Source organism: Prionailurus bengalensis, chromosome E3 (assembly GCF_016509475.1).
Source record: "Prionailurus bengalensis isolate Pbe53 chromosome E3, Fcat_Pben_1.1_paternal_pri, whole genome shotgun sequence".
Classification (NCBI taxonomy): Eukaryota; Metazoa; Chordata; class Mammalia; order Carnivora; family Felidae; genus Prionailurus; species Prionailurus bengalensis.
The window spans coordinates 32523947-32807765 of NC_057357.1; the positions used below are offsets into that span (position 1 = coordinate 32523947).

General features: G+C 54.2%; 3 protein-coding genes and 1 pseudogene across 14 annotated transcripts; 1 reads left to right on the forward strand and 3 right to left on the reverse strand.

Moving 5' to 3' along the window:
- Window positions 1-12016: 12016 nt before the first annotated feature.
- Window positions 12017-215436, reverse strand: CLEC16A (C-type lectin domain containing 16A). Of its 8 annotated transcripts, XM_043560533.1 has the most exons (25): window positions 215145-215414; window positions 203327-203455; window positions 199665-199798; window positions 192349-192497; window positions 189312-189417; window positions 187997-188002; window positions 187487-187610; window positions 183930-184104; window positions 182350-182403; window positions 178935-179048; window positions 162686-162917; window positions 149496-149625; window positions 145554-145654; window positions 132770-132892; window positions 129406-129515; window positions 128614-128658; window positions 126002-126052; window positions 122599-122727; window positions 114353-114473; window positions 65704-65855; window positions 62759-62963; window positions 60907-61071; window positions 25349-25510; window positions 18924-19045; window positions 15553-15661 (listed from the first exon to the last, which is right to left on the reverse strand). In XM_043560533.1, the coding sequence occupies exons 1-24, from the start codon at window positions 215222-215224 to the stop codon at window positions 18969-18971; spliced, it is 2874 nt and encodes a 957-aa protein (XP_043416468.1). In that variant the 5' UTR covers window positions 215225-215414; the 3' UTR covers window positions 15553-15661; window positions 18924-18968. The 8 variants fall into 8 exon arrangements, 6 of the variants coding, with proteins under 6 accessions (XP_043416466.1, XP_043416464.1, XP_043416467.1 ...); XM_043560531.1 differs by lacking the exon at window positions 18924-19045 and having other exon boundaries at window positions 12017-15661; window positions 162734-162917; XM_043560529.1 differs by lacking the exon at window positions 18924-19045 and having other exon boundaries at window positions 12017-15661.
- On the reverse strand, window positions 196575-199184 carry LOC122472043 (annotated as a pseudogene).
- Window positions 215437-217564: 2128 nt separating the features above from the next.
- Window positions 217565-230207, forward strand: DEXI (Dexi homolog). Of its 2 annotated transcripts, none has more exons than XM_043560540.1 (2): window positions 217565-218518; window positions 229543-230207. In XM_043560540.1, the coding sequence occupies exon 1, from the start codon at window positions 218082-218084 to the stop codon at window positions 218367-218369; it is 288 nt and encodes a 95-aa protein (XP_043416475.1). In that variant the 5' UTR covers window positions 217565-218081; the 3' UTR covers window positions 218370-218518; window positions 229543-230207. The 2 variants fall into 2 exon arrangements, with proteins under 2 accessions (XP_043416475.1, XP_043416476.1); XM_043560541.1 differs by having other exon boundaries at window positions 217584-219933.
- Window positions 230208-233381: 3174 nt separating this feature from the next.
- Window positions 233382-271194, reverse strand: CIITA (class II major histocompatibility complex transactivator). 4 transcript variants are annotated; one of them, XM_043560536.1, is made up of 20 exons: window positions 271010-271193; window positions 256143-256286; window positions 255809-255904; window positions 253528-253590; window positions 253272-253346; window positions 250930-250974; window positions 250222-250374; window positions 249664-249798; window positions 248276-248440; window positions 247698-247766; window positions 245306-246956; window positions 244297-244455; window positions 243355-243426; window positions 240758-240838; window positions 240071-240163; window positions 238377-238463; window positions 235881-235964; window positions 235617-235700; window positions 234913-235010; window positions 233382-234166 (listed from the first exon to the last, which is right to left on the reverse strand). In XM_043560536.1, exons 1-19 carry the CDS (start codon window positions 271059-271061, stop codon window positions 234935-234937), a joined length of 3384 nt encoding a protein of 1127 aa, XP_043416471.1. In that variant the 5' UTR covers window positions 271062-271193; the 3' UTR covers window positions 233382-234166; window positions 234913-234934. The 4 variants fall into 4 exon arrangements, with proteins under 4 accessions (XP_043416471.1, XP_043416470.1, XP_043416472.1 ...); XM_043560535.1 differs by having other exon boundaries at window positions 234904-235010; window positions 271010-271192; XM_043560537.1 differs by lacking the exon at window positions 271010-271193 and adding an exon at window positions 269147-269254 and having other exon boundaries at window positions 234904-235010.
- Window positions 271195-283819: the final 12625 nt, after the last annotated feature.

Genomic DNA, 283819 nt, shown 5'->3' on the forward strand with positions numbered 1-283819 from the left:
GGGTCCACGCCTTCTGCTCCACCCACATCCCGAGTGCCAGGCAGAGGGCCGGGACCCGCAGGAGCCCTGCCCGAGGCTGCCCGACCACTCCCTCCGTCCCCAGAGGTGGACGCGTGGCGGGGCCTGCCAGGATCCGCTGAAAGCGGTGCCCAGCAGGTAAACATTGGCGTGGCCCTTCCTTCTAGGAACAGGCTTCCTTCAAAGCGGCGGGCAAGGTCCCGCCCATCACGGCCACCCCCCCGGCTGGGCCATTCCCTGTCCCGGGGCTACCTGGGCGGCAGCACTGAGAATCCCGGTTTTGCCAGCGAGGACGTGCGTTCACGGGGTGAGATCCTGGGCTCTGAGGGCAGAAGGACTGGGTCCCGGCCCCTGCTCTGCCCTGAGCAGCTCAGGGCCCTCGGGCTGGTTGCCCGTCCCTCTCTGGCCCTTGGCTTGCCCGTCTGTACAATGGGCCGGATAACAGCTCCCACTCGGTGAGAGGGAGAGGCCCGGTAGGTAAGATGCCTGGCGGATTCTTATGTTAACCTCTCTGGGCCTCGGTTTCCTCCTCTGTGACACGGGGAAATGGCAGGGCCTCCCCACACGGTCGGGAGGAGGAGGGAGGGAGCCATCGTGGGCTCAACGCTGGGACAGGGCCAGGCAGCAGCACGGGCTGCGGGTGCTGACTGGGATTATGGGTGCCACCCGGATGGCAGAGAACCTTCTCTTCTCACTCGCCAGCCTCTTAGGGCGCAAATGCAGTCTCTCCTTCAGGCTAACTCTCCCAGGGCGCCTTGTGCTGGGTTCTTCCCCACGCTGTCCCCTTTCCCGGGGCTAACAACCTGGGGGGACAGTACCTTCTGTGACTCTGATGGTCCCCGCCCCGCCCCATCCCCACCCAGCCCTGGGCGTCCTGTCCAGGTGGCATCTATCTGTCCAGCTGTGGTGTTCACTCCGGGCAGCGGGCTCCCCTGGGGCGTGGGAGACATCACTCGGGGCCCCCGGCTGTCCTCTCCTCCTGCTCCGGGGCCTTGCTTTGACTCACGAGATGTGAGTAGATGTCATCTGTCCCCTCTGCGCTGACGCACAGAGCTGCCCCGGGGAGGCTCCATCAGTTCACGTGGGTCTCAAGGCCATGGCCATGGCCGCCTCCGGGCCGCCCCGAGGTTCCGCCCGCCGAGAAGCAGGACGCCGGCCTCCTCTGCTGCCAGCTGTGTCCCTCCATTTTTGGGGGGGCTGCTGCGACCCCACACCCTCCTCGCTCTCGCGTCTTTCCCCTCCAACCACAGATTTGATCTCTGTTGAGGGGGACATCGTACAGCATTTGTCTTCCCCTGTCTGACTCTCTAGGTTCATCCGGGTTGTCACACACGGCAGGATTTCTTTTCTTTTTTTTTTTTCTTTTTACGGCATGGTGAGTAGGGAACACATTTTCCTCCCCCACCGACCCATCGGTGGTCACTTAGGTTGCTTCCGTGTCTTGGGAATAACGCCGCGGGGACCGTTGGGCAGGCAGGGATCGTTCTGACACGGCGATCGCATTTTCTCTGGATAAACACCCAGCAGTGGGGTTGCCGGATCATGGGGTGGTTTTCCGTGTAAATTTTTGAGGACGCTCCATGGTCTTTTCCATTCCTACATTCCTACAGCGGTGCACCGGGGTCCCTTTGCCCCACACCCTCGCCAGCACCTGATGTCTCCTCTTTGTGATGACAGCAATGCCGACAGGTGTGATGTGGTATCCTGTTGTGAGGTTAACAAATTCATTTTAATTAATTAATTATTTAATTATTTATTCTTAATTTTTTTTTTTTTTAAATGAGACAGAGAGAGACAGAGCCTGAACAGGGGAGGGTCAGAGAGAGAGAGGGAGACACAGAACCCGAAACAGGCTCCAGGCTCCGAGCCGTCAGCACAGATCCCGATGCGGGGCTCGAACTCATGAACCGTGAGATCACGACCGGAGCTGAAGTCAGACGCTTAACCGATGAGCCACCCAGGTGCCCCTATTTTTTTTTTTTTATCTTTAAGTTTATTTATTTATTTATTTTGAGAGAGAGAGCGAGAACGAATGGAGGAGGGGCAGAGAGAGAAGGAGACAGAATCCCAAGCAGCCCGACGCGGAGCTCGAACTGCCGAACCGCGGGATCGTGACCTGGGCAGAAATCAAGAGCTGGACGCTTAACCGACGGAGCCATCGAGATGCCCCCACACATTTATTTTAAACCCAACACTTTGAAAGGCTGATTTTAACTGAAAAGGACATTTCACGCTATTGCCACACGTGGAACACTGGTCTGGCCTGCCTGGTGGGGACTGAAAGAAAGTACGTGCAGGGAAAACCCAAGGAAATAGTCACTCTGGCTGCAGAGGCTGCCTGTTGAAGGGAAGACGGGGGGCGGCCAATGTCTAAAAGTCTATCACAGACAGAGAAGCACTCAGTGGACACGTACTTTTTGCCCGAGGGCAGAGATGGACGGGGTGGCTCGCGGCCCCGTGGTCTGAGGTTACGCAGCAGCCGGGACCCCTCCCTGGAGCCGGAGACCCACGACACCCGTTCCTCAGCCATCGTTCAGTACTTCGCAGAGCAGAGGGTTGGTGTGTGAGCACCGCGGGGGGGCCAGCCCCTCGCCGCCCCTCCCTCGCCAGAGTGCCAGGCTTGCCCTCTGGCGCCGTGGGAAGACGTCTGAACTTGCACTTGCCAAGAGGAGACCCCGAGGGTCAGAGGCGGGAAGGCACTGCTCTTGGTCACACAGAAAGTTGATTTTGGAGCCAGGAGGTGAGCCTGGGTCTGTCCGGGCCCAAGGTCTCTATGCATGCCCGTGTCAACACGTGTGTGTGTGTGTGCGCGCGCGCGCGTGCGCGCGTGCGTGGAGAGCCCTCGCGGCAAAGCTATAGAGCCCTGTCACATTGGTGAGCTTGACTTCTGGCAACTGCCCCCTAATTGGCCTCGGGTCTAATCTCACCCCGATCCGTGACCTCCAAGCAGCAACCTGGGTGGTCCTGTTAAAACCCAGGTCATGACATGGCCCCCCTCTCATCAGAGTCCTCCCAGGGCTACATGCCCCCCCCCCCGCCCCCGGCCAGAGAAAAGTCCTTGTCCCCTCATGGCCTCCCAGGACCCCAGGTCTGTCCCATCATCTCTGTCTCCATCCCTGCTATCACCTTCCCTCGCCCCTCTCCAGCCACCCAGCACCCACAGTCCCTCCAACATGCCCCAGGGCCTTTGCACCGGCCTTTCCCCCCACCTGGGATACTCTTACCCTCAGACATCCCTTCCCTACCTCCTTTCTTGGCACAACATTCCCTGAAATCCCTGTTTAAAACCGCAGCCCCCCGCGGGGCCCTTGGTTAAGCATCTGACGTGGGCTTAGGTCATGATCTTGCGACTCGTGAGTTCGAGCCCCGCGTCGGGCTCTGTGCTGACAGCTCGGAGCCTGGAGCCTGTTTCGGATTCTGCGTCCCCCTCCCTCTCTGCGCCCCCCCTCCCCCCCGCTTTCTGTCTCAAAAATAAATGTTAGGAAACAAAAAAACCCTGCAGCCCCTTCCTCTCCTCACTGGCTGGCCCAACCCTAATCCCCAGCTCTATCAGTATTTCCCTGTGCACTCAGGGCTTCCTGGGTCCGGTGGAATTTATGTATGTATTTATTTCCTTTCTCGCCTGCCTGCCCCTGCTGGGAGGTCAGCTCTACAGGGCATGGAGCTTTTGGTCCGACTCGTTCACTGCTGCCTCCCCAGGGCCTGGAACCCAGTAGGTGCTCAATCAGTGCTTGCTGAATATAAGTTCAAGCAGTGGACAAAGTGAAATCTCCCTCCCCGCCCACTGGGGCCTCCCAGGGAGAGGCCGGAGGACAGGGGGGCTTTGCAGTCACCTCTTCTTGGTGACAGGTGCCACCAAGGCCAGGCAGAGTGGATAGTTCCTGAGGGATTTGGGCAGCAGGTACCCCAAAGGACTGTTCCCACCCAGGGCAGATTGGCAAGAAACCCGGAGTTGATAAAGCGAGGGAGATAAGCAGGTTCTCGAGAAAGGAGTGAGATAGGGCCAGGCTGCAAATGGTTCCTGTGAATTCTCCGGGCAGGAAAAGCAGGGGGGGGGGGGTGTTCCCTGCCCCAGCAGCTGGAGCTGGTGAGGCCCAGCTCGGGCCCAGGGCACGTGGGCGGGGGTGGGGTGGGGGGGGGTGGGGGCTTCTGTCCTTGCTCTCTTAGAGGCAGACTCGACTCCAACACTTCTTGGCTGGATGACCTTGGACTTTGGGTTCCTCGCCTGTCAAATGGGGATAATCATGAGAGCAGCGTGGTAAGGTTTGGGGAGGGTAAACTGAGATCGGGCGTGTGAATCACTTAGCTGGGCTTGGCCTGCAGGACGTCGTTGCTGGGGTGGTGCACCACCACTTAGCAGCTGTGTGGCCCTGGGCAAGTCAGGCAGCCTCTCTGGGCTGGGTCTCTCAGTTGCTTGTCTGTAAAAGTGCCAACCTTATAGGTTGTTGGGGGGAGCTTCTCAGCACCTGAGAGAGGCTCAAAATGTGCTGGCCCCCTGGGGCCGGGAGGCTGGGTGGGTGGGGGCTCATGTGCCTCAGAGATTCTGCCCCTGGCTGCACCAGACTTGTTGCAAATGGTAGGGCCAGAATCAACCACGGCAGGACCGACTAGGGGCAGGCGGTGGGGGGGGGGGGGGGCGACCGGCCCCAGGGATGTGGAGGATGGAGAAGGGAAAGCCAAGGAAGCTCCACAGAGGAGGTGAGCTCTGAGCTGCTGGTGAGTGGGAAGGATGTCAAAACTGACGGCACCTGGGGCGCCTGGGGGGCTCCGTCGGTTAAGCGTCTGACTTCGGCACAGGTCACAATCTCTCGGCTCGTGAGTTCGAGCCCCATGTCGGGGCCGAGGGACAGCCTGGAGCCTGCTTCAGATGCTGTTTCTGTTTCTCTCTCTCTCTCTCTCTCTCTCTCAAAAAAACTCAAAAACCAAAGACCAAAAAAACCCTTAAAATGGACAACACTCAGTGCTGGGGATGCTGCGGGTGAAATGGCACCTTGCCGCCCGGGGCGTCAATGCTCCGGCCTTTTTGGAAGGTTTGTAGCCAGAGCCTCAAAGTGATTTCTGCTTCCACGACCTGGTGATCCCCATGCTCAGAACATCTTGTAGGGACTGATGATACAAAATGCGGACAAGGGCTTGTGTATCAAGATGTTCACGGTGGGGTGATTCAAACCGATGGAAGTGGAAGCAACATCCGTCACCACTGCTTTGACGTTCTTTGGAATGGAGCTTCCAGTAACACGGGGAAACGCTGACACCAGGGGGGGTAAGTGTTAAAAGCAGGATGTGAGGTTACACCCACTGTATTATTTCAATCGCTAAAAGCATAGAAAAAAGCCCGGAAGGGAATTTGCCAGCATCCCACCAGGGGGTGGTCCGTTCGTGGGAAGACGATGGAAAACACGATTTTTCTGTACTTTGCCATATTGTCACCAAAGCTGTGCAATTCGTTGGCAAATCAGTGCAATGGAGAAAAAGACAAAAATTGAACACATCGGGGGCCCCTGGGTGGCTCAGCCAGTTGAGTGTCTGAGCTCAGGTCATAATCTCACTGTTGGTGGGTTCAAGCCCCACGTCGGGCTCTGTGCCGACAGTGCAGAGCCTGCTTGGGATTCTCTCTCTCCCTCCCTCTCTCTCTCTCTGCCCCCTCCCCTGCTCAGGTGCATGCTCTTTCTCGGTCTCAAAATAAATAAAACAAAAAATAAAATGCTTCCAAATCAAACCGGACTTCAAAAGCCGAAGGAGGAGAGACAGGTGCACTCCTTTCCACAGCAGTGCTATTCAGTCACCAAAAGGGTGACACTAGCCAGCGGCCATCGGGAGACAATGCATAAATGACAAGTGTACCATCCATATAACCGTGTCCTGCCCAGTCTGGCTGGGGGCTGAGATGCTGACCCGGGCTACAACGTGGAAGGAGCTGGTCACAGAAGGTCACATACTGCACGACATCCCCTGCAGGAAACTGACCAGGCCAGCCCGTAGTGGCAGGAAGGTCTGGGGAGGGGGGCGGGGAGGGGGTAGGCAGGGAGGGGAGTGGCTGCTGAGTGGGCCTGGGGTTTCCTTTTGGGGTGAGGAAAACACTGTCCAACTAGATACAGGTGGTGGTGACACCCCACAGTGAATGAACCTGAAGCCGAGGAGTTGTTCGCTTGAACCTGACTCTCTTTTTTTTAATGTTTATTTTTGAGAGTGGGGAGGGGCAGAGAGAGCGGGAGACCCAGAATCCAAAGCAGGCTCCAGGCAGGTCTGAGCTGTCAGCACAGAGTTCGAACCCACGAACTGTGAGATCGTGACCTGAATCGAAGTCGGAGGCTTAGCCGACGGAGCCCCCCCAGGCGCCCCGAACGTGATCCATTCCACGTTGTGTGAATTTCACCTCAATGAAGAACAAGAAGGAGAAACAGCCGAAGAAAGAGTGAGTCTCCAGAGGACATTCCTTTGGCGGTACGCCCTCATGTTTTTGCTGTCATGACATTTTTGGGGGCCGGCCCGGAGGGAAGCAGAACAAGAGAAAGTGAAAGTCCAACGGTAGCCATGGAGTATTTCTCGGGGAGGGGGGAGACCCCAGAGGGTGGCCTCAGTTTACTCCCAGGCGCTGGATGGCTCCCACATGGATTGGCTCGTCCAGCAAATCAGGGGACAGGACGGTGGGCGGACAGACGGGGAGGGCTGGGCTCCCCGGGCCTGACACAGGGGTTGCACACTCGGGGGGCAAAGAAAAAAATCACTCTGCGGCCACCGGTAACCATGGCTGAGCCCAGTTTGGAACGGGGGCCCGTGGTCCCCAGATTTGATTTTTCGAGGGAAGCCATGAATCTAGGTATTTATCGGAGATCTCCATTTCGAAAATGACGGTTCAGTGCTTCTTTAAGCGCGTGCGCAGGTCACACACAACACGCAGGTGGGCTGCACTGGGCGGTGAGTCACCAGTTTGCAACCCCTGGTTTAACTGGCGCAGACGATGTCCGGGGCCCAGGAGCACCTCCCCGCGTCGGCCTCGGAGGCCAGGCCCCCCGGCCCGCCAGCTCCCTACCTCGGGCATCCGATCTTTGGGGCAAAGCAGGGCTGACCGGGGGGGCCACATGGGCTCCCACGAAGGGCGGCTGGGGGAAGCCGGGCCACTCTCACCCTGGAGCAAGTTCAGCCAACAGGGCGGGAGCGTCAGTGGATAGGCGCTGACCTCCTGTCCTCTCTGAGGTCATTCTGTGAGCTTCTGCACGGGGTCCACGGCGGGGCCTGGGCGCCAGCTTCCCACAGCGGTGACCAGTCCGGCCGCACCTCGTTCGCCAGCCTCCCCACTGCCTTCTCTGCCCTTCTGTCGCTCCAGCCCGGCTCCCACCCCTGCTTCCAGGGATCATGCACCGCAAAGCCAGCTGCCAGCCATGTCCTCACCTCTGGCTCTGTTCTCAGCATTCCGCACCCTAGAACAATGGGACTTGGAATAAGAGAAACAGAAATAGCTCAGGGTGTGACAAGTGCCAGGAAGGAAACAGGTGGATACTGATGGAATAAAGCAGGGGACAGCTGACGAGGCTGCTGTGGCGGGGGTGACCAGAGGAGGGCCTGTCCTGGGAAAAGAGCTTGGGTCTTCTGGACGTGGCTGCGGTGAGGGACGGAGCGTGGCCAAGGCTCGTTCTCATCTTAACTGCCCTCCAGAGTCGCCTTGGAGCCTCAGAGGGAATCCAGGGCTCGGCCACACCCCAGAGGCGCTGGCTCCCTGGGAAGGACAGGGCCATCAGCTGTTTTCCAAAGCCCCTCTTTGACTCCAGCTCGGTTGCTGGTGGGGACCTCGGGCAAGGTGACTCTAGGCCGGGTGCTGAGTGCTCGGCTTCCCTGTCCCCACTATACAGCTAAGGTCCCTGCCAGGGAGGGTCCCGGGTTCAACCACGCGCTCAGGGCCGAGGGGCTGAGCCCGGTCTGCTGGCTCCGAAGCCATCGGTCCTGCGAGGGGCTTCAGTGGAGGCAGGGATGGCAGTTCAGGCACCTGGAGAGGGCCGGGGGACACAACTTCCACAGGTGGCAAAGTAGAGCCCTCAAACGCTCCTGTCCTTGTCAGCTGGCCCTGGCAGATTCTTTCACAGGTCGCTGGCTTTCCGATTTTGGGACTGCATCCAAGAATGGCTCCATCCATCCATTCATCCATCCATCCTTCCATCCCTCCATCCATCCAACGCACGTTCATAGACAGCCCACAGCATGCCCTGTACGCAGCCTTAGGGAGTCTGGGTCAAACAAGACATAATCCTTGCCTCTAGGTGAGTCTACTGGAGAAGGAAGATAAAAAAAACAACCAATCAACCAACCCATGGTTGGAGCCACACTGTGACCGGTGGTCTGTGTATGCCACGGCAGCATCTTCGATCTGGTGGCACAGAGATGATGTTAAGGGGTACGAGGACACAGACTTCAGTAACAGAGTCCCAGAGTAAGGTTCTGCCTCCCTTTGATCAGCTCTTCTGATCCTGTCAAAGAGAAAGCCTTGGTTGGGTGCTAGGAGGTCCCTAACACTAGCTGGTCACCCTACGTACAGAGAGAGGGTGGGCCTTGGGCTCAGAGCCCAAAGTAGGTAGTGGGAGGTGGTTAAAATGTAATCATATGGAGGGGCACCTGGGTGGCTCAGTCAGTTGAGTGTCTCTTGCTTTCGGCTCAGGTCATGATCCCAGGGTCGTGGGATTGAGCCCCACATTGGGCTCCACACTCAGCACGGAGCCTGCTTAAGATTCTCTCTCTCTCTCTCTCTCTCTCTCTCTCTCTCTCTCTCTCCCACTCCCCCCTCCCCTGATTGTGCATGCGCTCTTCTAAAAAGAAATAAAAATGAAAAAAAAAAGAATCATGTTTTTGCTTATTATATTTTCTTGTATGGTATCTTGAATTTCTGGCAAATATAGTGGGTTGAATGGTCACCTCTCACCCCCAAAAGATATGTCCACATCCTACCCCCCAGTACCTGGGGACATGACCTTACTTGGAAACAGTGTCCTTGCATATGTTAAGAAGTTAAGCATCTCTAGGTGAGATCATCCTGGATCAGACAGGGTCCTAAATCGAGCAACTGGTGTCCTTGTAAGAGAAAGGGGGTTTGGCACTGAGGGACAAAGGAAGGACAGCGTGGAGACAGAGGCAGAGACTGGAGCGAGGCGGCCATATGTCATGAACACTGGGAATGCCAGCAACATTCGAAGCCAGGAGGGAGGTAGGGAATGGCCTCTCCCTCTGAGCCCCCAGAGGAAGTCAGCCCACATGACCCCTTGATTTCAGACCTCCGGTCTCTAGAATCGTGTAAGGACATCTCTGTTGTTTGCAGCCACCGAATTGTGGTCATTTGTTACGATGGCCCCAGGAAACACATACAGTGAGTGGTATTGGTTTTGTGTTTTGTTCCCAGGGGTTAAGTCAGTCCCTTTTAAATACAGTAAAACCTTGGTTTGCAAGCATGATTTGTTCCAGAAACATGCCTGTCATCCGAAGCACTCAGATCCAATTGTGAACGGTTGTATCACATCGAGTATCAAATCGAATTGTGATCGGTTGTGACCATGTGATACTCGGTGTCCCGTGCTGCTCGCATGGCAAGATGTCCTTCGTTGATCAAGTTAAAGTTTGTTGGAAATGTGTGCTCGTCTTGCAGAAGGCTCACAGAACAAGGTGCTTGCAATCCGAGGTTTTACTACGCTGGGAGGATAAGGTTAGTGTGGAGCTGAAGCGACGTTCGGGTGTCAGGTATGTGTGTGTGTTCTGGGGGGCACAGGCCGCTGTCCTGGAGGGAAATCGGGCCGAGCTGCGTGACGTGTGGCCCGGGAGCAGGGTGGGCCCAGGGCCTTGGCACCGGGATTTGGGGCGGGTGAGGAGTCTCAAGGGCATGGGAGGGCTCACACTGCCCATCCGCACACTCGAGAGTAAATTCCTGGGAAGCCCCATGTGTTCCCGTCTTGGTGATTCAGACGTATCTTCCTTCGGAGAGGAGCGCTTCAGATGTTGAAGGTTTTTTCCCACGGCTCTGAGGCGCCATGGGGCGTGAGGACAGGAGGGGAAGGGGGTTTCCAGCAGGCGGCCGCCGAGCAGCCATCTTCCCTGAGTGCAGGGCTCAAGGGCAGCATGCTGCCCGCCCGTGGCTTCCCTGCCCTTCCACGTTCCAGGTGGCACCGGGAGATGCAGGGACAGGCCTGCTGGGCACCTCCACCAGGGCAGACCCCCTGCCCGCCCCCCGGGGGACACTGGCCCACTTGGTGCCCGAGGGCCCCCAATGCTCTGGGTGAAGCTTCTGCTGAGGGCGCTCCCCAGCTGCCTTACAGACAAGAACCAGAGACTGGGAGAGCCAAGTGGCTGGCCCCAGGCCCCCAAACGAGCCCCAGGCCTCTCCCAGGGTTTGAGACTGGGCTGGTAAGGCGGTGGGGGAAGTTGCCACTGAGGGCGTCATGCCCAGAGCCCCCCAGACCCCCAGGCCGCCTGCACTTGGCCTGTGTGACTCCCTCCGGCCTAACAACCCACAAGCCGGGCTCCTGTCTTTGCAGACGAGGAAACCCAAGCACAGAGAGGTGACCTGGACGTGGCCACAAGGCTGGTGAGTGCCAGAGTCTGGTTCTAGATTCTGCCTCCTGACGAGAAGCTGGCATCTCCCTAAGAGCCAGGAGGCAGAGGAGGAAAGAGCCACCCCTCTGTGCCCATGTGCACCGTGCAAAGGGCCTTCAGCCAGACAGCACCTCGGGGTCCCGCTGACTAGGTCTGGGGCCATGACCATGGACAAGTGTGGCAGATAGTTCCAGCACCCATTCATCTGAGAACTACTGCCTCACCTCCTTCTTCCTGTAAACAGCCCAAAGACACTTGGCCCGGCAGCCGGGGTCTCAGAGTGCGTGGGCAGCACAAAGCACACAGGCCTGGGCTTGTGCTCCAGGGTCCTTGGGAAGGGTGCTGAGCCCCACTGGGCCTCCGTTTCTTCACGTGGGTGAAAGCAGTGCTGTGCTGTGGAGGGGCCCTGGCTGGCACCGGCCCCTCACCGCTCACTCCCGGTGCCGGTCTCCACAACACGGAGGCCTGGCCCTTGGCTGGCCGAGAGACAGCCTCTTGAGGGAGTCCCCCAGTAGCTGCTATCCCCAGTTCCACCCACCCTGAGGCCTGTCTTCCCCCTTTTCTGGGAGTATCCTTCCAGCAAGTTCCTTTTCCTAAACTGAAGTCATTGAAACACATGAGTGACCGTGTGCCTGCCAGGCAGGGCTACTACGGGGATGGCTGAGGCTGCAGGCCAGGTGTGGCCCGGCACCGGGCACCCAGCAGGCCACGGTGCAGGGCACGATCCAGCCTTGACCCAGGGAACCCCATGCCTTTGCAGCCCCAGCCTCGTGGGCAGGCTTCCAGGGAACTAAGCCACGCCCTCAGCAGCAGCGTTCACCTTCGACCAGAGATGCTGCAACCCTTGACACAAAGCGGGGGGGGGGGGGTGACCCGTTTATATTCCGGGGTCACTTCGAGTTTTACCTCATGGCCCAGAAGGTCCCGGCTGTTTCTGAGCCAGGTTTAAGCTGGAGAGCCTGCGAACCCATCCCCAGAGCTCACACTGGTGCACGCTGATGTCTTCTGGAACGGGGCCTGTCCCAGGGCTGACTTCAGCAGACTCTGTCCTCGGTGGGGAGCACTTCCTGCTTCCCGTGGCCAGCAGCACGTGCCAGCGGTGATGGAGAGGCTCCCCGAGCTCGTCCTATGAGGTAGGGCCGTAATGGCCCCATTCCACAGATGCAGAACCAGAGGCGTGGAGGGAGAGCCTCCTGCCAACAGCACAGGCCAACCTCATTGGGCCCGGCTGGGCCCGGAGCACCGCCTGAATGCGGCCAGCTCCCTCTCGGGAACCGGGGAATACCTGGCCAGGGTGGGGGCGGGGAGGGGGCCCAGCTGCCACACCCCCACCACGCAGCCGCGACGGGCCAAGGGGGTCAGGCCGCAGAGAACCTTCCCCCTTTGCGGGGTCACGGCCTCGCCACCGCAGCACCACGGAGCAGCCACGTTCTTGGTAACTTTTTCTGTTTTATTGCCAAGTTCAAATTTACCAGGAAGTTCCAGTTTTCATTTCCACCCTCGTGTTGGGAGCCCACAAAGCATGAGTCACGCTGGCGACAGCAGGTTCTTCCCTGGAACGGTCCCTTGGCCCAGAAGCGGGAGGTTTCTCAACCCCTGCTCCGCCTTGGGCCGAGAATTATTTACATATTTTCACCTCAGAGGAACATAAGGAACCCTGATAGTTTATGCCCAATGTCAACATGACTACATTAAATATTTCTTATTTATTGCATCTAGAAAAGATGAGAATCTGTTCACCCCGTGCCTTTATTTCTAACAGTGCGTCGTGAGACTTTAGGGAAATCTAGTGTATGTCTTTAACGAGGGCTGTCCCTTCACTCCCGCCTGGGGGCCTTGCTAATTCAGGTGTTTGGGTGGGGGGCTGCCCTCTGCAGAGAGCGGGGTGGGGTGGGGGGGGGCAGACAGGCCAGAGGGAGGAGAAGGGAGCAAAGGCCTGCAGTGAGGCAGGCCACGTCCCAGCCCCTCATCTGCCCCGCATTCCTGCTGTGGCTTTGGGGCTGGTCCTGGGGAGCCCCTGGCCTCACCCCGTCCGACCCTCAGGGAGAGGTGCCCTGGCTCGCTCGGGCCCTTAAGCTGGAAGGACGTATGCTTCTCTCCACAGCAACTTTCACAGCTGAGGTTTGGGGGTTTAGGCGGCGAGCCCTGCCCCTGGCTTGGCAAACTCACTGGGCCCAATGGACTTGAGGCAGGTGGGCCTGCCTGGCCCCTCTCTCTGTAGGGACACGGAGATTGCAGGCTGGGTGGGCTTGCCGAGGAGTCCAGAAGGTTTGTGGTCCCCACTCCTGCTCTGCCAGGATTCCCCGCTCTGCCTCCCTCTGCCCGACCCTGGGGTCCAAGTGCCCTCTGCCTGGGCTGGCCTGCCTGGGAGCACCCCGCTCTTAGGCTTGCGGGGTGCTCCTGAAGACGCGGCCATGCCCAATGCCGCCACGATGGTCAAGACCCAGCCCTCTGATGGTCCTTCATCAGAGCCAACCTCCTCTGGACCCCAGACCTCCTCGCACAAAGCTGTATGCCGCCCCCTCACCAGCAAGGTGCCTGGGAGCCCCTGCTTAAAGGAAGTCCCCACCCCACACCTACAGGTGTCCCACCGAGGTCGCAGGACCCACACCGCAAGCCCGCCTTTGGGAGAGGCCTGCCCTTGGCAATCGACACGCTTGCTCAGCTGCTGCTGGAGGCTGGGCCGTGTTCCCGTCTCCCGGCCCCGGCAATGCTGCCGCAGGGCCCCCGAGACATGCCGTGCTCCCATCTCTCCTCCAGGGCTCGGTGGCCACAAAGCCACTTGGAGCCATGGGATTTCTGGTGGCAGGCTGGCGGTCCCAGGGCAGGGGGCGGGGGACCTGCATGGGCTTGTTCTTCCCAACAGCCAAACCAGGGAGCCAGCCTGCTCTTACGTCCCAGCAAAAAATCACATAGAACACAGGACTGCTGACAGTCCTTTCTCCTCCCCGACCCCTTCCATCCCTTCTGCCTTTCCTTCCTGGGTGGGTGGGGGGGGGCTCTGCTGATGGGTCATGGCTTGTCCCTCCTCCTGGGGCCCCCAGAATTTCTGTCTGAATGGCCTCCTTTTCCGACCTGGGTCTCTTCCCTGTTGACGCGGGGTGGGCACACCCACCCAGAGGGCTTCTGATGATGGAGAGCCCCGTCCCCACGGGCACCGTGCCCCTCCTCTGCGGGACCACCATGTTTCTTTCAGGAGGAGGAGATCTGGCCTCGGCAGGCCCTTCTACACCAGCAGGATGAGGGAAGCCAGGGAGACCCGCGGTCCTTGAATAGGTAGACTGTGAGGGCTCAGAGCGCCTCCTGAGGCCGCCCGACAACCGGGCCCATGTGTGCTGGGACTCCAGGGGCACAGAGGAGGAGAGTCTGGAGGGTCTCAGCGCTGACTGGAGAGAGGTGAGGGTTGCATGGCTGCACCTGTCCAAGTAGGCGCTTTCTCAGATACGTCGGGGAACCGGCCTGCACGCGTCCAGCTCAAATGGAGAAGCCACTGGGTGGGGGTGGGGGGTGGGGTTCATCTTTAAAAATAAGCTTTTGTTTCTGCAGGGGCAGCCGGGAGGAAGGGCGGTGGACCGGAGTTCCCTGGACAGCTCCTCGAACTGGGGCGCGACCCCGCAGCGGGCGTCTCCCCACACTCCCGCCTGGGCGAACACACATAGTGGGGACATGGGCCACGCACAGGACAGCTTCCGTGGCCTTTCCTTTCCATGCCGGCCACACGGCTGGAGTCTGCACGGTCCCAAGCGGTTCTTTCTAGACAGAGAGAGACGGCAAGATCTGAAGGTGGAGCTGGGCAGCAGCCCTGACTGGTTTCGGTCCGGAGAGACGAAGGATGGGTCCTGAGTGGGGAGCTGGCCGCACCGGCCCCTTTCCCGGGCAGGCGTTTCAGGAAACGCAAGGCCCCGTGGCTACCACGCCTGAGAAACCTCTGGCCCTCTCAGCTCCGTGTGTACCTGAGAATACGTGGGGGTCTCCTTTACCGTTGTTGAAAAAATAATCTAAACTTTCCAGGAAGGTCCTTGAATCATTCCACAGGCTTGCGGAGTTAGCGAGTCATAGAGAAATAAGAAAACGGAGAAAGCCAGACTGAGAACTTTAGAACAAAACGCTGAGAAGTTCAAGGGAAGACGAAAATGAAATCTTAACAGTAACATCACATGTCTAACATGACGCCAAACCTCAGGGTTGAGGATTTTTTTTGTTTTTGGACTTTTTTTTTTTTTTTTTAAATACACGCTTTTTAAATAAATGCTTTTCATCTGCTGCCGAAAGCGGAAATAAATATCCAAAGGAGATGCTTATCCAAGTTTGTTTCTCTACAAATTCCTACCCAAAGTGACCTGGTCCGCTTCTTCTGTGCACACTGGGCATGGTGGCCAAGGAGCTTCCAGACTGGAGCGGCCGGCTGATGACGAGAGGGTGCGGGGGTCCTGCCACCCCAGGGTCACCAGGTTCAGAGACCGGGAGGCCAACCTCCTCCCATCCCCTGGGTTCACTGGGGTGTCTCCACCGGGTCCAGCCTGCTCTCCCAAGAGGCGCAAAGTGAAACAGGAATTCAAAATGAAGCAAAGGAGCACAGGAATGGGTGCAGAGATGGTTCCGGGGCCGCGGGGACCGGGGTGCTCCTGATGTGTCTCTGGGTGAGCACTACTGGGTCCCTACCGGCGGGGCCACACACACACACACACACACACACACACACACACACACGGGGGAGGCCACTAGGCGCCCGCTCAGTGCTCAGCGGGGCCTGCTGGCTCCTCGCCTGGCGTCGCCGTGCCCTCTGCGGGCGTCACAGGTGGCGGGGGGATGCCGGGGAGGGTGCGGAGGCTGTGGGAGTCGACAGGAGGGACGAGGGTCAGCGACTCCACGCTCAGTGTGTCGGCAGTGTCCTCACAGAGCAGGGAGATGGTGGGCTGCCGGGCGGGGATGAGGCTGGGGGACAGGTTGGCTGTCTCCACGTCTGTGCTCCTCGCCAGGCTCTTGCCGGGCCGGGCGTCTGCTTCTGTTTCACTGACGATCACCAGCTGGCTGGGAAGTTTAGGCTGAGGCTGTTCTGTAGTGACGGGGTCATCTGGGCGGGGGCGGGGGAGAGAGAACAGGGGTACTGAGTTCCGAGATACCCTGCTCATGCAGGCACCCTCTGTCCCGTCCTGAACAAAGGCCCGGGGAAAGCCGGGTGGGAGACGGTGGTGTGGGGGGAACGGCTTGTCTCCACTTCCTCCGTCTGGGGACACAGGAGCTGGAAGCTCCAGTCTGACCTAGGCCTGGGGAGAAATCTGTCGGGGCCCAGGGTTCCTCTGACTTGTGAGGTGAGAGAAAAATTAGGGGCTCGTGCAGAATCGACGAGTGGATTATGGAGCCGGGAAACGGCCCAGGCAGGATCTCCGACAGGGAGAGTCTTGGAGCCCCTGCCTGACGATGAATACATGAGATGGGCTTGGATGTGCTTATCACTTCAGGCCATTTCCGGAGCTTACACCTGGTGACGTTTACCCAAGAGGGGACTCGCTGCAGTATTTAAAAAAAAAAAAAAAGGGAATTCTCTAGAACTTTTCAGCTTGCAAAACCAAACCAAAACCTCAGACTGCTCCTTCTCGGAGAGAGCTGAGTTAGCAGTCAGAGAGGGGCTGTTACTGCCCCGGGGGCCACTCCTACCCTAACTGTCTCTATAGGGGTCATGGAGAGAGACCAGGCAGGAGGAGGGCAGGGGAGGCTCCGCCCAGCAGTTATTTTTGGAGTGGCAATTTCTTTGTTTTGGGTGCTTTTCAAAACCATTGATGAGATTACAAACAAACGGTCGCTTTGCTTTCCAATGACGAGTGTGCCTGGACGGAACGGTGGTGGCTGGGGCTGGGCTGGGGGCTCACAGCGGAAAACACCTTCCCGGCTTCCGGGAGTGTCGGCAAGAAAGCTGTGGGCATCTCGCCTGGAAAGCAAACATCGCATTTGTACAGATCTCGGGGTCAACAAGCCATCAGCAGAAGATGCTGATGGCAGGGTGCTGAGCCCTGAGGCCCTCTGGGCCCTGGGAAGGATGCTCGACACAGTTTGTTCAATGGGATTCCAGTTTTTTGGTTTTGTTTTTTTTTTAAGGCGAGCCAAAACAAAACAGAACTGCAAACTGAACATACAGCAAAAGAATGGGAAAACCAAGAGCAAAATAAAACCGAAGGGCTTATAGAATGGGATGCAGGAGAGAAGGAGGCTCCCCATCGTGGAGAGAAAGCACAAGCAACAGACTGCGTGTCCCAAAGAATATGGAGAATTCGTTTCCCCAAGGCTCCTGGGCAAGACAAGCTCTCAAAGATCCCTGTTTATTCCTTCCTAAAGCCTTTTGGTTTTCTTTCCTTTTATTGTTATTATTATTATTATTATTATTATTTTGATTTTTTCTTTTAAGAGAAACAAGGCCCAGAGAAAACCACCGCATAGGGCTTTGGGTCTGTCCTTGCTCTGTGCTGGGTCACAGAGGTGGCTGTGAGCACCAGTGGAAAACGTGATTCAGGGTGCGAGCTGAGCCCAGAAATGCTGAGTCAACACTCCACGCGCATTCTGGTTTCTCCGAATCTCCGTGAATTTGCTCCATTTGGCCAGGACCCTTGTGGCATGGGCCGCCTGCCTGCGAGGCGCAGGCTCCCGGGTGCTGGTCAGAGCCTACGGTTCCCTTCCGGGGGCTCACCTGCTCTGGCAGGCTTCCACCACGCTTCCAGAAGCGAGGAGCAGGACTGCTGACAAGGCAGTCGAGAGAGGACTAATTCTCCAAATGGCACTTTTGTGCCGTCTGGAGACTGAGCTGTGTGGAGTATGTCCTTCACTCTTCTCCCAACTTCTATGTAAGAGTCTGCATTTGCATGTAGATATTCAAAAAAGCTGGCAAATCTCTTTCCCTGATCCCTAGCGGGGTTTTTGGTAATGAGAATAATCAAGGATACGGGAAATTGCCACCAAATGTATTAAAAAACCAACCGACCAACTAACAATACAATAGCACACACACAAAATTGGTTTCTTCAAGAAAAGAACCAACAGTTTTATTAAGAGGGTCGGGTTTTTTTTTCCTTAAAAATAGCCTTTTTCAATTTTTTATGGTAAAAAATAACCTTTCGCCCATCGCCCACAACACTTTTTTTTTTTTTTTAAACTAGGAACTGTTTTCTGAATGTGATCTACAAATACATCCATTCAAGGGGGATGAAAAATGACAACTTTCTCACCAGGGAAAAATTACCCCTCGGGGACCTATTTTCTCGCCCAGTGCTGGGCTGTGAAGGTTACTGCTGAACTCTTGCTTTTGCTGGCCTGCTGGTTTTGAGCTCGAAGGCCACAAGTAGGGGCCTGGCCCTGAAAATGAAAGATTCGGAGAACATTCTGGTTTCCTGGCCAGGAGCCGGGGAGAAGCGTGGAGGCCTGAGCAGAAGTCCTGGACGTCCAGGTTTCCGTGAGAGACGCTAGGCCTCCCACGGCTCTGCCCTTAGCTGACACCAAGGCAGCGGGTCCCCACGTCCCTGGCCAGCACCCTCAGAAGCTGATCCCCGGCTCCGGGGCAGGGGCTCAGCTGGCCCTTGTCAAGTGACAGTTTCCAGGAAATCTTTGGGGTTGTGTGCTCAGGCTGGGAGAGTTGTGGGGGAGGGGGTTGTGCAGCAGAGCATAGCAGGTCGAGGGCAGAGCTCAGAGAAAGCAGCTTTTAAATGCAAAAGAAGGCAAAAGGCCCCTGGCTGGCAAGCACCACAGCCAAGCAGGAGGTGCGTGTGGGAAACCCTGAAAGAAACTTTGGGAAGGTGGGAGAGGGAGCAGCCGTGGACCCCAGGGAGCAAGCAGCATCGGCAGCTACCTGGAGGACTGCGTGTAAGAAGCGGGGACAAGGGAGTCACCACCCATCAGTGCTCACGAAGGAGCTGCTTTGGCCTCTGGCTGAGGCTGGACTGAATCTACTGCTGAGCTTTGAGCAAAGCTGGGGGGGGGGGAAGGGGGGCTGGGGGGGGTCAGGGTTAGGGTTAGGGAGGTAAGAAAGGAAAAGAAAAAAGAAACTAATTGAATTCTTGGTCGCTTTTTGCAAATTCTACTGCTCGACCTTGGTGGCCAAATCCAGGGGGCCCTGTGATGACTGGGCTGGAGAACCCCACCAGCTGGGCGGTCCCAGAGAAGGACGGTGTTTCCAGGCTGCCGGGGCTCTCGAGGGAGGGTCGGAGGGCGGGGGGTTCGGTCCTCAGCGGAGGCGAGGCCGGAAGGAGAAGGGAAGCCGGGGAAATGGCCGCTTGGAGGGGGGCTCACAGCCCTGGTCCCCGGAGGCCCGGCGAGGCCGCGGGCCGCGCAGGCTAACGGGCGAGACCTGCCTGAATTGCCTGCGAGAGCTGCCGTGAGCGCTGCCGTTCGAAGCACTAAACCCAGTGGCCGCCGTGACTGTCGGCCTCCGACAGGCTGAACACTCGCCGGCGTCCTTTCCTGCCACTCCTGACTAGAGGGAAACACAGCGACAGGTCACAGACAGCCTTTAACAACGGGACAGAGAAAGGGCGCACGGAGAGGGGCGCAGAGCAGCGGCGGACGCCAGGCGTGGACGAGCGCGCGAGGGGAGCGTGGCAGGGTCCCAGCGGGTGCCCACGACAGCTGGGGGGGGGGTGCGGTGCCCGAACGGGCGAAGCCCCCAACTCCGCCCCACCAGGACGAGGTGCTGTCGGGATGGCCGGGGACCCGACCGTTTGCCCGCACGTGGGGCTCAGTCGAGGATAAAGACGGTGAAGGTTCAGTCCCGCTGGAAAGGAAAGGCTTGGGGTCATCAGTGACACGGGGCATCGGGGAGGAAACCTCCCGGGACAGAAGAACAGAACTGCCTGTCAGCACCCCATGCGAACCAGCAGTTGGGACGAAAGCCCTGCGTCCCCAGGACAGTGTGAACAAGGGCGTGTGGTTGGGGGACGGGAGCCGAGCCGGCTAATGAAACAAGCAGATTTCTGGGCCCAACTGATGAGGCCAGTGGTCCCTGCCGTCACCACACTAAAGCCAGTGGTGCAGCTCCTCACGCTCTGGGGAAGAGCCCTGGACGGGCGAGGCGCTCCCGGACCCTCCCCAGCCGCGGGGCTCCACTCTCCAGAAGACACACGGCTGGTCTGAACCTTTGGAAACCTGAGACGGAGCCTCAGCAGGAGGGCCCGAGACCAAGGTGCCGAGAGGCTGGGGGCGGGTTGCAATCGGCTGCAACAAAAATGTTAGGAGCATCTCCTCGGGAAGGAAGGAGCCATATCTGTGACTCGCACTTGGGATTAGAGCAGAGCTGAAAATTAATGCCGCTATGTGACTATACCTAATGCCACTGCGCTATGGGCTTAACAACGGTTAACATGGTTAACACTTTCTGGTATGTACATTCACCGCAGTAAGAAGAAACATCGTGGAGAAGATTGGGGAGAAAAGATCACACGCGTGGCTCAGGCGATCTGTCCTTAAAGTCCTGCCTGACTGGTAACCGGGCTTGGTGACACACAGGTCTTGGGCTGTGTGGCCCCCACTGGGCCCAGATGGGACCTGGTGAAGGCCATGTGTTCAGACAGCCCAGGGAGCAGGGGAGGATCAGGAGGCCAGGACCCCGCCCCTGCCAGGTGGTGACAATTGGCCTCCAGGGGCCCACCCCTTCCTTCTTCCTATAAAACCCCAGAGAAAAGTCAAAGTGCGCCATAATTCCAGGGGCCTGGCCGACGGACGACGGAAAGAGCAGGCTGGCCTTTACCCTGACTTCGTTTTGTAAGAGACGGTCTTTCCTCCTCAAAGCCGCTCACCCAGGACGTGTGTGAAACACAACCGAGCTGGCCACAGAGCTCTTGTCGGAGGAGTGTTCTTACCAGAGCCCCACACAGAGCGGAGGTGTGCCAGCGTGTGTGTGAGCGACTGTGCACGGGAGTGAGTGTGCATTCACCTGTGTGTGTGCGTGCGTGCGTGCGAGGGACGGCTGTAACCCGGGAGGTATTTCTGAAGTATTCCTACTCGCCCTTCATCTGGTTCCAAATGGGGTCTATGTCCTCTTTCCTGCTGTGTGTTCTCTGCAATTTCAGCTTCTCGAATGAAGTGTTTAAGAAAAGAACCCCTGCTAATTCCATCCCTGTAATTTTCTCACTGGGGAACAAGCTGAGGCCTATCAAGCCGGCTGCACTGGACGAGCGGGTGATGAGACGCCAGGTTCTGGATGCTTCTGCGGCCCAGGGCACCACCTCTCCTCAGGAAGGCTCAGGGGTCTGCCTGCACGTCAACTCACACATCAGGCGTTAGAACTGGACAATAATTCTCTGGGCACGGCCTTAACAGGGAAAAGACAACGAAAACTAAATACCCTTGCTGCCATTTCCTTCCGGTTGGTTTCTCCAGTTACCAGGAAACACACTTGTGACCTTTCCTTCCACTGGGGGTGTCTCTTGGCCCTGATGAGAGCCCCAGCCCCTTCGAAAGAGCCACTCACAAGCATCCACACTCTATTTCTGGCATGTGAGGGAGACTCAGAAGCACGTGCTCCCAGCACAGAGGGCAAACCAGGGTCCAGGCGGGTCCCTTCTCCCTGTGGCGAGGGGCCCTCGGCCAGCACTGGGCCACAGGCCTCAGCCCTCACGGGCACATGGGCCGTCCCTCAAAAAGAGACTATATCTGGAAAGACAGAATTTATAGTTAGACCCCAGGGAGAGAAGAAAAGCAATCTTCTTGTCTCGTGCCAGATGCTGGGCTTAGCCTGGGTGGGCCTGTGTGAGTCCCAAAGGCCACCTCCTCACAGACCCCGTCCCATGAACCCCTCAGCCTCCGGCTTCCTTTTCCAATGCCCGGTCATCTGACAGAACCTGGCCTCCCCCACACGTCCTACCCTCTATCTCCAGGGCCTGCGCACAGCAGGGACTCCACAAAAGCCTGTCCAGTGAGAAAACATTAATCGGGGGATGGGGTCTCTAGGCCGGCACAGAGAAGTCCCAAGAGAGACTGGGCCTGAGGGCCACTCCTGGGGGCACCCTAGTGAGATCAGCTCTGACATCCACAGAAGCTGAGTCAGTCAGACTGAAGACCCCCTGGGAAGCTGAGAGAATCTGTGTTTGGGACAAACAAGGACCTCTTGCAAACCCAGACAGAAAATTTCAGGTCCCCCGGGCGGGACAGAGGGTGGAGATGGAAAACAACCAGTATCAAGAGGGTTCCATGCCCTCATTTGGGGATGAACCCATGTGGGCTGGCAGAGGAGATGTGGCCATCTGCAGTACATTGCTGATTCGGGGGGGACTGCCAGGCTTCCCCCTGACAGGGGCCACCCAGCCCAGCCTTGCTGACTGCGGCTGCACAGTTACCAGGGTCCTGTGGGCCGTGGCTTTTCCTTTGGGTTCTAGAGCAACCACGCACACTGGAAGGAGACAGGCATGTACTTCACGGGCCGCCCCCAATCGAATCCGAACCCAGGTCTCTGGAGCGCCACACGGAGGCACCGGAGACAGATTCAGGAGCTGCGTGGATATTCTGCTGGGCTCTCTGGGAAGGCGGGACATGGGTTCTGGAGTCGCCCAGGCTGGAGCTCACGTGTGGGATCCTCCACCTGCGGGCTGCACCGTGGTGGCCGAGCTCTGGGATCTTTCTGAGCCCCCGGGGTTTTCAGCTGCACAGTGTGAGGGGCAGGGTGGCAGGTCTCAATGAGGGGGCATCTGTCAAGTGTTTACGAGCACAGTGCTTGGCCCGTGGGGGGTCAGGGGGCTCGCTGGGGAGGTATAGCCACCGGGGCCTATGGGCAGGTCCACACCGTGCACCAAGTACACACCGAAAAGGCCGTGTAGGGAGTTCCCAAGCCACAGCGACTGCTAAGACAGTGGGAAGGTCACCCCTGGCTTTCAGGGACATTCTTGGATCATTCTGGGTTTCAAAACCACAGAGACATGGAAAACTGGGCCTGTCTTGTCCCCTGATGGATGGCGTCTCTCGTATGCTTCCCCAACCGAACACCTGACCGTACGCAGTGTGGCTTCCAGAGCAGAGGCCACTGGAGTTAATTCCGGCTGTGAAGGGCCTAGCAGCTGCACTGGGAACTTCCTGGACTCACAGGCTCTGGAAATACAGGGGGAGGAATGCTTCTGATTCCACACTGTGTCCTCAAAAACCACTTGGAGGACAAGTGGCCCCTTGACTGGGCTGCAGCTGTCGTCTGCTGTCCAGGCCGGGTGGGCTGTCGGGGGAGGCCCTGGCCCATCCTGGTGCCCGGCCAGCCCTCTAGGGACGCTGCCTGGGGCCGACTGTGGCCGGGCCCCGTGGGCGGGGAGTCTGGTGCAGAGGCAGCACAGGGCCGGCCTTTGCCGGTCAGGAGCCCAAACACTGAGGCCCCGCTCCGGGCCGACATCAAACCAGGAAACTGGCCGAAAAGCACCCGTCCCGACCAAACCTGCCTCCCTTCCACCCTCCGCTTCCTGTTCTGCACGGCCTGGTAAGATGCCAGGCAGACACTGGAACCATCTGCGTAGGCCTGCCCTTATGAAGAACACGGAACCCTTATGTGCTGCTCTCTGCCTGGACCCAGGAGGCTGAAGCCCGGCCTGGAAGTCTGTCATGGAGAAACTAACGGACTCCTGGAGCTGGGGCCCTGTGGCGGGGAGGAGCTCGCGGGTTCTGATGCTGTTTCTAGGCATTGAGAGCTGGGTCCTCAGTTAAGAGCGAAGTACAAGACGCCTGACAGGCGGGCCCTTCGTCGGGGGGTGAGTTATTTCAGCATCTGCAGACATATAGGCAGGCTGGGCCGCAGGCTTTTACTGTCAGGCAAGCATAAAAAATGGGGACTCGTGCACTTGCCTCGGCAGGCCTGCGGGGACGCCCCGAACGGGGGCAGACACCCAGGAGAGCCTGACCGTCACGTATCAACTGGAACTGCCTCGCTACCTGACAGCCAGGCTGACAGCCGCTGCGTTTGTCAGATGAGAAGACCTGTCATTGGCACCGTGCAGGGGGTGGTGGGGGTGGGGACGGAGGGGCTGAGGGAGGCCAAGAGAGAAGAAACTCGCATTCTGGGGACCCTGAACCTCCGGGGGAAGGCACAGAGCGGAGCCCCAGGGTGCCACGCTCAGGTGAATGCCTAAACAGAGGCCCGACTTTGATGATTTGGGTCTTTGTCGGTTTCAGTTTTAGACTAAGAAGCACACGGCTCGTTTGTTTAGCTGTTGTCTGTGCTTCCCAAGAATGAAAGCAAGGGATACGTAGCTCTGCCAGGAAGAGACCTCATGTGTGTCTGGATGCACACAACACGGACACGGCAACGTGCACATGCAGGCAGCACGTGGGCGCACACACAAGCACACGAACACACAGCCCTGGTCCCCAGAGCCGGTTCGAGACCGGGCTTTGGAGGGAGGGGAAGGGCCGTTCTGGGCTTCTGGAGAAAGCTCCGTCTGGAGGTCCTGCTACGGGCCTGGGAATGGCAGCCACGCATGCAGCCAAGCTCGGATCAGGCTCAGAAGGAGCTCAGACAAGGCGGCTGCCTCCCTAGAGCTGGGGCAGTGGCGGGGCGGGGCGGGGGGAGGCATGGAGCAGGTGCCGAGTGGAAGGGGGTCTAAGTGAGGTGGCTTGAGGGTGACCCCGCTGCCTGGGCCTCGTGAATGTCAATAGTAGATGGACGTAATGGATGCTCGAGGGAGGAGGGGGGCTGCAGGCAGGACGCTGAGATGCCCTGGGCCACAGGCGCGGAGATCGGGCTGGGTTAACCCTTCGCTGGGGGATGGAGAGGCTGAAGATTCCGGAGAAGAGTGGGCACCGAAGGAGATCTTGGGCTCTGGTGCTGAGGGGACGACATCCAGGGGCCCTTAATTTCCTGGTACCACAGGGGCAGGTGGCTTTTATCAAGCCCCATCCATCCACAACCTAACTAGAGTTTGGTCAGGCGCCCCTGAAACGTGATAGGTGAGGAATGTGGATGGGACCTTGAAGGAACAGCGAAGCACGAGGAGGGTCCCCAAATGAGGGTACAGACCAGAGTCACTGGGGGCTGCCCAAATCAGAGACGCCCGGGGCCCTCCAGACCCACAGAGTTGCGCTGCTGGGGTGGGAAGCCTCACGCACCATCAAGGCCACCACCAGCAACCGCCCCCCCGCCCTCCGTGCCCTGCTCCTCTGGCTGCGTGGTGGGGCGACGATGTTCAGGAAAAAAGCCTGGTGCCCTCCTCCTGGGATCTCACACAGCACGGTGAGGCGCTGGCGTGACCCACTCACACGTCTCACCGCGGACGCCCTGTTCGCGGGGTCTGCCCGTGCTATGTCTGCACCTGTACGAGGTCCAGGAAGGCGAGATGTGCCTCCAGCACATGCTGACGGACTCTCGAGAGGTGGGCCCTGGGCACAGACGACTGGACTGCACCATTTACAGAGGAGACTGGTACGGTATGAAGGCAAGAAAAAATTAGCAGGCACGCAATTCTTCAGCCAGTTGGAAACGATCTCGTTGGGGAGACCCCTCCTCGTGGGGGTGACAACGGGGTGCATTCAGACTCGGCCGCTCGCCATCTGTCCCCTCCAGCTGTGCGGTCAGGCGAGGGGGGTCAGCGGGGGGGGGGGGCCAGCCTGCACAAGGAGTGACTCCTTCCCTGCCGGGAGCTAAACCAGTCGGCCTGTGGGCCACGCCCCATCGGAACGAACCCAGAACCCGGAGCGGCAGTGTCCCCAGACATGGAGGCGAGGAGGAGCTGGGGGTCAGCAGTCTTGACACTGAGGGATCACAGAGTTCCCCGAGGCACCGCCCCTCCCCCACCCCACGTCGCGCGGGCAATACCTGCCGGGCTCTGGATGGCGGAAGGGGTGGACGACAAGCTGGCGCCTCCAGAGTCACAGTGGCTGGTGCTCCCACTGCCGCTGGGGCTCCCGCTGGCAGACGGCGTTGGCGAGGACAGGGACGGCGAGCTGTGCTGATTTATGCACTGGGCCACGGCAAAGCCTGCAAGACAGGCGGGGAGGTGACCAAGCAGGAAGAAACACGCTGGTCTGGCAGGAGGGGCGCCACGCTCCCCAACTGCGTGTGAGACCCCCTGGGGCAAGCCCGCACCTCAAAAGTGGGGCCGGGAGCCTTAAGGCAAAACCAACCCAACCCGGCGCCCTGAAAGTCTGGGTCCGCTCCCCAGAGTGAGCTGACCTCTCTGGTCACACCTGGACACGCTTCAGAGCTGTTTCAAGGAGGAGGGTGCAGCCGGCCGTAGAGCTGAGGGCCTTGAGCCATAAATCTGAGTGCTTGACGCTGGCTCAGCAATGGGCTGGCTGTGCCCTTGAAGGGGACGCGCAGCCCTGGGGCTTCAGAGGCACGGTGGTGAAGTCCACGCAGGGATGTGAGACACCCTCACGGCAAAGTCTTGGGGCCCTTGCGAACGCCCCCGAGTTCTGTCCAAGGCAGGCCACTGGGCGGGAGGGGGAGGAGCCCCCCGGACTCTCCCTGTCCCAGATTTTGCCCCGCTCTGGAGGCTCTGGTGAAAGGCGCCCGTACGCGGGGCTCCACCCCGCCCTTGGAGCGGCTCTGGGTTGAGAGACGGGGACGGCACGTTTGTGAGGCCCGCGAGCGCCACGCTTCGGAGACACTCAGAGCTCTACTCACCACGTGGACGCGGAAGCACACGCGGCCAGCACCACCCCCCGACTCTGGGTTGAAGGTATCACGACCAGGTTCTCGTCACCGCACTGCAGTGGGGGTATAGCGGGGCACGGGGCACGCGGGGAGAGCAGAGTGTTCTTTATGGCGAGAGGAGCCCCTTTTACAGGGATGTGTGCTTTCTGTCTGCAGACCGTGGCTTCTGCCATTTTCACAGCCTGCTTTTCTCAAGGCTCATAGCTTCTGATTTTACTCACTAAACGCACGAAGTTCCTGTGGAACAAAGGCCTTGCTGATGAGCCCAGGGGACTACGTGGACCATGGTGGCTCCTGCTTCAGCCCCCACGAGCTGGGCAGGACCCTGGTCAAGCCGCTTCTGCCCCGTAATTCAGAAGCGGCACCAAATCGGAATGGGAATTGGGGGGCAAGTCCTCCTAGGTGAGAGGGGGGACCCCAACCTCCTGGCCAACCACGTCAAAGCTCTCCACTCCGTAAGCATGCCCGCCCCAGCCAGCCCCAAATCTCATTCGCGCCACCTGCACTGGCTGAACTTCATAGTGCCTGGCTCCTGCTGATGCTTCTTCCAGAAGGTTCTCTAGGCCCTGACCTCACCTTTCTCAGAACTCAAGAAGGCGGCAGGGGGGTCAAGCAGCAGTCAGCAAACTACAGCCCACTGTTTTGTAAATAAAATTCACCTGGAGCACAGCCACGGTTCCTTGCTTGCATACTTAGTCTGTGGTGGCTTTCGAGCTACACTGGCCACTCGGAGTAGGGGCCACATGGCCTGCAAAGCCTGAAATATTTTACTCTCTGGCCCTTGACCGAAGCAGCACACGGAGCCTGGACTCTGGTGCCAGGAAAGCTTGGGTTCTACCCCCCGATCCGATCTGCTCACTTACCAGCCCGCGGGGCGAGTAACTGTACTGTCCTGAGCCCCTTCCCTTCACGCACCGGTGGGCAAACGTGGGCCTGGCTGGGGTGGGGTGGGGGTGGGGGGTGGGAACCTGCTGCTTTGTCCCCGCTTAGGACTAGGGGGACCCGGTACCCGGCCCCTGCGGAGGAGCTATTTGGTATTAATATTTGTGTCAAGTTATTTTTGCCTGAGAATTGGCTCCTTAAAAACTGGGTCTTTATTATCTTATCTTGATGTGACTTTTTAGTGATTTTTATTTGAGTACAGTTGACACCCAATGTTCCATTAGTTTCAGGTGTACAACTTAGCGACGAGTCAAGGTTCTACATTATGCTGTGCTCAGCACAAGTGAGGCTACCTTCTGCCCTGTTATATCGTCACATCACTATTATAACACTCTTTATTCTTTACGCTCTGCTTTTTGTTCCCGTGACTTAACTCGTTCCCTAACTGGAGGCCCGTACCTCCCGCTCCCCTGCACCCACTCTACTCAACCCCTACTCCCCTCCCCTCGGTCGGGCAGGGTCTGTATTTCTACCCCGAGCCAGGCCCTCCGGGTTGTGCGATGTAAGGGCAGGTGGATGTGAGGCCTTGTGGGAGCGGGGTGGGTATTGGCCAGCTTCTCTTTCGTGGCGGGCACGACTCCCCACCCCCAGCCTACTGCGCAGGTTTGCTTTCAGGGAGCACAGGCCGGACGCGCTGGAGTTCCCAGCGAGATGCCGTTACGCGATACACTGTGTCTGTGGCGGAGCGGGAGGCTCCGATGAACTCCGGCAGACGTCGAGGCGAATCCAGACGCCAGGCAGGAAGATTCCCAGGGGGCAATCAGCCGCAGCCCCACAGCATGGGCTTTATAGCCGCTTACTTCTTAATCACTTCAAGCGGTAAACCCCCAAGTTTACAAGCTGTTAACTTGACTCGAAAATGAATCACGCCTTAACAAATCAAAACGTCAAGATGGCTTTTCCCGAGCTGCGCATTTATCGGCGCGACCAACACCGGGGCCGCCAAGAGTGGTAACAGGGTTGGGACTCAGCCTTTTACGCTTCCGATGACGCCCTGGCCAGAATGAACTGACAGCGTGGCCGTCACTAAGGTGGTCACCTACCTCTTCTCTGAAGACAACATCTTCTCTCTCGTGTTCTTTAAAGCCCTGGCTTATGCCCTGGGGCATGTGGGGCAGCAGACAAGATGCTGAAATTCAGCCAGGAGACTAAAGTTCCTTCGTGTGGGGTAGGGGTCAGGGTCAGGCCATAGATCGACTGTAAATACTGCGGACCTTTCGTACGTGCCGAGAATTAAACAGAAAAAAAAAATTCACCAACTTCTGATCCCACCTGTCGGCAGGGTCTAGCTGAGCGGAGGCGACTGAATACATCCTTCCCTTGCTTGCTGCTGTGCAAACGGCCCTCCCTCCTCTGCCCTCCTGTGTACTCCTCTCTCCCCGGCCCCTGGCACTGGGGATCCAGAAAGGCTCAGGGACGTTTTCTTTTCTTTTTGCCAGGTGCCCAGATTCTCCCTGTCATTTCAAGGGGCTCCTTCCCAGATGGAAGTGGCAGCCACTTTGAGAGCCAGTTTGACCGGTCAGAGGGTCAGGAAGGCTCTGGAAAGAACTCTGGGGCCTTGCCGCTGCTTCTTGCTCCATCTCTGCAAGGCGGTTCTTGGTGAATCAACGTCGGCGGAGGTGCCCAGGGGCTTTCTGGGCACGAGTCAAACGCACATGGATGCCAAGTACTTGCAGACGCAGACGTGCCAGACCTGGGACAAGGGCACAGGCAGAGAGGCCTCTCTGAGATCGCCTCCAGCAGATAAAATTCCTGGCTCTCCCTGAGGACGGCTCGAGAACAGCCTGCGAAACGCGTATCAAAGGCCATATGATTTTCACACCATCTGATGGATTCCACGTCTAGAACTTTAGGCTGTGGAAAGCACGTGGGTGGACCCACAGAGGGAACGATACGGATGGTGGAAGCACTGATGTGTGTACGAAATGCCCAACAACAGGGAAAGGTCAAATGAACATGGATACGTCTAGGCGATGAAACCCTCTGCTGCAGTTAAAAATGCTGATTTGAGGGGCACCCGGGGGGGCTCAGTCAGATAAGCGTCTGACCTCGGCTCAGGTCACGATCTCGCTGTTTGTGGGTTGGAGCCCCGCATCGGGCTCTGTGCTGACAGCTCGGAGCCTGGAGCCTGTCTCCCTCTCTCTCTGTCCCTACCCCACTCATGCTCTGTCTCTGTCTCTGTCTCTCCCTCTCCAAATAAATAAATAAACATTAAAAACAATTTTCTAAAAAACGCTGGTTGGAGAGAAGACGAAGGCTGGAGGAAAACGCCGGACACAGCAAACGAGCAAAGATTAGAAAAAGCATGTCCCACATGTTTCTGTTATTGTAAAAAAAAAAAAAAAAAAAAAATCAGGCTCTGTCTCCCTCCTTGTGGAGACTCCAGGGATCAAAGCTCAAGTCATGGGTTTTATTACGAGAGTTCTCGTTTTCATTTTTGTGCTTGTCTGATTTTTTTTTTTTCCCCAAGATTCTGACTATGATTATTATTTTATACCAGAAAAAGAAGGGAGGGTGAAGGTGGGGACAGGACCTGGGCAGGCTCAAGCTCCCGGGGCCCTAACGCACTCCTGGGATCCGTCCTGGCCTCCAAAGCTCTCTCCCCCCGGACTGACTGCCTCCGCGAAGCCGGGGCGAGGCACGGTGCTCCCAGAGCAGGCAGCGTTCTAATGGCGAGACGCGTCCCCTGCTTTCCAGGAGCGCGGGTGTCACAGGGGCAGGCCCGGGTCTTCCTCCCGCCCTCTGGTCCCCTTCTGCCAGTTATTCTGGGGAAATGAACTCATGAGTAACTCTCTGGCTTTGTCAAGCACACAAATACCACAAAAAGGTCAGCCTTCTATTTTAGTCCCACTGATAGAAGGAGCACTGAGCTGGGAGTCAGAGCTGCAAGTCTGGTCCAAGCTCTGCCCAAACGGCTTCGCGACCCCTCCTCTGCGGGTCTCCACATCTTTATGTGAAAACCAAGACAGTACATGAGAATCTCTTGGCTTAAATGGTCGCTACTTTTTACCTACAAACACACGTATGATTTGAGCACTGTGACCTTTTTGGGAGCAGGCAAAGGAGAAGACGCTGAAAACTATAACGTTGAATACACTTTGTACATACCCCGCTCTCTGGAAAGGGCAGCCACTAAAGCCTTCCCTGGGGAGAAGCAGGTTGCTAAGTGAGTCAGGGTCCGGAGCCGGCCGACAGCAGCCCAGGGGCTCACGGATGTGTCTTGTTTCTCTCACACCAGGCTTACGGTCTTCTTTTTTTACACTGGGAGATTTTTACATATGAATCTGGACTCCTGGCTTTTCCAAAGACGGAAAGATCCGGGGACGCCTGGGGGGCTCGGCTGGGCGTCCGACTTTGGTTCAGGTCATGATCTCATGGTTCATGGGTTCGAGCCCCACATCGGGCTCTGTGCTGTGGGTGCAGGACCCGCTTTGGATCCTCTGTCTCCCTCTCTCTCTCCCCCTCAAAAAAAAATTTAATAAATAAATAAAAATTAAAACAAATAGGAAGATCTGGCAGTATGGGGCCCCTGGCAGCAACAGGAGTGGGAAGCAGACTGTCCCCCCCCCGCCGCCCGCAACCTGACTTGCTTTGTGCTCCCAGGTGTTCTGGTTGTTACACTCTCCTTATGCCCAGATTCTTGGTCAAAGAACTTCCCCGGGACTCAGGGAAGTTCCAGACCCCACAGACCTTTTGTGTCAGCTCCTTCCCCAAACCCTCCCCGCTATGGGATCACTGGCAGGGCATTTGACACGGTGCTGCCTGCCTCCAGCAGCCCGCGTGGGTCCTCAGACCGAGCGACAAGGACCACTCACTCTCTGCCTCAGCTGGGATCTTCCCTTGGTTTAGAAGTCGCCTGTGCCTCTTTTCTGTCTTCATAAATCCTTTCCCCATTCTTTAAAGGTCAGGGACAGCCTGGGCAAGGGTTTCTGCCGCGAGCACGGTTAACTATTCTCTCGTCTGGCTCCCGCAGCCTGCCTCATCTGCTCTACAGGAGCGGCCCTCCCGAGTAGGACCTAAGACCCTTCCCTGCATAGATGCCTAGGTGGTTTGTACAACGTTCCTCACTTAACGGGTAACACCTGGGATCCTCTGGGGTCCAGAGGGATTTGGACAGTATTTCTGAGACTATGAGTTGTCTCCAAACACCCAATTTCCCCTTCATTAGTTACAGGACCTGGCAGCTGGGCCTGGCCATGGGGCTAAGTTGTGGACAATGAGATAGAAATGAAAGTGGCATGTCGGATTTTCAGGAAGCCTCCTCCACTGTGCTTCCTGAAACATGGATGTGATAGCTGGAACTCCAGCAGCTGTCTTGGACCACGAGGATGAATCACATATTAGAGATGACAGCACGGAGCCGGTAGAGGTTTGGGTCCCTCACGCTTTGTGCCGTACTTGACGATCTCCACTTCCTCTACTTGAGAGGGAGATAAACATCTCGTCGGGGTCTTCCTTTACTGTGTAGTCGAACCTAATCTTAACTGACAGTTGCAAAAAAGCTTTATTAGTGCAGGGATGTAAGCCGAGCTTTGCAGGGGCAGGGACTAGCTGGTCTCCAGAGCTGGTGGAGGGAAAGCCGGTCTGCGCTTTCTGGGGGATTCTGGGAGCGGCGGAGTGAGCAGAGAGAAGGAAAGGGGGTAACTGAGATGGGAGAGGTGAACTTCCTCACAACCACCTCCACCAATCTTTGGGAAACGCTCCTTCAACTCTTTCCTTGTGAGGTACAAGTGGACTTTTTAGGCGGTAACCAGGGAAGGGACCGAGTTTCCATCTGGGTTCACACCAGGCCAGGCAGAGATCATGCCAGAGGGCCCAAATCTGAGAGACCAGAGGGTGGGAAGGCTTGCACGTATGCAGCCGGAGAACTGGGGGGTGGGAACCAAAGGTTGCCTAAATCTCTGAGGGGCAGGGAGGTCCCAGCTGACCTCTGTCATCTGCCAAGTGCTTGTGCAGTGTTGCAATGCAATACCTCGGGGGACATCGCTTACGTGCCACCACTTCTGGTTAAAACCTAGACGATGAGAGAACTATGGCGGCAACCGGGGGATTCCACAGGGACCCCGCGCACAGCTGAAGGGGAAGGAACCCGGCTGGCCCGCCTACAGCTCACCCAGGAGGGATTCGGCACTCTGCTAAACGGCACGCGCCTCGCCCCACTGCCTCAACCCCTACAGATGCTCTTACGTACTACCTGCTTCCAGGAAGGATTTGAGGAGGCTTAGATTTTATGTTATTTTTTAAGTTGACTTACTTATTTTGAGAGGGGGGGGTGGGGTGGCATGGGGCACAGAGAGGGAGAGACAGAATCCCAAACAGGCTCTGTGTTGACCGCAGAGAGCCCGACGCAAGGCTCGAACGCACAAACCGCGAGATCATGACCTGAGCTGAAGTCGGACGCTTAACCGACTGAGCCACCCAGGCACCTCGGTGGCTTAGATTTTAAAACCCAAACCCGAATGCCATAGATACTGAATGCTGAAAGCCACTGAAACACAAACTGAATGACGAGAGTCTACCACTGAAAGGCAGGTGGAAACTGATAAAGTGCCCCAGAACAGCAGCCGGCTATGGGAAGCTGACGTCACCCGTTTGGCTCTGTGCTTCCTGGGAGCCAAGACCTCAAGGAAAAGCTTCCCCAGTGACCTCACCCTTGTGACACACAGGTTCGCATGCAAGGTTCCTGTCTCTTCCCCCTCCTGGAAGACGCCGCCGTCTGCCTCGAGATGGGGCCCCATTCTGGAAATGTAATGGCACCTCACGGCGCTTTTCAAACGTTTCTCCCTCACTGTACACGAGCTAAAAGCAGAACTGCCCCGGCTGCAGGGTGCCTTGCCAGGGGTGGGCTTCTGCTGGCTCTTCCGGACACCGGTGCAGGTCCTACCTTTGAACCTCAGAGACACAGCAGGCGGGTCCCTCAGAGCCTGAAGGCTACGGGCCGCAAGCCCGGGCACGGCAGGGCCAGGCCGGTAACATCGGTGAACGAGGAGGGGCCGTCTCGAAGGGTGAACGGCCCTCCCCACCTGCCACCTGTCTTCCCTTCTTTGGTTATGATGTGGGCTCTGAGGAACAGTTCCCTTCTGTCAGGAAAAGAAACCCGTCACGTGGACACTTGGCCGCTGCGTTGGGGGTGGGGGGGAGGCAGAAGGGACTGGTCAAGCGCCTGGAGCAAGTGGGAAAGTGAAGCTCCCCAGCCCCTCCCGACGGCCGCTGCCTGAGAGCACTGGCCTTCGCCTGGCCGCAGTTTCCTGCTCTGCCGGGGAAGCTGGATATGCGGATTTTACGTGAAACCTCCTGATTCTCAGTAGCGTTGACAACTTAATTCAAGTTCCATGTTTTAAATAAGCAGCAGGCCACCCCAGCCGAGGGAACCAAGGGCGCCCCCCACCTGTGTGGGCCGTGAGCGCGTGTGGCTGAGCACCCGCCATGAGGCTTCTGCGTCCGGACCACGTGACGCGGGGGCACTTCGGTCTCGTGAAGCTGTGCCTCGCAGACGCCCAGGCTTTTTCAGGAAAGATTTCCCTCTAGGATTTCGAGGGGGAAAGCGGCCCGCCCTGGCAAAAGCCAAGATCTACTCACGACCGTTCCACACTGAAGAGCAGACAATGAAGCCTGCTGAGGGCCGATTCAGGAGAAGCAACCTGTGCATTTTCGGCGTTCTCCAACGTGAATGGGGCCTGTGGGGCCAGGTGCCCCCAGCTGGCCTCTTCACGACAGGGTTTCACGACACAGCGTTCGTGTTTTCTCACCGCCCCAGCGTTGCTGGGAAACGGCCACAAATCGGCGTGGCTTGTGACCTCCTCGCGCATGGAACCGAAGACGGCAAGCACGGCCGCCGCAGCGTTTCTTCCCTGGATGGTTCCTTCCATCCAGGATGGTTCCTGGATGGTTTCCTCCCTGGATGGTTCTGCCCTTTCCCCTCCCAGTGCAGTCTGCCAGGTTCCCCGGGCGGGAGGAGGGCTAGGGAGAACTGAGTTTGGAGTCTCAGCCTGCCGGGGGCCCTGGGCAGACCCCAGAGTCTACAGGGTAGGGCCGACAGACCACACGGAGCTTGCTCGTCCATGCTGTGGACTCGGGAGGCTGGCTCTGAAGCCCGCCCCCGGAAAGAGGAGAGTGATGCCCAAGGGTGGTGGGGGCTGGGGGCCATGGAGTCGGGGACCACACCAGAAAAGCCAAATTACCCACAAGTCTTCCAAGAGCATGTGCGTGGGGGACTGAGGAGGCAGGGTTCAGATTCAAGCCCAAGAGTAGCATACCCACAACGGGCCAGGCCAGGCCTGGGTGCCCACCCATGACTCTTCCAAAGAATTCACACAAAATGAAAGCATCTACCAACACGGGTGCAGGGTTCAGAACCCTGCGGGCCAGCAGGACCCTCGGGGCGTCCCCCACAGCTCCCTCCCTTACTGCGGGGACTCTGAGGTGAGGGTGGAAGACGCGGGAATCTGCCCACAGACCCTTCCTGTTTCCCTTCATGACGAACCACACGTGATTTTCTGCCACAGGGGTGTGTGCACAAAGCTCTGGGCTTTAGGGGTGATCTCCGGGCTTCCCCCCAACCCGCCCCTGGAAACCGTTTCTGATTTGCTTCGTGTGCACCTCCTGTCTGGTCCAGGGGGCAAATCAGGAGCCTGGGAAATGGGGCATTTCTAACGCCTCTTTTGAGCCAAGCCTGAGCAACGTCACCACGGGTCACATGACCCCTAGATCAGTGACCAGCTGCACCTGAAAACGCCACAAGACTTTTATTTCTGGTTGCATCGAAAGGGGTAACGTGTCCAACGTACAAAAATAGCTGGGACTTGCAGAATCTTTTGGCCTATAGCTCTGTATCCATGGACAAATCCTCTTGGATTCTAAGGACTATACTTGAAAACCTGCAGAAAGGAAAAAACGGCCTTTCAGTATCTTGCTTTCTTTTTGTGCCGACTCTGCCCCGGCCTTGGCCCTCAAAGTGGTTTTGCTCCTCGGTGAAGCCTGCCTGAGTGGGCCACTACCGACCAGGGAGGCGAGGCCTCGATGGCCCCCTGGCTGCCGGGGAGCGTCTGGGCCGTGTGAACACCAGCACCTTGCTGTGCCGGCACCCTTTTCGCTGTCTCGAACATGGGACCCTCTCCGGGCCACGGAGGGTTGGGGGCACGTGGGGGGCACGGGGGCACTAGGTCTCTTGAGAGGCTCTTATGGCGGCATCACCTCGCTCTGGAGTTTTAAGACCAAAGGCTGCCAGGACTTGGACTTCATTCCCGAGGCCCGGGTCCCCGCCGTGCCCAGCCCCCTGCCCTTTCCGGTGGTATTACCGTCTGTACATTAGCAAGCAGAGAGCTCCCCAACACTCTCTCAGCAAAGGCATTAGAAAGCTCAGCAGTGGCCATCTCGACTGCCTCTCTACTGAGGCAGGAACCAGGGCTGAAAGAGCAGGGAGAGGGAGGCGGGTTAGACAGTTGTCAGGGCGGAGGGGTCACCGACCCCTGACTCCTGCGGTCCCGGTGCCCAACGGGGCAGAACCTGGAGCCGCTGGCCAGGGCGGGGGTGGGTCACCTTGCTGGCAAAGGATGCCCCCCACCCCCCCCACCGCGGCTCTCGCCAGCCTTGGGAGCGCCTGGTTCTTTCTGCCGAATTGTTCGTCTCCCCAGCCGTGCTCTGTGCGCTCGGGCCACAGCAGGGTTAGGGCCACGCCGACGTGCGCGCCGGCCTCATGTGTTCTACAGAGTGGCGGTGTGCACGGGCGCCAGGGAATGCGTGTGGGTCTTCTGCAGAAGGCGCGTGCCCTCGGCAGAGACTTAATAAATACGCTCCCAAAGCAGAGCCCCACACCCGCGGCCCTGATGGCGCGTGCACTTTGCGAGGACCCAGGCTCCGCAGAGTCGGGTGGTTAACTTCTGCAGCCGGGCCACGTCACCAAAGCCCCTCCTACCGGGTGCTTTAACGGATCGGGGTTGGGCCCCACCAGCAGATGACGACGTCCCATTCCACATCATCTACAAAAAGAACTGGAGACACTCTCTCCAAGTACGCGAGTCTGACAGAATCAGTGTGTCCAGAGCCGTACAGAGATCGTGGTGGAAGGGGGCCCAGAACAAGCTTCAAAAGCCATAACCCAGGTCCTTGAGTGGACAGGGACTTTATCGGCTTCTGTTGTGGCACACCCGTGGGACACAGGCAAGCGGGCAGCTGTACACGCAGCTCTGTCATCCGCGAGGGAGGAGCCTCGAGATCACACGCTTGGCTCTGGGCCCGTAGGTCCCACTCCGGCCACGGGGCACGGGGTGGAGAAAGCGCCCGGGGTCTGGCCACCCCACGCGGACGTGCAAGCACAGGGGAGCCGCTTCACGTTGCAGGCCGGTGTGCGCTCCCGTGTCAAGGGGGTGACAGCAGCACACCTGGCCGAATGCGTTGACACAGGTCACGTGTTCAGGTGGTGCTGGCCGTTCTGATTACTTAACGGACATGCGTCGCACCTAGACCTCGGGTCCAATGAGGCAAGAATTGAGGATTTTCATCTTTGTGTGTCTTTTCTTTTTTCCTTTTTACATAAAACAATTTTTTTAACGTTTATTTATTATTTTTTTTGAGAGAGAGAGACAGACGGAGTGTGAGCAGGGGAGGGGCAGAGATAGAGAGGGACACGGAACCTGAAGCAGGCTCCAGGCTCTGAGCTGTCAGCACAGAGCCTAAGACGGGGCTCACAACCTGAGCCAAAGTCGGACGCTTTGAGCAACCCAGGTGCCCCTCCCGTGTCTGTGTGTCTTTCCTTACCCGCGGGAGGTATGTCTCTTGGCTCTCTAGAGAAAACAGCACGACACAAAGTAAGCTTCTTCCTCCTGTGCTCAGTTGTGACCGAAGATCTTAGGAGTCAATGAAGACAAAGTTCAAGAGATGTATATGCAAACCGTAGATAAGAGGATGGGATTCTTGTTATTTTCATCAGGAGCCTTAGAATCTCATCGGTCACATTTGGGTTCAAGACACGCGTGACTGTGTTCTGTCTTTGCTTCGGTGGAGCTGAATCCAAGTGTCCTTTTGAAAGATGTGCGCTGGGAAACACTCACGGGAGGAAGGGGAGGCGACAGCCACCTGGGCCTCCAAACGAGTGGCTTTCCCCGGGTCTCTGTTCCTCAGTCCCCATCGCATCCCGTGTACGTTCGTGTGTAGGTCCGTGTGTTGGTGCACGCACACGCGTGCTCCCTCCCCAGCTTACAGTCATCTTTTCGTTTCTAAAAGGCAACTGCTTCCAAAAAACGCTTGGAAATGATCTTGGCACTTAAGGGGGCGTGTGTCTTCTCAACAGAAAACTCTGGGCAAGGGGGCTTGCGAGGCCTTGGAGGGGGCTTCTCTGACGGGCCCCACTTGCCCCGCTTTCTCTTTGTGCTTCCCTGCAAATGGTAAGCTAATGTGTTCGACGCTGAAATCACCCTGGCTATTCTGCATTTGTAGTTTTCACTTATTTTTTTTTTTAGTATTATTAATATTTCATCATAAAAGTATTGATTTCCTTTAACTAAGAGACTTTAAAGTTTGCTGCATCCTTAAGCATGATTTTATTATGTCTTGGGGCCAAATGTTTTTTCCTCCCCCCCGCCAAAGGAATGCTTTTCCTTTCACATAATGTGTGTCGAGAAGAAAAAAGGAATTGATTCACAGAATTCTGCATTCTAGGCAACTTTTAAGGAACGTATCTAGTAGGTACACTGGACAGACATCTCCTAAACGTGAGCACGGGGTCTCACTGCTGAGCCTTTTTGTTAGAGGTAAGAGCCCGAGCACAAAATTTGTGTTAACATGAGTCAGCTCTAAGAGGAGCTGAAATGGGGCAATTATGACAACTCCAGAGATGACCCTGAAGCTTAAGAAAGTCTTCCCTCTTCCTTTCAGAAAGCCAACAGCGAACGAGAAGACGTCCCGCGGGAATAGGTTGCTTAGCAGAGGTTTCGTCTCCCTCCCCTGTGGGGCCCCGGTGTCAGAGCCCGGCTGTGGACACAGGCAAAGGGCGCCCGGGTTTCACAGGACCCGTCCAGGAAGCAGGCGGAGGGCACTAACTGGCAAACCAAATGAAGCGCTCTGAAATGTTTAAATATTGAACATCCTCCTTCTCCTTCCTCCACATTCATTATTAAGTGGGACCCACACATCACTGTGCGCCTCGATTTCACTTCTTCCCAAGAATCCGTGACCCAGTAGACAGTGCTCGGGGCGGGCGAGTGGGGGTGGGGCTGAGATTTGGGTTTTTTTTCTTTCGTATCCTCGCTGGAAATCCTTTACGGTCAGCTTGTTTTTAGAGCCATGAATTCCTGGAAACGTCGCAGCCTTTCAATGACCCCTGGCGCCCGAATGCAGATGATTAGTGCCCCAAATATTGACAGACCGGACTTTTTTTCCCCTTCCCAACAAGGGAGCAGTGTCAGAGCGAGGCAGTGCGGAAGATGCTGCAGCCACCGGACAAGTGAGGCTGCACCAACGTCACTCGCACAGGCGATCTATTATTTGGGACCCTGTGGCTCCCTCGGCCTCACCTAGGTAGGAACAACGCCCACCGTGCCAATGTCCGAAGTGCCCGGTTTAAAACAAAAAAATCTGTCTACAGCTACCGGATGTCCTTTGCTCAGCTATGAGACACGGGGAGGGAGGCTGGTAGTGACACAAAGCACATCAGATGTCAGCGGTCTGGGCCCGCCGCCAGAAAACTCAAGAGCCGGGCCCGGCGTCACTCCTTGTGAAGAGGAACCTTCGGGACTGGAAAGATAAACCTAAATAAAATCTTTCCAGAAAAGAAGGCAGCACCTTTTCTTGGGAACAAACAAAGGGGGGCCAGGGCGGGCCATCCGTCACGCCCGTGCGGAGAGCGGCCGCCCTCCTTTGGAGCTTCCCACGGGGTGAGCTGGTTGCAAGCAGTCGCTGTTCTTGGGCTTTTATCTGTTCAAGTGAAATCGTCCCAAATGACCGGCCTACGGCTTCCACTTTCTTTTAAAAGACAGTACTACATTTGAGATCGATGTTTGCCCCTGAAATGCTGGCTAAATTTATCCTTCCCTGCATCCTGCTCTCTGGTCTCTGCACGCAGCTGGCGAGAGCAACGCCGGCCCGGCCTTGCTGAGTGAAGCGTCTGTCTTGGAACGCTCGCTCGCAGCTGGGAGCGCTCAAGCACCCAGCCCTGCCTGTCCCTTCGGTCACCACGGACACCAAGCCCCCAGGTCTCCTAAGGGTTCCTCTGCTGCCTCACTCTCTGAAGTCCCCGTGAATCAAGGCCCCGGCTCCCCGAGTTCTTTACCCCAGCTCTCCCAATCTACCCCGAAAAGCCATCGGGTTGGCTGGCTTTCAACGGCTCTAGAGGACCCCCTCCCTGGCCGGCCCCCGCCCCCCCCAAAGCGGCTGAGTGCTCATTATTGGATTGCCCTTCGAAGCAGTGGGACGACGGAGGCTGCCGGGGGCTTCGTGGGCTGAACTAAACCAGAGAACTTACTTCTCTCTCCTGGTCTGGCTTGGCAAGCTGCCCTGTGAGTGAAATGTCACTGATTGATTTAGTGCCTGATGCCCAGAAAGCCCAGTATTTCTGAAATCTTTATTCCCTATATGCGGTTGCAAGAGAACATGCCCTAAACAGACACTTTGAGCTCCGGCTTCTGTTTTGCTGTTAACCTGTGGACTCTCTTTTTGGCAGGAGTAAGAGATAAAATAGAAATGAGGCCGGACAGAGGAACGCACGCGGCCAGGCCGGCAGGCAGGCGCATGCGTGCTGGGAGGACGGTTCTGCCTGGAGGCACCAAGCGGGCTGGCCTGTCTGGAGAGCCGTGCCGAGCGCAAGTGTGGGGTACAGGTGTGGGCAGCTGGGCACCCCTCGCCCCACTCCACTTTCTGGACAGCAACCTGGCAAGGTGTTGTCAGGAGCCTTCAACAGGGGCATTCTCGCGGACTCTAAGAAGCGGTTTCTAAAGGAGTAACCAGAAGCGTGGACAAAGATTTCTGTACAAGGGTGGTCATCACAGAGTGAGGCATAGTGCACCAGAAACGACCTAAGTAGCCGGCGTAAACGGCCTGGCTAGGTCAATTTCGGCTAAACTTCAGACCGTCAAGAGTTGAACTGTGTCTCCCCCCAAATCCTCATGCTGAAGCCCTTATTCCTCAGAATGTGGCCTTATTTGGAAACGAGGTCATCCGCAGACAGGAGTAGTTGCGGCGGGGTCTTGAGGGGTGGGCTCTAATGCCTTAGGAAAAGGGACAGTGTGGACACAGAGGTGTGCCGGGGCAGCTGCGTGGGAAGACGAAGGCACACATCGGGGTGACCCTTGCAGGAGCCAAGGAGCAACGAGACTGCCGGCCAGCAAAACGCCAGACGGGGGACGTGATTCTGCCATGACAGCGATGGTTCTAAGAACAAAACCCCACAACCCAGCAGCTCTGATCCCGGGCTGCACGTGTGCACAGAGAGGTGCATCCAAGGATGCCCACGGCAGCGCTGCCCGGGAGAGTGAAAATCTAGAAATGACCCAACGCCCAAAGACACCCCCGCACCCACAATGCACGGCCAGGGACAGGAATGAGCGAAATCTGTACCCAATGACACGGAAAGCTTTTTACTCACAGTGGTGTCCGAAAATTAAGTTGCAGAAGGATAATCAGGATTATAATTATTTTCAGGTTTAAGAAAAAGTGGGGGGGGGGGTGAACCCACAGCATAAGACAATTACAGAACCATGACTTCTTATCCTAAATCCTTGAGGCCAGACATGTTTTTATTTATTTATTTTTTATTTACTTTGAGAGGGGGGGGGGAAGGGCAGAGAGACGGAGAGAGAATCCCATGCAGGCTCTGCCAGCACAGAGCTCCATGCGGGGCTTGAACCCACGAAGCCATGAGATCATGACCTGAGCTGAAAGAGTCAAATGCTTAACCGACTGAGCCACCCAGGCGCCACAGGCCAGATGTGTTTTAAAACTTGGAATCTTTAAGGGTTAAAGGGCCATGTGGCACACACATATACGTTAAGTCACACCCTTGGCTGGTCTCAGGCAGCCAAAGCCCCAAATATTGCATTTCTGCAAGAAATAAACACATATATTCACAATAAATGGCATCTGCGACTCTTACAAATAACTCACAAATAGTTCAAGGCAGATTCCACCACCAAGTGAGTTAGGAAAAATCTTTTTTTTTCCCCCCCAGTGCTGTTTGGGCTTCAGAATTGCAGAGAAGGTTATGGGCACACGCAGAGAATGCAACGGCACACAGAAGGCTCTGGAAGGAGAGAAGCCAAACCGTGGGATGTCTGGGGAGAGGTGGGAACAGGGAAGAGTATTTAAAGGGGACTTAAGTCCCATTTGTAATGATATGATTTTTTCTTCTTCTTTTTTTTTTTTTTTAATGAAGAATCCACTCATGTATTTCTTGGGTGGCTAAAAATCAGGGAAAAAAGAGGAGACACAGACGGGAAGAAAGCGGAAATATTTACAATGCTTTTCTCTCGGGAGGCAGGACTGTGGGTTTTTTTTTTCCCGTCCCTCTACGGTTTCCATCGGTAATCCTCCACGTTCAGATACGAGCGCACACATGGACAGAGCGGGCCTGCGGTGAAGGCAGGACAGCTGACTGGTGACCGGCCCCGTCCCTCTCTGTCATCGGCAGCTCATCCCCAGGGCCTTGGCGGCCTCGCAGGGCAGCTCTGGGACCCGCCGCCACCACCGCCCCCAGGTCACTCCTGCTCCGAGACTCCGCGTGCCTCCATCACCGCGAGACACGGCCCCTCCCCGGGGGGCTGCTCACATCCCAGCCACTTTGATTCATCATCTCACTTACTCTCTCTGTCCTTTATTTTTCTGCCCTCGTTGGCCTTTGATTGCTTTTCGGGAGTTTATCATATTGAACTTTTATCCCCTTCCAGGAAACTCTATTCTTTTTTTTTTCTTCCCTGCCACAATTAATAAATAATCGTGGTAGCGCTTCTTTGGACAGAAGCACATCCCAGACGGAACTGCCGGACTGTGTCTTTGGGGCCCCTCTGGGTCTGTGAAGGGCACATCGCCTGTCACGGAGAAGGGGCATTTCAGTCTGTCGCCGCACCGGGCGGGGAGGGTGCCAGTGGGGTTCACATTGCGCACGCGGCTCTTGACCCTCCAAGACTGCTGTGCTCGCCCGGCCATCCTCCAGGGGGAGGCCGGGCAGGACGAGTGCTGGCCGGGAGCGGGGCACTCAGCACTGGGGTACAGCCAGGGAAACAGAGCGCAGGGCTGTGGAGACAGGTGGGTTCAAATCCTAGCCTGCTGCGGATGGCCTGTGCTGCCTTGAGCCGCCGTTGCCCTGGGTGCAGTAGGAGAAGGCAATCCCCACCTCACGTGTGGCAGATGTGCACAGAGTCACACTTAGCACAGGCACTGGCGTGTACCAACTGCTTGCCACACGGGAGCCGGCCCCACTAGATGGTAGCACCAGCCACGGCTCTGAGCGTTTGTCTCCGGACAACCTTCACCCCTTTCTGCCACTAGCCCTAATCATCTCTCAGCCTTTGGGATCCGATTTGTAATAAGCTTTAAAAAAATGTTTATTATTTTTGAGACAGAGAGAGACAGAGCATGAACGGGGCGGGGCAGAGAGAGAGGGAGGCACAGAATCCGAAGCAGGCTCCAGGCTCCGAGTTGTCCGCACAGAGCCTGACGCGGGGCTCGAACCCACGAACCTCGAGATCGTGACCTGACCCCAAGTCAGACGCTCAGCCAACTGGGCCACCCAGGTGCCCCAAGGGATCATCTTTTTAAAAAGCCCTGGAGGAGGTGGACAGAGCGGCTGACGTTTTGTCTGCCGGCACCAGGAAGCGTCTCCTGAGCGACGAACAGGTGGTGTTCACCTGTTTTCTGTCTCAAACGCGTAACACAAACTGCTGGCCACTTCAGAGGTTTTCGACAAATGCTCGAAGCGGTGATTCTAATACCTACTTTCTTTCCCAGAAGTCTTGCTTCTGAGGTCAGACCACAAACAATAGAGATTTCTGGAAAGGTATGAAATACAAACTTATCTCATAATTTACAGGAAAGGAAAGGGAACAAGAGGCTATTTTACCAGTAAGAGCAGAGTATTTTCTTCAAAGTCAAAAATAAATGGAAAAAAAGGCAAATTTTAGGGAAGAGGGAGGGTGCCAGGTGAGTCTGGATTGCATCAAGGTTTCCAGATTATTCCTGTGCTGTGCGTTCCAATCCGCCCCCCCCCCCCAATATCTGGACCACTTTAAGGAAAATGCTGCATAAATTGGACCATTTTATGATGAAACTAGGATGCAAATGAGATAACCTGGTCTTTAGAGAAAGACGACAGCTTTGGGACAGCCTGAGTAGTTTAGAACTGTTTTAAAAAATACGACAGCTTTACCAAGCCATACTTCACACACTGGACAATCTACGCATTTTCAAGGTACAATCCACTGATTTTTAGTCTACTCACAGAAATGTGCAATCCCACTACACCGCCCCCTTCTAACTAGTTACGATTATGACTTGTAGCAAGGGGGTTACGAACACATGTACCCCCAGCTCCGCTGAATGAACCTTGCAAAATCCCTCCCACTCACACGGAAAGAGACATGCTGGGAAGGACCAGGCACCTTCCTGGGAAACAGGGCCAGACTCGGCACCACTCTTATCTGGCCAGGGTGGAAAGTGACAACAGAGGGGAATTCTGTGCCCAAACTGGTGGCAGGCTATCACCCGGACAGCACTGTTTTCATTCCTTGGGGATCTGGGCAGCCTGTGGGCCCAGGCGTCAACAGCTCTCCCGTCTGTGTGGCCTCCTGTCTGGGATGGATTCCTGCCCAGCTCTGCTTCTCCACTTCCTCCCAGGTCAACAACCCTCCCTCGGAGATGCTTTCCTGGACTCTCTGTCCCGGTCGGATCCCTTTGTGGCATAGTATCCTAGCTGTCAGCTGATGCCTTCAGGGCCCTGGCCATGGTTGGCATCTACAGGACCCTCGGGGCCTGGGAGCTCCAAAGGGGACTTGTCTGTTGAGCATACCCCTGGGTCCACAGTGAACAATGTCTAGCACGTAAAGGAGGTATTGAAGATTTGGTGGTTCCATCCATCCATCAATCTCTCTCTCTTCCTCTCCGTACACCCACCCACCATCCCATGCATCCTTCCACGCATCCATCCACCCACCCGCCCATCCATCCATCTACCCGCCCACCCGTCCAGGACTTCCCAAGCACCATTTGTATGGTACCCCATCTCAGTGAAGCTCCAGGAGCTGGGCAATTAGCAGAAAACAAAACACAGTGTCGGCTCTCTTGGAGCTCACAGTTCAATAATGGGCTGGGGAAGGACGGGGTGCAGGGTAGGCAGACAATGAAGAAAGGGAAGACACCGGGAGGAAATGAGTGTTCTGACGAGAACTGAGCGGGAAGGGGTACCTGGAGTGCCGGGAGTAGGGCAGGGCTGTGATGTGCACAGGCTGCTCGGGAAGAGCCCGGAGACAGAGAAGTCTGGGGAACAATCCTAAGGCAGTGAGGACAGAGCCATGCAGGTACCTGGGACGACAGTGCTCAGTGCAGGGGATGGAAAGCAGGGCATGCCCGGCCACATCAAGGCTCGGCCAGAGGCTCCTGTGGCCACCCTGGAGTTCATCAGGGGGACAATGGAGAGGGGTGAGGTCTTGAGGGTCTAGATTGTGTGGGACCCCGGGGGCCACTGTAAGGAGTTGGTCTTTCGGGTGAAATGGGAGCCAGTGATGGATTTAGGCAGGAGACACACATGATGTGACTTACACCTGAAAAGGATCTTTCTAGCTATGGTGCTGGGAACATACTGAAGAGGCAGAGATTGTGAAGGCCAAGGTCAGGAGTCAGCAAACAACATCCTGCAGGCCAAATCCCAAATCCGGCAATGGGCCTGTTTTTCTAAGTGAGGTTTCACTGGAAGTGGCCACACCTGCTCATTTACATATTATACAAGGTGCTTTGGCTGCAAAGGCAGTCAAGCTGTGACAAAGACCGCGTGGCCGGCAAAGCCTAAAATAGGACTGCCCGGCCCTTTAAGAAAAGTGAGCCAACCCCAGCCTAGGAGATGGGTACAGGGGTGGGAGGGACTGGATTCTGACCACATTTCCCAGGTGAGGTGCACTAACAGGCCGGGTGAGCTTTGGCCCTGGCGTGCATGAGTGCTCTGTGTGAGAACTTGTTTCCAGCGGCTGCTTCTTTGCAGCTAAGTATAGGTCATCAGATCCCATGGGCAGCCCAGCCTGGGGCCAATTCCTGGGAATGACGGTCTTCCCGCTCCCAGGGCTGTGGGAGCCCTGGTCAGTTCGGAGGGCAGCCGTGAACACCCGCGCCCTCCTTCCCCGACTTGGAGCCCATGAGCGGCCCCCGTGGCCTCGCTGACGAAGTCCAAGATGGTCAACCCTGCGCAGGAGGTCATTCCCAGGTGGCCTCATCTCCTGCCCCACACGTCTCAGGCTGCTTGCGGGACCCACACGCGTACCACGGTTTTCACAGCCCAGAGCCTGCCATCTGCCCAGGATGCCCCGTGTTTAACCTGGCCCATCTGTCAAGACCTCCTTCCAGAACCTTCCCTGCCCTCCAATTCTGGTTGGGCCGGTGCCCCTGTGGGGCTCCCACACCATTGCGGTGAGGCTCAGACTGTGTAGCGAGAGCACGATAGGTGTCCCGGAAGTGTGATGAACACCGGCGTCTCCTGAAACCGGGCCCAGGGCACCAGATGTATCTGCTCCCAAACTCTGAAGGCCCGGGCAGCCCTCACTCGCTGCTCTGATGGGAGAGAGGCGGTCTGAACGCAAGCCCTGCTCTCCAGGCCGTCAATCCATCTCTGTGCTACAGGTGACGGAGCTGGTAACAGGTGCATCAGATCTACGCAGAAGGGACCTCGGTCACGGTGGGCCCCATGCCGCACAAGCCAGCGGTAAGAGTGCGGTGAGGATGGGCGGATTAAAGAAACGACCATCAGGCCACGGCATTTCACCCCAGGGGTCGCCCAGACTCTCTTGTAAAGCCACCTGAGAGAAATTCAGTGAGATGCCTTCATCTCTCATAGCGTTCTCAAGACCGGAGGGCTTTTAGAACAAGTCAGGGAGCCTCACGAAACACCAGTGACCCTCTCCTCACTTTAACTGGGCTGCACCTGGCATGGACACGGGGGCTTTTCAAATGCTCTCAAGGCGATTCTAGAAACGCGTAGCCAGGGCGGGACTCCATGCTGCTAAAAGGCTGTGCTGCTGCCCCTGGGAAACCACGAGGGCGGGTCCCGTGGGCCTCTCCAGCTGAGTGAGGGTGTCCTAGGCAGCTGACTTCCTGACCTCCCAGCTGGACAGGCCTACCTGCCCGCAGAGCAAGGAGCTGCCCCAAAGGCCAGGCCGAGCTGAGCAGGCCCCGCTGCCTCTGGCCACAGCAGAACGAGGCCACTCTCCAACCTGAGGCTGGAGGGACGCCCCCGACGCCGCCCGGTGCGCTGGGCCTCTCCGCTCCTTGGGGAAGGCACTGCTGTGCCTTGTGTGTGGTGCAGTCCTGACCAAGGCTCAGGGGGGCGCTTCCTCTAACCTGGATGGAGCGGGGTCCGGAGCCAAGCTGAGGGGTTTGCTGAACAAGTGCTGAGCGCCAGGGACAGGACGCACTTGCAAAGTATGGTTTTGGGCTTCCAGCTGTTTGCGAATTAGAGGTCGGGAACTTAGAATTCTCACCCAATGGGCCTGTTGGCCACGGAATCCTGATCCTTCCGGCAGGCCTCTAAGCCACTTGAGCGATAACACAGGACAGGGAGGAAGAGTAACAACAAGGACGCGGAGAAGAGGGAGCCCGGCAAGGGCACGGGCTGGGGTCAGGCGGAGGTAGGCGGGCGCTGGGGACGCTGACCTGCTGTGCAAGTCCAGGTAACCCCCCCCAGGCTGAGGAAACTTTGACTGCAAAGTGAGCGTAAGCCTGCCGCTCCCTAGGCTCACAAGGCGAGATAACGAACCCACGGAGCAGGCCTGGTACAGAGTTCGAAGCACAAAAGGTGGCCCATCGATGGCAGCAGCAATGGGGAGCCTGGCCCCTGTCACAGTGATGGGAGCCGGGGAGCGCCCTCACTCCGTGCTCAGCTCCCCTGCACACGCTGTCCCCTGCCTGGAACACCTCGTCCCCGCCCATCCAGTTTGCTCCAAGGAATCCTCCCGCCCTCAGCCCCCACCACGTACCCAGGGAAGCCTCCCTGATCCCCGCAGGTTCCCTAGCAGTGGCTAATCATTTACTGGTACAAATGGATGAATAAGGCCTGTTCTTTCTACCAGGCTGCGAGCTCCATGTGGCAGGGCCAGGGGTGTCTGGTAGGCTCCTGGCTGTTACCTCAAACCCAAGCCCAGCACCTGCCACACAGCAGACGCTCGGTGCAGGCAGGCTGAACAACAGAATACATGAAAAAGTGAACTTCATGGCCTTCCACAGAAGCCCATCTTTGGGGGGCCATGATGGCAACGAGCTGCAGAACTCCCCGAACTCACATCACTGGAGAGCTTAGCTACACGCGGGGCCAGCCCTAGAACCTTCCAGATGGTCGCCAAACTCTTCCTGACTAAATCTCCGTTGCAGGGGCCCCTGTGTTCAGCTGGTGCACAAGCCTTTCCCACTGCAGGTCGGCGCCTTATTATTGTTACTTTGAAGCGTTCTGGCGGAGAGCCAGCCCAGGCTGCGAAAAGCAGGAGAATAAGCTGTTAATGTCTCACACCTACTGGGCAGATGTCAACTGGCCCGGGGAAGCCTAGACAACCACTTAGTGCTGCCAGCCAAGCGGAGGCATCTCGGGCCTGATTTATCAGCGCGTCTCGACAGGCGTGCTCAGAAAACCCTTCTCGGCCCGGGAGCGAAGACGGCTCAGGGACCACGTGTGAAGGGCTGAAGTTGAGAACATGGCCTCCCGGCTTTCAAACGTGGCTGTGCCAAGGCAAGCCTAAGAATTTCTTCAGGTCCCCGGGCCCCGAGGAGGATCCCAGGATGGGGGACTGAGTACGCCGCGGGGCGAGGTGGCCAAGGAGTGGGTTTCGGCAGCACCCCGGACCACTGTGTGACCCGGGGCAAGTGACTTAACCTCTCTGGGCCTCAGATCCCTCACACGTTAAGCAGGGATAGTAACAGGGCCTTCCTCCTCCCCAGGCGGTTGTGATCCCCATCGTGGAGACACCTGGCCAGATGCTGGTGACGCGGTGAGCCACAGGAAACGCTCTTCCGTGGTGCCCAAGCCACGCAGACCTTGCCACCTGACAATGGCAAAGCACACTGCGGCTTCTTGGAGGTATGACCCGGACGGTCACCTTGCCTCTCGGGACTCGGCCTCCCCCTTCCCCTGTCCTCAGGGCGTTACTGGGAGTGCTGGTGGGAAAGGCCTTCCCGACCCTACGTTGCTAGCTACACACCCCGCGGGGACAGTGCCATCCTCACGAGCAGATGGCACTGGGCCTCTAGGCGGCTCACCCGTCAGCGAACGCCCCCTCCCAGTGACCTGTGGAACAGGGACGCCCCATTTGTACGTCTGCCTCCCCCCCATAGGCTGCTGGCTGCACGAGGACGGGAACGGAGCTGCAAGGGGTGCTCGGTGCGCACTGGCTGGGAGATGCGCGGTGGCTCAGGTGGCCCTGGCTTTGGCGGCTCTAGCGGGGCGGGCACCCGGAAGCCCCCTCGACTGGCAGAGCCCCAGAGCACCAGGCAGAACAGCTGTGAGTGACCTGTAGGGGCTGGGCCAGCTGCCCTGCAAGGGGCGAGAGCCCCGGCCAGGAGGCCCAAAGTGCTGGCCTGCACCGCGCCCACCCCACCCCCCGAGGGCACAACGCGGCCAGGCTGCTCTAGCCCTCAGGGCCCCGGCCTCTCCTCTTCGATGTCAGTGACGGTTACTTACTGGGGCATCGTGAGGCACCTCACAGGTGCCCTGGGCCAAGCTCCCGCCCTTGGGAGGCAGGTTCTATCAGGAGCCCCATTTTATAGAAGAAGAAACTGAGGCTCAGGGAGCCTTCCAGAACTTCCTGACAGCAATGGGTCGGTGCCAAAAAAGCTGGGTAGGCTAACTCCAGGGCATGTGGCCCAAACCTCCTCACGGCAAGAACGCCCTGGGAGGGCTGGAGCATGGTTTAAACAGCACGGTGGCATCTACCCTTCTGGCATATAGCAGACGTCCAAACGGTGGTAGCTTTTAAGCTGCTTGAAGCTGTGGGTGTCCCAGCAGGCACGAGGGGCCCCTCTGCCGACCCAGTGGGGACAGAAGTCGCTACGGGGGGCCTTCGGCATCTGCTCTCTGCTAGGGTGGCGTGGAGAGGTCAGAGAGGGCGTAGCGAGCAGGCCATGCCTCCACTAGGCCCCGGGCACTGTTTCAGGAGAACAGAACGCTGCTCTGAGCCGTGGGACATTTTCCTTGGGCATCGGGCTGGAAATCTGTTGCTTTCTTTTCTTTCAAGCATTTTTCCAGAACGTCCAAGATTTTATAAATGTCAACTATTTCAGAACATTCTCCAGGATACGAAGGGGAAGGGTGGGAGGAGTGTTTGGGGAGGCTCTTTCCATCAACACCGACTCTTCCTGCCACTGGACTGACCCAACGATTTAGGAGGACCTGTTCCACCCAAGAGGCTGGAGTGCATGTGGTACCCAGTACTTCAGGTTCAACTGTCAGCCTGTGAAGTCAGCATACTCAGAAAGCCACAACAAAGGGCAGCTTTATCTCAGAAGCAACAAAGAACCTTCAAGTCAACTTAGCAAGAAAGGAAAGAACACCCAACGAGAGATAACCTTTTTCTCAGGAAGCAGGTAGAAACATTACAAAGAACAGGAGTCTGAAACCAGGCTCAGTCTCTCTGGGACCCTGGAGAAGGGGCTTCTGCGTTGGAGTCTTGCTCGCCCCGGCCGCAGAAGTGGGATTAGTGACATGACGGTTTTTACACATTTCTCTCTTTATCTTATGTAAAGCAACTAGTCTAGTACCTAGCAAGCACAGAGCAGGCATTCAATAAATGGGACTCTCATCCTGGGGCCTTAAAAAAGTCTGTGAAGCTACACGTATACCGCACATGGCATGCACCTGAATTTTTACCAAACTTGCAAATATTTTCAGAGGAGTCATCGCAAATCATAGCCCAAACTTAGTATTTCACACAGCTGAAGCGCCTACTGCCCGAATCATGTGAATTCAAGGACCTGAGTTCATAGCAGGAAGCGATGGAGACAAACTAAAACAATTCATCGGCCCTGCTTCGATGGGCTTTGGGGTATATTTTGGCGGTCGCTCCGGGGCTTAAGGAACGGGCTGTTTAAGTGTGAAGAGATGTCACAAGACAGCTGTTCCTGCCACACCGGGATAATATTGACTTTTGGCCCTCTGGGAATTGGAGATGTTGAACAAATAATACTCTGTATGTGTTTCTGGAGAAAAGCACATTCATACAAAATGCCACGGCTGGCCAGCCACAAATAAAGGAAGCTGTATTGAGTCATGGGATGCTGGCTACAGAGAGGAAAGAATCGAAGAAAGTCCTAACCTCAGTGGAGAAGCCAGGAGGTCAGAGGAGAACCTACTGGGGGTCCCATCATACCATCATGTCCTGTCTGGGATGACAAGCCAAGAGGTGGGTCAGCGAGCCCTTGGAGGCCCCCCGCTCGCTCCTGGGAACCGTTCCAATCATCACAGCTCCTGAAGGCCTCCTGGGTAGAACACTACCCACAAGCAATGAGGATTTTGCTCGGGCAGAAGTTGGGATCACCAAAATGCCCTCGCGGGCTAAATGAGAGGAGAGGGTTCAGACATAAAGTGAGAGTCCTTGATATTTTGCCTTAAGCTAGCCCTGGGCCTCCCCCTCCCTCCACCCACATGCTTCATTGGTCACCCAAGTCCAGTTAGGGCCACAGCCCTAGATATTTCTGGACTCACTTCACGGTTACTTACTCCAGGGAAATCCTTGTGCAAGGGCGTGCAGAGGCGCTCATTTGTCAAGGGCAAAAAACTGGCCACAACCTAAACATCCATCAATGGGGGACTGGCTAAATAAACTGGTGTGCCCACATGATGGATTGCTCTGCAGGAATAAAAACGAAAGCGGGCACTCTCACGAACTAACAGGGAAGAAAAATCTAAGACACTGTGTTGAGTGAAAACGGCGTTTGTTGATGTCAAGAAATAAAAGGGCAACGCAGTAGGCCAGCACAAGCATAGCACGGAAACACGCAGAAAGGGATATGGAAGGACGTGCACCAAGCCGAGGAAGGGAGAAACTCTGCAGAAAGACTTTCTCATCCTTCCCAAGGGCAGAGCACCACCTACGGCATAGTTAGGCAGGGGGGCGGGGGGGGGGGCGGGGTGCCATCGGAAGGGCTGAGAGCATCTCGGGTCTCTCTCCTGCCCACCCCCTTCTCCTCTGCCTTTCCTGACTCCAGTAAAGCAAAAGTCAAGCCCCCTGCCTCCTCGCTCCTTGGCCTTGGCACCTTCAAGGGCTTCCTACTGCTTCCAGGGTAAAATTTCAACTCCTCAGCAGGCAGAAGTCCTCAGGCGCTCTGACCCCACTGGGCTTTCTAGCCTGTGTCCCTGTCACTGCCCCTCATTCGCGAGTGCTCTCTCTCTCTCTCTCAAAATAAATAAACTTAAAAAAAATTTTTTTTAATTAAAAAAAAAAAAAGGGGCACCTGGGTGGCTCAGTCAGTTGAGCATCCAACTTTGGCTGAGGTCATGATCTCGCGGCTCGTGAGTTCAAGCCCTGCGTCGGGCTCTCTGGTGACAGCTCAGAGCCTGGAGCCTGCTTCAGATTGTGTGTCTCCCTCTTTCCCTGCCTCTCCCTCACTCATGTTCTCTCTCTCTCTCTCTCTCTCTCTCTCTCTCCAAAGTAAATAAACACCAAACAATTTTTTTCAAAAAAAATGCCAGCTCTTCCTCCATCTGTCCCCCTTTCCCTTCTCTCCCTGGTGGTCCCCTACCTGGGTCCTAGGGGCTGCCACGCTCTGAAGAGGCCACGAAGGAACGGGCAGAGAGGAAAGGGACGTGTGGAGGACCCAGTGACTCCCTCCTCTCTGTGAACACTCAGCACTATGCTGGTGTCCCATGCCAGCCTTCTGCTCTGGTTCCTCTCACCCTTAGGAGGGTCCCCGTGAAGTGACAACTCTCGTTTTAGCCGTCTGCACACTCAGTGATGCCACTCGGTTGGCACCTCATGCTCTTGGGTCCCAAGGCAGGCACCATGACTGGGTCTTGGGAAGTGGTAAAGTGGTTCCCAAACCCAGTTCCAGGGGGGACCCTAGGGTTCCCTAGGCTAGTCAGAGACATTTTCAGGCGAACATCAAACCAATTGGTCTTTAGCTGGGAATTGGTCTTTTTCCAATTCCCAGCTAAAATTAAGGGCCGGGGTCTTCCCTGTTTCTGAGTTTTACCCCACAAACGAGCCTTTGATCCTCGTCATTTGCTCTCACGTGTCTGTTAACGAGAACTTGCAGTTGGTAAAACAAATGACTCAGCAGCAAAAAAGCAAACATCCAGAGAGGAAAGAGGCTCATCAAGTTTCTTCACATAATCTTATGGATTTTTCCTTCGGACGCAGACACCTGCATCCACAGAATACAGTCATGTTTTCGACTGGTTTCCATGCTCCTGGGTTCCCAAAGCACAGCTGGTTCCCGGGTGTTCTGCCCCTGAATAATCTTCAGGACTGAAGGCATGGGCTCACGGAGTGGGCCAGGCACTCTCCTTCCCGTGCTCAGGTTTCCTGGTCCGCAGAGTGACCCACGGTGCCAGCCTCCCAGGCCCGGTGTGTGGGTCAGCGAGAACTAAGTGATGGCAGTCAGGACCATGGGGGAGCGGGCACACGCTGGGCTGGGGCGCTGGGGCCGGATCTCCGCTCTTCTCTGGCCCTGGCTCTGCCTCCAGGAGCTGTGGGGCCCTGGCACATCACAGCACCGGAATCTTCCTGGCCCTTCTGCAGGAGGCAAATTCTGCCCCCGCGTTTTATCAGCACCTGATGACAAGCCTTTCTAAATGAGCAAATCTGTACAACTGTGCTGTGTCTTTGGGACGTGCAGCACAGGGAGCTGCTGGGTGATTAACTTCGTGCAAACTGATTGAATGCGTAGAGAAGGAACCTATTATTTGGGGTCCCAAGGGTCAACCGTGACTAATAACAATGACAATAAAAAATACGGAGAGCCTAACCTTCACTGCACACCGCACATGCGTGAGGCATCGTTCTGGGCACTTAGGTGAATTAACTCCTTTCATGCTCACGACAGCCTGATGAGGTGGGTCACATTTTCATCCCCGCTTCTTTTCCCCTTTTTAATTGCGGTAACACACACATACCATAAAGCTGACCCTCTTAACTATTTTTTAGTGCATAGTTCAGTAGTGTTAAGTACACTCATTTTTTTTACACGAATAAACAGGTGCTGGCCCAAGGCCACGTAACGGGTAGAAGGTGGAGGGAGGACTTGAACCCAGACTGTCTGCTCCAGGGATGGGCTAAGCCACCTCCTTCTGCTGACTCTTACCCGGGCAAACACTGCTGCTGAGACCAGAAACCCATGCCGGACAAACGGAAAGAACGACGGGCAGGGACACCGGGTGTGCTTCACGGACACCTCGGGGTAGAGAAGTTTAGTGCATCTTGTATCTTCTCGGTCCTCTTCCACTTTTTCCAGCTGCCCCACAATAAACACTCGGCTCGTCCTAGGAAGTCTGACAGGACGAGGAACCGGCAGGAGCCGCGTCCTCCAGGGCAGGCACAGGCGTGGGCCGACGCGCACACACAGGCACTCGGCTGTGCCACCGGCTCTGACACACACGCCCGCCCATTCCCTGCTGCCAGCGAGGCTGCCCCTCGGGGGCCCACCGGGACCTACGGAAGCCCAAGGGCTGAGTGAAGCCGGGGCTTGGCCTCCTCCCACAGCATCCCGCCCAGGCTCTCGGCTCTCTTCTCCACGAGCAAACGGAGCGGCGTTCCCTTGGGTGCACGAGGCTCCTGGGCACACGGTCGCTTTGACAGTCGGAGGTGGCCAATGACCCCGAAAAGTGAAGCAACACTCAATTCTTTGGAACTCTTTCCTCCTCCTGCCTCCACCCCCAGAGAGGCTCATCTGGGGCCCGAGGCTGGGTCCGCCCGCTGCGCGGCGTTTCGCAAGAGGGTTCCTCAGACACCGAGTGCTAGTGTGTGCACTGGGAAAGCGTCCAGATCTGGGGGCACGTTCCAGGTGAGGGAGCCTCGTGGGCCCTGACTCAGGAACGTGACTCCTTCGGGGCTGTGTGCTCCCAGCTGCACAACGAGCTCACACTCCCTCTTCGCGCCTTCCCTGGGGGCTCCAACAAGAGGCGTGGAAGGCAGACCCTAGGACTCAGCTCAGGGATGAGTTTTGAGTGGGACCTGATCCCCACACTTCCGACCCAACCATGCAAGGGCTGCTCTCTTAGAGACCTCTGCCAGAGAGCTCTGAAGAGAGCTCAGATCCTGATTTTACACAGGCAACATTTTTAAGTTTCAATTCTGCTTTTTGCTCTTGATAGACTGGGAACAGATAAATCTATGCCATGATGGGGTCTTTACGTGGCCCGAGGCTCTACCCAGTTTGGAAGTGGTAGTTGCGGGGGGTGGGGGGGGGCAGCATCTTTCCAGATGGCTGCTTTGCAGGTTTATCCCTGATGCGAGGCGGGGCTTGGAATGTGTGAGTGGTGCGCGTAAGATGGGAATGGGGAATGATCTATCTATGCCAGGGCCGCCCGGTAGGCCCCTCCCTCTCTAATGGGGGTCTGTCTTGCTGACCTCTGGCAATCACAGATAAGTGGCGGCGGCCATCACCGATGGCAGCCTGGAGACAAGTGGGATTTAGAAGCAGGCAGTGCAGGTACGGCTCTCAGCCTGCCCTGTGTGAGCTCCGCAGCCTTGGTCCAAGACTTGGTTTCCCGTATGTAGAACAGGGCAAGCCACACCAGCTCCCAGCATTATCCAGAGCACAGAATTAACGCATACAGAATTAACACAGAATTAACTGTGCCTGGCACAGTTAATTCTTCCGGTCAAACTCTATGCCATGCTCCCAGAAAGAGATGATGTTTTCTGTTCAAAACACCCAGAGCAGGGCGCCTGGGTGGCTCAGTTGGTTAATGTCCAACTCCTGACATCGGCTCAGGTCATGATATCCCGTTTGCGGGCTTGAGCCCCCCGTCGAGCTCTACAACTGGCAGCGTGGAGCCTGCTTGGGATTCTGTCTCCCTCTCCCTCTGCCCCTCCCCCACTCACGCTCTCTCTTAAACTTAACACACACACACACACACACACACACGCACGCGGTGTGAAGGTCAGAATGAAGTTTCTGTAAGTCACTGACCCAGTGGCTAGAGTCTCTGGCCAGGGATCCGAAGGCTCGGGAGGGGTACACAGGGGGTTGAGAAGATTGGAGGAAGGTGCTGGGAGGCTCTCCTTCCTGTGTGACTCCAGAAAGGGCGTTTCTTTTGCCTTGGGGACCCGGGAGGAGAGAAGTGGCTCCAGTTTTCTAATCGGAAACAAGAAAAATAACAGGCCTAAAAAATTCGTTTCTGGGAAACACTGTCATGAGATGACATTAGCACCTAGTACGTTATCCCAGGAGAGGAGGCAGGACTGAGGTCTATGAATTAAACATTGATTTTTTTTTTTTTTTTTTTTTTTTTTTTTTTGGCTGTCAGTTGGAGGCTTCGTGGTCAGCGCGGCTGGTTCTCAGTTATTCAGCTGCCAGAGGCTGGCTCTGGAACTAAGCTGCCTTTCCACGGAACTATTAAATGTTCTGGGTCAGTGACCGATAGGGCCAGTTTGTTTGCCTTTCATAAAGATAACACTCGTGGAAAGCGCTGCACTCCCCCTGTGCTCAGGGATTTAAATGTTTGCCCAAAGACAAATGGCGGCCTGGACCCAGCAGGGACAAGAAGTAGGGACCAGAGAGGAAAGCGGGGCGTCCCTGGTGGGATGAAGTCTGACTCTGTGGCTGGCATCCTGAGCCACCACCACCAAGTGATGCAGGTGCCAGGGCCGGGAGCAAGACAGCAACGCCCCTGCCGCAGTTCACGGTCTGATGGAAGACAGGACACTGAACAGCTCATCCAGCCCAGCCTCCATCCACCAATCCACGTCCCCGCCCGCATTCGACAGTCACTGGGCACCTGCTCACTAAGCATCGGCGGTGGAGGGCAAGACGAACAGTGCCCCGGAGCCTTCCAAGCGAGCGCGGGGCAAGCGACACAGCCGGGAAGACAAATGGGTCAACTCCAGCGGATGGCAAGGGCTCGGGAGGCCGTGGGAAAGGCATTCTACTCCGACGGAGATACCCCGACGGACGGCAGACAGCTGTTCAACTAAAAACTTCCACGTGCACGCTCGCAGCAGCACTGAACACACTTGCCAGAAGGTGGAACCCAGCCACGTGGCCGTCAACGGCGCGAGAATGGACGAATGAAAAGCAGTCTGTCCACACGGGGGATGCTCGGACACACGCTACCACGTGGAGGAACCTCCACGCAAATGTGATGCTCAGGGAAAGAGACCAGACACAAAGGGCTACACACCGTACGATGTATACGAACACCCAGAAAAGAGCAGTCCATAGAGCCAGGAAGCAGAGCGGTGGTGGCCAGGGGCTGGGGAAGGGCGAATGCGGAGGGAGGGCCCAGGGGAACAGGCATTTATTTGCGGGGGGATCAAGGTATTTTGGAACTAGCACAGGTGGTGGTGGCACAAGACCGTGAACATACTAAGTGCCACTGAATCGCACGCTTTCTTTTATGTTATGTGAATTTCACCTCAATTAAAGAAAACCAGCTGTGCCTGGGGGCTGGGGAGGCCCCTGAGCAGGTATCTGATCAGAGTCCTGAGTGCTGAGAAGGAACCAGCCGTGCTGTGTGTGGAAAGATGCCCTTGCGGTCTAGTTTTGGACACCCTGCCTCCCTTGGCAGATTCTGGCAATCGGCGGTCTCTGAGGGCTGGTGGGACAAGGCCTCGAGGGCACTAACGGTGGAGGGCCGCCCCTCGAAGGCAGACTCTAGATCTGGTCACGCCTGCCCACCGGGACACACTGTTTGCTGATGACCGCCCCCTGCTCCGGCCAGGCGGGCACCCACGCCTCTGCCCCCGCAGAGCTGAGCTGAGCTGAACCTGCCGCAGGGGCGAGGGCCAGGAACATAAAACCGGCCAATAAATAGGATTTGTGATTTCTCTCCGAGCCCAGTGGAAAAAAGAGAAATATACCAAAGTGGCTAGTCACCTAAGAGCCCTGATTTATATTCTACTTTACTATCTCTTCCAAGGAAATGCAGGGTGTATTTTCATTAAATATAATCATTTACAGCTGGTAAGGAGGAGACACAGCTCTGTGACCGTCACCTGGCCGGCAGATAAAATGGGAAGGGTGGCAAGACAGAGTCAGCCCCTCTGGCAGTCACCCAGAACTGTTTTCCCCATTGTGAAGGATCCCCTCTGGGCAGGAGTGGGCATCCCACCCAGGTTTTGCAACCATGTGGCCCACGGCAAGGGACACAGAGCAAGACCATTTCCAAAAGGTGGGGGGTGGGGAGACAGCGTTGCACTCATGAGCCCAGAGGCGGCCGTGGCGCCACGGCATCAGAAGCCAACCCAAGCCATGCTTCGGAAGCCCCCCTCCGGCCCCACCCCTTGGCTTCTGAAAACTTTCAAGGTGAGGGCGACGAACCCCAGCTGATGCGCAATGGCTCCAAGTCTATCACGTGGGTGCATGTGCCCTGCCTGGGGGGAACATCTTGTTCACTTTGGTGACAGAAATTAAGCGGGAGAATGCTTCCGATCTTCCGGGGTCTCGGTTCCCTTGTGTCCCTTGCTTAGTCCAAGTGCCACAGACCAAACCACCCAAGGTCTATATAAACTATAGCTCTTCGGGATCCTCGATATATTTTTTTAAGGGTATAAAGGGGACCCGAGGCCCAAACTCTGCAAAGTGCTGACTTCAAGGAGCAGCAGGGGCCGGTGTGGCCGGGGGTGGGGGGGTGGGGGGGGTGATGGGATGAAGGAAGCTGGGTGGCTGTGTCTGAGAGGCCAGCTGGGGCCCGTTTCACAACCACCACGCAGGAGCAGAGTGAGAGATCTGGGTTTTGTTCCAAGTACAGCCGGAAGCTACCGGAGGGTTGCAGGGAGGGGCATGATGTGATGTGACTTATGTTCTAGAAAGACCACTCTGGCCGAAGGGGAGTGGTGAGGGTGGAAGCCTGAGAAGCTGAGGATACTGCTCCACGATCTAGGGAGAGGGCAGCTGGCTGGCACAGGGAGGTGTCTTCTGGAAGCAGAGCAGGCCAGCAGGGTTGGGATGGTGAAGAGGAGGACCAAGGATGATTCCAGACGCTGTGCGGCTGTGGGGCAGGCTGAGACAGCCAGTGGTGAGGAGGGGAAGGGTGGGGAAAGCTCCCCTCCCTCTCTCTGAGTCACGCTGAGGCTTGGGGATCTCACTTGCTGGTCAGGCCACGAGGGCAGGGAAGGCCGCGAGGCCTCTCTACCCAAGGGCCCAAAGCAGTTGCCGCCAGGGCCACATCTGTGAGAGTGTCCCCACTCCCCACACCACACCCGAGTGGCACCTCCAGAGGCTGTCAGGGGACAGATACAGGGAAGGGGCGGAGGGCCAGCTTCAGCAGCTACCTTTGACCCTCCACAGTCCCAACTGGCTCTACCTTAAATACCAGACCCTGGGGCCAGTAGCAGGGCGGTGGGCACCACCCCCCCCTCCCTGGACAGGCCCAGGCCACAGGAGACAGGCCCATACCCCCAGCATTGGATGACCTCACTTCTCCCTGGGAGCCCAGGCGGGGTAGGAGCACTTGGTAATAAGTCATTGTAAAGCGTTCTGCAAACAAGACAGATGATTATGCAGATGTTGAAGAATGTGACACTTGGCTCTATTTATTTATTTACACTTGCCTTGTCCAAAAAGGACTGAACGGAAGTAAGGCCCAGGTTTTTCTTTTTAACCTGTTCGTTCCCAAGACAAAACCCGAATGATGCTAAAGAAATTATTTCTTTGTATGATGTTATATGTCAATTAGATCTCAATTTAAAAAATCAGAAGGCGGTGCTTATAGACATGGTATAATAAATTACAACTCTGTGGGTGGAAAGAAAGAAAGAAAGAAAGAAAGAAAGAAAGAAAGAAAGAAAGAAAGAAAGAAAAGAAAGAAAGAAAGAAAGAAAAAGAAGAAGAAATGATTTCCTACCAAGGCAATCTACATTTAACCTAGACTCATGGCCATCATTTATGTTTACTTAGCAACCATCTCTACGGAACATGACACAGCCTGAACAAGCTTTGACAAAGAACCCTCCAGACCCTGGAAAAGGCAGCAGCATCACGTCGCATTTCGTAGCTGAAAACAAAAGCAGTGTCACCATCAGTCTTAGAGACTAAGACGGGTCTTAAGGATGAAAACGGTCCAGGCAGTGGGTGGCAGCGTGAGCCGGTGCACTGTCCCAGAGCACATGTTGGGACTACCTGTGTCAAGACAAAAAGCCTCCCCTTGGACCCGGCTAAGAATGTGTCCCACAGACAGTCGAGATTTGCACACTTCTACCGAGACCCCCCAAGGATGTCCAATGACACTGGAGGAGCAAAACGATGGAAGTGACCCAAACGTCTGCCAATTCAAAACGTTATGAGACATGTTTCTGGTCCAGCCATGTGCTAAAATACCATGTAAGAGTTCATCGTCACTTAGCACGAAGTGAATCTATGTGCGTTGACGTGGAACACCAAAGTATCCGTGAAAAAAGGCAAGGGGCAGAATCACATAGATGGTATGACTCCGCGTGTAGAAACAGACAAGAAAAACGTGTATGGCATACAAACGAACATTTTGGGAAGCACAGGCAAGAAACTGTTCGCAGTGATTACTTCTGGGGGCAAAGCTGACTTATTTCTCATTTTATCACGTCCTGTTTATATCTTAAAATACCACATACTTACAATGTACATATTTCTAAAATGAATTAATGCAATCAAAGAACGAATATAGAATAAATCATGGAGCGGAAGGAAAACAAGGGCCCTGACTTGGGACAGGTCCTGATCGCCGCGTTTTAAATCAACAACTGATCTTCCATCAATAGCCGCTTTTGAAAACATTCTGCCATATTTCAGTGTGAGTTTGAAACCCTAACACGCTTGCAGGGGGCCGCCTGGCCAACTTTGGGAAGTTCTGCAATCAAGAGCGAGGCTCTCTTTCGAAGGACTGGGTGCACGTGGACTTGTCTTAGACACACTGGAACAGGAAGGGGAGAGGCTGCCGGCCCTTGGGAGGAGCAAGCGACACTCGAACTTTCTTTTCATGTTTCTCTTTTCTGGGGAGATGAGCTCTGGAGGAAGTGGGAGGGGTGCTCCCAGCCCCCACAGGGAAGGCCCTGGCACAGCCCTCTCTGTGCTCTCCTTTCTTCAGGGGTTGGAACAGGAACCATGCACACGGCCTCACTCGTCATCCCGCCTGGAGAAGGAGAGGACTCCCCCACGGCCTCATTACTAACAATCTGAGCATTTCCAAGAAACTCCCAAGAAAGCTCTTAGTCTTAATTCTGAGAAGTTCTTCCACATCCCCAGAAAATCTCTGGAAAACCAAACCCAGGCGGCAGAACACCAAACAGAAAGCCAAGATTTATTTCTAGGGCTTGTGTTGCATCTTGAGCTATCCTTTGACGAATTCTAAGAAACGGGTACTTCCAGCCGCCCGGATTCCGACACGGGAAGGGAAGCTTGCTCACACAGACTCAACAAACAAGGTCCCAGAACCCTGGGGCGGGGGCGTGAGGCGGCGCAGGGTCGGGGCGGCTTACCTGGCACCTTGTCCACGGACGCGAACACGGAGCGCTGCACGGTGGGGTCGCTGCTGCCCCGGCGGCACTGGTCGTAGAAGCGGAAAGGCAGGTGCTGGGAGGAAGAGGAGCCGAGTCTAAACCCCAGGACGTCGGTCGTCGGCTGGATCGGGAGGTCCAGGAGGGCTATGTTCAAACAACACCGTGGTTCATGCTCGTCACATGGGCCGGGGGTGTAGATGCTGGGGTCGCAGCCGGACCGGCCGCGGCCCCTGCCGGGCACATCGCGTGGACGGCATCAAGCAGGCAGCCGGCGGCCTCGAGCTGGGGAGACCGGCGCGACACCGAGGTCCTGCCTGAGCTCAGGACACAGCCGGTGCCTCGTGAGGGATTCAGAAATGGACGCTGGCCAGTCTCCACCTCGGACCCTTGGCTTCCACAGGCAAAAAGACCCTCAGCGAGGCTTCACTGCGGGTATGACTTTAGACCCCAAAGCAAACGGGGCCAATTCTGCCCTGAAAGTTCAGACATGTACACGTGCACGGGGAGGCGCGTGTGAGGGAGAACATATCCGCGCGTGCACCTGTGTATTTATGAGTTTGTGCTTATCTGTCACGGTTGCTACCTTCCCTCCCAGAAACAAATCTCATGATAGAGCAATTTGGAGGGGCTTTTTAACATCAATTGAAGGCATACACGAGGCGTTCATTCTAACAGCCACTTTACGGCATAATTCTCAATTTTCAGATGAAATATTTAGCCTTCGTGCCAGCGCTGAGAAATTGCTTTACATTAAAAAAAAAAAAAAAAACCACCCTCTAAAAATAAATCTTAAGAGGAAGGACGGAATGATTTAAGTCACTTTGCACATTACAAAATGCTTCTGTAATGATTTCATAGGCCAAGTTTCAGCTAAGCAAGAAAACAAGGGACGCATGGGACACAGGCCTGTGCAAATCAACGGGGCACGCACGGTAAGTAACGCAATCCAGAGCGTCCAGAAACCCGGCCCGCCAAGGGTTTATTTTTAGGTAATCCCTTTAGAAAGCACCCCTCCTCCTCCCTCACTGGGCTGGAACTGCTCCCAGCAGCTACACCAGGATGACCACTGGTGCTCAAACTGAAAGGCGTTGGTGTCTGGAGAACGGCTATTTATAATTTGGGGGGTTGACAGAATGCCTGCTCCCCCGGGGAACGCTGTGCCATCGGCCCCGGTGATCGGAACGCCCTCGGTACAGAGCCTTTATTTCTAAGAAAGCTCGGGCCTTCCTGCCCAGGGTGGCGCAAGGCCTCCTCACACGTTCACCACAGTCCCTGTGAAACGGACAACGACTTCCAAATTTAGTGCTGGGTCATCATGGCCCCCTCACCAAGCAGGGCTGCCTCTCAGGAGAGCTGGAGGGAGGGGGCAAGGGATGGGCTTTCAGGAGGAAGTTCCGCGCTGGGTTTCTGTCAACCAGCTGCGCGTGTGACTTTGGGCAAGTCACAGAGCCTCAGTTTACTCTTCTGTAAAATGCACAGGACAGACCCTCCTGATCTTATTAAGGGTTAAGGATCCAGAGTAGCAGAGGAATGTCCAAGCCTTTTGTACACGTAAGCTAGAAGATTCCCGTGTGTGGGAAGTGAACAGCTGTCCCAAACCGACACCTGTCTGTTCAGGGCCTCTTGCTCGGTCGGGGAGGGTTCTCCTCCCCTCCACGTGGGCCTAGAAACTCTCTAGAAATCACACACCTGGGGAAGGGGAGAGTCTGAGCAGATCCTCCGTTCTGTCACCACAACACGAGTAACTCCTCTAAGCCACACGTGTCCTCCCCTAGCGGTCAGCGTGCGAGCCCGAGGGCCCTGGGGACATCCGCCAGGGCCGGCCACTCACCGGCTATTCTCTGCATCTTCATGCGCCTCGCCTGGATGCGGCCCTTGGCCAGGCGCTGCTTGGCGATGATGCAGCGGATGTGGTCCGAGAAGACGAAGGTGGCCTGGAGGATGGGGAAGGGCTTGGAGTGGGGGCTGGACGCAGGCTTGTGGATGGTGATGTTCAGGGCGCGGCTGTCGTCCTCCACGCCGGTCACCTGCATGTCCTGTGGGGGAAGTGGCAAAAGCAAGGGTGTTCGTTACGTTCGGGAGGAGGGTGGCGGCTCAGAAGCCGTGGGATCCGTGTCTCATCAAGAAAGCGGTTCCCTGGCACTGACTTGGTCAGAAGAGCACACGACTCTTGGTCTTGGGGTCATGAGTTCAAGCCCTACGGTGGGTGCAGAGATTACTTAAATAAATAAATGGAGAGGTTTTTCTTTTTAATGTTTATTTTTGAGAGAGAGACAGAGACAGAGAGAGACAGAGAGAGCATGACTGGGGGAGGAAGGGAGGGAGAGAAAGACACAGACACGCACACACACACACACAGAATCCAAAGCAGGGTCCAGGCTCCAAACTGTCAGCAGACAGCCCAAAGTGGGGCTCGAAGTCACAAGCTGTGAGATCATGACCTGAGCCGAAGTTGGATGCTTAACTGACTGAGCCACCCAGGCGCCCCAATAAATAGAGTTTTTAAAAAAGAAAGAAAGAAAGAATAAAAAAGAAAAGAATAGAAAAGGAGTTTCCCCAAATTCCCCCAACTCTGCTTCTGCCTGAAAAGAGCAGCCTCCCAAAACAGACCAGGCCTCGCAAACAGGACATGGTAGGCAACACAGGTGCTCACGGGGAGCCCGCGCTGGCTGGGACCCTGCCCCCGAGGACGTGGGCTTGCTAGGGAATAAATGGGTGCACTGGCCTCTCCAAGGGACCTCAAATAGCCGGACTGTGGCAGTCCTTCCTCACTTCTGAGAATACTGGAGACAACAACCCAAAATGCCTGTCGCCATTGGCCATGGTCTGAGATAGGCGCACTCATCTACTGACCAACTTCTTCCTGGCTTCTTTTCAGAAGGGGGGATCCCTGACACCCACACGCACGTCTCTGGAGAATTTCTGGTCCCTAACAGAGAATGCTAATCCAAGAAGGGACAGGGAGGGCCACTCAGCAGGCCGTGAAGGAAGCTGCATTTGAAGGGTGTAGAAGAAACTCGACCATAGCAAGCGTGATAAGGATGAATCCCATCTAAAACCTCAGAAAGGATTTTCTGTGTAAAGAATCTGCGTCGCACAAGAGTTCGAGGTGATGCAAGATAAAGGCACGAGGCGAGACAGACGTGGAAGTCAGACGTGCTGGAGGAGGTGGGGAACATGAGCTAAAAAGGCTCACGAAGTATGACGGTCGCTGTTTGTGGGCATTAAATCGGGCACAGGGTCCTTGGAAATAGTACCTGCCTCAAAATGTGGCAGCAGATGAGATGCGGTGTTCCACATTTAAGGCGGAGAACCTGGCACACAGGAGTGGCCTGACAAGTAAGTAGCAGCTACTGGAAGACGACCAAAAGGAAAGGTTGATGTGGCTTTCGTCGTCTGACGGAGGACCCGTATTAATCCTTCGAGGGAGAAAAACACTTTCCTGACACTCAATTCTAAAGGAAGTTGATCATAAGTCTAGATACATAAGACGTACTAAGTCACCTAACGGACAACCTCTTACAGGGTAGTCTTTTTTTTTTAAATGGAAGATTCTTCGCCGAGTTTCTCGCATCCCCCTCTGTAAAAGACATTTTTTAAAGGGAGAGATCTTCAAAAAGAGGAGGCTGGGGAAAAGGTTGCAACAGCATCCTCGAACACGTGGGTGACTCCCTCAGAGAGTGGGATGCTGACAGCGGGTCACACTGTGCAGAGGGGGGACGCAGGTCAGCCCGGGCGAGACCATGCCGGCGACCACGCACTGCCCAGCAAATGAACGGCCTGCCTCGGAGCAGGGCACGTCTCGGGCCTGGAAGGTTCTGCTGCATATCCGGGGATGGGGCGGGGGGTGGGGGGTGTGTGTGTGACAGGGGGTGGGGACTGGAAGGCTGTTTTCAACACTGCTGGTTCTTCCTTTCATTCAGTTATGGAGCTGACATTAGTCACCTGCCAATAAGAAAACCCACAAACCATACGAAAACCCACGTCCCAACTTGCGTTTGGCGACTTAGAGCCCATGCCTCCTGGAAAAGGGGTGAGGACGAGGCCACGCTCCTAAACTGTCAGTGGCAGCAATTGCTTTAGAGAGGAATCTGGCAGCGTCTATGAACGCTGAAAATAGGCACGCCCCAGCTTCTTGGAGTCCGCCTAGGGAAGCCCTCGCTCAAGTGCACGTGGAAGTAAGGACGGTTCTCTTCGAGGCAACATTGTCTGTAAAGGTAACGATCTGGCGACCGCCACGGGGCACTGGCTAACTGTGCCTCAGCTCGGTCACACAGCAGTGAAAAGAACATCAGAGAGTCTGCACATAATACGCGGTCAGCTCTAAGACGTATATCGACTGGGGGGCGGGGGGAGTTTAGAATACGCTCAGCGTGACACTATTAAACACACACACACACACACACACACACACACACACACACACAGAGTCTCAAGTACGTGCACACCATGTTTATAAACAGCATGTGAGGTTATATTTATATGTGCGTTTATTTATATGTGCAGCAGCTCTGGAAGGCCCATACTGATAATGCAGGAGAAAGTTTAAGAATTGAGGGTTTGGGTCAAAGCACACTTGACCCTTATCTGTGCAGTATTTTCACTTTTTTTTTTTCAAATAACAATCTGTTCATGTAGTCCTTGTGTCATCAGAAATTAACCGTAGAGACAGATGATTCGTGTGTGTGTGTGTGTGTGTGTGTGTGTGTGTGTGTGTGTGTGTATATGCGCACACAGCCAGCCAAGAAGAGCTCCCAGGCTTCCTGGCCATCATACCTGCAGCAGGCCTGCGAACTTGACCACTCCCCAGCCAAGCCTGGACACATCAGGTTCCACTAAGCTCATCTGGTAAATATCGACAGCCAGGAATCGCTGGACCATCCCGCCATCCTTGGTGATCACGGTGCACGCGATCAGGTCACTGTTGTCTGCGAACAGGGAGAGGGAGAACAAAATGAGGGGCAGTCCAGCGGCCCAGTCTGACGGAGACGGGCGCTCGGACTGACTCGCTGGGCGGCAGCGTTTGGCGGGCAGAGTCCAGATCTGGAGGCACACACACACCTGAGACTGAGGCCCTCCCCTGAGTCTCGCGGGGCGACCTGGGACGATGCCCACCCCTCTCACAGTGATGGCTGAGTAAGGTACGTAAGGCATTATTAGTACAACGTTTAGCACGCAGCAGGCGCTCAAACTGTAGCTAAGAAAACTCAACTGAGAATCCTGGTAACGCTTCAGTGCTTCCTTGCAGACAGATGATGGGTGGCAAGTTGTGACGGTGTTTGCCTGAATTAAGGGAAGGCGCAGGAAAACAAGAGTGCCCTGCTTGGTTCTAGAACCGTCATACTTCCAATCTGGTGTCTGGTAACTGAGAGCTGACCTTTGTACTAGATGCTGTGTGATTCTGGGCAAGGCACTTGGCCCCTCTGAACCACAGTTTTCCATCTGTATGATGGGAATAATCTCCCTTATTCTGAGATGCTTGGTGCTTCATGTATATATATATATATATATTTTTTTTTTTTTTTTTGAGAGAGAGAGAGAGAGAGAGAGCACAAGCAGCAGAGGGGCAGAGAGAGAGACAGAGAGACAGAGAGACAGAGAGCGAGCGAGACAGGATCTTAAGCAGGCTCCATGCTCAGCACAGACCCCAACAGGGGGCTAGACTCCACGACCCTGGAATCATGACTAGGGCTGAAATCAAGAGTCGGGCACTCAACCGATGGAGCCACCCAGGCTCCCCAAGATGTTCTGTGCTTTAAAGGAGAACCGCATTTAACACAGAATCCTTACCGTGTGCTGGGCCCCTTCTCTTACTTGGAAATCATCCTCCAATTCGAGGTCTAACTTAGTGCCTGTCCTTGATGGCTTTGACATCTCCAGGGTAAGACAGGACCGTTAAATCTAACATGTGCTTTGAATTGCCTCCAATGGAATCCTCTGCCAAAAATTTTTTTTTTTTTAAATAGCCAAAACAGGAAACAACCTAAATGTCCCCAAACAGGGGAAAAATTTGAGTATGATTTTTTTTCCCATCACATGCAAAATTATCTACCCATTTAAAAGTTATGCTTAACCAAACTGTGAACAATAGTTGCCTATGGAAAGGGAAGTGAGAATGGTCGGCGGGGGGTGGGGGGCGGGGGGAGTGCCTATGTGGGGTGGGGGCATTGATGGCAGAACTTAAATTTTTGTACTATGTAGCACTGTATTCCTTGAAATTATTTTAAATAGCTATTTTTTGAGACAGAACATGGGAGGAGGGGAAGGGCAGAAAGAGAGGGGGAGAGAGAGAATCCTGAGCAGTCTTCTTGCTCAGTGCAGAGCCTGACTCGGGGCTTAAACCCACGAACCGTGAGATCACGACCTGAGCCGAAACCAAGACTCGGACGCTCAACCGACTGAGTCACCCAGGCGCCCCTCCTTGAAATTATTTTAAAACGAGAAATTACTCAAGACGTACTCTTCAAGTACGTATTAAAAACCCAAGTATAAAACCCTGTTTACAAATAACTGCAACGACATTGGAAAAGCCACTGAGATTTGAAATGGAAGAGGATAAGAACTGTATTATTCTGATTTTGATGTTGTTGTTTTTTAAAGAAGCATCCCTACAAAGAAAACACAAATGCAGAAAATAAAACAGAAACATGAGATGTTTCTGATAACAAGAATGGTAGATGGGGTTTTTTTTTTTTTTCTTCTTGGAAGCAGCTTTACAGAGTTGTAATTCATACATCGTAAAATGCACCCATTTTAAGTGTACAGCTGGAGTTTTAGCAAATTTACAGCTGTGAGTTACTACATTCCAGCTGTGTGATACCTGAAACGCCCCAGTGGGTTCAATCGAGAGCACTGTAACCACATATCTGGTTTACGTTATTGGAGGTGGGTGGGTGGGGGAGGGGAGGGAAGGTTACGCAGACAGTAGAACTCTTGGCCCCAGACACGCGTGATGACGGACCTGGGCTCAGGTATTCCCCAAGGATTTACCCCCCCCCCCCATTTTTACTTTCCATTAAGATCTAGGAAGGACAGGGAAACTCCTCTCCTCTCTCAGCACCACCTTCCTATATACAGCCCCGTTTAACCCTCTGAAAGCTAATCCGTTTGGGATTGCGGCTTCACGGGGATGGCTTCCTCTGGGCTTTTAAGGGCTTCATGTCTCTGCGCATTCACCCAGGGGTAGGCGCACCTAGGACGGCCAGCAGCCCCACGGCAAACACCAACACCAGGTGGCATTAACCCTCGACTTTCTTCATATTCTGTGGCAAGGATCTTGCCCCCTTTCCCAACAACCCAGCCAAGCACCTGAGAAGATTTCTAAAAATTATTTCATCCACAATGTCTAATGTCCCTACTGGCCCTCTGTATTCAGAAGCGGAAGCCAGCATGCCCACTGTTTCCAGCATGTTCTTTGCAGTATGTAGAGTTTATTTTCTTCACTCGGGACTTAAAGCGTTTTCCTCAACGACAAGGTTTTACTTTTCTATGTAGAAAACAAAATGGTGAGGGATGCTTTGTCTTTCCCTTTCCCCTTTCTCCCATCCCCTGCTCCCCCAACAAGCAGGAGGTGGAATCCTAGGATTTCTTCTCTCTTCACATCCACGGAGGACGTGCCCCTCGCGGCGTGACCGGGGAAGGCAGACACAGCTGTGGTGGCAATGGGCAATGTCAACGGGGTTTTGTCTGAAACAGTGGGGTTTGGGGGCAGGCACCACCCTCATAAAGCCTGGGGTCCTTGAGAGCTTCAGGGGCCAAAAAGGGACCCACTATCTCTGCCCCCAAGAACAAAAAAGGAAGGACAAAACCCCAAAGCGGAACAACGTTCAGAAATGCAATTGAGACATCAACCTCCCCTCCCTCTCCCCGTGAGGCATTTCATAAGAAAAGTAAAAGGCAACCGTCCCCGGGGGAGCCAGGACCTCCAGAGTGGGGGAGCCTCTGGCTTTTCAGAAGCTTTGGGGGCAGCTAAGGGAAAACAAAGTGGGGTCCTCAGGGAGACCAGGCAATGCTGTGGGGGCTCGTCTGTGGGCCTCCTGGTGTCATCCTGGGGAACTCCTCCCCCCCCCTCCCCACAGCCCTCTGCTGCTCCCACACTGGCTATGGGTATTCTCATCTAAAGCCCTGGGGACAGGGGCTGTCTGCTCATCTCTGGATGTCTTGGGGGGAGGGGGGCCCAGGGGAGGGGCTGCTGAACGGAACCCAGTCCCACCCACGGTCTAGTCCGAGGGCTGCTGCCTTCACGCAGGCACCTTGGATTTTGCTCCACTACAGAGGGGCCATCAGGGCGGAGGTACTGGGAGGGATGTGGGGACATGGGGAGGACTTTCAGGGTGTGGTGACCCCATGAGCCTCCCTGCTTGACCCCCAGGAAGCCTGTGGCCCGGGCAGCATAGGCACTGCCCGGATCTTGCTGCCCATGTGAACCTCCTGGGTCCCGCCCCTACCAACTCCACTTTTTCAAAAGGGGTGGAGCCTAGGGTTCTAGTTCAAAATTTTACAGGGGAGCCTGGGTGGCTCAGCTGCTTAAACATCCGACTTCGGCTCAGGTCATGATGTTACCATTCTTGAGTTTGGGGCCGGCACCAAGCTCTGTGCTGACAGCTCAGAGCCTGGAGCCTGCCTCGGATCCTCTGTCTCCCTCCCTCTCTGCCCCTCCCCCACTCACTTGCTCTCTTTCACAAAAATAAAACAATATAAAATGATAATAAAATAAAATAAATACATAAAAACAAAAATTTACAGGAAATCGCCAGAAGACAACATAGGGGAACCTTCATGTGATCGTGGGGGCAGGGCAGGGTTTTCTTAAAGAAGAAGTATGAGGGACACCTGGGTGGCTCAGTCGGTTAAGCATCCGACTTCAGCTCAGGTCATGATCTCTCGGTTTATGAGTTCGAGCCCCATGTCGGGCTCTGTGCTGACAGCTCAGAGCCTGGAGCCTGCTTCCGATTCTTTGTCTCCCTCTCTCTCCGCCCCTCCCCTGCTTGCACTTTGTCTCTCTCTCAAAAATAACCATTAAAAAATAAATAAATAAAAAAGAAGAATCAACACATACAAAAAATAAATGAATACAAGATCGGCAAGCTGATTACAGCAACGTTAACACTTAACTCCCATATAACAAGTGACTTTACAGGCCGGGCAAAACAGTTGCAAAATACCGCTAAGGGACAAATGATCTTGCAGTAAATGGTGAAGGAGTCCCAGGGGCCATTCAGAGACAGGAGAATGGGGGCAGCCAGTAAACACACAACAAGGTGCTCGACCTCACGACAACACAGGGAAAAATTTTTAAACAAGTCACCACCTTCTACCCATCGACTGGGAGGTGACAAGTGGCAAGGACACAGAAAAACTGACAAAGATTTCCCAAGAGCTCTAGGAGAACACATTAACATAGACATTTTGAAAGGGCAAATTAGCATTCTTTATTTAAAGTGAAACTTTCACACCACATGACCTGGCAACTGATATGTTCCCAAGAAAAACACACACGAGGGCCAAGAGGCATGAACAAGTATGGTGATGGCAGGATTTGGGTCTAGAGTGACCCAGATGTCCTACAACAAGGGAAAGCCTAAAACAAACAAACAAACAAACAAACAAACAAAACCCAAACAAACAAACAAACAAACAAACCACAAAAAACGTGCACGTTCATTCAGCGCAAAAACATGGCAACAACAAGGAACGACTCAGATTCCCGGCAATTTCAACACGGTCAAGTCTCAAGAACATACTGTTGACTGGAAAAAGCAAGCTGCAGCCTGACACGCACAGTGTTAACGCAATTCGTGTAAAATTAAACCTCGCCAAGCCCTGCCGTGTATGTTCTATGGGTTCCAGCATGTGGGTGGTAAAAGAGAGAGTGTTAGGAAAACGTCTGGCAGGGTGTACAGTGATTGCCTTTTTGGAGGGGATGAGGTGGGATTAAGGGTGAGGGGGTCAAGGTCATTTTATGCTGTCTGTGGTAGCAAAGAGGAAAGTGAATCTCTTTCCACGTCCCTCCACAAGGGGCCTCGGGCCCTTCTGGGGCCCGGTAAGGGTTGGGAAGCAGCACCAGGCTGAGCTGTTGGCCCGGCGGCTCTGCCTGATCTGGAAGGCAGTGACAATCATCACGAACGGAGCGACGAGAAGAAGCTGGTGTCTCTCCAAATGGCCCCTCTGGGTACACAGGCGTGCACATTTCCAAACCGACCGGACAGACGTGTGTGAGCCCTAGAAATCCGGTCAGGCATCGTCCTAGGCGGCCAGACCGAGAAGCACAAGGCTAGCCAGTGCCCCCAGCGTGCTCAGGACCACAGAACACGGCAGAGACCAAGTCTGCAACTGGGAAGAGACGGCACCCTACAGACACTGGGAGGACACAGGTCTCCATCGCAGCCCAGGGCCCCGGAGGTGTGGCTTGCCTCCTGGTGGGGCCTCGCTCCAGGGAGACCGGACCGGCCCCCCTACTCCCGGGCACTCACTGCTTCTGTTCCCTTTCTTTGCCATTTTATTTGAAGATATTTAGAGGGTCCTTTTCTTTGCATAACACATTCCGGTGCTCCCACTGAAAAAGCTGTGACCTTCTTGACAGTGGATCATTAAGTCTCCCCTGTCCACCCCCGCCAGAGGCAACCACCATCCCGGTTTATGGGCATCCACCCCCAGCGTGTTTCCAAGTGTGGCGACGCTCTCCCCGCCTTGTCCGTCAGTCACAAAGGGGAGGGAGCACGGCACGTGCTCGGCCTCACGCTCCTGCCACATACCCATGCGTTTCGGTGACACATTCGCACACAGGCCCGCCTCACTCCTTGTCACAGCCACACTCTCTAATGACTCTCTGACCGAACAGCTCCCCAGCTGATGGTCATTCAGGTTGTTTACAAGCTTTGCGGCAACAGAGGAAGGAACCTCCTTGTCTATATGTGCACGTGAGAGTAAATCCATAGCAGCAAAGGAGGGCCTATGCTTCCTTCTCTTGAAGGCACTCAAGTTTCACTAAAATAAATTTATTTAAAAAGGAAACATCATATCATTACCACGAGCAAAAAACCAGATTTATGATAAATAAATTGACTGTGAAACAGATTAACGAGACCCTTTTATTAAACTGTAGCCGAAAGCCTGCTCTTTGGGTACAAAGAGAGACCCAAGAGTTCTACAAGTTCAAAGACAAACTAGAGCCAATCTGAGACCTCCCTGATATAATCGAAGGAACCAGAGGGGCAGTGAAATGGGTTTTCTAATGGACTGTTCCTTTTTTTTTTTAAGTTTATTTATTTCTCTGAGAGAAAGAACACATGCATGAGTAGGGGAGGGGCAGAGGGAGAGGGAGAGGGACAGGGAGAGGGAGAGGGAGAGGGAGAGGGAGAGGGAGAGGGAGAGGGAGAGGGAGAGGGAGAGGGAGAGGGAGAGGGAGAGGGAGAGGGAGAGAATCCCAAGCAGGCTCCATGCTGTCAGCTCAGAGCCTGATGCACGGGGCTTGAGCCCAAGAACCATAGGATCTTGACCTCAGCTGAGATCAAGAGTTAGATGCTTAACTGACTGAGCCCCCAGGGGCTCCCTTATGGACCATTCTTTCCAGCACCAACCCCACCTTACACACTCTTCTTAGAGTGAGGCCTTGGCCCTCTTCCCACCCAAGTGCTGGGGTCTATGTCCTTTCTCCTGGAACCTGGGTGGGCCTCTGCGACCGCCTGGACCGAAAAGACAACAGTCGACGTGATCCCATGTGGTTTCCAAGGCAAGGTCTCCAAACGCTCTTGGAACCAACCTATCCACCATGCTCTGTGGAAGCCCAAGCAGCCACACGGACACCCGCAGACACAGAGCAAGACCTGGGGCCCAACTTGCCAGCCCCCGGCTGAGGCCACGTGGAGTGGAGTAGCACTGCTGAGCCCCGCTGGGCAAATCATAGACCTGTGAGCAACATGAGTGACCCTAGCTGTTGGAGGTGACCCAAGCCTTTCACTTCTAGGGTGGGTTGTTACTCAGCGGTGAAGAACTGCACGAGTGGTCACCGTGACGAACTGTAATCACGTGTGGAATCCAGGCACTCCCGAGACGCTGACTTCCTCCGGCGCCACCGAGAGACCACACACCGTGTCCTGGAAGACTAATCTGGAGAAACAGCTCGGGGCTGGCCAAGAGGGACGCGGGGAAAGGTTCTGCAGGGTTTAGCAGCATGGACGGAAAGCAAGGCAGACATGTTCCTGCAGAAGGCGTCGAGGGAGAGGAGGAGAAACGGAACACGTGTGAAGGAGCCACCTTACCACGAAGCGCAGGATAGGTACAAGCATCTTGGGCTTGGGGCCGTGGGACCCGGCCTCAAATTCAAGCTCTGCCACTAACAACTATGTGACGCTAAAGCCACTTCCTTCTGTGGGTCCCAGGTTCCTCCCTTAGGAAATCGAGACCTAAGCCTTGCAGGGCCGTCGAGGGGATGGGGGAGAGGCCCGGGGCCACTCCGCTCACAGGGCCCGGTGCGCGTCACGGACACCGGCTGGGCGGCCTTCACCAGCCACGGCTGCTGCCTGGCGGCACCCTAGCTCTCGGGAGCCACGATTCTCTAGTCAGAGCCCTCCGGCCCGGGGCAAAGTCACGCCTTCCGAATGGAGGCTCTAGACTAAGCGAGGCTGGAGGGACAAAATGATTCATGGTCTTGGGTTGTTTCTCAGAACTGCTACAGGCTCACGGGTAGCTGAGTGACAAGGGTCCCTGGCCTCTCTGAGGGCCCCCCCCCCAATCCGTGGTTGTCCCTCTAACCTGTCACTCTCCATTGCATCTACCCAACTCACCCCCGACCATGCCCCAATGCCTGCCAATATCCCATCTACCCCTTCCCTCCTGGTTGAGGCCCGCTTCCTGTCTAGACATAAGAAGGCCCTAAGAAGGCAGGGCCCTGGCCAGTCTCTTCACTGCTGTGTACCCCCAGGAAGGTTCTGGGCAGTGGGAGGCACTGAAGAAGTTTTTGTCAATGAGATGGAGGGATGCCAGTGTCTTTTGGTTCTCCGGTTTGGAGGCAAAGGACTTCCCGACCAGCTGTCATTTCAGTTTCTGGGCTGAGGCCTTCCTCCACGGCTCCCCCTGACAGGCCGTGGCTCATTACTGAGCAATAAGTGGGGCTGATTGACTTTTGCTGTATTTAAATAATCCCTTCATGATAAAATATGGAAGCCAATACTGTAATTTAATTCTTGGCGTTGGTGGCTCCAAATGCATTTAGAAGCGAAGTCTTGATCCTTACGGTGGGATTTCTAGGCCGGCTGAATCCCAGCGCTTTGAAATCTAATACTCTGGGCTTTAGGGTCAATTCTTGGAACGCCACCGCAGCTGGAGTTTAGATTAGCAACTCCGTATCACTACCAAGCCTCTCAGGCTCCTGCTGTTAACCAGAGGTCAGGACGGGTCCCCGGATTCCTTGAGGAAGGCAGGCCACCCTGGGATTCCTAAACACCGGGCCCATCGTGAGACTTTACAGCTGATAGGAGACCAGGATTTCTTGGTGCACAGAAAGCCACATGACTGCTTTCTCGAGGAATGTGGGGTCCAAGAGTGGCCTGGCTTTCTATTCTAGGATCTGTAGGCGTGCCTGGGATTGGAGAGGCTAAAATTAGTTAAAATGGGATTATGGACCCTCCCCGGAGTCAATGGCTCTGTCCAGTGGGAATCTGGTCCTCTACAATCGCATACGGAAAGACTGTCAGGGCTGGGGTTGAGGGTAGGGGACCCCTATCGATGGCTGCTGGCCCCATGACAACGTGTGTGGAGGGCTCCTGTATAGATGCCGGGCACTGAGTTCCCACTTGACATGCTCCCCAGGATCCTATAAGGTGGGTTCACCACAGAGGACACAAACGCAGGACATCAAGTAACCTCCCAAGGACACATGACTGATAATGACACGTGCGATAAGAAGCCGGAGCAAACATGGGACCTTCCCACCATCCGGAACAAGCTGACTGTAACCCGGATCCCGCTCCTGTGGATGCGGCCAGAGAGAGGACCGACCCTCGTTTCCCTCAGAAAGGGGGTATCCCCAACCTGGGCTAGCTCCTGAGGATGCAGGACGCTGGCTGGCTCTGGCAGGGGGACAGCCAGATGGCCCGGGCTCTCGACAGGCAGGCCCCAGGGGTTCTGGTCTCCCGGTGGCTGACATCGCGGAGCCACCCACATGCTCCAGGACCGTTCTCGCGAAGTTTCCCCTTCACCGGGCACTTGGTGGCCCCCTCAAGTGGCAGACCCGGGCCCTTCTCTAGGGGAAGGACAAAAACCGCTTCTCTTTCACCCTGGAGGCTCCCCCTTCCTGCCACGGAAGGTAGACTCACGCTGGGCACTCATGCCACCCCTCAGGCTCCGTTCAGGAGCAGGGATACGGTGGGAGCAAGGCAAGCCGAGCCCGGGGGCTCACGGGGTCTCCACACTCGCACACAGACGGCAACCCTCTGGAGCTGTCCGACGCTCTGAAAACTGGCCTGTGTGAGACACAGAAGGTGCTCTGTGGCAGTGAATAAAGCTTTGGCAGGGGCTCCAGGGAAAGCCAGCCTGGCACGGCTCCCCAATGACAGAATGCAGCTGAGGGGAGAGGCCTTAACTGACCAGTAATGCATGGCTGGGAAGCGACTGATGACTCACCGGGCTCGGGCTGGCTCTCCGGGGGGCCTGGGGGAAGAGTTAGACGCAGGCCCCCCGGGGCGGTCCATCAGAAGCCCGGCGGGGAAGGGCGGTCCATCTCCCAGTATCACCACTCCGTCAACATGCACTACCAAAATGAAAATGACAGCCGCGCTGGGGCGTAAGAGATCACACACGCAAGTCCCAAGGGCTCTGAAAAGGGTGCCTCGTGCTGGGGGCAGACAGGCACCGGGCCCTGGTAAATTCTACAGACCCACCCTAGGAGAATGGTCTTGCATGAGCAACCCCAGACCTTCCTGAGCCTGATTAATGCCAGGGGGAGACTCCAGGCAAGACCCGGGACATTCTGAAGTCAAAACAAGAATGAGAGTCAACTGTTTCCGCGTAGGGTGCGAATAAGCACACTCAATTAGCTTGGCTGCTTCTCCTGACAGTCAGATCAATCCTTTGAAGAAAATTAAGTAACCATTTCTCCATCAACCCACGGACAGCTTATGGGTTATCTGCTCCAAGTAGCAATCAATTACTTTGTCTTCTTTGAAGCTCCCTAAAGCCCTCCTTCCCAGCACAGCTTGGGGGCAGCTGTAAAATGCTATGCTTCCTGGATGGAGAGCAGGTCTTGGAACATTCCTACCACCAGGCACAGGAGTCAGGTCCCTTCAAGAACAAAGGGAAAAAAAATGTACCGGTGATGTTCCCCTGATGTGCAAAGGGATGCAGATATTAGGACAGGTGCCGGAATCCAGTCGCCCGCGGAAAGTGCAACCGAGTGCTGGCTCTAGATTTCCACCAGGTCACCGGGGCTGCCCCAACAGCTGCCACGCTCACGACCTGGCCTTGGGGCCCCTCTCCACGCACCCCTACCAAGAGCACCAAGAGGCAAGCGCCTGAAGCCCTGCTCCCATACCTCTGCGGTCTTGTGCTGCATTCCGACTCTGCCTCTCCCGTAACCACGGCTCTCGACGCGGGGGAGCCACGTGGGGACAGCCACGCGCCAGGCGTCGGGGGCTGCCCGCCTGGAGAGGAGGCGGAGCCCTGCCACTTCCTGGTTGCAGTGACCCTGGGCACGTGACCCGGGGCACACGGCGGCCTCATCTGTAGGCCAGGGTAATAAACCGACTTTATGGGTCCACTTGGGATGAGTGTGCTTATGTACTAAGGGAGAAGGGTACTGAGGCCTGCAACGTGTCACACGTTGAAACAAAGAAAAGAAGGAAAGCGGTGGTGGATGGAGAAACAGATACGCGATCAAACGCGTGGAGCGGAAGGGTGGTGGGAGAACCGTTCGGTGTCACCTATCACGGCAAGGCCGTCTGCCGTACAATTCGTTCAAGTCGGCGGTGTGCTGGACTGTTTTCAGAATAAAATGCCGGGGGCTGAACGGACCTGCTCGGGTGGTCAGGGAAGTCACACAAGCACATAGCGGCGTCGGGACACGGGGCTGGACGATCAACGGTGCCTACGATGTGATTCTTCACCGACCCCCTGTGTATCACGCTTTATGCGGTTACTGTAGCTAGTCACCCATAGCGCTCTTTCTAGTGATCCCTGACATTGCAGAATCTTACCATCACCCCATGGACTCCGGGGCCACCAAGGACACGACGTCCGTGCTGACTGTGTTGATATGGGGGGGTGGGTCTGTCATGTGTTCATTCAGCAATTACTCAAGCAACGATGTGTCGATGCCTTGGTGACTGTAAATGACCCCAGAGCAACAGCCAACTGGAAGGAAGGCACTGGTGCCTTTTCAGACAGGGAAGCCTGAGGCGTGGGGAGGCCGGCTGTCTATCCTAGGTGCCCACAGGCTGGGGACAGTCCTGGGCTGGGGCTCAGCTCCATCTGCTTCCAGAGGAGGGGTTTTCCATGGCCACTTCCTTTCTCTGGCTTGAAAAGCACACGCCATGTCTAGTAAAATAACGTGACCTATTTTCACAAGGTGGCCAAGAAAACCCATCACATGTCTTCATCTTTCCCCCTTGAGAATTTCAAGAGACTTTCTTCTTGGGAGAACAAAAAGGGAGTAAGCTGACTTTTCTTGTTCCCTCTCGTCTAGACGTGAGTGTGGGGGGGTGGGGGGTGGGGAGCTCCCTCTGACTGCTCGAGACATCAGGAGGACTTTTGTTGTTGTTGCAACTTGCAAAAAAGCCTTATTCCCTGTTCCTTCTTTGTACTAAACCAAGTTCACACACAGCAACTTGGTGAAAACGTAATTCCCAGAAACAGAATCCAAATGAGCAGCAATTCCAAGTAGAGCGTGGCACATCCTCTTTCTTATCAAGAGTGACACAGGGGCTGCCACCAGAGGCACCGCGATCTGATCATTATAATGCACTGGCGACCACACTTATCTCCCAGAATGCCACATTTGCATGGCACACTGCATAATTTCCTCTCTGAAAATGGCCCTGTTTAGCATGAGTAAATACAGTTACCTAACTCTGAGGCAGCCGAATGGAATACTTGAGATTTCCAAGAAAAGATTTGAATACCTAAGCTCTCCGCTGCGCACCGAGAGACAGACGAACACAGAGTCGACTTGCAGCTTTCGGTATGGCTCCCTCCGGCCTGCTACCACTCGGCAGCCTAGCAGTTGATGCAGAAGCCCCAGTGCCCCTCCCCCCACCCCGTGATTCCTCTGCTCTGGGCCCCCCCACCCCCACCCCAGGATGTGGTCAGGCTGACCTGGGCTCGGATCAAGGCTCTGCCTCTCCCTTTTTCTGTTCCTCCACCTGGTCTTTGCCCGGTGGCTCCTAGGTGCCAGGCACCGGGCGACATAACTCTTATGCAGTGAAGGAGGAGGTAGACACGTCCTTGCTCCGGGTGACCTTTCTGAGCCCCAGGTGTTTTCCCCTCATATGAAGAATGGATTCACCACGTGCTTCACAGCGGCTCTGTGAGGAGCAGAGGAGATGAGGTACAGAAAAATCCTGCGATTTCTCTCCGCGAGCATGATTGTGTGGGCACATCTTTCTCCCTTCAGATAGAAGGTTCTCGGAGACAGGGTCAAATCTTCTCTTTCCCCTGACAGTTCATCAGAAAAGTGCACAAGGGTATTCTGGTGAGCAGATCCTGACCCAAGGGACTGTCCCTCCCTGGGCTAGGGAGAGTCCTCCTGACAGGGAATATGAGCTAGAGCATTTTCCCCAAAACCTGTGGGGTTTATACTGTTAATACCACTAGAAAAGGCATCTGTGGGGCATCTGTGCACCCACGGGTGCTGACTAGAATTCAGAGAACTCTTCTGGTCCATGGCTCTGAGTTTGATTTTCGAGGCCCTTCCTGGGTGGGGGATGTTCTCTCTTGCTAAGAGTCGACCCAGACCCTGGATGCAACCAGGCCAGCTGTGGAAGAAGAAAATGGCTTCGTAGCTGGAACCATTGACACCCGCTTTTCCCTTCACTGTCTCAGACTTTCCATTCAAACATTTCTGGGGCATGTTTCCTTGGTGCTAGACCCTGTGCTTGACCAAGCGGGCCACAGAGATACACAAGACCTGCTCCCTCAGGAGCTCCTGCTCACTTGGGGAGACCAAGCAAGTAACAACTGCATAGAATTTGACAAAGGCCATGGCAGGGGGGAAAAAGGCCAGAAGAGGAATCAGGGAAGGCTTCCTGCAGGAGGTGACATTTTGAACCGCATTCTCCAAGAAGCCCAGACACCGGCCGGAACCAAGCTGAGGCCCCTCTCCGGAGGGCTGGCCGGCTCCTCAGATACTTTCTGACCCTTCCTGGCCCCGCACAGGCTTCCCGGTTTCTGCTAATCCTTTGGGGTTTCCAGGCTCTGCGTTATTTTGGCTGGAATGGCCCGCATTCCCTTGCCTACCACTTGGGTCCTCCCTCCACATCTGTCCCTTCTCTGGACGCTTCCTAGCATCCTAGAGCAGCACAGCCTCACGGCGAGGAGCACGGGTGGGGGACCCCGGCACACTGCTGCCTACCCTCGGGTCCTCAGGTCTCTCACCCGGCAAGCAGGGTGGGAACAGCACTTTCCCGGAAGGGCTGCCATGAGCACTAAGGATACCCGTCCGGGGCTAGAAGAGCCCCCCGCAATCGGGAACCATACGATTGTTCCGAGTTCAGAGCAGCGAGCGCGGGTGGGGGTTGGTGAGGACAGAGGGGTGGGAGCAAGGAGAATCCCAGCAGGGCACTTAGGAGGCTTTGGGGCCTCAGTGGAGGCAACTGACCTTTCTGGGTGGGGCCTGAGTTTCCTTCTCCCTCAAATGAAGAGACGGGGACGAAACCGCACGGCTCTTTTCTGATGGGAAAGAAGGTCTAAATTTCACACCAGGGGACACATTTACGGCCGTTTGGCAGAAATTAGTTCACAGAGTGAATGCTTACCGGCAGAGCAGTCTGATTTTTAATTAGCTTGTGGGAATTCCGTATACATCAAACATTAAAGTAAAATATGGGAGGCCTCTGGTGGAGACAAGCCATACCTTGGGGCTTAAACAAAAGCTGTATACTTCGCACACCAAACTGCCTGCTTTATGCTTTTAATCGCTCGTGCTCAAACTGAGTATCAGTAAAACGTTTGGCCCTAGGACAACACTTCCAAGGCACGGGATTTAAAGGGATACGGTTACTGGGAAACCAAGTCTGATCAGCCCAACTCTGTATCATCCCACGCACCCAATCACCTGGGCATCTTTACATCATTAAGCTGTTTTGAGCCAAATAAGAATCGAGAATCTCAACTATTTTTCCCTCCGAGGTTTTCTTCTTTGAGGAGGGAACTTGGAACGACGCCAGTAAATTCATGAAGAATCAGAGAAGGAAGGGGAACTCATTCATTCTACTTTGGTTATTCCAGGCGGGCGGGTCCTCACACAGACTGGGAGGATGTGGGGTCAGCAGAAGGGGGGGCATGTGTCGTGAATCAGAGACAGGTGGGGACAAGGTGAGTTTGAGAAACTTCGTCCGGCAGGGCTGCAGTGTGTGGAACAGGCAGAGGGGCCGGGGTGGGAGGTGAAGGCTCCAGAGGCTGCGAGCTGGTCAGCAAGGGCTGTTTATTCAAGCCATGCCGCCAAGGAGTATAAACAGATGTCCAGGAAATGGGAGCTAACAGAGGGTTGTCATGGCAACTGAAGGTTTTCCCTGTGATTATTTACTGAAACTTAATTCGGGTCTTTAATTGGAAGTTTATAATGAAGAGCCAGTCTGGGTCTTACAGGATACGTGAAAAAAGGGCTCACCAAGGACATACAGAGAATTCACAAGATTTCTCGATCATGTCTTTATTATTATTATTATTATTAACTCAACAAATATTTACTGTGTCTCTGCTTTGTGCCAAGCACAGTCCCAGGTACTCAGGATGCAGGGGTGAGAGAGAAGGTCCCTGCCCTATGCAGCTTATAGTCTGGTGAGTGCAGACAGACCACAAAGGAAGAACTGAAATCAATCTATTAGTAGGAACTGTACTAACACAATGGGAAGGGAATGCTTAACCTGCTGTACAGTCTTTTCAAAAGTTCATTTGCAAGTCCTACAGTTAAAGAGACTGGTTTCGAGGGGCGCCTGGGTGGCTCAGTTGGTTGAGCGTCTGACTTCGGCTCAGGTCAGGATCTCATGGCCAGTGGGTTCAAGCCTCGCGTCGGGCTCTCTGCTGACAGCTCAGAGCCTGGAGCCTGCCTCAGATTCTGTGTCTCACTCTCTCTCTCTCTCTCTGCCCCTTAACCACTTGCACTCTGACTCTCTCTTAAAAATAAACATTAAAAAATTACAAAAAAAAAAAAAAGATTGGTTTCAAAAGCTCCTTTGGCAAATCCTGCAAAAAGACTTTTCCAAAAGTTCTACTTACAAACGCACACCTATACCAATGTCAAATAATAACAGTTATAGCTCGTAGAACATTTTTATAAGCACTTGGCTCTGTGCTAAGCCCTCAAAACAGTCCAAGGAGGAAGGTGCTATTATCACCTGCTGGTTACCGATGAGGAAACGGAGACCCTGACGAGGTTACTGACTTGCCCAAGGTGGTGACGCTATGATTTTCAGTAAAGGTCAGTTCCCAGGACGCCAGGCAGGAAATGCCCATTGTGAGTCAGGGCCAAGTTCCTCCACACACTCGAAACCAACCCCCGGTCGTATAAAAAGGATTCTGTGGGTCACGCTCTGCGCTCAGTTATGTGAATCCGGACCAGCGGAGGAGATGGTGTTTGACCACCCGTGCCCAGACACAGCTGCGGTGGCTTCATTTTGATCGGGCTGCACGGACATCGCTGCCTTTAGCTACCGTGCCCATCCTTGGCAGAGGAAATCTGCCACCAGGGAATGGGAATGGTTCAAGAATGACAGAGATCTTGGCAGGATGGTAGGAGGGAACAGAAGGTGGCGAGAAAGCCCAGCCCGTAGGAGCGGAGAGCCCCACACATCTTCCTCTTTGCCACAGCGTGGCCGGTGCTGAAAACCCCGTGCCTTCTTAAGCCTGAGGCACAGGGCATGTTCTCAGAGCTAGGACGCCAGAGGTTCAAATGTGTTAGGCAAGAGGGAAGCAAAGAAAAGGCCTTTATTTGAAAGCTCACCAGGCTGTCCCCTGGTAAGAAAGAAGAAAGCCCAGGCAGAGGAAGGAACGGCCCGGCTGCAGAGACCTGCCTGGTCGCTGGGCAGGGGTGCAGCCATGCCTCTGACCGCCCCCCCCCCCATCTGTAAATAGGGGCGATAACAGCACTTAGCTCCTGGCACTGGGGAATAAGCCAGCGGAGGTCAGCGCCCAGCACACATCGTGGTTCTTGTCATCACTGCTTCACCTGCCTCCGGGCCACATACGGGGGTATTTACGGCTTGGCAGGAGCAGGATTCCGAAAGACTCCCCAAACCTGTGCTCCTCCTGCTTCCTGAGCCCGTCCCTCCCCCACCCGACGGCGCTGCCCAACAGGACTTCGTGCACGGACGGAAATGTCTTGCGTGCGTACTGTCTGGGGACAGGAGCCGCCAGCCACAGGCAGCTGTTCCAGTGAAAATGAAATGAAATGGGGCGCCTGGGTGGCGCAGTCGGTTAAGCGTCCGACTTCAGCCAGGTCACGATCTCGCGGTCCATGAGTTCAAGCCCCGCGTCGGGCTCTGGGCTGATGGCTCAGAGCCTGGAGCCTGTTTCCGATTCTGTGTCTCCCTCTCTCTCTGCCCCTCCTCCGTTCATGCTCTGTCTCTCTCTGTCCCAAAAATAAATAAACGTTGAAAAAAAAATTAAAAAAAAAAAAAAAAAAAAAGAAAATGAAATGAAATGAAAATGTTCGTTCTTTGTTGTGCTGACCACCCAGGACCCCGAGCCTCTCAATGTGCCAGGTATGGCTGAGGGGCAGAACCTCTAGTTTTATTTACACTGAATGTGCCCATCACTCGCTGAATAGACAGCTGCATGCAGGCAGTGGGAACCAAGGAGAAAGGAGTCCCGAGCACTGTGAGGGCTTGTGAGAAACGGCCTGGCTTCAACTCCAGCTAGAAGCTATGTGTGAAAATGACCTGTCTCGGGAAAGCCGGGGGACAGGAGACGGCGTGACCCTGGGCCGGGGAGCTCCCGGACCTAGAAAGGATGGCTCTCGGCTCACTCAGCGTGGGAGCCTCAGCGCGGGAGCCTCAGCGCCCACGTGTCAGCCCCATGCCCCCTGCAGATCCCACAGAGGGACACATCCCACCCAGCCCTCTGGAGCACTGGGGATGATGGCATGGCCACGGTCACGGCACCCCTCGGCTCACTCCTGGTCCATCTGCTTCTCTCCGGCGAGGCCTCTGAGGACACACAGGGTTTGGGTGTTCGCCACCCGGGTGTCTCTGTGTCCTGGCCTCCACATGGGGCTGGGCGCAGCACAGGGGCAGGAGAGGCCCGTGGGAGAAACGAGCTGCCACGTTCCTCCCACACTTCTAGCCCTTGGAAGGACAGCTGGAAAGGCTGCCACGAAGACATCCACCACGGAAGGAGACCCGGTGCTCACGGTGAGGGCCACTGAGAGCCTGACGCGCCCAGGCACCGGCGGTCAGTGCAGGTCTCAGGACTCTGGACTCAGGGGCAGGACCGGCAGAGGGTGGACAGAGCCCCAACACGATTATGAAGGTTACACTGAGGCTCCGCACTCCTGGCTCTTCAAGGAGAAGCTCTGGAGCTGAGCCCACCCTCCTTGCTGAGGAGCCTGACAGTTTTCCCAGGGGGAAAGGGACTCGGCGGCGACACAGGCTGGGGTGGACATACCTGGTGGCTGTTTCGACTGTCCCGTGGTCCTCCTGTCCCGGGCGTGCACAGGCAACCTTCCCGGCAGGCGGGCTCACGGTCCCTTCCACAGAGAGGAGGCTGAGCAGGACGTGGTTCGGACGCTCTGCCGTCTCCCTACGCTGGGTGGGTTTTGTTTTGTGAGCGGGCACTGAGTATCCTGATGGTCACCGTGAGAGGCCTCAGCTAAACCTTACAGCGATGGCTCCCAACTTGGCCACATATGGAATCTCTTGGGGATTTTTAAAACTACCGATGCCAGCTCCCACTCTGGGCAGTCGGATTTCAGCAGTACGGGGCATGAGCCGGGCACGGGGCACCTGCCCTGTGCGGGGCACGCGCCGGGCATGGGGAATCTGCTCTGTAGCGAAGCTGCAGACCACAGCCTTCTAGCGTCACCTGAGGAGGCTGGCACCCCTCCCCGTTCCCCTGGCCCAGCTGGGGGGAGACAGCCTTGGCCAAGGCCACACCTGGTGAACAATGAGCTCAGCCTTGCTGGAGAGGTTCGTGCACCTGCATGAGCATGCAAGGAACCTGCAGCCCGCTGCTCATTGAAAACAAAATGGAACACAAAACCCTTTCCTTTATCGTACTCTGAGACGCTGGCGCAAGATGTTACAGGGCCTTCACAAGACAGATGTCCACCGGAGCCAGAAAGCTGGCGAGTTTCTCAGGCACAGTGAGGGCACACTGAAAAAACACCAGTAAATACACGAGGCTGTAATGCCATCCCAGGTCTGACGGACTGCTTACAGCATCCTTGGGAGTTAATTACAACAGCCCTGAACTGGGTCCTATATGTCAGTGCTCTCTGCCATTAATGATTCAAGTAAAGAAAGACGTAAAATAATAGGGCAGGGGAAGAAATTAATTGAGCTAAGCCTTTTAAAAATATTTCTGATACATCAAATTCTAATTAAAGATTAACACACACAGTGGAAATATTAAAAGGCACTTACAAAGGCCCCCGGAACACAGTGAGAGCACGAAATCTGGCAAGGGTGAGGGGACTGGTTAAATCTTTCAGATAAGGATTGGTAAGTGATGGGAGGCATTTCCTTACAGCTGTGGATTTAAATCAGGAAAACAGCCCTGGGTTACTCACACTGTTGTTCCAAGCTACAGCTTTCCTGGAGGGCAACTTGGCCACAGGGAAAGAAAACCTTTCAAGTGGGCTTGCCCTTGAACCTGCAAGTCCACGTCTGGAATCTCTGTGGCCTCGCAGGAATTCAGCTATAGGGAAGTTCACAGAGAGAGAGAGAGAGAGAGAGAGAGAGAGAGAGAGAGAGAGAGAGAGAGATGGAGGGAGGGAGAGGGAGAGAGAGAGAGTGTGTGTAGGGGGCTTAAATAAGGAAAAACTCACCAATTAAGAGGAACGAAATCTTAGCAGACCCCTCATCATTGGGTATTACAGAGTCAGTAGGGGAAAATGCTGTTAAAACCATGTTTCATTTTTGTACCACCCTAAGGATTTTTCCATAGTTGTTCCATCTGTCCCTCCCTTTTAACTTCTATGTATTTTAAAAGGAAACTTTGTATCATTTACACAAGTGCAAAATTAGCATCATCTGTCAATAAGGGGCACAACTCTTCATCCGGACTAAACATTCACAGGTGTACCACCCAAGCCATCACAGGGTGGGGGGGCACCTTGACAAGGACAGCTGAGAAGGACGCCGAGGACGTGAAAAACGGAGCTTACCAAACAGCATGCACAGAACGACCTCGTTACGTGTAAATAACGCAAACTCATGGTTATCTCTGGGTTATGGTAGGATTACAAGCAATCTCTATTTTCTAAACTTTCTACAGGAGCCAATAATACTTTCATAATGAAAAAAAATTTTTTTTAAATATTTATTTTTGAGAAAGAGAGAGAGACAGAGAGAGAGAGATAGCGAGCGAGCACAAATAGGGGAGAGGCAGAGAGAAAGGGGGACATTGCATCCGAAGTGGGCTCTGTGCTGATAGCAGCCAGCCTGTTGTGGGGCTTGAACTATGAACCGTAAGATCCTGACCTGAGCCTCAGTCAGATGCTTAACTGACTGAGCCACCCAGGTGCCCAAAATGTTTTTAAACTTTAGTGGTCCTGTATTTCTCCTATCGGTCCCTATGTTCTTCTTGGGATATGGCTCTGGAAGGACACACACCTGACTAAAACCTGGTTATGTCTGGGGAAGTGGGGCTGGAGGGCAGGCATCACCTAGTTTTGCTTTGTCACAAGGACAATGTATTTGTATGGTATTTGTGTAATTAGAAGTTACTGAAAACCATGAATTGCCCTTTGGGGCCAGTCTTAGATCATTGCCATGCTTCTAGCTTCTATGTTTCTTGACCATCCGATGGCATGTAGCCGACTGCCAGGCCTCTGCTCCGGAGGATGGTCCTACTGGGCACACAGCTGACCTAGAGACGATGCCAGGCCCGATCACAGTAAAGACGGGCAAGCGGAGGCAGCTGAGGACCCAGGGCTAGAAGACGATATGGCCAGGCTGGGGTTAGGGCCCATACTGCCTCCAACCTTTACGGGGGCTTTTTCCTGTTCCTTCTGGTTCATTCTCTGCTCCCCTTTCTTCCTGCCACCCTCCCTGTCTTTCTTCTTTCTGGGTTTCACTCTTAGAGCGTGGCCTAGAAAAGGCAAGCTTTCCACGTTCCATAACATTACCGCCCACTTTTTCCTGCTATTTACATCAAAGATCCCAAGATCACACATTTGAAACAGAATGTCATTTAAAAGATTACCAACTTAAAAAAAAAAAAAAGTTAGCAACCGTTCAAAGAAGAAACAAGTCATGGAAAATCTGACTTTCATTCTGGTTCTGCTTGATCACACCTCCCAAGAAGAAAGTAGAAACTTCAAAGGCATCCCGGGCACCGAGGGAGCCCAGAGCCTCGAAAGGTTATGTGCTTTGCCGTGCAAATTCACCGGCGGACCACTTTTTCCGCCCTGACGAGGGGTGCCGTGTTCAAAGGCCCACAGCCCCTCTAAAGTGGCCCCCACTGCTTCATAATAAGGATAACTTGGTTCATTCTACAGACTTTATCGATTTAAATGTGATTCATGTAAAATTCATGGCAACCATGCAGAGCTAACTTTTTACAGTTGAGTTATATTATGAACTATACACAGCAGAGGCTGTGGGGAAATGAGAGAAGGCATATTTGGGCAGTGGGGGCCAAGGCAGGCATGCAGGGCCCCGAAGGAAAAAGCGGGGGGGGGGGGTTTATTTTCTAAAGAACTCAGATGCACACGAGATGCACAAGGTCACTTCTCAAGAAGGGAAATGGCTGGTTATGTGTGGTCAGCTGCGGCAACAAGAACTTGGACTGGGGGCGGGGAGGGAGTGCCTGAAAAGGCCTCAACCTTGAGGGGCCTGGGCCTCCTGTGGGACTCAGAGGCCCCTGCCTGAGCAGCTGGTGCCTGGAGGGCCCGTTAAGCCACAAAAGCGCCGTCTGCCTCCTCCCACAAACCCTGCACCTGCAGGTGAAGCCTGGCCTTCGTGGATCGGGTAGGGGCCCTTCAAACTGTTTACTGTAATCACACACCAGGCTGGAAACTTCTCAGGCAAGGCCCGACCGGGACTGGCGTGGACCTTCTGGGTCAAGCCCCTGGAATCCCTGACTCATGTCACCTTTGAGTTTTCCTTTGAGGCCCTGGAGCCTGCGTCTTGTGCCACTCAAAGGTGACACAGCAGTGGGGCCCGTTACAAGGTGGTTCATTAGGACCCAGGCTGGGAAGGGCCCTACAGAGCCAGCAGGCTCCCCAGACAAAAGGCTGAGGCTGGGGCGTCACTTAGAAGAATGGGATCAGTCCTATTTCCTGAAGCCACCGCTATAAAAGAAGATAGAAATAAACCGCCACGGCCCCGCGTGGGCCGGGGAGACCTGCCCATCATTCCAAGGCGCTGGCCCCCACTCCTCCCTCTCTGACAGGTGTCCAGGCCAGGGGCCGCCGCCATCACCCTCCGGCTCCAGGTGCAGTGGGAGGTGCCTCCCCTAGTCCCCGCCTCCAGGCCAGCTACCTCCCGGGTGCCCGCGCCTGTGGCTGTGAACGTGGCCATTCTGGAGCACACATCCCAGGGTGCCACGCCTCTGCTTGAGGCACAGCTTGTCCTTCCTTCCGAGGGTACCCCCTCTCGCCGCCACCATGCCCTCTGTGCCCTCTGCTCTCCCGCCCGCGACGCCGCTCGGCCCCGGGGCCCGTCCTGCCCTTCTCTGGCCACACGGTGCCTCCTGCCTGGCGTGCTCCCGCCCACCCCTGAATGCCTGGCTGATGTTTCCTTCTTCAGAAGCAAGCTTACTCTTAAGAGAGATTTATGTGGTGGCTACCCAGTGCCAGGCAGCATGCAAGCAGAGAGAAGGCCGATCTGCCACTGCCCTCCTTCCACTCAGGGAAGCAGAGAAGAGACAAGGACCACCAACCAGGTCACGCTCCACGGACGGTAATGACAGCTGCCAGGTGCTGGGCATTCACACTACAGGCCAGGTGTTGGACCAGGCACTTCCTGCTCTATTACGGAGGAATCCTCACAATAGCCCTGTTTTACAAATGAGGAAACGGAGGTCCGCAGAGTTTAAGGAACTTGCCTGGAGTCCTATCGCTAACCGATGATAGACCTGGAGCTCAAACCCCTGATAGATTCTGACTCTGGAAGGAAGCCCTGCTCATACCACTGTGCCCAGAGCAAAACAAAGACGGGAAGAAAAAAAGCAAGGAAAGCACAAGTTTTGCAGAGGGGCGGGGGGGGGGGGGAACGGGGAAGTGTTCAAATGTTCAAATTTCTATTTGCAAATCACCTCCCAAGGAAATTCTGGAAATGCCCGCAAGCCAGGGAAAGGCCTGAGCGAGTTTTCAAAGAGCTCACTTCCAGCTACGTATGCTGGGCTCCTGTGTATCAGCCCCAACCAGGCCCTCCAGCGAGGAGGGAAGCATTCCGACCAAGGGAACCCACGGCAGTACCAGCTGCCATGTGACATGGCTGGGGACTGCCCCCAGGGGGTCAGAACACCCTTGCTTGGGACCGGGTACATGGGCACCCCTTTCCTGCAAAGAAAGGCAGGTGCTTTAGAAAGGAGACGGGCCGCGGCTCAGTCACCAAACGCCCAGCAGGTCACATTCTGCAGCCGTCGTAAAACTCTGGCTCACATGTCACCGAGGCTTGCCGTGTTTCAGGCACTGTGCTTGGGGCCCTCCTGACAATTTTCATTTTCCAGATGATGGAAACTCAGGCTCACGCTCAGTGTCATGCCAAAGTCATCTGGCGGGAAGTGGCAGAGCTGGCTCGAGGGCCTCCGGCTGGCGTCCGGCCTCCGGGGCACACCGCTCACCCTCCGACTCCTCCTGCCCCTGCAGCAGGGCCCCTCCCTATGTGACCTGGGGCACCGGGCTCTGCCCACCCCAAAGCGGCCCTCTTCCTCGACTGGCTGACACTGAACAGGCCAGAGAGCTTTCACTGAAAGGCATACACAGCTTCCTTCCACCCTCTGGAGTAAATGATTTCTTCCTCCGCACAGGCTCGCAGTCTCCTGTTTCTTTTAATAGCAGCAGTTCACAGTGCGAGGTGGGGCAGATATAAACATAGAAGGAAAAAGTGCTTACCGCAGGACTTTACTAAGAAAGGAGGCCGGAAGCTTTAAAAGCAAAATCCACCGGACCCCCAAGTCACAGGACTGCGGATTCGCTGGCAGTGGGGCGGGGGAGTGGGGGCAGGGAGTGCAGGGGGGTGAGGAGGTACTGGAAATGGCCCGCCAGCATCCCCCTGTTCCCCGAGGATGCTCGTGGTGCCAGGATTCTGGTTCTGGTCCCCCACGCTGTCTTTCCTGACCAGTCCCCGAGCACCATCCGGCAAAGCCACAGACATGGGAAAGGAAGGGCGCGCTCCTAAAGCTCTTGAAGCCGAGGATGTCGACGGGGACAGGACGTCGACGGGCCGCCCGCGGGTCTGACGAGGCTTCATTCTCACGAGGCAGGGCCCCTTCTGCGCTTCTGAGGAGCCAGATTCACGCAGGGGACGTACAATTTTATAAGACGGGGATCTGGCCAGGAGCCAAGCATATTTCTGGTACTATTTTAAAACAAACATCTGCCGGGCGGAAGACCGGGAATGTCTGAACGGATATTCGGAGCGTGAAGAATGACAGAGGTTTGAGAGGACACAGCTGTGTATCCTTTAGACACGGATGGAAGAGAGAGTCAGCCATTCCAGCTGCGGGGCTTTTGCAGCACCCCTTTGATGTGCGGAGACAGGGACAGTGGGGGAGACCACAGGGCTGCTTGGTTGGGATGGCACTGTGGGCTGTGGGGGGTGGGGGGGTGCTGAACCCAGGCTGGGAGCTGGACCGCGCTCCCTAGCAAGCGGCCTTGCCCTTCTCTGAGCTGGGTCTTCCCACAGGCCGCTTGGGATCTGGGAGGTGGGACCACGGCAGCTCCCTCTGAATACTCAGGAAGGCTGACAGTGCTTAGGGGCTGGCTGTGTTTCCGTCCCCGAGGTCACGCTGGCACAGACTTGGAAGGCTCGTGGTGGCTGGGGAGGGGGAGGGTGGAGGCCACGGGCACCCCCTATACTGCCAGCAGGAGGCCCCGGGGGTCCGGCTGCTTTGGTGAAGGGCAGTCTGACGGCAGCTCGCATAGCATCAAGACAGCGACCTCTCACCTGACCCTTTCGCAGCTAGGATTCCCTCCCACCACCGCACGGCACTTGTGAACGAACAGAGCGGGTCCAGAGGCCCGACTCTCCCGGTTCTTTGGGACGGTGGACACCTGGAATCGGTTCACACACCCATCGGTGGGGGCGGCTGCAGGAGGGCGGCGCTCAGGGCACTTCTGTTTAATGCAACAACGCGCAGACGAGTTCCACCCATGTCTCCCACCCGTGTCTCCCAACACAGGAGAGCCCCCGTTTTTTTTTTTTTTTTTAACACTTTTTAAAATGTTTGGTTATTTTTGAGAGACAGAGACAGAGCATGAGCAGGCAAGGGGCTGAGAGCGGGGAGACACAGAATCCGAAGCAGGCTCCAGGCTCCGAGCTGTCAGCCCAGAGCCCGACGCGGGGCTCAAACTCACGGACCACGAGATCATGACCTGAGCCGAAGTCGGCCGCTTAACTGACTGAGCCACCCAGGAGCCCCAGGAGAGCCCCACTTTTAACTGCAAAAACCCAAGCTGTGGACCAAGCTGTATGTGGTCCATTTGTGTAAAAACTACAGGGACAGTCACACATTTGACAACTATTTATCATGTGCCTACTAAGTGCCAGGCCCCATGTCGGGCTGGGCTGATGGTGGTGAGGGAGACAAGTCTGTGTGCACAGGCACGAACTTATTTCAGGGCAAGTACAGGGAACAGGATCTACGAGGACACGTATCTGGAGTGAGCTGGGGTCGCCGCGGGAGTGGCTGGGGGCTTGGGGAAGGCCGGCTGCGGGAAGGTTGGGAGGTGGAAGGGGCACTTTCATTTTTTACACAACGTACCGACTCAGGTTTTTACAACGTGAACGTGCCTCCTTATCGTTTGGCGACGTGAGGTTACTGACTCGATGGCAGGACCTCTGCCTGACTGGGCCCAGGACAGGTACCCACTCTGTGGGTGGGCGAGGGGCCACAGATGGGATGATGAACGGGCCAATTTTCCACCCAATGCCAAGGTTTAGACTGTGCGTTGTTTCCAGGCCCTTAGGAAAAGAGCGGTGCGTAGGACATCGTCTCTAGTTGACTTTGCATCATTTCCAGGCTCTTTGGGGACAGCAGGTGCGCAGGGCACTAAATCGAGCAGCCCATCAGTCTACTCTGGAGTCTGGAGCGGTGCATCTGAGGGCAATGGACCCCCTGGCAGGGCTTGGCAGGGGTCACTGTGGGCCTTCTCCAAGCAGCCCTCTCTGGGTGTGAGAAAACACAGAGGTTTTCTGGGCCCGTTCTCCATCCCCAGTTCAACGTGGGTGGCCGGTTCCACCACGTCCTAGCCGCGTACCCTGGCACCAAGGCGAGACTCTGTCCTCAAGGGCGCAAAACGAAGACGTTACCTGCTTCAAAGATGCAGAAAGTCTCCACAAGAATGCCCCCGGCCCCCACCTCAGTGAACCTATGTAAAAGGGGACCAATGAATTGAGGTGCGTCCCCGAACGCCTGGAGCTTTGCATCAAACGCGACCCTGCACCAATTTATCTGTATTTTCAGTACCTATCCGTGTGCCTGTGATACATAATTTGTATATATTCTCTGCCTCCCTCAACGATTGATGAGACAGGAGTAAAACGTTCTTCCCCGGGGCGAACTGGGAATCCTGGGTTGAATCTTACTATTACTGAAACCCAGCCTTCTAAACTAACGCTCAACCAAGCAAAATCTGTCCACGTTTAATATCTCTAGGTGGCCATAAAACAAAAAAAAAACAAACAAAACACCAAAGTAGTTTAGCGTTCACTTGATAAATTAAGAACGACAGTGCTGGACATTAAACGTGGTTTCACAAACTGCCTCTGTCTTGCTGCTCTAGGATGAAAATTACAGCCTGACCCCTAGGGAGGGGGAGGCTTCTTCCTGGACGCCCTGGGCACCAGCCGGGGCTGTGTGGACAGGCAGGGTCCCAGAGGCAACTGACAAGTAAACCATATGTGCAGCCCTAGGGGACGTGAGAGGGTTTTAGAAGGCACGCGTGTGAATGGTTGCTTTTATTTTGGTCATTCTGTATTTATCTCCATGTGCAGTGAGGAAAACACACACTGGGCTTATGGATCCCCACATTTCATGGGTCCAGGTGAGGATTCGCCCTGCCTACCCTGGCCCCAGGAGGGAGAAACTGTGACGATGTTAAAATATATATATATTAAATCAATGATAATACAGTAGGTTCTCTGACACGGCCAACCTCTCCGAGGTGGTGCTTGAATGCCGCCAGTGGGCGGGGGGCACTGGCACCTGGACACAGAAATGTCTCTGCGGAGCTGGGATGGGCATGAATTGAATGGAAGAGACAGGGCAGCACCGATTCAGAAGAGGACGCCAGGCTCTGGAAGGGCAGGGACTGGGAGCCCAGGCGGTCACACCCGTCTCTCTTAGGCAGGGGTACAAAGCGACCGGGCTGCCGCTGCTCTCGGACCTGCACACGTGACACGTCTCGGCGAAGTCTGTAACAGGGAAATCCGCTACCCGGGACTCACTCTCCCCAGGACTCATCACAGCAAAGCACTGTAAAGACAATGTGATTCTCCCACAGAGCCGCTCCTAAGGATACCTCGAAAGGGGGAAACGGTTACCATCCCCGTGGTACAAGTGACGGTAAGTGACCTGCTCAGGGCGCAGAGACAGGAAGTGAGCCGCGAGGGGCCGCAGGGCCCATGCTCCAAACCACCACACCTACGGCCCTACCCCTCAGGCCCTGGTGCGAGCCCAGGGACCCTGACTTGAGCCTTCTCCTCGGCTTGGTGCTTTTCTGCAGAAGCCAAAGTTCCCCGGACAAAATATTCAGGGAAACCAAGCCCAAGAACGACGGCAGTGAAGGCAGGAGGGCGCTTTCAACAGAGTGGCTCTGTGCTTTACCTACGTTGTCTTACATTATCCTCCTGACACCCCTGTTGAGAATCCGTTATTTATTATCCTCCCCACCCCCGCCTCCTGCACAAGGGAGGAGATTGAAAACCTGAGAGGCGAGGTCACTTTCCACGGCACACAGCCACCAAGTGGCAGAGCCAGAAATAAGACCCAGGCCAGCCAGCCCCCAAAGCTCCCGTTCACACCCACCCTGCTCTCCAGCCTCCCCCGCCACGCAGGCCTCAGCCTCGTGACCCGTGTTCCTAGCTCTCTGGGTGCAAATCAGTCCCGAGCCCCCACAGGGGCAGGCCACCAAAATGCCCAAGATGTGTTCACGCTCTCCCAGCTTCCCTCTTTTCCGGCAGTGGTACTGGGGCGCCGGGGTAACCCAAGGTCAGCTCTGGGCCTTCCACCGGCACCTGCTGCTCCGCCAGCGACAGGGATGGCTCAGGAACATGATCATGTGCAAATCGCGGCCACATCCCGTCCCTCCCACCCGGCCTCCACAGGCCTGGTCCGTCTCAGCCCAGCCCGGAATTTGCCTCATGTTTCAAAATGGGTCAAGGCCCTAATTTACCGAGGTCCTCCCTTTCTCTTTCAGTCTGTCTTTGTGCCTCCTTCACTGTCAGCTCCCCAGCTTTCTTTCTGGGTCAGCAGGGGGCAGGCCCGGGTGTCCCCGATCCCCAAATCCCCAAATGCCAGCTGCTGACCTCAAGAGGTTCCCAGGGACCAGCAGAGAGGGTGTGCACTCTCGAACGTGGCCGAGACCTTCACCGGATGCCGAGCAGCCATGCCCTCCCCACCCCACACCTGGGAGCCGGGGAGGCAGTCGGGCATCCCTATGGGGCAGGAGGGCCTGAGAGGGGTGGTCAGGGTCCTCTGGCTCTTTCAGTCCCCTCTGCCCCTCGTGCTAGGATGTGGATGCCCTTCCCACTGGTGGAGCCTCCACCAACCTGGTCCCTGAGTGATGTGGGGAGCAAGGTACCCACCCCCCCGCCACCGCCCCCCACAGACCCCTGTAGTGCCAGAGAGGTCTGTGTTGGGTTAAGCCAGCCTGGCCTGACCCGAAGAATAGAGCCCATGACACCTGACACTGGGGTCCCACACACAGTGGGATGAAACCCCTGGAGGTAACGCCACAAAGGTGTCCTTGGCTCTGGCATCCCAAAGCACATCGGCAACAACCGAGTGTTTATCACACGCATTCCTCGTTAGGGCCACTGTTAGGGTGTCGGGCCTCGTGACTCTCATCTTGCAGATGGGAGAGCAGAGATGTGTAAAGATGAAGGGGGCAGCTGAGGCCTCGTGGCGAGTGACAAGTGTGTCTGCCCTCCCTGGGGTCTCACTCCGAGGCAAGTTTTCTCTCTCCTTCACTAAAATTGTCAGGCCGTTTGTTTTTTATAAGCCACAGATGTGCCCTCTGACCATCCAATTAAGGCTTGCGCTGTGAAAGCGGGTCTGTCCTGTTACGTTCTGACAGCCGGGACAAAAGCCTCTGCCCATGGTCCCAGCAGGAGCGGCAACAAGGACTTCACAGCCCCGTCCGCGGAGGAGCCCTGCGCTTGGCCCAGCTGAGAACGGGTGCTGGAGAGGTGCATTTCAGGCCCCCCTAGACGACGACAGACTCTGGGAAGAGGGGCTCTGGGGCTGGCTCCCTTCCCCCACCCCTGACAAAGGCACCTGCCTGCTCTCTCCGCAGAAGAACTGATTTATATGCAGGGCCAGGAGAGGCCTCCCAAACCAGGGCCCACACGGCTGTGAGTTATTCCAGCCGACGCACAGCCATCTGGCCGCGGGCCCTCTTTGCCTCCAGAATTGATGGCGCGGTATTAATTTTCCTTGAGGGAATCACCATCCCTGCCCGGGCTGCTGCTTCCTCAGCAGCATCTTCCAGGGGGGCTGCACAAGGGCGGGCATTTCAAGTGACTGGAAGGAACATCAGGTAGAATGCACTGTGATTTACTAGGTATTCTGACGTACCGACGGATCTTTAAGAGTTTCAGATCGCCTCTGCGCACAATGTGGGTGACTCACAAAGGCCGGTGAATTCCAAAGACTAACGCTGGGCCCTTGAATCCAGCCTCGAGCTCCTTCCGACTTCCCAGTGAGAAGAGACACCAAGCCGGCGTGAGGAACGATGTCAGGTGTTTGTGGGATGGCACGTTTACAAGGATGCCCACGTGCCCTTGGAATCACGGCCTGGGGTGTGAAAACAAGGCCAGTGTCCTCATTTATGGGCCCTGCTCCTAAGCCACTTCACCACCTCCATTCCTCCCTCTCCAGCAAATCTTCACCGGGTGCCCACTGTGCTGTCAGCAGCAGGTTCAACTGTGAAGAGTGAGGGTTTCCACCCCCAGGCACCTCGGTACCCACGCCAATCAAATAACCACACAAACTCAGAAAAGCACAAATGGTGGCCAATGCCATGAAGACAGTGAGATCCCAAAGAGGTTTTGCTGGGAGGTGAGCTATGTGCAGAGGTCTAGAGGATGCTGGGGAGATGGCCAAGCAAAGGGACCGCGGTGGCTGAAGATATCGTCCCAGACAGAAGGGCAGGCCCGTGCGACAGTCAGAAGCAGAGGGGAGCAGAGCCGCGGACCGGAAACAGAGGAGGGCAGCTGGGTCCCAGAGAGAGCAGTATGGCTGGAGAGCGGCTGAGGATCAGACCGCTCAGGCCCGAGGGCCTGGGGGGTCTCAGGCCTCGACCCTGCCGACGCACAGAGAGACAGCGAGGGAGCGCGGAGCTTGGAGGGGGCTGCCAACGGGGGCTATGTGTGCCTGCCTCCTGGGCCGGGTGAAAAGCCCGGTGCCCGTTTCCATCCCTGGCCGAGCAAAAGCACACACAAGCTGATCAGAGCCGTCCCTTCTCCCTCGGTAGGGCACACCCCATGGCAGGTTCCCCTCCGACGGCCTGCCCGGCCCTCCCTGCTGACAGAGGAGCTCCCCAGGCAGGACCGGGGGCTGGGGCTCAGGGCCAAGGCACCGTGTTTATTCCGGGCTCACAGCCCCACCTTCCACCGCAACCAGCATGGGGGAAGCTGGAGGTGTCATTACATGCGCCGCGGAAGAACCAGGCTTCAGGTGGAGATTGGCCAGGCGGCGTCAAGACGGATCAGGGGTGGGGAAGCGGGGGGCTTGCTGGGTGTGAGCCTGGGAGCCGGAGCGCAGTGGGCCGGGGTCAGGTGCTGGTGGGAACTCTCCCGGCGGGGGGACCTCTACACGTAAATCCTCAGGCAGCACTTGGCAGACGGTGAGCCGCCGGGGAGGGGCGGCTTCTGCCACCCCCACGCTCCAGGCTGACTTTGAGTCTGCAGGACTTCTCAGAGCCTTTGACTGGGCTCTCCAGGAAGTCGCTGCTATCGCAAGGGGCTGGGGCCAGGAGTTAAACCTGAAGACTTGCCGGGGGAGGAGCTGCGACCAACGGGGAGCCCCCACCGTCTCTGTAACTGGGCAAAGAAACCCTTGATGTGCAGCTGACGGTCTACCTCCCATAGTTTCCAAAGCTACACACAGTCTCACGGCCACACACGACCTAACAGCCAAACCGGGATGGAGATCTGCCAAACATGGAAGTTTTAAGTCTTGGTGTCCAGGGTGGGAGGGAACCGCTCCCCTGGACCCCGCTGTGAGTGAGCGACCTCAGGAGGGGTGCGTCCCTTTGGTTTCACGAGAAGAGGCAGGGCCCCTCATCTCTGTGCCCAGGGTCCCGTCGGGCACACGGTAGGGCTTCAGCAGATGGCTGCTGATCACATTCAGAGTCCTTCCCGACTCTCCAGCAAACCCATCAAGTTAAGCCTTGCCGAGTCTCACCGTCAACCCCAAGGTCTCACCCAAACGAGTACTTGTCCGTGGTGTCACCCAGCGCCACGTACGGGGCGGGGATGGGAGCTGTCACTTATTTTCGAGAGATACTTTCTTCACAGCAGGCAGAGAAGCGAAAGGCTGGACCTGGGTCTTGGGGAAGGGTGGCCCGGATGGGGAAGTGGTACCACCCGTGAGCCCACGGTCCCGGCCCGAAGGGGTGAACGACGGTGTGCGAGGGGGTCTGGATTTCCACAAAGCGAGTGACTGCGCTTTCCCGTGACACGCACACACGTACGTGTGTGTGCGCACACAGGTCGTATCCAAGGCTACTGTGGGTTTCTGTTTTAGCGACAGCCATCAAAATCGAGGGAAGCATCTGCAGAATTTGCGGAACCTCAGTTCCCATACGTATACTTAGGGCCTAAACCAGAATGTTTTTCCACCAAGGTCAACAATGTTCTCATGTCTTGAAACAAAACAAAACGCATTTATTTTATGTCATTTTCAAATCCAACCACTTGAGTCCATGACTAACGTTCTGCAACCGACCGTTTAATGACTGGAACTATCTGATCCTTTCCTGGAGAAAGGTCCCTCTCAAAGCCAAACTGGGACTTTTGATTAAAATTCCTTCTGGCCCAAACTCGCTGGAGAGAACCACCACCCTCAGCTCTGCCTGCACTACCGGTGTGCAAGAACAAAAATAAAGGGCCCCGGGGGCCTGAGGACCCAAGGGAATGGTGCCTTGTGTGTGTGGGGGGGGGGGGTGGAGGTCTGACATTTGAGCTTTTTAGGGCAAAAGGAGAGTTGTGGGGAGAAGTGAGCCTGGGTTGCCTGGGAGACCACCAACCATGGGAAGAGCCCCAGCAGCAGGAACCAGGGGACAGACAGACAAAACTGGCAGAAAAGGCAGGAAGTGGCTGGGTACCCGGAACTGGGGGAGGCAGCGTGGGGAATGTCAGTGGGCAGAAATCAGGGACATCCCGGGGATAGTGGCTGGGAGTGGGGAGACACAGAGAGAAGAGTCTTAGCCTGTACCACTAAAATAGGGCCCTATGGGCATGCCGCAGCCCTCTGTGGGGCGGGAAGGTAAGAAGGACCTGCCAAGGATGTGGCAGGAGGCAGGGCCCAGGACCCAAGAACATCCGGGGGCAAATGTCCTACCCTGTGCATCTGCTATTGGTTCTTGGGGGCTCCTTCCCGCAGGGTGTCACGCAGAGCTCCCGCCCACCTCTCTGTCCCCATCTCCTGCCAGTTTCCGCATCCCACCTGTGGTACCTAGAATGATGGCCTCTGAAGGTGCCATGCTCTGATTCCAGAAACCTGTGAACGTGCTCCCTTATAAGAGGATTTTCACAGATGTGATGAAATTAAGGACCTTGAGATGGGGAGGTTACACTGTGAGTATCTGGGTGGGCCCCATCTAATCAGAAAGGGTCTTTAAAAGTGGTAGAGGAGGGCAGAGTGATGTGACAGAAGAATGGTTCAACCCACCATTACTAGCTTTGGGGACGGGAGAGGGCCACGAGACAAAGAATGCAGGCGCCTCGGGTAGCTGGAAAAGGCAAGGAAATGAATGAATTCTTCCCTGAGCTCCCAGAAAGGAAAGCAGGTCTGCTGACATGTTGATTTTAGCCCAGTGAGACCCACATCAGACTTCTGACCTACAGAAGCCTAAGACGATAAGTGTGTGCCACGCGAAGTCACCAACTTTGCAGAAATCGGCTACAGCCACAGTAGGAAACGACTAGGCCAGCTGATGTTCCAGACATAGGGTCCTGAGCCGGGCTATCACGGGCACTGTTGTGCCCTCACCCAGAACATCCCCTGCCTGGAACATTCTTGCCAAGCTCATCGGCCTGCTGAACACACCCTCAGAACAACTGGCTCAAAAGCTGGGGCTCCCAGAAGCAATCGGTGTCCCCATTCACCACGGCCCCCCACCCCAGTTCTCCCCTCTGTGCTCCGAAGTTTCCCCCAGAGCACCTGTATCCACCTGTTGATGGAAATCCTGCGGGGACACCAACAGCTGCCCGAAGGGAGGGCTGTGTTTTCTTCTCTGTGTCGTACCACCTAGCACGGTGCCCACTCGGTAAACGGCGGGCGGACGGGTGAGTGGGTGCGTGAATGAACGGAGGAGCCCTAGCCTGGAGTCAGGCGTCCAAGTTCTGCTGTCTGAATCTTGCGTGCGCGTCCTGGCTCCCCTGCTGCCTGGCGGCGTGTCTCCAGGCGGCTCGTTCTACCTCTCTGTGTTTAGGTTTCCTCCTCTGCAAGATGGGAAAATAACAGGACCTACTTGGCGGGATGAGAGCGTTTAAGTGAGCGAACCCATGCAGAATGCTCACAGTAGCGGCCGACCTGAGAAACGGACCGAGGAATGGTCGCTATCATCACTGCAGAGGATGCGGGGACAGGAAGGGAAGGGGCTGGGGTCGGGGGGGCCAAGGGAGACCTCTGGGAGTGGCGACGAGGCGGCACAAACCTAGCCTAGAACCTTCCCTAGACACTGTCTGGGACTTCCACCTGCAGCCTCCTGAGAGTCTGGGACTGGGGCTTCATGAGAGTGGAGGCGGCAGAGGGGAGGGGCCCAGCACAAAATAGAGAAAGCTGTAGACTTTCACCAATTCTGCTGCCCTGGAGAGTGCAACCTATCACTGGAGAGGCGGGTTCTGTGAACGACTAGTTAGAGGGTACAGGTTAACTGGAATCATTTAAATGACATGCGTGTTTTCTGGCTCTGCACGGCTCTGGAAAACCCCGAATGCACTTAGAAAAATGCAAAGCAGATTATCAAACTGGAAGGCCTGGGTACCGATGATGAAAGCAGTGGATGCCAAAGATAATCTGGACATGCCAAACCGAAAACCAGGAAGCTGCACGGGGCTTTTCTGCGCGACTTGGCAATGAGAGGAAAGGTTGATCTCACCTTGAACCTTCTATAAAAAATAGTGGCCCCGAGCGGACCCAGGGAGGAAGGAAGGGAAGACGACAAGATGAGAACTTGTAGCTCTTAATCATAAGCAAATGACTTACAAACACTCGGGAGACCTGGGAAAGGCAGGCTCAGCTCCAGTGACTTCTCAGCCTCCTGGTCTGACTGTCTGCTCCCGAGACATCTTTACGACTCCGCGTGAAACAGAGCAGGCCCTTTCCAGGACTGGCGCTGGTTCAGGACGGCCGGAGAGTCAGGGACGGGCCGGCGTTTCAGTGCCGCAGGGACGCTCGGCTCCCACGGGTGGCTCCGGTGCGGCCCGCGTCCATCGTAAACGAGGCCCAGCACGGCTCGGGTTGGGGGCTGCCTGGGCACACGTGTAGCCGGAGGCTGCAGGGCCGGGCCAGGAGCTCCAGCCCGGCCCCCCGGCCCCTCCCTCTCTGGAACAAGGGGCCCCGGGTGTGAATCGCTGTTCAACGGAGGCAGAGGCACACCGCATGCGCGGTTAGCTTACACAAACCCAGCCGTGTGCATCCAGGAAGGGACGGGAGAGCGATGGAACAGCTCAAATACAGCGGTTCTGGCCGCGACCCACCGAAGGAGCACGTGCCCCGCGGGTCCACGGGGCAGACGGGACCCTGCCTCCCTCGTGGGCCCGGCTCCTCCTGCTTCTGCCCTGAGCACCCCCCACAGGGCCCGAGGGACTTCTCCCGGGGAGAGACACCCCCTCATGCAGCACAGCCGACTTCCTCTTCCTCTGCTGCTGGAGGACAGCCACGGTCTCAGCCCCGGCATCACGACCAGCTGTGTCGGACCCGTGGAGAGACGTCCTTCTACATGCCACCTTCCCAAGGGGTTTGTAAGGCTGACTGGGACAGGACAAGGTTTCCGCCTTAGAAGCAGACCTCAGAACCCAGAGAGAGACGTGACTGCCGCATCAGGCCGCCAAAGCCAGCATCCCCGCAACATCCGGTTGATGAGGGGGCTTCGCAAGGAGAGAGCTCCAAGAGGGAACTGGAGCGGCAAAGTAGAGACCAAGTGTTAACTTCCAGAACATTTCTCGTTCAGGCTGGCCCGGTGGTTCTCAACACTGACTGCATGATGGAATCCTCTAGGGAGCATCTAAAAATAGAGATGTGAGGTCCCGATCCCCGGAACAAGCGAATCAGAACTTTCTGGAGTGGGGCCTGGGCATAGATAGCTTTTGAAGCTCCTAAATTGATTTTAAGGCACAACTCGGGCAGAGGATCTCCACCGTCACCCTCTTCTGGAAGAGAGAGCCCCAGGCCAGAAACCACCAGCCCTCCCACCAGCCACCCAGGGCTAGGGCTCTGCCCTGGCCTAGGGAGTCAGGGGCAAGTTTGATGCCCGAAAGCAGTTCCTCTGATGCACTTAAGGGCAGCGGAGCAAACCAATTTTCACTTCTATTTTCAGGCAGGTCAAAGCAGAAATGCCAATTTAAACTTTTGAATGTCTCAACATCATTGTTACTAATACCCTAGCAGAGCAAACACCATTCGACATTCATCTGGAAACCATCAGTCCAGACCACCGACGTTGCCCCACAACCCACTGGTCACCGGGAAGCAGGGCAATCCCTGTCACAGCCGTCTCTGAAGTCAGGGCTGGTGGCCACCCCACGTTATGCAGGTGGTTCCTATGCCTTGACTTTGACCTCTCCTTAGGAACTTAGGTGATTAACACCAATCTGAATGGAACACAACTCCCTCCTACGAGGGAGCAGAAAGAAGGTGCTGGTCCCCTTTCCCTGCTTCCTGCACTTCCCAGTGGGGAGTGGGGCTGGGGCGAACTGGAGGGTGAGGACCGGCTAAAAGCAGACAGGGCTAGATAGCAGGACCGGTGCTAGGAAGTGGCACCAGGATCCTGGGCTAGGGGAGAGGACAGGCCCAAGGCTGATGGCCTGTTCCTGCGGGGGACCTTCAATAAAGGTCAAGCTGTATGTCACTGCTTCAGCCTCCCCAGAGATTTGTTTTGGGTGTTCTGTGGTTGATCAGCTAGCACAGCCAGAAGCCAATCGTCCCCACCTGAGGCCTGGGGAGTCCTGTGTTGTCCCTGGTGGCCGGGTGGGGCCGTGGGTGGGGGGAGGGGACGTGTGGTGGCAGGGAAAGCAACAGCTTCGGGGTGAGGAGCCCTGTGTGGGCAGAGCCCCAGACAGTCACATCGAGTGGGCTGGAGTGAGGGATGTCTTGAAACTCAATGTTAACCCTCAACCCCACGCACCCCACGAATTCCCGTTTCCCGTGGCGGCTCGCTGCCCCCGCCAGCCAGCCAGATGTCATCAAGGAGGCTGGCTCGAGTGAGGTGGCATCGGGGCTCATCAGCCACCCTCATGCCCGCGGTCTGGGTGGGGGGCTCTCCCGCGCCTCCATGACAGGAGTAGTGGGGGGGCGAGAGACAGGGGCACGGGGCGGAGGTGCACATGTAGGCCACGGGCAGGGCTCTGGAGGGGGGCTCTGGAGGGTTCCGACGGCCACTCTGAAAGGATGCCCTGGGCTCTTGTTGGTGGAGAAGGGCAGGGGAGGAAGCCGGCAAACCAGAGAGAGGACAGCGTCCAGGGCCTGGACCAGGGTGCAGGCCTGGAACGTGGTGAGCAGGGGCCAGATTGTGGGTCTACCTGATGCCTGAACTGGCAGGACTGGCAGAGGGCGTGGTCGCAGGGGTGAGAAAAAGAGAGAAGACAGGATACTCCAAGGCTTCTGGCCTGAGTGACTACGCAGATGGAATTCCCATTTATTGACTGGGGAAGACTGTCAAGTCGGAGTAGCTTCTCTGCTGGCCTTTGCTGGCCGGGCCCTATCAGGTCGCACCAGACACTTGCTCAGCAGGCAGCATCCCTCCCTCCCGACGGCCCCGTGACGTACAGACAGAGAGATCCAAGGTTAGGGGGACACGCCTGGGTCACAGAGCCTGAGAATGCCGGGGCCGCCCTGGAAGAGAGCCGTGTCCGAAATCCGTCCACTTCCCAATGGCCGAGCCGTGCCTCAGAAGACAGCGCTCCTTGAGCAAATCTAGGCCAGCAGGTCCCCTCTGATCCGAGGAACAAAACCGTGGCCCCATTTGCAAACACACAGGAAGGACTGGGATGTGGGGAAAAAACACTTGCATCGTGGAGTGTCTTCAGCAGAAATGACGATTTTCAAAGGCAAGGAAGGAAAAAGCTCAAAACCAGTCTCTTTTACTCAGAACGCCTCATTTCCCCAGTGCAGAGAGTGGAATTTAGAAATTCTGCTTCCTAGAGGGGGAAAAAAAATTGCAAGTTCTGTCTTTTGCCGAAGAACAATCCTGGGGACTACTGACTGCACAACCGACAACAGAGGGCACCGTCATTAGGTGACCTTGTGATTTCAGCAGGACACGGCTCTCTAATGTAGCTCAATTATCATTGTAAGTTTATAAAACAGGGAAAGATTACAGGAATATACATTAAACCACATCAATGAGCGCTACTGAGAAGAAAAAAAATTAGTCCAGCAGACAGGTACCAATCAAATAATCAATACACAGGAAACGGCTACATCACCCTGCTTTAAGAGAACCAAATAATGCTGCAATTGGGTTTACTTTAAAATTTTCCACTTGAACAAAACTGACAGCTGTATTATAACCACATTTCCAGCCACTTTATAAGATACAAATTTCACTGCTCCATATTTCTACTTCATTTCTGAAAAGGGGCCAGCAACATTATTCATCAGGCACACGGAGAAGCAGCCTGATTCATAGAGGGGGTGGGAAATGCTGTTAATCCCATGTTTTCTGTTCCCTGAGAGAATTGGTGGGTTAATTCAAGCACGCTTTTTTCTGGGCAATCGAGTTCGGGGTTCTAGTATCAAAGAGGGGCAAGGGGGGCGGCGGAAACGCAGTGTTTTACTTCTTAGGTAAGATGACGTAGGCTGGCACAACTATTGACATTAACACAATATGCATTTTTTGAAACCTCCAAGGTCAGTTTAAGATTCTTGGTATATTTCTCCTGTGGGGGGTGGGGGGGTGGGGAGGGCGGTCTGCACTGGGGCCCTGGCTATTCAAACGCATGGTCAAGACGGTTCAAATGCAGGGTTCTTAACTTGCAATCCAACTGCCTCAAATTGCTCAAGACGACATTCAGAAATGCCACGTTCGTGTTAATGAACGTGCCTTAAGCGTTTACAAATAATTACAGCCACTGCTAAGGCTGTGATCAGTTCAAACCCACGAGCCTTCTCAGAGCACCTACTGTGTGCCAGGCCCAGCACGAGGCACTAGGGACAGAGAAATTTCAGTCAGGGCAGAGGCAAGGGGGCTGGTGACCCTGGGACCGTGGGGTGGGGTTGGAGCTGGGTCGAGAGTGGTCCCAGTCCGCAGGTCAGGTGACGCCCAGGTGGGGTGCCCGCTGGGGCGCTCTGCCACACTATAGACCTTTCAGAGACACAGAGCAGTGGGGGTGCAGGCTGAAGAGCCACAGACCACACTCAGCTCCGGATGGGACTTCGAAGGCCACATCCACACGTGCCTCTGATTCCACATCAGTCCGCTTCAGCGTCGGTGCCGAACAAGCCAGTTCTCCTGAGCTCCAGGCACCAACGCTTGCACTGACTTGCCCCCAAGGAGCCATCTGAGTCTGAATCAGGCCTCCCCTGCACGTTTCAGTTCTTTGCCAAATCAGCCAGCACCCACTTTCCTAAAAGTCATCCTTCCAAGAAACCATCGTCTAATCAACGCGCCTGTGTGACCACCTCTGCTTTTCAATGTATCCCATGGACAGAAGCAGTCATGAGGCTCTGGTATGTCAGCACTCCCACAGAGAACATTCTCAAAAGAAAAGTCGTTCCACACCCCGTGTGCTGTCCAGCTGACAAATGCGAAGGACGGTTTTCGTATTCCTGAGGGATTCTCTCTTTGAATCTGCAGAGCAGCCCTGACGCAGTTTATCACCCCCACTTTACAAAGAGGAAGAACAGTTCAGAGAGGTTAACTACTTGGCCCCGGGGCGCACAGCTGGGATTCCAACTCAGCTTTTTTTCCTGAGGTCAAGGCCCCTTCCCTAAGCATGCCACTCCTCGTTAATTAAATGATTTTCAAGGGCTCCATGTCTCTCTTGCCACTTTCTTAAGCTTCTGTGTTGAAAAATTTCAAAGGTCCAGAAAGGTTTAAACAATAGTACAATAAACACACACATGCCCTTCACCTAGATTCACTAACTGTTCACATAAGCTGCGTTTGCTTCCTCTCTCACTGGTCCACCCACACACTCACATTTTTGTGCATCACTCCCGAGTTTCAAGCAGCATTCAGCTTAGCCCTCAACACTTCAGCCTGCGCCTCCTAAAAACAAAGACACTCTCCCCCAGAATCACGAAGCCGTTATCACACCTAAGAAACATAATGTGGACCTCAATCCTAAGACCCGATCACAGTCCACGTGCAAATTTCCCAATCTCAGTTTTCAAAAACAAGTCCTTTCAAGCTATTTGTTCCTCTCCGTCTAAGTCAGACCCAACCCAAATGGACAGTGGGGTCTCCTCCGTTTCGAGAATTTAGAACAATAATAAAATGGACGCCCTCCCCTCTTTTTTTTTTCTTTTGGTCTCCCATGGCATTCACGATTTTGAGAAGTTCGAGTCAGCTGTCTTTTAGAATGTCCCACACTCTGGATTTGTGTTTCACACGCTTTATTAATGATATCATTTTATCAGTTCTGGCAGGATGAGGCACAGGACAATGACCAGGCCATCAACAAAGCCAGAGAACACGGAGAGTTTTCCAGAACTGACAGATGGGACCACAAGACTATCACTGGCCTTGCAAGAGAAGCAAATCAATGAGCTGACATTTTCATGGACTTACGGTCAAACCACATCACTTGCTTGGGGAGCTTCACAATCCCCTTGCTGGAAAAGAGTATCTCGGCAACGTGATGAATACAGCCAGAACTTCCAAGCGGCCTGCAAACTCTCGCCTGTCAGGGCACTGGGATGAGCACGCAGAATGCTAGGAAATGGGGAATTGGGAAACGCCGCAGGGTCGCTCATGACGTTCACTCTCCTATTCATCAACAAACGAAAGGATAACAGAGAGCGGGGGCCTTGGTCCAAACTCAAACACGCATGCGGAATGTGGAGCACGGCTGACACACACGGGTTTCCGTGGGCCGTGTAAGTGTCCACAGCTGCACTTGTTCTGGGGAGCGAGTGGTTTGCAGGTGGGGGGCACGGCCAGAGGAAAGGCCCTGAGGTGGGAGTGTGCCTGGCGTGTCTGAAGAGAAGCAAGAGAGCAGAGCCAGCCAGACGGCGCTAGGTAATACTCAGCCTCTCAGCCGCTGTAGAGTCAGGGTCGGAAGAAGGCCACTGTGATTAAGGTAGGACGTGACCTGGCTTTTTTTTAAGTTGATTTATTTATTTTGAGAGAGAGAGAAAAAGAGCACATGAGCAGGGGAAGGGCAGAGAGAGGGGGAAAGAGAGAGAATCCCAAGCAGGCTCCGTGCTGTCAGCGCAGAACCGGATGCGGGGCTCGAACCCACACACTGTGAGATCACCACCTGAGCCCAAGTCAAGAGCGGACACCCAACTGACTGAACGACCCAGGCGCCCCTGGCTTAAGAAGATGACGCCGGACGCTACATTGAGAATAAACTGCAGGGGACAAGGCAGAAGCAAATGACTGGTTACGAGGCCACTACAACAATGCAGGTGACAGATGGCAGGGCCCTCAAGGCGGTGGAGCTGAGAGAGGTGGTCAGATCTGGATACAGCTGGACAGAGGGGCCGAACAGGGGTGATGGCCGACCGGAAGGCGGGTTGGAGAGAAAGAATCAAGGACGAGCCGGGGGTCTGAGCACCGGGACGGAGCTGCCCCCAACTGGGGGACGGGCAGGCTGCAGGAGGCAGGTCGGTGCGGGAGCTCGAGTCCGCTGTGGCGGCAGGCGGGAGGTGCCGAGCGGGCAGCTGGGGTCCAGCGCAGGCCCGCGGCTGGAGACAGAGCAAGCTGGTGCGAAGGATGCCCCTGCAAAGAGGCGGCCCGCTGCTGCCTGCGGGCATTTCGGCCCCAAGGGACCACACCGCTTCACATTCAAGGTGAGAGGTATCTGGGTTTGTGCAGTAAGATACCTTGATTTTAAAATGTTGGCAACGTGTTATTGGTGTTGAGGTAGGTGTTGTCTTCTACCCAACATGAGATGCAATAAAACAGAGCATATCATGTTGTAAGAAATAATAAAAAAATTAATAAAAATAACTAAGTTAGTAAATAAATAAGTAAGTAAGTAAATAAAATGTTGGCAACTAACACAAAATTACACATATTCTGCCGGACACCCAACTACATCCGTGGGCCCGAGGGCCAGATGTTTGCAACCTGTCTGCACAGCTATTTCCCTACAAAGGCGGGCACTGCTACTCTCATTTTACAAGTGAGGAACCGACGCTCAGAGAGGTGGATCGATGTGTCTCCAGTCACACAGCGAGGAAGAGGCAGAGCTGGGATCCAGAGGTCAGATCCAGAGGTCCTCTCCTGAGCCCGCAGTGCTCTGGGACCCAGGGCCTCCTCCACACCCTCAGCTCCCTTGTCAAAACAGGCAGGTCCTGGCCTAGAAACAGCCGGGAGCGCTGGAGGATGGCCCACAGCAGCCTGCCTGGCCGGGCGGGAGACGAGATCAACCAAAATGACATCACTGTAGTTAATAATTAGCTCTGAAGGCACGACGGGTCTGGGTCAGGTTCAAGAGCACAGGCTGGATCAAACAGGATGGGCCTCCCAGCAATCAAGAGTCTCTGTACCTGGGCCCTAGAGCAGAAAGCAAGAGCGCTCAGGAACCACTTGCTGGGGCAAACCGAGCTGTGTAAGAAGCCTGTGGGCACCACCTTTCGGACAACGCTTCTGCAGGATCCGTCTCACGGGCCTGGCCTCTCTCCAGGACTCCTGGCTGGAACGCTGCCCCTCACCCCGTAAACCCACCCTCACACTGAGGCCAGACAGGGCCTTCTGAGATACAAATGCGATCGTATCACCAGGTGAAAAACACTTCTCACTGTTCTTAGGAGAAAGCCTGAATCCCTGATCGACCTGCAAGGCCCACACACCGGGCCCCAGGCAAACGCAGTCCTCTCACCACCCTGCCCTGCCCTCCAGCCACACCGCGGCTTCTCATCTTCCTGAACTCCCCCTCAACCCCAGGGCCTTTGCTCCTGCCAGGCACCTGCATGCACACCTAGCCATCAGATGGGTGGTCGCTCCCTCAAAAACCTCTGTGACTTCCAGGCAACCCCTGGGCACCTTAACACAGTGGCCATCTGACTTTCCTCTGTGTGCCCAGGTGGTCCGTCCTTACCTCCCCCACAAGACGGAGCTCAAAAAAGACAGAGACACTTTTGTTCTTCTAATTGGCCTGCACTTGAATTACTTAAAGAAGAGACCCCGTTGGGGCACCTGAGCAGCTCAGTAGGTTAAGCGTCTGACTTCGGCTCAGGTCACGATCTCAAGGTTTGTGGGTTCAAGCCCCATGCCGGGCTCTGTGCTGACACCTCAGAGCTTGGAGCCTGCCTCGGATTCTGTGTCTCCTTCTCTTTCTGCCCCTCCCCCACTTGCACTCTGTCTTTCTGTCTCTCAAAGGTAAATAAAAGAGTAGACCCCATTAAAACATAGCACGTAGGCATAGTTCTTGGAAAGTCTGTCCCTTGTTCTGAAATGACGCCCTTCCTACTTATCTGGGATTCCTTTCTTTTATGAAATGGTAGTTCATAAATGCTTTAAAAAAAAAAAAGACTTCGTAAAATAAAAAGTTGGCAATCCCAACCCCAGGGGTTTGTTGGGGTTCTATCGTTTTGGCACAGTACTGGGTAGGGCAGTCCCCAGGTCTAGGAACCACAGGAAACCACTGCTCTACCCTCCACGGGCCTGTTTCCAGGCCCCCACACAGGTGTGTCCAAGTCTGGGCGAGGAGGCAGACCCACAGTACAGAGAGCTGCTGGTGTGCAGACCCGTGTTTGGAGGGTTGGGACCCCCTCGCACAGACTGTGTGACCTAGGTTTCTAACTGCTGTGGGCACCCGTGAGCAACAGCCATCTGTGTGGTGACACGGCACAAGGAGAAATGCCACCAGGTATGCAACGGTCCCAGGAGACGCCTCGGCCAATGTTCTACTGCTCGACACGGTAACTGCGAAGTTCGTGACGGTTGTGGGGAACCTCTCCTGAGGACAGTGTCCGCCAACGCCCGACCCTCGCCCTGGGCATCACGGCCGGGCCGCCGCTCAGCACCTCTTCTGCGACCACCCAACTAGGCTTCGTCTCCTCCTCCAGGGCTGGTCCCCTGCTTATGGAGTCGCTGTCCCCCCACCCCCACCCCTTGCTGCCCACACTGTCGCCAAGCTCAGAGCCCAGAGTCCAGCTGGATCTCCAGCATCGCCACGAAATGCCGTCCGTGCTCCCATCCCCCTTTTCGCACTGCTGGTTGATCCCCGAACCCCGCCGGGCCTTCCTTCCGAATGGCTGGCCGGCGAGCGCACCAGGCACTGCTCCAAGCACTTCACATGCATTAACTCCTTTACTCCTCCCACCGACTCCCATTTCACAGATGAGGAGACTGAGGCACTAAGACACGAAATTTGCTTGTAGAAGGCCATACGTTAGCTCGTTACAAGGGCAAAGCTGGGATTTCACACCAGACACAGCCTGGTCCCCAAGCCCGTGTTCATAACCACCTCCCACGTGGCCTCTCCAGCCCCTTGGGGCTCTGTTGGGACCAAGTGACCTGGACGTACACTTTAAGGACAGAGGTCCCTGTGGAAACGCTCAGATGGATTCCTGCTGCCTTGGGCCTGAGTTCTGGTTCATCTCAACCCCTGTCTCCCCTGCTGGCCACACCAGCTGCCGGACACGCCACGCTCTCTCCCCTTCCGGCTTCACCTCTGCCATCCCCTCTAACTGGCGGGCCTCGGTTTTGCCTTTTCCCACAATCTTCTGGTCCCTCCTTCACGGTGCCTGACCAGACAGGCCTCTCTAACCAGCCTAGGAGGTCTCTTCTCCTACTTATTCTCGAGCACAGAGCCGGTCCAACCGCCTCCACAGACCATCCCCGACAACCTGTGATTGTGTACTTACTTCCCTACCTGTTGGTGGCCCCCCCACCCCCACTCCAAACTGGAAGCACCACCAGAGCAGAGAGCAAGCTGGCCTCAGCTCACCATCACATCCCAGCTCCCATCGCTGTGCCTGGCATACAGCAGGCGCCCAACACATCGTGGAACGAATGGATGGATCTGCGGACTGGGTCTAGAAAATCAGGGGACAAGATTAGGTGTGGGACGCACATGCTACGGCCACACTATGTAAACGTCAAGTGGCCACGTGGAAGAGGCTGGGAAGGAATCCAGGAGTTTCACGAGGATGCCAGGTATCTACTTAGGATATATGGACAAGGGGGGAATTTCTCCCTACTGTAATTGGCCATATTTTCTAGAAACAGGCAAGACTCCTTTTAGAGGGCCCTGGTGCCACTTCCGGCAGGAAGCTGGCTTCTGGTCACAGCCTGCTGTCCTCAGGGCACTCCAGGGACCTGTCGGTCAGGAGGCCCATCAGGGAGCATGCAGGAATGCCCTGCCTGGTGTGGCTCCCTTCACCTGGACGCAGGCAGCCAGCGCGGCCTTTCTCACCCCCAAAATGGGGCCATCATACAAGTGATGAACTGGTTTAAACATGTCAGGATACGCTCCTCCAAATCGTTGTCAAAGCCGAAGATGCCCGCCCCGCGGAGCCCCGCAGTGTGAGCCCTACGTCACTTCTCCAGCAGCTGCACCAGGGACGACAGCCAGCTCTCCCCTCACCGAGCACCTACGATGGGCCCAGCACGGCACCGGGAGCTTCACCAACGTGATCTCATCTGATTTTCAACAGCTCCCCGGCAAGCCTTTAGAACCATTTTAGAGGCAAGGCCCTGAGCAATGCCACCAGCCCGATGGCTTGTCGGAGCGGGCACGGTGCCGCCAGCCCTCCCTCCTGCCCGGGCTCCATCTGGAGCCGCAGCGGGGCCGGGCAAGCTCACCATCTGCAAGGGTGGCAACCAATTCAGTTAATAAGAGCAGCCCCCAGTCCCTGTCTGCTAGGGACAAGTATGTATAGATGCGATGATGCGACGTCTTCCATTTGCTTTAATACGCGGGGTGCGGGTATATAAAAAGAGAAATGGTAGGGGCAGTGAGAGTAATAACCTTTGAAGCTGGAGGCGGGGTAGGTGGTGATTCACGGGGCCATTCTCTCTAGAAGTCTGATCTGTTTCATCTAGTCAAGCCAGCCTTCCCTTCCCATCCCCCTTCCCTGCCTCCTGCCCACCTGCCCTCCCTTCCTTCACGCTGCCAGTCTGTGACCTCTGCCCCAAGCCACTCTCCTCTCCGGCAAAAACAAAAACAAAACAGGCTCGAGCACGGGCAGCTGGCTTCTTTCCGGAGGGGCAGGGGTGAAGGCCTCCACGAGGCTCCGGGTCAGGAGCCAGCCTGTCAGAGCTCACCTGCCACACCCGACCCAGAGGCTCACAGCTGGTCTGGAGATATGTGATGGGGCTGTGGTTTCTTATCATCCTGTGACAAGGTCAGTAAACACAGGTTAAGTCACCTCCTCCTGCGATCTGTTGGTCGGTTGGAGCTGGCATTCCTTTGTGCCGGTCCGCCCGTATCACATCACCTTCGGGAAAAGTTGACCGGCCCCCAGCATTTCTCCCCGAAGTCAGCCTCCCCAAATCACTACGCTCACAAGGAGGATGCCCAGTTTCCAATCGCTTGGCAATATGAATGCCTTCGTCTAGGTTATGATGTTGCCTACGTTTTATGTACATAGAAGGCATTTTGTGATGTGCAGAGCGTGCTGACATTTCCCCAATGGAAGGGGAGATCCAGCATTTAGGAACAATCGCCAGGAAGAATAAAAAGAAGAAAGAAAAGTCAAACAATAACACGTGCATACCTTATTCTAGTATCATGTGCTCATAAAACCCACAATTCCTAGTACTTTCTGGATGGCGCCCTTTAGCGAAGACATAATTTGTGATGGGGCTGGGTAAAGACAGACAGCCATTACTTTCTTAATGGCCAGCTACCCAAAAAGGTTGAGTTAAGTGATCTCAACTAGCAATCTAGTCAATTAAAATTGATAAGTGAAAGACTTTTAACCTTTCTTTCAGCGGGCCACTCCTAGGTGGAGGGGGAAGGAAGCAATGTGAATTCCCAGCATAAAATTTAATTCCATTTCATGGATGTGAACATTCTTGCTGCCCATGAAAGCAAGCTGTCTCCCTCCTTCCCTGAATCCAATCAGAGAAAGACTGGTTTATCTTCTCTCCAGTCAGCTTAATCAATTTAAACCCTTAAAGAAATCCCTGTGGCCATCTCTCAAGGAGGAAGGGGCCAAAGGAGATGAGCAGAGAGCGGCCCATACAGGACACAGCTCCCTTGTTCTTCCAAGAGAGAGAAGACAAAAAGAGAACAAGAAGAAGGCAAGAAGAAGAAGTTAAGACAAACAGGTAAAACCCATCATAATCACGGAGAATCCTCTATTCACGCAGGAAGCTCTGCACTTTCTTTTTTTTTTTTTTTTTTAATTTTTTTTTTCAACATTTATTTATTTTTGGGACAGAGAGAGACAGAGCATGAACGGGGGTGGGGCAGAGAGAGAGGGAGACACAGAATCTGAAATAGGCTCCAGGCTCTGAGCCATCAGCCCAGAGCCCGACGCGGGGCTCGAACTCCTGGACCGTGAGATCGTGACCTGGCTGAAGTCGGATGCTTAACCGACTGCGCCACCCAGGCGCCCCAGCTCTGCACTTTCTATGCATCACCTTATTTAATTAGCAGGTAATACAGAGGACTGCAGCTTCCTGAGCGCAATTATACCCTGGACACAATGCTCAGTCATATATTTCATACGGTATTTTGCTCAGTTCTCAACACAGGCCCATAATATAAGGAAGTTCATCGCCATTTTACAGGTGAGGAAATAGAAGCGGGGCGGGGTGTGTTTTCCATCGCTGGTTTAAGGGAACACACGGCAGGGCAGGGGTATCCGGCTCAAGTGCCAACCCTCAGGGGTCTACATCAGGATCGTGGGTCACACAACGGAACGCTTCTGTCAAAACTCATTCAACTGTACGCTAAACCTTGGTGAATTTTATCAGACGTAAACTGATCTCAATAAAGCGGACTTAAAACAACAGGACCCTGTCTTTACCATATGCTACAAAGGGTGGCCCTCTGCGGGTCCCGCCTGCTCAACTTCCATGTCTTTGAGTTTTCTTTGAGGGCAACCTCCCTCCTCACTCTCAGGTGGAGTCTGAGTCTTTTCTTTCAAAAGAAATGGGCCCCACCGCCCAGCTCAAGGACCAGCCACGAGACCCCGGCCTCGCCCATTAGTGAACCACATTTCTCTGACCACAGATTGGTTCAGGGATGGTCAATGGACCCAAGCCAGACCAATGAGAGCCCTGCTGCGGACCTCCATCAAGTCACAGGAAAGAGCAGCCCTATTTCTGGAAGGGCTCCTTAGCCAGTTCAGTAGATTTTGGAACGGCAGACGGCCACCTTGTCACCATCTGATGAGAGCCCTCCTGAGGATGAAGCCAGAACAAAGGGAAGCCCAGCGGAGACAAAGGGCAGCAGCTTCCTCATGATGCTGCTTAAGTCCCTAGATGCAACTATGCCTGAAGGCAGTGTACTCCTGGACTTCCCAGTGACGTCAGCCAACTCCCCTTTCTGTTCCTGAAGCCAGCCTAAGTTGTGTGTTCCGTCTCTTCTAACCGAAGAATCCTACTATATCACCATGCCACCTTGCCCATCCCTGTGCACGTGCCCTATAGCAAATGGGAGGAAAGAGAGAGCCCTACACGTATGAGAAGGGTTATCGGAACGCAACCAGGCTAATGCCCATTGTCGCTTTTAATCAAGTCACCCACAGTCACTTTTGAAAGTCCCTCCCCACCCCCTTTTAGCAGCAGAATCTTTACTCATTGGCATCATACAGAAAACCAATCAAACTGGCAGTGCCACGGTCATATGGAGGGCAGGGATCCTGGAGCCGGAGACCCCGATCACCCTGCCCAGACCCCTCGGCGGACGACCTGCACAGCCCCACCTGGGCTGCGGCGAGCAGAACCCACGACGGGCTTCCAGGCGCCCAGAAGGCAGGGCCCTTTCTTGGAGTTTTGCGGGACACGCACGCTCTGTTGGTGCTTGGTGACGGATCAACCACAGTCCCAAATGCTGGTGGCACACTGACCCTCCCAGCTACGTCTGAGCCGGCAGGGCGGAGAGGACACTGCCCCCTGCCCCGCCCCCTCACCCCTGCCGTGACTCACTCAGATCTAGGACGTCATCGGTTTTGATCAGGTCCTCCTCCCGCGTCAGTGGCAACTGGGTCTCTGGCTCCCCTCGCAGCTGCAGTGACAGGGAACGGAGCATGAAGAACACCCGGATGGCCTGCACAAACAGTTGGGGAGCAGCAAAGAATGAACCTGTAGTTAGTCAGGTGACATGCTCCATGTGGAGAAACCACAGAGTGGCTCTTGATTTCAACAAACAAAACGAAGTCCACCTCTCCCAGTCCCAGTCCCAGGGCTCTGGTGTTTGCAAAGCAAGACAAAAAAAAAAAAGAAGAAGAAAAAGAACAAGAAAAAGAAAGAAAATCAACAGGTGCAGCCTGTTCCCACTTATCCACAAGTGAGGGCACTTCACCTCAACCGAGCACCTGTCATTTGCCAGCACCTCTCACCTAGTGTCACATGACCTTCTGACCACCCCACCCCCACCCCCCACCCCCGCGTCCTCAGCAGGTGGCCCGCTTTGCGGACAAGGCACTGAGACCCAAGGAGGTGAAGTTCCCTGCCCCAGGGCATGCATCTAGGGAGGGCTGGAACCTGGCCTCTTCCCACTAAACCAGCACACAATCTGGGAACGCAAATCCCAAGTGACAGCGTTCCCGCGTCCCACCTACTGAACGTGGGGGCAGAGAGGACAGAGGGTGAACCCTGCAGGGTTCAGGGTAGCCCGACTCGATTAAAAGCCCACCCCTGCCCCTCCTGGGCGAGCCCGTGCACAGCAAAGCTTCAGCCCCTTGGCCTTGCACAGGGGCTACGCTGTGGACGGGACGGCAGACCTGGGGCCTGGCAGGTGTGCGGGGACATCGGTGCCCCAAGGGCCCCTCACACTGACCCAGCCAGCTCTGTGGGAACAGAGGCAGCTCCGCGAGCATGGGGATCCCTGGCCCGCGGAAGAGGCGTCCCGGAGGGATCCAGCATGGCCATCCACGCTTCCCAGAGACCGGGAAGAAAGCAGAATCCCAGGCCCCGGAACCAGAGATGTTAGTGCAGAAAGCAGCCTTCACCGCGGGCCCGGCTTGTGCTGGCAGCACGCAAGCTACTCTCGGGTTCCCGGCTGGAGCTGAGTGGCCCACCGGTCAGACCAGGAAGCCGAGGGGCAGCCCCTCGCACAGGCCGTCTTCCCACCTCTTCCCCTGAAGCGTAGCTGACGGGCCTGAGGCCTGAGGGAAACCGCTCTGCAGTCAGACACACGAGGTCTGCGCTGGACTTGCTGGGCAAGGCCTCCGACCCCCGTGAGCTCCAATGTCCACATCCGTGAAATAGGGGTGGTGGCCCCCGCCTCACAGGGCTGCTAGGAGGCTCTGAGATAAGGTGGGGGGGCGGGGGCGGGGGCGTGGCTAGCATGTGCTAGTAAAGGGGCAGCCATCGTTCACTGCGGCCACTCGCTAGCTGGGCACGGGGGAGGGCACGGGGACAAACCACTGTCGCCACTGGCGAGCCACACGGCGATGAGCGCCAGCCCACTTTTGGTCTTCTTGTTTACAGTTCTGAGGCTACAGGCTTGGCCCACTGACCGGGGAGGCGGCCCTTCATAAGACAAGGTGCCTCCCGAAACAAGGCGGGGGCGGGGCTGGGGGGAGGCAAATTCCTGCCTCTGCCTCCAAAGAGCGGGGCTCGCGCTGGCTCCCGATGACCCAGGCCACAAGGATACCCACCCGCACGTGGAAAGCCTCATCTGGCCGTGGCCTGCAACTGGCAAGAGACCTGAGCCACTTTCTTGCTCTCCTAACATAGAAAACCGGAAGAACAATCCTACGTCCTGGACGCATTCTGAGGTCACGCCAAAGTACTAGAGGAAGATAAGCTTTTGTATCGCAGTGAGAGTGGCAGCTGCATCAGTATCGGTCTGATTGTTCTTATCAGCTTTTTAAAGTACAGTCTTCGTAAGACGTCTGCAACAATCTGAAGAGAAAGAAGCGTGGCTTCGTTTTCTTAAAATCGAAACGGCAATTGTGAAGCAGCCACCGCGTGCCAGGCACCGTGGGCACCTCACCGCAGTGTCAAAGCCGTGACACGGGAAGAGACGGAACGGGGAGAGGCAGACCGAACCAAGTTCACAGGGCTGATGATGCCTGAGCTGGGGCTGGAACCGGGAATGTCTGATGCTTGTGGCACTTAACCAAGCGCACGAAGAAATTCACACGCCTGTGCCGGCCTGAGCGCAGAAAGCCCAAGATGTGGGTGGTCATTTGAACTACACGGCCATCTGAACTCTCAAATAATGAGTCACGGGCCTCAGATGTGACCAAAAAAGGCCCATCGGTCAGGTCGAAGCTGAGTGAATGCTTCATTTCTGTGTCAAAAACCCATTCCTCCCGGGGTTCTGAGGGCAAAGAAATCAAGCAGGACCCTCCTCGCTGGGGGTTGAGAACAGAAATGTGTGTGGCTTTCTACAGACCATCACTCTGAGAACCAAAACCTTCCAATATAAAAGTTCAGAACTTGGCTCCTAGGAGGGACCTTTCTGGTAACACATCTGCTTTTGCTCTGCAAGCAACAAATGGCAGGTATTTCCAGAAATACCAAATGATGATAATAATAATAACAATAATAATAGAATAATAAAAATATGAAGAATACAGAACATAAAATAAACGCCCCGAAAATACTTTTCCTGGTTCTTGCCCCAGTTAAGAGAAGGAAGAGGGTGTGAAAAGCCCATGCCCACGAGGGAGGACGGACCCCACAGGGCCAGGTGCTCCATTTGGACTAAAGATGGGGGTCCCTTGGGGGTCCTACAGGGTCCACCAGGCACGGTGACTAGCCACACAAGTCCAAGAATCCACAAAAGAGAGGTAAAACACCAGGATCAAGGCCCTCAAATTCATCCCACAGCCCCCTAAACAATAACACCCCCTCTACTCACCAGAGTCCTGCCAGGGACTAGCGAGGCAAGACCGCGACCTCTCACTGAAGCCTTTTAACAACTCCGCGTGGTTCCCATTTTACAGACAGGAAAGCAAAGCCCGGGGATGTGAGGCAGCCTGCCCACAGTGACTCGGCTAATAACCAGACTCCAAAGTCTGTATTCTTCCAACCATATGCCTTTGCCTTCAAAAGATTTAAGGCTTGGGACCCAGGCTTTTATTGAGCGCTTCTCTGGACTTTGCCAAATAAACATGCAATTTGTCAAGTTTTACTGAAAAGGAAAAAGGACTCATTACTCTTTCTGAAGCTTCCACAGAATGCCAGGAAGGCAGACGGACACTGGAAGAACACATTCGTTTTGGACAGGAGTGACAGCTGAGCACGCTCAAGTACCAAGAAGAGACGCGTCCTGCGTGCTCCAGTGCCCCCAAGAGCGAGTTCTGCGAGGGGGTCGTGGGGAACGAGTTCGCCAAGTGGGGCAGGACGGCTTCGGGCTCAGACGGACCTAGGTGAGTCACACGAATCCCCCGAGCCCAGATGTGAGTTCTGGGAATGGGGGGTACCCACCGGCCCCGATCTCAGGGGCCACCGCAGAGGCGCAGCCCCTGAGCCCTGGGGCCGCCCCGTATACAGCGCTCAGGTCCAGCCCTCTCGCCACTGCCCCTGCCACACCTGCAAGCCACGGAGTTTAGGGGGCAGTCGCCCAGGTTAGAAGCCCACCAGGCTGTGGAAGTGGCCGCGAAGAGTCAGTCATTCTTAATGGGACGCCGAAGCAGTGTAAAGCGGGCACAGCCCGTTGGGAAAGCGCCTTGCCGGGATGTACAGTGTCACGCAAAAAACGTTCATACCCTTTGAAGCGGAAACTCCACTTCTGGGAACTTATCCTAAAGAAATAAGCCAGGAGAAAGAAAACACTGTATTCGTGAAGCTGCTCATGACAGTTTAGCTGAAAATAATGCGATCCCGGAAGCAACCAGGATATCGAACCAGCAGAAAGATGCCTAAGTCATGGCAGAAGTCACCAGATAAACTTTCAGGCCCCGGTAAGAGATTCGACTTGCGACGACCGGGTCACAACAAGGAGAGCTTCCTGATTCTGCTGCAGGATGGAGAAAGGACAGGGAGGGGCCTGGAAGCGAGGCCACGAGGCACCCTTCCTGCCTCCATGAGAAGACACGCTTGCAAACAAAGGCAGGGAGGAGACGCGAAAAGTGTCTTGGGTGATGAAATCACGGGAAATTCTTTCCCCTCCACTTTTAGAACCTCACAAGATGTTCTTTCATGCGTAATACACATCCAGAGAGGAAAGAAAAATATCCTATTTCCTCACGGTCAAGAGCAATAAACACAAAACCTGTGTGTGCTTTTACGTGGGGATAGGGAACAGAATTCAGGGACAAATAAAATTTCACACAAATACATGTGTTTCCTAATGGCTTCCCAGATTACCACGGAAAGGTAGCTACTGGATTAAATCCAGATTTTGATGTTCACCAAAATTCCTCTAACTCTTCTCTAGCCTTAAGCTTCAGGAGACCACGAAAAACTCTCTTTCCTTCCCTCCTGAGATGCTAGACTGCTTCACCGCACAGTAAGTACCTCCTGAGCACCTCCTGTCTGCCAGGCACCTTGCAGCCTGTCTTTCCAACTACCTTGGGCAGGAGCTGAGACACAGAACACACAAGCAACGTGAGGCTCAATGAGGTTGAACAACTTGCCCAATGTCACACAGCTGGAGCTGGCACTGAACTTGGTTGGTCTCACCAGCCTGTGTTCTTTCTAAACTGCTTCTCTCACTGCCTCTGGGAGGGGCCCAGCCCAAGTCCCCATTTCTGCTTACATGTTCTCCTCAGACCCCAGTAGTTCCCAGGACCTTCGTTTCTACGTGAACTTCCCTTACCAGCTGGCATGGCTCAGTGGCTCTCTTGCTATTTCGGTCTCGTTTTATAATCTCCATTCACTGTCTATTCTGGCATTTTGCACAGTACCTAGCAAATGCTCAACACATCTGTCGAATGGAAGAATGCGCAGGAGGCACAATGTGACTTTCAGTGCTGGGTGCCTCCCCATGGCCTGCGAGGCCCGGTCACCCTCCTGTCTTATCCCGTTCCCTTCACTCAGCCTGCCGGTCACCCTGCTTCCTGAACATGCCGTGCTTATTCACATCTTGAACTCTGTACTCAAATGTCCCCTCAGCCCAGTTTACTTCTGTGCCCTCGGGCACAGCATCTGGCATACGGTGAGTGTCCAGGGGCTCTCTGATGAATGTAGGGAGGACTGTTTTACAAGTTAGGAATGATGTATTATTAAGGGTTGTTTGAACTTCCTTCAACAAGTCCTTAAGGAAACAGAAGGGATTTCTGAAAAGGGTCAGCCTCCTAAAAGTTAAAAAAGTTTCCTTGGTGGAAAAAGAAGAAGAAGAAGAAAACCTTTGAATCCAAAAGGATGAAATGGAATGTTCTTTGGATACAAGCAAAGAACTTGAAAGAAACCACATAAGCCCTCAATTGCTTGCTAAACCATATACTTCCTTTAGCTCAAATTCAAAGTACACTGCTGTGTTCTGATGTCTGAAATGGGCTAAGGATTCTGGAGCTTCTGGAGGATTCTAGACAGCTCCTTGAAATAGGAACCGAACTGAGGTGAGTGGCCAAAACTCCCCTTCAGAAATCTGAAGTCACAAAGGAAAGCTTCTCTAAGGTAGATGGCTTTGCTTTGAGATGGCCGGCCCTCTTTTCTACCATTCGGCCACCTTCTCACGGGCTCTAAACCCAGGGGCCCTGAGGCTTCAGAGTTGCTTTTATAAACTTGTCACACAGACAAAGCCTGAACAAGAGACCCCGGGGAAGCGCAGACATTCCCAGCGCTCTGTCTGCACTCAGTTAGTTGGGCTACGCATCCCGTCTGCGGCAAGGGAGGCAGGCCGCTTACAACCAAGTGAGGTGTGAGGGGCAAAGAGGAGAAGGAGGCCCGTACCACCAGCAGCTACTACTGGCCTGGGACGCCTGGGTGGCTCAGTCGGTTAAGCATCTGACTCTTGATTTCGACTCAGGTCATGATCTCCCAGTTTATGAGTTTGAGCCCCGCCTTGGTCTCTGCACTGACAGTGCAGAGCCTGCTTGGGATTCTCTCTTTCTCCCTCTCTCTGTCCCTTCCCTGCTCATGCACTCTCTCGCTCTCTCAAAATAAATAAACTTAAAAAAAAAAAAAAGAAAAGAAAAATATCTATTAAAAAAAAAAGGACCACTACTGGCCTTTCGTGTTCTGCCTTTCATTGACTCCCCACAATACTTCTGGCAAGGGCAGGGACGTGCTCCTCTCAGATGGGTAAAGGAACCCCAAAGCCCAAGCAACCCTCCCTCTGCCATCTGCCCCACCCCTGAATTTCTCCCATTCTCTCCTGTGGACCATGACCGTCTGCCCTGGGCTGGCAGGGCCTGATGTCAGCAATCAGCTACCAAGGCCAAGGTCCTGGCTGGGCTCTAAGGCCCCCGAGATCAGCTCCCTCCAGCCTCATCACTTCCCATTGGGCCTCCCTCGCTCTGTGCTCCAGCCACGTCCCTTCCCTAGAGGTGCTGGAATGAGCCACATCTCCCTGGCGCTCTGCACCCCCTGGCTGCCCGGCCTATCCCTCTGGTGCCCGTGCCACCTCGCTCCCCAGGTGGGATTAAGAGCCTGACCCCATATTCCTTAAACTGATGATGCTGCCTTTCCTACCCTGGCCTCTAGACTCTCCTAGATGACTGAGGCGGTGTATTCCCCGTCCCTGGTGCCCAGCACCACGTAGGACTGATAAATACAACGAAGGTGGCAGTAGGGAGTGGCAGGTCAGAGTGGCTAAGAGGGTAGCTCTGGAGGCCACGCTGCCCGGGCCGAGCCCTGGCTCCTGCTACTTATCAGCTGGGGGACCTTGAGCAAATCGCTGGACCTCTTCATGCCTCCGTTTCTTCCTCTGTGAGATGGGTTAAATTTAGCACAGCCTCCTAGGACAATTGTAAAATTACATGAGGAGGTTCATACTAAGAACTGATACGAAGACTCACTTTCTGTCAGACGTGAGCTCCTACAAGCATTAAGAAAACGGGGGACCACGAGCCAGAAAGAAGGCAGTACCAACACAGAGCAGGAGCTCTCAACATTCACAGCCTTCTGGACCTCGCTCTGGCTCAGACAGGGTGGGTCCTGAGGTGAGGTCTGCGGGTTTGGTCAGACGGCAGGGAACACGGATGGACTTAAAACACGCAGGTCCGACTTCCTCTGCGTCCCCCGCCACCTCATGCCTCCAAGGTGAAATCACCGCCTGGGCAGAGGAAGCCCATGGAATCTTCCTGTTTGAGGCCGATCCAGCAGGTGACTCCTGGTTCTCAAAATCCAAGAACGAACACCTCTGTGGCTCTGGTTAGCCTGGGATTAACTCAGAAGAAGAGGGCAAGGGATTCATCTCATTTATCCATTCATGTCTCCAGGGAATGCTTTTCTAGGAAGAGGTGACAGTGCTTTCTAAAGTAGTTTTTTTTTTTTTTTTTTAATGTTTTTATTTATTTTTGAGACAGAGAGAGACAGAGCGCAAGCAGGGGAGGGGCAGAGATAGAGGGAGACACAGAATCCCAAGGGGCTCCAGGCTCTGAGCTGTCAGCACAGAGCCCGATGGGGGGCTCAAACTCATGGGCTGTGAGATCATGACCTGAGCTGAAGTCAGACGCTCAACGGACTGAGCCGCCCAGGCGCCCCAAGGTGACGCTGCTTTCTAAGAAAGAAGCTGATCTTACGAGAGAGATAGCATACCGTGAAGAGCCCTGCGAGACTGCTTCAGAAAAAAAGCACTGATAAGGGGTGCGCGCTGCTGCGGGGTTCTGAGAACTAATGTGCCCGTCACACGCGGAAGCAAGCAGGCAGGGCGAGAATCGCAGTCTCCTTAGCGGGTGCCTGCCTGGAGATCCCTCAGATACCTTAACACCACACCATCTCGGGCGGGGGTGCTGAGCCTCTCTGGGCCAGAGTTTCACACGGGCCTCACCTGCGCTGCCTGCCCTCTGCTCACCCCCCTGCCCCTGGTGCCCGCAGCGGCCCGGAGGCTTTCTCTCAGAGCCTGGGGCTGAGGGTCGTGCCCTGCACCGGAGAAGGCAGCCTGCCCGGCACCGCGCCGTGGAATTTCAACCCTGCGTTAGCAAGGGGCAGGTCCCCTTGAGAAATCTGTCCTGGCGGCAGGGCGCGAGGGGGGCGCCCGTCCGCCTGCTGTCTGGACACGGGGTGGACGGAGGGCTCCTGACCTGCTGGAAGACCCTCCCTCCCGGCCCCGGCGGCGGCCCCGGCAGACGGCAGCCCAGGAGAGGTGGGTCCCACCTGCGCTCACTCACCCGCCGCGTCTTCTCCACGTCGCCGCACGGCAGCCGCTTCACGAAGTCGATGCCGGTCAGCGGCGTGCCCGTCGGGGGCAGCAGGATAGAGGCGTCCATCATGAGGTACTCCACGTTCATGGGCTTCATCTGGAAGAGAGACATCACAGGAAACCTCACCGCAGGGAGGGAGGGGCCGGGGCAGGTTACACAGGGCCCCTCGTCTCACCCGCCGACAGCCAACGGGTACAGTGCGCCCACGTTAAGGCTGGCACGAGGCCTTGAGGCAGACAGATGTGCGGGCCGCGAGCCTTTGTTTCCCGAGACGCAGAGTTTTCCTTCCCTTGAACTGACAGCTCGGACACCCTTGACGAGTTGCCTCCGTGCTGCGGCAAGTTGTGCTTTCTCACCCTCTCGGGCCCCTCCACCCAGCGGGGAGCGGGTCCCTGACCGCAGCCTCCTCCCTCTCTTTGTACTCCCCAGAGTGACGACGACAGACCTAGCGAGGGCAGCCCCCGTTTGTGGAGAGCAGACCACTGAATGCAGGCAGGCGGTGAGCTACAGATCCTATTCAGTCCCCCCGAAGACTCCAGAAGGGATGTTGCCCAGTCCGCCGACAAGACAGAGACTCAGCTGGCTGGTGGCAGAACTAAGATGCAGACCCAGGCCCGCCTTGCTCCAGACGCCCTATGACTCCTGCCACATGACCACCAACCTACTTCCTTCCTCAGCCGCTCAGCATCTTACCTGGGATCAGAAAAACAAAGCTACTCAGTGAGCACCTACTAAGTTCCGGGCACCTGTGGGGCTCACCTACCACTGGACGGGAGTGCTGATGCCGTCCCTTGTTACAGAGGGGAACACCGAGCCCTGAGAAAGCGCGTATGCCCACAGCCACTGGGCCAGACAGGAGCGGAACTGTCTGCCTAGCTCCACACCACTTCCAGGAAGTCTTCTCTGATGACTATGATGAATGGTAACATCTCCCCTCCTGGAACTTTGCTGCATCAGTACTGACACTGAATGTGCATGCATCGTTGGACACAGACACTTCATTTACCAGACACCCTAAAGGAATGAGATTTCCTATATAGGTAAATGTCCTAGAGATTTAATTTTACTGCTTCAAGCATCACATGCTGTTTTAGGTGTCTTTTTTTTTTTTAATATGTGAGTGATTTTTTTTTAATGTTTATTTATTTTGAGATAGAAAGCAAGGAGGGAGAGGCAAAAAGAAAGGGAGAGACAGAATCACAAGAAGGTTCTGTGCTGTCAGCACAGAGCCTGACATGGGGCTTGATCCCAGGAACTGTGACATCATCATCTGAGCCAAAATCAAGAGTTGGACGCTTAACCGACTGAGCCACCCAGGCGCCCCTTTATCTATCTATCTATCTATCTATCTATCTATCTATCTATCTATCTATCTATTTTAAAGAAGGTGGGCTTCAATGCTATCACTTTTTTTCCCTCCTGGAACACACAGCTAACTATACACGGCATGTGTGGTGAGGGCCCGGCTGTCTGTGCTAAGCAGCCAAGGAGACAGCACACCCTGCTTGCCCCTTCCTCTGGGCCGCTGTAAGCAATTTCCTCCAAAGGCCTGGGGTCCCTCATCCCAAGTCCCTTTATCCCAGGGCAGGGTGGCAGAGCCCCATGTCCTGCCCCGGGGCCGCCCTTGGCATCGCCTTCCCGCAGTGCCTTCCGGCCTGCCCTCCGCCCCCTTGCAGCCCACTCCGCGCTGCCCCACCTGTCTCCACCACCTTCCGCAGGAACAGCAGACGGCTGCCATCATTACACCTTCTGCATCAGATAGGAGGTGATTCAGAAATGAATGAGGGTCAAAAATGAAGGCCTGGATTTAGCACAAGGGTCTCCGTGAGCACATCAGCAGCACCCGAGGGTCTATCTCTGCTTCATTTAGCTCAGCGACTGGTTCCTGAAGTCTGACCTAAGGACTATACTTTCAGGTATGGGGTGTGCCCCCTTTCAGGTTCTCTGGGGTGCCAGACACACAATGTGTGCAGGACACACAATGAACATGCGACAAGACAGACAAACGAGGCCGGGGGAGGCCCCTATGGTGGGAGGGAGGGGAGCCAAGCACTCGTGCACACCGTCTATGGGAGGCACCCCTTCGGTATTACACATCCAGGCCGGGTGCGTGGTGTGGGTCCCATTTTAGAGACGGGAAAAATGAAGGCTTAGGATGGAAGCAACCCGTTGAAGGTCGCATCGTCAGGAGGTAACAAGAGCAGGAACTGAGCAGGGGTTTAGGACCCCGAGCTTCTCCACATCGTCAGGTGACGTACGAGCCTCCCGTTTCAAACAGGAAACCGACCTGTGGAGAACCGCAATGCAGAAGGAGACATCCCGGGGGTGAGATAAAGTGGTAGCTAACCCCTGAATCCACTCCACTTCCATTACTGGTCCAAACAAAGAGTAGGACACAGAGACACTCTTCCGGGGGGTCAGGGGAATGATGGGGGGCAGTGGCCACCACCAGGTGTGAGATGCACCTGGGTGGCCTACACATCACCGGAGGAGGCCCGGGCACTACTCGGGCACATCTGGAGACGAAGAATGCCAATTTACAACGTTCCCTTTCCGCAGAGGGCCCGGAAGTGCCGAGGGCAGGGGTGTGGTGAGGGCCCAGCAGTCCACCCCCCGGTGAGATGGGCTTGGGAGCCAGGAGCCACTTTGAGCAAGCTGCTTCTGTGTTTGTGACACTGAGGTTCATTACAACTTCCCGAATCGCTTCACTCTTTGATGAGCAGTGTCCACGAAAAGGACGTTTGTCACCTAATTACTGACTGCCAACGAAGGGGCAGGTGTCAGGGATGCAGACAAATAAACACGACAGAGAGAGCTGCGTGACCCGATCTCTTCCCATGACCGTGCCTGCCGGACGGAGGCAGACAGGGAGGACTCTAAGCCGGTGCCGTGCATTCGAGGACAAGCAACACGCCAGAACATTCCAGGGGCCCAGCAGAGAAGGGCAGGACACTGCAGGGGAACTGCTCTGCCTTGGAATCCTGGCTCTCACCTCCCTGGCTGGGCAGGCTGGGGCCTCCTGATCGGTGATGGGAGAGAATGACAGCAGCCACTCTCCCATCAGGGTGAGGCGGGCAGCAAGGGCAGAACTACGTACAACATGCTTTACTTTCCTGACGTGGCGTGAGACCTCAGTCAGGGACCATTTTGCACCCAAGTGAATCTTTCCGACCCATCTACGGCACGACCCTAACAGGGGGAGTGAGTGTCATCTGAGATTTCAAAAGTGGCAGCGAGCCAGAGGCACCGTTTCCAACTCAGCTCCCCGCCAATCTGTGTCCTTCGGTCAGAAAGGCCCAAGTGAGAATTCTCTCGGTTCCGCAGGACGAGCCGCACAGGCCACGCCAGCGCTTTCTGGCCCCTCACTTACTGTCATGCTCCTGTACTCGTCTTCAAACATGTCCAAAAAGATTTCTTCTCCCTAAAAAGGAAGGAAGGGAGGGAGATTATGCATATTTTGTCCATAAACACCAAAGTATTATAAGCTCCACTTCACGGCTTGGGGGGCCATCTGGTTCTCATTAGTGAGTTCTAGAAAATCACCAGGAAGTAAAATACACACGTGAGCACGAACACACACGCTCTCTCAAACGAAAGCCCGGATATCATGTTGCGCCTCTCAACGACTCTCCCCCCCCCCCTTTTTTTTTAAGCACGTATAGTTAGATCCCTTCTGTCAAGGCAGCTAATTAAAACAGCAACAAAACACCACCACATATAATTAAAATATAAATGTGGTTAAAATGGCGAGTGTTCAACATCATGTATTTGTCAAGAACGGTGGGAGAGATGGGGAAGCCCGGCTCAGCTGCCATGTTCAAACCAGGAGGCGCCACACCTCGGAAAGGAAGCGTATAATTAAGTATACTTAACGCTAAAATTATACAGCCTGGTCCGTTCATTTTTGAGGCACGCCTGTGAGGCTCTGTAGCTCCGCGGGGCTGTGATGGCCAAGAACTTGGGTCTGAAACATGTACACCAGGGGCCAAATCCCAGCTTCACCTCTCAGAGCCTCTCGCTGGGTGACAGCCCACAACTACGCGGGTCGCCGTGAGGGTGACACGGGTCAACCTGAGCACAGAGCCCGCCGCCCGGCCAGGGCTGCTAAATGCGAGCACGGTCATTATGGGCACCACTGGACGGAGCACAGCTGGGGAGGGGAGGGGAGATTCAGCTGAATGCATCTGGACTATTGGAACTGTCCTGTCTCTCTCCTAAGTCCTGAATCACACATGTACAAACACAAATACATGGGCAGGGTGGGAATGGAGGAGATCCTTTATACATTTTTCCAGTATAAGTTCCACGTAAGAACCACAGAAATCACGACCCTGGAAATATCCAACACCTTCTGAGTTATTATACTTAGGACCTTATAGGATTGTATTATATGTAAGACCTTATAAGTAAAACTTACAGGATAAAAGAACGATCTGGGTGGGGAGAAGGGAGCTGCAATTCAAATATAGCTCTCCTTTCGCTAATGGTGAAGAAAACCCTCTGGGCAAATGTCTACCTATGTATCTCTGTCTTTCGGTTTTTGCAATGCAAGACTTTCTGTGGGGGGTGGGGGGCAGGGGACAAACTAAGAGCAGTTATCCTGGAAAGAGACCCAAAGATGACTAATGCAGCCGTGAGGCCTCCACTTTCTCCTGGGCTTTGCCGAGGACGTGTATCCTCGCTGAGGCCAAGCCTCTTGCGATGGTCTAAGGGGAGCCTGGGATTTCCTCCCCCGTGCGTGGGGGACCGCAGGGGTCCACCCTCGGCTGGGTGTGCCCACCATGCTGCAGCTGCACGGGGTCGTCTGAGCCTGACGAGGTGGGTCCTAGATTACAAGGCCTGCTTTTCTCTCAATGAACATGGACAATAATGGGCAGTGGCTTAAAAAGCTTCCTGCAAACAAAAGAGTTCTGGTGCCTAAGTGCCTATAATTCATGGTAGTTTAAAGAGAATACAAAAAATCAAAGAGGTTGAGCAACAAGAAAATGGCAGCGCTAACACCTTTCTCCTGATCAGCCAAACGACAAGGGGAAACTGTGGCTAACTGGACCTGGAAAGACCTGACGCAGAGGTAGAAAACCAGGAAGGGACTAGGTCCATGTGAATATGGAGTAATCCACCTACTGCTGACAAATTACGTGCTTCCCTAAGGAATACATCATGCCCTAGATAAGGATGACACAAAACCATCACAAGGAGATATTTCAAAACTAAACATCTGGAATCCGAAGAGGAATCTACAAATTTCTCTGTTACTCAAAGTCATAGTGGTCCTTTACAAAATCTCACTACCCTTAATGATAAACGTCTAGAAGCCTGTACGAGGTTTCCTGGCACACAGGTCTATAAATAACGTACATGCAGGGGCGCCTGGGTGGCTCAGTCGGTTAAGCGTCCGACTTTGGCTCAGGTCATGATCTTGTGGTTCGTAAGTACAAGCCCGGTGTCGGGCTCTGTGCTGACAGCTCGGAGCCAGGAGCCCGTTGGGATTCTGTGTGTCCCTCTCTCTCTGCCCCTCCCCCGCTCATGCTTGCTCTCTCTCTCTCAAAAATAAAATATTAAAAAAATAATAATGTACATGCATATAATTCATAAATTCACAAACAATTCAAAGTTACTTTACATGAAAAACATAATTCATGCACCTATTAATTTACATATGTGACTTAGTCATGTGCAGGTGTAAGTAATTCACAACTTATATGTAAATTCAGCAATACACAAATTCACATGTGACTGATAAACCGTCCGCAGTAGCACTGAATCCTCAACAGGTGCCCTGGTAAGAGAAGCAGGGGGAGACCAGGGACTGGGGACTGGGACAGCGTCCGGGCACTGGGACGCTGCACGCGGTTCACTAGGGAAGCACAGGCATACGGAGTAGCCACGGACTTGTGACCTTCACGTGCGTATGCCCACACACTACAGTCCCAGTTACGTGACCCACACCACGCTGCCGTCCCCTGTGCTCTGGCAACGTACCTTATAAAAATGCCGTACCAAGTGAACACTTTCTTCTCTGGCACCCTGTGAAAACAGAGGGAGGTGGGGAGGGAGGGCAGGGAGTCGGGTGAGTTACTAATTCCAAAATTTGAGAGCATGTAAAACAGGGGAGAGGCTGGGCTAATATCCTTAAATCTATCTAGTGGTTCGTAATGTGAGAGGGAGGGAGGGTGAGCTCAAAATAAAAACGGGGCAAAAGAGAGGTGATTCAAGGTGGTGACAGGGGAAGGTGGTAACACCGAGTTAGGTGGGGGCAGCAGGTTATAAAATATAGCCATGGTGACTCCATTTTTATACATGTGTGTGTATCTGGAGAGACACCCAACAAAGCGTCGACTCGGGTTGCTACTTTTTCCCCCGTGTACTTTCCAAATTTTCTCAAATAAACATGAAAAATAAGGGAGAAGGCAATAAAAACTATTTAAAAACAACGGATGCAGGTATTGGCACAATAAACCGTAAGTAAATAAGCAGCGTGCGTGTGTTTGAATATGTATAAAATCTCTGTAATGCAGAAAGAAGAATAATACAATTCCAGTGACAAATATAAGGCCGGTAACTGTAACAGAAACCACACAAATTCAGTAACTAGGCGGGTTCATCGGGCCAGTCTCAGAGGAAGGGCAGTTCTTCTGGAGAGGCATCGGGGCCATCATGCCCTGCTTCTTGCTGGTGCTGCGGACGCTGGGGCTCCGATCTGGATCCAGCAGCTTCCTGCCCACCGCCTCCTCCCCTCCGGTGGAACACGGGCCGCGGGGGCGGGGCCCTCACCTCCAGGCAGGCCAGGTGCACGTCCTTCATGATGCAGCCCGCGCTGGCCACGACTTGCTGCTTTAGGAGCAGGCAGCTCAGCTCCAGCGTCGCCAACCGGATCTTCCCATCTGCACAGGAAACCTGGGTCAGCCTCGCACACCCTGGCGGGAAGCCCTCAAATACAGCTTCTCGCCTTTATCGCTTTGAGGTTAACAGGTGAAGGGCCCTGGACATCCAGTGGGGACACGGAGGGAAACCCAGGGGCCAACCCCTCCCCAGTCAATGACAATAGAATGTACCCACACCACCCATGCCAGGTACTCCCTTGCACCCCCTTTATCAGGGGAGAGGAGGCAGGAAAAGGATTGTTACTATTTATTACTGGAGGCTGAAAAAGTGGCCATCTGTGGTTGCTCTGCTTGGCTGGGTTCCTTCCTCTTTTCAGGAACAAGCACCCCCACTTTTGTTTGGAGAATCACCAACTCCACTCCTGGGCATGCAATTTGGGTGCAGCTGGTCCCTCCCCTCTGTCCCAGGGACAGGCACATCGGCCAGGCTGGTCAGATGCCCTATCCCTCTGGTCACGGTGACTGAGGGAGGGACGGGCGAGGGAGCCAGGCAGCCAATAAGGCTCAATTCCACACCGTGCTGGAACCACCGGGCAAGAGAACCTCTCCTCGCGCCGGGCCGAGAGCAGCACGGGCACAGTGGTGGGGCCTGAGCGGCACCAGACCAGGATCCACACCGGCCACCCCGCACCCTCGCCAGAGTTTCGAATCTTCTGTTCGGGGTTCTACAAACTGCCCACCCCTTCCCCCACAGTCCACCCTTTCCCCCAGACCGCCCAGAGTATGTCTGGCAGGCCCAGAGCCCGAGGAGAGAAGGGCACACACACAGCGGTAGAGTCCAGAAACAGTCTTAACAACTTGAGCTTCGGTACCCGGCTGCGCCTGAAGCCGGCACTGAAGTTACACAAGACCTCAAGTCACACAAGCCAGTAGTTTTGTTTCTGTCTGGATTGCTTCGGCCAGTCTGAGTATGGGTTTCGGTCCATGACTGATCCACCTGCCATGCTACTGTGAACCGGGCGCCGCGGTGGGCACTGTACGGACCCCTCCCTCGAGAAGTCTCTACAAAAACCCACCGCTATGGGCACTCTAAAGACTGGGGTTTAGACAAGTGAAGTGACTTGTCCAAAGCTTCACCCCGGGTGGTAGTGGACTCCAGGGGTTCTGAATGCCAAAAGCCCCGTGGAGCCTCTAGGAGCCTAGAAGCATCTGTGACTGCCTGATGGGAGGGCACCCTGCTCTTAGGCAGACTCCTCCCTGCATCTTTAAGCTCGTTTCTGGGGAGACGGCTCGATGTGGAAGAAGGGCCAAGAGAGGAGGAAGTCTCAAGGCTGCAGCCCTGAGGCCCTGGGAACCCTGAGGACCGGGACAGGCTACCGGGAAAAACTCGAGGCAGACGCACGAGTGCTCACCTCCCTGCCCATCCTTTTCCTGCTTCACGTGTCAGGAGGGGAACCGGAGAAGAGGGAAGCATCTACTGGGAGAGGCTGCTTGGTCTCAGCTCCGAGGTTCTCTCTCAGGGCCCCACGGGCCCAGCACGAACACAGCCCCGCAGGCTGTGCCCACCCGCCGCCCGCCTCCCACCTCCTGAGCTCTCCGGGGCTCAGTCTCGCTGCTGCCTGCCCCTCCGCAGAACCCCCCTGGCTCAGCCACGACACCCCTGTGGCCCCCTCCAGGCGACTGGGATGTGATCTTCCACCAAGACCCTTCCTCCTTTGCAAGCTCCTGGCAGGCGCAGACTTCCTGCCACTGGCCCCCTTAAGGGGCTGCCGTCCCTCCCCACCCCGGAGGCTCCTCTCCAACACCCAGGCCACGCTCTACCATCCTCAACCACCGAGCCAACCTGCTGACAGAGCCCCTGCCAACTGCCCCCTGAGCCACTGTCCCCGGGGACGACCTCTGTTCCCCACACTGGACCTTTCAGTAGAAACTGACCCCACCAAGTGCCCTTGGTCCTGAGCCACACCTGTCTCTCTCGCTGCCCCTCTTCTTCTATGTGGGACCCGGCTCAGGCTCCCGTGCTGGCTGTCCCTCTGCATCACCTTGAGATACCTGTAGTGGTCCAGGGCTTGGTCCCCGATATGCCTCTCTTCTCTCCCGTGGCTTTAAACACCACCCCTATGTCTGTGAGTGCCACAGTGTTAGTTCTAGCCCCGAGCGCCCCTAAGCTCGAGATTCTATGTCCTCGTGGAGTCGCAGCAGTCTGGGATGCCCAGCCGTGGCTTCCTGGAAGGCACGAGCCACACCTGTCCTGTACTTCCTGGACCCTCGTCATCTGCACACAGCGGCTGGCATGCAGGAGGCACTCGATCAACATTTCTCCGTGGAGCCATCCCCCCAAGCCTCTGTATACCCTCCCCGAAGTCATGGAGGCTCTGGCCCCTCTGGCCTCCAAGGGGCTCTGGCCGCTTCGTGGAGCCCATGGCCCTTAACTTCTGGAGTCCTCACTTGTTATCACGACTCCCACCCTTGCCCTTCTCCTGAGCCTGACGTGGGCTCATCGCCTGACTGCTCCTACTATACTGCTCAGTGGTTCCCTCTTAACCAGGCCACATCTCCATTGGGCCCGTTTCTGTGCCCTCTCACACACCCTGATGGCCCATCCCCCTGCCTCTGCAGAGAACCCGCCTGGCGATCAGGGTCCCTCAAGCTCAGCACTGCTGATGTTTTGGGTCAGATAATCCTACGTCATTGGAGGCTGTCCTGTGCACTTGTCCTGTGCAGCATCCCTGACCCCTGGAGGCCAACAGTAACACCTCTTCACATTGTGACAACCAAAAATGTCCCCAGACATTGTCAAACGTCCCCTGCGGGCAAAGTTGTCCCCACTTAGGAATCACTGTGCTTGGTGACCCCTTCTGTTATTTCTAGCCCTTGTCTTGGCTGAGGATCCTCGGCCAAAACCTCAGAACTGGGCTGACGGGTGCCACACGCTGGGCAGGTCTTGTACCATCAAGGGCCCCTGATCCGAACCTTCCAAACTTCCCTCGTACACACTCTCAGGCTGGTTCGTGCTCAAACGTGGCCTTGGCCTCCCCGAGAGGAGGGTGACACACGCTGGCAAAACTGACACAAGAAGGGTTGGGTGCGGAAGGAGAAGGAAGACAGGGGAGGAAGGAGGAGGAGATCCCGAGGAGATGGACAGATGGAGATGGACGCAGATGGACAGAGCGGTATGGGTGGCCCAGGGAGGAGCCGAAATCTGCCTGCGCTCTCAGAAAGGCCAGGCCGAGGCCCCAGGGCTCCTGGTGCGTGGTCCGGCGGCCCGGCCCCTCTCACTCTACTGCCCCTGTGAGCAGCCACACCCCAGGCACCTGGCTGCGCAGCGTTGTTCATGATCCTGATGAGTCTTTCGGCCAGGAGATGGTTGTAGGTGGTCTTGTCGGCCGCACTGGGCACCGGGAGCTGGATTTGCTCTAGTTTTTCAGGATCCATGCCTGGAACGCACAAAGGGGCGAGCTGTCAGGGGGCTGCCTCACGAGAACCCCGCTCATCCTGAAAGGCGCCCCAGGAGGCGCTGCCCAACCTCGGCGACCCGGGGTCCATCTCCGTGACTTCTGCCACGACCGGTGCTGCCCGAACTAGAGCTCACTGCACAGTTCTCTGAAATGGAACTTGAATCAGTACGTATCAAAACATACATTTTCTATCCCCACGTGTAAGCTGGAAATCAACATGCTGCCACGCTGACAGGCAGTGTTAAAAAAAAAAAAAAAAAGACAACGCTTTTACATTTTAGTCGAGGATTGTTGACTTGCGTCAACTCATCGCGGCCCAGGCCTGCTCTCTCCGTTAAAGACGGGACTCGGCGGATCCTTAGGAGGTGCGGAAGGCACGCCAGCCCCGAAAAGTGACACGCTCCCGGACATAATCGGGGGACACGGGAAAGGAGTGACTTCTGCACGACGTGCCACTCGGCCACCTCATGCTTGGCCTATGTGCCACCAGAGGCCACCCATTATCGGACACATTCCACGGTGGGGGAAACGCACACGGAGACGAAGCGACCGGACGGAAAGGAAACCGCAGTCACGCCCGGCAGGTGTGCCTCTAGCTCCTGGCAGAGAACTCGATGAGCGGGGCCGGCCACTCAACGAGCACACAGGCGGTGGGTGGGGGGCACCGCACCAGGCGAGGGGCGGGGCCGGCGAAGAGAGACCGGGCTAAGCGCTCGCAACAGAGAGGCGCAAATACAAAGAGGTCGACGGCGCGGATCTACCTTCAAGTGGCAAAGGAATCCTTTTCCTGCCAGCAAACACTGACGGCGTTTCGAACGCAACAGACAAGACATGGGAGAGGTGGCTGTGAAGTGGAAATGCGAGGGCACAGAGTCCAGCTGGGCACTGAGTGTCAGTTTCCTTGAAGTGGAACCTGGGGGGCCGGGCGAGGAGAAGACCGGTGAAGGCGACTCCGGCAGGCCAGGTGCGGAGAGGGGCCCCGAATCCTTACCCCCCTTCGAAGGTGGCTCTGGAAAAATACACTTACAGAGACAAATGGTTTGCCTGATCCAAGGCTGAATGGACTGTTTGCGCTTGAAGCACGTCTTTTCCTGTTATTCTACCAAAGGGGGAAGGTGACACTTCTCGGAACTCTTGAAATACGGCCCCTTGAGTGCTAGATGACGCTTCATTTAGAACCTTGACAAAACAGTGGAGGACAGCACTGAAGAGCTGCTTGTCTGGATTCTAAGTAACTCCTCCACACACGCACTGACGTAATAAACCATAACAATATATCTTGCTTTACTGAATTCCTTCCAGCTCCGAACCAAAGGCTAAGCCATGCCGGGGAGATGACACGGGTGAGGGACGGCCTGAGGGCTGGAGCTGGGCCGTTCTCCCTCTCCCGCCTCACCAGCAGCGGCTTCGTGAAAACACTTGACGGCGAGGAAAATTCAATTTGCGGATTCTAGATCCCATTTTGATGCTAAATGTCTAACTCCGAAGCACGCTGCTTTATTAAATGGCAAAAAGAACATCAAGTGAAATTTTTCTGGCGTCTGTTTTTCCTCCCCAGAGATGTCAACACCATCCTGACATCGCTCTAATCCTCCCATTTCTGGCTCCCTGGGGCCTGGCAGCCAGTGGTTCCAGGGGAGAAGTGCTCCTGGGCCGGACCACCTCTCAGCCCCCTGCAGCGAGGATGGCAGGAGGGGCCCAGCCGCCGGCTCCCTCGGGGACGCGGCAGTGGTCACCAGAACCGGGACAGTCAGGGACTCGAACCGGTTCTTGAACTTCCATGACGAGCTCCATTTTGTCTCTTTCCTATTAGGGCCCCCACTCCCTGAGAATTTGTCAAAAAATGAGGAAATCTGTGGCCAAATCCTCTCTAGACAGGAAGAAAAACACTCCACGGTTATCGTGACTTTCCTCAAGTGGCGACTCCACTCTCTGTGAAGCGGGGGGGGGGGGGGGGGGGGGGGAGGGTGCTGAAAAAGTTCCTTCTACAACTTCACAGGACCAGAGTCCAGCACAACCCCCCCCGCCCTTTAGTTGGAAATGAGGGCCCAGAGATGTTAAGTCACATCTCCAAGGCCACAGAGCAAGGAAGCAGCACAGTTAGAATAGGAAGATTCCAAAGGTGGACAGGGTCCAGCTAACTTCTAAATGCTATGCTGTTTGGGGGCCGACTCAGGGATGCGCCACCCAGGGAGGATCCTGAAGGAGCGAGCATTTGCCTCGAGCTTCACAGGCAGCAGCTGCAAGGCGTGGGCAAGAGCTCGCGGAGGGTGGAGGTGGGGACTCTGGAAGGAAGCGACGAGGTAGACGTTGGGGGAAAGGGGCGGGCAAGGCTTGGACGCCAAGATCCCGGGACGGCAGCTAGCGGGAGACGACGTGATTCGGTTGTGCTCCTTCATGCCTACTCTGGAGTGGTCTCCACTGCCCCCCGGCCACTCAAGGCGATCCCTCTCCTCAAGGCACTCTTCCCCACACTCTACGTGAGGTGGATTTTACTGCCGGCCAACAGGGAGACAGAGAACGGGATCGACTCCATACGACACATGGAAAAATTTGCAAAAACCCCTTTGAACGTCTCTGTTCCTTCCCCAAAGTTCCTCCTGGGCCAGGTGCCTCACTTCCTCCCCATCTCTCTCTTTCTCCCACCGTGGCCTCTAACCACCACCCCCGCCCCCCGCCCCATTACTCTGAATTATCCCATTCCAGACCTTGGCTTTCAAGGCCCGTGTGGCAATTCAAAAGCTTCATTCTTCTGGGTTCAAACCAATTAGTGGCTGAGGGTTGTTATTAACAAGGCCAATGTCACGGTATGACCAGAACATGCATGTGAACAGGAAAACGGCGCACATGTGTGCATGGACACGCACCCCCTCCACACACCCACACATCCCCCCCCTCCACACACACACGCACGCACACACACACAGGTTTTAGGCACTAAAAGGCAGATTTTGTTGCAAGCCTGAGTTCCTCTGCAAGCCATTTCCAAACTCCGACTGAAGTAAACACTGTGGATAATACACTGTCCTATTTGCTTCAACCCTTAAGTGCTGAGCAATAGAGAAATTCCAAAGAAACCCAGATGTACTTCACATGGCCTGGGAAGATGTGCGAGCACGTTCAGACTTCCAGCAGACCACACGCTTCTGGGTTCCCTCCCCGCTGGGGTCAGATCCCTCTCTGTCCAAGTGAGTCAGAAAGGGTCTCCCTCTGCATTATTTCCACCCAGGGACCACGGGGTTGGGGGGAGGGTGGGGACAGAACTCCCAACTGACCCAGCAAGTCCAAAATGGAAGGCAAGGGTGTGGCTCCATGACGTCAGAAGCTTCCCCTCTAAGTTCTGATTTCTGGATTCTTCCTCCTTAGCAATAGCCCCCATCTGGGACGGGGTGGAAAAGACCCAGACCAAAGGTACAGAGAAAGACAGAGACAGACAACTCTGGATAAAGAGACCACAACGGAACCGGGTAAGTGATGGGCAAAAAACTTGTTTTCTTTTGGCCGAGGTCTCCTTGGCTGTAGTCACGCAAGCATTGCCAGCTTTGGAAAACTATAGACCCACTATTTCGAAAGCTAACCAGATGTTGGGCCGATTTCCAATGTACTTCCAGTTCTGATTATGTGTCACTGGAGATCCAGAATGATGTTTTGCCAGCTCTCTGCATGGCGAAAGCCTCCCTTTATCCTGTTACCTCTCAACCTTTCCCATACCTCCCATCTGTGTTCCAGTAACTTCTCAGCAAGATAAAACAAAACCCAAAAGCCCAAGATTCCTCTCGGGTAAACAATGATAAATGGAGGGCGCGAGAGGGTGGTGGGTGGAGTAGGGAAACCTTGAAGAACATGAAAGCTGCAGAACTTACCCCCCTCCCTCGGGCCAGGCCTCTGCAGACCTGACAAAGGAGAGACGGCTGCATTTGCTATTACAGATATGAACCAGAATTCATTATGTGGCCCAATTGAATCACAACGAGTGCCTTCCTCCAACCGGTCAACCCTTTCCACAGTGGGGTATTCATTTCGGTGCAGCATCTAATCTATTATGATTTACTGGAAGGCCTGAGCTAACATTTGGTTTTTATTAACATTGCTTTTATGTTAAAATTGTCTTATGATGAAAAATCTATCGGAGAGAGACCATTTCATTAGGGGCCCTGCTTGGAAGGTATGGATCCAGAAGAGAGAGGCTGAAGGTTAAGTGCGGCTAACTGGCTAACTGCATGCTGCCTAACCAAAAAACCAGCTGACCAACAGCCAAAAGACCCCCATCAAATGCAGACCCTGGGCCCACAGGCCAGGGCTGGAGCATAAGCCAGATGGCAGCTTCCCACTAGGCAGTTTCCTTTGGGGTCCCCCGGGCACCAGGCTCCCAGGTGCCACACATGAAGCGTCCAGCTTCCTCTCCAAACCTGCTCGATGGCCCACGCTCGCTGATTCTAGAAATGACCACCAGTGGCAGGGTCAGGGACCCGGGCATCACCTAGATTCCTCCTTTGGTGCTCCCTCCCGTCCAAACGAGGCAGGACTCCCTTCCCCCAGCCCTGCTCCTCTCCTTGTCTCCCCATCTTCGTAAATGGCCCCACACAGTTGCCCGAGTGTCCCATTCACTCTATCAGCGTGTCCTATTTCTAGTTTCCAAACATATCGTAAAACCTTCCAGTCTTCTCCATCTCTACAGCCAACATGCTGATTCAACCCACATTAGCCCTCACCTGGACGGGTGTGGCAGCTTCCTACTGGGCCTCCCACATCCCCTGCGGCAACCCTCTCCCTCACCCGCCTCGTCTACTTTCCACCCGGTAGCCAGACGGGTCTTCAAAGACGTCCATCTGATCATGTCACTCTTCTACTTAAAATCCTTTAGGGTTTCCCACTGCTCTTGGAATGAAATCTAAATTCCTTTTCATAGCCTTCAAGGCCCTCCGAGATCTGGTCCCCACCCAGCTGGTCAGTGCCTCGCTCTGCTTGGCCTCACTTTCTGCTCCTTGAACCTGCAAGCTCTCGCCTACATCACGGCCTTTGCATGCACTGTTCCCTTCGCCTGGACCACACCTGCCCCGGATCCTGGCAGAGGGGACTTCTCGCCCTTCAGGCCTCCACTGTCATATTCTTTCCTCAGGCCAGCGTCCCTTGACCCCCCTAGCTAGTAGCCCCCGCACCACCACCACCACCACCACTGGTGCATTCTCTGTCACAACACGACCCGATTTCTTCTCATTCACTTGATGGAGGCTCATCAGATTGTTCCAGCGCCCAGAACGACGCCTCGCACACAGGAAGTGTGTGGCACGTACCTGAGAGATGACGACAAAGCCCTTCGCTTTCACCTCCTCGACACTGCCCACACCTGTCCATTATCTCTCCATTCTGTCCATCTTCTGGCTGAACTACGGTGAACCCTTTCTAAGGGGTGCACAGAGGTCAGATCAGTTCCCGGATGAACCCACCTTCAGCACCCCCCACCCCAGCCCATAGGATGCGGTTCACCGTCACTGCCCACCCAATGCCCGCAGACTGGCTCCAGCCCACCCCTTTCTCGGGGCGCCCTGCCCACCCTCGCCTGCTGCCCGCCCGCCTGATGAGCGGACGGCGGTCCCAGCCTCGGTCAGCCTGGAGTCTGTGGGCCCCCAGGCTGAGCACGCTGCCCGGCACACAGCTGTGCCCTAAGTAAGTAACTGAGTAACTTCAGGAACAAATTCGTCGTGACTGACAGTCTTTCAGAACCAAAGGAGATTTGAGACAAAGCGGTCACTTTCAAAAGAAGGTAAACACGGAAGCCATGTAGATTGCACAACGCATTCCTGCCTGAACAACCTTCGGAGTTCCCACTGCGTCAGAACACAATCAAAGCTCCTCACCGCCGTGTGTCCCCGCTTGCCTGTCATACTGCCGTCACCTCCCACCCCTCTCGCCCTGCTCCCTCCACAGCAGCCACAGTCATGTCTGTGAAAGTATGTGTTTGGTTCACCACCGCATTTGCAACATTAACCACAGTGCCTAGCATCTAATAAATAAGGCTCCCGAGATCTCTGCTGGGAGGCTGAGGGAAGAAATAAATGAATAGCACCAGCAGGAAATGGAAGAAGGAATTAAATTCCCTCAATTATACACTTCCACTCTTTTAAGAAGAAATCCCCTTCGATGTCGAGGAGGAAGGGGAGAGGAGGAGCCTCAAGAAAGAAAGGGAGGCACCCCAGGCAGGACCTCGGTGGGGTGGTCCCTCCAGGGCCCAGCATTGGATGAGGGAGCGCCTCCCTCCCAGGTACACAGCTCCGGCTCCAGGAAGGAAGCCCGTCAGGAAAGCCAGCCACCAGAAAGACAAAGTGCCCCTTGGCCCCCTGGAGCCTGGCATCCCCACCCCCAAGACGACACCTCCCTTGCTGAGGCCCCGAGCTCGGGCTACCAGAAAGAGAAAGGGCAGCCCAGCGAAGCCGCCGCACGGCCGAGAGCCGATCAGTCAACACACTTTGGCTGAGTGCCGACAGGCTGCCAGCCATTAAGTTGGGTACCACGGTAGGCCATCGGGACAGACATGGTCTCTGCCTTTAAAGACCAGGCAGTCCAGAATGAAAGGGAAAATATGGAGAGAAAAAGAGATAGAAAAAGTGCCACGGGATCTCCCTGGAAATTTAAAAAGGTCTGCTCCTCACAAGACCTTGTTAGCTGATGAAAAGACAAGTCACAGACTGGGAGGAAATCCTTGTGACACTCATCTGATAAAGGACCCAGAACGTATATTATTAAAAAAAAAACCCAAAAACTCAAGTCTCAACAATTAAGAAAACGAACAACCGGTAAAAAAATTTGAAATGATACTTCGCCAAAGAAGACACACAGAAAAGGGGCACCTGGGTGGCTCGGTTGGTTAGGTGTCCGACTTTGGCTCAGGTCATGATGTCACGGTTGTGTGAGTTCGAGCCCCGTGTCGAGCTCTGTGCTCACAGCCCGGAGCCTGCTTCTGATTCTGTGTCTCTCTCTCTCTGCCCCTCCCCTGCTCACGCCCTGTCTCTGTCTTTCTCAAAAATAAATGTTAAAAACTTAAAAAAAAAAAAAAAAAAGAAGACACACAGAGTGGCAAGTGAAGCACACAGAAAGAAAGTCATTATCATTAGGCATTAGGAAAATGCAAATTAAAATCATAATGAGACACTGCTACGTACCTATTAGAAGGACAAAAATCAAAACGAGTGTCATACAAGTATTGGCAAGGATGTGTGACGACCCGTCATACACTGGTGATGGAACGCCAATTATACAGCTACTTTGGGAAAAAATGTGCCGGTTTTTCTTATAAACAAACAAACCTGGGGTGCCGGGGTGGCTCAGTCAGTTAAGTGTCTTGACTCTTGGTTTTGGCCCAGGTCACGATTTCAGAGTTCCTGAGATCGAGTCCCACGTCGGGCTCTGTGCTAACATCATGGAGTCTGCTCGGGGTTCTCTCTTTCCCTCTCTCTCTGCCCCTCCCCTAAGCATGCTCGCTCGCATGCTCTCTCTCTCTCTCTCTCTCTCTCTCTCTCTCTCAAAATAAGTAAACGTTTAAAAAACAAACTTAGACCAATTGTATGATTCAGTATTTACCCAAGAAAAAAGCAAATATATGTCCATAAAAGACTTGTACATAAATGTTCCTAGTACTTTACCCTTAAGAACTGGAAATAAGCCAAGTGCCCATTAACACACGAATGGATGAACACACGGAGGCAAGCCACTCGGCAGTCAGAAGAAACGAACCGGCGACACACAGAGCGACGTGACGAATCTCAAAATAATCACACCCAATGAAAGAAGCCATACAAAATAAGAGTACCTACTGCACGATTTTATTTATGTAAAATTCTAGGCAGGACAAACTCATCTACGATGACAAGGAACAACTCGGTGCTGCTTGGGGAGAGGGGTGAGAGCGGGCAGGGGGACGGTGACCAAGGGGCAGGAGGAGAGGTCTGCGGTGATGGATATGCACACTGTCTTGATTGTGGTGATGGTTTCATGGGTGCAAACATAGGTCAGAACTTATCACAGCGTATACTCTCCATATGTGCAGTTTATTGTACATCGATTAGACCACAATAAAGCTTTTTCAAGTGCCATGGCTTTCAGCCAGGCTGGGTTGGATTTAGCCTCCTGATTCAAGCAACTAGAAAACTAGGCAAAATACATAAAACAGTGATTACGACACACTGGACAGGACAAGCAGCAGCGCTGGAGGGTGACCCTGTGAGGGAGGAGATGAAGGCAGCGGGCCCAGGGACCGCTCCAGTTCACTGTCTGGAAAGAGTTTCCAGGCCTTGGCCCAGAAAGAGAAAATCCCAAGAAAGGCCACAGTCTCCCTCTGTCGAGAAGGCAGAGGTTGGAGCTCAGAGGGGCCAAGTGACTGCAACCGACAGGAGGGAGGACCAGAGAGCTGCAGACGGTCCATCTGAGGCATCAGCTAAGTCCTGCTCTGTACATGCATGTGACAGAAGGGAAGGACTTTCTGGAACGCAGCAGGTGGAACGATCTGGGGCTCACACAACGCTGACAAGAGTTCGTGTTCCCAGTGGCCAGTGTGGAAAGACCACCCAACTGTGGCCCACCAGGTACACTCTTCAGAAAGGGCCTCCCTCAGCAGTGGGGCCAAGTGAGCCTGAGACGAAAGGCTGTTCTGGACCAGCACCAGCAAAGCTTAAAAGCCTCCAAAGGATCAAACCAATTCCAACTAACTTGACCATGACCCAGGACAGAAAAATCTCTAATAGAGACCAAACCAGGAGGAAAATCTCTAATAGAAACATAACTAGAATTTACACAGACGACACAACAGACACGAATAAATAAAAGGGAGGTTATAAAATATTTTAAAGTGAATAAAATCAAACCACATCTATCAAAATTTATCGTGCCTAAGCACACACCTAATGTAGTGCTTAGAGGGAAATTTATAGTATTAAACTCTCATCACAAAAGAAAAAAAAAGTTAAATATCTGGGAGTGGTATGGGAAGGGTATGACTGACAAGGAATAATAGCATGAGGGAAGTTTTGGTTGATGGAATTGTAATGAATCCTGATTATGGTGGTATTGACCAAACCCACACCTGTGCTACAATTCATACAACTACGAACAAAAAAGATTAATTTCAGTATATGTTAAATTCTTTCAAAAAAAGAAAAAAACTGATTAGCTTAAAAAATCAATGATCTCAGGGTCCATCTTAAGAAACTACAAAAAGAGGAGTAAATTAATCTGAAGTAAGCAGCTAACAGTAAGAAATAATGAACAGAAATTAATAAAACAGAAAACAGAAGAGTACAGAAAAATCAATGAAACCAAAAGACAGTTCTTTGAGTGTCCATAAAATTAGTATGAAATTGTTAAATCTTTAGCCAAACTGATCAGGAAAAAGAAAATGAAGACCTAAACTACCAATACCATGAATTAAAATGGGGACATTACTATAGATCCTACAGACATTGAAAGGATAATAAAGGAACATAATGAACAAGGGTATACCAATAAATTTGACAATTTAGATGTAATGACAAATTCCTTGAAAGACACAAGCTATCAAAGTTCACTCAAGAAGAACAAATAAAGCTTCATTAGCTCTGTATCTACTGAAGAATCTGAGTAGCTAAAAATCTTCCCTCAAAGAAAACTCTAGGCCCAGATGGATTCACTGGTGGATTCTACCAAACAGTTAAGGAAGAAATCATACCAGTTCTATAAAAACTGTATACAATCCAGGAGTAGGAAATGGTTCTGAATTTATTCCATAAGGTAAACATAACTCTGAAAGCAAATAAAACAAAAGAATTATAAGACCATAAACAAATATCACTCTTGAACATAAATGCAAAACTCCTTAACAAAATTTGAGGCAGATCAAATTCAGTAATGTATAAAATGTGCCTGCCACATTAGATGGGACTAATAAATCCCAAGTGAGTATCACCTGAAGGGATCAGAAAAAACTTCCTTGCAACTAGACCCTTGACAGGCAAGCAGAATCTCAACAGGTGGGGACACTGGGGTCGAGAAAATGGCAGGAAGAAACACAAACGAATGTAAGAAAGTAGAAGACTGGCCAGGAGCAGGTAGGCGTGTTGGCACTGACCGGGATGGCTGCCAGGCTTCCAGAGAAGCTCATTGCTCTGGGAACAGTCCCAGTCCCAGGGCCCTGGGGCCAAGTCTGTGCTATATGACCCTGACCCCCAGCCATGACTGAATGTTCCAGAGTTAGACACACCACCAAAAGCTGCAACAGTCAGATCTCTTGCCCAAGAATGTGAAACCTGAATGGAAACAGACTCCCAGCCTGGGATCTTCTGGGGCCAAATCACAATCTGCCTTGAGGAAGTCCCCAGAGCTGGTTGGTTCCTGCCCTTCCCTCTGTCTTTCAGCAACTGCTCGGATCCTGGGAGCTGGCTCAGGGGCCTTCCTATAGACTTTCCCTTTTACTGCTTTAAGTTAATGAGAAGTAGTTCCTGTTGCTTGTAACCAGAACTTTAAGGAGTTCAGGGAGTACCGTGTCAGTATCCCCAAGTTTATCTCTGTGAAAGAGTTCTACCACTAGATAAAAATTTGCACCTAGAGCCAAAGGTCTGTGAAGGGAAGTCAGAGGAACCAGATCAAGTTGGAATGGTGGGTGCACTCTGGATACTTAAAATGCCAGGAAGAGGAGGGGGGAGTTTAAGGGAGAGATGAAGGCACGAAGGGATTCTGAACGGGAGGGACATGGTCCACACCGTGTCACAGAGGATCTCCTGGCAGTGCTATGGAGGACGGATAACGAAACGGCCGTATGTTAGACCCGTGCGGAGGCTGGGATAATGGCCACTGGAATGACGTGCCCAGACCTCTCTTGCCCTCGTGCCTCTGACTCTCACCTGCAGCATCTAGCTTCGAGCCAGGCACCAAGCCACACTTGGTTAAATTCTGCTGATCAGACAGCTGAAGAGGGAGGACTGACAAAGGCTGACGACTAAATGCTAGATCAAAGGAGGGAAGGAGCTAAAGGTCATGGTAGTTTCAACCTGGTAGGCAATCTGAACCGAACCAGAAACGGCAGGAAGCGTGATGAGGTCAGGGTATACTTCAGGGAACAGCACACATTGTTCCAGGTGCCATTGAAACACCTGAGTAGGAGTCTCCAGCATGCAGCGGGCAGGAGCTCGGACTGCAGAGGGCACAGAAGTCAGGTGCCGGGGAGCGGTGGGCGGCACCTGGGCAGGAGTCGGTCGGTCTCATGGAGTTCTGCCTCCGCCCAGAAACTGAGGGCTCCTGCGTGCCACTCACCACGCCAGGGGCTGGAGGGGATCGCAGAAGCCACGGGAGCGAGCAAGATGGGAGGAAATGTCAGCAGGATTCCGAGCCTGCTGGGCGCCTCTTAGAGGTCTCTTGCCGGGTGCACAATGACTTACACATGACAAGAGCCATCACGGTGGGTCCTCTCCACGGTGAGAAAAGCCTGGAAGGAGTTTCGGTGCTGTTCAATAAGGGGATGATGGCAGAATAAATGATGCGCAGACATGACGATCAAAAAGAACAAGGCAGTTCTCTAGGAACATGATGCGTGGATACATGACGATGTCAGAAAAACAGGGTATGGACAATTAGGGACACCTTATTTATGGTTCAGTGCGGGGCAGTCATAGAAATAAAATCCTATACGCTCGTACTTGGGTCTGCATGGAGATCTCTAAAGAGACACGCAAGAAACTGCTAACACGAACTGCCTTGAAGAAGAGGGTGGAGGACAGAGATGGGAGGGGAGGCTTTTTTTTTTAATCGTATATATTTTTGCCACTAGTCCACTTATTTATCAGGGTTAAAGATTTAAGAGTAAATATTTACTATGTCGAGGGCTTCTTAAACGTTTCTAGGCATAGGCTGTCTTAGTAAAACCCACATCCACCTCCACACCTCCCAATTAGCTTATGAAAAACCTCCTAAAACGTCACCTGCTACAAAGTCTCCTCTACGCCAAGCCCAGCTCCTGGCAGAGGCCAGAAAGAATGTTCTTGATTTCTTTGCAGAGATTCTGATGTGGAGGTTTCAGAACCTACCGGTGTCAAGCCAGGTGGGGGGTACACCAGAGGCCGTCCCCAGGGAGGAAGTGAATGAATGAATCCTAACCAGATCTGTCAGTTCCACAGGACTCTGATCCTGACCACTCCACCTCAATGGGGGAAGCCAGAGAACCACACCTTTCTTCAGAAAGGAAACCTACAATTCCACCCAATCTGCCCAGAGTCTATTTTAGCCCTCAACCCAGAGCAAGAACTTCAGCTATTATAAATAGCAAAACCAAGATCACAATTTGACTGATTTCAGTTCTGATGTTAGGAAAAGAGGTCGGGTGCTCAGCCAGTTGTAAAAGCGAGGGGTCGAAAGAAAACCACAGTGTGAAGATAGTCATACCAGGTTAGACGCTCACTTGTACCCTTCCTCCCACCCGCCATATTGCCTGAGTAACCAATTCCTGTGGCTTTGGTCTGTGCAAAAGCACCCGAGAAATTCTGACGAGGCTGAAGAGAAGTTTCGGGGGAGTCTGCCAAAACCAGAAAGGGCATCCCTCAAGGAGAGCGGCTTTCTTTTTTTTGTTCCACGAGGCAGAGGAGGGGGATGCCAGGAAGGCGGGCGAGGTGAGAAGGCTTACCTTTGTTATGAGACATGGCATAGAGGAGGCAGAGCACAAACAGTGCGTGGTAGTCGTCGTCCGGGCTGTCCAGGGCGTGGTACACCATATCTAGGAAGGGTCTGGAAAAGAGGAGGGGCGCGCGTGAGCCTCCTGGCGCACACGGTGACCACTTCTCTCCCACCAGCACGCGGCGAGCCCTCTGAGTGCCGCGGCCAACACCAGGCGTGGGGGACGGGCTCTGCCCGTGGGAAGCTATCTCCAGGGGAAAGTGACAGAGGACCAGACCCCTTAGCACACAACAGTCATGCCCCAGCTGTTCGAGACAATGGGGGTAAACGACGCAAAGCCCTGCTCCTGGGGCACTCCCATGCCGGCGAACAGACGGACCACATCATCGCTGAGACGAGTGAGGAGCGAAGGAAGAACAGGGAGCGGCGAGGGAGACAGACAACACCAGACAGAGCACCAGCAAGTCCGAACAATTTCAGAACGTGGGCCCCGGAGCCAGACTGCCTGGGTTCCAATTCGGATTCAGCCTCTCCTAGCTGCAAACCCTTGGGTCAGCTACCTAAAACCTGTCCGTTTGCCCATCGGGAAAGTAGGGATTAAATCCTCACAGGGTTCTGGTGAGGGTTCAAGTGAAACCACGAAGGGCCTTGAACACAGGCCCGGGTGCTCCAGGGCCAAGCGTCCTCGCGTGGAGCAGCGGACAGAGGATCCCTGTTTTGTGTTTTCCAAGGGCACTTTCTCCACGAGCTCGCTTTGGCAGGTGCTGGCCCAGCAATTTCTTGGGCAGACTCTCTCTGACGGGCAAGAAGCGATGTGAGGTCTCAACTCTGATGCTTAGTGGAAATACCACAAACCGCACAGCCCAAATGCTGCCCTTCCAGGGGAAGGGCCTGGTCTGGAGAGAGAGAACAAGGATGTTCATCACAAGGATGACAGAACACGCACAGATATGGCCGCGCAGGCAGGGGGCTCGGAGCCTGTGACCAACGGTGGCCGCCTCTCCGGATGCCAGGCCGAAGCCAGGAAAACAGAGCACCTTGGTGAATGACGGAGCACACGTAGCTCCTAGAAGGTCACACAGCCACCGTCAACACCACTGTGTAGGGGGCAGTGAAGAGGTGTGGCAGACACACGGGGAGACGCTTCACTGCCTAACCTTTTAGACTTAAAAAAAAAAAAAAAAAATCTGAATCCCATAAACATACCGGTGATTCAAAATAAAATATTTAACTGGAAAAGGCCAAAGAGAAAGGAGTGAAGATGTTCTTGTGGCAACATTTCAAAGGAACACCGGACACTCGGAAATTGAAGGAAGAACCCTTTTTAGAAGGGGACAATTAAGTCCAGGCTGCTTCTCCAGGGCCCCAGACCCTCCCCGGCCCAGATCCGGCACCTTTCAGATGCCTGAATAGTCTTGCCATGTGCGGATTTGGGTTTCTGTAAGTTCCTGGCAATAACACTTCCAAACTTGAGAGCAGGATAAAGCGTTTTCTTGTAAACCAGCCGCTCGGAATGTGGATTTTATTTTCGTTTGGGAGCAATGCACATAACCAAATGCCCAGGAACAGAGGGAGGGCCGGCGGGACATAACATCTTCTAGGAGATGAAGTGTCGTGTGGCCATTAGCATTGTGTTTGCTGAGAGTGCAGCACAGTGAAAAAGATGCCTGGCGTTAGGTACTGGATGGAAAGAAAGAAAATGGCAAAGTGTAAGTACTGGGGGCACGGAGGGCACAGTTCCCACTAAACGGGCAATGAAAAACGACTGGCAGGAAATAACCAGGACGTTAGCAACAGCTGCCTTCGAGACTGGCATCACGGAGACCTCTTGCCCTTCTTCGTACGTTTTTTCAAAATGTTTTCACATTTTCTGAATGTGTATTACTTTTGTAATTTTTTTTAACTTTTTTTTTTTTTTTTTAAGAAAAGAAAAAAAAAAAAACTTTTTTAAAACATTTTTCAGTTTCTCAGGCCTGTATTTAACCCCGAATGCGGGACACAGGCCCACGATATACGAGGAGTAGAACAGTTCCGCTTTGTACTCCGCTGTTTCTTCAGACAAGTGGGCCAATGTCAAGATGCGATTCATGTCAAGGAGAACAGTCCGCTCCCTCCCTCCCCCGGAGCGCCATCCTCCCTGCTCAGTGCCCGGAACCGGGAGGGGAGAAGTCCGTGGCAGTGTTTCTGACAAGCAACAACTCGATACCTGTGCAAAGGAGAAGGCAACTATCGACCTGCTCCAGTCTCCCCTCGGATTGGGTCTCAGTGCAAAGCACAGCCCTGACCCAAGGGTTCCCGCGGCCGCAAGCTTGCACGTGGGCCCAACTCGAGGCACCAGGCTCAGCTTGCATTACAAGCCACGTGGTAAAAGATGTCAGTTAAAGTCACAGAAAGTTACGGAACAACCTCAATCGACTCTAAGAAAACCCCTCTCTTCACTAAAAATCAGGAAAAAACAAAAAAAGAAAGAAATCTCAACCGAACATTCAAAACATAACAATGTGGTCTGTCGCCTTTTTTTTTTTTTTTTAAAGAATACATGCTTATTTTCTTCCGTTTAGCGAAGCTATGCTATTACCATACTATGTCAAATATGCGCTCTGTTTCCATTTATTAGATCCTAAGGAACCCAACATATCCTGACAGTATTCACTTAAAAGCAGCAGCTGATATTCTATCAAGCCGACGCTCCCCCGTTTGCTTATGCACCACCACCCCCCACTAGTCATTTGTGGTTTTTCCAATCATTCCTATCCTAACTAATGCTGTGCCAAGAAACTGAAGGCTGTTTTCCCGTCCCTTTCTGTGTTGAGAATGATTCCCTTCATTTTCAGAGCTCCAGGAGTTATGTTTTTTGCTGCCAAGCAAAATCAAAAAGGTCTCTGTGAGTTCCAACAACTGATAGCCTGCACCACACTCCAGGGTTTTTTGTTGAAACCAAAGTAAAAATGGCCCCCTTGTGCATCTGATAGAAATTAATCCTGTCTGTTAGATAACTGAAACATTTGCCAAGCCAAGGGATGTGGAGGAAAAAATTAGTGTGCTTCAACTCTCCGCTTCAAGCTGGACGAATAAAGAGGATGGTGTGTGTGTTTCAGCCGCTCCGGCCCGAGAGGCCAGGAAGGGAGTGCTCTGTAGGCTGACGTGCCGTGCGTTTATGAACCCTGAAGGAGGATCAGGTCAGTGCGGGGGTCAGCCCGGGGGGCCACCTGTTAAGGAAGTAACTCTGAAACGAAGAAGCCCTTGCAACAGTTCGCTGCACACTTTGAGAGCAAGCTTACACCCTGTCTCATTCTGGAAGGGGCGGTGCTGCAGCAAGTTTCCGGGAAATGTGGCATCTCCACGGTTTAAGAGGATTTCGCTGCCGCGGGCCATCAGTGAAATGAAAAATCAGGGGAAAAGTCGAAGGTGGACAGCAGCATTAAATCACGCTGGCTGAGCCACAAGGGCACGCCCCACAGGCGGCGGGGTAGCCCGGCGGTGAACGAGTGAGCCAGGGAGATCCAAACGCGGCTCCCAAGGGGCTCCCTCCTGGGAGCGGCAGGGCACGGCCACGGGTGGTCCACACCCTTTAGGACAGGGCACAGCCCCAAAGCACTTGGCGGCGGGGGGGGGGGGGGGGGGCCATGTCTCAGTCTTCCCCTTTCCAAGGGGTGAGCGCTACAGGGTTGAGTGGCAGCTTCGTTCCTGTGGCCTCTCGAGAGGGGCTGTGCCTGTGGTGGCCGGGGGGCTGGAGGAGCAGGAAGGAAGCAGGATGACTTTGCGGAGGAGAAGGCGCCACGCGGGTGGCGGGAAGAGGCCCCCGGTTACCTCCGGGGGGCACCCCGGCCGAGGCAGCCCCCCTCATCGCTCAGCCTACGTCCTCGCCCCAGCGACGGAGCAGCACCCCCCACCCCGACTGGCAGGCGCCCCACCAGCAGCACCAGCCCGAGTGGGGGACGACGGGCAGCACCTGCTCCACTGCACGCTCTCCAAGCCAGTGGCGGCGCTCTTCTCCTCGTCCGTGGTGTTCTGTTCCTGCACGGACGTGCTGGCCGCCAGCTCCGGGAGCTTGCTGCGCTCCATGATCACCATCTCTATCTCTAGGAGCAAACACAGAGACCGGGATGAGCCCAGACAGCTTCACGGACCTAGATTTACAGACACAGCCGGGCCGCAGACAAAGCCCGAGGGGACGGCTCCTAACACGTCCAGTAAAGGCTCGGCGGCAGTGACGGGAACATCGGCAACAGGCCGGGGACAAATAAGACAGAGGCCAGAACCCCTCTCCGGTCTCATCCCGGCAATGCCAAGAAGCGTGACCCTGACTTTGACACCCCGCCCCCAAAAAAAGCACAAATTGCAGTAGCTTATTCAATGTCAAGGTGTTTTTTAAGACACTTCTTCTACTCCAATGATACCACACTTCCTTCCCAAAGGAGGGGAGGCAGCACAAGAAAAATGATATGTGGTTAATAAATCATAACCCGATTCACTGAAACCGTTTACACTGTACAAAAGGCTCTGACGCGCCTGAAGCTTTCGTTTTCCTTTTCCCCCCAACAACTTCCAGAAGGCAGGGAGAGGTTAGAAACCTCACTGTATTTTTCCCAATTAAATAAGGGCAACCTGAAGCAACCGACTGAAGCACGGCGTCCATTGTTTATTTTCCGAAAGAGATATGAACCAGGAGAGGAAAACATCTTGAATTAGAGATGGTTAGCTGTGGGCTGTAAGGTGTCCGTGTCATGGGGGTCTTTGACATGAGGTGTGGACCTTCAAACAGCTGGTTCTTGGAACCCAGAGTTCAGGTCAACCCCCATCTTCAGGAGACGGAGGAGGGAAAGGACGCTGACGCGTGAACCTGCACTTGTTTCTTGAGGGGCCAGGGCGCGCCCAGGACTCTGGCAGCCCTTGCCAGCCGTGGTCTTTCCCTGGACCGGCACAAGGGCCTCCCACCTGGCCGCCGCCTCCCTTCACCCCCAGTTTGTTCTCCACACAGACTCAAGTTATTTCAAGTGGAAATTAGCTCATGTCGCCCTTCTGTTCAGAACTCTCCGCCGCCTTCCCATCACACTCGGGATGAAATCCAAACGCCTTCCACGGCGTCGAGGCCTCGCACGGCCTGGCCCCTGTCCACCTCTGACCTCACTGCCTGGCCTCCTCTGCCTCACGCCTCTCCAGCTGTGCTGACAGCTTCTTCCACGCTCTTGAGGGGCCCGAGCTTGTTTCTGCCCAGGATCGTTACACGGCTGCTTCCTCTGCCCGGGACGCTTTCACCCCCGGTCTTCCCTACCCTGGCCTGACCCGATCACATCCTTCGAGGCCCAGCTCCAATGCCACCAACCTCAGAGAGGTCTTCTCCGACACCCTCTACACCTGTTTTTCCTTTACCACTTTATTATTATCTAAAATCCGTATTTCATTCATACTTCCTTAGTTCTTCCCTCCTGTCCACTTTCTGTTCCAGGATCCCATCTAGGGTATCAGGTTGTATCCAGTCACCACGTCCCCTTGGGCTCCTCCTGGCTGTGACCAAGTGTTTGACTTCCTTGCCTCTGGTGACCTTACTGCTTTGAGGAGACAGAACTGGTCAGGTATTTTGCGGAACGTCCCCCAACCTGGGTCTGGTGTTTTCTCATCACTAGACTAGGCTTGCAGGTTCCGGGAGGAAGCCCACGCAGGAGACGTGCCCTTCTCACCCCGCTGCAGCGAGGGTACGGGCTCCCAACACAACGCCGTGTCCGCCCATGTGACGTCTACATCACCTGACGGAGCTGACGCTGGTCACACGTCCCCACCGGAGAGGTACCTGCCCTCCTCCTTCCACGCAACACTCAGTGCGAGTGAGTCATTAAGCGCAGCCCACAGCTGAGGAGCGGGAGTTACCATGTTCCAGCTCCTGGAGCAGGCAGTAGCATCCATCAATTACGTGGAATTCTTCTGCATGAATGTGTCCCCTCTGCCCCGTCTCAATTTTACTTCTTGGCATTTGTAACTGCCGGGATTTTCTATATTCTGTGTATCCGTTTGCTTGCTTGCCGTCTGCTTTCCCCCACTCGAATGGGGGCTTCGTAAGAACAGCTGCCTTGTCTGTCTTGCTCTCCACTGGACCTCTGGGGTCGGGCCCAGGGCCTGCGACCACAGGGGAAGCGCTCAGTGATGGGACGGACAGGGGGACGAGGCTCTGGCTGCACACAGGGCCGGCAGCGATGCACACACGGCCGCCACAACGTGGAGCGGGTGACCCAGAGCCACACCCAGTCTGCCCTGAGCCTGCACCGTGTTCTCATGGGAGACATCCCGTGCCCACCACCCTCTGGGACCCCCTCGGGCACGGCTGCACCTGCCATGGTCCTCGGGCGTGGACGAGGGCATCCCCCACCGGTCCACATGGGCCCCGACCGCTAGCCCCTCCTTCTCAGTGTGGCCCGGAGTCAGACACTGCAGACCGGAGCCTCCCACAGGGCCGCCCCCACCACAGACGCGGGGGCCAACCCACGATTTTCAAGTGGTGTCTGGACAGTTTGTTTGCGTAGTTCTGTGTTTATTTTCACGTGCACGGGAAGAAAATTCTAACCACACAGAGAACCTGTTCTTTCACCGCGGCTATCACCACTTAAGAGGGGGCGAAATGTAAGGGGAAGAAAGGGAGTCGATTCACAGGGAGCTATCGAGTCAGCAGGAGTCCGAGCAGCCAGGGCCGCCGCCAAGAGCAGGCGGCGGCACAGACTGGGGGCTGAGAACCACCGCGCCCTCCTGCGTCTGCGCCTTCCCCCCCACCAACCTCCTTCAGTGGCCTCCCAATGAGCCCCACCTCCCTGCTGTGGGGCAGACACCTTATATTTTTAATTATTCTCACCTTTAAAAAACCTGTCCCGTTTATGTTGTTTATAACGTTAACACGGCAATACAAATACGTGCAACTTACAACAAACGGATCTGTGTTTGGAAGACGCGTGCTGAAATCGCCGATCTACTTGACTGTTCTGTGTTCCTGATAGAGCATGCCAGCGAAAACATCTGAATACTAGCAGGCTGGCTGTGGTGCCAGCCTCTGGCTTCGACCCTGGGACCCGTGACACGCCTCCTGTACCGCTGCAAGCTCCTGTGCCTCCCAGCCCAGCTGACGGGGCGGAACTCGGTTCCGAGGACTCCCCGAGGTTACGGGGCCGATCCCTAGCCCCTCACTCTAGAGAATACGCTGCTCTGACGTGGTAATTCCTTCTGGGTTGTTTCATCTCCCTGGACGCTGGGAACTCTGGAGCAGAGGAGCAGCGAAAGATAAGCCTGTCTCGTGCTCACCAAATTTAGTTAAGGAGTTGCACAATAATTTTGAATGACAATTCCCCATGGCACAGCACCACGATGAGCAGATGGGACCAGAGCCGCTCCAGGTAAAGGGTGGGTGGGCTCCCAGACGTCTCTGACTATGGGTTCCCTCCTGCCCCTGAAGCTCCCTTCTGGAACTCTGTGGAGCTTCACACAGAACTGCTGAAAACCACTGGTTTGGTCCTGGGTACTGAACATGAGGAAACGGAACCCAGAAGCACAGTGACAATTAACACAGCTAGAAAGGCAGCGGCAGAAGCCAGGACTGCTGCCCTCTCGGCTCCCAGGTCGCGTCCTCGCGCGGGACCGGCCCACGAGGGCCTCTCCGCTCCACGCGCAACGATGGTTCCGAACTCTGGTTCTGTCACCCTGGCTCCCACAGCTGTCCCCAGCCTCCTGACCCTCCTGCAGCCAGCACAGCTGTGGAGCGAGCCGCTGGGCTGAGGTTAACTCTCTTGACGAATGTACCACAGTCCTTCCAACGCCAACACAGGTCCCCGCTCCTCCACTGCTGCTTTTTAACCATCTTATCCAGACAACCCCCAAAAGCTGTGATTCTTACCCAGGGTCTGTCAACTCCCTGCAACTGCATGCAAAATACCAAGTGGGCAAAAGAGGGGTGGGTAATAGGTTTTTGGGGAGACGGTCTCTCCACATTCTCACCATTCTAAAATGGAATCTACGTGGGGCGCCTGGGTGGCTCAGTCGGTTAAGCATCTGACTTTGGCTCAGGTCACGATCTCGGTTCACGGGTTCAAGCCCCATGCTGACAGTTCAGAGCCTGGAGCCTGCTTCAGATTCTTTGTCTCCCCCTCGCTGCCCCTCCCCCACTCATGCTCTGTAGCTCTCTCTCTCTCTCAAGAGGAAATAAACATTAAAAAAAATTTTTTTTCATGGATTCTACAGCCATCTTTAAAAGAGGATGAGAAAGGTTTGGCCTTTCCTTTCCTGGTGATTCAGTGTCAAAGTGAACCTCTCTTTTATGCCAGAACAGATCATCGGGCATAGTTCTATCAACCCTCCGGGGCCCACGTCTCTCTGCAGACACAGGCCTGCCTGGGCACAGCCTCGCTCCCCTCCCAGGGCACACGCACCATGCTGTTGCCACCAAGGAGAGCGGATCAGGGGGCATGCATGCACGGATTTCCACTGACGCTCACTGAGGCCAGGACTCAAGCTCTGATGACGAGTTCTCGGGGAGCTCCGCCTGACCGTTCTATAATATAGCAGGAGCCCCCATCCCATCCAGGTTTCTGTTCCAGAATGTAAAGGGACCATGACAATAACCCAGCTCAGCTCTGCTCCAACTTCGGTCACTTGCCTGCCTCTACGATGTGTGCCACATCTATGTGTTGCCCGTCCCATGTGTCACCTACCTAATCATCGTATTTGACCTCATTTTTCTTCTTTTGACTTCAATGCATTTTAAAAGGAAACTTTCAGTCACTATCAATACTCTTCGATTGAGCAACCCCACTTGCAGGGATTTATCTGGAAGATACACCCCTAACAATATGAAAATGCACACGCACGAGAGGGTTCACTGAAGTATTATCTGTAGTTGCAAAATATTGGAAACTACCTAAATGTCCAAGCATAAAGATCGGTTGAATAAACTTGTCCACACACACACGCACACATACACACAGGGCAGCTGCAAACCGGAATGAGGAACACCACTGTACTGACACGGGAGAGAAGAGCAAGCATATACAGCATGCTACCCTGCGTGCAAGAGAGAAGGGAGAGCAAGAAAACATATATAAATCGGCTTCTTCTTACAAAATGAAATACGGGAAGGATATCCCAGAAAATAATCCAAGGTGGTTATCTACCAGAGGTAGGGGAATGGGTGGAAAGAATATGGAAGGCACCCTTCCTAAACAAACCTTTTTGCACACTTTTGTTCACAGTCCATATATTTTTTCCATAGAAATTAAATCAGTAAAAAATGGGAAGGAAGAACCCTAAACCGAGAAGATTAAAAAAAAAAATAGGTCCCCCAATTTTTTTCAAATACATACCATATCTACCCTGACGGAGGGGAAGGAAAAAAGGAGAGGCAGATTAATGTGAATAGCTATAAACAGGATACGTGACTCTATGCCCTCAGTTGGGAGATGGGTGAAGCATCTGAGGGGGGAGGGGGAGTTGCAAACCATCCTGAACTCTTGTTTATTACACAATAAACAAACTGAAACTTTTTTAGATGTATTCTAGGACTGAGCAAACAAACATGTTGATGCTGTTGGGAGGCAAGGCTCCAGCTGAAGAAGTGACACACAGATCTGGAACGGGAGAAGGCAAGAAAGAGCCTTCTGGGTACTGATCTGCATCGGTATGAATATTAGAGGTGTTGGTATGAATCCACGATTTCTAAAATACACACATGCATACGCGTTTGTACGTATGCATATGCATGCGTGAGGAAATGTGTATTTTGTGTTTATACTCGCGTCTATTTTCTAGCTCTGTCCACTGAAAGAGCCAAAAAGCAAAGCACCATGGGAGCCATCAGCACATCTGGGACCCAGATTTTGGTCTCTAACACCACTGCCCATGGAGAGGAACCAGGGCTTTGCAGAGAAAGGGTTCATCCTGGGGATGGGCAGCGTAGGTACAAGATGAACCTGGTTAAATTGTCACGCCAGAAGGCATAAAGGCTGCTCAAAAGAAACGAGGGGACTGTATCACAAGGACACAGCAGCCAGGTCAGAAGGGTTCCCAATGGCCAAATCTGGGACAATTTGAGCATCAAATTAATTAAATCAGTAACGAAACACAAACCACTAAAAACTGGAATCCATGGCCTGTGCCAAGAAGAGATAAATAAAGAAACGGGGAGAAGGGAGGGCTCTCCCTTACAGCGGAATGCTGAGGGCTGATCTTTAAACGTGGAGAGAGTGCTGACGTTGGAAAAATCAACATTTTGTCACCATGCGGGTAAAGAGTGGCTCAGGCAAGTATCATCAATGAGGAACAAATCCCAGGGGGGCACTTTAATGAGGCACAGGATTAATCTGCATTATCTCTAAGTAGCTCCCCACGGGTTGCTAATTAGTCATCAAGAAGAGGGAAAGCAATTATACGGTGGAGAGACCGGGAGATACCTTAGCCAGGTGACCGATATTCACGTCACCCGGGAGGGGTCAAAAGGACATCATGTGCCTCGAGATGGGACACACGGGGAAGGACATGCCACCACCTATGCCCGGAATGCATAACCTTCATCTTATCACAAAGAAAACATCAAAGACAGAATGAGGAACGTTTTAGTAAAGCAAAGGAGGGAGAGGTCCTGCGTTCTTCAGAGAGGTCAATGTCGTAAAAGAGAAGGCTGTGGGAAAACGCTCCAGCCTGACGAAGGCCAGGGAGGCACGACAATTAAAGGCGCTACCTGACCCTAGACTAGATGTTCTACTGGTGCGGGAAAGACGCTCTGGAGGATGTTATTAGGTCAACGGACAAGCTGAACCGCAGACAGCAGAAAACTCCACTGAGGCGGACAGCTGCACGGCGCTCACCAAAGCAAACGCGCTATCCATGGCAAACGCGTGCTGACACCGACAGGAGGGAAGGGACGTGATGGGTGCAACTTATCCAGAAAAAAAGTGTGGGGCGGAGGGGCAGGGAGAGGGAAAACCAATAGGAAAGCAAATGGGCCAGAATGTGTTAAAAGATGAAACTGGACAAAAGGTAAACAGGTGATCTTTATACTATTTCTTTTCCCAAACTTTTCTAAGTTTGAAAATATTTTCAAACGAAAACACGTTTTCATTACTACTATAAGCCTCAAGCCAGTGTCAACAGAAAGCAGGTGTGAAAACACACACACGAAAGGAGCAAGGCCTGCTGTGTGTGCTGGAAAAGGGAGGTGTGAAGGACACTAACGCCAGGCTCCCCTGGAGCTGATCTCAACGAGAATCTTCTCACTGCTCCAACTCACCCAGAACCATCCCCAAACCCCGCAGCTGGGGCAAGGCTGATCTGGCCGATCTCTGCATTTTACAGAAGGGCAAACTGATATACAGAGGGATTGAGGAGGTGGGCCTCTGCCCCCACGGCTGTGAGCTCCTCTCCCCGCACTGCCCACCGGCCACGAGCTGGCAAGGAGCACCCGTGTGGCTACAGTTCCCGCATCGGGCACCGTGGCCCATAATCTAGAAGGCTCCAGCGTCCCAGCCTGGGGGGCGGTGCGACCCCTTTACACAACTGGAGTCTGGAGCCTCTGGGAGTCGAGGAACGTCCCTGTGAGGCTGAGCAGCTGGGCGTGGGAACCCGAATCTCCAGCTCCTTTGCCCCAGCCCTCCTCGGCCTCTGTCACTTCCCCAAAAGCCCCCAAAGCAGAAGAGGATTTGCACACTCGTGGACACTGCACTATTCACAGTGGCCAAAAGTGGGGAAGCAACTGGATAAGCAAAATGCAGTGTGCCCAAAAAAACGGAATACTGCTCAGCCTGAAAAAGGAAATCCCGATACATGTGACAACATGGATGAACCCTGAGGACGTGACGTAAGCGAAATAAGGCGGTCGCAAAAGGACAAACGCCGTTGTGATCCCACTGACGTGAACTACCTGGAGTAGTCAGATTCACAGAGACAGGAAGAGGAACATGATAGCTGCCGCAGGGAGGGAGGATGTGGAGGTAATGCTTAAAGGGGACAGAGTTTCAGTTCAGGAGGAGGGAAAGAATTCTGGAGGCAGTTTTGGACGGCAGTTTTGGTCGTACGGCAGTGTGCGTGCAGAGGAGAGGCCGGAGGACTCTCCACAACCAAGGACGTCAACCTCTCCCCCTCCAGATGACAACTCTGGCCAGATCCGTGGGCTTCCCCAATGCTCTGACATTCTGATTTTCTTAAATAACAGCAATAATCCATCAACTTGCCCGGGATGATGTACATTCTAATCTGATTAATATTTGGTAAATGAAGTGCTTTTCAGGGAAATGGCAGGCATGACCTCCCAACAGTCTTTGACTTCACAAATTCAAGGATCCTCTGAGTTGCCCTCTGTGTTCTACATTCCAGGAATCAAAACGAGGACAGACCATAGAAAGGGGGAAGGGGAGAAGAAGGCCCTAACAAGACCATTCGGGGAAGAAGGAGGAGGAAGATGCCCTTGCTGGTTACCTAGGAAATAGGGGAAGGACCGCGTGCCATTGGCTGGCCTTGGAGCAGATTTTCGAGAGGCAAACGGCACCTGGCCACAACAACAGGGTGTCCAAGGGCTGAGTATTTGGGGTGCCTCTTCCTATGTCTTACCGAGCAGCATGAGGGTGAATTCAGAAGGTTTCTCTTCCCCCCTGGGAAGTTCCTTATACTAGTTAAGCCTATCTGGAAACTTGGCACTCCCACACCTCTACAATCGTGGGGCTGGCCGCCTAGTCCTCTCCTCCCTCCCTTCCCACTGCCCCTCCACCACACACACATGCTCACTCACCCCACTGATTCGTTTTACAAATCAACAGAGAACCGGGCTGGCTGCACAGAAACCTGCAGCCGGGGGCGGGGGTACCCAAGCACAAAGTGCCCCCCAGCCCAGCTCCTCGCTCCGCTCTCCACCTTGGCCAGGCTTTCTTTTCAGTGCCCGTGTGACACATGCTGAAGGGCTCAGACACCGATGCTCGTGTTTCTGACAACCCGAGAGCCGGGCATCCTGATGTCCTCCCACTGGTGGAGAAGCGATGATTTGCCCAGGGTCACAGAGCTGTTCAGGAGCAGTCCATCAAGGGTCGGGGGGTTCAGACCGCAACCTCCCAATGGCTAATCCGTGGCTCACCCCAATCGGGAAACTCTGCGAGCCCTGGGGTTGGCTCCGGCTTTCCAAGAGGAGCCAGAAATGAGGCCAGGGCTCCATTTCATTTCAACGGAGGCTTCAAAAACAACAAAACAAAAAACAAAACAAAACAAAACAAAACAAAACAAAACAAAACACAAAGCTGGGGGGGCACCTGGGTGGCTCAGTCAGTGGAGCATTTTGACTTCAGCTCAGGTTATGATCTCACGGTTCATGGGTTCGAGCCCCGCGTCAGGCTCTGTGCTGTCACTTCAGAGCCTGGATCCTGCTTCAGATTCTCTGTCTCCCTCTCTCTCTGCCCCTCCCCTGCTCTCGTTCTAAGTCTCTCCCAAAAATAAATGAACATTAAAAAAATTTTTTTTAATTAAAGAAAAAAAAAAAGCAAAGCCGGGGTTCCAAACTTCCAGGCACCCCTGAACTCCCAGCTGACCTGGCAAGTTCAAAGTCAGTGTCATCCCCTTCATTCCAAGTTCTTGCTGCGATTTAAGAAAAGAATAGGTTTTGAAGGTCAGGCCACGCGGTTGGTGCCTACTTTTTCCATAGGCCAAAAAAACAAAAGCTAAACCCTATTTTTCAAACGAGAAGTTCAAACAATTCATTTTCGTGCCTGGGGTCTGTTTACTAAGCTACTGTTGCAAGTGACTCCAGAAAGAGAGGACTATCCTTTCAGACCGATGAGACATCTGGGACACAGCGAGCATCGAGTGAACGCTTCTTTGACTACAGGGACTAGGGCACCCGTCTTTTTCCTTTCGGTGTGCAATTGCTGCAGATTGAGGGGCCCTGTGATTCTCTGGTTTCAGAATGAGTCACCCGTCATTTGGGACCTGAGGCCGAGTGGAGGGTCCACATTCATTTCACCCTACTTCCTTGTCTGGGCTTAAATGTGGAGGACGTGTGAATTCTGGTTGCGTTTGTAGAAAAAGAGCATGTTGATGCCACATTTAAATCAGGCCAAGGCAGAACTGCGACCAACTCACGACCATACGCCTTTGTCTGCCTGTGCCTGATGCTGCCTTTTGAAGACCCCCCACTAACGTGGGGGTGGCAGGCTGTGCAGGGGGAGCTGGAACCACCATCTCCTTTTTCAAAGTCACCCCTGCCTGCTCGTTACAACCGGGAGGTCCAAGAACCCCTAGATCCAGGGGCAAGGCAAGAAGCTTGCTAGAGAAAAAATAATTTGGAGGAGAAACTAGCCACAGATCCACCCCAAACAGTGAGGGAGAAGACAGCCAGGAGGGGGATGAGGGGCACAGAGGAGCGCTGTGGCTTTCTAGTGGAGCGTCTGCTGCTTCCGCGGGCCCAGCACGCATGACCCCTTCTTCTGACAAACACACCCTATTTCTCACCGAGGGTGTCACTGTGGGGTCAACACATGACCCAAGCCCGGCCAATCGGCACAGACCGCCCCTCTATGGCAGTGGGCCAGCCAGGCTCCTCGGTGTCACCAAGCATTGGCCCCTAGCCTTCAGCTCCTTCTCTGCTTGGTGGTGAGCTGGCAGGATGCAAGCCTGGCACTGCCCGTGGTCATCTCTGCACCTGAGGCCAGCCCCGCCCAAGCCTTCCAGTTCTGGGAACAATAATCACCCTTTTGTTGAAGCCAGTTCGAGTTGAATTTCCTCCAACTCTTACAACCACAAGACTCCTAACATATACTCATTTAAAAAAGAAAAAAAAAGCACCCCACGAATTACATTTTTTAGACTCAATTTCCAGGTGGGGAAACTGAGGCACGGTTTGAGTTGGGAGACCACTCAAGGCTCCCAGGAAACCGAGACATGACTGCAGGGCCAGTATCGCACCTCCTAGCGCCCCGCCGCATCAACGCCATGCCTAACACCCTTCCAGGTCACGAATGGTTTCACCCAAACACAGTCTAAGGAGAGAACGCCCCCAGCTGCACCTTAAACCTGAGAATAACTAAGGGATCGGGTACACCATTCACGTGACAGCTGCCACAGCCCAGTTAGGTGCCTCTGGTGGACGGGCCCGAGAGACTCGTGTTTATTTACGGTGAGCTGTGGGGGAAGACGACAGGTCCGTAATATTTTGGAATGACTAATGTATATCCGGGAAAATAGAGGAGGGCACCAAAATGCCAAGAGGGCTGCTGGGAGCCATGGTCGACCAAACTCTACTGTCACCATCAAGTGTCCAAGTAAAGCCTCTGGGAAAATTCCTGGGCCCCGTCTGGTACAACCCCGCCAAGTAACCACCCAGAAAACGGGCTTCTGGAGACCTGTGAACATTTCTCCGCTTGCCCCCCACACAGGGCGGGCCGGCTCGGCATCTGGGGAGTTGTGACCCCGATCCCAGCGGTGAGCTGGAACGGCAGCCTTGCCGAGCCGCTGGAGCTCCGCACGCCGGGACCGGGCCGCCCGCTGACTCACTTGACTGTGCTCACCGCCAAGCCTGCCCTGTCCACACCAGGGTTAGTCATGGCCAGGCCTGGTTAGAGAGCAGCCCTTAAAAGGACTGGAATGAAAGAGGTAGCATCCTTCCAAAACAAAATCGACAGGAACACAGAGTGCAAAATGGGAAAATGGGGTGAAATCCTCCTCCTTTTCCCCACTGTGGCCACAGGACAGCTAAACCCCAGCGCTGAAGCAGTTTTGTCCAGAGTTTAAAAAAAAAAAAAAAAAAAAGATCCCAATAAGCAAACTAGGATGGCTTGCTTACCTTGCATTTGCCCCTCACCTCCCCACCAAAGTGATTCTGTTTGTGAGCCAAAAGTGAATTCTGACGCCAAAATGCTTACTGTATACTTTACACAGAAATAAAAGCATGCTGGGATCTCAGCCTTAAAGAGAGAGCAGGGTGGCACTGGAGAGACGCTTTGCTTATACTTATCGGAATGTGATCGTGGCATTCACTGAGAACTGCCAAGAAAATCAGAATGGGGCCCGCAGGGTGGGGACGGGGGCGGGTTTTGGCTCCATAAACTCAGCAAACTCCCCAAAACAAATGAGTTCCCAGTCGGTGATTTAATGAGCTGCTCTGCTCCGTTTTCCAGCTTCAGATGACCTTGACTAGGGACTCACACAGTCCAGGGTGATGGGCCAAGGACAGTGGGCTTGGGAGCAGCCACGACCAGCCCAGGACCCAGGAGGACGGCCCACGGTGGGTGCTGGCGACAGCCCGTGTCTGTCCCAGGAGCGTGGTGGAGCTCACGTCCAGAGCCGAGCCCCCACCCCACATCTACCCCACCCCCACCCCCACCCTGAGCGCCCACGGCCGTGGCCAGAGACCCCATCTGCGTGGCTGTGCGCCCGGCCCATGACACAAGAGACTCCACAGCTGAAGCTTGCTCAGTTCCAGAGCAGACGGTGCTCTCCAGACTGAGAAGGTGTTAGCATTTGAACGAGAGGAAGGTGGAAATCAAACCAGAATCATCCCCAGCAGGGGCCAAAAGAGGGAGGAATGATTCTGCTTACTGAACACATGTGCACCACACACAAGTGTACCTCACCCGACACAGGACTTTGAACAAATCTCAATGTGAGACTCTAGGGGATGATACTGGATTATTCGGTTCCAAAACAACGTGATCTCATCAAATGGATATAATTTCACGAAACGCGGCTTGCTTCCTGCAGTGCGCTGGGAAGAATGACTTGTGTCAAAACTCCTCACTGCGGGTTATGGGGAGCAAGAAGAACCCCAATAAACGAGCATGGCACTCGTAGCAGAAATAGCAGCCGCTGCAGCAAACACGTAGGATGCGGGCCGGGCACCATTCTGGGCGCGGCACACGTGCTCACCATGTCCCCACCGCCAAAGCCAAGTAAATACGGTCTGCTCCCCTGTGTTTACCCACAGGGGAGCGGGCCCGGGTGTGAATAAGAACCTTGCTCCGGGTCCCCCGCCCCATGAGGGCAGGCCTCGCGGCGGACCTGCCCGCAGCTGCCTGCGAATGGCTGGGCCCGTAGAATGAGGTACACCGGCGTGGGGAACGGACACACGACGGGGACCAGACACAGACGGCTGCCTGGCTCGCAGCGCGGGCGCAGGGTGGCGTTCAGGGGGGCACTCACCTTCACTGTCCCCACTCGTCTTGGTGCCTTTTGAACCACCCTCAGTACCTTTAGCCTTCTCAGCGTCTTCCTGGGCATCCTCGGCAGGCCCCTTCTCCTCATCTTCTTCCTCCCCAACGTTTTTGTAGTTGGGTCTCTTTTGCACCCGCCTCTTGCCCTTGTGCTTATTCATCTCAAGGGACCGCTCTAGCGTCTCGGTGGGTTTAATGAAGCACCGAATGCTGGGCTTGGCCTAGGGAAATCAAGAGACGGATGTGAACCTCGGAATCTCGCCGGATGCTATGGTCCAGCTGCCCGAGAGCTGCTGCCCCAAGAAATGCGGTTCCGAAACAAAAAATGCTGCCTCCTACTTCGTCATTACGACTATTATTAACTCCATCGTTGTTAAATAATCAAAACGATAGCACCAGCTACCATTTACTACCTACTCACCGTCCTAAGTCAGAAACTCTATACATTACCAACACTGGCTCTGTGCTTCTCAAAGGTCACTCATCTGTCTGAGAAACACACATGAGATATAGGGACGCCCCTCCCATTTTATAGGTGAGAAAAATAGAGGCTCTGAAGGGCTAAGTAACTTGCCCACTGTCATACAGCTCCTGAGCCAAGAGTCAGATTTCAAATCGAAGCTTGCCCAATCCCCACAGCCCAAGCTCCTCCCGAAAGAAGGGTGCCTCGCCAGGAGCTCAAACTCTGTTGCATACTCAGTACCCCTCAGAAAGTAGTTACATGCAAACGGACCACGTCTAGAAAGGAACCAAGACAAAAGAAAACTGATCGGTTTGGGGCAGGATTCTGAATGAAGCGCTTTTCTCTTTTTGGGGTATGCACGACGTCCAGACGTCATTTTGTCTTTAAAAAGGGAAAACGTTTTAAGGAGAACGTTTCCATTATCTTGACGTGGTTTATCGATCTTCTGAATGTACCCCAAACAACCATCAACTGTACTCTGAGGCCCACCGTACCTTGCCAATACTAAGCGGGATGTGCTCAAGGAACACAGATTAATTTCAATAACACTCAAGGCAGAACCTAATAGAAAGCCGAATTAGCATCTAAATCTAAACATTCATTTTTATGTACTCACTTTGGATTATTCATCCACAAAAATGACAGATAAATTGAGACATGATCCTCCTGTCCAGGAAACCCAGAGAGCACGTTACAGATGCCAACGGCAAAGAGCCCAGAGGTGGCAGCACTCCGAGCATGCGCCCCTTGACAGACGGCATCCATCAGAGCCCACTTACAATGCTGTATGATCGAACGCAGCTCTAGACAACCCCTCCCCGCCCCATCTCCTGCTGAAGGACTCGAGCCCAGGGAAACAGGGTCCCAAGATAAAATGCCTGCTTCCTCTGATCACCACCTACTCCCACTGAATCTTAGAGCATGCCATACACAATCAAAGCTTTCTGAAACAGAGACCTGAGACTCAATGCGGAGCAAAATACCACCCAGTTAGAAGGTCCAAGCAAAAATTCGCATGGATGGGGGCGCCTGGGTGGCTCAGTCGGTTGAGCGTCCGACTTCGGCTCAGATCATGATCTCGCGGTGTGTGAGTTCGAGCGCCGTGTCGGGCTCTGTGCCGACGGCTTGGAGCCTGGAGCCTGCCTTGGATTTGGTGTCTCCCTCTCCCTCTGACCTCCCCTGCTCACGCTCTGACTCTCTCTGTCTTTCAATAATAAACAAACGTTAAAAAAAAAAATGTAGGGGCGCCTGGGTGGCGCAGTTGGTTAAGCGCCCGACTTCAGCCAGGTCACGATCTCGCGGTCCGTGAGTTCGAGCCCCGCATCAGGCTCTGGGCTGATGGCTCGGAGCCTGGAGCCTGTTTCCGATTCTGTCTCCCTCTCTCTCTGCCCCTCCCCCGTTCATGCTCTGTCTCTCTCTGTCCCAAAATAAATAAACGTTGAAAAAAAAAAATGTAAAAAAAAAAATGTAAAAAAAATTCACATGGGTGGATAGAGAAACTTCCCCTTGAGCTGTGTGTGAACTTGGATGCACAGAAATGGCAGAACGAGCTGAGTGAAACGGTGTGCCAGGCCCAGGGCCGGTCAGAGCCATGCAACCCCGGCTGAAGGCTATCATGAGCTATGGGTCGACTCTGAACATCAGAGTCCTTGTCTAAATCACAGGGCAAGTAATCGTGGCCTTCTAGAACTAAACATAGTCACAGACGTAAAGTTCCCGTAGTATGCATCCAACATATGAGAGTCACCTTCCCTTCCCTGCCTCCTTAAAAAGCAAAGCAAAGCAAAGCAAAGAAAGGAAAAGAAAAGAGTCAACTGTGAAAATAAAGTTTAAAACTTTCCAAAGGGATCTGCTTTTCTCGACGATCAGGTGTTGGGAAGACATGCTTACTGGGGAAATTTCAAACTTTTAAAATGCAACCTACCCAGTAAACAGCTGGAAATAACCTAAATGTCCATCAAGAGGGGAGTGGTTAGGTAATTATGGCCTGTCCATAGAATGGGAATCCACGTAAATGATAGAGAGACTGAGGCCTTTTGTACCTACGGACACCAACACAGGACCGGCATCGGGATGAGAAAGCAAGAGCAGGGAACACAGTGGGGTCCCCTTCAGGCAAAGGTTTTCAAAAGCTACGCGTGATGCTGTGAACAGGTCTCCCCAGAAAGCTGCCTAAGAGTATCTTGGGATTTCATCTTTGGGGGGAAAAGAAGGCAGGTGGTCCACGTACAATTTTTTCATTTCTTTACCTTTCTGTTTTGGTTTCAAATTTCTAATCCTGCACTCATACTAGCTTTTTACAAAAACACATCGAGGATCATTTAGACATTAGAATTATGGACTTTATGTTCCCTTTTTAATTTTCCTTTGTGTTTAAAAGCCTGTTTCTCTTAATCCTGACAGCATCGAAACCCCCACAGTTAACATGGAGGAGCTGATCAGGCTTGGCTGGGAAATGTGGACAGAGACTCATGATCACTCCTGCTGCCCCAGTCAAGAGCCTCCTGGCTGCCAGCCTCCCTGGAATCTCCGTGTGACAGCGGACAATCCCAGATGTTCTGGATGGAAAACCCCGGGGGGAAGGTGTGCCCACCTCACCCCTCCCCTGTTGCGCTCTCAGCACTAAACCAGGTGCCTGCAGCAGGGCAGGGCCTGGACCCGACGTGAGAGGACAACGAAGAAAAGTGAGGGACAGGAGAAAATCGAAGCCTCACAGCCTCAGGAGATTAGCCCAGGGCAAGAGCAAGCACAGTGAAAGGAACCAAGAGAATGGAAAGGCTCGCAGCAGAGTCACAAATCAGAAGGCCTTGGGGTTCATCCTCTCATAAAGCCAGCACACCACGTGTGCCCCAGAGGAAAGCCTTCTGCACCTCACGCCTGTGTTTCCCAAATGCCGCAAGCTCGGGTGTCACCGAGGGCTCATCTCCCAGGGACCCAGAGCCTGAGCTGCGAGAGGAATGTGGAGATATGGGGCCCTCCCTGCTGACAGCAAAGATTCTGCCACTTACCCAGCCGGGGTATGCAGTGGGAGGGCCCTGGGCCACGCAAGCCGGCCTCCGGGCTCAAGGCCAGCTCAAGGCCAGCAGTGTGATTTCAGGGGTGGCCCGAGGGCCGAACTGCTCCCTACAGCGTCAGCTCCTGCCTGCAGGTCAACACCACCTTCCTCTTGCCTTCACCCCCTCCAACCTCAGGCTGCTATCTTTGTTTGAAAGGTAAATACTGAAGGGGGTGCCTGGGTGGCTCAGTCGGTTGGGCATCCGACTTTGGCTCAGGTCCCGGTCTCACAGTCCGTGGGTTCGAGCCCCACGTCGGGCTCTGCACTGACAGCTCGGAGCCTCGAGCCTGCTTCGGAGGCTGGGTCTCCCTCTCTCTCTGCCCCTCCCCCCCTCATACTCTGTCTCTCAAAATTGAATAAACATTAAAAAAAATTTTTTTAATAATAAACAAATAAAGGGGCGCCTGGGTGGTTCAGTCGGTTAAGCATCTGACTCTTGCTTTCAGCTCACGTCATGATCTCACATTTTCGTGAGTTCGAGCCCTGTGTCGATGGCGCAGAGCTCGCTTGGGATTCTTTCTCTCTCTCTCTCTCTCTCTGCACCGCCCCCCCCCCACCTCTTGTGTTTTCTCTCTCTCTCAAAAATAAATAAACCTAAAACAATAAAAATGAAAGGTAAATACTGGAGACGGGGACTCCCCAGGGGTCAAAAGTAACTCAGGCCTTTTGGGGCTGCCCGATGTGAGAGCAGGCTGTGTGCGGCCGGAGGCAGGGGTGTGGAGCAAGGGGTCAGGAAGGAGGGTGCAAACACCTGAGGCCCAGGCAGCTGACCAAGGAGCAGCAGCACCGCCGACAGCCCGGACGTCAAACGGCGTCCTCTGTGAGGTCTGGATGCCCCCTTAGACCAGGCGCAGACGGCACGTGAAAAAGCAAGTTGCAATCGGGTAACCCATCAAGCAGTCTGCTTACCATCAAAAAACAAAACTGTCAGCGAAAGCATGTACACCTGTACGTGTGGACAGGTGTGTGCACGATGGTCCACACGGCAAGGCTACACATGTTGAAAACAGCTGTTCCTTCTGAAGAGGGCGGTGAGGTTGGGGAACTACTTTCGGCTCTAGTCGTGTCTATGTCATCCAGTCGCTGTGCCCCAAGGAAGCACGACCAATGCCATTTAAATGTGAAGAATACCTTTAAAGATACGTATTTAATGCCCCTAAAGATACGTATTTAATACACACACACCAAAAAGGCACCTTTAGAAGTCAGCTGCTGAGGGAAAGGTGGGAGAGGAGATTACAGGCTAAGAAGGAGCTACCGGAAATGTCTTTGGATGCCAGAAATGTACTCTTTTTTTTTTTTAAGTTTATTTACTCTGAGGGAGAGCAAGCGAGAGCTGGGAGACACAGAGAGGAGGAGAGAGAGAGAATCCCAAGGAGGCTCCACACTGTCAGTACAGAGCCCCACTCAGGGCTTGAACCCACGAATCGTGAAATCATGACCTGAGCTGAAACCTAGAGCCAGACGCTTAAATGACTGAACTACCAGTTGCCCCTCGGAAATGTCTTCGGTCTTGACCTAAGTTACATACAAATGTAATCCTAAGTATGAAGCCATTGATACACCTAAGATTACTGCACCTTAAGTTATCCCTCAATTTAAAAACCAAGTACCTAGGGGCGCCTGGGTGGCGCAGTCGGTTAAGCGTCCGACTTCAGCCAGGTCACGATCTCGTGGTCCGTGAGTTCGAGCCCCGCGTCGGGCTCTGTGCTGACAGCTCAGAGCCTGGAGCCTGATTCTGATTCTGTGTCTCCCTCTCTCTCTGCCCCTCCCCTGTTCATGCTCTGTCTCTCTCTGTCTCAAAAATAAATAAACATTTAAAAAAACAAAACAAGGGGCGCCTGGGTGGCGCAGTCGGTTAAGCATCCGACCTCAGCCAGGTCACGATCTCGCGGTTCGTGAGTTCGAGCCCCGCGTCGGGCTCTGGGCTGACGGCTCGGAGCCTGGAGCCTGTTTCCGATTCTGTGTCTCCCTCTCTCTCTGCCCCTCCCCCGTTCATGCTCTGTCTCTCTCTGTCCCAAAAATAAATAAACGTTGAAAAAAAAAAAATTAAAAAAACAAAACAAAACAAAACAAAACAAAAAACACCACGTACCTAAAGAATTTTCAATAAAATCAGACTGCCCTAATGCCCTAAATGCAAGCCAAGAGCAAATGAGACAGCTCGGGAAGGGGGATTCACTGCAGTCGTCAGGGGACTGACCTCATTCACTGAGCCACACTCAACACCAACAGTGACGCAGCCCTGGGCCTACCGTTCCAGAGCCCACGGCCCAGCCAGCAGGAAGCACGTTCCGCTGTGCGTCCACATGGACGCCGAGGGCAGGGAGGAAGCAGTGGGGAGCTGTGCCAGGTCAGGCGGGGGCATGAGGGGGAAGCTCGAAGCTCAGGAGGCCTTCGCGGAGAAGGAAATGACTGATCCAAGTCTTGAATGGTAACAGGAGCTCACCAGAACACTTGGGAGGAGAATGGTCGGAAGGCCAGCTCAGAGCTCTGGCCGTTCGCTCTTGACTGGCCATACAGCTGGTGTGTCTGGTGACCGCAGCGGTGTCCCAGGACACTATGCGCTTGGCCAGCTCCCCAGAGAGCAGCAGACACGCGGCAAGTCAGGGGGTAGTGCTGGACCAGCTGGGCGGCCTCTCCAGCCACCCGTTCATGATGGAGCTCGTGAAGAACCCTAGCTTAGAGGGAAAGGAGGAGGAGACAGGTAGCGAGAGGGGACGGATAAGGACAAGGACAGATGACGTGGCTCTGGTGTCGGGCTCTGTAGGAGCTGTTGCGATATCTGAGAACGCTCACCTCCCAGGCTCTCCCGGGCCTAGTCCGCTCACCTCCTGAGGACGCAACTAGAATCCTCCTGTTCAAACAGCTCCGCCGAGGGGCTTGAGAAAGAGGAGAAAGCTTTTCCCCGTACGCAAGGAGGCAGGCCGCGCTGACTCACAGAAACATGCCCAGCATAAGGGCAGACCTGAGCACGATCTCATTGCACTTACTGGCCCGGTGGCCCTGACCAAATGAGCCTCGGTTTCCTCATCAGTAAAACAGAGACAGTAGCAGCTGCAGCACATGTGGCCACAGAGCTGATATGAGACCCTGAACGCAAACACGCCGGGCACAATGCCCGCCACAAACGGGCGCTCTAGAAATATTTATTCACCTCCGACCCCTGGCAGGTGGATCACCAACCAGGAGGGAAGAGATAAGAGATGGCAGGGGAGGGGCTAACTTCTAAAAACAAACAGTCCCATTCTGTTTTAAACCTGGCTCCCTAGCTCCTAGAAACGTTCTGGTTTGTTAATGGGCTAGACTCGGCCTCCCCCAAGCACCCCTGGGCCCCCTCCCCAACCCAGCCTCGGGGGACAGCCCCCAACCCAGCCCCTGGGCCCCCTCCCCAACCCAGCCTCGGGGGCTGGGACCAGCGGGACGGACAGCACAAAGGCGGGGTGGGACCTGTGGAGACGCCAGAGCAGCCGGAGCCCAGGCGCAGGGCCCCCCTGCCCACCACCTTCTCCCGGGGCCTCGGTTTCCACCGGCACCAGATCAAATCAGCGCTCCCCCCTCCGGGGCCGCTGTGAGGTGGCAGAAGGGAGCAGACTCCCTTGTCACTGGTTTCCAGGTACTCACAACCGTCACTCACACCCAGCGTGCCTCGAACACGTGCCCGGTGCCGCTGTGATCACTTTGCGCGTGCAGACGCGCTTGACTCTCCGTCACACGACTAGAGACAGGGGGAGAGGCAGAGAGGGAGGGACTGGCTTGGCGTCCCGCAGAGGCAGAGCCAGGATCCGGATCCAGGGAGTCTGGCTTCCAGGCCGACCTGTCTGACCACCCGGCCGCACCGATCGAGAGCTCACCCCCTCGTCAACAAGCACCCACCAAGCCTGCCGGCGTGGGGCCAGCCCCGCCCCCGCAGGGTGGACGTGGGGCCCGGCCAGGCCCCAGTCAGGCTGACCGGAGCAGCGGGTGGACAGACCTGTGGAGCAAAAACTCAGGGACAGGTGACTAGGCGGCCTTCCGACCTGACCATCGTCATGACCGACCACGACGCGGAAAGATTCCCCATTTTGTCTCATATACAGGGAGCTCCACGTGTCACAGGGGGTCACGGTGACCCAGGGGCCTGCACCAACCATAACCAACAGCACGTGGCTTTGCAAGTGGCAGTGAAGGGGAGCTCGGCTGATAACTGCCGCAGAGGGAGCCTGGGAGCCGCTCCAGAATGTGGGGACCAGCAAGCAAACGGCAGGGACCATCAGCTCAGGGGAGCTGCAGGGGTGCACGTGCCAGGTGCCAGACCCTCGGTGACACGGGGCTGCTGACGCGAAGCCCCAGGGCACGTCTGGGACATGCTACCGCAACCACGTCAGCGAGGCGACCGGGCGATGTTGCCACATGAAACGGGGGAAAACAAAACCCATCGGGGACAAACACGACGAGTCACAGGCCACTTCCATTAACGAGAGGGACGTGCATGCTTCTCCATCAATCGGCCAATCGTGGGGGAGCGTCGCGGCCGCAGGGCCAAAAAAACAAAAAAAGTGCCGTCGGTCTGGACCCGGTGCGCTCTCCAAGCTCGGAGGACTCGCCCCGTGCACACGCTGGGCACCGTCACTGGGACAGGAGCAGCAGCTCACATCCGGAGGCTCCGTGACCGCCTGTAAGACAACCTCTAGGGTGCCGCGAGGCCTGCGGGAGGCCAGGCCCCTCCCATCCCTGGCCGGCTCCACCCAGGCCACCGTTTCTGTCCCCTCGACGCCTAGCGTTGCCCAGTCCGTCCCTTCAGTGACAGGCCCGACATTCGATCAAAAGCTGGGGCGCCTGGGTGGCTCAGGCTGTTGAGCTTCCAACTTCGGCTCAGGTCATGATCTCGCGGTCTGTGAGTTCGAGCCCCACATCGGGCTCTGTGCCCACAGCTCAGAGCCTGGAGCCTGTTTGGAATTCTGTGTCTCCCTTTCTCTCCACCGCTCCCCCATTCATGCTCTGTCTCTCTCTGTCTCAAAAAAATAAATAACTGTTAAGAAAAAAATTTTTTTTAAAAAAAGCTAACGAATGCTGTGGAACAAATGAGCTGCAGGGCACAATGCTTACGCAAAATAACGTACACTCTTCCATCATAATGCCACACGAAGCCCTTGTTTGGCTTTTCTTCAGAAGGACTGTTCTACTACGTCCTACTCTCTCAAAAGAGATCACTGGGGACTCCCCGCCACCCGAAACATTCAGTCCAGAAGCCCACATCTCGCTGCAGACGGCGGCAGGAGAACAAGAAACAGAAACAGCATGGGGACCTGGGGCGGGATGCCAGCGATCCCCTCACGCTGGGGGACAGCAGAATGATCCCCTAACCTCTGGGGGCGTCGGCCCACTCACGGGGAGACTGTGACGATGAAGCCACCTCACCAGGTCATCAGGAGCCTAAAAGGAGGAGAACAAGAAGAAATCCCCACCCGCCCCCCCCCGACCCAGTGGTTCCGACAGAGTGGCCTCTGTTCCGATCCCAGCCAGGCAGCTCATCTCCACCAAGGTCTCTGACCCACCATTTCCCACGCCTTGCCCACTGCCACGCCCCCCCCCCCCCGCCCCCCACTCAGCTCTTCGTCCTTCAGTCTTCAACCCAGGCCTCCTCCGGGAAGCCTTTCGTCACCAGCATCTCTCAAAGCTGGTTTCTACTTCCTGCCAGATCCAAATCTCCCATCTACGTGGACACACTTGTTTACTGTCTGTTTCCCCCGACCAGACAGGTCATGACAGCGACCTTGTCTGTCTTATTCATCCTGTATGCCCTGAGGCCAGCACGGTACCTGCCTGGAAGGTGGGGGTGCTCCAGAAACGCGTGTGGGAAGGACAAGAGGGGTGAGCAAGCCGGGCAGCCTGGCACGCACGACGTGCTCTGCGGACAGGTGCTCCTCTTACTAGGGAATGACCTGTCACAGGAGTGACCCCCAGGGTGATACTGTGTGAGCACATACAGCCCTGTAGTGGTTTTTTCCCTTCTCTCTGTCCATGAAGCTGGAGGTTTCCGAGAGGGCCCCTGGGGGTAAGGTCATGAGCATCACAGCAAATGGTCAGTGGGCAGCAATCTCAGGATAGCCAGGAACTCTTAACTCACTGGGGAAAACCCACCGACCGTGCCCTGGGATTACAGCTACAGAAGAGCGTGACGGTCTTCAGTTGGGCAGGGAGTGACTCACACCACACCCCTCCTGGCCCATCATCATTAAACTGCTGGAGCATCAGACAGGAAAGTGAACGGAGCGGCCCTTTTCTCACCCGCATGCTGCCCCCTGCCCCCCACCCCCCACCCCCACCCCCGCGCCCAGCCTCCCATCAGACAAAGCACCCTGAGCAAAACCAAGTCTCCCAGATGGAGGACCTTGGCGCTGACCGAGACTGAATTTCCTGGAGTCGCTCGAGACAAGATGCTCGATTCCCTCACGGTGATTCATTACTTCAAGACAACTGATGTTTACTGCAGGAGCCAGGCTAAACACTGGGGACACAAAGGAAACGAGGCTCCCGTTTCTCTTGGTGTAAACCTCGGAGTCTTCCAGTGGCTCCAAAGGCACCACGTGCCTCGGGCTCTCCCTCCCTCCCTGGCCCCACCCTACTACGCTCTGCCTTGCCATGCTGTTCCTGGCTGTTCCTCGGACACACCAGGCACACGCCTGCCTCGGGGCCTTTCGGGCTGGCTGTTCTCTCTGGCCAATGCGCTCTCCCTGCAGAAATCGACATGACTCAGTCCCTCGCTTCACATCTATGCTCATCTTCCCAGTGAGTCATACCCTGGCCGCTCGATGGAGAACTGCACCCCACTCAAGCCTCTGAGCACTGCCTCCTCTCCCTCCCCAGCTTTCCTGCTGCAGCTTTCCAAAGGCATGCCTCAAATTCTACCATGCTACATGTCCACTAATAATTTCCTCGTTCCCCTCTCTCTTCCCACTCTAAGAGAAGCTCCGGGAGGTCTGGGGCCTTTGCTCTGCTTCCTCCTGCACTGTCCGTGCCTAGAACAGACTCTGGTACGTGTCCAATAAAATACTTGTTAAATAGATGAGTAAGTAATGCTGACCTGGCCTCAGAATCTGGTTAAAAGCCTCAAAATGGCCATAGGGGCCAGGCGGCTGATGAAAACTACCCAAGTCCCAGGACAGAGACACCGGAAGTGTGGGTGCCTCATTTTTCTGTCCCCACCCTCGATTTTCCAAATTTTCACAGAAACCTGGGAGAATTCACCAATGGCTCAATGCAGACTAGGGACAGTCCCCATCCAGCATGCGGCATGGCCATAACTCACACCAGAGAGCAGCCTCCAGCCTTGGGGCCACCCCTGCCCACTCTGTGTCACGCTGCCGGGTGAACACAGAAAAGCCCTGTAGGGTTTGAGTCACAGAATCTCCTCCACCCCCACCCACCCCTCCTATGCCCACTTGTCTTCTCCCTGTTGGCTCCTGCAAGGTATAGCCATTCCAAGAACCCTTGGCCCTTCCCTGGCTCGCCGGACCAGGACCGGCATCCCTGGGCCCCGGGTACCATCACCTGTAGCCCTGGCTGAAGGCTGTCCCTCCATGAGCCCCCACACCAGGGGACTTCCGGCCCCACCCGCAAAGGAGAAGGAAGAGGACGGTTCCTAAGAGGTCTCTCATCCACGACAACACCATACTTGGTAAGTGGGAAACGCTGCACTCCGGATTCTCCTTCATTCTGTCACGTCCTCTTACGCATGAATCACTCAGTACTTTTGCAGCCAACGGTGGCGACTGGGAGCCAGAATTCCATTCAGGGATTATGGGGTAGACCACAATGGCCCCGCAAGAAAGGGACAAGACACGACGAGTTCTAATTCTTTTGTGGCAATGTTTGTATCTGTGCCAATTAAGGCCCTTGATTCATAGCGGTCTATTTTTTCCCTTCAGCGTTCGCCATCAACTCTCTCCCAGAAGCCTCTTACCGCTTTCAGGAAGAAGAATGTGTGGCCTTCAGAACCAGCAACGATTAACCGGGGGCACGGGGAAGGTCGGGGTCACCGAAAGATTCAGGGGAACTCTAATTCGGGCTGCAGAGGGGGGCTACTCCACGTGATGCAGTCAATACACAGGAGGCCCGGCGGCCGTCGGAGTCCAGCCTGGTTTGGAGAGAGAGCCCTGCAAGCAGTGACCGGGGGCCCTGGTCGATCGTTGGCGCACTGCCTCCACAAACACAGAAGCCAGAGGGGCCAGGCTGCTAGTTTCGTGGCCACCAGCTCCACGGGCCACGAGTGGACGGAGCGTTCTGGTAGCAGGGGATCCGGCTCCCAGGAAGGACAGGTGTCCTGTGGAGAGCCGGCGGCTCATGTTTTAGGTGTGCACTCGCTCACTCTTCTGGATCCCCAGAGAATCATCTGGCGACCATTCCAGCCGGCTGAACTGGTGCCCACAGAGACGACATCATCATTTGGGGACGAACCATCCCGGCCCAGGATTCTCAGTTCCCACTCTGAATTCACGGCCAGCCAACCACATGAGCACCCATGAACTGGCTATGTACTTGCACTTTCCGGAGGTCGAATCCGGGGCTGACGTGAGCTGGAGGGCCCGGGATGCACACAGACAGGTCAGCCCCCCGCCACCAAATGGCAAAGCTTGCTCTTCGTGCTGTCACTGTCACCACTGCTGCTCACACCGGGCCCTCGGTGCCTCTGTGTCTGGTCATAAGGCACCTCCCGAGGGGTACTCTAGGTGTGCCTCCACACTAATCATCCCAGGAAGGGGGGGGTCCCCAACTAGGAGACGCAGGGCTGTCGTGCGGCATCAGAAACTGACGATAACACCTAATATCAGGGCCTGACGTGCGCCAGGCTTTAGGAGAAGTAGCGGACACCGCGTGCATTAACCTAACTAGAGAAGGGAGGAAACTGAGGCCCAGAGCAATGGACTAACTTGCCCCGGGGTACACCTAGTGAGACCTGGGGCCAGGATCTGGGGGGCCCGGGCAGTCTGACTCCAGAGTCCACTCCACTAGACTGGCCCCGAAGACGGAACGCAGTACAGCACCAAGACCACCTCGCCCTGACGCTCTTCCCCCAAAGCCTGCCTCTGAGCAGGTGGTGTGGGAGGGTCAGGCTCTGAAGCTGTTTCTGTTTTGAGAGTGATCAAGAACAGCATCGTGAGAGCCCGGTGACCCCGCCGCCGGTTCACCCATCAAGTCACTCGTTCCTGCAGTGAGAGCCCCCGGGCATGGGCTGCAAGCCCGTCATGGCACAGGCCCCCTCCGCTCGCAGGGAGCGGGAAGCCCAGCGAGGCCAGCGCTCTCTCCTGCGCACCACCGCATCTCTGTTGCAGGAACGGACGAAGGAGTGCAAGACGAAGGCAACTATTCTACAGAAATGGAGGGTGAGAAAAGGTTCTTTAAAAAAAAAACAAAACAACCAAGTACCCATAGGTAATGATGCATATCCCGTAATCTAATCTATATGTTCGTTGTGCAAAAATAATGAGACGTTAGCAGTTTCAGAATTAGTGTTCTCTTACTCGATTTCCCTCAACACGAAACCTGATCTGCTCTGCATTAGAATTATAGCAAGAACTATCCCCGAGCAGGAACCATATGATTTTTAATGCACAGACGAATTTCAACTCGGCATTCACCTCGCCATGCTGGTGTGTTTTAAATTTAACCCTAAATTACAGACTTTTCAAACAACTCCGCTCTTCCCTCTGCTCCTCTCTCTTCAATTTTGGTTTGGTTTTGTGAAAGGTCTGCTGGTAAAAATGAAGCAATACCAGTAACTTATCTACAAATTACGGGAAGGAGAAAGTAGGTTAAAAAAGACCAAGAAACTTAAAACAAGCACGATCAAACCACATCCGAGTGAGGCAGGAAACAATAGGAGACCGTTCTTGCTCAGAGGGAAGGAAGGTGAGTCTCACCGGGACTGTTATCGAGCGAGTCACCGATGGGGACTCACCTCCACTCCACCCAACTTTCAAGTGCAGTCATCCGAACGCGACACAGTTCGATTCTGCACCCAGGCAAAGGCGATACCCGGAAGCAGAAGGCAGACACTTTCACTTGGGGCTGGCAATTCCTTCCACGCTCAAAAGAATCTCATTTTCAGTTCAGACGCCCACCACGACGAGCCGCTGTGAGTCTGTCACAATGGAGGCAGAAACTTCGTCCCCAAAAAGGGGGCCGGTGGGAGAAAGGACGGGTCTCCCGAAAGCTCCCTCTCGTTGGAGGGCCCAACCGCTGTGGGTATCCCAGGCTGAGCGGTCGCCAGTAACATTCTGCAGTTTGCTTCTGCTCAAATTGCAAACCCCAAGCATCAATGCCAGTACCCTGCTGTGACAGCGTGCTGGAGTTCTGGCAAGATGTGACCACGGGGGGATAACCAGCGAAAGGGTGTGATTATTTCTCGTGGCCGCAGGCCAGTCAAGTGCAATGAGAAAGCCTGCAAACCCCAGCAGCCCAGAGATCTCTGTGTCCGTCCCTCTGAACGCCAAGTCCAACTTCGTCACTGAATGTCTCACACGAAGACACTGTGGGACGAAGTCTGAGCAGCCATCTTGGGAAATGGAGACCACACGACAAAAGAAAGCCCAAGGAGACTCAACACGGCCCAATGTGATATGAATGGAAACGTCCTAGGAGCGTGCAGCAGGCTGGATGGGGACCGGGCGAGTCTGATGGCAAACACATGCCGACCCGATGGGGACCGCCTCGGAGAAGCATGCAGCAGAAACATGTGTACAATGGGGACCAGACCTTCTGACTGCTGCAACACAATCCCGAGATGCAGATTTTTTCTGTGTGAAACTTCCTAACGGTTAACGTTGGTCACTCATAGAACTCTCTGTTAAATACCGCGAACACCAAACCAAACGGCTTTGAGGGCCAGGCTGCAACCTGCCGGGTACCTGATGGACACTTCAGCTGTGTTTCCTCCCCATCCCCACCAAGAGCCCTCCGGAGTAGGACGCGCCCTCTCCGTTTCCTAAGTGGGGGGGGAGGGAGGACGATGCGCCTGAGGGGGCCCGCTGGCTGGCGGTCATCGGCAGCTCTGCCCTCGAGGCCCTGCGACTCTGCTGGGTCAGCACTCCACCCCTCGCATTCGGTCAGCAGCAGGGAGTTTCAGAAAGTTGGAAAGAAAACTGTCCGGCTCCACGAACACCAGGTCGTCTCCACGTTGCCCCGCCTGAAGTGCCGTGGCACGGGCCCGTGAGGGAGGCTGTCCTGTCCAATACTCGTCACTCCTGTCCCTCTAGGTTACATCCCCTCGCCAAAAACTACTCCTTCCCTTTAGAGCACGTGTGAAACTCGAGACAGTACATTTGTTTGTATATTTATTTGAGCGACATCTGTCACTCCTACTAGACTATAAAGCTCCAAAAAGACAGAAACCATTAGGATTTTGTACATCCCCAGAGCCAGCACGATGCCTGTTCCAAAGAAAGGGCTTAATAAATACTTTCTGAATGAATCAAAGAAGGGACAGACCAGACAGGGGCCGTGAAAGGGCCCCATTCAAGTCAGCTGAACTAATGCCACCACTGACAAGGACAGAGTGTCTGGGAACCTTTTCAAAGGCTCTAAGACTCCCTTCAACAGCAAAAGGGCCCGGCCAAGCCATCGTAGGCCAGAAAAACCAGAAGGGCAGGGACCCCTGTCACTGCGCCCCAGGCAGTTCTGGCCTCCCACGCTATGGGATCCTCCGTCACCTGCTTCCTCAGATATGGCAACAGAGCCGACTGCCCAAGGGCAAGCCTAGCCCTTGGAGCTTTCTACCCACTGCCTGAGAAACCGGTTGCAGGGACAGAGTCCTCATGAAACAGCCTTTGTGTGAAACACCGGCTCATCTCAGACACATCCGCCGGGCCCAAGCTGCAGCGGATACAGTGAGACAAGTCGCCTGCCGCGGCTGGGAACGAGGAGCCAGGGCCTCCCAGGCCATAGGTATGGTGAAGGTACAGGTGTGCGGGCAGAACCTCGGGGCCTGCAGGGGAAAAGGCAAGCTGGACCGGTACTAAGGAAGCCTGGCGCTCAGCACACATGACGATGGTGGGAGGGAAGACAGACGAGATACACAGGGGCCAAGCGGGAAGAAGCCGTGACTCCCGTCTCCCTGTCTCGGGAGTTTCCCGTTAGCAGAGCACAAAATGCAGATGTGCTGTGCTTAGGCCACAGGTGGGTGATCGTTTAAAACGGGGGAGCATGTGCATCAAAATGAGGATTTCCAGCTTGTCTGGAAACGCGAGGAAACCAGGCAATCCCGCATCCGTGTTCTGGCAGAGCCGCAGGCTGGGGAGGAACCGCAGCTACTGACAGAGAGCATGTGCTGTCCAATTTGCCACAGGCCCCACCACTCCCTACTGCCCTCCCAGGGGGGTCCGCGTCATTCACAGATGTTCTCCGTCCAGTCTCTGCTGGCATTTGTACCTTCGTCAAGGTGCGCTCTCATTCTGTCCCAGTAACAGTGTCTCACAGATTCGCGACCAGGGCCCAGAGCAGTACAACTTCCCGTTCAATAACATCCGATCAATCAAATCCGCTCAGTACCCAAACCCAGATGTTCCTGGGGACACATTTCAAGACGCCGATCGGGTTCCTCGCGTCTCAGACCAGCTTATACGCCATCATGGCTGCCGTACAGGCAGAACGTCAGTTTCTGGTTTTAGAGAAACACACGCACGAACAAAACGAGCAACGGCCTATCAACGTCTACACACGGTCCCAACGCTAAGGACTTACGCAACTTCGCTGAACATCCTGTTCGCTCTTAGCATACATCTCAGACAGATCACCGTTCAGAATGACTTCCGCTAGTGAGTTCACCAGGGGTGCGTGATGTATAATTAGGAAGACCTGGTGAGAAAGAAGACACCGGGTTTGCGTTAAAGCGTGTGCTCTCTCCACTTCTTCCTCCATCACAAATAACCAGGCTGAGGTACCCAGGGCCCGTACTGAACAGCAACTCCCGTGAAGCAAAATCCAAAGAATGGGTCTCATTTAGGAGAAACCGGTTACGCCTTTCTCCTCCCAGGGTTGGCCGCTCCTTCATTCAGACTGTTGCCTATTTGGCTGGCTGCTCCCCAGCCGAAGGAAGTGCATCAAAGCAAGACGGTCCCTCATGGCCGGGGGAGGCCAAATCCCACTGAAGTGGAGCAAAGTGGGAGAGCGGCGGCCAAAGCAGCACACTCCTTCCTCTCCACAGGCATCTCAGCGTCGAATCTGATTACGCTAAGACTGGAAGGCACAGACCCAACATCTCAGTTATACGGGAGGAAGGGGCCGGCGAGTCTCGTTCCCGTCCAGGACTTGGCAAACCGTCGTCTCCACACAGAGCCCACGGCTGGAATGCGCTGGGGCCCCCGCGGTGGGTCTCAGAGCACCAAGATTCCGTGGCAGTGTCGGGAGGTGTGGACGCTGTGGGGAAGAGAAGCCACAGGAGCCAGAGGCAGACCCGGCCGGGCCAGCATGTGGAATGGGAAGGCACTGGGCTGTCTGGGATGGCCCTGCCACCCCAGCCCGTGGCCCAACGTTCAGGACAACGGCGCTGGGAATCAGGGTATTCAAAGGTGCCTCGCAAAGCTGGCTCAGACACGCCGGCTACTTTGTGTTACAATATAAAGCCAACAGCAGCAGTGGAGCACAGTGTGGGACGTGCACCATTTACACAGAAAAAGGGCGTGTGCGCCCATCTGCATTTGCTCACGTGCACACGGAACAGGATTTCTAAGCCCTGGCGCTATGATCCGGCCCTAATTCTTTGTTGTGGGGGGCTGCTGTGTGCACTGTAGGATGTCTGGAAGCCTCTCTGGCCTCGACCCAACCAGAAATGTCTCCGGATGCTGGAGGGGCGTGGGGGAGGAAGGGAGGCAAAATCACCCCCAGTTGAAAACCTCTGCAGACAATGTGCCTGGAAGAGCGTAAGAAAACCCTGTAACTATAGTAGACTCTGGGGACAGAAATCAGGAGAAGAAACAAAAGTAGATAGAAAACTTGGTCTTCACCTGTTTTGAACTTTTTAACTTAAAAAAAAAAAATCTGTTAAAAGACCAAAAAAAAAAAACCATTGTTTAGGGGCTCCTGGGTGGCTAAGTCGGTTAAGCATGTGACTCTTGATTTCAGCTCCAGTCATGATCTCATGGTTCGCGACATCGAGTCCCGAGTCTGGCTCTGTGCCGACAGCTGGCAGCCTGCTTGGAATTCTCTTTTCCTCTCTCTCCCTGCCCCTCCCCCACTCGCACACACGTGCTCTCTTCCTTTCCCAAAATAAAAAAATTTTAATTAAAAAATAAAAAATAAGCAGTGTTTAAAAAACAAATAATTGGGGCGCCTGGTTGGCTCAGCCGGTTAGGCGTCCGACTTCAGCTCAGGTCACGATCTCGCGGTCCGTGGGTTCGAGCCCCGCGTCGGGCTCTGGGCTGATGGCTCGGAGCCTGGAGCCTGCTTCCGATTCTGTGTCTCCCTCTCTCCCTGCCCCTCCCCTATTCATGCTCTGTCTCTCTCTGTCTCAAAAATAAATAAACGTTAAAAAAAAAAAATTAAAAAAAAAAAACAAACAAATAATTAAAAAACAAAAAACAAAAAACCCAGCAAAGCCAAACGCTGAAATGCTGCTATGTCTGAGAAGCAGGATCAGGGGACAGGGGTAAGAGGTAAGAGGGAAACTTCTTGAAGGACAGCATCCCCGGCCACACTAAATTAATGTCGTCAATGGGAATTTTCTTGGTTTTGCAGTTTTGACTGTCAAATCACACGTAAGGATGCTCTGACGTAGGGATCAGGGACATGGCATTGCCCCCCCTTGGAGGCTCTCGTGCATTTTGGGCGACAACATTGAAAAGCTCCACGGAAGGAACAGGGAGAACGGGCCCTGGAGCACCGGCTCACAAGTCTGCTTTCTGTGAGCTACTCAAACGAGTAATTTGGTGCCTGAGCTGTTAGGCCCTCGCTCAGAAAAGAGGAGGTAAGGGGCTCTCCGAGAAAGGGCGACCGCTGACCCCACACTCCTCACAGGGACTCCACCTGTGCAACGCGCCCACAGCTAGAGGGTCCTGGGAGCGCCTTCTATGGGATTCCCGGGGCTGAGTGTCTCTCTGCTCAGGTCCTGCCAGACTCCCAGAACGCCAAGCAGGAGATTCGGGCAGATTTGTAATGAGGCGGCAGAGGAAGGTGCCAGGAGAGGTGGGGGTTTGCACGCAGCTGCGCTGCACGGAGAGGCATTCAGAAGGAGAGGGCACCAGCACAGGGCTCGGAGCACAAAGCCCCCAGGACAAGACTCTGTGAGGGAGAAAGGGGCAGGCCACGCACGGACCCCAACTGGCTTAGCCTCCACGGGGAGGCTGCGGCCGCGCCTCTCTCTCTCTCTCTCTCCTCAGTCCTCCACCTCCAAACGGCCCAGGGACCAAGTTAGAAGGACTTTCTCTCAGCAAAGCAAATAAATACCTGTGCCATTGCAGAAGTGGGAACAGAGCTCTGGTCAAACGTTTGACTATTTGACAGTCTAATGAGATGGCCTGAAAGTCTGGACTGCTTGTAATAAAAATATTTTTAAAGTTATGTAACTGGGTCACCATGGAGTTTTTCCTTTCTTGTAAATATTAAATAATTACGAGAAGGAAACACACTTGTTTAAGGAGGGGGAGCAGACAAATTGGCTCAAGACACAAATCTGGGAACGGAGGCTGCTACAAGATACCTTCCAGAAGGTAATCTGGGAAGTACAACCAGGACAAAAGCCTTTGAAAACAGCCTCGTTAGTGGAAATCCGTTCAACGGAGGTTGCTGCAGAGAGATACACGCACTGGGTCTTGCCGTTTGGGTTTATTTCAAAACGCCATGAGTAACACCCATGCCGTCCACATTTCCAGAGTATTCCGAACGCCCCTTGGTTGTGTGGAAACCTCAGTCCCCATGGTAAAAACCAAGTACGTAAGGGCCAGGTTTGATTTACTTTCCATTTTCCTTTCAATTTCCATCTCTTACCATGAAGAAGATAGCAGCACCTCTACTCAGCGTCTGAAAAGTAGAACCACCCCCCACCCTTCCTTTTATGGTTTCATTTCAAGACGGGACACAGAGAGAAGACAGGGTGACGTGGCCCGGTCCTCCAAAGGACTCCCAAATGTGGCTGGGGACACAGACAAATGATGACACATACCTGCGACAGGAGGTAGAGAGAAACCGGCAGGCTGATTTTCGGGCGTTCTCCTCCCTAGGGAAGGTCAGGCAGAAAGAGAGAGAGAGAGAGACAGAGAGGTCCTGGTCACACACGTGAGCAGCACAAAAGACATGAAGCCAAAAGCCATCTGTCTGAGGAGAGGCGCCCCGTCCCCCACTTCCTCTGTGACCCTAAGGCTGTTCTTTCCCGGTACCAGTCAGAAGTCCACTGTGCAAAATAAATTCGCAACCTGATCCCATCCAGCACCGTCTCAAGGCCTCTATTTTTCTACCTGAGAAGTCCTTCACCATTAGTCACGGACTAGAGCCTGGGTCCAGGGGAAAAATGAGCCCCTTAAATTACCAGGAATGTTAATTTGCCCCAGCTGGGGCACAGAGTGGCTGGCTGGCAGGACGGGCCTCTGGAGGCCTGCTCTCAGGAAGAGCGTTCAAAATGGGGCAGGGAGGCGTCGGGGCACTGTGGCTTAGGAAAAACCCCGCGTTGGTAACTGAACTTCACTGTGCTCCATCCCGCATCGACCCTGTGAGGACCTTCAGGACCCTCGTTTCGCTCGGGGGGTGGGGGATGGGGTGGGAGGGGGAGGTCAGCTGCCCTGTCCAAGGTGACAGAGTGAGGAAAGGGAAGAAGCAGAATGTGAGCCCAGGTCTGCAAACTCCAAGTCCTGTGCTTTCTCTCTGCCACCCCCGGCCCCGGCCCCCGCCCCCGCACAGCCCCTGACGGATCCAGTTAGGGCTGCAATTTTTTTTTTATTTATTTGTTCTTAGGAAGAATCTCCATGTTCCACCTCCAAGAAGAAAGCTCCAAGCCCTGGAGGCACATGTGCAGAGGCTGGAGCCCCCGCAGAGTAACCAGCCGACTCCATCCTGCCTCCTGTGGAGGCCTCTGCCCCTGAAATCTGGGAAGGACGGGGCAGAATTCCTCACGGTGGGACCTGAGAGCCACCAGCTCAGAGCCACGTGGCGGACAGGTTCACGATGCAGACTGCCGGTGCACTGCAGACCCTCTGAGCCAGAATCCCTGAGATGGAGAGAGGGCCCCAGAGGACGTGCCTGTCAACACTCACACCGGATGCTGAGCCTAACTGCGGGCAGTCCCTGCTCTGGGCTGCTTCCCTAAGGGCGCTCCCTCACCTCCCACCCATCATGTGCAAGTGCTGGGGCTGGCTGGGTCTTCTGCAGATCAGTGAGCTCTGGCGACCGTCAGGAAAAGTTACCAGGCTTTAGAACACCCCAAGAGAAGGATGAACAGAAACCAAAAATCTAAATTCATAGAGGTTTCCTGTTTCCTTCTCCTGTCAGTGTTCTCTTCTCATTCACTTTTACAGCCAGCCCCCACCCTCAAACACACTCCCTTCCACCCCTCTCTCTCCACCTTAACCGTCCCACCCCCAGGAAATAAAAGGAAAGGAACAGAAAACCAGGACGCTTTGAAAGGAATCTCTCTAGGGCTCAAAGCCTTGGTGGCTGGCAAAGCTTGGTCCTGTTCAAGGTGACCGTTCCTCCCCTTCTGAAGACAGCCCACAGCCCACAGGCACGGCGGGGCCAGGCGCCCAGACCTACCTTGTCCTGGTTCTCCAGCGAGTACACATAGAGGGGCACGAAGAGCCTGTTCAGCAGGTGGTCCGTGAGCACGTCATTGAGGAACTCACAGTTGATGATCAGGATGTCATTGAGATAGTGCAGGTGGTCCAGGTGCTCGGCCACCAGGTCGCTCAGTTTCCCCCGATTCCGGTGCCTGCCAGGAAAAACGACAGCCTTAGCCGGGAAGCCGAAGCACAGAGCCCGTGGAGGTCACTGGGGGTGCTTCATTCACACAACAAATATTCATACAACACACGAAGGCTCAAGAGCCACTTACAGCGGCCCTCCCAGCGGCATGCACGAAGTGAAAATGGGCAGGTGCACCACGATCGATTTCAGGGGACTCCTGGGATCCCCCCACCCTCTGGGGGCCTCCCTACAACTCGCCCACCACCACCACCCAAAACAAAATGGGTAAATAAAGCAAAACCCAGCTCCTTTAGCAAGCCATTCCACAAGAGCAACCACTACTCAATGTGGCAAGACCCCCTGCCTCCCAAGATAAGCAGTATTAATGCGGCAATAAATCCCGGATGACGAAAATGCTCCCGAGGGGTTCCAGGGAGAAAAGCAGGCCTCGGCGGCCACATCCAACCCCCCTGGCCCTGGCTACACATGGGGCACAGCGCAGGGATGGGACACCCCAGCCCCAGGCCCCCAGAGGTCTCTGTCTCCTTTCAGTAAAGCAACAAGCACACTGCTTGGGCCTCTCAGGTTGTCAGCCGCACGCCTGCCGAGGACAGAAAGAGCTCGTCGGCACACCTACACTCCCTCCAAACTGGCATCTGTTGCAAGGGGCAGCGGGGCTGGGGTAAGTCATTATGTTTGTATCGTAATTACGACCACCATCTCAGAAGGCTTGAAATTAAAGAAGAAAATAGAAGCAAAAAGACGTGAAGGTCTCCTGTAGTCCCGCCACTAACAGAGAACATTTGGGGACTTGTCAATGAGGGACGCTACAGTCTGGTTTCCCTGTGTCTATGCCTCCGTAGAGTCACATCTAAAAGGCGTGTGTTAAATATCTATCCGTCAAGCCACATAATGTGCTTTAAAAAAAAAAAAATAATAGGATCAATTTTTCTTCTATGTAACTTTTAATAATTATTCCGTAGCATACTTTAACAAGATACATCCCGAATATTTATAGCAAATACACCCTGTAAGCCTAATAGTACTATAATTACCTATGAACCCACCACCCAGCTGAGACCCACAATACTTATTCACAATGTTTTGCAACCTTTTCCCCCATTTAAAAAGATGCTGTGGGAATTTTTCTTTAGCAGAAGAGTTGATGTACTTCATGTCTTAAACCTTTACCTTGAAAAGTACATGCAGATGGGTTTTTAAAGTTCAATGGTATTGGGCGCCTGGGTGGCTCAATCGTTAAGCCTCTGACTTTGGCTCAGGTCATGACAACACGGTTCGTGAGTTTGGGTCCCACAGTGGATGAGCTCGAGCCCTGCTTCTCTCTTTCTTTCTCTGTCTCTCTCTCTCCCCCTTGCTCACTTGCACCCTCTCTCTCTCAAAAAATAAAATAAGATACAAATAAAAGTTTAATGGTATTGATAAGCTGATAATAACAAACAGCAGCCCTAGCCCAACCTCCCCCACCCCTGCCTGACCTCCAGAGAAGGCAGGTGTTAACTTTTTACTTGTTTCTGTGGATACGCCCCACCCCCCAACTCCTCCACCTCTACAATCTGCAGAGTCTTCTACTTTGAAGTTGAGCCATTTTCAATATCACATGGTGGCCTTCTGTTAGGACGGAACACTTTGCATTCCCTACCCACCCCCCCCCCACCCGGCCCCAACAACTGATACTGACATCATCACAACCATTCACGGGAGAGCCACGCAGAGGACAAGGAGTCCACTTCCTTCCTGGAATGACTTTTTGTCTTTTCTGGAATCAAGTGCCACGTTATGTTTCACTCACATCTGTGACTCTTCAGCTCTGTACAGGTCCTGGTTTTCCCGAATGTCCCGTCAGATCCACCACTACTTCCCCAGTCTGGGAGCTACGGTTCTATGGCTTTGGGCCCCTCCTCCAGCACCCCTCCTTCCCGGATCCCTCTGTCATCCTGAGCCTGCCTAGGTGTGCCTCTCACCAGGTCTCTCTGCTAAGCTGTCCCTCCGGGGCAGGGGTTGCCCACTTGCGGTGATTTTGCCTTGAAGGACACATCTGGCAATGTCTGGAGACATTTTTGGCTTAAACAACTGGAAAAGGGGTGCTCCTGGCATCTGGTGGGCGGAGGCTAGGGAGGCCGCTAAATATCCTACTCTGTGCGGGACGACCCCCGACGACACAGAGTTACCCAGTTCCAAAGATCAGTGGTGCCGCCGAAACGGAGAAATCCTGCTCTGGAACTTGTATTCATCGCTCTGGGGCCCAAATCACCACCCTAACCTGTGTGTGGTGTTGTTGTTGTTGTTGTTTTTAAACAGATTTACTGAGCTATAATCCGCATACCATTCACACAGCTGTCCAACCATCCTCACGATCCACTCTCGAACACTTTTAACCCCCCCTCCCAAAAAAGCCCTGTACTCCCATTTCCCCTTGCGAGTCTGCTCCTCCAGCCCTGGGAAAACACTAGTCTATCCTCGGTCTCTACAGACTGACCTGTTCTGCGCATTTCATTTAAACGGGGTCACACGGGGTGCCTGGGTGGCTCAGTCAGCCAAGTGTCCGACTCTTGATTTCGGCTGTCATGATCTCAGGGTCATAAGATCAAGCCCCACCTCAGGCTCCATGCTGAGCTTAAAGCCTGCTTAAGATTCTTACTGCCCCTCCCCGGTGTACCACTCCTGCACGGGCTCTTGCTCTCTAAAAATAAAATAAAATATGGGGCGCCTGGGTGGCTCAGTCGTTTGAGCGTCCGACTTCAGCTCAGGTCATGATCTCGTGGTTTGTGAGTTCGAGCCCCGCATTGGGCTCTGTGCTGACAGCTCGGAGCCTGGAGCCTGCTTGGGATTCTGTGTCTCCCTCTCTCTCTGCCCCTCCCCCACTCACATGCTTTCTCTCTCAAAAATAAACATTAAAAAAAATTTTTTTTTCATGAAAATAAATAAAACAAAAGAAAACAGGGTGAGGTAAAACGCAGTCCTTTGCATCTGGCTTCTCTCACTGAGCCTCATGCTCCCGAGGTCCAAACACGGGGCAGCACGTGCCAGAGCTCTGTCCCTTTTTACTCCCGGGCACTACTCCGCCACCTGCAAGGACTGCATTTTGTTTATTTGCCCACCAGGTGACGGGTCGTCTTACTTTTTTTTACCAGCTGCCTGGCACCCCATCGATGGGGGTGTTGAACTTACCGGTCCTCTTCCCCTCTAGGAGGTCTGCGGGTTGTTTCTAACATCCCGCCGTTACAAAAAGTGGAATGGTGCGAGGAACCTTTCAACCTATGGAAGTTCACATTCCGCCTACACAAGGGTGGGCGAACTTTGCTCTAGTGTTTACTTTTCCTCAATGAACACGGAAATCTCGCCTAACCACTCTGTCTGCCTGATAAGCCCCCCAGGTGGTCACTTACTCCTCGTCGGTCTGCACACAGTTATCGAGTTCGATCACGTGGCTCCCGATGAACCAGACCAAATTGGAGAAGTAAGGAACAGCAGTTTTATCTCGGATATAGTGCAGCATGGCCTGGTTATCCACTGAGAAAATTCACAAAAGAACAAGGGAAAAAAGTCAAGCCACCAAAAATAACTTAGGGAGATTTGAAAAAAAAAAGAAAAGAAAAGAAAACCACAATGAAAAAGCTCTCTGCTATCATCTGAACCTTTTCTGTCTTTCCTGGGAATACTTGAAAATGGTTAGCTTATTCATTCATGAAATCATGCTCATCAAGGCAGTTCTTATGCTATTTTTATAATTAATACAATTAACTGGGCTAAACCTCAATAGTGCAATTAGAAAGCCTACTTTCTCAGCAATGCATTTAGCTTGGCTACAATGAAACTATGCCATTCTCAGGCAAGTTTCCTGTGTTTACATGTAAGGATAAGTTAAGAAAGCAGAAAACCAGAAGTTAATAACTTACATGACACTGGAATAAGGAACACGGGAATCGTCATTGAAGGAAAAGCAAAAAACAGACAACAGTTAACAGGGTTAAGAACTGGGATGGTGAGACAGTTGCTCAGAGAACAGAGAGCTGGGCAGAAGGTGTCTGAAGATACAGGCTGGAAGAGAACAAGAGAGGAGAGAGAGCAGGGGGCCGCAGAACCGGGGCTTGGACCAGGGCGCAAACTCAGAAGCCTGCTGGGTGGGCCGGGGACTCAGTGAGTGGGGCTGGGAGGCCCAGTGTGTGAACCGGGGAGCCCGGTTCACTGGCACCGCAGCTGCTCTGCGGGACTGTGGGCCCAGAAGGGCCAAATCTCTTTCAAGTCAGAAATGCAGATAGTTACCCGAGATCTCCCAATGTTTAAATACGGGCAACTATACATCTTGTCAAGGAATACCTTAGCCAATAGAAACATGTCTGAGGGCTGGATCCGGCTCTCAGGCCCTCAGTTTGCGACCCTGGGTGGGCCCCCACTGGATTCTTAAAGACACTCTCCAATTTAGGCTGGAGTGAGTCCCTCAGGACCTTTCCCCACCCCAGTAAGGGTCATCTCAAGTAATAACGTCATGACTCATGCTCGTGAAGGTCAAAGCCCTTTATTCTTTGAGAAAATGGGAGCTCCAGCTCCAGTGTGGTGACTACCGGGGAAATAACCCCCGGGTCGCACAGAGAAGGCGTGCCCTCCCCGGGCGGTGCCAGGCCAGGAAACTTGCGTCCAGCCGCCCTTTATGCCAATGCGGGCAGGAACCCGCGGAAGGGCCTCCTCTGGAGGGGATGTTGTGGGCATTAAGCACATCTTGAAGAGAGGAGAATTTGTTGGGCTTTGCAGTCAGTTGCGAATACGATATTGCCCCCTGCTGTCGGTGACACAAAATGAAGCACAAAATGCTTCATTTAAATGTTATTTCAAGATAACACAGCCCCAGGGCCGTATGGAAATCTTACCGCAGGAGACACAAAAATGTAAATATAACGTTTAAGAGGCAGCTTTGCCTTTTCTAGTTATCACATGGCAGCTGGAGTCCCACCTGTGCCTTTCTTAGGACATCACTAGTACTGTGCATCTGGTCTAAGACTTCAGCATGCAGAACTGAGTATGCACCAAGAGAGTGGCACAAAATTCACCCAAGGGGCCAGTTAAATGTCCCACGATTACGAGCCTTGCATGACACATGCAACCCGAGCCGTAATAACGGAGCTCCCCGTGCCACCAGAGGATTTTAAATGCAGACTCATGGGAGCAAGCCCCAGTCAGAAGTCAGACAAGGCGTGAGCTCCTAAGAAGGCCTACCTTTGTAGACATTCAAAGTTATGGTTCTTACAGCAATTCTAACCATGCTTTCGGGGTGGTTGAAAAATTTGATGGCTTCTGTGTACAGGGCAAAGTCGTTAGTGTGCTGAAACAAAAAAGTACCAGAGATGAGTTATGAGCCCATAGGGCAGGCCTGCCCCCACCCAGCTTTCTGAAGCCTATCAGACTCCCATGAACCTTAGGCCAGGGGTTCACCCCCGGTGGGGAATGTGGGAAGGGACGGGGAGGTGAGACCATCCCAGAACATTAAAAAAAAAAAAGCAGGGGGTGGGGGGGTGGGGGGGAGTCCAACAATGCCAGACCGGGGCCTGTGACCTGTTCTACCAGTTCTCAGCTGGGTGCTGTAACAGTTCTGAGCCTCTGTTTCCCCGTCTCTAACACGGAGAACGTAATTCCCACGTCCCGGCCGCTGGAATTCAACGTGAGGATTTCACGAGCAGAGCCCGCCATGGGACCTCCTCAACAAGCACTCAGCCATAATGCTAGCTCCTACCATCAGATGCCACTTCCACGGATAAAAGGCAAGAGTGAGGTTTTCCTCACATTCGGAATCTCTTCTGGCTGTTACCTATTTCTCTGTCTAGAAATACTAGAACTACACACGTTCGCAAGGAGCAAGAGGGTCTCGGGAATCAGCTGGCATGAGAAAGGGATCATGGGAAGGGATCAAAACCGTCCAGAAGCCTGGAACTCCGCTGCGGGAGCCTTAAGAAAAGCAGCGTGGGCTCTGCTCCCCGCTTCTGGCCAGGTTTCCCACTTGGCTCCAAGCATGCTCCGAGGGCACCGGTGGGCGGGAGCGTGGGGAAGAAGCAAGAGCCAACCTACAGCAACGTGACAATTGTCAAATGAGGACGATGCCACTGTGAGCACCAGAACTGCATCCGTGGCAGGTGGTGGCTACAGTACTGGGCCACGTGAAAGAGGAAAGGGAGCCCACCTCAGAAATAAGGCCCCTGCAGCTCCTCTGGTGACCAGAAGGATGTTCTTCCAGAACAATCGCTCGGGTCCAGGAATCCCAGAGTCCTGCCCTCCCACCCTGGTGTCCAGAATCCCAGCTGCAGCTGAGCGGAGGTACACTCTCTCTGGTCTGAAGTTCACAGGTAGATTTTCATCCACCTGGGAGAGCTGCCAGGACAACCCAAATCTCATCCACGTGTCTCTGGACACATTTAATGAGCACCTACTATCTGCCAGACACAGGGCCACAACATGTCAATTTCTCAAACTGCCACACATTTGGCGGCTGACGGCTAGTGTGTCTTCCCTTTGAGGCCAATTCTTCCCCACTTTTAAACTACACAAGGAAAATCGGGGTTCAGGCTGATGCCGCATCATGTGGGGACAGCTGGATGGAGTTTGCACAGACTCCGAAGGTACGTTTGAGAGTTATGATCTGACTGCAAAGAGAGGCGGGGCAGTGCAAGTGACCACCAATCAGAAGACACTTGCCATTCGGGCGCCTGGCTGGCTCAGCGGGTTAAGCGTCCGACGTTCAGTTTCGGCCCAGGTCATGATCTCGCGTTTCGTGGGTTCAAGCCCCATGTTGGGCTCTGGGCTGACAGCGCGGACAGAGGCTACGTGGGATTCTCTCTCTCCCTCTCTCTGCCCCTCCTGTGCTTTCTCTCTCTCAAAAGAATAAATATACTAAAAAAACAGGAAGACACCGCCATGCAAACAGCACCTGGCCTCCAGGAATTTCCAACGATCCTCACCTCCTGTGTTCACACACTGACATCCTCTCCCACACGGACTCAAGCCTGGCCTGTGCGGCCTCAACGACACGGTGGAAAAGATGGAGTGTGGCCTCTGAGGCTGGGTCATAAAAGGCATTACAGCTCGTCTTGGTCTCCTGGATCGTTCGTTCCGGGGAGAACCAGCTGCCATGCCGTGACGTCACTCAAGCAGCCGCTGGAGAAGCCCATGTAGCCGAGGCCTCCCACCCACGGTCAGCCACGTTGAGTGAGCCACCCTGGAAGCAGCTCTCCCAACCCCACCCAGCCTTCACGTGACTACCCTCGTGAAAGACCAAGCCAAGCTGTCCCGCCAGGTGGCTCCCAAATTCCGATGCACCGCAAGAGAAACGTGACATGACTGTGACCGAGAAGGCACAAGAGGAAGTCTGCTGGGTGGGGAGGGGAGGGGGGCGCTTCTGGGAAAGAAGCTTTTGAAAGTTAGAAAGGAACACAAGAAGGGAAATAAGTGATCTCTTCAGGCTTCTGGGCAGTGGCATGTGAGTATGTGATGTTTGGAGCCGCTGCAGCCATCCTGAGACCATGAGGGGTCATGCCTGAGGACAGATGCCAACCGTGCGGTCACCAGAGCAGGAAGGGGAGAAAGCCCGGGTCCTCAGTGAAGTGATCGTGCCACAAGATGGATCAGACCCAGGACGGCCAGCATCCGTACCTTCTGGTATGAGATGAACTGACCTTATCAAGCTCCTTTTCATTGGAAAACGGCAACAATTTATTTTTCAAAATTGCTAGTAATGATCCCAAGGAATACCAGGGACATTCGCTTGTGAAGAATAGTGTGAGCTCTGATTTTAAGGAGCTAGGTACATACTAGGGGCTCCGAAGACATCATCTCCCTTCATTCGATCCCTGGAAAATCCTTCGCTATAAATCATCATCCCCTTTCTCAGATGAAGAAACTGAGGCTCAGAGGACTGAGACTTCTCTAAGGTCACACAGCAGGGAATTGGCAAAGCTGGGTCTGACCGCATTTCAATCCCAAGTTCACTTTTAGGCACTTCTGCAATGCAATGTTCCTCAGTAGCACAAACTGAATTTTACGTTAAAAACAGAGAGGTAACTTTGAAATAAATCAAATACATATATATATATTTTTTTTTTTTTTTTTTTTTTAAGCCTGTCAAGGTCAAACACGGTTGCTGTGAAAAATCAGGAAATGGTGAGTGCCCACGCGCTTTGTAAACAGGCACGAGACCCCCGGACCGAAGGTGCCCCTCCGATTAGCTAGCTTTCCACCCAAACGCACCCCTCTGGCAGTTACTTACCTCGTTGTAAAAGAAATGGACGGTGTGGTTGTTGAGTTTTAACGAAAGTGTTTTCAGGAATGATATATAATATGCCATAATCTCCTCATCGGAAAAGTCAAACTTATGGACAATGATAGAATTTACATAGTTATTAGAGAGCAAATAATCTAGAGGGAGGGGAAAAAAAAAAAAAGGAAGACAGGTTAATTCACGCCGAAGGAAAGTCAAGCGACAAAATTGGGTAACAGACGACTCTGTGAATGTACTTGAACCCCTCGAGATTCTGGGTCGCCAGGGAGCAGCTTTACCTGTCTACCAGCAAAGAAGTCAGCCAGACATGACACACAGCCCCAAGAAAGTTCAAGAGCCGTGACAGTAGGGCCCGGACTACCCCACCCTCCTACACCAAATAGAAAAAACATTTGAACTTTTTTTTTCATTGCTGACAAAGTTCACCAGAGAGCTGGGGGTGGGGCAGATGTGTTGGTGCGTGGGCATTTGCACAAACCACCCACGGGCAAGGGTAAAAACCAACATATTTTATTAAAAGCTGCTCCATTTGCCATCAGGAGTCATACTGTCATCCCTGAATGCTACAAAGGGCTACATGGGTTTTTTTCTCCCTATACGGCAACACAGTTTCATAAAAGCTACTTTAAGCTAAACCTCCCGGGGACGCCCAGCACCAGGCTGAGCGCTTTACATTATCGTCGCACTGATCTGATCCTGCAGAGCAGGTCTTCTTCTTCCCGTTTTGCAGAAGAGTAAAATAATTCAGAGAGGTCGATTAACTTTCCAGAGGTCACACAGCAGTCTGTCACAGACATGGGATTTAAGGAGGGTCCTCTGTCAAATCCTGTGTTAGCAGCACGCACTAATGGGAGCCAGTAATGAAATCTGGGTGCCGAGGGCCTGAGGCACTGGGACCGACTGGAGAGTGGCTACTCCCTCCCAGCCCCCAGCCCCCAGCCCCTGCAGAGACGCAGACCCAGCATGGTGAGAGCCTTCAACTGTTCGAGGGGCTGGAAAACAGAGGTGAGTGTTCCATCTCCTGACTCTGACACGCTGGCCCCTAGGTCACCTAGTCCTTAAAGCTGTTCTGGTGGCAACATCCGGGGTACGGGCCAGCCGCGGCCTGCGGGGCACAGTCCCGGCCTTGAGTCCTTTCCAGGCATGTCTCCGAATCCTCATCAGCCACCCCGCAAAGCAGGCGCTGCCACCCCCTGTCCTTCGGACGGCCAGCCTGTGAGCTCTGACCCAGCCCACCCACGCACCCCCAAATGGTTAAAGGCAGAACGTGATCAACCCCTGCACCCACAGGCAGGCGTGGTAAGAGCGAAGCTGAGCGGTGTGGAGCCTGGCTACTCAAAGTAGCCTGGCATCACCTGGAGCTCGTCGGACACGCGGAACCTTGGGCCCCAGCCCTGCCCACCTCCTCCGATCTCAGGGGCGGACCCGGCACACTCCATGGGTTAAGGAGCCCTGCGTGGCTTCCTATCATGCTCACGTGTCTAAGAGGCAGTGTGTTTGAAGGGAACTTGGATCCACTCTGCCCCTGCCACCTCCCAGCTGGGTGACCCCGGGAAAGCCACTTAGCCTCTCCACTCCCCAGTCTCCTTGTCTAAATACAGGAGTAACGGTGCCTTCCTCAGGGGTCGGCTGTGAGGATTAAAGGAGATGAGGTACGAAAGGGCAGCGACAGGCACAAAGCAAGCACTCAGTAACGGCTGCGGCCACTTTCCATCCAGCACCCTCACGTGGAGCCTCCAGCCACCAGGACTGAACACAGGTGCTCTCAGGGGGAATAGGAAATAAACTGCAGGGGCGCCTGGGTGGCTCAGTCACCTGAGCATCTGACTCCGGCCCAGGTCATGATCTCACGATTCGTGGGTTTGGCCCTGCATCGGGCTGTGTCGACAGAGCAGAGCCTGCTTCAGATCCTCTGGCCTTTCTCTCTCTGCCCTCCCTGCTTGCATTCTCTCTCTCTCTCTCTCTCTCAAAAAATAAACAAACTTAAAGAAAAAACAGAAATAAACCATTATTTGGTGCCAACAAGGTATCCAACGTAAACCGATCAAAGTACTACCGGAAAGGCTGACATCACCAGACGCGCCCCAAAGAGCCATCCGGGAGCACGGGGAGCATGGGGCCCACAGCCGGGTCCTCCTCAGAAGCCGGCTCTCCAGGAAAACCACTGCCTTCCGGAAAGCATGCTGGGTGTCCTCGGCCTTACAGAAGTCTGTAATCCCAGAACAGTTTTCAGAATCTCCAGATTCTCACAATTCCGGATGCAAATCTTGGGGCCTGCTCCAAGAGAGGGGGCAGCAGGTCGGGGACGGGGTTCCGAAAAATCTTCATTGACTTAATTGCCAATTTTTTTTTTAAAAATCTTAACAACTCTTAACAAATTTTTAAAAAAATCAACAATTTTTAACTGTTCAAAATTGAGGTTACGTGGATCACAAATCTGAAGCAGACAGCTTAATCTGTGCGGAAACGTATGTATATGTGGATATAAAGTCTACATACCTATGTACTTATTCATATATACACACCTCACAAGTCTTGGACATGCAGCTTGAGGAATTTTTGCAAATATATACGCCACGTAAGCACCATCCAGGTCAGACAGAGTATGTTTTTTGTTCTCCAGAAGGCTCCCTGATAGCCCTATCCAGTCAATACCCTCTCCCCAACGGCAAGTTCTAGTTTGCCTTGGATCACATAGACTCATTTTGCCTATTTTTTTAATATTTACTTATTTTTGAGAGAGAGAGAGAGAGAGAGAGACAGAGGATGAGCAGGGGAGGGGCAGAGAGAGAGGGAGACCCAGAATCCGAAGCAGGCCCCAGGCTATGAGCTGTCAGCACAGAGCCCGACGTGGGGCTCGAACTCACGGACCGTGAGATCATGCCCTGAGCTGAAGTCGGACGTTTACTCAACTAAGTCACTCAGGTGCCCCTGCCTATTCTTGAACTTCATACCCATGGATCATACGACACGCAGGCCTCTTGTGTCCGGCCCGTCACTCGTTACCGCATCTCAGAGTTACCCACAGTGCTGCACGCGGCGGTAACAGTGCATCCCTTGGCTCCTTTTCGCTACGCAGCATTCTACTCTTTAAACAGTCGACAATTTAACCACCTGGAACCTTAACTCGGAAGGAGCAGCCCATGTGATGCTGACGCCCAGAGCCCTTCTTTTTCAGTCCTCCTGGCCGTGGCTGGGGATGCGTTGGCTGGCAGGACAAGGGACTCCTGAGACGTCCCGTGGAGCCCCACTGTGACTGGCTGGCAGCTTCCGGGCCATCAGAGGCACAGATGCCTACGTCAGCCTCAGATGTACAACCAGGAGCCTCTTTGCTGCGCTTTCAGCTGGAAAAGTCACACGCTCCAATCATTCCCCAGCGGGGACTTTTCCAGGGCCTCCACGCGATGACTCTGTGGGCGGTGGGGGCCGCCATGGGGGCAGCAGCGGTGCCTCTATTATTCGGCTGGGATTTTTCCACTGCCCCCTCACCGTGTGGCCGACTTTCTGTGGTATCCTTTTCTAATCAACCCAGGAGTCTACGTAATCTCGGTCTCTCGGGCCTCCTGTGACTTAGGTCCCCAAACCCGACGGGCAACAGGTGCACTTGTGAAATGGCTGCTGGTAATAGTGAAAATCCGGAAACCACCTAAATGCCCGTGGTCAAGTTCAATCACTTGGGGCTCAGCAAGATGCCGCCAGTCAACCAAACGAGGTGAGGACGCGTGAACGGACCGTATGAACACCTAAGATACATCAGCAAGTGGGGAGCGCATAAAGCAGAAGGCAGAACGCGCTGTGTCTACCCAAGGGGTAGGGTGAGGCTCTGCAGAAGTTTTGTTTTCTGTATTCTCACGGTGTTTGATTTTTGCTGTTGCTGTTTTATAATCCGGATATTTTCTTTCTACAATTGGAAAATAAAAATAAAAGCAAAACTCACACGTCCTCCTTACCCCCACAAATCAAAGTTCTGTCAAAGGCGGTGCTGTTGGCTGCTTTTACAGGGCTTACAAAAAGGACTCCGGTGAATTCCCTGTAAAGATAGTGCCATCTGTCTGCGTACCTCACAGCACGGTATCCTTCTAGGTCCCAATTCAGAAAGGCGTGTGATCCAGAAACTCCAGCGTTTCCTATTGCCCCAACCCCCACCTTCGATCCAGGAGCCCCGGGGCGAGCTGGGCTTAGGAAGGAAAAAGCAGAGAACAGACATTTGGGGGGGGGGGGGGGGACGCTGGATTTAATGATAAAACCAGCCTGAGTGGACACTTCCACCTGCCAGACCCCACACCACGTTCCGCACGCCCGCGGTCACGCTTAGTCCTCAAACCACCCCATGCCCCAGATACGAGTGTCCTCTCTGCTCCACGGAAGCAGAAGGTGCAGCCTGGAGAGGACAGTTCGCCCCCAGAGCACGTGCAGGGCGAATCCGGCAGAGCCAGGCCCGGGGGCTGGGGGGCTAGAGTCCGGGGCCCGCACCACCGAGCTGGGTCTTCCCCTCTCTCAGTTTTCAGAAACCACACACAATTCGCATCCAGGGTAACAAAAGCTGTTAACACGGGAAACCACTTAGGGAGAGTGAGTCAACTCACATCTGTCAACTCCCATTCGTTCACCGGGAAGTGTGAGCACAGGCTCCTGGGACAGCAGCACCACCTAGTGGCCACCCTGAGAGCCTCCGCTCAGCAGCCTGTTCCGGCCTCTCCCCACTCCCTCCTGGTAGGGATGCCACTGTCTTTACCCCCTTCCATCCACCAGAAACTTTTCCTAGACCCTTCTTGGGGACCTAGAGCCTCCTTCTGACACAGACATCCGGTCACTTGTCTTCTCTTCCCTACTCCTGGCGGGCAGGGCCCGGGGACTGCCGATCCCAAAGCGGGCCAGTCAAGCCCGGAGGAGGAGGAGCTAAACCAACCTGGTAGGGTTTCCCACCCTGGGCTCTGCTGACACTCTGCGCTGATAGCCCTTTACCGTGGGGCGCGGTCCTGCGCATCCCAGGACTCCACCCGCCAGAGGCTAACAGCACCCCCAGCCCCTCACCCAACACGACACCGACAAATGTCCTCCTGGGGCACAGTCACCCCCGGGTGCGGGCACTGAACTAACGCAGCTGGACTCAAACCCCTTCCGGATCCGGGCACCGCTAGAGCGGTCACCACAGGCTCGTGACGCAAACTCTCCCGGCACGAAGTGAGGGTGCCCACAGCACCTGTCTCCCAGAGCGGCTGTGTCAGAGGAGGAGCCTGGGCTTAGTGAGGCCAGAGAAGGAGCTTGGGTCTCACTCTCGCTTGCTCCTGGGTTGTTCTTCCTCACCCTGCTACCTCCAGGGCCTATTCTGTTGGCTGATTTTTTTTTTTTTAATAGCAAGTGAGTTTTTACTGAAAGTTTAAGAATGCCGTAGATTCTGTGGCAACTTACAAATTCGTAATAATTGATACCTCAAACCAAGAAAACAATGTAACCGAAACTTCATTTCCAAATGCAAATCAGTTATACTTTGTTGAGGAGTGGTTCATGTGAATGTATAGTTTTTTAAAAAAGGATGGTGTTACAATCCTGCACGTATAACCACTTAGCCATACTTCAGTTCTGCCTGCTAAAAATGTTCTTTTGGAGAATCCAGTGTGAACATCTCCTACTTTTCTTGAGTCATTTTCTCCAGGGACGGAATCACTCTTTAACGGACAGCACTCAGGAAGCTATTCGACAATACTCAGATCGTACTGGTATCTTGAACACAGGTCTCCAAGGGGGCCCAGCTCCAATTTGCGAAGCAGGCCCAGTTCGGAATGGTTAACGAGGTGGTACCTAACGACGGTACTAATTGTTATCAAAAATTAACAACTTTAGGTATCTTTGTTTTGGATTTCGGTGGTTCAGGCACATCCAAAATTTCTTCAGAGTCTGCACTCGATCCCTTTGCCCAGTGGCCGGCTGTGACCATTCCGTCTGAATTCTCTCAGGGCAATCTCGCTTAAAATGTTCCACAGAACAACAGTCTACAGCAACGGCCATCAGCACAGAGTCCCCTGGGATTCTCAGGACAAGCTATGGGCAGATGCCCCATTTCTCCACCAACAAAACATTCTGCGGGAGGAAATTCACCAAGAGCCGGGTCCACTTTGGCTCCACCCTAGGTGAGTTCCTGCTCTGTGGACCCACACTCCAGTGCCCGTATCTTGATTCTCGAGGATGGCTGGGCCATCTGCAATCCCGTGGCCAGGTTTTCTACAGTGGAAACCTACCACTGCATTTTTCTTTGGCTGCTGGTCTTTTTAGTTTCCTTCCCTTTTAAAAGCAACTGCAATTTCTTCCCTTACCTCCTGAATGTTGCTATCATCTCCCCATTATGAACCACCTGTGAGTCTTGTCTTGGGTATTCCAGAAATCCATTTACACCTTCATTTAAGTACTCCTTTTTCTTTTCTTTTTGTGTTTTGCTTGGGGCGCGTCATTTTTAACAGAGAGCCTAGTGGCTTCAAGTTGTGTACCCTTTGGTAGGTTTTGGGCTTCGCCCTCAAACGACCCCTTCCTTCATGTCCTCCCATGATGTTGCAGCCAAAGGTCTCTTACTATGTGCGGTAGTAACTCGTGCCCAGCTGGTCACGGTATCATCAAAGGTACCTCGTCAAACACGCAGGAATCCTCCAGGGCAGCTGAGTTAGTGAGCCAGAGAAGCCCCTCCCTGTTGGCTGGTTATTCAGCAACCCCAACGAGTTATAAAGAAAAAAACGTCAACAGCCCAGAACCATTCAGCAGAGAGGACCCCTCGCAGCCCTTCCCAGTACCCCGCTACGCAGGGATAAACATGGTTAGGGACTGAACTGCATGCCCCCCAAATTATCATAGTCAAGCCCCGGCCCCCAGTGTGACTGTATTTGGAGACAGAAGCTTTAAGGAGGTAATTAAGGTTAAACAAGGTCCTACGGCGGGACCCTGGTCAAAGGTGGGTGTCCTTAAAAGAGGAAAAGATACCAGACTCACTACACGCACGCGTGCACACCCACACACACACAGAAAGGCCACGTGAGGACACAACGAGAAGACCGTCATCTGCAAACCAGGAAGAAAGGCCTCCCCAGAAACTAACCCTGATGGCACCTTGATCTTGGACTTCTAACGTCCCGAGCTAGGAGAAAATAAATTTCTGTTGTCTAAGTCACCAGGTCTGGGGCATTCCGTGACAGCAGCCCAAGCGCCCTAACACACACGGTAAGCTCAGACGTTCAAAAAGCCACACGAAAACCACGCCAAACTCCAGGCCGCCAAAGCTCAGCAGTGAGGGGGCAGGTACCAGGGGCTATCCTTACAGAGTGAGGTCTCGTGACTGATATTCTCAAAGAGGATGTTCAAGGTCTGCAGCAGCTGAACGCACACGTAGCGGCCTGATTTCTGCCGCAGGATGTTCAAGAAGAAAACAAACATGTTCTTCTCCAAGAAGAAGCTGGGGAGAGAAGGGGAAAGCATCAGAGGTTTGCTGCTACTCGTGCAGATACACGTCATCCCCTGGCTATGTGCACCGCATGTGTGTGGGGGCCGCCCCCGGCCCCCAAAGGCATCCAGAGAGCAGCCAGGTCACACGGCCTGCGTAGCCCCGGCTCCTCCCCTCCCTCGATGCCTCCCTCCGCCACCGCAAAATGCAGCCACTCACGCTCTCTCCCCAGAATCTGAGCGCACGGCCGATCCTAGGAAGCCGTGACCTCGATTCCTGCAGAAAGGGCGAGATCTTTACCGCCAAAGTGATTACACATTATTCTACCTATGCTTGGAAACCCGACAGGCAGCATTCTCCATCCAACACTCTGTATCCTCAGCTTTCTGTACTAGGCCTCTTTCCTTGGCTTTCGTATCTTTGAGTGTTAGTGACAACCAGCATTCCCTCCAATGGGGCAAAATAATGCCACTAAAAGAGTATGGGTTTCCAAATCCAGGGAAAAGGAACTGGAGGGAATTGAAGGGGCCGATGTGGCAGGGAAACCCTAGTCAGTCCCTAAGTCAGCTTCTGCCTTTCTTATTCTGGACAGGACAGCTGTCTGCATGCAGCCCGGGAACACGGACTTTTGGGCTACATCTTGGCTCTTTTAGTCTTGAAATGGAGACAGAACCCCCTATGCCTTTCTTTAAAGGAAGAAAATGGGGTTTTCTAGCTACATGTTCTCTGTATGCAAGCTAGGACCAGGTAACCTCTCATTTGGGACACTCACAACAGGTCCCTGCAGTCACATGTATCTGTCACTTAGTTCTGAGGGTCTCTCTCCCCTTGGCTCTCAGCTCCACGGTGGCAGGACCATGGGCCTGGCACTTGCTCGGGGCTACATAACCTCTGTTTGAATTCCTGAAAGGGTAAATGAATAAGTAAACATGACCTGAGAAAACATGACCTCAAACCTTATTCCACTCTGATTCTGGGAGCCTGTCTGCCTACAAATGTCAGTCACGCTGATCCCAAGAATATTTCTACCATTTGACCCATTTTGTCCACCTATGCTTCAGGTTGAATAAATCAGTGACTCCCAAGGGTCGCCCGACAGGCTCAGTGCAGCACAATGACCAATTTGGGAACTTGTTAATAATCAAAGTATAAAACAAACACCATGAGCCCATATTGATATAAATAAATGAGTGGGGTGCCTGGGTGGCTCAGCTGAACATCCGACTCTTGCCTTTGGCTCAGGTCACAATCTCACTGTGAGGTCGAGCCCCGCACTGAGCTCTGTGCTGACAGCCCAGAGCTTGCTTGGGATTCCCTCTCATTCCCTCTCTCTCTCTCTCTCTCTCTCTCTCTCTCTCTCTCTCTCTCAAAATAAATATTTTTTTAAAAAAAGAGTCTGTTTCTTAAAAATAAATAACTCACTGAATACATAAATGGGGAAAAGAGACAAATCTATGCAGATTTTCAAATACTGTATATAGCTACTCACCCCTTTCCAGAAGGTTGGAGCTTAATTCCAAGCCCCCAGGTGGGCTACATTGGATGACTCTTTCAAACATGGTGTAGGGAATGGGGAAAAGAGTAACTTTATAGTGGAAAAACCTGGCTGACACCACTTCAACCAAACAATCAGAGTAACTTCACTAGAGCGCAGGTGGATGTGGGGGCTGCTGATACCGAGGGCTGAAAAGGACATATTGTTACAGTTGTTTCTACCCCAGGCTAATCATGAGTAAACATCGCAGAGACCAGATCGGGGTGGGGGGAATGGCCAGTACTTCTCGAACACATCAAGGTTTTCTCCTGAAAACCAGAGAAGACTGAAAATCAGTCACAGGCCAGAGGTGGCTGGGAGATGCAGCACTTTGCGGCACCGTGAGAGCCTGGACTGCGTTCCCAGAGCAGAAGGGGGATCTTAATGGAAGAAGTGGCAAAATCCAAATCAAGTCAGGGGTCTACCGAACAGTCACGAACCAAGCTTAGCTTCTCGGTTTTGACCAATGCACCCCAGTCATATAAGACGTTAACAGTGGGGGAAACGGGGTGAGGGGTGCTGGGGAACTTTCTGTACCAGCTTTGCAACTTTTCCATAAATCTAAAGTTATTCTAAAAGAAATGAATTAAAAACAAATTCTCCTGGGCACTCCACGGGGGGGCCATTTAGGAAGCACGGGGCAGTTGTTCTGAGACAACAGATTGGCTCAGAAAGTCCACTCTAGTCAAGAGGGACACGGTCTCTAGCCTTTAACCCGAGGGTCTATCTCATCCCCAAAACAGACAGCAACCGACCAAGATGTTCCCCGTGCGTCCTGATATGCATCTAGTCCTCTCTGCAGGCACCGCCTCCCTCCCTACTCCTGTTTTCCTTTGGGGAAGAGGCCGGCGTCACGGGTTTGCATTTTCCACAAGTACGGATGAAGACAGAAAGCTATCTGGAAAATCAGATTAGCTAATAAGCCAGGCTGGAAATGGAACTCCTTTACTTGTTTCAAAGGGGCTTTTTAAGGGGCCTCAAAGCTTCCAGTTGAGATTATCTTATATAAAAATAAAACCTGTCGGGGCGCCTGGGTGGCGTCCGACTTCAGCCAGATCACAATCTCGCTGTCCGTGAGTTCGAGCCCCGCGTCGGGCTCTGGGCTGATGGCTCAGAGCCTGGAGCCTGTTTCCGATTCTGTGTCTCCCTCTCTCTCTGCCCCTCCCCCGTTCATGCTCTGTCTCTCTCTGTCCCAAAAATAAATAAACGTTGAAAATAAAATAAAAATAAAACCTGTCTTTGGTGGTGGTTGTAACCCGAGTCCCTCTGCACTCAGACACCAAGACAGGTCTCCTGGGGAAGCTGTCCGTGGCCTCCAGCCTTTGCTTTTCATCCGACCAACAGGGACATCTTTCCAAATTACCATGTGCTAACAATTCTGGAGCGCCTCCTCTGTACCGGGCAGTAGGCAGGAACTCTCCTTTAAAGATGAGGAAAGTGAGGCTGGCCTAAAACTGCTCATCTAGGAAGTACGCCAACGAGGAGAAACCCCTTCGTGGGCTCTGGGCGTGAGCTGCCTCGTGCCTGCCTACCAGCGGTGTGATAGGAGATTAATGGGAATGCGGACGCCGCCACCCCGGGGGCAGCTGGGAGACTCAGATTATCTCATAGGGAGCTCAGCACTGTGCCTGCCCAACAGTTAACACAATAAATATGAGCCCTTCGTGTCTCTCCAGGGCAGGGCCCTGTCAGTTCACTTCGAAGCTAACTTCCCAGGACGTTTTGTCCCCTTTGGGGAGGCTGTCAGAGGCTACTTGGAAAATCATCCATGATATTTTCAGATTTTTCGAGAGACGCTCATGTCCCTTTCCCATTTTCAGCTTACATTTCTCCAGTGTCTCAAGGACATTTTGTATGGATGGAGATATAGATAGCTATCTGCGCAAGACCAGGCTGGTATCAGATCCTGATGTCATCAAGAATGACTCATGGGATACATTTAGAAAAATAGTCAAAGGAAGGAGAGTCAAAAAACAAAACAAAAAAAACACATGAGAAACCCTTACTCAAATACAGAGCTGTCATTTTGGTCTCCCCAAATTAGGATCTCGGTGATGGAACGGATGGTCTCCACTAGCAGGTTCCGGTTCTGTTCGGTGACTGTGGTGTTTTTGGTCAAAACGTGGTACAGATACCTGACAAAAAGGAAAGAAAATGAAGCATTACCAACTGAAATGGCCAACCAGGCTCGGCGACCGCCGGCGACGCTTCTGAGGACAGCTAGCGGCCCTAGCTCAGATGTGGTTAGCCCAACTCCCGTCCAGAGATGCTACTCACCACCCAAGACACATGGCAGACAGTGTTGTGAAGGGTTAACCAGAAACACGCCAACCCAAGCTGATGCCAGGGAACCATCAAGCCCTTGAAGACGGCCATCCTCAACCTCCGGTGTGCGACACAATCACCTGAAGGGTGGGGGCTGCTGGAGCCCATCTGGAGACTCGGAACCAGCAGGACTCGCGGGCCTGTCACACTCTCCCCACGTGATCCCGATGCTGGTGGAGGGAGTGCAGGCACACGGCCCAGGCCAAGAGTCTGGCATAAACCCCGCAGCCAGCCGGGCTGGTGCAGGGACTGAGAAAGACGGAGTCACAGATTGGGGAGGGCAGATCCCCAAACCAGTGGCAGGGGCAAAAAGCCACCTGCAGTCAAGACAATCACACGGCCATCAGAAGTGATAGCTGGACCAAACCCTGCGGCTCGAGGTTCAAGGCACTGACCTCTGGTGCTGAGTGCCCATCAAAGTTAAGTGGGTCTGGGAGGGAGGCTCCTGCACTGTGCCCCATGCTCCCCAAAGGCCTGGGCTGCACCAGGCCTGAGCCCGCCGCCGGGGGAGAGGCAGGCCGACCCGGGCCCAGCCTCAGGCCGCTACTGGTGATCGGGACAACCGAAAGAATCACCGAGGCCGGTCCTGGGCAGTGTGGGGACTAGCGTCTGGCCGAGTGCCCTGGGCGGGGGCACAGCTTGTAAGGGATGGCGTTGCTGCAAATGGCAAGAGCTCCTTCTCTTCTACGGCTGAGTAACAGTCCGTTGTATATACACCACATCTTCAGCCGTTCGTCAGTCAGTGGGCACTTGGGCTCTTCCACAAGTTGGCTATTAGGGACAGTGCGGCTGTCAACACCGGGGGGGCCTCTGCCCCCTCGAATTAGTCTTTTTGTATCCGACACAGACGGAGCTTGAGAGTGTTACGCTAAGTGAAATGAGCCAGAGAAAGACAAGTACTGTATGATTTCACTCATCTGTAGAATTTAAGAAACAAAACAAACAAACAAACGGCGGGGGAGGGGGGGTGCAAAAAAAAAGGGGCAAACCAAGAAACAGACACTTAACTATAGAGAACTGACAGTTACCAGAGGAGAGGGGGTAGGGGGATGGGTGGGACAGGTGATGGGGATTAAGGCGTGCACTTTCCCAGGTGCAAAGTGTTGAACCGCTCAATTCTACACCTGAAACGACTCTTACGCTTGTCAACTGGAATTTATATAAAAACTTGGAGCGTCGTTAAGACGGTGGGGCCTCTGCGTGATTCGGTCGGTAAAGCGTCTGACTTTGGCTCAGGTCATGAGCTCGCAGTTCCTGAGTTTCAGCCCCGCGTCGGCTCTCTGCTGTCAGCAGAGAGTTCACTTCAGATCCTGTCTCCCTCTCTCTCTGCACCCCCCACTCTCGAGCACATTCGATCTCTCTCTCTCTCTCTCTGGCAAAAAAAAAAAGTTAAAAAAAAGAGGGTGACTCTTGAGGACGTTCGATCTCTCTCTCTCTCTCTCTCTCTCTCTCGCAAAAAAAAAAAAAACCGTTAAAAAAAAAAGATGGCGCCTCCAGGCTAACTTCAGCTGTCACGGTTGGGGAAGGAAAAGGGGACACTAAGAGGAAGTGACTCAAGAAGGGTCACCTCCTGACTTCTTTTATGGCTACCTTCAGTTTGGAGGTGGGGCTGGTGAGAGCAAGGCAGGGAAAGAATAGACAGGATCCTGCCATCGAAGATCTCTAAAAATGGGTAGGGTATAGGGGTGCCTGGGTGACTCCATCGGTTGACCGTCTGACTTCGGCTCAGGTCATGATCTCGCAGTTTGTGAGTCCGAGCCCGGTGTCGGGCTCTGTGCTGACAGCACAGAGCCTGGAGCCTGCTTCAGATTCTGTGTCTCCTCCTCTCTCTGGCCTTCCTATGCTCATGCTCTGTCTCTCTCTGCCTCTCAATAATAAATAAATGTTAAAAAAAAAAATTTAAAGAAATGGGTAGGGTATAAAGAGGTAGAACCTTGCAGATGGAACAGTCAGGATGAATCTGCTTCAGGGGACTGGGTTTTATTTATTAATATTGTTGCTGTTTGTTCTATTTTAAAGACCGTATAATCAGTTACTTAATCATTTCATTAAAGATTGCATGCAACTTTTAACACAACAACTAGAACAGCTCTCCAAAAATAGAGATCTCCACCACCTGTGCCCAAATCTCCGGGCGAGGCTGCATATGGGCCTGGAGGCCAGCTTCCCCCTGTGCCAAGGGACCCCCATACGCTGAAGCTGATGGGGGGGGGGAACCCACTCTTGAATCTATGCCTCCGTTCCCTTCCAGCGCATTTTCGCCAAGAAGCTCAAAGAGCGGAGTTTTTCAAATTGTGCTTCACGGGACCCCGGCATCAGAAACCCCTGTTTCAGCTGCAGATTCTAGCTCCCCACCCCAGACCCACCAAATCTGATTCTGGGGTGCAGACCCCCAAGTCTGCATTCTGAATAAGCTCCCACAAAAGTTTCAGAGTAGTTGTGTCACCCACACCACAGCCATCAGTGACATTCTGGGTACAACCCACAGTGTGCCCCCTACCATGCCAGGGCAGGTGCTGTTGCCGGGGGGGGAGGCAGATCCTCCCCCCTCTGGTGTTTCCTTCTGCCGAGGGGATGGAATCCATTAGCCTCCCACTAACACACTCCTGGCCTGGTAGGAAGCAGCGGCCTGGGGGCCCGGGGAAGCGGCTCTGCTCTGAAAAACCACCGTAGGGAGAGGAGAGTTTAAAATCTTATGGTCAGCCCTGGCTTCTAACTCCTGACATCTCTTGGTGAAGTCTTCTGTGTTGAGAAGCAGGAGCTGGTGTGCTGAATTAAGAATATGCAGCCGGGGGCACCTGGGTGGCTCAGTGGTTAAGCATCAGCCTTCAGCTCAGGCCATGATCTCACAGCTCATGGGTTCAAGCCCCATGTTAGGCTCTGTGCTGACAGCTCAGAGTCAGAGGATTCTGTCTCTACCGCTCTCTGCCCCTCCCCCACTCACACTGTCTCTCTCTCTCTCTCTCTCTCTCTCTCTCTCTCTCAAAAACAAGTAAACATTAGAAAAAAACTAAAAATATGCAGTTGGATGAAGAGGTAGCGGCCACCCACATGGGGGCGGCAGGTAGCCCCCTTAGTACGGGAGCCCCCACCTTGGGGAAGTGAAACCCGCGGGGGGGGGGAGGGGGGGTCATTTTGTTTGACGATGTAGTTTCAACACCCACGCAAAGTAAGGAGAGTCACGAGATTGATTACGTATGGATCCCAGAAGCTGGGGGCAGGGGTCATGTCATGAGCCAGAGGACCCGCTTCTCCATCCCAGGTGAGGGAGGCAGGAGGTAGAGACAGGGTAGCACCTATTACTGTGAGGCTCCTTGCCCCTCACACATTTTGTCTTAGGGTACATCTGGAACTGATTTTTTGTGGATGGTGTAAGATATTGGCCAAAATTCACTTTTTCCATATGGATATCTAGTTGAGTCAGCATCCTTTGCTAAAAAGGTCCTGCTTTCTCCCATGCACTCTAATGTCCCCTCTGTTGTTTATCAGATGACCGCACCTGCAGGGACTCTTTCTGAATGCTCTAGTTCCACTGATCTATTCACTACCTTTGTGCTGATACCATGATGTCCGATGACTGCGGCTATGTGATAAATCTTCCTAGGTGATAATGGAAGTGCTCCCGACTTTTTTCCCTTCTTTCCCCCCCCCCCCAATATTACACTGGCTATTTTTGGCCCTTTGCATTTCCATATAAATTTGAAAATCACCTACTCAACTTTCACAAAAACACTTGCTAAGATTTCCTTTAAGATTGCCCTAAATCTATAGCTAAATATAGAGGGAACTGACATCTTTACAATAAAGTAACATCATGACATTTACATTTCTTTCAGCGTTTGCTGCAGAGAGATCTTGCCTATCTTTTGTTAAGATTTATTTGTAGGTAACTGATGTTTTTTGATGGTGTTGTAAATGGCAGTGTCTGAAACATTCATTTTCTCGATGTTGGCTGTTGGTTGTTGCAAATACCCACGACATCTCAATCTCTAAATTTCTGTGATGATTGTACCTGCACCTTGCCCATCTTTTCACTCCCACTATGGCTGTGCCATAGTTTATGTGCCTCAAGTTTAATAACTTTCTGATTTTGAGTTTAACACTCATTTGAGAAAGGCTGAACACTTCAACAACAATAACAAAGGGGATGTCAATCCTGCCACTGCCCAGACATGAGCGCTGCTGGAGTGTAATGTATTTAGTTGGGTCTCTTCCTTTGCCATGGATATTTACATGGCGGAGCTCATGCCCTATATCATTTCCATGCCCATCTTTCCCCCTTCCCCATACTTCCGGTAATAAAAGCATTTTTGTTACAACACCGGCAAGCATCTATAATGGCTACATTGTATACCGTTTAAAAAACAAGCACAGGAGTTACTCTTCTGCTGGACATTTGGATTCCTCATTGTTCAGACGATCAACAATGTTACCATGGCCATCTTTGGGGGCAAGGCTGTGACCCTATCTGAGTTTCCAAGGGCACAAGGACAGATTTTTCTCTTACAGTGATCACTGGTACAAGGAAAACATTTTCTCTCAAACTCTGCGTGTGTGCACATTCTTATCATCACCATCACAAAACAGTTGCAGCCTACTTTGCTCGGCCCTCCTGACTGCTTCAGATGTAACCACTAATTAAACCCTTACAATAATCCTGCAGGACTGATGCTCTGGGAGGCCAGGGCCTGCACAGAGTCCTGATAGAGGGGACCCAGACGGCCTGACTCCAGATCCCCTGCTTAGAACCATTAGAGTATAGAAAATGCAGACAATGCAGGAAACGCTATTATTAACCAAGCATTTACATGAAGTTATGAATGCCCTACATGCAAGAAAACCGAGCAGATAAACAACAAACCAAAAAGGCATGAAAATACATATCAGATGGTAAAGTCAGTCCTCATAACTGACTCTTACTCTGTTTCTTTGGACAACAGCCAACATCACGGAATCCCCAGCACAGGCTCTGTAGAACAGAGGCTCTCAGGATCAAAACCCTGCCCATGAGCGACCTCTACCTGGAGACCAGCTGAAGAGTCTGAAATGCCTGGCAAGTGGAAAACCACAGCCTATTGCCAGTGTGCAACCAACACACCGGAGGCTCCTCGCCAAGGACAACGGACTGTAAACAAATTCTGCCCCACAGACCCTGCTCTCTCAAGAACCACTTATCTCACAGGTTAAACCATTACGGTCAACAACAATTATGTCCACTTCAGAGACGGACACACTAAGTTCATACGGGTTTTATGACTTGTATCAGAATATGCCTCTTAGAACGCTCCTACTGGAAGATCCTGAAACGGACCCGTAAGCTGAAGGGTAAGAGGAGTGGCAGAGGCCTAGACGAGAAGTCCACTCCCCCAAAGCCAGGCCCCAAATAACAACGTCGGGGGTCGGGGGGGGGGGGCGGTGGGGAGAGACAGAGGGACATCGAGCCTTTGTCTATTTGGTCTTCTCAGCACCGGCGGGGGGGGGGAAGACTACTGCTAACAGCACCCACCCTGCGCCTTGAAAACCACCCCTGGTCAGGGCCCGGCCTTCTGGCCAGCAGCACAAGGCCCAGCTCCTCATGGGCTGCAACCAGACCAGAGGATTGGGGAAAGGTGTTACAGGCGGTGCTTCTCCCGATGAGTCACCCCAGAAAGATGTCAAACCGGGCCAGCCAGCGAGACCGGGTCTGAGATTTGGGGAGCTGGCAACCCACACGAGGGTGTAGGCAGGGCTCTCGGCCCTACACAAAGCCACAGCTCCAGCACGGGCACTGGAACCAAACTGGCCAGAGCAGGCCGGTGTGGAGAAAAGCCTGGCCAGACTTGCCTCTTACACTCACCCTGCGATAAACACTCCTTGATCACTTAGCGTGTGCCAGGCCCTGTGCCGGCATCTAACAATTCTCAGGTGGACAAGACACGCCGGTCTCTGTCCTTACGAGGCTTACGTTGAAATGGGGAGAGACAAACACATGATCACGCAAGAGCACTTCTGATGGCAAAAGGACATGCCTGAGGAACCCTGGGCAGCTTCCCGGGCATCTAACTCGCGGCCCGGATAAAGCCTGAAAAGCCCAGAGCCTCTAACAGCTGGTCTACCTCTGGTGACGGTAAGACTGTGCGTGACAGTGGGCACACTGAGCGGGACAGTGGGCACCACAAGTGACATTAGAGACGACAGTAGAGCTTCTTGCTGGCTGAAGTCACAGGGCAGCTTTTATGGAAGAACTGGTACTTCAACGATGCAGGTGGGCGTCTGGACGGGCAGGAAGGGGAGGGGAGCTCCAGGGGAGAGCAAAGATGAAGACAGGTGGGCGTGTGAGGTGTGTGGAACAGGGAGCGAGAGAGGAGGTCCGTGAAGCCGCACAAGAAACACCCCCGGATTAGGGCCGGCTGCCACCCTCGCTTCCCAGGAGGCCGAGGGGACGCCCACCTCCTGCTGGGCCCTCCCCCAACCGGCTCTCCAACTCTGGCTGCACCGCGGCACTCTGGTTAATTCTTCAACGGCTGCCCACTCTTCTCAGCCTGATGTCCGAATTCCTTCACATAATTTAAGGACATGTCTCTGTGACCTCTCCCGCGTCATGAGCCTGCTGTGGGGTCCTGCACTGCCCCCTCACCCCACGTACACCACCCTTAGTGAGTAACCTGAGCCTTTCTCTCCTCCAGGCTTCTCAAACATGGTTTGGTCTGCCTAAAGTATCGTCCCTCCCACCCCGCCCCTACAGCCTGGCACACCCCTCACTCTTTACATCCCCATTTAGATGGGTGTCTGCCAGGCGCCTGGGTGGCTCAGTCGGCTGAGCCTCTGACTGGATCTTGGCTCAGGTCTTGATCTTGCAGTTTGTGGGACTGAGCCCCCTGTCGGGCTCTGTGCTGACAGCACAGAGCCTGTGTGGGATGCTCTCTCTCTGCCCCTCTCCCACTCGTGCATGCTCCCTCTCTCTCTCTCTCTCTCTCTCATAAATATATATTTAAAAATAAATAAATAAAATTTAAAAAAACTTTTCAAAAATGGGTGTCTGCCTACCAAGGAGGCTCCTGACTCCCTAGCCTGCATTACAGGGCACTCACGCCGAACTGGATGGATGGGAACAGAGTCTAGAGCACTCCGACGGCCTGGAAGAACTCGGACCTGACACGATGGGTGCTTGGGCTCATTATGAGTGATATGGTGAATATGATATCCTAAAAGTTAATCTGACAACACTGTACCCTTAAAAATAATCAGTGCTCTCTTAGGCAAAAGTAGACTGTACCAGGAATAAGTGACCATTTGCCTGCTAGGTATACATTCCTCTTCTCTTTGGGTAACAACCCCTGATTTTCCCAGGGGGAACCTCCCCTGTCTCTCATTCTCTGTCCACTAGCTTGGGGGGGAGCTGATGCCACCCCAGCTCCAGGCAAGGGCCAAGTACAGCACCCCACACCCCCTGCCACAGTGACTAGGTCAGGGATGGGCACGAGATCCCCAGGTGACCCAACTATACTCACTTCTGGACTTCTGCTGGCAATATTTAGAAAAGATGCTCCCTTTTCCCCACGGATTGCTAGACGGCTATGATGTAAGCCTGGAGCCCGCTAACGATGGCACCAACACAGGAGATATGCAGAGACAAGAACAGGAAAGAGACAGACTCTGACAGCTTTTGTCTGAACACCTGCACTCCGCCGTGGCGTAGCTAGCGATCGGAGCCAATCCCTTCCATTTGGGGCCTAAGGCAGTTCTAGGTGGGTTTCTGTCACTGGCGACCAAGACTGTGGACCCCCACGCCAAGGTGATCAGAGTGAAGGCAACGAAATAACCTAACACCACAACAGTCCTACCAGCAGCATGCTAACTTGGCAATTCCTGCTAAAGGTGATCTCGTGGTAGCAATCCTGCAAATGCGTCAGCAAAGATTCTCCTTGCTGGTGGGCATTCGGCAGTCACTGTCACAGCCGTGCCACCAGTGTGGGCAGCACACCAACCACCCATGACATGTAGCAAATAACCTCTTACTATCTCAGTCTCCCTCAACTAAATCGCTAACTCAGGTCGGTAGACAAAGACCAGAGGCACCCAGTTTTCCGTTATTTAGCAAAAGTAAAATCCTAACAGGCAGCCTCCTTTCCAGGGTGAAAGCGGAGAACATTATGACGAATAACGTGGTTCAAAAGCAATTCCGGCTCTCTCTGTTATTAGCCTCTCAATTTTTCTTTACATCGCGAACTGTTCTTAAAAACAGTCTGTTTTGGGGCGCCTGGGTGGCACAGTCGGTTAAGCGTCCAACTTCAGCCAGGTCACGATCTCGCGGTCCGTGAGTTCGAGCCCCGCGTCAGGCTCTGGGCTGATGGCTCAGAGCCTGGAGCCTGTTTCCGATTCTGTGTCTCCCTCTCTCTCTGCCCCTCCCCCGTTCATGCTCTGTCTCTCTCTGTCCCAAAAATAAATAAACGTTGAAAAAAAAAATTTAAAAAAAAATAGTCTGTTTTGAAAAGGGGGAGGGCTCCTAGGTGCCCTGCATGTCAAAAAAAATTTTTTTTCAATCCTAAATTCTTTTATTTACCTTAATCTTTCCACCCACACTGCCATGAATATATTAGGAACTGTCACTTGTCACTGGCAGCGTGACCAATTTGTATCAGTTGCCCAGGACTTTCCCAGTTTTAGTACTGAAAGTGCCACGTCCTGGGAAATCCCTCCATCCCAGGCACTCCGGGATGGTCACCCTTCGTGTCAGGTGAAGCTCAAGTCCCATTTTACCTCCACCCTTATTTCCTACAACCACCAGCGCCACCTTGAAACTCCACAAACCCAGGGTCCCCCTGCCCACACCCTGCGGCCCCACCTGATGGCTCCTGCTTGTCCCTGCTCTGGGGAATTTGCTCTGGTGTTGCCTCCCCCAGAAGGCTTCCAAGGGTTCCTACAGAACCCTGGACCTACAGAGATCCCGGCATCTGTCACGCTGTATAGTCTGGGTGTTATGGCTGTCTCCCCCACCAGCCTGTGAACTCCCTCAGGGAATGAGCTGTTCTGTACCTAAGGCCCAAGATGTTTACTATCGGAGCCAAACGAAGAACGTCACAAGCGCTGGGGTGAGGACCAGCTGTTTACGGCACTCTTTTCCAAGTCATCTTGGGATCCTCCGAGTCCCACACTGACAGGTAAATCGCCGAGTTGCTCAGGCTGTAATACGGATTAAGCTCATCTGCCTGACCCAGGACAGGCAGCTTGGGTTTCCAAAAGCACCCAATGGCCTTTTAACCTAAACAGTGGGCAGTGCCCAGATACGTAAAAGGAATCTGAGAACCTTTACCATCCCCTGGCTGGCCGGAGGGTAAGTGCTCCGTTGGGCACAGAGACTGAGCCAAGTTGCGAGTCGCTTCCCAAACCGACTTGGGAGGAAGTTTCATTCAGAAAGACAGTGCAGTGGGTACAGGCATCAAGCGCAAACCCTGGCTTTGACCCGTTCCAGCTGCTGTCACCTTGGGGCAAGTGACTTAGCCTCTTTGAACCTTAGCTTCCCCTTCTATAAAACGGAAAACGGTAACAGTTCCTACACCTCAGAGACTTTCGAGGACTCAGGAATAACACACAGAAGTCCTGAGCAAGGACCTGGCAGAGAAAATGCACTCAATAATAATTCAGGTACTTGACAAGGGCTAGAGTCAGGCAGAGCTAGGGGAAAGCCTGCAGGTGCCTGGACGCTGGCGGGAGGCCCAACCTCCTTTAGATATTCATCCTTCCCTGTCTCAGACACATCCACCCACTCTCTAAATTCCTGAAATCCTTACGCCTCTCCCTCTCCAGTCCAGCTGCCCTCCCGTTTAAGATTCCTGGCTTCCCTACACACCCCTACCCTGTCTATGCCTCTCTCCTCGCTGTGTCCGCTCTCATCACCCCCCACCAAAACCATTCCTTACCACATCCTGATCCCTGCTGCCTCCTACTCTTCAAGACTCACACACATTTATTAAACGCCTGCTCCATGCTAGAAAGGACACAGCTGAGAAGCAAAGGATCCCCGCCCCTGGCCAAATGAGAAGCCCCATCTAATTTCCCTCCCACCAATCCTTTCCCTGGGCCCCCATCTTCCTTCTGCTCCCCGCCTCCCCCCTCCATCCTTCTTCCTTCCCATTAGTAAACTTGGGAGCTCCCTCCAGAAACCAGTCTATTTCTTACCACCAAAGGTTTGCCTTCTCCCAACTCAACTGCCACCCCACACACTCTATTTTCCTCCCTGGAGTCATTCCCTCCGTACAACTCTCTATTTTCCATCAGCACCTCCAAACGCCCCCCCCCCCCGCCACACACACACACACACCAAAAATTCCATGTTTGTCTACATGTTCTGCACCTGTCCCAATTCATTCATTTTTTTTTTCATTCTTTCAGTAGTCACTGAGCTCCTACTGTGTGCCAGGCACACAGCACGAGATGCTGAGAATACCGCTGTGAGCAAAAAAAGGGGTCTCTTCTCCCCTGGCAGTAACAGTTGAGGAGCAGACAGAAAAGCAGCGAAAACAAGCGGGGTAAGTGCAGATAGTGGAGCTATGCATTGAATGAAATCAAGAGAAAGATCAGATGGAAAGGAATGGAGGTGGGTAAGCACTTGAGGCAGGGTGGTCTAGGAAGGCCTTCCCTAGCTGATAGACACAGTGACCGCCATCAGCCACCTACTGTGTAACAGACACGGGATCAATGTCTCTCCACGCATGACATGATTGAATTCTTGCACAACGGTTCACCATCCCCGTTTGCAGAGGGGGCACCAGAGGCTCAAGGAGGCCAAGTAATCTGTCCAAGGTCACACAGCTATTAAGTGGTGGAATCAGGATCTGAATGCAGGTCTGATGCGCTCCTGCTTCCCAGGACCACGTCTGCCACCTGTCCTTCCCCCAGAGCTCTACTTCTGATAGTCCTCCCCGTAGTCTCCCCCAAGGGGGAAAAAAAATATATTTTCATTACTGCCGTTCATTGAGCACTCGCGCGTGCTTCCAGTTTTGCGTGCATTCTCTTATCCTCCCCTCAAAACGATAAGAAGCAGGTGCTGTCACTATACCCGCTTTACAACTGAGGAAACTGAGGCCTAAAAATTCACGCACTTACGTTCAAACCCTGATCTGACTCCTGGGTCCAGCCCTCTGGCTCCTAAGCTGTCCAGCCTAAGAAGTACCACCCTGGTCAGCTTGGTGCCCACCGCTGCCCCCGGCAACAACGAAGTCTGCATCCATAAACTGAAATCTCCTCCCCTTACTTTACAGACGGGGGTGCCGAGACTCCGAGAAGCTAAGCCACTTGCCCAAGGTCACACAGCGAGGAGCGACGGTGTCAGGGTTCGAATCCAAGCGCCCGGACTCCAGAGCCCTCGCTCTTCACCACCATGCAGTCTTTCCCGGGCGTCTCTCTCCGCCCTCCACCTCGCTCTCACACCTCGCAGAGGCCCCGGCCCGGGACTATGCGCCCCACTCCCACGTCCAGCCCCGCGGCCTGCCCCCCTCACCCCCCAACAAACACACTCACTTGAGGTGGTCCAAGGAGTGGATGTTGCGGGAAGACTTGCCGTGGCCCCCGCCCACCCAGCTCCGCGAGCGGCCAAACATGTCGGCGGCCCCGACCCGTTGCCCGCCTCACGGCCTCATGCCCGAGCGGCCGAGCGACCGAGCGCCCGCAGCGGCAGCACAAGCGGAGGAGGCAGCGGCGGAGGTGGTAGAGGGACCGCCAACCACCTTCCTCCCCGGCCCACAGCTCCGCACTGACATTCAGCCGGAACCGGCCGTTCGACCGCCGCGCTTTACGGCCGCCGCCACGGGGAACGCTGGGAAATGCAGTCCTCCCGCGAGGCCCCCGCCGAGAGGACTCTGCAAACGAACTACGAGGCCCGGCGTGCATCACGCACCTACGGACCTGCGGCCTTGGAGAAGAGGCGGAGCGAGAGGAGAGCCCGCAGTATCGTATGGTGGGCGGGAATGGGAAACCTGTGCGCGGAGCCTTGAGGAGGGCATCGGTGAAGTTGGGTGACTCAAAGTAACCGCAGTGTTGATAATTATTAGCTTTTACGATAGGAATAGCTATTGCACTATATATGCTATGTGCCAATGTCCTAAGCGATTTGCATGTATTGTTACTTAATTCTAACAACCAGCCTATGACGCGGATACTGTTATCCCCATGCCGCCCCCCTCCTCCCCGGGAAATCTGAATCACAGGTTTAAGGGATTGACTTACCTACGCTCATGGTTCAAACCCTGGCACCCTTATTTAATGCCCCAATAAGCTACTAATCTGTACCAAATTGGTAATGGCCTTGATCTTAACAATTTTTTTCTTTCCCCACATGAGCCAAGAAGTGTATCTAAATTTCTGTCCTGGGGAGTGACAAGCTCCCGGGAGGCAAGACTGCCGTGGTCATTATTCATTCATTCATTTCTACACCAGACAGTTCTCTACAATCTATGGTGTCCCATTAACTGTGTTCAGACTTGGGCTAAGGACCAATGTTCTCCCCACTTCCTAGCACAAAGTTTTGCACATCATAGGGGCTCAACAAATACTGGCAGAGTGCGGCAGAGTGGGTTGAGCATCTGACTCTTGGCTTCCCTCAGGTCATAATCCTGAGGGTGACATCCAGCTTGGGATTCTCTCTCTCTGTCTCTCTGCCCCTCCCCTGCTCGTGCTTTCTTTCTCTCCCAAAATAAACCACAACAAAAATATTGGCATAGTGAATGAATGATTGCATGAAGGTTTCACCTTCAGCAGTTGGAGAATTAACGGTTTTCTCTGTAATTCATCTGAGGGGCAAGAAAACAGCCATGGAGAAAAAGGGCAGGTATGTTCTCCAGACGCATGCGGACCTAGCATCTTCTTGGGTCCTCCCTTTTCCCTGGGCCTAGATTTCCTGATCTGTAGAAAGTGGTAACATACTACACTACCCCATCTAGCTACAATGAAGCAATGTATGTAAAGCACCCAGCTCAGCGTGGCCTGAGATGTAAAGATCTGTTGAATTGCTCTGGAAGATTGCTTTGGGCAAGATAAATCTCCTGAAGGATATACAGGGGTTGCTCATGAGGAGGGGAAATCAGTGAGTAGCAGACTCACTTCTCTACGTACTTCTTGGACGTTTTAATGTTTAACCACGTACTGGTTTTGTTTTTGTTTTTGTTTTTAATGTTTATTTATTTATTTTGAGAAGGAGAGCAGAGAAAGAACGAGAGAGGGGCGGAGAAAGGGAGACAAGGAATCCCAATCCAGCTCTGCATTATCAGCACAGAGTCCGATACAGGGATCTATCTCACCAACTATGAGATCATGAGCTGAAATCAAGAGTCAAGAGTCAGACGCTTAACCTACTGAGTCATCCAGGCGCCCCTAACACGGACTGTTTTTAAACATGCTTTACAAAGTAAAAACAAGAAGCACCCCCACTGCTGCAGGTCTGAGCTGCCTGGGAATGTCTTCATTCAGGTGTCCCTGAACCCTATTATGTAGACCCCCGCGATGCAGCCAGAATTTGGAGAGCTCAAGGAGCTCTTCCCCACCACGGAAAATTGCCACTTTGGGAAGTCGGAGAGTTTCACTGGTAAATTCACCGCCCCCCGTCCTGCCTCCTTTTGACAAGTAAACTGAGTCCCAAAGAGGCGTGACGCCATACCCAAGTCTAGGGGGTTGCTGAGAAGTTTGCGGTTTCCTCCAGCTTTCGTAGCCCTTAGGATACGTGCAGGTTCGAACTGTGTTCTGTCTCTCCCCTCCCGCTACTCCGTGGGGGATTCTCAGAGCGAATTGGATTTGAGACCTGGGCGGAGCCCGGAACCAGGAAAGCAAGTCAGAGGCCAGCACCCCGAGGGGCGGAGCGAAGCGGTACCGCCCCCGGACGTCTCGGACCAATGACCGCGGGCGTCGAGCAGGCCAATGAGCGCGGGCAGCGGGCGGCTGGCCAATGAGCGCGGGGCCGCTTGGGAGGCGGTGCTCGGAACGCGACCAGGAGGGCGACGCGGCGGCCGCAGCCATGGGTGCTGGGCCTGCGGGGCCGCGGAGGGGGCGCGAGGAACTGCCGGGCGGGGCTGAAGAGACAGCCGCCGGGACTGGCCCTCGACGCTGAGCTGCGGTGGGGCCCCCGCCTGCTCTTGGAGGGCCAGTGAGCGCGAGCGGGGCGCGTCGGAGGAGCCGGGCAGCCGCCGGCCACCTCAGGGGGGCCTCCCTGGCTGCCGGGAGGATCGAGAGGGTCGTGTGGGCACATCTGGGGGTGCGTGGACCCCGCCGGGCGCTTTTCAGGGGCCAGGGAGCGTCTGCAGGGGCCGCGGCACACCGGCGGGGGCACCGCCGGGGCCCAGCGCCGCCTCGGTCGAGCCCCCGGGGCGTCCCTGCATGGCTGAGCTGCCCCCTAGCCGGCCGCCCGGGCGCCGCAGCGGCTGAGATCGCTGGGATCGCCGGGCCGCCGCCGCCCTCGCCGCCCCCTGCATGCCCGGCGCCCGGGTCGCGGCCCACCTGGACGCGCTGGGCCCCCTGGTCCCCTACGTGCCGCCGTCGCTGCTGCCCTCTATGTTCTACGTGGGCCTGTTTTTCGTCAATGTGCTGATCCTATACTACGCCTTCCTCATGGAGTACATTGTCCTCAATGTGGGCCTCGTCTTCCTGCCGGAGGACATGGACCAGGCGCTCGTGGACCTCGGCGTGCTCTCCGACCCCGGTTCGGGCCTCTACGATGCCGACTCGGAGCTCGATGTCTTCGATGGTTACTTGGAGTAGGCTTGGCTACCGTCCTCCCCTCCCCGCCAACGACCCGCAACCCTCGGCCTGGACCGGCCGCCCAAATCCTGCCGCCGCTGCTGGTTGGGGGCATCGTTTGGCCAGGGATGGGACCCCCAGGACGAGGCCCTCACTGGCCTCCAAGACCTGTAAGTGCCCTTTCTGCACCAGATGAGGATGGGTTGGGGCGCTGGCGAAGAAGAGGGTGGTATCTCCACACCGGACACACACCCTTCCCCCAGGCTTGGGATTCCTCCATCCACCTCCTGGAGGTCTATTTAAGATGCCGGGAATGGCCAGACCCCTGTTAGGCCCTTAGTTGGGGCTGCAAAGCTTTCCCCGGTGAAGGTGACAGTCGTTGAGGGGAAGGGAGACTGAGCCTGAATGGTGTTGGGTTAGCCACGGTACCTACTGTCACAGCTTGTGGAAAAGCCTTTGCACCTAGATCCCTTTGAGGCAGATCTGTCAGCACCTCGCCTCTGCCTCCATCTGGCTTGATGGTGACCTTGGTTTTTCCAGAATTCCCATAGTCCCGGAAGGATAAAGACTTGGAGTGTCAGAAGAGCTAACACGCTGGGCACGACCACCTTTGTCCCGTAGCCCTTTCGGGGACTGGGTGGGGACTTGAGAGCAAGGGCTCAGGGCCGAGGGCGTAGGAGGTGAAACCTCCTTCAGCAAAGTCTGCACTTCCTTTTGGCCTTGGGTTTGCTGCTGTTCGGGAGTCGGGTTTCAGGGTGCCGGGCAGTACCGCAGCTTGGGTCTGCCAGGGCCGCCAGTTTTGCAGGTTGCTTCTGCAGACTAGGCAAGCTGGGGCTGGCTCCGCCTACGGGGTTTGCGAGATCCCAAGGAGGAGTAGGGGCCACCGGATCTTTGCACTGAGGTGTTAAAGCCCTGCCGCTGGGCTGCCACCAGGAAGCTGCGTGTCCTGCCCCACCTTGTGTGTCGATGGGAGGAACATGAAGGAGGAGGGCTTGGCCACAGACTCCCAGCCGGGAAGAGAGGCGACTGCACAAGATGAGAGGACACACAGGCACTTTTTGGCTGAGCCCCTCCGCTGTTCAGTGCTGCAGTATCACTAAGCACAGGACCCGAGTGGCAGCGAAGGGAGGATATCGAGGTAGCAAGGGCTCCTTTGAGAAAACAGACACTAATACCACTCGCCCCACGCAAGCTAAGTTAACGCCCCTCCTCTTGTTGCCTGTCTTTGCCAAGATGACCATAGTCAGAGGGAATGCCGGATGGGGCAGGACCCACTGGTGGTAGTGCTGGGGGCTGAGGGCTCCCCTGAGGGACGGACAGTGACATTTCTTTGAGAAAAGCTTCACTTGAGCTCAGTGCGACCTTAACAAGAACCAGGTGCCAGGCAGAGTGTCAGCACTCTTGCATACCTACCCAGGCTGCCTACCTACCTGCCTGCCATCCATCCATCAATCCGTTCTTTGATTGAAGAAAAATATTTACTGAATACACATTGTGCCTCGTGGGTGAACACAGTGAACAAGAGAGACTTAGCCCTGGCCCTCCTGGCACGGGGAGAGAAGACACAAGCAGATTCCCAAACAAGGTATCAGATTTTCTGGGAGCCATTAAGACATGTGGGAAGGACCTGGGCCATCCTTGTTGAGTTCAGCCCTTAGAACAAGTGCCTGGCATCCAGTAGGTACTCAGTAAATGTCTGTTGAGTGAGTAAAGCAGAATAGAGATGGGCTGCTTTAGAAAGGGGGTGTCAGAGAAGGTCTCTTCCAGGAGATGACATATTTGAGCTAGCCCTAAGTTGGTAGACAGAGCCAGACTGAAGATCTGGGGAAAACCAATCCGGGCACAGGCAATGGCTCGTGCCCAGGCAGTAGGGTAGGAGAGCTGGTTTGTGCCGCCACCAAAATGAGGCCACTGTGGCTAGAGAGCAGCCCCAGGAGAGGTCAATGGGGCAGGTGGGGGCAGACCCTACAGGACCTGGGAGGCCAGGGCCACGAGCAAGGGGAAGCCAGCAGAAGGTTTTAAGCAAGAGATGACTTCGGCAGTTGTGGGCAGAATGGGTCGTCGGCGCGAGTGTGGATCAGGGAAGCCGTTTGGGAAGTGTGTAGTTGCCCAGGCTGGAGACGGCGGGGTCTTGGCCGGGGCGAGGTTGGTGAACACGGAGAAACAGACTGAAAACACCTTGCGAAGCTAGAATCTGTGGACTGTATTCAAAACCTGTCCTGAGTATTGATCATTCACCGTGCCTGGTGCTAGGCCCTTTGCACCTGCTTCCACCAGGCCCCAGTGCTAGGCCTTGGAGAGCCTAAAATGAATCTCTGCCTCCAAGCCAAGCGCTTGACTTTGAGACAGCCTAAGTTGGTGAAGAATGTCTCATTTTATCTCTTCACCACATCAACAGAAACACTTCCCCTTCCAAATGAAAACATTGGCATGCTCTGAACCCAAAACTTAAGCCCAAATGCTTCGTCAAACTTCGCAGCAAAGGCTGTTTGAGCAGAAGCACCAGGAAGCATGTCTCAGGGACACCCTTGCAAAGCTGTCAGAGTGGCGGGGCCCAAGCTGGGAAGCAGGAAGGCCTGGGGCTGGGGGGCAATACTCGAGCCCCATGGAGCGGGGAAGTCACGCACAGCGGTCCTTCTTCCCCAATCCCGAATCCAGGCCTAGGCGGCCTTGGCCCCGGGACCGGGGAAGCCCAGACCTGGGTAGGGGAGGGTGGCCAGTAACAGGAAAAGCCTCTGGGAGAGATCTAAAAATGGTCCTACTGCACCGCATCTGTGGGCCCCTTTCTGTAAGCAGAGGAACATCAGTAGTCAGATCTCTTTCCTTCTGGCTCGTTCTCACGCGGACACATTCTCAATGTTATGCACGACAAGGTCACAGAAGCACTGACGGGGTGGAGGGCTGGCCAGGCAGCAGGGACTGGGGAGGATCTCAGGGTGCACTCACTTTCTCTCCTTTTTCCTCTTATGTGTGTATGAACATGATACCGTTCATCAAACATTTGTTTGAAGGAGGCAGTATTAGGGTTGTGATTAGGAGCACGTACCTGGTTCAAATCCCAATCCGGGCTGTGACCTTGGGCATGTCACGTATCTCTGTGGGTCAGTTTTCTCTTCTAAGGAGTGGGGGAAATGAAATCTATCTCATTGTGAGGATTAAATGGGATAGATGTAAAGCTCCTAGGCCCTCCTGTGTCCAGTCAGTGATCATATTCATGTTAACCACTGTTAGCATTAACAGATGTAATGGAAAGTGTGTATGCTCAGGCTTTGGCAAATGTATAAACCTGCCTGTGCACTCCTACGTGAATATTCACATCCCCCAGTGAGCCACGGAGGACTGCTTTCCTGAGTGCTGGGTGGGTTCGGGTCTGGGCTCCTGAAAGAGAATTCCCCCACTGTCTTCCCGGCCCGGGACCCTCAGGAGACCTTTCCCACTGCCTGTGGTCTCCCAGGGCCACCAGATCTGGGCCCCGTAGAGTCGAGGCTGCACTTTTCCTAGAGTGTTAATCATTGCCCAGGAGCAGGAAGTGGGGAATCAGGAGCTCCCTCCTTCCCAGGAGAAAGGCCCCTGCGGCTGGCCTGGGAGCCTTCGGAGAGTCCTCACATGCCAGCGTTTCCGATGCAGAGGCAGGGCAGCTGGATTGATTCGTCCCTGTTCTGGCACGGAGGGAGGGCTGTGGGAGAGAGCCTCTCCGCACCGGAAACGGAGAGCCTACAGGATGTTGCTGTCAGTCACTGAGGCCTGGTGTAGCTCAGATTCGGAGCTCGAGTAACCAGACCGTCGGGCTACCTATTACAGGGGCTCCTGGCTTCCGGGTCCTGACCGGGTGCCACGGCTGCTCCTTCTGATCTACCCGCCCTGGTCCCCTCCGTGCTAGTCAGCAGCCTGTGCCATGAGCAGAACACCCAGGCTGGTGTGTCAGTGCCCTGCTCAGAAACCCAGAATTTCTGCGGGGACGTGGACAATAGATTCAGGTCACGGGAGATCCCTCAGGCAGCTGGTGGAGCTCGTGGGGGGGGGGGGGGAGAAGGGGGAGGAGAAGTGTCACGGCAGAGGAGGGAAACCAGATAGCTGTGGTCCAGGCAAGAGACAGGTGCTGATGGCAAGGGGAGGCAGGTGCACCCCTGGCCTGGCCGACTTTCCACTCTGTCCTACCGCTAGGTTCACCTGGAAGACCGCTGGCCGTGGGACGCATGGGTGCCGGCTGCCCCTCTGGGCGGAGAAGGCCCCATTAGGGAGGGGTGAGGAGCCAAGGAAGTAAAGCTGAGGAAGACAGCTGAGCTCCCCAACCCAGTGCTGGGTTTGCAGGGGCTCGCGGGGGTGGGGTGGGGGGCTCCCAAATCCCGACCCTGGAATAGCGCTCGCAAGTCTCCCAGGCCTGCTGCACAGACGCTGTCACTCCTTTTTGCTGAGTTTTTTAAACCAAACTTTACCTTGAAGTAATTTCCCAATTAGGCAGAAGTTTCAAGAAGAGTGCAGAGAACTCCCCTGGAGTCCTCACCCAAAGTCACCAGTTGCACTGATTGACATGTTGCCACATTTGCTCCCGAACGCAACATGTGCTTGCCCTGCGCGCGCGCGTGTGTGTGTGTGTGTGCACATACGTGTATGTGTGCAGTTACTCACTTGAGCCGTTTGAAAACGGATTGCAGACCTCATGTTCCTTTACCCCTAAATGTTTCGCTGGCTGTGTGCTTAGCTCAAGGACATTCACTGCCATGACCACAGTCACAGTTGTCAACATCGGCAAATTTAACACCGTTGCGAGCCTATGAACCAGATTCAGTCTGTGACTTTATTCGGATCTCACCAATTGGCCCAATAGTGGCCCTTTCACAATAGAAAGGCAGAGTTGAGGTCCCAGATCTCATCCCAGATCACCCTTGGCCTTAATTGTTATGTCTTTCGAGTCCTCCTCGATCCCGACCAGCCCCTCATTCTGTCTTAATCTTTCATGACATTGACATTTTGGAGGAGCACAAGTCTCAATTTGGGTTTATCTGATGTTTACTCTTGCGATTAGGTTCGGATGATGCACTTTTGGCAGGAACCCCGCGGAGAAGTGAGTGAGTGCCCTTCTGAGTGTATGGTTATCAGGAGACACATGACGTCTGTCCCACTACTGGTGATGTTAACTTTGATCTCTGGCCTAAGGTGATGTCTACTGGGTCTCTCCACTGTAAAGTTCCTGTTTTTCCCTTTATCACCTGCCGTTGTGGTCAAACTAGTTTTAGTATTTCATCTTTCAAAAATCTACTTTTTTATGTGGATTTACTTTTTTATGTTTATTTATTTTTGAGAGAGAGAGACAGAGAGACAGAGCATGAGCAGGGGAAGGGCAGAGAGAGAGAGGGAGACACAGAATCGGAAGCAGGCTCCAGGCTCTGAGCTGTCCGCACAGGGCGCCACATGGGGCTCAAACCCATGGACCGTGAAATCATGACCTGAGCTGAAGTCGGACTCTCAACCAACTGAGTCACCCAGGCACCCCTATTTAAATTTATTTTTAATGTTTATTTATTTGTGAGAGTGAGAGAGACAGTGTGAGCGGGGGAGGAGCAGAGAGAGAGGGAGACACAGAATCCGAAGCAGGCCCCAGGCACTGAGCTGTCAGCACAGAGCCCAACACAGGCTCGAACCTGCGAGCCATGAGATCATGACCTGAGCTGAAGTCAGAAGCCCACCTGACTGAGCCACCCAGGCGCCCCTATGTAAATTTATTTTTAAAGGGATGTTTATTTATATCGGTGAACACAGAAAACCAACATTACTAGGCATGGATGAAAAAGTGAGTGCCAAAGTCATTAACCTCTGGCCGCACACCAAAGCCAGCTAAAGGCCTGGGGCCTCTGGGCTGCTCTTTGTTATGGGAGACCAGCCACTGTCCGGTAAGCTAGGGTAGGGGTCGCACCTGCGGAAAGGCTCATGCACATTAGATGAGAGCGTGAAGGGGCGTGTAGTCAGATCCTGAATGACGCTGACAGTGTTGATGGTGTGTCAGACCCACAGGGGACTCGGCCCGGGGCCTTCCCCTTTCCTCCAGTCCTGTCTCCTCTTGGGGGCCAATTACCAAGGAAGATGTGTCTGTTTGGGTGGCCTTTGAAGCAGCCCTGGGTCAGGCACCCGGTGAGTCGAGGCTGCGATGCTGGTGCCCTCACAGCTGTCATCCCAAGCCTGGGAGTGGCTGGGAGCCACTTCCGACTCCGGTTCCAATCACCACCCCACCGAGGGGAAGGCTTCATTCCTGGGATTCCTTCCTGGCCTTGGCTGGGTGATTAAAAATAGCTGCCTCTCTCACATCTCCTAGCTTCCCCTAAGCGTCACCCATGAAGCAGGCAGGGCTGGGCTCATTAGCTCCACTATACAGGGAGGGAAACTGAGGTTTGGGTATGGTCAGTGACTCAGCCCAGATACCCAGCTATGAGGTGGCCAGTTGGGCCTCCTAGCCTCGCTCCCAGTGCCTCCTTGACGTTCTCTGTCACTCTTGGGCACCTGCTACTTTTCCCTTAGACCAGAGAAACCAGGCTGAGGCTGCTTCACAAGCCGGGGGTATCTGGCTAGCACTAACCGTTGCATTTTCATAGTATTTTTTTTTTTTTTAGCGTTGCCTTTGGTGTGTGACGAATGATACTGTTTTTTATTCATGAGAGTGACATAAAGGTTCCTTTAAAAAAAAAAAATTTTTAAAAAGTGCATTCATTTAAAATACCAAATAAATAATACTCCAGGCAGTTCTTAGGCAAGACTCGAGGGCAAAAGTTGCCATGTCTTAGGACCAACCAACTGGAGACACATTTTGGACCAAGAATCATCACAAAACTGACAACTGATGAGTGTCAGCATCTGGCACGTGAACCAGACCTGGGTTCGAGAAACCGACCCTTGCTTCTCCAGAACGCTGGCTTCCCTGGGGGACACGGACCCAGGCGGCTTCTCCTTTCTGAGCCCCTTCCGGCCGTGAACTCTTGGACCAGACAAGGCAGAGGTCGTTCTGTGGCACAGCCCGTCACTGAGGCCACAGCGGAGACGCAGGGCGTTTTGGTTCTGGGTGACGTCTGTCTGTAGCTGCTTTAATTGGTTAGTTGGTGAGCCGTGGGTTTCCAGCAGGCGAGGTCCTTGGAGGACGACAGGGCTACTGTTTTCAGAAGGCCCCCAGCACGGAAGAGGTGCCCTGCCTGGTGTGTTTTCTGGCTGGGAAGTGATGGAAGGAGGGGAGGGGCCGCTACTTACCAATGCCTGGTGTATCGTAGGCATTCCACCAATGTGATTTCAGAGCCTCACCACAAACATTCCAGGGAGGTAGGCACTGTCCTCTGGTTTCAGATGAATAAACAGGCCCCGAGAAATTAAGTTAATTTGCCTGAGGTCACACGGCTAGGAGGGGGCAGAGCCTGAATCCCCACAGACGGGCCTTGCCCTGACTGCCCCTGAGGAAGCCCGCAGGATGGCTGAATCGAGAAGAGAAATCTCCTTTCAGGACGTCCAGGGCATCGCCCCACCAGCGCCCTCAAGACACAAGGGCCATTTTCTCACTTAAGCCAAATGCCAAACCAGGCGGCTTCTCCACCGAGGTATTGAGCTGACACATTGTTCTTAAAATGGCTCAAGTGCCCAGCTGTCATTCTTAATGACAGAAATGAGTCAGCTGGCCACTCCCTCTGTCCGGATCCGGGGAGTAGCACGGAATGAAAGGTTACAGCTTCAGAAAGAAAGAAAGAAAAAAAAAAAAAGCAGCCATTGGCCAACGAACGGTCTGCTCTGCACTAAAGATACTAGAATGTTGGAGAACGCCCTGCCTTGGATTCTGCAAGCCGAGGCTTCAGGATGCTTTCAGCCTGAGGCTTTGGGTGCCCTGGAAGAAGGCGATGAATGAACCTCAGATCAGACTGCGGAGGGGAGGTTCAAGTCCTGGCTCTGCCCTCTGCGAGCTGTGTGGCCTTGAACAAATTGCTGAACCCTCTCTGAGCCCCATCTGAAATTCCGGATGATGAGCCTGCTTGGCCCCATCTCCTGAGGTGCTTCTGAGGCGTAAATGAGCTAGGACCTGCGTTAAAGCGCATAGCACGAGGGAGAGTTACCACCTGTCGTTGACATGCTCAAGATTCTCGTTGAGGGGCTTGCTGTGAGGCCAGACTTGCAAGTTAAGGAACCAGGGGATCTTTAGCAGCCATGGCAGGTGGCAGAGATGAGTGGTCTCAGGACACCCTCCGGAGGACACACAGACCTGGGCTGTCCTCAACTTGCTGTGTGACTTAGGGCAGGTCACTGCCCTCTCTGGGCCCTTTGTGGAATGAGTGGGACCGACTGATCAGGGTCTCTCACACCCCATGTGACACCACCAACAATCGCTGCTGTAACGTCTGAACTGTTATTTGTGTCACTGTTTTCTTTAAACGAGCTCTTTTTAAAGTGAAGTGATGTCCTGGAAAGACCGGACCCGTATATTCCGATCAGAAGTGAAACCCAGCAACATTTGCCATAAATAGGTGACCCTGCAGGTAGCACAGTGAAAACAGAGCCGTAGTGAATACAGCTGGAGCCGGTGCCTGCGGAGCCCCGGGCCTGTTCAGATGGGAGATTAGCCCGTGTGAGAGACACAGGCCAGCCAGACCGCCGCTTGCCTGGACTCCCTGCTGCTGGTAGTCACCAGGATTGGGAGAGGAGTGAGTCCCCGTCCTGGGGGGTGACTGTGTGCTCTGACATCCTGTCCACACAAGTCTGAAATGGGCTTAAGTATGATCCCTGGTGTTGGAGGGCTCTGGAGTGAGCCCTGCTCTCAGGAGCACCCCGGCAGGGAACCCCAGAGGTCCCTCGGAGGGAGGGGAAGCCAGGGACACCTTGCTAGATGGCTGAGCTCCCCAGTGCTCTGGCCACACCCCTGGCTTCCCCTCTCCATGCCAGGTCCAGTGGGGAGGGGGGGTGGGGCCCCAGGACGTGAGGACTTGGCCTGTGCCATCAGTGGGAGCCAGGGAAGGTCTCAGAGCAGTGGAAGGATGTGTTCCCAGCTGGCCTCTAGAATCTGGGAGAGAACACGAGAAACTTTGCAGATTTGGCCCCTCCCCCTCCTCCACCAAGGCCTGCCTTCTTGCTCCCTTCCCCCACCCCATAGGAACCTGGGGGGAGCACGGGTCTAGGACCTGCCATGCTCTCATCGCCAGCCCGCCCACCCCCCACCTGGCGTGTTCTTCATGCATGGCCTCACCCAGACTCTGGGCTCCATCTGTCCCTGTGCTCTGTCCTGTCTTTGACCTTCGGCTGCAATTGCTCACAAGATTGTGTCTCAAAGGCATGACTGCATTTATCACGGGGTCCCCAGCCCCCGGCTCAGGTCCTGGCACACAGGATGTGTGAAATTAGGTGGGGTTGAAAATCTCCAGAGGCACGAAGCCCTGGGGAACTGAGCATCCCAGACAAGTTACTTACTGTCTCTGAACCTCAGTGTCTTCATCTGTAAAATGGAATCGTAACAGTGTGTCTAACAACTCCGGGAGTTGTTAGAGCTGAATGAAATGACTTAGTGCCATGGGCCATCTTGGGCATGCTGTCCCAGGAGTGGACCCTGGGACAAAGATTCAAGGGCAAGTCGCTTATTTGGGAGGTGATCCTGGGAACTACTGGTAGGGAGTGAGTCGGTGAGTCGGGAAAGGGTTGTGTCATCCAGTAGGTCACCACTGCAGGCCTGGGCTCAGTCCTGCTCAGGGACTCTGGGGGCCAATGTAGAGACAAATATGGCTCAGTCGCCTCAGCTGTGGAGTGCAGGAGCTGGGGTATTGATTCACCACCTTCCTGGCCATCACTGGTTGGAAGGCAGCTGTGGGGGGACCTTGGCTTTGCCTGCGGGACACCAGTCAGCCCTCGGGCAAAGAGGCAGGTCAGCATGCCCTGGAGGGGTGAGTGGAGGGAACAAGCGAGGTACCTGCAGCCTCCGCCCTGGGCTCGTGGCACTTAGGTGGCTGCTACCTCCTGAGCTTTTACTGATTGTGATTGTTGTTGTTACATCCAGTGCCAGCTCCGCCTGTCACAGGTGTGTGATTTAGGCAGGTCACTTGGCTTCTCTGAACCTTGGGGAGATGCATGGTTCTCAGTGGAGGTGGTTCTGCTCCCCCTAGTGACCCTTGGGAACGGGACAAGGGTACATTTTTAGTTGTCGCAGTGCCCCGGGGTGCTACTGGCATTTAGTGGTCAGGGACCCGGGGGGGGGGGGGGGGGGGGGTTGTTGACAACCGTCCTGCAGGGCCCAGAACGCCCCCCTCCACCTCAGAGAATTGTTACACCTCACATGTCGGTGAACTACAGTCCGTGTCACGTGTTTCACATACAAGGTCTATCGGATGCGTGACGGCATTTGCAGAAGCGAGCCGGCAGAGATGAGGCACAGAACTGGGGCAGGAGGGCAGGTGGGGAATGGAAGACGCCGCAGAGACGCCGCCACCCCGCCGGACGCAGAAAGCGGAGGCTACGGGAAACGGGGAGCCGCCGAAGGGCCTGGCCGCGAGGATGATGCCATGTCCTCGGAGGACGAGCCCGGTGGGGCTGCGGAGTAGCTTGGCGACGGCCGCGGCCTTCCCGTAGCCTGCGTCGCATTTTCCAGGCGGGGCGGGAGGCGGGGCCAAGCCCCGCCCACGACCCCAGCTTGCTCGGCTGCCCTGGGGCTCAAGTGGGCCAGCAGGCTCTGGGTGACCCCTGAAGGGAAACTGCCCTGGTTCTCCAGTCCAGGCTCCTTAGAAATCAGGCGAACTTATTGTTACAAAGTTATTGTAATGGGGAGGCGGGGGGGGGGGGGGGGGGGGGGGGGGGGGGGGTGGCCTCAGTCGGTTAAGCGGCTGACGTCGGCTCAGGTCATGATCTCACGGTTCGTGGGTTTGAGACCCGCTTCGGGCTCTGTGCTGACAGCTCGGAGCCTGCTTCTTATTCTGTGTCTCCCCGTCTCTCTGCCTCTCCCCCACTCACGCTCTGTCTCTCTCGAAAGTAAATAAACTAGAAAAAAAAAAGTTATTAGTAAAAGTTGTAGGAAAACACCCCCAGCCCGAGTCTGGAGCTTCTGATGGTTTCTGAATGCAAGAGATGGGGGAAGGCCTCCCTGCCCCTCCTTTGGCCTCCCGGGGCCTGGAGGTTGGACCCAGATACACCACCAAATGGGTGGCGGGGCCGTGCTTCTGTGCCAGTAACACCCCTTTTCCCTTCTCGTTAGGCCTGCATCCCCCGAGAGCTCCGTGCCAACAGAGAGGTTTCTGTCCAGACCCAGGAGGGTGAGGCAGAGAGATGGAGACTGAGAGCCGAGGCCCGGAAGGCCTGTACCCCTGTCCCCGGGGAAAGGCAGGGACATCCGAAGACCTCCCCCACCCTCAGCGTCGCACAAATGGCCTTGCCTTGGCTTCTGACCTTCGCGTTGGCGATGGATGTTTACAGGAACCCAGCCAGAGTCTGCCTCCCCGCTCTTCACCCCCGACCGCTCCTGCTTCTCCACACTTCATCTTCCGAGAGTTTGCTTCAAACTGCGGACCCACTGCGGAAGCCACTCCCAGCTCCGTTGGAGGCCAGCGGAGCCCAAAGCTTGGCCAGGTTTGGCCCCGAGGCTGGTCTTAGATGCAGCGACTATTTCAGGGAGTAAGTCAGAAGGAAAAGAAGCCAAGGATCGTGTCGGGGGCGAGGGTCGGGCTTGACTTATTCGTTTCCAGTTGCTCGTTCTGCATCAAGTTGCCAGGACTGATCCGTCATGCGGGGGGGTGCCTCGCTGCTCCGCTGGCCAGAAATGTTTTTGCAAATGTGAGCGGTATGAATACTTGATGTCGATAAGCCTGTAAAAGCAATACTTAGGAGGCTGACTTCTTTCAATTAAAAAATGTATGCAACCAACTCCAGCCTGTGGGGGCCCTGCCTATTTTCGGGTTTTTTTCTTTGAGATTTGGGAAAGCAGCCCTGATGCAGGACCCCGTGCTTGACAAAGGGGCAGAAGAGGCCAGGCTTCTCCAGCTTGGGGCCAAGCTGGGCTGGCGTGGGAGTCCAGGCGGAGAGGCGGGGCCCAGCCTGCGGGGCGTGGTGGCCCGGATCCCAGAGACGCACCCAGAGACTTGGTGCTAGGGATGATGGACCGAGCGAGCGCAGTGCGGGGAGGGAAGGAGACACCATCACGTGCACACCGTGTGAAGCAAGGTACAAGGATTGGTGCGTTGGGTGGGTGGGGACACAGGTGAGGGGGGGTCAGGCCGCCCGCAGATCTTCAGGGAAAAGGCAGCTACAACGCCCCCTGTCTCCCTGTGCTGAGAAAGGGCGCCAGGGAAGGCGACCAGGACATATTTGAGAGACCCAAGGAGAGACGTGAGCCTGCGAAGGGAGATGCTTTCATGGGGTGAGAGACCGGAGGGGAAAGCTCAGGATTTGTTTAAAAGATGCAGTAGACGTGGAATCAGGCCATCAACGCACAGCGTGACTCCAGACAGATGCCCCGGCCCCTTCTCCCACCCAGCGAGTGGCGCTCTGGGAGCGATTCCAGCATGCTGTGCCCATGCCTGTGGACACCCACTCCCCCAAGGAAAGCGGAAGGCAGGTTTGCCTCCTGACTCCCTCCTCTACAGGGGTGTGGCCTTAGGCAAGCCACTTCTGAGAAATGGGGACAGTAATTTACGTACCTCATAACGTGACTTGGTGCTGATTACCAAGGTCCCCACTGGGCTCACATGGCTCCGTATCAGGACTCACAGCTTGGCAAGCAGAGCCCACACTGGTTCGCAGCCCCCATGTGCCCCCTTGTCCAGGTGCCTTTGTGCAGTGCACAGACCGCCCAATCACGCCAGACAGCCCTACCTGGGGAGTTTTTTTAAATTGACTAAAATACATGACTTCCCAGAGCAGGCACCTTGAGCATTCTATTGAGTATGCTTCCGTGCCCTCAGCAGATGTTTGTGGAATGAAAAAAGGAAAGAAAGCAAAGTGGTGAGGATTATTCATTCCACAAACATTTACTGAGCACTTACTATGTTCAGGCACCTTGCTGGGTGCAGAGGACAGAGCAATGAACAAAGCAGACAGGTGACCGGCCCTACTGAAGCCCACATCCCAGAACAAAAGCAGACAACACAACAAATAAACATGAAAAAGAAACGACAGACCAATTTGGAGAGTGGGAGTGAGGGGCATCTATTCAATAGGGTGGTCTGGTAGACCTTCCTAAGGAGCTGCTGTCCTTTAAACGGAGTCCTACAGGGTCAGAAGTTGTCCCAAGGGCCAGGAAGAACATTCCAGGCAGACGCAGGAAGAAAACATATTCCTATGTAATAGGGACAGCTAACAAGTATTGAGCTGTATGCCAGCTCTTGTCAGCATATTAGCTCCCTGGATCTCTGCATAACCTCCATGAAGGGGATACTGTAACTATGCCCACTTTTCATATGATGAGACTGAGGCACAGAGAAGGAATCTGCACAAGTGGTGAGCTGGGCGCTGAGCCCAAGCAGTCTAGCTCTGGGGGTCTGTGCTGCTGGCCCTAGACCGTGGTCCCTTTGAGCAGGAAGGGTTTCACACAGTATTGGCACAAAGTGATCATTACCGATATTTATCGAACACTTATTATATCCCTTGCACGGTGATAAGCACTTTACATGTATCAGCTCATTTAATAAATGGCAGCTATCATTCAAGAGTCCGAACTACGAATAATCACGGCCTCTGATGGGAATGTGTCATCTCTGAACAGACTGAAAGCCGTGGGTATGATGGTGCCCCCCCCCACCCGGCTGAGGGGTGCCAGCAGAGGCCTGCACTGGGGTGTGGGGGGGTGGCTCAGTGCTCACCCCTGTAGCTATACAAACGGGAGCCCATGGATGGCATGCAATCCCCAAATCCGGGATCCCCTGAGGAATGATGCCCCAGCTATTTAAAACCCAACCCTGGGGGCAGCTGGGTGGCTCAGTCGGTTGAGCATCTGACTTTGGCTCAGGTCATGATCCCGCAGTTCGTGAGTTCAAACCCCGCATCGGGCTTCCTGCTGTCAGCGCAGAGCCGGCATCGGATCCTTTGTCCTCCTCTCTCTGTGTCCCTCCCCCACTCGCACCCTCTCTCTCAAAAACAAACAAAAAAAAAACCTGGGTCACAACGCCTGGTGTCCTTTGCAGCTTGACCGAGAAAAAAGGCCTCCACCTCTTTGCAAGGACCGAATCCCTCTGACCCTCCTAACTCCTGCCCCCCAACTTTGGGAAACAGAGAGTTGGGACCCAGGCATCAGGGCTGGTGCAACTATAGCCGAACAGACAGCTCCCCCTGCCACCAGGAGAAAGCAGACTTCTCCTGAATCAGGACATCTGACCAAGTGGGTCATGCTCCAGCAAAAAAGCAACAACAAGAGCCGAGCTGGCAGCGCTCTGTGCAGATGGCAAAGCTTCTGGTCCCTTCCAGGCTCACCTCGGCCAGGGCAGGATTGCAGCTTGACTGAGGAACGGCTCCCAGCATAGAGCAGAGGAAAACATCCCCTCTGCAAGGCTTATGGTGCTTCAACTTACTGATCCCCAAATAACAAACTGTCCACCAAAGCTCAGGATGCCATAGAAAGATCCTTTCCAAATAGACAGGACTTGGGGCCAACGTGGTCTCTGCTGGGGGTGCTGTGAGGAGTGGGGGGCTGTAGAACCCTGGCCCCTGTCCTACCGAGCAAAGAATAAGGAGGCGGTGATGCTTTGTGACTCCCAAGTCTGGGTTATAAAAAGGATGCTTCTCCCTGTGGTCCATGGTTCCTGTCCCTGTCCCTGTCTCTCTCTTCGGTTTTGGGTGATCGCCCTTCAGCACAGCCACGGTGCTAGGAAGAAGTCCAAAGCAGCCCACGTGGAAAGGTCCTCCCCTGGCAGTTCCTTAGAGGAACCAAGACCCTAGCCCCCCGACCCCCAGTCAGCACGGAGTGACCGGGCCTTCAAATGATGCCAGCCCCAGCCTTCAAGCTGCCCCAGCTGACACTGAGTGGGGCGGAGACGAGTTGTGCACCAACCCCCCCACCCCCCAGCACAGCGCACATAACAGGCATGTGAGCAGAGTAAACGTGTGTGTTGTTTTAACCCACTGCATTTTGGGGTAGTTTGCGATGCATTTAGATAACCGAACAGCGGGCACCCCCCACAACGGCGATCGTGGTAGAAACTCCAGCCATGGACATGCGGGCCCTTTATACTGTAGTGAAAAAATGACCCAAGAAGTGAAGGCCGAGAGGCAGGTGTGGTTCCGGCCCACTCCCCTCCCCCCACCGTTAGGGCACGGTCAGCTCTTTCCGGCTCAAGTCCAGTGTGTCTGGCCGGGCGGAGCTTCAACCTCGACAAAGTTAGTGCAAAACAGTGAGTCCTGGAGACGGACAGCAGCTGCCACAGACTCCCTGCCTGTCACAGGGAAATCGGCAGGTGGGGCCAGCCGCCCGTGTCCTGAGAGCACCCGGCATCCTTGTTAGGAGAGCAGTGCAGAGAAGTGACTTCTCCCCAGGCGGACAGGGACCTGGGGAGGCAGAGATGTGGCCGCCTCAATCCCTCACTCCGGCCCGGCCACGGCTGCCAGGAGCGTCCTGTGGGATGCCTCAGGGCCCCTGGTGGCCTACGTCACCACCGGTCGTGCACCCGTCCGTTGGGGCCGGCATCGACCTGGGCCCCGCAGGAGCCTGCAGCCGGGCCTGGGTCCGTCCGCAGAGCAGGCCAAAGGCCTTCCCAGAGCTGGGTGGGGGCCGGCCCTGAGCCGGTAGGGCCGGGCGCCAGGATGCTGAGGCTCACAGGCGATGGCCCAAGAAGCACCGCGTCCACAAACAACCAGTTCAAGGTCCAGCGTGGTCGGCGTCCTCAGAGAACATGCTGTGAGAGGCCAGGAGAAGGGGTAGGTCAGAAAGCTTTAGATGGGGCAGCTTGACCCAGGATGGAGTGCTGTCAGGATGGGGGGGGGGGGGCGCCTGGGTGGCTCAGTCGGTTAAGCGTCCGACTTCGGCTCAGGTCATGATCTCACAGTTTGTGAGTTCAAACCCCGTGTCAGGCTCTGTGCTGACAGCTTGGAGCCTGGAGCCTGGTTCAGATTCTGTGTCTCCCTCTCTCTCTCTCTGTCCCTCCCCGGCTCACGGCCTATCTCTCTCTCGCTCAAAAAAAAAAAAAAAAAAGTTTAATACAAAAGACGGGATGAGGTGGAGATGATGGAGGAGGGAGACATCACAGGTTGGGGGAGCGCGGAAGTGAGGGGACCATCATTGCACAGAAACCTGTAGAGCAAATGCCTATGAGGACACCGCAGAACAGCCAGCAGGCTCAAACAGCAGGGTGGCTTGGGGACCTCTAGAAACTCTTCTCAAAGCTAAGGGCTGTGGGCCGTGGACAGCCACCCCCACGCCCTGCCCCCACCTCCCACGCCTGGCCACAGGGAGGACGCCCAGAGCCCGAGTCCCCAAAGCCTTTAAAGTCACCTCCACCGATTGCAGGGGGACGCCCCAGATGCCACACGGTCCAGCTCCCACGCGCCGCCCCCGCCCGCTTTTTACGGACTCGGACTTCACATCACACTGACCCCAGCAGCCGACCCCGCGGCTCTCCCCGTCCAAGCCCACCTCAGTCACCTCGTCCCGGGCATCGCGGAGATCACTTCAGGCTGATCCGCGAATCCAGCTGCTGTAGGTGCTCGTGGACGCCAAACGGGATGGTGGGCGTCCACATCCTGCGATGGCCATGGCATGCAGGGGCCGGGTTAGAGCAGAGACGGGGGCCCGGAGTCCCCAGTGCAAGCCTTCAATTCCCTCCTACCACCCTGAGGCCCCTTTCTTTAGACCTGGTTCTGCCAATGACTTGGCTGTGCGACCTCAAAAAGGTTAGTGAGCCTCTCTGTGCCTCGTTCTCCTCGTCTGTAAAGTGGGTCTCTTAAGATCTACCTTGGAAGATAGGAGTGATTCTGTACTGGAAGCGCCTTGGAACAGCATAAAGTACCGACACTGGACATCAGACATCGTTGGGACAAAACAATACATAAGTTGGAACCAAACTGCCACATTTTCCGGGTCCAAAATAATAGAAAACAAGTGCCTTCATAGCGTTCACCCTAATGCGTTGGCCATTTTCAGGTACCAGCCGCTGTTCCGAGTGCTTTATACACCTAGATTATTTTAAACCTCAAAGAACTGCTTGGGGGTAAGCATTGTTCTCGCTCCCATTTTACAGACAAAGAAACTGAGGCCAGGCGCCACACTGGCGAGGGCCACAGTGGGATTTGAGCTCAGGGCTCACAGGAGGGCTGGCGGCCCTCTGCCCGCCGCGGGCTGATACTTACGCCAGCGTCTCCACGTGAGGGCACTTTCTCAGGCTGGCGGCCAGCTGCTGGGCCCCGGCGGCTGTGAACTTGTTATACTGGACACTGGGGAGAGACACCCATCCTAGGGTCTGGCCCCCACTCGGGGCTATCCAGCCCCAGGCCACCACGCTCTCAGCAACCAGACCTCAGCCCCGCCCTTCCCAGGGTGCCAGCAGGAGAGCCCGCAGCCCTGCCCCCGCAAGCCCCAGACCCCGGCCACCCACTGCCCCTGGGCATACTCACTCGAGCACCCGGAGGGACCCCATGTCTGGAAGCACGTGTGCCAGGCTCTCGGCTCCCATGTCACAGATGCAGTTATTATATAAGCTGCCAAAACAGAGGTCGGGGCAGGGGCCGGGGGTGCCGGGAGGTCAGGACCCAGGGGGATCCACACCCAGCTGGATTCCGGCCCCATTTTACGGAGGGGCAAACTGAGGCCCCGAGAGCGGAGGCTGCTCCTCTGGGGTCACACAGTGAGCCCAGGGAAGCAACGGGACTTTGGCCGAAGTAGCTTCCTGGCTGAGACTTCACAGGTTCAAATCCCAGCCTCGGGGTTTGCTGCCTGTGTGACCTTTGGCAAATGACTTAACTCCTCTATGACTCAACTTGCTCCTCCATAAAATGGGCATGAGTAATTGTGGGGAGGAATAAATGAGTTATCGATGGCACAATACCCAGAATAGGACGGGCATGTGGAATGAACTTAATACTAGCTGTGGTTATTACTACGTCTGGGGCTGGGGAGGGGGCGTGGGCTCAGGATTATATGAGTGACCGTGGATGGTGTGACCAGCTGTGGAGATAGTAGGGGAGAGAAACACTCAGGGCCAGCTCGGGTTTCTGCGGCGTATCCCCAGCTGGTAAATAACATGATGGGTGTCACTGGTGCGATAAGCTGTACCCTCATCAACAACCGTCTTTTTAACAAGCCAGGTCTGCCTTGGTCCTCATTTCAAGGCCACGACTTGGCCATGACTCAGCCTCAGGGCCATACCGCCGAGCTGCATGTAAAAAGCAGCAGGTCTATACTGCAGCAGAGTGGATTCAGGCTAAGCTCCAGCGTCCCCCTGATGTCACAGGTTGGCCGGTACCGAGGGGAGGAAACAGGTCAAGGCTTTGCAGTTTCTTCCTGGGGTGGGTCGTAGGACCCAGGAGGTTCCCCGTCTGCCCAAGGACAGAGGATTCTTCCCATATTTCACTGATGCCAAGATATGCAGGTTCATATTTGAAGATCGTTGAGATCAGGATGTGTCTGATAATGAATGTTTAATTAGCAGCGTGTTGTCCTCTTAATGGGGTCTTACAGTGGATGGCATCTTAGATTGCATAAAGGATGAGGTCTTTTAAAGTGGCAGATCAGAGATTGCCCCGATATGCCCCACCAAAAGCCCCCTCCTGACCTACAAGGGCCTCCCTGCTCAATCTGACCTCCCCTACCTCTCCCACCTCATGTCCCACCCTGTGTCCCTCATTCCTGGGAGCCAGCCACAGTGGCCCTTCTGGCAAAGACTCGAACTCTTTCCCACCTCAAGGCCTTTGCATCTTCTGTTACCTCCTCCCGGAATGCTTGTCCCTGAGCGACTCCCACAGAAAGGGAAGGGGCTCCTGACCTCCTGGGTGAATTCACTACTCCCATTGTACCCGCTTGGGCCCTTGTTTGTTTCCTTCCCAGCATGAGTCGCTAGTTTAAAATATTTGTGCCTATGCTTACTTATTTATTATGCATGAATAATGCATGGATTTATTATGCATGAATTATATAATGCATGAATTTATTAGGCCTGAAGGCAAGAACCGTATCTGTTTTGTTCATAGCCGTATCTCCAGTTCCTAGCACAAGTTCTGACCCATGGTTGATATTAGAGGCAGTTACATGCCCTGCACAACTCTAGGAAGTGCCAATCCCATAGACTGCAAGTTGCACAATATACGACCCACACAGCTGCACATGGCAACCCTGGCTGGAAGGATAAAAAATGGATGTGTCAATAACTAGATGAACCAGATACCATCTCCCTTGGAAACATGACTCTGGCTGTCTTAGGCGGGTGGTGAGGGCTGAGGAAGGAGCAGGAAACTCCTCCCAGCCTGGGGAGAGAGGAGAGAGACGGAGCTGAATGACTGGGGCTCTGGTCCAAGCTCCCCCACCCCCCAATCTGTCCTGGGACCATCAGGGAGCCAGGCAGGAAGTAATCATAGAGCAAGAGGTGCTATGCCAAGGCCCACCAGAAGGTGGCGGTGCAGGCACTGTGTGAGCAACTAGAGCCAGCCAAGGCTGCCTTCTAGAAACCGGCACCCTGGGCAAAGGCTCAGTCCTGCCCTCCCCTGGGGAAAGAGGACCAGTATTTATGGTGCACCACAGCCAGGCACTGAACCAAGCCCTTTCCATAGGCCACTGGGATAGTACCCGTTTTCCAAAGGAGCCAACAGTCTCGCATGAGTAAGCAACTTGTCTAGTTTGCCAGGTGCTCTTTTCCCAGGACCTGCTATCCTCTCGTTGGTGGGGGGGGGGGGGGGGGGGGGTCGTGGCATGGCCCAGCTGCAGGGGCCTGTGCTCATACTGGATTTTCGGTCAACCCCCCCCACCACCTACCACAATGGCAAGCCACGCAACAGTCTGCAGGAACCGCCTCTGGCCCCGGTGCTGGGCTTTGCACCTGCACAGAGCGGGGCTCTCAGCCCTCCCCCAGCCCACCAGCTCAGCGCCTGGTCGATGGGGGAGAGGGGGTGCCCACTCACCTGAGCCTGAGGAGGGACGCAGCCAGCGAGGGCAGGGCCTCGGCGAGCTTGCAGGCGCCCACGTCGGTGATGTTGTTCTGGGACAAGCTGCGGGGACGGGACAGCAAGGGCTTAGCACCAAACTTGTGCCCACCCACCCCGGGGTAGAGCCGGGGAACTCTCGCTTCCTCCTCACAGGGTGGCCCGGAGCAGCAAACACGTGCCATTCTGCCTCGAGGACGGTCGTGGGGAACAGGCTGTGAACGGCGCTGTGGGTAATGCATGCTCTTAATAAAGAGATACTGTTCTGTCCTGTGGCTGAGTGGGAGGCGAGGGTGAGAACCAACGAGAAAGAGATCACACTCCCCCCCGCCCCCACACACACACCTGTTCTAGGATTGGATACCATCCCCCTTCACCCTTTGGCCCACAGCTCCACACTGTAAGTGAATAAGTATTCGTATTGTTTACTGCCAGATCTGTTTTGTTCCTGACTGTATCCTTGTGCCCACATCGGTGCAAAGTACATGACAGGTGCTCGGTACGTAAGTGGGGAAAAGATGACAGGAATGAAAGGTAGGACGGGGAGGGAAGGAAGGAGGTAGGGGGCGGGCAGGGAGAGAGGGAGAGCCAGCTTCCCCACAGTGTTACCTAGAATGCTATAAATTAGACGGGACGCCTCAGTGTCCCTGCATTCAAGGAAATCCCATAGTGAATCCTGCGGCTGTCCTGGGTCCTGATTATGAGGCGGAGCGTGCATAGACTTTGATGACAGTTTCAATAAACGACCATGTAGATTCTCCTACACTGTATCCATCCACTTCCCGAAACCCAGGACAGTTTGTTTGTTTTTTTCATAAATATTTATGGGGTGCCTGGATGGCGCAGTCTGTTAAGCATCCGGCTTCAGCTCAGGTCATGATCTCATGGTTGGGGAGTCCGAGCCCCACGTCAGGCTCTCTGCTGTTCGTGTGGAGCCTGCTTCGGATCCTCTGTGCCCTCACCTCTCTCTGCTCCTCCCCCACACCCTCTCTCTCTGTCTCTCTAATAAACATTAAAAAAAATAAACGTCTGCTATTTTGGTAGTGTTTTGGTGACAAATCCTAGTCTGTTTTTCCTCCTTCACCAGCCCCCTCCTCCCTGTCATTTTCTCTCCCTACGTGTTAATTGTGTTCATCACCGTGCACTTCATAATTATAGATTTATTTGTGTGCTCACTTGTTTACTAGGAGATCCCTGAGGTCAGGGGCATTGTTTTGTTTAAAGCTGGGAAGCTGGGTCTCCAGGCCCTCCAGTGGTGCCTGCACAGGCACAGAGTAGGCGCTCCTGGAGCATTTGCTGATTAAAATCTTTTTTTTTAATGTTTATTTATTTTTGAGAGAGAGAGAGAGAGAGCATAAGTGGGGGAGGAGCAGACACACACACACACACACACACACACACACACACAGAATCTGAAGCAGGCTCCAGGCTCTGAGCTGTCAGCACAGAGCCTGACGCGGGGCTCAAACTCACGAACTGTAAGAACATGAGCTGAAGTCGGACGCTTAACCGACTGAGCCACCCAGGCGCCCCGTGCATTTGCTGATTAAATTAGCACGATGCTCGAGCGCACGCGTGACTGCATCAGGGAGCAAGTGAATGACCGCATGGCTGGGTGGACACGAAAGAAAACGAGAGCCAAATGCCGCGGGAGGGGCAGCCCCGGCACTCACTTGAGGGTCTCCAGGGCCTTGAGCCGCGGGAAGGTGGCCGACAGCTGCTCGACACCCTCGTCGCCAATCTTGTTCTCGCTCAGAGAGTCCAGGCTGCAGGTGGCATCAGAGGGAGGAGCCGTCAGCCGGGAGCCTGGAGGCCAGCTGACCAGCAGCCCCCTCCCGTGCCCACCACCCCCCACCTTGGACACGCCACAGGCAAACTTTTGAGAGCCGGTCTTCGTCCCCCAGGGGCGCCAGCTGGCCAACAAGGGGACAAGGTTCTGACTCTCCAGGGAACTGAATCATTCCTCCCCCCCCGCCCCCCCCCCCGCCCTCCTTCACCCCCGGAGGCCTCCTGAGCTTTGACAGCTGCCTTAACCTCTTGGGATCACCATCGTGCAAGGGGATGGTGCTCCCCGACCCCGCCTCCCCATGGGGAAGGTGGGAACAGCACGTGAGATCCAGGACGGAAGAGTCTCAAAGGTCACCAAAGGATTCCACTGTTTTGCTACTGGGGATTCTCATCCATAGCTTCCCTGCGGTGGGGGCCTCAGGCCATTCCTACCAGCCGTACTGAGGAGGCAGCAGGAGAGAGGGAGGAAGGGCCAGATACAGAAAGACTTTCTTTGCACACCTTCCTCAGGGCCAGGGTTTGGGGTTATTGAAACCAGAGGTCGCAGGGAAGGTACCCGAGTCCATACTCACTCCAGATGCTGAAGGGAGGAAAAGGCCTCGAGGATCCTCACCAGCTTGGGAAAAGCCTGGGGGCCTGAGACGGGGCCCAGCCTAGGAGGCAAAGAGCAGACGTAAGAGCCTGGAACAGCCATAGCACCTTAATTTGGCCCCAGGGTAGGCTGGAAACGGCACAGAAGGCAGGCACAGAGGTCTCTTCCCCTTCCTGCCTCCCTAGGGCCTTCCCTCCCCTGACCCCCACCAGATGCCACCCAATCCCTTCTGTTCCAAAGCGCCCCCAGGCCCCAAGAGGCCAGCTGGGCTCCTGGCCTGCGGACGTGGTTCCCACATTCTGGCCTGACAACCCACCAGTCTTGAAAAAACACGGCTTACTTATTTGCCATTACATTTTACTAACAAAACTGTTTATGGAGCACTTATTACGTGCCAGGCACATGCTGGATCCTTCGCTCAGATTAGATTTCATCTCACCCGCACAAGGACTCTGAGCTGAGGGCGCTTCTTAACCCCGTTTTACAGATGGGGAAACCGAGGCACAGAGAGGTTACCTAATCCACACAAGGTCTCACAGCCTGGATCGACATCCACGCCAGACCTCCAGGGAATGAGAAAAATAAAGACGCCAGAGGGCTGTTTTGTCCGGCTCTTAAAATACAAGGTTAAGCGTCCCCAATGTGAAGACCGGTCTTTGATTCTGAAATGTCATAAAATGCCCCTTCCTACAGAAAAACTTTTGCTTGTTTGAACGAACACCTTTGATAATGATGAAAAGATGGTAACTGAAATCTCAGTCTGGGAACCGCCAGCCTCACTAAAAGGTCACGAGGCGGGAGGAGTCCAAATTCTGATTTGAACTACGGGCGATACCACTTGGCTCCCGTGGGGCCTTGTGGGCAACTCCCTTCACCTCCGTCTCTGTGTCCTCAGATTCAGCCCCCATCTCAAGAGCTTGTCGGAAGGATCACAGAATTCACGCATCGAATGTCGATTCCGTGTCTACAGACATGTAACAGACAGAAATCCTGGCCCTCATGGAGATGACAGTCTGGGGTGGGGTCCGGGGGGCAAGACGGATGAAGAAATCAGTAAATTGTCTGGTGCGGGAGACAATAAGTAATACAGAGAAAAGTATGGCAGTGAGGAGGGTGAAATCGTACTTTGACACATGGGAGTGAAATGGCCTCGCTCAGTGGAAACCAGAAGGAAGTGAGAAAGTCTGGGCGTGGGGCGTGCAGATACCTGGGGAAGAGCATTGTGCGCAGAAGACACAGGCCGTGCAAAGGCCCAGAGGCCGGTTGGTGCCTAGTGGGGTTGGAAGCCACCCAGGAGACTCATAGGGCCGGAATGGAGTGAGCAGGGAAGGCGGCCCGGGAAACTGACGGGTGGGGAAGCAGATGGGGGCCAAATCCGGGAAGAACCCTCTCCCCCAGCAGAGCCCACGGCCTCATCTCCAGGCAGATGGGGCCTGCGTGCTATGTGGCACCGTGGCTGCCCGTCACACACCCGAAATAGGTCTTTCCTTCCTTCCTTCCTTCCTCAGAACTTTCTCGTGGCTTCTGGCCTCCAGGTGGCTAGTCTCCTGGTTCTGGGCCGTTCCACTTCACAACTCTTGTTCCCCAGAACACAGTTTCGGCCTCAAACTAGGGGCTTTTTATGCTGAAAATACTTCAAAGCCAGAAGGGGCCTTTGGTGATTGTTTTCATATATTTCCTCTTTTCAGCAACACTGTTGTCTCTGCACAAACGTGGCACCTTGTCTCTGTTCAAAACAAGAAATGCTTGGCTTTTTCTGGGGCGCGGGGGAGCAGAGACCACGAGGGGCAGGCTGCTTGCGGGGCACCAGTGGGGGGCCTTAGGCAAGTCGCTTAACCTCGCTAGGCCTCAGTTTCCTCATCTGCAAAACGGGGGAAGATAGTGACTAGCTCCCGGATCACCTACGAAATGGTTTGAGGACACTGTGGGCGTTTAATAATTTCTTCCTAATCATTAGAGGTGACTTTTAGATCCCTAACCAGGATCGCCCACGAATTTAGCTTCTTTCTCTGTTGGGGCAAGAGCCCGACTGACCTGACTTCTGTAACTCCGGAGAGTTGACACCCTCCAGGCCTCAGTGTCTTCATCTGTACAATGGGGAGAGAGTAACCATGCCTGCATTCTGCATGGCCTCCCCGCCTGGCTCATTCCTCCTCCGTCCTCAAGCTTCAACCCTTCAGTCACCTTCTCTGCAAAGTCCCCTGTGACCTGCCCCTCAAATCTGTACTCCCAGCCCCTGAGTCACTGCCACTGACCGCAGGAGGTCATAATTGTCTATTTACACTAGACTGCAGCCTCACCGAGGACAGGAGCCTGGGTCAGTTGAGTATATCTGCCCAGTGAATGAACGGGAAGGAGGACGTTCAGCGGTAAACGGGCCATGTAGCTTCACACCCGAGAAACTGCAGCCCCAGCCTTGACCGGCCAGGCCCCAGATGCTGGATCTAGTGTCCAGAGGGGCGAGGCCAGAGGCTAAGAATGATCTGGGGGACCCATCTCCATCCGGGTGGCACAGGCCCAGCTAATGCTAGATGAGACGCCTCGTGGGGACCCGAGACGATTCACTCCTTTGCTTACGCGAACTCTAGCTTCTTTAGATCCCGGACCGCAGGGAGTTCTCCAGCCGTATCTTCTGAAGAACTTCTTGTCCTGGAGAGAACGGGCGGGCAATGTTAACGGGGAGCAGGCTCCTCGCCTGTCACTGAGCCCCTAAGTATCGCAAGATGCCTGCCCCCGTGTCCCCAGATTCCCCAGAAGGTCTGCCTTCCTCGCGACTGTTGTGGTCCTGTTACAGACACCTCAGAGGGGACGCCTGGGTGGCTGAGGCGGTTAAGTGGCTGACTTCCGCTCAGATCATGACCTCACGGTTCATAAGTTCCAGCCCGGCATCGGGCTCTCTGCTGTCAGCACAGAGCCTGCTTCAGATCCTGTCTCCCTCTCTCTCTGCTTTTCTCTCTCTCTCTCAAAAAAATAAACATTAAAAAAAAAAAAAAACCTCAGACCAGGACATTAGGAAGGATTACTGCAGGCTTCATGGAAAAGAGCCTCCGGGTAAGCACTTAACAATACCCAGCCCAGACAGCACGTAGTAGGTGCTCAAACAATGGATGAGGGCAGAATGAGAAAACGTTGTTCTGTCCTCAAGTTTCCTCTGCCCCCTGGACCTTAGAGCTCTGTCATCCATAAAATGGGAAGGATCTGGGTCCCGGCTGCCTTGAAAGGTGGCCATCGATATCACTTCTGTTACCAGAAGGAGAAGGCATTTCCTTAACTCTAAGCAGGGAATCTCTCACTGGCTTTGGCTGAGAACAAATGGGGTTCGTGGTGGCAAGTTTTGGATGGCACACAGCGTGATCGGTCCTGGAGGCTCCGCCCAGCGGGGAGGGGTGGCCACTGCCTGGAGGAGGGCACGGGATGTCCCAAAGGAGAGGAGGAACACTAACGGCCAAGTTAATATTGGGTCCTGTCTGTCCTCAACCTGCATGTTCTGAGCCGCTTCTCATGCCTCTTCCTCCTCACCTCTGGATCTGCACGAGGTTGCCCAGATCTTCCACATCCTTCACGGACTTGGCCTTGAAAGGCTCGATGGTGAACTTCTCCTCCACCGCCCGGAGCAGCTTGGCCTCCCCACGCTGCTGTAGAGACTCCCACAGCCCCACCATGTCACTCAGCGCAGCCCTGTGGAGGAAAGGCCTCAGACCCAGGCACAAGGACCGGGCTAGACCATAACGGAGGGGCAGCTCCATGAAGGGACCTCCTACCCATTCAGATACTTTCTGTTCCTCAATTGCATCTCTACTGCAGGAAGCCCCCCAAGACCACTCCAGCTCTTATTGATTCCTCCCTTTTCTCAACTCTCCCAGTGGTTTTGTTTCCCTTTTTGCTTTGGCTACCAGGAAGCCCCGTGCTAAAATCTTGGTGGAACCACTACAGTGGTTTAGGACCTTACGGCTTGGGTAATGTATGTTTAGGCGGCTGGTGAGAGAGATTCTCTGTAGATTAGGCTGAAGTGATCAAACACATCCCTGAAGGATTTAAATGAGCCAAGTTAAGGGATCAAAGGGCTACGTAGAGTATGGTCAGATGTCAGTTCTTGAATAGAAAGCAGAATGGAAAAGGAGAGAATGGAGGTGGGGGAAGGCCAAGGGGTGGCTGTGGCCTCGATCTCCCCATGACAAAATTGTGGCTTGATTAGGGGACAGCGAGAAGAAAATGAATTTCAGCCCAGATCAGTCTTGGATTCTAAATGTGGCCCCGTGCCTGGCACGTGACAGGCCTCCAAATAGTGGTGGAAGAGGCTGCTCTTCCCTCGCTGTGTGACCTGGGGAGAGCTGCTATCCCTCTCTGAGCCTTGACTTCATCATCTTAAAAAAATGGAAGGAATCACCCCTGCCCCTGCCCCTGCCCCTGCCCCTGCCCCTGCCCCTGCCCGGCTACGGTGCATAGGAAGTGACGCCCCGCAGAGCCAGCACTGGGCACAGCCCCAAGACCATAAGCGGAAGCCCCCTCCCTCGGCCCCTGCCCCCACCTGAAATGGGTGACGCAGCTGAGTCCCACGAGGCTCCCCAGTCCAGGGGGGTCAATGCCAGTGCTGCAGAGGTCCAGGGAGAAGTCTCGGCCCGCCGCCTCCAAGGCGCTGCCCAGGACATAGGTGTGGGGAGGCGTGAGCCGGGTGCCCACGAAGGAGAGGCGGGCGGGGAGCCCCTGCACCACGTGCTGCCAGAGCCCAGCGTCCAAAGTCTCACGGGTGCAGTGCAGCAGCTCCAGCAGCTGTCTGGCCCGCAGCGTCCCCGGCTGCAGCCGCTTCAGGTACCTGGTGAGCACTTTCTGCTTCCTGTCCTTCAGGGTGGCCGCGGCAGGCCCCGCCAGGGCCCCGAGGCAGTCGGCGTGCGGCTGGAAAACCAGCCCCGCCAGGAACCGCGGCACGCCCTCCAGCCAGTTGTCGTAGGGCCTCTTCTTCCTCGGGGTCAACGCCAAATACTGCGGCAGCTCCTTGTCCTTGATGTCGCTGCTCAGGGCCAGCCACACGGCCCCCAGGAAGCACTGCAGAAGGAAGCTGGAGAAGGCCAGCCCCACCGCCGCGGCCCCTGGGGCGGGCTGCACCAAGCCCTTGGCCACGGCCCAGGCCCTCGCCTCCGCCGACGGGAACTGGCTCTCCAGCAAGGTGCCCCGGCGTCTGCGGCCCAGCTCCCAGGCCAGCCTGGCCAGTCCCGCCAGGGCCCCCGGGGGGCTGTCGCGGGCGGCAGGGCCGAGCAGGCCCACGTAGAGTCCCGTGAGCGTGGAGGGCAGCTCCGTCTCGCCCCCCAGCTCCAGGAGGGCCTCGGACAGCTGGCACACGGCCCGGCACAAAGTGGGGCTGTGGCAGTGGCTGAGGAGGAAAGGCTGACCCTGGAGGAGTTCCAGGGCTCTCTCTTGGCGCTCGGTCGCCCCTGCGCGCTCCAAGTAGCGTGTCAGGTAGGTCTTGGCCTGCTCGGCTGAGAAGCCGGCCACCTCGAACAGAGCGTCGGCCTTGCTCAGGCTCTGGGCCAGGCGGCCCCGGGGCCGGGCCGTGAGCAGCAGGGTGCAGCCCCGCAGCAGCTTACGCTGGAAGAGGCCCGCCAGCAGTCCCCGGACGGAGTGGGGCTCTGTGCACACGGGTCCACACGCGCTGTGCAGGAGGCCGTCTTGGCCTTCGAGGCCCTCGGAGGCATCCAGGATGAGCAGAACCCGGTCGGGCCTCCTCCAGACGTGGCTGAAGACCTCATCGTCCACCGGCAGCGGCCGGGGGCCCAGGGAGAACAGCAGATCCTGCAGGCGGTAGGTGTCCCCCCCACGGTCCAAACAGTGGCAGGGGAGGTAGAAGACGAAGTCGTACTGGGGCAGCTGGCCGCGGGCCCAGGCCCGGCTCGCTTCCCGGGCCCAGCGACTCTTCCCCTGCCCCGCTTTACCCAGCACAGCGATCACCTGCGTCTCCCGCGGCCGCCGGCGGTCACCCCCTGCCAGCAGCACCTCGGCCAGGCCCCCGTGGGCCGGCTGCCGCTCTGCCCAGTCCGGGGTGGCCAGCTCCCTCTCCTGGCTTTTGCTGCTGCTCCTTTCCAGCCGCGCCCTCACCAGCTCCACCTCCACCAGGATGCCTTCCGGGCCTGCGGGCTCAGCCTGGTACATGTCCCGAAGGGCGCTGCAGAACTTCTCCACCCGCTCTGTGAAGACCCAAGGGTGCGTGTGTGTTGGGCGGCGAGGGTGCCAGTGGCAGGGGCGGCCACCACGAGGACAGCCCAGGGGCCTGCCCGACCGTCACCAGCTTCTTCACCCACTGCCTGCTTTGTTACTGCTTCATTCAGTTACCCAGACATCTGTCCGTCCGTTCACTTCCGCACCCATCATTCATTCGCTCGTCTTCTTCCTCGTTTATCCATCCACCTGTGCATTTACTCACTAACCCCCTTCTGCTCTTGCTCGCTCGCGACAGGAAGGCCACAGGGCAGGGGGGCGGGGTTAAGGGTTAAGACAGTGGAATCTGCGTATCTGGTTCAAACCCCAGCTCTACCGCTAATTCGCGCGACCTTGAGCTTGTTACGGACCCCGCTACGTCTCGGGGGATGGCCCCGGTCGCTCCTCACGTGCAAAGCGGGGACAACCTTAGGATTGTTCACGGCGTGCGTGATTCGATCTGTCTACCGTGCTTGGGAGGGTACGCGGGACGGCATAAGACATAGGGACTGGGCCATTCCCCCATCCCACCTTCCATCAGTCCCCTCCCCAGTGTCGGCTCCTTCCTTTGCCCACTGACCCAATTACCACTCTCCCCTCATTCATGCCCTAAGCCTGGAAAACAAGAGGGGTGGGGCAGAATCAGATGAGCAAGCCAACAAAGACAGGCTGAGTGAATGAGGGAAGTGGGGTCCCCCGCCCCGGGGCACAGAGAGTCAGCCAGCACTCACCAGGCCATTTTGGGAGCTGGCCGGAGACCTCGTGAGCTGCCGGGGATCGGGTAGGGGACATCTGCTCCTCTGAAGATGAAAAAGTTAGGGTAAGGGGCGTGCCCTGGGACTGCCCCATCTTCCAGGGGGGCATGCCGTCCCCTGAGCGTCCCAAAGGCAGAACGGACAGGGGAGGAGTGTCCCCCAGACAAAGGTCATAAGGTGGTGACCTAAGGTTGTATCCTACCCAAAGACACCTTTCTGGGCCAGCTGCACTGTTAAAAATTTCACCAAAGTTGTAAAACTCACAATAGCTATGGAAAAATCGAGGTTTGCAGACTCTGCTGACAATTCAGAAGATCTGGCCACGCTGGGGCTGCTTTTCTGCGGGGGGGCAATTAGCTAAAGGCTGCGACACTCCTCGCACACCCTCCCATGCCCCCCATTCCCTGGAGACGCTCCCTGCCACGTTTGATCCATAAATGCAGCCTGCTTGTCTCTGTGGGTAAGCTCAGCTCACGGACCTGACCGGGGCGAATCCTTCCCCCAGCGCCTCAGTCCTGCTTCCTGTGACTCTCCCGGGCCCCAAGCGTCCTTACCTGTCACATCTGCACGGGAGGTCAGAGCTGGTTCCGGCATTCCGGGGAGGTCAGCGGCAGACGGGGCAAAGGGGCTGGTGGAGCCGGGCCGTTCTGGGGATTTGGGGAGGCTGTGTATGGCGGGGCTGCTGGAAGGAAGCACCTGGCTGGCCTGGGGCACCTCACCTACATCGGGACCAAGGGAAGGGTCAGAAGAGCCAGGTACCCACCCAGGAACCCACTCGGGTCATCCCCATCCCCATCAGGCTGTGTGGCTTAGAAAGTCTGGGGAGGAGACAGGGGAACTTCCAAAAGAAGACAATTTCAGGACAGGACTGAGAAAGGGCCTCCGGGGTTACATCTAGCTCAGCGAGACTTGATTTCCCCATCTGTGAAACGGACACAGTCAGCTCATAGGGAGCTTAGGGCAAGGGTCCTTCTAACACTCCTCCTGCACTGTGGTCAGGGTTCACGTTCCTGGATGTCAGGGATGTTCCCTACCTCCTGGGGTCCCAGCACATCACACAACAACTGGCATATAACCTCTAAAGGATGCTCTTGAATTGGGTGCAAGTTCCCCACCCCCCCTCCGGCTCCACCCACTCTCATGTCCCCGAGAGCCCACACGAGCCTTCCCCAGGACAACTCAGCGTGGTGGGTGAGCAGGGACCGTCCTGCGGATCAGAAATGAGGCAGTTCCGACAAAGCTGTGCAAGGAGGCACACCGCTGTTCACCACACTGCAAAAGACAGCGAGGGACAGCCCCAGCAACTCTGGTAAGCATCTCTTATCGTTTGGCTTGTGAACGAGCACGTACTGAGGTTGTGATTGTAAAATGGAATAAAGTTTAATAAAAAGAAAAAAAAAAGCGGGGTGCCCAGGTGGTTCGGTCGGTTAAGCATCCGACGGTTGGTTTCGGCTCGGGTCACGATTCTCATGGTTTCATGAGTTCGAGCCCCACATTGGGCTCTGCGCTGACAGGGTGGAGCCTGCTTGGGATTCTCTCTCTCTCTGTCTCTGCCCCTCCCCTGCTCACGCTCTCTCTCAAAATAAATAAACATTAATGAAAGAAAATATCACGCTCTCTCTCTCTCAAAATAAATATAAATGAAAGAAAGAAAGAAAGAAAGAAAGAAAGAAAGAAAGAAAGGCAAAACCCAGACTTAGTGGGGGGAAATGACACTTGGAAGGCCATAGGCACTGGACGGGTCATTCACCCAGACCACCTTGGGGAGCTCTGCTCTTCTCCTTTGATTTGTGGGAAATGGGGTCAGAGGAGGGCGTTCTGGGGAGGTTCACGAGAAGGTGCTAGGCTACAGCTGCCTACTGCCCGAGGTTGGGGAGGACGGGATCAGGGAGTAGTCAGGCAGCAGGGAGAGGGGTGGGGGGACCAGGCCTCGAACACTCACCTTGATAGATGACCATACCAGATACCCCTGTCCCAGCCCCTGAGATTTGCCAGAGCCCCTGGGGCAGAGTGGGGACGATCTGGATGTGTCCAGCAGAAAGGCTCAGGCAGCTCAGCAAGGAACTGGAAGGGGGCACTGTGAGAGACAAAGGCGGTGAGGTGGGATCCTCTGGAGCACCTATGTCCGTCTTCCTGTTTTTGTGATTATTTGATTGCCACCTGACTCCCTTTCTAAAGGGCTCTGATGTCCCCCAGAGCGGCAGCTGTGTCTGTCTTGCCCATGGCGGTGTCCCCAACACCTAGCGGAGTGGCCGGGCACAGGGAAGGTGCTTAGTTCATAGCTGACCAGTCCCTGCTATGTCTCCCAGGGATGTGTCTCCTCCCAAGGCACATTCTCCGGCCCGGGCTGAGCTGATGGGGACCCAGAGGATGGGACTGGCTGGGATGGAAGCGGGTGACATGGACGGGGTGGGGGTCCTGTCCCCGGCCGCCCCTGCCTTGACCACTCTTCAGACACCCCCAGGGGTGAAGCCTACCCCCCCCCAAGTTCCTAACCTACCAGGCATCAGGATGGTCTCCTCCAGCCACCTCTGGCTGGATGCTGGCTCCTTGTTGAACACAGCAGGGGGTGACAGGCAGGGCAGAGCTGAGGAGTCACTCACGGACCCCACCAGGAAAGTGCCAGTCACCATGGGCACAGCGAGGGGCTCAGCTGTGAGGAAGGAAGTCCTATCAGAATTAGAACTTTCTGAGGGCCGGGACTAGGCTTCCTCCATTCAACTATCAGCTGTTGCCTCACTCTGTCCCCGCTCAGGGGGTGGGCTCCCCACCTTTGCAATAACAACTGGGTGGAAGAAGGCGCGGGCCTGGGGGGGAGGCTCACTGAGGCACGGGGGCTCTCAGGAGGCCAGAGGGTGCAGGGTGACCAGCTGACTCTAGGTGACACTGTACTCTAAAAGGACCAGTGTGGCCTGAAGGGGCAGCGGAGCAAGGAAGGGGGCAGGGTCTCAGCTCTGACTCAGAATTAAGAAGAGGGGGTGTCGGGGGAGAGGCTGAATCTCCGAGCAGCCCTGAAACTGCAGAGCAGCAGCTACGGAATCATGATCTTGGTCTGAATCCCAACCCCGCCTCTCACTGCCTTGTGATCTCGGACAAGTGACTTCACCTCTCTGAGCCTTGGCTTTCAACTGCCAGTTTCTAGATGCACCTAAAGAGGCCCTGGCTTTCCTGCCTCAAAGTCTGCCTGGGCACCCCCCACGCGGCTCACCCAGCTTCTTGTGCTTCGAGTCCATGGGCAGCTCCTCTGGGAAGGCTGCAGAGAGAACATCATGGTTAACTTCCCCCAAGGAAGGTGTGGCCCAAGCCATGAGCGGCTCATGAACCCCAGCAGCCCGTACGGCCTTGCCCAAACCCCACCTTTCTTAGGGAGAGAGTAAGAGAGAGAGAGAATCTCAAGCAGCCTCTATACTCGGCACGGAGCCCAACATGGGGCTCGATCCCATGACCCTAGGATCATGACCTGAGCCGAGATCAAGAGTCAGATGTTGAGCCGACTGAGCCACTCAGGCGCCCCTGCCCAAACCACAGCTTGCGGCACCCAGGGAAATAAGGCACTGGCAGAACACCAGTGTCCCTTCCTAGCTGTACGTCCCTTTGGGTCCCTTCCTAGCTTTATGTCTTTGCAACGTGGCCTCTGTGAGCCTTTGATCGCTCATCTGTGCAACGGGGGTGGGGATCCCTACCTTGCAGGAGCACACTGGAAACCCACAAGGTAAACATCCAGCCCCAGCACACCGAGGGAGGAAAACCCTATGCGTCCCTCAGCAAGGGGCTGATGAAACAAATCATTGTCCACCCACCCAGGGACATTCCACACAGCCCTAAAAAAGAACGAGAAGAATGTCCCCAGAATCAAATGAATGGATGAGTGGGTGGATAAAGACGGACAGATGGATAGAGACGTGTTAGGGCAAATAGAGCCAAACATCAACTGTAGGATGTTTGTGGTGCATACGTGGTTGTTGGCAACACGATTCTTTCACCCTTACTGTATGTTGAAAAAGATCACGATAAAATGCCGGGGAAAATATTTATCAAATTAAAAAAAAAAAGCCAGCAAGCAAGAGGAACTTTCCAGAGGCACAACCATGTGTTCTCCATCAGGGACACAGAACTGACCTCCCAGACACGTTAAATGAACGTGCAGAACGGCATTTAGTAAAACTGTGATGATGTGTGTGGGAAAAAAATTTTTTAAAGAGTTGGCTGATAGACAAATAGAATATTTGCTTCTTTTATGTTTATTATTTATTTTGAGGAAGACGCAGAGAGAGTGAGCAGGCGGAGAGGCAGAGAGAGAGGGAGTCCCAAGCACGGCCAGCACAGAGACCAACGCGGGGCTCAAACCCAAGAACCGCGAGATCATGACCTGAGCCAAAACCAAGAGTTGGGTGCTCCACCAACCGAACCTCCCAGGTGCCCCCAAGACAAACAGAGTATTTCTAACAGGGTAAAAAGGAAAGTGGGAACATGGGTTGTTTTCAGGCGGGGAAACTGAGGAGCTGGGGGACAGGGGTGGGAGGGAGATTGGTTTTCACTGAATATTCTTTGCACCTTCTGAGTTTCTACAGCATTTCTCTAGCCTGCCCCTGCTCTACCTGTTCAAAAGTGAAGAAATAGGTATGAGTCTGACAGAAGGTCCAGAGCACTGGAAGGACTCAATCAACTGTTACGCCCAGTTTACAGATATTTGCGGTCAGGGGACATTTAGTGACGGGCTACTGCAGGCACCGTGTTAGATTCCTGGGATGCAGTAACGAGGAAGGAAGACAAGGCCCCTGTCCTCAGAGCAGGGGACTAGTCTAAAAGGCAATACATACAATAAGTCCAGATTGTGGCAAGCGCTAAGGGGCGAGGAGGGACACAAAGTAAGAATGAGTGAGGCGATCAATCTCTGTGGAAGGGGAGTCAAAGCAGGCCTCCAGGAGGAGGTGACCGGTTAGCCAAGACCTAAAGAATGCAAAGGAGCCCGCTTGGGAAGACCTGGGGAAAGGGCATTCCAGGCTGAGCAGTAAATTCGGGGGGCCCTGAGGCTGGGAAGCGTATGTGCGTTACAGGAACGGAAGGAAGCCAGCGTGGCTGGGTGTACTAGCTCGTGGGAATTTTCGAGAGGTGGGAAGGGCCAGACTGTATAGGCCTTGTGTATGTATTTTGTGGCCATTGGAGGGTTAGCAGGACAGCAAAATGATCCGGTTTGCATGGAAAAGCCTGTGTTGACTGCCAGGTGAGGACACGTTAAGGAGGCCTGGAGACTGAGCAGGAGGCTCAGAGAGGTGCAGGCACTTTGCTGAAGGCCACACAGACCATAAACAGCAGATGGAGATTCAATCCCAGTTCTTGCTGACTCCAGAACCTGTGTTTGAAGACACCTCCCTCAACCACAGGGTCACCAGGGAGGAGCATGAGGGGAGCGGTGGGTGGAACATCCAAACCCAGCAGAGCAGACAGGACTTAACACGGGAAGCAGCCGGGAGCCACAGCGGGCTCTGGAGCCAAGGCACGGCCAGGAGTCAGGCAGGCTGAGGGCAGATGAGCGAGGGGCCTACTTACATCTTTTCTGACTTTTCTTTTCCTCCAGCGTCTCCACACTCTCGCCGATCATTTCTTCCAATCCTATATGCTCGACTTTGGAGAAAAACCCAAGACACCAACATACGGTCAGTGGGTGTCCAAGGTGAGCCTTCACTGTCCCTATATCGGGGCGGGATCTGACCACCCTTCAGAGGGTGACCGTCAGGTGTTACGACGCTCCCCAAGGAACAAGGAGGAAAGAGACGCAGGCTGAACCAAGAATCCCCCAACTTACTGAAAATGCCTTTGCTCAGACCCTCCAGTTGTGAGTCCTGGAACACGTACTGGTCCAGTTCCGCTGCCAAGATCGGGAAAAGGGCAGTCGGTCAATGAGTTCTCTGAATGCCTTGTCTGCCAGACCTTGGGGCAGGCACCAAGGAACGGTGGCCCCCCGGGCTTGGCACACACACTGTTTGCAGAATGAACGATCACACGAACGAAGGGACACGGAACCTTCCCGGGCTCTGAATCCCACTGAAGGGATGATACGCACCCGTGAAAAGTCACCTATTGCCATAAAGTAGTACAGTGCAGTATAGTACGGTTGTCACAGGGTTTTGAGTTTAAATTCAGCTCCACCCCCATTAGCCCCGTTAGCTGTTGAGCCAATCGCTTAACCTCTCGGGGACTCCATTTCCTCATCTGCGTGATGAGAACGCCTGATGCCTACAATCCAGGGACGGGTGGTCTGAATTAGAGGCTCTACCTCCGAGTTAAGGCATCAAGCGCAGGTAGCCAGCATACCGTAGGTGCTCTTTGCAAAATCCTTTTCTAAACACTTTACACCAAGCAGCTCATCCAATCCTCAGACATCCCATGAGGCAGGTGTGATTAGGTGATTAGTATACCCATTATGCACCTCGGGAAGCCTTCTTCTAGACCTATGCCAAGATGCTTAGATGACTGCATGCTCAGGCCAGGGCATGGCCTTCTAGAAGCACAGAGAAAGCCCACAGACTCGAGGGACGGACTTGGATGAAGCTTCTGCTTCCCTGGCTTTGGCCGCTTCAACTTCCTGGGAAGATGCTCTTGAGCAGAAAAGCCCCTAAATCCTAAGAAATGCTCAAATCCCTCATCAGTGCCTCCAGTTGTGAAGAAATATGAATGCCCTCAGCACCAAACACTTCTGCTTCCTCAAGTAAGTTCCCAGGACAGAAAGGAAGCGGGCAGACTTCTCAGTTCTGTAATTTTTGAGACACACACAGTTACCACTCCTCTCCATTTGCTGCTTTGTGTGCTACTGGATTAACTGTGCACTGGGGGAAGACTGGCCACATTCATGCTGAGCACAGACCTGCTCAGCGTTGTGGTTCTTGGGTTGCCAGGAAAAGGGCCGCTAAGAACAGTTTTGCAGGTTGTTCACTGTACCTGGGTGCCCAGCAGCAAGAGGACAAATGGAGGCCGCATCCTCCGAAGAAGGGACACCTTTTTCTAATTCAACAAAGCCTCTGTATGAGATAGTGGTGATCTTGCTGAGGAGGGAGACTTTACCCTACTCCCCTCCACACACACACACACACACACACACACACACACACAAACCAAAACAAAAACAAAAAACAAAAACAAAAACAAAAACAAAAACAGCAGCAACACCTCTCTCCAAAGAGTTCTGCCCTTATCGGAAAGCAGAGCTCTTTTTAAAGCTGCAAATCAGCCTCTCAGCTTAAGCCTTAGAGAACCTCCCCACCCTAGACACTTTCCTTTTTGTGGCTAAAAATAAAGACTTTGAAATGAGAAAGACCTAGGTTCAAATCTCACATCTGCCCATCACTATCTCTACTGCAGCCTTGGGTACACGGCTTCGCCTCTTTAAATTTCAGTTTCCTCATTTGTAAGGTGGAGATACTAATGCTGTCTACTTCCTTCGCTGTGAGGATTCAATGCAGTAACACACACACAGTGTCAGCACGTAACAAGGACCCCCCAGATGGTAGATACGACAAATACTAGAGTAGTTTGGCTTAGGAGCTGGGGAGAAAGGGGGCAGAGCATGGTAAGGACTGTGAAGGAAGGAAAGCAGGGCAAGAAATATAAAAGGGTATAGAGGGGCGCCTGGGTGGCTCCGTCGATTAAGCGCCTGACTCTTGGTTTCGGCTCAGGTCACGATCTCACAGTTCGTGGGTTCGAGCCCCGCACTGGGCTCTGCGCTGGCAGTACAGAGCCTGCTTGGGATTCTCTCTCTCTCCCTCTGCCCTTTCTCTGCTCCCTCCCTCTCTCTCTCAAAATAAATAAATAAACATTAAAAAAAGGTACAGATACAGAGGCAGAGGATGTAAAGGTGAGATCCGGTTTGCCTGATAGTTACTAGCGAAGGGGTCGATTTCCCTTACTGTTCTCCATCTCCCTTCTTCCCTGGAGTCTCTGTTTTCTAGCCCTTGGTCTGCATCCCCCTGGCCCTGATTTATGAGGGAGGGGCCTGTTGCGGCTCTTGGTGAATGGACGAGGTTAACAAAAGAGAAAAAGGAACTCTTCCCCTCGACTGGCCTTTTTCTGGGTTCAGAACGCTTCCTCACCGATATTGGCATAAGCCTCCCTGGTCTCTTCATCACCTTCCATGTCACACAACAGTCTGCTGAACTGCTCGCAGTTGATGGTGTCCATGTCGGGTTCTGGAGGGAAAAGTCCCTTGGATGAAGTAGGAAAGTCCCTTGGATGAAGCAGGAGAGAGGGCTGGTGGGGATGGAAGGAGAGGCGGGGAGGGGCCGGGAGGGAGCCCGGGGGTTTGGAGCTGTCCGTGGTGCTGACCAGAGCTCAGCAGCCAAAACGTCCCCTGCCGGCTAACTGTGTCCATTGCAGGCTGAGGGGGTGAGGAAGGACTTGGGAGGGGCCAAAGGGAGGAAAGCCCACCTGAGCAGAGCTCAATCTCTTCTCTACCCGGGTCCATCTGGTCATAGAGGTGGTAGAGCTGCAGGGGGTCAGCATTGCTGTTGAGAAGCTCCAGGTAGCTGCCTTCTAGAGGCCCCAACTCCATGGCGGCACACTGCCCACTGCCTGAAAGGAAGACACGTTCAGTCATCGCATGGAGTGTTGGAAAGGTGTGGACAGTTAACCTACCACAGTTCCTAGCTGGGTCACTCGGTAAGGGCCAGGGCTTGGGAGAGCCAACGAAAGTGAGCAAAGGTGCTCATTCGTCACCTCTTACGTGCTCAGGGCAGTGGAAAGAGGAAGCTATATTTCCTTCCTCTGAGGAACTTATGGTCACTCTGGGAAGATGCCCATGATGCAGGAAATGTGCCTGGGGAAATTTAGATTCAAGGCATCTTACACCTGGGAGCCAGGAGTCTTAGGTTCCACAGATGGCACTACCATGAGTGACAACAGTTGAGATTTGTAGACCGCCTACCATATGCCAGACACATGGGCTAGCACATTCAATTCTCACATCAACAACCATATGAGGTAGACGCTATTACTATCCTCATTTTCCAGATGAATAAACAGGCTCAGAGAGGTGAAGTGACTTACATAAGATGACCCAAGTCCAAGGGGCACTGGAATTTTGTTCTGGACAGTCTGATGCAAGGACATGCAATTAAGTGTTATGCTCTACTGCCCTGGGTGACCTTGAGCAAGTCTCTGCTCCTTTCTGTGCCTCAGTTTCCTAATATGTAAATTGAAAATTCCTAATCTGTTGAGGCAGATTCTAAGAATCTTCGTTTGGTGAAGGGCGTATCAGATACCTTAGATATTACTTCAATTCAATCTTCCAAATACCCTGGACATGTCCACATAAAAACTTGTATATGAAAGTTCATAAATGCATAACTCATAATAGCCCAAATATGGAAACAATTCAAATATCTACCAATGAATGAATTAAAAAATGTGATAAATCCATACAATGGAATACCATTCAGCCATAAAAAAAGAATAAAGTACTGATACGTGCTACAACATGAATGAAACTTGAAAACATTATACTAAGTGAAAGAAGTCAGACACAAAGAGCCATATATTGTATACTCCCATTTATCTGAAATGTACAGAATAGCCAAATATTTACAGATAAGTAGATTTGTGGTTGGCTAGGATTAGGAGAGAGTTGTGGAGAAAATTGGGGAGCAACTGACCATGAGGGTAGGGTTTCTTTCGGGGGGATGCCAAAAATGTTCTTTAGCTGACTGTGGGGATGGTTACACAACTGTGTGAATATACTAAAAAGATCACCGAATTGTGCATTTTATTTTTTTAGATTTTTTTTTGAGAGAGAAAGCACCTGTGAGTGTGGGAGGGGCAGAGGGAGAGGGAGAGGGAGAGAGAGAGAATCCCAAGCAGGCTCCGCTTCCAGTGCAGAGCCCGACGCAGGGCTCAATCCCACAACCCTGAAACCTGTGCCAAAATCAACAGTTTGACGCTTAACTCACTGAGCCACCCAGGCGCCTGCGAATTGTGCATTTTAAATGGGTTAATTGTCCGGTATGTGAATTACCTCCCAATAAAGCCATAAAAACAAACGAAACACTGACCCTGGGAAGATAAGCATTATTATCTCCGTTGTTCAGATGACCAAGTAGCCTCCCAGATATGCGCAGTTCTTGCTGGCTAGCATCACTCTGAAGCCTTGTCTGTGTGGCTCCAGGTTTCTGCCCCATTCCTAGTGGTCTATGAGTCCATGTAGGGTTCATTTCCTAGAGCTGCCTAAGTGGTACCATAAAACTAAGGAGCTTAAAACAACAGAGCCTTAGTCTCTCACAGTTCTGGGGGCCGGAAGTCCAAAATCAAGGTGTTGGCTGAGTCGTGGTCCCTCCAGAGGCTCTAGGGGAGAGTCACTCCTTGCCTCTTGAAGTTTCTGGAAACTGTTAGCATTCCTTTACTTGTGACCTTGTGGCCGAATCACTAAAATCTCTGCCTCAATGGTCCCATCATCTTCTCTTCGTGTCTCAAATCTTCTGCCTAACTCTTAAAAGGATACCTGTCATTGGATTTAGGGCCCAGCTAAATCCACCATAATGCGGGATGATCTTATTTCCAGAGCCTTAACTGAATTCTACCAGCAAAGACACTTTTGCCAAATAAGGTCACATTCACTAGTTCTATATACATTTTGGGGGCCACCATTCAACCTCCTATCCATGAAAAGCAGATGCTTGCTTGAGAGAATCAGACACAGTTTCTTGGAAGAGGTGGCAGGAGAGATGGCCTTGAAGGCCAAAGGACCTGATAGAGCCTTCTGAGTGCCCCTGCCTGGGTCACAAGAAAGTGGGGTTGAAGTGGGAAGGACAGCAGAGGGTAGGACCATGAGAAAACACACACACACACACACACCTCACCAACACAACACCTTCCAGCTGCTTCTTTTCATTTGACTCATTAACAACGTTCACCACTTATAGAGGGTCTCCATATAGACCACAGATATTACAGAGAATGAACTTTCCAGTCCAACATGTGGCCCTGGCTGGGGCTGCCTGTTGAAAATGGGTTGGGTGGGAGCCCAATCATAACCCAACAGGAACCCAAACATAACAGACTTGCCTCAAAGGCCCAGCCAACCTTGACTGGAGGAAGCAGAACTGAAAGATGGGGCCACCTCCCTTTTCTTGTCGTGAGACCAAGCCTGGGGGTTGGGGGAGAAGAATTCCACCACTCCCAGCATATTGGCCTGAGAACCACACAGAAAAATCTACTGTTCTCTCTGGGGAGGTAAGAAAAGAACTCCCTTCCTTAAGTCTTGCCTGCGGCCTTCTTCCCCTTTTCAATCTGGGCTACTTATCGACAGCTTATATCGTAGCAATCCGCCTCTTTTTCCAGGCAGCGGGGTCACCTGGTGACAACAGCTCTGGACTGAGCCCAGTAATTTCACGACTGAGTTGGGTGACTTTGGTCAAGTTACCAAAACTGTTTTTTTCACAGGGTAACAAACAGGTCTGCCAGGGGCCTTCAAGTTCAACCTCCTTCACTCTGCAGAGGAAATGAGACCCTGAGAAGGCACATAACTCATACAAGGTCCTACAGCCTGTCTCCGGCCGAGCCTGCACCTCCCTCCCCAGAACAAGACACTCAGTCCAGTGCTCTTTCCTGCCAATTGAAATGTTCCCATTCAATGCACAGCCCTGATCATATCTAGGCCTAGGAATAGGGACCAGGTCCTATCACAGATGGGTGATGGCAGGGAGTGCAGAAGGGAGGAGCCGGGAGAAGTTTAACCCAGCCTCACTTTTTGACGGACTCAGCACCAAACTTTGGACAGCGACACCAAATGCCTTCAAACACCAGAGAAATACACCTGACGGAAGAGATAAAAAGCCAACTTGTGTGAGCTCTGGAGTCAAACGGCCTGCGTCTGAAACCACTCCTACCTACCAACCAACTCGCCACAACCTGGGCAAGTTCGTTGTATAAACCTCTCGGAGCCTCAGTTTCCTCATCTGTAAAATGGGAATAATAACTGGTCACCCATGAGGATCAGGTGAGCTAATTCTCATAAAGCCCTCAGAAAGGCAACTGGCCCTTAGTAGGCCCTTAGTGAATTGTGGCTTAGAAGGGTATTGGCGCATGCGTGGTGCGCAAAACGTGGGTGATCGCCATCGTTACCGTCGTCCTTATTATTATCAATTTGCTTCTAACCTCTGTGAGGTGGACAAAGGGACTCTTTCTCTTTCATTCCTGCCTAAGTCACCACATGGGGAAGCCAAGCTTTCTGTCCTTTGACTCAAGGAGACCCCACGGACCCCACAGGAACTAGAAAACCCCACAGCCAGCAGTGGGACCTGGGAGGTCTGCTCATGTCCCCCATCACTACCTCTGAGAAGGTGCCTGGGAGAAAAGTCATCCAAACTCTGTGTCATTGGCTAAGCCCAGACAGAAGACATCTATTCTTAGACACTCTCGACACATGCCTTAGCACCTCCCTTCCTGCTACCCCAGCATGAACCCTGCACCAGATGCACTTTCTCTTGAGTAGACAGGGGTTTGCAGTTCACAGTGGGCTTCTGCCTCCACCCCTACCCCTACATCTGAGCTCCAAAGAGCTCTAGGGAGAAGGCAGGATGGAGTATTAATGCCCATTTGATAGAGGAGGATACTCAAAACTTCGGCGACATGGCTTGTCCTTGGTCACCTGGGTGGAGGGTTTGAGTTTGAATCAAGGCTGGGAGGCATTAAGTGGGTGACTTAACCTCTCTGAGTATCAATTTTCCCATTGATCGGGATAATGACACTTCCCTTGTGGGACCAGTGAAAGGCCAAGAGGGGTCTCGGAGGCCTACAGGAGGCCCACGGGCAAAGGAATCCCATCGTGTTGGGACACTGCAGAGCTGGGACTCAGTCCCAAGAGTCTAGTCGCCCAAATCCATAGAGCCTCCCGTTCATGCCAAGATCTACGCACATCTTGACTTGGGACCTCCCAGTATTCCCACAACTATGTTCCCTATGCCTCTAGATGTTTAGGAAGTGCTTCAGAGGCCCCTAATTGGACTCTTTCCCCCAAAGTGCCACTCTAGAGGGGAATGGGGACAGAGATGGCTCAAATCACCCCACTGCAGAGGAGAGAGTCCCCTTCAGTCCCCGAGAGTCCCCAGGGCAGATCATACAGGCCAGGAGTCCTGCGAGGGCAGGAGCCCTGTCTACAGGCCCTAGCCCTGTCTAGCTCACTGATCCCCAGGCTCCAGCATGTTCCTGCACGCAGTGGGCTCTCTCCCTCCATAAAAGTGCTACGTCACTAGAATTCACAGGTGCCTGCTGAATGCCAGGCAGCAAATGCCATGATGTGCAGACCTCATCCCATTCAGTCTAGCACACACGTTTGCGATCCGTATTCCCATTTCTCGGGTAAAGAAACAGGCTAGTGATCTGGGATCTGAACCAACTGCTTGGCTCCCAAGTCACAGCCCCTTCGAGTCACTCTTGGTCCCCAGCCGCCCCGGGGAGGTGCCCTCGCCTGGTGAAAGAAGGCGTGGGTGGCATGATGGTTTCTCCTTTTGAGGAGCTGTCTGGGGCACAGCAGAGAAGTGGTCTGTGTCTTTTTGGTAAACGAGTCATATTTTTAGAAGGTCCTCTTTGAGCTCCCCCTACCCCCACCCACCCCACCCCCCGACCCGGGCCACCACCTTCCACATCCAACCTGAGAAAAAGTTCCTAACCTTTTTGCCACCAAAAGCCCCTTTGGGGGCTCTCTTCTGTCCCCACTTTGTACAACACCACAGGTTTTGAAAGACCGCACGCCCCAAAATGGTGTCTAAAATAAATGCATTTCTCTCTCCCCCCGCCGAGGGAAATCAAGTATTGCCAAACTGTTCTAACTCCTACTTAAGTAACTTCACATCCACTGTATACGGCTCTCCCATCCGCCAGCGTCACGGTCCTTCGCTGCTGGGAGACTGTTTTGTGTTTGGGGCTGTGCTGGATACTCTCTGTGTATTATCCTGTTTTAATTGTCTGGGAAAGCGGTATTATTATAGTCATTTGACAGGCAATGACAATGAGGCCAGACTCAGTTTATCAGATGCTTTCTTCGCAGAAAAGGGGGGTGTGTGTCCTTGGGGGTCTAAGGTGGCATCGAGAGGGAGAAAGGGGCACCTCTGCTAACCCCAAACTCTTCAGCGCTGCTCTGCCCTGTGATAAAAGAGCATAAGAAAAAATACGTCCCTGTACGTTGACTGTACTTCTCCTCCAGAGGAAGGAATGGAAAATCTTCTAACTGTGTCTAATGATGTGGCATTCCATTCCGGCTTCGCCTTTGACCTCCAGCCCCCTCCGAGCCCTAGTGGGTGTGGACACCACTCAGCCGAGGCATTTGGGGATTCTAGACTGCTCATGGCTTGTCAGCCTTTCCCCTCTGCATTCCCCCCCAAAGCCCCCCTGCCCCCGACCACCTTGCTGCCCGCCTTCAGGACAAACTGCTTCTGGAGGTCAGAGGGTGGCAGGAAGCCAGGAGCCTGGGGTTACTTATCTGCCACAACCAGCCCCTAGTCTGTATCTCTGTGGGGCTAACAGATCAAACAAGTTCCTCTTCTCTTGCACCTTGCAGACCTCCAGAGAAACTCTAAAAGACAGCCTGCACTTTTTCCCCCCTCCAAATCTGTAAAACATTGATTTACTAAGCATCTCCTACCAAAAAAAAAAAAAAAAAATCTGGGGGCTCTAAATAGGGTTTTTTTTAAAATTTTTTAAATGTTTATTTTTGAGACAGAGACAGAGCGCGAGCAGGGGAGGGGCAGAGAGAGAGGGAGACACAGAATCTGAAACAGGCTCCAGGCTCTGAGCTGTCAGCCCAGAGTCGGATGCGGGGCGAGAACCCACGGACCGTGAGATCATGACCTGAGCCGAAGTCAGACGCTCAACCAACTGAGCCACCCAGGCGCCCCCCTAAACAGGTTTAAAAACACAGTCCCTGCCAAGAAGCTTGCAATCGAGACTCCGATTCTATCTTAAGAGGGAGAGAAAACATGATAATGATGATACGGTGGTTAAGAGCGCATGCTCTGGGTTCAAATCGCAGTCCCCCCACTAACTGCGTGACCTCACGTAAGTAAGTCACTGAGCCTCTCCTGGTTGCGAAATCTACTGCCCTTGGTTGGCACGGCGTCTATGTCACTAGGCTGCTGTGTCTTGTCTCAAGTGACCTATCCAGAAAGTGCTCCAAAATAGAAACAGCAAGGCATCACTTGACAGTGTGCGACTGGCCAAAATTAGAAAGCCAGGAAACGCCAAAGGCTGCGGGTAGGAGCGGGCTGGTGCGGCCACCCTGGTGAACAACCCAGCACCACTTAGAAGACCTAAGGATGTGGCGATCCTACAACCTTCCAGTTCAAGGTCGGGCACAGACGTCCCAAGGAAATGCTCCCATGGCCCCACGGAGACACCCACCGGACGACGCACTGTACTGTTTGTGGTGACAGAGTGTGGAGGCCATCCGGGTGTCCGCTGCTGAGGGAAGGACAGTAAAAAGTAGCCACGGCACTCCCTGGGGGGTGATGCCCTGATTAGAAGCAACAGACCACGGGGCGCCGGGGTGGTTCAGTCCTGTGAGCAACCGACTTCGGCTCGGGTCATGATCTCGAGGTCCGTGAGTTCGAGCCCCGCGTCGGGCTCTGTGCCGACGGCTCGGAGCCCGGATCCTGCTTCGGATTCTGTGTCTCCCTCTCTCTCTGCCCCTCCCCTGCTCCCTCTCTGTCTCTCTGTCTCTCTGTCTCTCCCTCTCAAAAACAAATAGACATTTTTTTTTTTTAATTTAAAAATAAAGAAGCAATAGGCCGCACTCACACAGAGCAATGCAGGTGGAACTTAATAACGTAGTAGAGAGCAAAACAGTCAGAAAGAGAATGAGCTCTGAGAGCCCAAATCCAGAAGTGCAGAGTAACACCCGGGAGAAAAAGCAGCCTAGCCGACCCCTACAAGCACAAGGATACACCTCGAATGCCTTGGAAGGCAAATCTCAGAACAGGGGAGGTGCTTAAAGGGGACGGAGGGCCCACAACCTTCCCTCCCCAAGGGGGGGCGCCACAAAGAATACAGTTCAAAGCGACTCCGGATGGAAGTTTAGACCTTGGCCTCTGGAGAGTCGGACTTGACCATTTCAACCGGGAGGGCAGATACTATGGTGAGCTGCTCAGATCAGCCTCTTGAGGTCGAGGTGCCCACCTACCAGCTGCCGGAGGGCAAAGGGCTCACAGCTCTGGGAATAGCTCCAAGTCACATCCGCTTTCCAAGCGGAGCCCACATCCAATGACAGGTCCCTGCGGGGTGCAAAGGTCTGGTCCGTGCCTCAGTCTGCAGGAACGCCAAAGGCTATCCCGGCTTCAGCGTGCTGGACCTTCTGTCGAGATTTACAGCAGCCCCAACCTCCCTCTGCCCCATCCTGCCTCTGCCCTCTCCCTTCGGTGCCCACACCTCACATGTCCGCAGTAAACCCCCACATGTGCAAATCTCCATTTCGGAGTCCGCTTCCTTAGGAACCTCACCTGAACCCAGCTCGTTCTGTTCTTCGGCAAGTGGGGGCTGGAAATCACACGGAACCCCACAAAGGACCCCCCAGAGACTGCCTCTGAGAGCTCGGGTGAAAGGCACATATCTTCTCTGCCTCTCTCCCCAAGGACATTCACCTCATCGTGACTTGGAAAATTTGGGGGATTCAAGTGATACCTTGGCTGGTGCACGTGCCTGTAAATGGCACGGTTACTGGGGGCGAAGGGCCCAGGGGACCCGGGAGGAGAAGGCAGGAGACCCGGCTGCAGCTGGGGGACAAGGGGTGATCAGTGCTTGTCCAGAGCTCAAGTCCCCTTCCGGCTTGGCCGGCCTCTCCTGCCTCCAGGTGGCCTTCCCTCTGTACACCCCAACATTCCTAGCTGCTGCCGTTAATGACCTGGAAAGGAGTCCGACAGGTTTTTCCAAGGAAGACAACCCGAGCCAGGTCCTGGGAAGAGGAGGGGGGCAGGAATCAGCAAAGCCAAGCCCTCAGATCCAGACCTGACCCTCAGCTTGACCTAACACGGCACCTAAGCCAGTGCCACACTGAGATGAATCACAGGCCAGCCCTGCCTGCCAGGCTCTGACCCCCGAGATATGCGATTGGCAGGCCTGGCTGCGAATCAAAACTGCCTGGAAAGGACGCTGAACGCACAGCAACCCCGGGCCTGACTCCCAGAGGCTCTGTTGTTTGTTTTTTTTTTTCCCCAGGGCTTCTGTGTTTTTCAACCAACACCCGCTCCGGCCCTCTGACGCGCACACTTGCCGTGCAGGAATTAAGATAGGTTTTATTTTCAAGGCAGCCTGAATTTCCACTTGCCAAGAAAACCCTGGACCCTCAGCTTCTGTGACTTTTTTTGAACACTGGGAAACCTGCGATTCTCCCCCGGCAGGTGAACCTTCCAGAATCTCCATTTCTGCCACCTTTCCACTTCTCCCCAGCCGAGAACCCTGGAATCGGTATGAACCCTTCCTCGGTTCTTCCAGTTTTCCTTCCGAGAGCCCCCCGGCAGCCGTCTCCTTGAGGTAGCAGCCCCCAACCGCACAGCCCGGATTGTTGCAACAGCTACCAAGCCTTTGCACTAACCTAGTCTCCCAAACCTCGGGTGTTCATCAGCCAGCTTTACAATTTGTTTGGTCACCTCTGCAAAGCACCTGTTCTATAATTTACCTTTGTATTTTCCTTGAAATAGCCTTTTTAAAAAAAAAAAAAAACGAACGCATTTATTTTAAAAGAAAACTTTCCCTGGGGTGCCCAGGTGGCTCCGTCGGCGAAGCATCCCAGCTCTTGATTTCGGCTCAGGTCACTGATCTCACGGTTGGTGAGACAGAGCCCCAGGTCAGGTTCTGCGCTGACAACGTCTCGCTTGGGATTCCCTCTCTCCCTCCCTCTCTCTCTGCCCCTCGTCCGGTCGCCCGCGTGCGGCGGAATGCACACACGCACACTCTCTCTCCCTCTCTCTCTCTCAAAATAAATAACGTTTAAAAAAAATGAAAGAAAACTTTCCAGAATTGAAGTCAGGAAATCAAACACGTACCGGCACGTGAATGTTCGTCACGCACTATTCATGGTAGACAAAATGTAGGAACAACTCAAATGTCCGTCAACAGACGAATGGATAAAACCAACGTGGTCCATCCAGACACGGGCTATTATGTGGCCATAAAAAGGAATAAAACACTGACGCCTGCTATAACATGGATGAACGTGAAAGATAGGCTAAATGAAAGAAGCCAGTCACCCGAGGACAAATTTTGTATAATTCCACTCATGGGAGGCACCTGGAGTCGTCGAATTCGTAGAGACAGAACATACAAGGGCGGTTGCCAGAGGAACGGGGAGTCAGTTTGGGGTGATGAGAAGGTTCTGGAGATGGATGGTGGTGATGGTTGTGGAACAGTATGAATACATGTAACGCAGCTGAACTGTAAACTTAAAAGGGGTTACATTGGTAAATTTCATGTTACCATTAAAAAAAAAAAGGAAACTTTATCACTACCTCCCATGGTGGGGGGCACAGGGGGGAACTATCCTTGCCACTGAAAACAAAACAATGTTATCAAAATAAAGGCAACTGCTCTACTCTTCTGTTGTTCTGTTAACAAGAAACATCAGCAAGCATGAGTGTTGCCAAAGACAGCTACACACAAAAATGAAGAAGGCTTGAAAAAGAATCAGGAAAGCAACCATCTCCGCTCCACGAGAACCAGCGTCAGGTAATACCTCTTTAAGAACCGTCTTTGGACCACCCATCACATATGCCTCCAAGTCTGGAAACCTCCCTTCAGCCCACAACTTCCCCTCAGATCATTCTGTGCAATTCCTCCAGAAGCTATAATGGTTACTCCTGGCACAGGCATAGTCTTTGGTGGTTTTTCCAAAGACTGTGCATGTCAGTCAATCACCAAGACCGTGCTTTTTGTTTTTGTTGTTGTTGTGATTGGTGGTGTTTGTTTTTTAATGTTTATTTTTGAGAGAGAGGAAGAGAGAGAGCGCGCACACACAAAAGGGAAGGGGAAGGGAGAGAGAGGGAGACACAGAATCTGAAACAGGCTCCAGGCTCTGAGCTGTCAGCCCAGAACCCGAGGCAGGACTCGAACTCGGGAATGGTGAGATCATGACCTGAACCGAAATCGGACGCTTAACCAACTGAGCCACCCAGGCGCCCCCAACAGTGCTGTTTGTTTTATCTATCTTACGGATGAACCTCCGAGAGGAAAGTCATTTGTTCAAGGTGACTGATGGCAAATCTGAGAGTCAATTCCAGGAGCTTCCCCTTCCTCTTCAGGTCACTTCCCTGACTGCCCGGGATTGACCCCAGGCCTTGGTGTTGAGTTCTTTTGTTAATTTCCTGACTACTCTTCACATAGTACCAGGTGCTGAGGTCTCAAGAGGTAAAACCGGGTCCCTGCCATCAGACAGACTTTGTTGTATCACCAAGACTCTCTCTGAGTACCCAGGACCTGCCCTGGATTTGTAGAGGCTCCCACTGTAGTCCAGTGCCTGGGCTCTCCACAGTCTTGGGTTCAAATCTTGACTCTACTATGTGGCCTTTGACAAAACCTCCGGGGGAAGTCCCTATGGTTTTGTAACATGATGACAGTACAGTACAGGGTGTGGATCACTCAGTGCTTCTCAATGCCTGTATGACCTCTGGACCTCTGACATAGGAGTCACCCAGATAAACAGTTTAGGACAGGCCCAGCCAGTGGAGCCTTGTGGGGGTGGGACTTAACAGTAAACAGTAAACAGCCTCTCAGGTGATTTCCTTGTGCAGGAAGCCAGGGACCCCTTGGCTCAGTTCTCTCTGAGGATCTTTCCATTGTACATCCTGGGATCTTGGAGACAGGTCCTTGCCTGAGGCAGCCTGGGGTTTGGACGGTGATCCCTTGCTGGGCTCTCCCCCTCTCTCCCCACCGTTCCACCAAGCCTTAGAGCAAGAACCACCCATTTCCTTAAACTTGTGATCGGCCAGGAGTATTTCTTTTCTTGGCTGGTGTGGAGGGGGGACTTCACAGAGGGAAGGCGTCCTGCCAAAGTTAGGGACTCCAGGCGGCAAATGCCAGTGGGGTGCTGTGGGGGTGCCGTGGGGCTCTGTGGACCTCTGGGTTCCGACCCCCACCCTGTGTCACCTTGGATGGGGGGAGGGGGCGTGGGACTCAGAACACAGCTGTGGGCTTTGAGGGTCCCGGACGGAGCTAGACGTGACAGCTCCAATTCTGGCATTCTGGGGACCCCGGGGACACCCCCCTTTCTGGGGCTCCTTGGTTCCTCCGGTTGGGAGGCGTGGCTCAAGTCCCCAAGGTGAGAATGAGATGCCAACCTCGTTAAAGCAGTCCCGGAACGCTGCACCCCTCGCGCGAGATGATCAGAGCGAGGCCAGGAATTGTATCACATTTCCGGACCTAAGAGACTCCATTTTAAAGCCCCGTCCGTGTTCCTTTCTGGCTAAGGAACTCCTGACCGGGGCCACAAGTGGCAAGGGTTTCACAAGCAGTTGCTCGTGGAAATGTTAATAAAGACAACTGGCGTCCGGATCCTGTGGGGGCAGTAAGGTTAACACCTACAAAGCACAGTTTCATCCGATGGTACCAACAAAATCATAGGATTCTAATCAGAAACGGCTCAGCTGCTCAACACCAAATCAGCAGAGTTTCCCCTCTCCCTCCCTCCCTCTCTCTCTCTCTCTTCTGTTCTTTGCCTCAAGCACATCATAACCCTTCCTTCTTTCCCACAAAACCCCTGGGGCTTTCCCCACATGAGCAAGAACACTTCTCTGTGCTCCCCGAATTGCAATTCTGAGACCTTCAAATAAAGGCCTTTGTTCTTTCTCAGTTTGTGTCCTTTTCTCGGATGACAGAGGTGAGGATTTCTCCAGCGGGCTCCGCTAAAGGTCGGGCTCCCCACAGCCCTTCCCTGCGCAGGGCACTCCACAGGAGGGCCTGGAACCTGGACTCCTGGGTCAGTTCGCTGAGCCGATCCAGCTGAAAAAGTGAGGCTCAGGGAAGGGCAGCCCGGCCCCCGGGGCCCCCGTAGAGGGAAAGCCTTAGCGTCCCCCTCCGCGCTGCGCGCATCCCCACCCGCCTCTACGGACTCTAGGACGCACAGACAGTACATGTGGCGCGGGTTTGGTGCCCGTGCCGGGCTCAGCTCTGCGCCCCTCCTGCACCCCACCGCGCCCCCCGCTCCCCCCACGCCCCGCCGCGCTCCCTGCCCCCCCCCCCGCGCTCTGGGTACCGGCACCAAACTCAGCTCCCGTCTGCACTCCTGTCCCTGCCTTCCCGGCCACAGATGCTGGAAACAGGACTTTCCGGGCCCCACACTCTGCACGTTCCCTTCTCCCTCCTCCCAGCCTTGCTGTGTGGCCTCAGGAAAGTAGCTGCCACCCTCTGAGCCTCGATTGCCCGGCCGACTTTAGGGGTGCAAGGGGACCCTGGTCACCTACCGCTGCTCCCCGGACTCCCACGGGCTGCCAGCGGCCTCGCCCTCCTGCCAGCTCTGGAGCTGCGGCCAGACTGGGGCAGATCGGTTACCCAGCCACCCCACCTCACCCCCTGCAGCCGCCCTTTTCTCTTTCACTTTCTCTCTGCAAATCGGGATTTGGGCCAAGCTGGGGAGTAAGCAGGCACACACGCCTCCCCCCCCCCCCCCCCGCTGCACCCACCACGTGCTTTCTCTGAAGCGCCTGGGTTGTATCCCTCCACTCCTGGGCACTCCCAGAGCGTCTATCGCCTCCTGGAAATGGGCAGTCCCCTGCCTGAGGGGAGCGGCGCCCACTTGCGTGAAATCTGCAAGCCCGTCGCTCTTCCCCTCGCTTCCCCTCGCTTTTGCACGGCCTTCTCTCCAGCCCAGCCCAGCTGTGAAGGTGGCAAGCGACCCTCGCAGGACACAGGGACTCAGACACTTGCTCCCTGAGCCATTCACGCCTGGGAAGCCAAATGCCCTTGAGAGGAAAGAGGAAACTCCTCCTCCGGGAACTTAAAGGGCTGGAAACTGAACCTCAGCACCCCTGCCTCCCCTCACGGACCGGCCTTCCTCGCCACACCCCTCCTGGACCGGCCTTCCCCATTCCTCCTCCAGAGGTCTTGGACACCAGCTCCGCCCACCATGAGACCTTGGGGAGGTCACCTCCTTTCCCAGGCTTGGATTTCCTGTCTGGAATTGAGGGGGGTGAGTCAAGGTGACTTCTGACCTCTCCTTCCCTCGCAAAACACTCAACAAGCTCTATTCAACAGAGCTGGAAAACTTATCAGAGCGTGGGTTCAGAGAAAGCCACACATTTCAGCGGTGTCTGAGGGAGGGAGTCCCGCCCCTCTCAAACACGCAGCAGCGACACCAATACTGTTGGGCTCCTACGATGACATTTAGTTCCTACAGTGTACCAGGCAGTGTGCTAGATAGACCCTGCTACCCTCCACTGTTATACCCCCCGGCCGTCATAGAGTTTTCCCCTTCTCCTATTTAAAATTTTTTTTAAATTTTTATTTATTTTTGAGAGACAGAGAGCACGAGTGGGGAAGGAGCAGCGAGACAGGGAGACACGGAATCCGAAGCAGGCTCCAGGCTCGGAGCCGTCAGCCCAGAGCCCGACGCGGGGCTCGAACTCACGAACCGCGAGATCATGACCCGAGCCGCAGTCGCCGCTTAACCAGAGCCATCAGGCACCCCTCCCCTTCTATTTTAACAGCCCAGGGAAACAGTCCCGGAGAAGGTTGGTGACATGTTCTGAGTCACATCGCACCCAGCCAGCGATGCAGCTGGGATTCACACACGCCGTGCTGACTTCAGAGCTGGTGCTAGATATCTCTGCTTTGGGGTCTCCCTCCCGCTCTTGCTCATCCCCCACGTCTTCCCCCAAACACAGTCTGGAAACTGGGGAGAGGGTAACATCTGCCCAGGCGCCTGGCTATTGCCAGCCCCCTGGCTTCGGTTTCCTGGCTTCCCCGAGGGATGGGGTGCGGTCTGGCAGGCATCCTGTCCTTCAAGAGCACCCCTCAGCGTTTACCAGGTAGAGCGAGGACCTTGTGGTTGGCTGAGCCAGGCCTTCGATGCTGAGAGCTAACAACACGCCTCCCGAATACTGGCCCTTGAGAACCACTTCAGCCTGATAAAGCACTCTCACGTGCCAGGCACCTGGGCCGATCTGAATGTCCCTCAAGTGGGAGGAAATAGCCAACTGCCTCGCTTTTTCCAACAGCCCCGACGAGACCAGGGCCCCTCTTTCCGCCCCCATCCCCCAGTTCCGAGATGGCCTCACCCTAAATCGAGAAGCATTCACCGCCCCAACTTCCTCCACCAGCCTTTTTACCTTGGGGCTCTGGCAGGTAGGACCCCGCAGGGTGTGGAGCGAGGCAACGCATGGTCTGGGCAACGCAGTGAGGCAGGCTCTCTCCCGGAGTCTGGCAGCCCCGCCGGGTGCCCTCAGCCTGCCCAGGGATGCCTCTGAATGCCCAGGTCAGGGGCAGATGGCTTCATCTCGAGTTTATCACCCCCCCCCCCCACCAGTCCCAGACCGCCAAACCTAAGCCAGCATGCAAAGGAAGCCAGCAAGGGACCCACAGAAAACTCTCCCCCTATGAAACGGCATCCAGCTGTCAGATTTCTCAGGCTGAAAACTCTCTAATTTACCCACACTCCCTTAAGCCCTCCCCTAGCCTCTGATGTTAATTTCGGTTCCTTGTTGTGGACCAAATGGGGTAATGGGGTGAGTGTAGGAGGTTGAGAGTTGTCTCTTGCAGGGGTGGGGGGGTGGGAACCTTTGACCCAATGACGGTCTGAAATTATGGTGACCATGGTGGAGCACTGGTGACAGTTCTGCCATCCTCTGCAAGATGAGGCGGGGATCTGAGCCCCACAAATGCCTCGAGACAAGCTGAGCGGGGCGGGGTGGGGGGGGTTAGGGTTAGGGTCCGGCAGACTTCCCAGATTCCACTTTCCTCTACCACCCCGCCCCCACACCAAATCGCCCTGAATTTCCTGGGAGATGGTGAGTGGTCCACTCATTATTTTTATTCCAAGACATTGGACTGGAAGATGAATTACACATAAAAGGATGCTACCCCAAATGTGCTCTGTTTACAAGCCAGACGGTTTGGGGTGACACATAGATGTGGTTATAAACAGCACTGACTCCCCCCCCCCCGCACCCCCTCTCCGCACACACCCCCTCCCACCGAGAAAGTTAGTGTCCTTGCAAGCTTCTCCCCATGCCCCTGATGGCATCCAGGAGAAGGTCTCCATCTGGGGCTATTAGGTCCTTAACACCTCTTCAAATGCATGAAATCCTTGATTCACAGAGCGCAGCCCCCAGCCTCAAGCCTTCAGGAAGAGATAGCATCTGGCCAGACTTGTGTAAACACTGCTGTGCCTTCCTGTCCCGTAGTTACCTTCTAAGGGTGGCCTTTCCTTTCCTTTATGGTGGACGTAAGCCTTCCTTGGAAAACGCGGTTGGATTAAAAAGAAAAGGCGTGTGCTTTGAAAAAACACCTGCCAAGCAAAGAGCAGCATGGAGGGTGTGCAGGAATCACCAGGGTGGTGCTGAAGCGAAGGAAGTTTGGGCAGCCATGAAAAGCATCCCCTGTGTTTTTACCGAAAGAGCACTGCTTTGGGAGTCCCAGGAGCGGGCGTCAAGCCCCTGCTGTTATTAGCAGGGGTGTGACCTTGGACCCCTGATTTCCCTTGTGTGGGCCTCCGTTGCCCCCATAGGACATCAAGATAATAATTTCTTTGTTGGGTGATTATTTTCAAACAGTCACTGCTTTCAGAAGTCCCTGGGAGGAAGTAGGCAGACAAGTGGGAAGTGCTAATAGTCAATTTGAAACAGGGTCTTGCCTTGTTAGGCTAATAAAACAGACGTGACAGATATTAGAAATCTCCAGCAGTCTCATCTTCCCATGACCTGATGCCAAGGGAGAGGTACCCCTGGGCATTCGGTCGTCTCGAGGCCACTTATGGGAGTCCTGTCCTGCCCTCAGAAGCAGCCAGTTCTGACAGCCGTGGCCAAGGCAGTTCTGAATCGGTTTCGTGCCCGGGCCAAGCTCGCAAGGAGAGTCCCGTCAGGCTGCAGGTGCGCCTGCGTGGATGCCTTCATCTGTCACCTGGTCTGATCTCAATTCTGCTACCTGGTCTTTCCATGTCCTCCCTGCCGCCCTCCAGGCCCACTCTCGAGACCCGAATCTGGCCATGCCTGTGTCGACACAGGTCTCTGAGCCAGGAGGTGGTATATACCAGCCTGCACGATTGGCTGATGCCACAGGCTGTAGATGAGCACAAGGAGGGCCTCGGCCATCGACACCAGGGAGGAGCCATTATAGTGCCCGCCCAGCCAGGAGCTCTTGGGCCCTGGATGTGGGCAGGGGCAGTGGAAACAACGAGAAGAGCCGCGGGCAGGTTGCCATCGTACCGCTGAGGGTACCGCTGCTCTAGCAAGGTCCCAGCCAGGACTGAGCTCTTGCCTTCCTTTGAGCCATCCTTCAAGGCCTGAGTTTCTGCCCTCATCACCCATCCAGCTAACAAAGATCTTATACTTTATTCTCTTTTTAGCAACCTTGTGGCCACGTTTTTGGCAAAGCATCTTCCTATTTCATAACTATAGATTTGGTTGCCTCCAATAAGGTCGGAGTGTTTTATTTTCCAACTTCAAAGTCACACAACCCCGGGGCGCCTGGGTGGTTCCGTCCGTTGAGCATCCGACTTCGGCTCAGGTCACGATCTCACGGTTCATGGGTTCGAGCCCCACGTCAGGCTCTGTGCTGACAGCTCAGAGCCTGGAGCCTGCTTTGGATTCTGTGTCTCCCTCTCTCTCTGCCCCTCCCCTGCTCTCTCTCTCTCTCTCTGTGTCAAAAATAAATAAACATTAAAAAAAATTTTTTTTTTAAAAAGTCACACCATCCCAAGATTGTTTGAATGAAGGAATGGAGTTTGAATTTGAACGATCCAGGCAGGTTCAAGTTCCAAACAGTGACGGGCCCCCTCTCCTAGGTTGTAAGTGCCTTTTATGCTTTTTTGGTGACCACCGTAATCTCTAGCAGGTGCAAAAACAGTGATTAAGGAAGAAGAAAGGAAGGATGGAAGGAAGCAGGGAAAAGAGGTCAATAGAAACGCAGGTGAATAAATATGACTAAACTGATAGGTATCCAAATTGGACGGGTAGGAAAGTGCATGAGAACGCAGGCCCGTTCGTGGGTAAATATACAAGTAGTTGATAGGCAGGCAGGTCAGTAAGTTAATACATGAAAATATAAAAGAACAGATAAATTGACAAGTGCATAGAAGTGGGTTCTAGATCTCAGTTGGTGGATTGGGAAGCCGATATTGGTAGGTGGTTCTGTGGACCAGGTAAGTTGGAGGACAGGCGGGTAGGTGGGTGGGCAGGTGGCCGGAGAGATGAATAGAGACTAGGTAAGGACGCAGGTAAGCTGCTTAAGGTAACAGAACAGAAACCGTCCCCGGTTGGGTCAGGCGCTAGGCTTAGAGCCAAGCAGGGTATGGAACGGACCAAAGGTCAGCCTGGGAAAACCCATGGGGAAGTGTCAGCTTCCCGACTCCCAGGGATAAAGGTGAAGCGCGTCTACGTGGCTGTGGAGCCGCCCCCCCCCCCCCCCACGAAAGGAGAGCAGCGGTTCTTGCCAACACGTCTCCTCCCAGGGGGCCCAGGAAGCCCCCCCAGATCAGAGCAGAAGCGGGTCTGGAAAGGAAAGAAAAGAGGAGGGCGGGAGGGCACGGCGCCCCTCCTCTCTGAGGTCTGGGTGCTGGTGGCTGTCGCATGCTGAGGGCCAAATGGGGAAGGAAGCTGGAGAGAAATCTGGCAGCCTGAGGCATGTCCCTCCCTTTCCAATAAATCACACAATATCCTAGAGGGAGACTTGGTTCCTCGGTTCCTAGAACAGAGTCCTGGTGCGCAAAAATAGCGCCTTGTGAAAACAGAGAACTCCAAGCAAAAGAACGCCAAAGGAAATAATCAAAGATAAAACCGGGGGCTGGGACTTTCCTCCAGCCTCGAGACGCTTGCCCAAAGGCACTGCTGTGCCCACACTCCATTCACAAACCCCGGGGTGGCTGTCACCCTGATGCACCCCTCGGGGCTGTCGCTCCCCAAACACCACTGAGGCTGGTGAGTCGGAGTCTGCTCTCTTCTTGCGGGAAATGCATGTGCCCCAGGTTCGCCGAGGTCCCTGAACCCTTAGGGCACCACCCTGGGTACTGTTATCGCCTCCGTTTTACAAGTGCTGGAAACTGAGGCCCAGCGGGGTTCCAGAAAGTGCTCACAGCCCTACCCCCTTGGAATTACAGAGCCATGACCAGGGTGAGGGAGGAGACCATGCGATTAGCCATGTGCCAGCCCAACGGTGGGGGCACAGTGATGCATTTCTCAGATATACACAGCCCCCAAGCACTCAGCGTGGGGTAGGTGTCCAGATGTTCTGTGCCCCCCCCCCCCCAGTGAGACTAAACACAACTGTTTTCTCTGCACCTCAAACCCCTGGGTTATTCTTCCCTGTGCCAACCTCCCCGCTGCCTCCCCACTAGACTTAGCTCTCTAATGCCAAGCACTGCCTTGGATAGTCTCCAGCTACTGTCTCATTTAACCCTCACTACAGTCCTGGGCGCTTTATATGCTCACTCCCATTTTCAAGATGAAGAAACCGAGGGTCAGAGTAATCCAGTCATGGTCACGTGCTTTGTAAGGGACAGAGCGTGGCGACACACCCGGAGCTGCCCAGTGTCCGGCCTGGTCTTTCTCCATCACTGCCGTCCTCACTCTCCCTTCTCTGTCCTTGGATTGCCTTCCACGTGTCGTCACCCACTGTCACCAGAGAGTGACACCAGTGAGCGTTTGCTTGGATTCCCCGGGGAAGCTGCTTTGTTCTGTCGGGACAAGGACCTTGGCACCCAGGCCTCCCCCGAGGTTGCCTGGGGTTGGATGCACCTGTGCAGCTTCGTGTCGCACAGAGTCAACCCCCCACGGTCGCGTCCCCAGAGGTAGGCTTTCTGCACGATTGCAATCGCTGAAGATGTCTTTTGAATCATGCGCCTGATTTCCATCTGCAGTGGGCCAACCTGTCTGGGGTCGATTTACGGTACCCCTTGGGTTGTTTTGAAGAGGCAACCAAGCAGAAAGTACAGGGGTAGGTCTGGACTTGTGAGATCCAACAGTCCCCTCCCCGGGCCATGACCTGAGCAAATCTCTTAACCTCTCTGTGCCTCAGTTAACCCATCTGTGAAGTGAGAATAACGATACTATGTGAACCATCCGCCCTTCGGCCGCCCATCTACCTGCTCCCTCTTCCACTCACCCATCCAACCATCCCTCCACGCATCCATTCACCCACCCAACAGTCAACAAATATACATTGCACACCTGCCCAGTGCCAGACATTTGGGACGCGGTGGGATCAAAATACAGATCCCTGCCCACACGGAGCTAATCTTCCAGCGGGAAGGTCAGACAAGAAACAACAAACGTAATACAAAAGTAAAATATAGGGAGGGTGAAAATGCCAGTCTACGGAGGGGGCTGAGAGTGTGGATGGGGACCTGAGATTCTAAATGGGATGCTCAGGGGAGGCCTCATTGAGAAGGTGAAATCTGGGTAAAGAGCAGAGGAGGCGGGCCAAGAGGCTTTCTGGAGAAGAGGGTTCCAGGTAGTGGGGCCAGCACGTGCCAAGGTCCTGTGGTCGAGAGCACGCCAGTCTCGTCCCAGGGACACCGAGGGTGCCAGCATGGCTGGAGGACAGAGCACAGGTACGGGGTGAGAGCAGAGCAGTGACGAGAACCAGACGGTGACGGGCTTTGTGGGCCACGGTCCAGATTTAGATTTTCCTCTGAATGACGGGGAGCTAGTGCAGGCTTTAGAGCAGTGGAGGGTGAAGATCGTTAAGGGTTGTGGAGAGAGTTGACAAAACCTTCACACGATGGTTTCCTTTTCTGAACCCCCCACTGAAACCAAAGTCAGGGCCTTTCTTTACAAAGCACATGTTTTTCTTTCCTCTTCTCCTTCTTTCCCCTGGAAGGCCGGCTCCCTCCCGGCTTGCACCACACCCGTGCATCTGCCCGCAGTCCTGGGCGCCCCTGGGAGCCCTGGAGGGGAGCTGTCCTGGAGGACACAAGGAAAGAGCAGCGGAAGGAGGCGCCTCCTCTGTCTCCCAGCCCCCTAAAGAACACGTCACCCCGAACCTAGTTCCCTTTCTAGAGTCACATGGGATCAGAAATAAAAATATTACATCCCCGGGGAGGAAACAGAGTTAAATAACAGGAACCAGCAGACAGAGGAGGGAGGGGCAGTCCCCACCTAAAGCAGCACGCAGTTTACAGGTAGAGGGGATGGCCTTGACCCCCCCCCCCGCCCCGCCCCGCCCGCCCCCGCCCCCCGGGGTGGCTACTGCACCCCCATCCAGACCATGCAGGCAGCTTGCAAATCCCCCTGAAGAAATCAGGGAGATCGTTGGGGGGGTGTGTGGGGGGGGAGACAGGGAGAATAAGAGACGTATTCAAAAAACCAACAGAAACCATCTGGCGAGAACGTAACCACCAGGAAAACCAACCCCATGTAAACTTGGGTCTCGGCCAAAGGGCTGGAGAAAGAAACACACACCGCCCTGGTGGCTGGACCATCATTGAAACTGAAATTTAAAATTTAAAAATTGCCCCTCAAAGCCAGAAGGGGGACAGAGCTGGTCTGCTTTCCGTCCAGCCTCCCGCACTTGCCACCTGAGGACCCGGGTTGGTGTCCCCCCTGGGGGTGGGGGTCTGTTCTCTGCGGCAGGCGATCGCTACCAGTGGTGTGCCTGGCACGCTGGTAAGTACTTGATTGCTGTGGATCATTGTTATCCTCTCCCATTTTCAAGTTCCCCCGAAGCCACAGAGGGACCAAGCGTGACCAGAATTTGTCACTCCAAGTCAGAAAATCGGAAAAGCATGTATTTGGGTAAAGCAGGAGAGAATACACACGTGCCTGGAGGAGGAACTTTGTTTGCTGCAAAGCCAGAACCTCTTTGCAAACAGGAGAGGAAGGCATAAAATGTTCCAGGAGCCAGAGGTGGGGGTGGAAACGGCGACGTGGTGGAGGCTTGTCTTTCTGATTTGAGATGGAGTCAAGTGTCGTCAATACTCTGAAAGTAAGACACTCTTCCTCTCTTCTCTCTGATCTGGTTCCTTTTTTTTTTTTTTTTTAATTTTTTTAAATCTTGATTGATTTTTGAGAGAGAGAGTGAGCTAGTGAGTGGGGGAGGGGCAGAGAGAGAGAGGGAGACACAGAATCTGAAGCAGTCTCCAGGCTCCGAGCTGTCAGCACAGAGCCCGACGTGGGGCTCGAACTCACGAGCCGTGAGATCGTGACCTGAGCCGAAGTCAGACGCTCAACCGGCTGAGCCACCCAAGCGCCCTGATCTGGTTCCTCTTGGGTCTCTGTCTCCCTCTTTCTCTCTCTCTCTTCCCCCCACCTTGTCCCTCTTTGTCCCCCTCCTTCCTTCTGTCCCTTCCTTCCTCCTCTCTGTCTCTCTGTCTTTCTATTCTGTCTCTCCTTTCCTTTCTCTTTCCCTCTGTCTTTTGAGTTGTGTCTCTTGCTGACAGAGATGCACACACACACGGCATCCTCTGCTCCCCGGCGTCGTGGCCCCTCCTCTCTCTGGCGCCTCATTTCTCCATGTTGGAACCGCACTGAGCGCCCGTATCCGCCTTCTCCACTGGACCGTGAGCCCCTTGCAGGCGGGAGCCGATCCGTGCCCCCAGCCCCAGTGCCCAGCGCAGTGCCTGACCCCTCAGGGTCGCTCGGAGAGAAAATCGAGCAGGCATTTGATTGCACGCCTCCAGGATGGGCTTCTCTTAAGCAGGGAGGCAAGCACACCAGATGTGCCCCCCACACCAGCATCCCAGACGGAGCTCCCCGGGCACTGGCCGCCTCCCGCCAGCTCACCCAGAGGCCCCGGCTCCTGTGCGGGTCAGCCTTCCCATCCGGGGACAGGGATGCTCACACTGACTTCCTCCCAGAGAGGAGGGAAGATCCTTGCTCCACCTAGAGCCGAGCGGAGAGGATGCCGACTTACCGGCACGGTCCTTGTCATCGGGGTCCCTCTCGGCCAGCGGGGCCTGCCACGTACCCCATGCCCACCTCAAGAGGGCCAAGCCTGGGTCTCCTTTCTCCAGCAGGGTCAAGGAGATCTTCCTGGCCAGGGCCTCGCCGTCAGGCTCGCGGAGCAGAGCGCAGTGGTACTCCCTGGAGAGGAGCTCCCTCTCCAACATGCTGTCCAGGAGGGCCCGGGCCTGGCTCGGCAGATGGCCGGCCAGCAGCATCCGGACCCGAGGCAGGATGGTCTGGAAGTGGTTCATGGCAGTGCTCGGAGGCAGGCCAGCTGCCTGGGCCAAAGCCTGGGATCTCTGCTCACCCGGCCCGCGGCATCCAAAACATGAAGTGAAAACCAGGAGGAGGGAACCTCCGCAGTCAGTTGCCGTCTATCCCCGCTTAGGAAGGTTTCCTCATTTGCGTTGTAGGCTGGGGTGCCTTGTGTCTGGCTGGAAATGGTTCCGACCCCACAGATATTGCTGGTACCGCCCACATGCCTGCGGCAGAGAAGCCCGCAGCCTCGGGTTCCGCCGGATCCAGCCTGGGATTTACGAAACGGAAGGGGTCTTGTACAGGGCTAGTCCTTCTGAGATGCTTTATCCTAACAAGAAGGCTGCTGGGGCAGACGGCTCAAGACAATTGGCTTTGGAGCCGACCTGCCGGGGCTCACACCCCACACCTGTTTGCTGATCGTGTGAACTCGACCGTGGCGTTGCTGTTCCGGCCTCCATTCCTCCACCGGAGAAGGTTGGATGTCAGAAATGGTACATAACCTCACTGAGTTAGGTGGGGTGTCAGTAACCGTGCTGACCTGGAGTTGTTGGGAGAATTGAATGAGATAATGTCTGGAGAGCACCTAACACACTATCTACACCGTAATCATAGTTCAAAAAATATGAGCCATTATTATTATTATTATTATTATTGCCTTTGTTATTATCGATGAATAGTGCATCCGACTCTGTCGTATGTAATCCAATCTCAAGTTGCCTTGAGGATTAAAAGAAGTAATGCACTGAAAGGGCTTAGCCTTGGACCTCGTAGGCATTTAGTGAACATTGGCTATATAAGAATATCATCCCTGGGGCACCTGGGTGGCTCAGTCCTTTAAGCGACCAGTTAAGCTTCCGACTCTTGGTTTTGGCTCAGGTCATGATCTCATGGTTTGTGAGTTCGAGCCCCGCATCGAGTCCTGAACTGAAAGCACGGAGCCTCCTTGGGATTCTGTGTCTTCCTGTCTTTCTGCCCCTCCCCTGCTTGTACTTTCTCTCTCTCTCTCTCTCGCTCTCTCGCTCTCTCGCTCTCTCTCTTGCTCTCTCTCAAAATAAATAAATAAACTAAACTAAAAAAAAAAAGAATATCATCCCTGATTTACTAATGCACAAAACAGAGGTGTTGTGTAAGGGGACAGTCTGTTTTAGGATTCTATTTAAAAAATTCCCACCCAATTTTCTTTTCTTTTCTTTTTTTTTATTAAAAAAAATTTTTTTAATGTTTATTTGTTTTTGAGAGAGACAGAGACAGAGCATGAGTGGGGAAGGGGCAGAGAGAGAGGGAGACAGAGAATCCGAAGCAGGCTCCAGGCTCTGAGCTATCAGCACAGAGCCTGACAGGGGGCTCGAACCCACGAGCTGTGAGATCATGACTCAAGCTGAAGTCGGACGCTTAACGACTGAGCCACCCAGGCATCCAGCCCAATTTTCTTTTTAAAAAACTCATAGCTCATTGCTCTCCCTGACCATTTTGAAACACACCCATGACCTCATTTCCCATCCTGGCCTCAGCTTTACCGTCTCTCAAATGGGACCATTTTTGTTGTTCATTTAAGTGGGACAAGTAAGGATTTCGACCTCCGGCTTGCCTGCCTTGCTCCTCTCTGACCCACCCTACCATGGAGGAGAACTAACAATTCTAGAGACAACAAAACAAAAAAAAAAAAAACCAGCTACCTCAAGACACAGGAGTGTGACCAGAGCGGCCAGATGTTGGAAGGGATTCAACACACAGAAGACCAGAGTGTTACTGGCGAATTCTCAGCTCGTGGGTTTAGCCTGAAGGCAGGTCTCCATCAATACTGTGAGGGGCAACTAAAACTCTGTTTTAAAAAAATGCAAAGTATTAACGCCTTACATAACCAGAGGACAGAATTTAGGGTAACAGTAGCTGCTGGAAAGTGGGAGTCGAAATTTCAGACAAGAGAGAGACAGAGGGGAGTTGCCCCAAATTCTGTGGCTGAACGACCCAAACATCTAGCTGACTTCGGAGCCATGTACACATTCACCGTCAGACTCCAAACAGCTCAGCTAAGTCTGCAGGAACTGAAGCGAGAGTTGAGTTGTAACCTACTACAAGGGTGGGGAGGGGGTAGGAGACTTTGCATTTGATTCCAGCCTGTTAAAACAACAACAACAGCAACAACAAATTAACCCTGCTTGGATTATAACAATCCAGAGTGTTTACAACATATGATGTGCAAGATATATCCAAAGTTACTTGACTATAAAGAAACAGGAAAAAGGCTTCCATTCTCAAGAGAAACAGACAATCACTGGACACTGACCTCGAGGTGACCCAGATGTTGAAACTGGCAGACAAAGGTTTTGAAAGCAGTGACTGTGACCGTGAATGTAAAACACATAGGGGCGCCTGGGTGGCTCAGTCGGTTGAGCATCCAACGTCAGCTCAGGTCATGATCTTGCAGTTTGCGAGTTCGAGCCCTGCGTCGGACTCTGTGCTGACAGCTCGGAGCCCAGAGCCTGCTTCAGATTCTGTGTCCCTCTCTCTCTGCTCCTCCCCAGCTTGCACTCTGTCTCTCTCTCAAAAATAAACACTAGAAAACATTAAAAAAAAAAGACATAAAGAAGGGCACCTGGCTGGCTCTGTTGGTGGAGCATGTGACTCTTGATCCTGGGGTCATGAGTTCAAGCCCCATGTAGGGGGTAGAGATTACTTAAAAAAATAAAATAAAATAAAACATTTCAAAAAAGAAAGAAAGAAAGAAAGAAAGAAAGAAAGAAAGAAAGAAAGAAACATAAGAGAAAGTAAAATATAGAACATTTTAAGTCGCTGGATGGGATTAACAGCAAAATGGGGAATGACAGAAGAAACAAACTTTGAGATGGAGCGAGAGAAAGTATTTGATCTGAAAAACAGAGAAAAGATTGGGAAAAAGTGAGCTTCAAGAATCTGTAGGATTATATCAATAGCCCCAACTTCTGCATATTTGGAACCACAGAAGGAGAAGAGAGTGAATGAGGCAGGAAAAAGATTTGGAGACACAAAGCCCCAAACTTCTCAAATTTGGCCAAAAGAAAACAAATGTGTGAAGCTCAGGAAACTTCAGGAGGGGTACCTGAATACAAAGAAACCACACCTAGGTACAACACGGTCAAACTGCTGAAAACCAGAGATAAGGAAAAACCCATGAAGAACAGGTTACATCAAAGAGAATCTAAAGACTACTGACTTTTCATTAGAAACCATGGAAACCGGAAGACAGTGGAACAATATCTTCGAAGAGCTGAACTTAACACACATTTCTAAACCCAGTGAAAATACCCTTCAAGAATGCAGGAAAAACAGACACTTTCAGGTAAGGGAAAAACTAAAAGAATGTGTTGCAGCAGGACCTGTATCTCAACAAATGAGAAAATACGTTCTTTCTGCGGGAGGAAAATGATATCGCTTAGAAACTCAGATCTACAGGGAGGATTAAAGAACATTCAAAGTCAAATATGAAAGATTGGGTTTTTTTTCCCTCTTAACATGACCACTTAAAGCAAAAATTGGAACATAGTCTCTGGCAATAGGCATAACACATATGATGACTATTGCATAAAGGATGTTATAACCTAGAGGGTGGTTATTGACCTAAGTTGTTGCAAGATTTCTAGGCTGCCTATCAAAGTGTTAGAATATTACCTCTATGCAGGTTGGGGGAAATAGGAGACGTAGATTATAATCCCTTGGGCACCCACCAAAACATAATGCGAAAAGGTAGAGCTAAAGAGCAACCAGAAATTAACCCAGAATTCTCAATGAGGTGGGCTCTCAACTCTTGGTTTGAATAAGCAGTCTACCAGGATCCTGATGTTATAGACTTTGTCCAGAAAGGCAGAAGGTAGAGATTCCAAAGCTCTTCTCACCTGACGGAGTGTTTGTACCTTTCAGAAAGCAGAGATGTCCATGTAAATATTATTCCCAGGGCAACACGTTATTGATTGGGATCACAAAAATTGCATACTTTTGGCAAATCAATAATGCTTGCAGGCTGCGTATTTTAAAAGACTCCTTTGTACAAACAGCATTTTTGAGAATAGTTTTACAATCACAAGACAAAGCATTACTTTTTCACACTTCTCTTGTGACAGGACACTGAGATGGACACTTAGGCAAACGTTCTCAGCTTTATCAGAACTAACTTTGGGATGTGGTGTCTGACTGCTACAGCCAGAGACAGAGCGGAAACTCTCTCTCTCTCTTTTTTTCCTGAGATTTCTCTTCCCAGCAGTTAGGAGACCCTATAGTTTCTGGGACAAGGCGGTAACGCCCACCAATTTGCCCTGAGAGAAAAGGAGGAGCTTCAAACTTAGAGGAGTTAGGAAAAGAAGGAGCCCAAAGGGAGTTTTAACAGATGGAAAAGATGATATCTCATCTTCAGCCATGGCTGTGGAAGAGAAGACAAGGAGTCAGTTACTGGGAGGGATAACAAAACCATGTTCTTTTTTTTTTTTAATGTTATTTATTTTTGAGAGAGAGACACAGAGCGTGAGTAGGGGAGGGGCAGAGAGAGAGAGGGAGACACAGAATGTGAAACAGCCTCCAGGCTCTGAGCCATCAGCCCAGAGCCCGACGCGGGGCTTGAACTCAGGAATCTCGAGATCATGACCTGAGCTGAAGTTGGACGCTCAACCGACTGAACCACCCAGACACCCCAGAAACCGTGTTCTTTAATACTTCATCTCTTAGGCACTTGAGAGAGAGGTCCAAGCCATGAGGACCCATCCTTGTGCATGGGAGGTGGGATGGCGGATAATGGAACAGCAAACACTGGGGACA

Excerpts from the sequence above, each read along its gene's own strand:
- CLEC16A (XM_043560529.1), bottom strand. The coding sequence starts at position 215,224 with ATGTTTGGCCGCTCGCGGAGCTGGGTGGGCGGGGGCCACGGCAAGTCT. Across the intron at positions 184,105-187,486 it reads TGTGTGCAGACCGACGAGGA|GCACCGGAATCGGGGGAAAC; the intron begins GTAAGTGACCAC and ends TTTTCCTGGCAG. Across the intron at positions 128,659-129,405 it reads TGCACCTGGCCTGCCTGGAG|GGTGCCAGAGAAGAAAGTGT; the intron begins GTGAGGGCCCCG and ends CTGTTTTCACAG.
- DEXI (XM_043560540.1), top strand. The coding sequence starts at position 218,082 with ATGCCCGGCGCCCGGGTCGCGGCCCACCTGGACGCGCTGGGCCCCCTG.
- CIITA (XM_043560536.1), bottom strand. The coding sequence starts at position 271,061 with ATGCGTTGCCTCGCTCCACACCCTGCGGGGTCCTACCTGCCAGAGCCC. Across the intron at positions 256,287-271,009 it reads CTACCTGCCAGAGCCCCAAG|GCAGTGGGCAGTGTGCCGCC; the intron begins GTAAAAAGGCTG and ends TCTTCCTTTCAG. Across the intron at positions 249,799-250,221 it reads GGAGACCATCCTGATGCCTG|TGCCCCCTTCCAGTTCCTTG; the intron begins GTAGGTTAGGAA and ends TGTCTCTCACAG.